Source organism: Acartia tonsa, chromosome 12, assembly GCF_053477335.1.
Source record: "Acartia tonsa isolate MP-2025a chromosome 12, ASM5347733v1, whole genome shotgun sequence".
In the NCBI taxonomy this organism is placed as follows: domain Eukaryota; kingdom Metazoa; phylum Arthropoda; class Copepoda; order Calanoida; family Acartiidae; genus Acartia; species Acartia tonsa.
This window is the reverse complement of record NC_137271.1, coordinates 12,954,523-13,242,880: the sequence shown is the minus strand read 5'-3', so window position 1 is coordinate 13,242,880 and position 288,358 is coordinate 12,954,523. Positions and strand designations below refer to the sequence as shown.

Below are 288,358 nucleotides of genomic sequence, written 5' to 3'. Positions count from 1 at the left end.
GTCTGTTGGTCATACTTTAAAGACATAAACATTTAAAGGTTTCGTGATTTGATTTGAGTTTCTTTCCTTTCTTAGTAATATTTATTAAACATCTGCACTGTAAATTACATAGTCCGTTTGTCCAATACATGATTTTTGTGCTTCGCTACTGGATGTTGTCATCCTTGTTTCTTTAAATAAGTTGATTATAATAAAATATTTAATAATTTGATTTGTAAAATGTCATATATCGAAGCATTTCATCAATGTAATTATATTTTTAATGAACAATTGATTATAAATAAATTTTTATGCAATTTTATTGTTGGTACAAATATAATTTTTCTATATAAAACTTCCAGGGAATTACGAGATAAGACATGGGACGGTAAATTGATTTACATTAGCATTTAGTACAAGCCTTCTGTAGATTACATCATTGGTTGAAAAGTTTTAAAACAAGTAGTTTTAAACTAACCAATTACATATTAACCATTTTAAAGCCAACCATTAAGATAACTCGGGTATAAAAAACTTTGGATACCAGTGTATGTCCCATCCCTCCCTGCTTTAATCAAAATTATGGAGTTATATTTCTTCCTACTTCAAGTTTTATGACCAGCTAGGGAAATAATTGAATAACTTGTCGAGTAGTTATCAACATGCAAGGAAAAAGTTTATTTTCGTCAATAACTATCTGTCTATTTTTGTTCAGGGAGGGGACATTGGACTTTAAATTATACTGGTTCCCAAAGTTTTATCATTTGTTAGCTGAGTACTTTCATTAAATCTGTGTTGGTAGGTACAAACCAGAAGTTATTTTAACCTAATTGAAGTTTTATTGTCTTTCCTTTAAGATCCTTGATTTATTCTCATATTATTTTTAAACTAGCGGCTACGCCCCTAGAGGCCTCTAGTGGAACGTAAAATGTTTACCAAACAATATATAAATAACCGTCCATGATTTTTTGGCGAATTCTCCTAGGGGGATGGTGGTATCCTCCCCCAAAATAGTTATAAATCTGCCCAGGAATTAGAAGACGCTACACTCTAAAGAAGAACCATATCGGTACAAACAATAATTTACAATTTTACAATAATTTTATTTATAGAATAATCTTTTAGCAAGCAAAAATGAATTTTTGCCAGTGTTGGATGATGTCATTCTGGTTTTAAAAATAACAAAATTACATTGTTTTATTATGTCATTTTATTCTGTAAAAAAAACCTTATCATAGAAAAGTTCAAAAATGCAGGGATGTAAAGGGATAAGGCAATGGCCGATAAAATAATGTAAATCCCCAAAACAATACACAAAATAACCCCTTCTGTAAATTAAAATTAGTTGTGGAAACGGTTGCACACTCAACATAAAATAACCAACCAACAACATTCACTAATGTCCCCAAAGTTGTTAGGTCAACGAATAAGAAAGCGTTTGGGAACCAGTGTAATAAACAACCCATTATTTCCTCTCTCTCTCTCTCTTATAATAATGCAACATTGAACATTGAAACAAAAACAAGGATGATAACATCCATAAGTAGCGAAGCATGAAACAATCATGGATACTTTTTAAAAACCTTTCATATGTGTGTTATATATGTTGTTTATACATTTTTTAGCATGACGGATAAACTAACGGAACAAATAAATTATAATTGAACTAGCGGCTGCGCTCCTAGTATTTGAAAGAGTAGAAAAAAATCTAAATTGGCTAAAAATCACAATTTATGGACTATCCGTACTTCTTAGAAAAGGATATCTTTACCAAAAAAAACACAGGTCTATCTTAAATTGCTATTGAGATAATCATACTTCCCCGATAGCGTTACGGCCTGTCTATTAGTTTGAGCGACGGTCAGACAAAGTGAACTATAGATTAACTTCGCTTCTAAAAACATTATGTGAATGTTAAATAAATGTAGGTGCAATTTATAAGTACAACTTAACAAGGATATAGAAATTGGTAATTACAAAGAAATAAGCCCTCAAAAACAGAATGTTCCAGCAGTGGTCATATCAATGTTAATAACTTTGGCTTCACAGCTTTTAGGACTTTTATTAAATTTTGATTGGTTCGTTCATTAATTTTATTGTCCAACGTTTTAACTACTAATTGTAATCTACGGACTGGAGTTTATTATTATTGGAGATGTATATCAATTTATTGGCTTTTGTCTTATTCCTTTAGATCCGTATAATATATTTCTACGATACCTATAGTATGGGAGTTAACATTACATTCATTACTAGAACAATAATACAAGTTAATCATCTCAATAATCAAGCCTAAAATTATAAGGATGTACATATCAAGTATTTTATAGTTAAGTAGCTTTGCAACAGACCTTCAAATAATTGGAAAGATTTTTTAAGGATACGGCCATTAGTAATTCTTACATCTTATACTAGTACAAATTTTAACATTTGTCTATCTTTAAATTCTGTAGATATAAATTACTTACTTTTCCTGGTTAAAACATATGTAGAATGTAGAAAATAAATCCAGGAATACAGGAAAATGCTAATGGAAGCAAAATCCATATTCTTTAAATTGAAAATACATTAATTTTGTTTTAAAAAAACTATACTTCTACATTTTGCCAAACTATCCTAATTTATTAGAGAACAAATGTTACTGAAGAAACTTGTTTTCTTACTGTTTTGTCTGCAAAAATTATAATTTTGTACTTTTAAAATAATTTTCAATAAGATGGGAAATACTTTTACTAAACAGTCCTATTTGATTAAAGCAATTTCCCAACATAAATTTTGTCTTTAAAATTGTTTTTTTTTTCAAATTATTTTTACCAGAAAAGATACCCCTATAAATAGTATAAACAAATATTTCATTAGTTAACTTCACGAGTTTGCATTTTCATAATTGTAAGACTAAGAAGCGTATACAAATGTAAAAATTATAAATCTAAGCTCAAATTTAACGAATTTTGGCAAAAAAGATTTTAAGAAGAATAAAAAGATGTGTTTTAACAAATATTTTTTGACAATATCCTTTTTATCCATGAGTAGGAGCACTTTACAAGATTACAAAATGGGAGTTTAATTACTGGAAGTCTTTTAGCGGTTTCCCATATCTATCAATCTATCTATATCAATATCTAACTATCTATCTATCTATCTATCTATCTATCTATCTATCTATCTATCTATCTATCTATCTATCTATCTATCTATCTATCTATCTATCTATCTATCTATCTATCTATCTATCTATCTATCTATCTATCTATCTATCTATCTATCTATCTATCTATCTATCTATCTATTTATCTATCTATCTATCTATCTATCTATCTATCTATCTATCTATCTATCTATCTATCTATCTATCTATCTATCTATCTATCTATCTATCTATCTATCTATCTATCTATCTATCTATCTACCTATCTATCTATCTATCTATCCATATAGCTATCTATCTATCTATCTATTTATCTATCTATCTATCTATCTATCTATCTATCTATCTATCTATCTATCTATCTATCTATCTATCTATCTATCTATCTATCTATCTATCTATCTATCTATCTATCTATCTATCTATCTATCTATCTATCTATCTATCTATCTATCTATCTATCTATCTATCTATCTATCTATCTATCTATCTATCTATCTATCTATCTATCTATCTATCTATCTATCTATCTATCTATCTATCTATCTATCTATCTATCTATCTATCTATCTATCTATCTATCTATCTATCTATCTATCTATCTATCTATCTATCTATATATCTATCTATCTATCTATCTATCTATCTATTTATCTATCTATCTATCTATATATATATCTATTTATCTATTTATCTATCTATCTATCTATCTATCTATCTATCTATCTATCTATCTATCTATCTATCTATCTATCTATCTATCTATCTATCTATCTATCTATCTATCTATCTATCTATCTATCTATCTATCTATCTATCTATCTATCTATCTATCTATCTATCTATCTATCTATCTATCTATCTATCTATCTATCTATCTATCTATCTATCTATCTATCTATTTATCTATCTATCTATCTATCTATCTATCTATCTATCTATATATATATCTATCTATATATATATATATCTGTCTATCTATCTATCTAGCTATCTATTTTTATATCTATCTATATGTCTATATATATATATATATATATCTATCTATCTATCTATCTGCCAGCATAGTTACAAGGATTCAAGCCATATACTTGCACTTACACAGGAGGGTGCAAAATACAGCACAAAAATAGAGAGAGAGGGAGTGAGAGAGAGAGAAAGAGAATATACTTGAAAGAGATATAGATAAAGGGAAGCATAAAGAAGAGAGAAAAATTGCAATTAAGAAAACTTAATCTTAGTGAAAGAGAGTGAAGGAGAGAGAGAGAGAGAAAATGTAGTAGTGGCAGTGTTTGGAACATACTCAACTCTGTATATACATACAATATACATATATATTATATACACCTCAACCTCATACTATACCATACTCTAAGGCAGTTTTGAGAAGGTTTGGGAGGTTTGGGCTGGGTGGTGCAAGGGCGGGGTAGGGGTGAGATAGGCCATTTCAAAAAGAGAATATTAAAGAAGATAGTAAGTAGAGAAGGAGGAAAAGGTAAAGGACTCACTAAGAAGAGAGAGATGGGGGGGGGGGGGTCATAGAGAGTAAGATGGTAATGGTGAACGGATAGTTTCAGTAAGCAACTGTGTTTCAACACAGTCAAAAGCCATTTGAACATCAGAAAAACTCGAACAATAAAATATATCCACTTTAAGTTTGTGTCTTTCTTTTTACAAATTTCTAAAGGCTTAGTATTAGTAGAAAATTATATTTTATAAAATAAAAGCTTATAATTTATATTAAATTAGATGTTTTATGAAAAGAATGTGAGATAAAATGTGTGAGAATCTCTGTATATATATATTTATCTGTGTAAATGACTTTAATATATTATGTTATGCAGAGAGTTATATATTGTAACCTTCAACTGTCTCTTATAAACTCAAGATAAATAGCTTTTATTTTAAGTTATTCTTTTGGATTAAGAATAGATTGTTATTCAAGTAGTTACTGGGATAACATTATGAATCTTACTTGTTGTTTGGGATAACACAATACACACACCCTAGAGCTTTTCAATTTATCTATCTATATCTAAGTATTATTGTCTGAGGCTCAAGATCTCGGAAACTGCAGATCAAAAATGATTTTACTTTTAAGCTTCATAAATGTTTTTAGATGGTTTTAGTCTATTTTCTAGCATCTAGAGGAATTGTATCCGAAAGAGCAGTGAGGTGCTAGAGAAATAACTTAAACCCATCCAAAGACTTAAATCTTAAAAATGAAATAGCCTATATAGCCCCCATATAGAGATTACCTAAAATACAAAAACCTATTGGTTCATTATTTAAGGAGATCTTAAGCTTCAGACAAAAACTACTTTAATACGATAGGACTCTTTTTTTTGTTTTTAACTGTTGATATTTTTATTTTCGTATATATAGTTGTTTTTGGTATGTTTGATATTGCAGTATTAGGTTACTACCAGATTCACAATGATAATAATATGAAATATACCTTATTTGGAATTTGAAACACTATGAAATCCCCTCAATTTTCATGAAAAGTTTACCACTAAAAGATAGATTCAGTGATAGTTATTTATCGCATCGTATTATAGACAGCTTTCGCGTATATTTAGATGTTATATTATAAGATCAAAACCAGTTATGTTAGCCCGTGCAGGTGCAGAAGGCCTTGGAAACAAAACTGTAATGAAACTCACTAGTCGAAAAGTTTAAACAGTACTAAATTGATATCAACCAAGCAAAATTCAATAAAAAGTCCCAACGAATAAGCTAACATTAGGTTTGGTTACCACATGGTTCTAGTGGATACAAATGGGATTCTACATTATAGATAAATCCATTAGCGAATAATATAATAAGGGATGTGAAAATAATCCAAACGAAAGGGGAAAATAAAGTAGAAAGTTTTTTTTATTTAAAGCTTAAGATTTCTATGACTACTAAACTGATGAAGGAATTAGAAAATACAATATCTCTTTATCTAAAGTTTTATTAATCTAATACTTAATATTTTCCTAACCACTAAACGGCTGATTGATTCCAAAGTGAAAACAAATCTCTTTCCTAAATCAAGTTCAAGATCCAATTTGTTTTGAATAATTGGAATAATTTTTGCCTCGAAGCCGATTAATATCTGCTGGATTAGAACTAGTTCTAATCCATACTGAAACATCATACATAGCATCGTATTACAGACAATTTTCCATGATTATTAAAATAAAATAATGGAGTTGATTGCTGTTTTCCGCACCTCAATCGGTTCAGGGGGGGGGGGGCTGGTTGGGAAGTCTTTCAACGAATTCTCATATTAACTAAGCTCCTATTACAGCTAGAGAGCTATAAAATGTTGTGCATATTCCCTGTTTGATTAAGATTTTCTGATTATAGGTAAGTCAAAGTTATTTTTTGCTTTCTTTACCCATTTATAAATGGTAATTTTTTACAACGTTAATTTGTAAAATTATACCTTTAATTTGTTAAGGGGGAAGGGAGGGGGGATACATGTTGTAGACATTTTTCTCTGATTATTCTGTCCCTACCTACCTTGTAAACACCTCTTAGTTGCTAAATAAATACAAACATGTATATTGTGTATTCAGAGATAGGGATAGGGATTAGGCTGGGTCGATTTTGGACATTTTTATTTGAGATCAAAGAGGGAACGTGCATATTATTTTGATAAAGATAATAAATCTCTGGATTATTTAAAAGTCTGAAAACCGCTGGCGACCACACAATAATTGTATAGATAATTTAAATGTCAAAAATGTATTGATTGTAAAATTAGAAACTTTTGTCCGTTTCAAAATATCTCACTCCTAGCCTTAACAATGACTACAAAAACACCATTTTTAGGTTTTTTTATTGAGAGTCGGCCAACTTTTAGAGATTTATTCAAATACTGCAAAATATTGAATTCTTAGCAGCTGCGGATTGATCAATCTTACACGGGCGGCTGGGTTTTAATTGCAAGGTCAAGATTTTATTAAGTTTTTTTTATTACTTTGAATTATGTTTAAATAGAATTAGTATTTAAGAGTTTCCCCTACTTAAAAGTGTCGCATTATGTAAATAAAAAATTGTAAAGCCATTACCATATAACTCAAGTTTTATTATGGTAACAACTCTATAACTATAAAGAGTATGTTTGTTAATAATGGATTTATTATCACCTGGATCTTATAGCAGAATATCATGTACTCTAATAAAGTAAAACGTGTAGTTGGCTACAATTGCGATCCCCCTATCCATTTCCATTTTTAGCATTTTTATAAGGCCAAAATATGGGGGCTGGGGTGGGGTGGACGATCAAGAAATTGAGAAAAAGTTCCCGCATTATTTTGTTTTGCCTTCTAAAAAACTTGATATCATTTTCATACATAGAAATTACTAACTTAAAGAGTAACTTCAATACCTTTAAGTGCTTCAGAAGACAATAACTATATCGGAAAATGTTTCTTCAATTCCCCTTCGACCAAAATTGGACCACAAATAAACTTTTAGATGAAATAAAATGGTATTGGTTAGGTTTAGTAAGGGGACTAGGGACTCGTTTAAATTAATAAAAATAATAATATCAGAGGGGAAGGGGGGGGGGGTGTTTCTTTGGCCCACTAAACAATTCGAGGGATTACACCCATGTTTCATATTTTCTCATTTTCTTAATTATGTATTTCCAATAATGCTGCAGTTTTTAAAGCAAATGAAGAACATAATTTTCTTTTAATGGTTATAAGTTTCTCAAGGACGTATAGGCTTTATATGTTTGGGGAAGGGGTGAAAACTCGTATTTAGGGGAATGAAATGGATTTGTTAAAATAAATGGATTTGTACTCAATTCACAAGTAAAGATTCGCTATAACAAGAGAATGCTTAGTGTATGTGTTTTTTTTATCGGAGCTGGATCTTTAAATCATTTTAGTGGTGAGCCAGATCGGAGTGAGCCAACTTTCCACCAATGAGAGCACGGCATTTTATGAAAAGCCGCGCTGTGATTGGCTGAAATTCGGCTCATCCCGATCTGGCATACCACTAAAATGATTTAAAGATCCAGCTCTGTTTTATTAAAATGTTTTACCAAAAATTATTTTTCGAAAAAGTATCGAGTCATTTTCAAAAAATCCTTGAGCCATTTTTCGAAAAAATTCTCGAATCGTTAACATATTTAAAAACAGTTTATAACAATTCTAATTTGGGTAAAAACGTAAATAAAACTTCAGATAAATGAAAAATGTAATCCTGAGAAAAGACAGGAAAACTTGCTATTATAGATCTTACAAGGTGAGATAAGAAGATAATTAGATAGCATAATTAATAAAGGAGCTTATAGTCACCAAAAAAATTTATGTCATACAATACAAATGACCGATAATAGGCCACTATGCAATGTAATTAACAATGGTAAATGTATATTGGCCTAGCATTGGTCATTTGTATTGTATGTCATTTTTTTATATTAGGCACTATAATTGCTAAGTGCTATTTAGATAAAAGATAGAGCTTGCTAGATAAAAAGGTGAATGGTAGATAGCTACATAGTTATAATAATAGATTGAATATAAAATTATCTTTTTAGTGGATAAAACAAAAAAAATTAATCCTAAATAGATCCATGTCTGTCTATATGTTTGTACCGAATGATCTCGCTAACCACTGAACCGATATGGTTCTCGTTTACAGTGCAACTTCTCTTACAGGTCCTGGGAAGCTTTATAGCTATGGGGGGAAAGTTCCACCACCCTCCCAAGAAAAATCCTCAATAATAAAAAATGTTTAAAGCACCAACGAGCGGATATTTTTGATAAACTGGTGATCTTAACATAGACAGAAAAGAAAACATTTTACGTGCTCCTAGCTAGATACCTATATTGACGTATCCGCTAGTATACAGATAAATTAGTTAATTTGAGATGTCATCATTGGAAATTTTATCATGATTTTCATATATTTTTAGTAAAACTTTTTGGAATGTTGATTAATTAACGTTAAGAAATTTAAATGTAACTTAATGTATGTTTGACTTTAGTAAAGTGTTTGATATTATATTATATTGTTGTACAAGAAAAAATATGAAATAAGATATAAAATAAAAATAAATGGGATAAAGATAGATAGATACATACAAACAATAGATGAATAGATGGATAGTTCTGGGCAGACTTATTTCTTATTTTTTCCTTCCTTTTCATGATGTTGAAGTTACACGAACCATTAAGCAACAACAATAGATATAAATGCCTAGAGTAACAAAACAATACATATACCAAAGAGAAAAATAGCAGGAAGGAAGGGGACAATGGGTTGTTTATTTCATTGGTCCTCAATGTTTTTTAAAAATATTTGCCTAATTGTGCGGCATAACATCATTAATAACTTTTACTAAATTTTGATTGGTTGGTTCATTAAGTTGAGTATCCAAACGTTTCAACCACTAAGTGTTACCTACAGAAGTGGTAATTTTGTATATCATCATTGGGGACGTACATCAATTTATTGGCCAAAATAGCCTGGTGAATATAATCTTTTTTCACCTACCAAATCTATTCAGTTAATCTGAAAAAAAATACCAACTTTTCACATTTCGTCGACTGCCTCAAAAAGCTACCCAACGTACTAAAAAAATCGAGTGGATGAAAACATCCATTAAAGCAAAGCTTATATATTCCTTAATAAACGAGGATGGTAACATCTACAAAAGCTGTAGGGCAATTAACTCTATTGTAACAGTTATAGAGTTGCTACGTTTTCTAAATTGTATCTCACTGCTTTAGGAATCATCATACAATGTTTGTAATTGGCAGACAATTCTAACATGCCAATATCAACGACAAGTTATACTTAACGTACGGACGGACAAGCTATAAATATAGGAAAATCTTATGAAATATATTTTTAGGGGACAGGGTCATTTTTTCTAGGTGTAATTTATCTTTGGAGGGTTTTGGTACCCTCCCTCAAAATAGTTATAAATCTTCCCAGGACCTATGAGAAACTACACTGTAGAGGATAACAATATCGGTTCAGCTGTAGGTAAGATTCTTCGGTACACAAGACAGACATAGACCCTGTAACTTTATTATAAAAAAAAATAATTTAAAAAAAAATATTTATGTTTGGCTGAATTTACAGTATTCAATATGCGCATAAACAAAATTTTATTTGGTGCTACAAAAAAAATTAATTAAAAATTATTTTAATTTTTTCATAGAAGTATCAGAATGTATACCAATAATTTTGTGTGTCTGTAGCCAAGGATCTCGCTAACCGCAGAGTTGATGTGGATCTGCTATACAGTGAAGCTTCTCATTGGTCTTGGCAAAGTTTGTAACAAAACGATTTCTTTACTATTTCTTCTTCAACTAAATAATTCTAAAAATTGATATTTTTGTAACACTAACTATAAAGTTTTTAGTTAAAAGTATACGGAAAAAATACAGGAGTAAAAAATTAGAATACCTTACTGCAGTAATACTAAAGGCTTCTCCACAAGCCTCTATGTTTCGATTTATTAATAAAGAACTCCTAAACGTCCAAAATAATTAATTACACAACTGGTTATCAATTTATGATTTTTATTTTATTATTACTGGTAAATTTTCTATCATAAGATGCTATACATGATTTTTTAGTAAAACTGAAAAGTTTTTCATTAATTACTTCTTGATCTAATAACTATCATTTGTTATTCTAACCGACTCTGCGTCCATGTTTTAAAGATTTTTATTTCTGCATTAAGTTTAATTTTTGCTTGTATTCCTAAGCTATATGTATATTTGCATATGAAAGAGCAAAGTTACAGAATAATATTGTAGCTGCTTAAGTCCAACATTTAAAACGTTTTACAGTATGGCTTTCAAATCGATCCATATCGGCTAGAAAATCATTTATAACAAAGTATTACATACGATTTACCACAAACATCAAAATAAAAATCGTAAAATTAATACCAGTTTTGTTAGACCGGAACTTCAACACTTCGGGTTTGACAAAACTTGTTTTAATCTGTCTATAATACGATGCGATAAAAACTATTACCAAAGTCAGGGGCGTCCAAGCTTTTTTTGGGGGGAGGGGGTAAAAATTTTAGGGGGGGGGTAACTCGTGTTTGGGGGGGGTAAAATTGCGCGCGAAGCGCGCCGAAATTTTTTTTTACCCCCCCCCAAAATTTTTACCCCGGGGGTAAAATTTAATGGGGGGGGGGGTAATTACCCCCCCTAAACTCTGTTGGGGGGGGGGGGGGGTAAATATTCCGCCCAAATCCCGAGGGTAAAATTTTTTTGGGGGGTAATTTAATTATGTAAAAAAAGCACCTACCTAATCTATTAAGTTAATAAGTACTATCCTATAATATAAAGTAGTAAGTAAGGTTTATTTGACTATAGCTTCAGATTTCATTACTTTTAATACTGAGTTCTCTTTTTAGGAAAGCTTCACATAGATCCCATGATGGTTCCACACTAGTATAGGTCAATCCTTTGAGTGGTTTTAGGCTATTTTTCTCCTCCCTTTTTACCCTTTAGAAAACACGAGTTCTTAGATGCTAAGGGCGCCACTACTATTCAAATATATAGTAGTATCTCATTCTTTAGAACGTAAAAATACAATATTTAACTCACTAACCAATGAACCAATATGATTATACTTTAAAGTGAAGCGTCTTATAGGTCCTGGTAAGTTTCATAACTAGTTTTGAGACACCCTGACATCCTCCCAAAAGAAATCGCCTATAGAAATTCTTTTTCATTATTTAATGAAATATTTAATTTAGTTAGGTATCTATTTTATGGAATCTTCAGTGCTTTACAATTACATCAAAGATCCCCGGGATGGTTTTAGCCCTTATAAAGGCCCAAGCAAATAAAACATGATCAAACTATTAAATTTTTTGTTATCATGGTTAAGAACTGTTTTAACTGGTTGGACTATATTGGGGTATAGTCCCTTTTGTGGCAACGCTCTTTAAGGGGCGTTTCTTCGTTTTTTTCACACAAGCTTCTCTCCTATTTCTAGAACGAGGAACGAGGAACATAAAATATATTACACCTCAAGGCTCGAGTCACACTATGACTTTTTTTAGGGGGGGGGGCGGGGATTACTCCCTCCCCCCCCCCAAAAAAAAAATTTTCAGTAAAATTTTTTTTTTAAGAACATTCAATTTGGGGGGGGTAAATACCCCCCCAAAAAAAATTTTTTTAAAGAACATTTATTTTGGGGGGGGTAATTACCCCCCCCCAAAAAAAAAAAATGGTTTGGGGGGGGTAAATACCCCCCCCAAAATCGTTGGGGGTGCCTACGGCACCCCCAAGGTAGGGGTAATTTTTTTTGGGGGGGGTATTGTTCACAAAATTTTGGGGGTGCCAAATGGCCCATTACCCCCCCCCCCCTCTTGGACGCCTATGACCAAAGTATTGGTAGCCCTGGCTACTAAGTATGCCCCTATTGCTAAAAAATCCAAAGAAAGATGATTGAAGCTTTGAAGTATATTTTAAAATTATTTTCTTCATACATTAAAATAAAATGGATGTCTAATTTAACTTTCTAGAATGGTGCTTTCTCTCAACATGCCTTGCGATCACAAATTCTTTCCCATTTTTAAAAAAATAAATAGTCTTTTTTCTTTATGCAAATGCCTGAGGTGCCCTATCCTTGTAGGGACACCCTTTACCCAATATAACTAAATCTAACCTAACCTAAAGTAAAACTCTAACAGACGAAAAACTATTCCATCCTTATTTTGTCTTGGAAATTAGACGGTGGGATTTTCTTTGGATGCATATGTGAGAAACCTCTGTTAGAAATGCCATATTTGTTTTAAGGAATGAGCCTGGGAATTAATTATTCATAGCATATCACTCTTGTCTTATATACAGTCATAAGCATAAACTTATATTCAGATAGCTTATACATTTGTATATACACCGTGGCGTGCACAGGTTTTTTCAAGTGAGGTGTCCTCCCTCCCACCCCTACTTAACCAACATGCTCAAAAGTCAAACAAATGTCCTTATATTTGTAAATTAGCACCTTTTTTATCTTGTCACACTCTTTTGAAGTCAAGAGAGTTTTTAAAGATATAAGGAGAAAAAGAAATTGTGAATCCACTCCCTTAAATTAACATGGGGCTGTTACACTCTCTTTCTGCACGCTTATGTTTCTATATGTATATGAAGCTAATCTAATCTACATTCTAGCTTTTAATCAATTTCTGTATTTTTAAAAAGAATATTAAGTTTAAATAATAAATTAGGAAACAAAAGAGATAATCATTTTTTCTAGGGGGTATTTTTGGGGAGACTCAAGGTACCTTCAACCAAAACAAAACCTACTTTGAACCAATAAGTAGCTAGACTGTAAAAATAAAACACATCGGTTAAGAGGTTATCGAGATCATAAGTTACAAAAATAGAGCCAAACAGACATATTACTACTTTTATTTAGTGTTTACATATATTACCCTTAAACCACTAATCTCATATCTGGCTCCAAAGATTTAAAACACGAAAGGAACAATAAATTTGGAGATGCGATCCTCAATTTTCAAATTCTTTGAACGTACATGTAAGACTTTTACAGAAATGCTTCGCATCCAAACTATCTATCTATGTTTGATATAAAGTTAACACTATATAGAGTAGAATCTGAATATTTGATTGATGTGCCCCGCAATTATCAAGTAGCGCTTCAGGCACAAGACACAATTACTTTAGCTAGGCCCAAGGCATTATTTGTATCTTTTTATGCATTCATAGGCCTATCTCTACCTATATAACACCATATATGGGTAACGCTAGCCTATTCATGGTAATTTGTATGTGATTTGTTAATATTATATGTTTATTAAAAACATTATGTTTATTGTTAAAGTAACCATGTAACCAATCAGTACAAATATGTATGCCTACAACCATGTCTGATTTACGTCACAAATTAACATACAGACATTTAATTGCACAGACAAACACTAAGATCCTGGTTCAAAGCTAATGTTATAGCATGTACCTCTTAAAATAAGTTAGTTATTTATTGACTCTCCTACCATCAACTTCTCTTTCTGGCTTTAAAAGGTAATGACTTAGTTGTTTGGCATGCATTGTAGTTTAAATTTAGGACCCTTAGTACTTAGCATGAATTGAGCTTAGGCCTTATGTTAGAATTCTAACACTTAGCACAATTCACTGCTTGGGACTTAGGGCACTTTTCTGTCCTACACTACTTATGATTTCAACACTTATCCTGTAAATATTTTCATACTTAACTTATGCACTTGTAATATAAATACACTTTATAAAAACATTTTCCTTCCTTAATACTTAATATACTTATATAATTCTGATCGAATATCAAAACCAACCATTTATTCTTAGATTAAAGCAACATAATACTTCGCGTGGGTCTTTTGTTGAGCTTCCACCAGCTCAACCAAATTCGTATTATACTTGTGGGAATAGAGGATTAAGCATTCTAAATAAACGAACCGACGATGAGAATGTCTATGTGTATTGCAGTAAAAGTAGGTTTTTAGTAGTACTCATAGAAGAGCGGTCTCCATACCTAAATTTGGACAAACGCCCCATTCGCACTCACAAATTTATAGTAAAATGTGTGAATTTGTGTGTGCGCGTTTATATATTTCTATTGTTATTCCCAACAAAATCTGTTATAAACCAGAAGATATATATATACTACATACATAATATCAAAGCTCAATTGTTTTTTCTTTTATTGCTGGTTTCTTTGTATGATTACATTTTGATAGCCTAACCCCCCCCCCCTTCCCTCTGCTTAAATCCCCCTACTATTTAAGCCATCTCTAATCTAAGCCTCCCTTATTTTAGCTTGTAACCCTGTAATCCTAAGTTAATACCCTTAAACCCCCCTTTGTTCTTCTCCTTGTAACACTATGTGTCAGAAATACAGGGACTATGGCTATAAAAAGCATATAAACTAAAATAATATTTTCCTAAACTTAAAAACTTAAATAATTTTGAATAATAAATTTCTCTCCTTAAAAAATGTTCTTTCTATATAAAACCAATTTTCAATGATGTGGGTTGGCCTCCCTCCAACTCTGTTTTAGATTGTTTCTAGGGGCCTGTAGAGGCATAGCTTTTATTTTTAAACAAATTACTTCATTATACTGTATTGTTCATATTTATTCCTGATTCCACTATAGACTGCTTTATATTCCTTGTATACAACATAAAATGCTGCATTATAGGCCTTGTATACTTTTTTTTTCTTTCCAATCTTTCTCTTGTGTTCTCCTTCTTTCCCATTGAATCTATGTCTCTATAAAGGCTTTTAAAAATACTTTTTTTTCTTTATTGTGTAGATTCAACAATTTTAGTATCTTCTCTTATATGATTTTTCTATTTTCATATTCTTAATTCTTTAAAAATTACTATTATTTTTCTTTATTTGTTTTGTTTTGTTTGATGTAGTACTAATAATCTGTTTTCTATACAAAGATCTACACCCAATATATCTTTTCTTTGCCTCCCCTCCCCCTGTGCCTGTCTCTTATCAATTCTCTATACTGCTATGTCTGCAACTCTATTTTCAATAAATACTTTGTGCTTATGTATAATAGACCAATCATAAAATAATTCAAATCGTAAAATATGTAATCTAAAGGATCCAATCCAGTCATAGGCGTCCAAGGGGAGGAGGGGTAATGGAGCTATTACCCCCCCCTATTTAAACTTTACGCCTACCCTGGGGGTGCCGTAGGCACCCCCAACCATTTAGGAGAGGGTATTTACCCCCCCAAATAATTTTGGGGGGGTAAATACCCCCCCCAAATAAAAAATCTCTAATAAAAAAACATTTTGCGCGCTTTGCGCGCATTTTTAATACTAAATATTTCTTAAAATTCACCCCCCCCCTACAGACTTCAGGGGGGGTAATTACCCCCCACCCTTATCAAATTTTACCCCCGGGGTAAAAATTTTGGAGAGGGTAAAAAAAAATTTCAGCGCGCTTCGCGAGCCATTTCCCCCCCCCCCCCAAATACGAATTAACCCCCCCCCCTTAAAATTTTTACCTTCCCCCCAAAAAAAACCTTGGACATCTATGAATCCAGTTTTAAGTAGCAATTTTATATTAAAACAGTTTATAACAAGTTTTATCTTTAACCTTAACCTTGGGACCCATTTCCAGGACTAGAATTGACCTGGGCAAAATTCAAAATTATTTTTTAGTGATTTATAGATATTTTTGTATTAATATAATGTCTAATGCTTTATTGCATTAAAACAATAAATCTTTACCTTTATGACCCTTACTGGTTTACTGTCATATTGTGATTACCAACAAACCCCTCCCCTTTAAGTCTGCTATGTCTTTAAGATATTTAAAAAATAATTTTATTTCTGTCCAAAGTGAATTACTCAAAGATTAGTTTATACTGCAATATCTCTATTTGAATCACACACTCCCACAGAAAGTCTGATGCTATAAAAGCTTAACTTGTCTAACTTTACAACTAAAAGATCCAACAATATTTGCCATATTATTGTGGACATCTACTCTCTCTTATTACAGAAGCAGCTCTTTGATTTTTTGTCCTTTATACTTTAATTAAGAATAACTTTAAAATTATAAATGTATTCATAAATACTCTATGCTGTTATATTTCTGTAATAAATATTGATTTGAAAACAAAATTTTAATTCCCAAAAAATGTTAATTCTTAGACAAAATAATTTTTCAAATAGCCTTCATATAATGCCATTCTGTTTTATTGCTTCCAGAGTATACAGAATGTTTGAAATTGTAATAGTAATTTCAGATAAAACCATTTCCTTCTAAACTGTAATTCTTTTATTTCTTATTCTGTTGAAAACTGTACATTAGTTGGAGTTCAATAATGGTATAGGTTTTTGTACAAAGATGAATTGAAAACTTCATTTTCTTTGCTATAATTTTTTTATTCTCTATGTTTTATTTAAAGGACGCCTGCAAGAAATACCACGCTTTAACTGCTGAAAGACTGCCACAAGCTTCAATAACAAAAAAGTTCTAGGCGTTTCAAAATTGCATTTTATGTACAATGAAAATTTTCAAAGATTTCCAATGCTTATAAAAGAAAAAACAATATTAAATTACGTCGCCTAGACACAAAATTATGACTTTGCCTTTGTCAGAAACTTACATTGCCGGTAACTGATTACATTTTTACAATAAAAACACCAAATCTCATAGTCAAAATCCATGAAAAAAATTCGATTTAAATTGCATTTTTAAACGAAAATCATAGCGGAAACAAAGGGGGAAACTCAGCTGTGATTGGTTGCTTAGCTGATTCAGCCTTCTGATTGGCTACAGTACATTCGGTACAACGCAAGTTAAACTTGATTTTTTTTAATGATTTTGACTATAAAAATGGGTATTGTTATTGTAAAATTATAATTAGTTACTGGTTACCTAAATTTATGACAAAAATAAGCTTTTAATTTTGTTTCTAGGCCACGTAGTTTAATTTCAAAATTTCTAACATTAGCACTGTAATTCTTTCAATTTCATTGTACATAAAATGGCATTTTAAAATGCCTAGAACTTTTTTGTTATAGAAGCTGAAGGCTTCAAATTTGGGGAATTGGGTCTACTTGTGGCAGTCTTTCAGCAGTTAAAGCGTGGTATTTCTTGCAGGCTTCCTTTAATTTCAGTGTCAAAAACATAATTTTTAATGTTTATATCCTCTTTCGATACAATTCTTTATTTTAGTTTATATATACACTAGCGGCTTCGCCCCTAGCCTCTAAAGCTTTGCCTCAAGAGGTAAATGAAAAAAAAAAAAAAATAAAATAAAATTAAGTACTACTGGTGTTGTCCGTAGTTTATGTAAACAAAAAAAATGGGGGGGGATTTTTTTGTTTTCTGGGGCGGTTGGGGGTGTTCCAACCAACAAGAAAATAGCTTAAAACCAACACAGGACCAGTAGGTATTTTCCCGGAAGAGTAGAATCCTATCCGGTTCAGTGGTTACCAAGATCTTAAGGGACGGAAAGACAGACATCAAGCTACTTTGTATTATAGATAACAATTATAGAAAAGCTTTGCTTTAAAAAATTAAATCTTAGCATCAACAATTATGAACTGCATTTTGTAAATGTTCACTAAATATCATACTACTGTTCATATTAACTTATTTGCTGTATAGCTACCCTTCATATCTACTGAACTTAAGAGGTCCCAAGAGGTACATTATAGATTCATGGGGTTCAACCATGGTGTATGGAAACTATATTTTCAAAATAGAATATATAAATAGGCTGAGTAAAAAAAGCTTTTTAGATTGGTTATGAAATATCTTAAATGGTTACTAGGAAATCATTATATCTGTAAATGTAATCATAAAATCTTTCAAAGATGATCGACTTTAAATCATATAAAATAATTTTACTACACTGTCCCTTTCTCAAATTAATTCTTAACAAAAATTTTGAAGATCACAAAAAATTTGTAAAATTTTTGCCCTAATTGTCTCAAAGTCTGCTTTTAAAAATATGCAAATACAACTTTATATCATTATTTTTTTTTAATCTTAGCAAAATTCCTTTATTCCTGATTATTGATACCTGAAAATTGTTAATAAAACCTGAAAAAACACCGAAAGCTTTGCTAATGTCAAGCTGACAATTTTTTTTTTAACATATAATACATTTAAAAAAAATTTTGCATACACTTTTTTTTCAATAATGAATACACATATTTAGTGAATATTAGCGTTCTACTACTGTTTTTAAGCCTTAAAACACACACCTTTACGGATTTTATCCGCAACCTACTTTTCCCATTGTTATTTTAATTTCAACAATTTTTCAGAACATAAGATCACGGGTATTTTTATTATACTATTCCCCAAAGTCTTATAAATAGCAATTTCTTATTCGTTGGGTCAACAACAACGGGTAATTTTGTGTTTCATTATTGAGGATATACATCAAAATATCAGCTATTGTATTATCCCTTTAGATCCCTGCAAAGATCATATATTTTAGCAGAAATATATTTAAATATTTTGCAGGTGTTGTCCATTTGCAAAATTTTACCTGCAGAATAAATAAAAAGTTTATGGTTTTCTGCATAATTTAAAACAAGGATGACACCACCAAGTTTAGCAAATACCAAGGATGGTGTTGTTAAATTGTCTCAGGATAGGAAATTCTTATAAAAAACTAACAGTATCTCTGTCCGTACCAAAAGATCTCGCTTACCTCTGAACCAATATGCTTCAATGCAGCTTCTCATCTAACCCGGGAAGGTTTATATTCATATTTTAGTAGTATTATTAAAAGCTTTAACTTACAAAATAATGATTCACCGTTTGCAGTTCATGAATTTGTTTGCTAAACAAAATTTAAACATTTACATCATTGCAATATTTCTCATCTGATTATCAATAGAAATATAAGAATAGAAGCATATTCTGAACCCTTCTTTCGTCAAATCTAATAAGGAACATTTCTAGCAGACAAAAGTATTGTTTACTTTCGATACTCAAGCTGATGTGGATTCTTAAAAAATGACAGACTCGCTACTCGATAGTGAGGCAAAATTATTTTTTGTGAAAAATTATCCAAAAATCTACAAAAAAATAACAAAATCATATGTTAATAACCCTTTTAAGATTTTATTTAATTTTTGTAAATTTTTTTGATTGATTTTGGAGGATTTTTCACAAAAATAATTTTGCCTCACCAGCGAGTAGCCAACATAACTTTTTTTAAGAATCCACCTCTGTTTGAAGCTTTCAAATTTAAAACGAAATTTTTGGGCAATTAATTCTGATTCTGCAAAGCTTTCACCTAAGAAAATATACTGTTTACAGCTGACTTTTATCTATGTATGAAATGAAAAAAAAACATTCGTTCGTAACAAAATGTTTACACAATTTCAACCAATGAGATTAAATGTATGTACCGATGCGATTCTCCTTTTGGCTCAATCAGACATTACCTCTCTTTCTTAGTACCTTTATTTGATTATCAAACATTTTCTAAGAACATTCGGTGTTTCGTGCTTCGTCCCTTTAATTTGAAATACAGTATAAATCCTTTAATAGTCTTAAGTTGGTGATTCATGCACCCTTTGGTGTCCAATCCAAGCACGCCCTTGTCTGTTACTAAAAATATTAACCTAATTAGTGCTAAGTGTAAGTAGGTGAGATTAAAACATAATTTTGAATATAAATTACAACATATATTTGCCAACTAATTTAATCTAATGTTGTACAGACCAGTATTTAAGCATTGATATTATTATAGATAAATCTGACGTTCTTTAACCCTTAACAGTCGGGCCCCTTACCGCACCGGTGAAGGAAGTTGGCGATCATAATTATTTTAGGATATCTTAAAACTTGAATTACCCTCTCTCTTTTCTCCTTTCCCTATTTTGTGCGTAATTCTTGAGTCTACAGGTGTTAATACAAATGTGCCAATTTTTTTTTTTTTTTTTTTTTAATGACATCTGTTTAATTTTCCTTTGCAATTAAGCTTTTTTTAGGTACAGGGAAGGTTTTTAGCTATTTTGGGAGAGCGTATCTCCACCCTCCCAATTTAAAATCCCCCCCCCAAATTTTTTTTCTCAATATTTCATATTAAAACTCAAATTAAAAAGTAGAAGGGCGGTTGACTTATCCCCCTCCCACCTTAAGAACACCTAGAGTCTTCTTGGGGGCGTTCGTTGCCCCAAGTCTTTCTTAAAATATAAGCTATGTCTTGCATTTTTTTTTTCAATTAGGTGTTTGATCACGAATTTCATATGGTAAAAATATTTTTTATTTAATTGTTATCCTAATAAGATAAAAGTTGTGCTTGAAAATTGTTTTAATAGCTATTATTATATTTTGCATTTTTAGATAAACGTGAGAATTGTGATCAAAATTTGCGTATCATTTGTACTCATTTGCGTCATTTCTATTTTCAGATATCTATTACCCTTCATCTACCGCACCTTAATCGGTCGGGAGGGGGGGCGTCCAACCCCCCCCCCCCTATTATCTCAGTTCCTGTTAGAGCTAGAGGGCTAAAAAATTTTGTCCATGTCCCCTATTTGATAATAAATTTCCGACCTTTTATAATTCAGTCAATTTTCGCTTCCTTCACCTTTTTATTTAACAACCTTTGTTTTTAGGTCCTTTTTTACTTAAAAATTTCAAATGGCAGTAATTTTCTTATTTTGAAGCTAGAAGATAAATTTTTTTGCAGAAAATTTTTATCTTCATGTAAATTTTATATTAGAAATATCAAAGTATAAATTTCAGCAGCCGCAGCTGTACTTTGCAGCTGCCAGCCGCCGCAGTCGGCGATCGGCGGGAAAACGGCGGCAGATCTTTATGAAATTTTAATACCTTATGTAGATATGTAAGAAAAGCTTGAGTTTAAATTTGAAGTCTCTAAGTCAAAAATTGCGGCCACAGGAGCCTTTTAAAGATTTCTTGAGACCTGGAGGATCATACCTGAAACCTAAAATTGACTTGAACACCTATATTTCATATGAGTATGTACTACTAGAGGATATTTTAGTATTTTGGTAAGATAAATGCTTTGTTTAAGTCAAAAAAATATTTTTGCTCTTTACCTGGATGACCCTGCCAGGTTTGCTGGCATCCTGTGTCCGCCAGGATGGAGATATATTCAAAAAAATCCAACTCTCATTTATATGTCATACCCAAACTTAAAAAGTCACGCAGTTTGGGCTCTTTATCTTTTACACACAGAAAATGAGATAGAAAAAACCGGAGGGGGGTGGCATTCAACGCCACCCCCCCGGGCCCCCCCCCCCCTCGACCGTTAAGGGTTAAATCTTATTTCTTATAATCAAATTTCTAAAATTTTCATCTATCAGCTTCGACCCTAGAATAAAGCCTCAATGAATATTTCTATCATCTATGAATTCTTATCTTTTTTTAATTTTTGCTATTTTAAAGAAATATAGGCAAAAAAAACTGAAATAAGTTCAATAAAATGCTTTTAACATATAGATGTGCTTTAAAAGGTAAAAGGGTATTTTTTTCATTAAATGGTTAAGACATGATATACAAAAAAATTGTCAGAGACATTAGAGTGTATTTTAGATAAAAAAAATTGTGCATCAATGACTAACCTAACTTTATTACATTAAGAGATCTCTCCTTAAAATATACTAGCAGCAAGGCTACTATTATCTATCGGCTTTATATTCGAAGGGATATGGAAGAGCAGAAAAATAGCCTAAAACCATGAAATAAGATAGCCTAAACTCATCTCAGGACTTTAAGTAATTCTACATTTCTAGCTCTAGTGTAAAACGAGACATTGTTGATTAGATTTGGAGTATATGACAGTGGTCCTACAATAATGATAAAAAATTTGGTAAAAAACTTGTAGCTTCTTCTTAGAATAGAAAAGTCAACCTAAATTGATTGTCGGAGGGGTGTAACAAAAAGAATAATTAAGTGTACAGACAAAATATTCATATTCTAAATAACAAGGATAACATCAACCATAAAAGTGAAGCTCTGAAACATTAGGACAAACGGACATTAACACTTTTAGAGATCAGAACTAAATAAGCACAATATAAATTAATAAAAGTTGAAGATTGTAAGTAAATTTGTTGAAAAACTTAAATACAGAATATTGTTTAAGGACATTCTTAGATATTGTTTAAGGACATGCTTACATTTTATGACTTGATTATAGAGATGCTTCGCTTATAATATTGTATTTTGTTCTCATAGGAATTATCATTCCAAAAATCAGAACAATCAGATAACTTTATCACATAAAAATTAGTTGTTAAAAAGGTTAAAAATCAACATGTTAAAAATGGACGTACGGACATTCTAGTAACAATTATACAGTTGCTACGCTTTCTATATTGTACCTAACTACTATAGGAATCATCATGCAAAGTTTGGAATCGATAAGACAATTCTAACCAGTTCAAATTAACGAAAAGAGCTAACTGTCTGTGACGAACGGACGGACGGACCCATCCTAATTATAGAAAAGCTTTGATTTTAAAAATAATAGCAGATTTCAATGAACACCTTACATTAGATATATGTAATTCCTTTGGGTGTGTCTGTCTAGTGTAAAGATAGATAGATAGATAGATAGAAAAAGAGACAGGGAAAAATATCATTAAAAATAAAGTTGATTTAGGGAAAAATATCATTCAAAATAAAGTTGATTTAAAAGCGAATCTAAACAAATTTAAGACCTCCGGACAAACACATGCAAGAGTGACTGCACTTTAAAAAAACTGAAATTAATCTGATTTTTTATAGCAATCGTCATTCCAACCACCAATATCATTTAAAAGCTTGTTTTATTAAACAAAAAAATAACATTTAAAAAAATTGAATTTCTGGTAATGATTACAGAGTTCATATTATCTCTAAATGTTTTACCTTGATGTTATAAGAATAGTTTTAAATCAATAGGACTATTTTTTCGCCTAAAGTACGACCTATAATGTAAAAAAACTTTATTTTTAAATAAAAAAAATAATATTGTCAATTTTTTTGATTATTTTTCCTTTTTTAAAAGCGAAGCTTTTCTATAATTAGGGTCGGTCCGTCCGTACGTCCGTCCGTCCGTCCGTACGTCCGTCCGAGATAGATAGCTTTTATTCGTTAATTTAGGCATGTTAGAATTGTCCTATCGATTTCAAACTTTGCATGATGATTCCTGTAGTAGTTAGGTACGAATTAGAAAGCGTAGCAACTCTATAATCATTACCAGAATGTCCGTACGTCCATTTTAAACATGTTGATTTTTCTACTTTTTAACAACAAATTTTTTTGTGATCTAATTATCCGTTTAATCTGATTTTTGGTATATTGATTCCTGGGACAACAAAGAACAATAGTAGAAGCGAAGCAACTCTATAATCAAGTTCTAAAAATGTAAGTATGTCCATAAACATTATCGGGTATCAAGCAGTTTTTCATCAAATTTACTTACAATTTTGCTTCAACTCTTTCGATACTTTATATTCTGATTATTCAGTTCATACACTATACAAGTGTTAATGTCCGTTTGTCCTACCGTTTCAGTGCTTCGCTTTTATGGATGTTGTCATCCTTGTTAGGATAATATTACTTATATTCTTCAGTGACCTTGAGTATACTTTGAAAATTTTTACATGCCTTATATAGAGACAGAGATGTTACCAGGCATCTAAAGAAATAAACAATAGCAAATGATAATACACAAAATTACCCCTTCTGTAGATTACAATTAGTGGTTAAAACATCTGGACACCACTCGATCAAAATTCAATAAAAGTACCAAAGGTTGTTAAGCCAATGAATAAGAAAACATTATTATAAAACTTTTGGGACTAGTGAAATAAAAAGCCTAATGTCCCTTCCCTCACAGAGATGTTACACATAAAAGTGTATTTTTTTCCTCCTTCTTAAAATGAAAAACAAAGCACCTGTAAATACTTTTTAAAAGCGAAGCTTTTCTATAATTAGGGTCGGTCCGTACGTCCGTCCGTCCGAGATAGATAGCTTTTATTCGTTAATTTAGGCCTGTTAGAATTGTCCTGTTAGAATTGTCCTATCTATAACTTTGCATGATGATTCCTGTAGTAGTTAAGTACGATTTAGAAAGCGTAGCAACTCTATAATCATTACCAGAATGTCCGTACGTCCATTTTAAACATGTTGATTTTTCTACTTTTTTAACAACAAATTTTTATGTGATCTAATTATCCGTTTGATCTGATTTTTGGTCTATTAATTCCTGGGACAACAAAGAACAATAGTATAAGCGACGCAACTCTATAATCAAGTCCAAAAAATGTTAGTATGTCCATAAACATTATCCTGTATCAAGCAGTTTTTCAACAAATTTACTTACAATTTTGCTTCGACTCTTTCGATACTTTTATATTCTGATTATTCAGTTCTGACACTATACAAGTGTCAATGTCCGTTTGCTCTACCGTTTCAGTGCTTCGCTTTTATGGATGTTGTCAACCTTGTTTATATCAATGCCAAGCATAAAGATTAATAGATTTTTTCAGTAAAATTTGAAAAAAGATTTCCTTCTAGTGCAAACAATTATCCTTGATTTGATATCATTTAGTTTGCAAATGCTGCGTTACTATGAAAAAAATGTCCTCGGTTGCACTGAGTTATCTATCTATCAATCCATATAAAAATATATTATTTTTTATTCTCTGCCAATACAATTATATTCTGCAATGCAATAGAATAAATACAACACTATACTTAAATATGTGCAGATAATGCAACAAAAAAACTTGATTTTCAGTGCTTTTACCTTAATGCGCCAGCGATCACAAAATTCCCTAACCCTCTTTTTTTTATAAATAGGTATTGATTGAGGACTAGGAGTGGTGGATAAGAATAGTATAACTAATAATTTTACAATTAAATGTTTTGCTGATTGAAGTACTTATATAATACACTTTTAGTTTTTTTGATTAAATTCCATTTGTCATAATGTATTAACATTTCATTAAACAACTAGAGGGGAAAAAAATTGTTTTTTTTATTAAAAAGGATACTTCTTTTTATAAAAAAATATATAAAGACTTAACTAAAAGAAATTAACATAGAAAATGAAGAAATATTGTGGATCTTTTTATTGCATATAAGAATCCTTTTTACAAGACTGATATACAATAATTCTTTAACAAAGACAATGATATTCGTAATTAATACATCAAACCAGAATGTTTTCAATGGGAAAGATATATTCAAAGAATAAGTAGATATACCATTATACATTTAGGTATCGGACTTAAAGTTGGTTAAAATCAGGGCTTGGCAATCGCGCGTCAGTCGCCTTTAAGCCTCAAGAAAATACACCTTTCCTGCAATCCTATAAATCAGCTAATTGTCGAACCCCGAAAAACTATGACAACCCCTCTTTTCAAAAATAATTTCCAACGCATCAAAACTGGTTTAAATTTAAGTCTTAGAAAATAGTCGTGGCTGGCGTGTGGCTGCCGAGCCTTGATTAAAATGCAACTGTTGGTGTATAATTTGGAAAGTGCATCAACTAACTTTTACTTTTTACTACAGCATGATAAAATAACTTTTCATGGACATATAACACACACAAAAATACATACATACAAAACTAGTATGGTAAACTTGGAAATATCCTTAAAAATGATGGATCAAATATGATTAGTATGCCCTTATTAAATAGCAATCATAGGTAAAGATGGACAAAAGAACATGTCTAATATGTAAAAAAAAAGATTTGCCTTTAATAACATACCTGACCATTAATTGTGTGAGTAATCTCCGTGTGCATCTAAATCCTAACTTCAGAGAATCAGGGCTACATCCATACTGTTAGTGCGAATGGGGCGCTTGTCCAAAATCTGGTATATGGAGATCGCTCTTCTATGAGTACTACTTAAATCCTACTTTTACTGTAATACACATAGACATACTCAAAGTCGGTTTGTCAGTAAAGAATGCTTTTCCTTTTATTCCCACAAGTATAATACGAATTTGGTTGAACCCAAGGCAGTTCAACAAATACCCACGCAAGGTATTATATTGATTTAAATTAAGAATAAATGGCTGGTTATGATGTCCGATCTATATCATATAAGTATATCAAGTACATAAGAAGGGAGATGGCTTTATAAAGTGTATTTATATTACAAGTGAATCAATTAAGTATGAAAGATACAGGATAGGAGATAATAAACATAAGTAGTGTAGGACATGAGATTGCCTTAAGTCCAAAGCATCTAATTGTGCATAGTGTTAGGCCTCTAACATAAGACCTAGGCACAATTCATGCTAAGTACTAAGGAACCTAAATTTAAACTACAATGCATTCTAAATTAACTAAGATCATTACCTTTAAGCCAGGAGAGAAGAAAGAACTTAATAGTTCAAGAGTTAGTAAATAACTGACTGATTTTATAAGGTGCAAGCTATAAAGAAAACTTATTACCCGGATTTAATTCTTGTCTGTTCAATAAAGTGTCTGTGTGTTAAGCTTGTGACGTAAATGTAGCAGGGGCTTTAGGTATACTTAGTTTTACATAATTGTTACATGGTTATGTTATCAATAGATACAAAGTTTACTATAAACATATAATATTAGTTAATCACATATAGATTACCATAGATAGGCTAGTATTACTCATATATGGATGTATATAGGTAATAATAGGCCTGAAAAAGCATAAAAGTGCATTAAAATTGCCTAAGGGTTGACCATTTTAGTTGTTTCTTGTGCCCTGAAGCACGAGAGATAATTACTCTAAACTGTCAATCAAAAGTGGATGAATTTCTCATATAGTACCAATTTATAGAGGGTAAAAATAAAGTGATCTAGATTTCTTTAAAAGATTTTTCTGTATGTTCAAAGTATTTTGAAATTTAGAAGTCGCATCTCCAATACAGTAAACCTTAAAAAGCAGTCTTCATTGCAAAAAAAAAAACAATACAATAAACGAGGCATTTTTAGGAAGAAATGTGCATCAATTTCATTTCATTTTACACAAATTTTGAACGTTAATAAACGCACATTTTTATCGAATTCGTTCGCGGATTTTTAAAATCCTTATTTATGTGTTCTGACATATGCTCTTTTTACAAGTATCTTCGTCTGTTTCCTAAATGCGAAACATTAACACCAAACAATTGTTTTAAAACTTCTTCAAGGTTTTATTATCTAACTTCCTTTCCTAACAATTAAGGAATGAATCATTTTATAAAATTAACAGGATATCTGTCTGTGTGTAACGAATGGGATCAACTGCAGTTCACGGTAAAATATTCCTGGTAACGGATATTTCCAAAAATCTATGAATTTAAAAGGCTGCTAGCTGCCAAACGGCAGAACGTACAGATCATACCCGCACACCAATTTAAGCGGCATAAGAAGGCCTACAAATAATCTGAAATAGCCAAGATCCAATGATGCACGGGGAAAGCTTCACTGAAGAAAAAACGCGTAAAATAGGTATTTTTTCGCGCATTTCTCTGCACTGCGAGATAATTATGCATTATTGATTTATGACTACTCCAGATTATTTGTAGGCCTTCTAATGCCGCTTAAAACAGTGTGTGGGCATGATCTGTACGTTCAGCCGTTTTGCAGCTAGCAGCCTTTAAAATTTATAGATTTTTGTAAATATTCTTTACTAGGAATATTTTACCGTGAACTGCAGTTGATCAAACGAATGATTTTACTTATCGCTGGACTGATATGGATCTTCTTTGCAGTGAAGCTTCCATGGAAGGATTATAACTATTTTAGGGGAGGGTACCTCAACCCACTGAAAAGAAAATGTCCTAAGAAACAAATAAAAAAAGTAGAATTTAAGTGCCCCTAGAGGCCTATATTATTAAAAGCGAAGCTTTTCTATAATTAGGGTCGGTCCGTCCGTCCGTACGTCCGTCACGGATAGCTTTTTTCGTTAATTTAGACATGTTAGAATTGTCCTATCGATTTCAAATTTTGCATGGTGATTTATTTAGTAGTTAGGTACGATTTAGAAAAAGTAGCAACTCTATAATCATTACCAAAATGTCCGTACGTCCATTTTAAACATGTTGATTTTTTTACTTTTTTAAATAGCTTTTTTCGTTAATTTAGGCATGTTAGAATTGTCCTATCGATTTCAAATTTTGCATGGTGATTCCTGTAATAGTTAGGTACGAGTTAGAAAGCGTAGCAACTCTATAATCATTACCAGAATGTCCGTACGTCCATTTTAAACATGTTGATTTTTTTACATTTTTAACAACAAATTTGTATGTGATTGGTCTGATTTTTGGTATACTGATTTCTGGGACAACAAAGTACAATATTATAAGCGAAGCAACTCTATAATCAAGTCCTAAAAATGTAAGTATGTCCATAATCATTATCCTGTATCAAGCAGTTTTTCAACAAATTTACTTACAATTTTGCTTTGACTCTTATACATTCGCATTCTGATTATTCAGTTCTGTCATTATACAAGTGTTTATGTCCGTTTGCCTACCGTTTCAGAGCTTCGCTTTTATGGATGTTGTCATCCTTGTTAAAAGATTATCATTAAGTATTATTTAAAAAACTAGTAATAAAATATAGATAGATATACATAGATTGGATAAATAAAAGAATTATAAATAAAATAATAAACTAGATAGTTACTAAGCTAGATAAATAAGTTGTGAAAGATAAAATTGTATTCTCAGTTGCTGAATTTAGAGAAAATATATTTTTATCAGCATTAAAATGGAACATAACTAACATACAAAAGTGTCTTAACCTACTCCATGACGATTTTGATACAATATTTGTAAAACTATGTCTAATTAATCAATCAATAAAACATAACTAACTTTTTTTTCTGTGTTTAGATAGGATGGACTCTGCTTCTACTGTGGGAGATAGTATGAACAGGTATAACAATATATGAATAGGCATACAGACAAACGTCCAAGTGCGACAAACACTCTTAGGGACAAACCCTCTAGTACTGGGAAGACATCTTAAAATGGAAATGTTTTTTTTCTATTCTTATTAAGTGTGAATGTTTGTCCCCTTCCCTTAGTAAAATTGTCCAATAATATGTTAGTCCAATTGTATGTTTGTCACACTAGTCAATCGTACAAGACGGAGATAGGTTAGATAGATGAATATATGGCATGATAGACAGATGAGTGGGTGGATGGATAAATAGATGGATAAAAAGATAGATAAAAGAAAGCATATACAATATTCATGATTGATGGTTAGATTGATGGTTAGAATAGATAGATAGAGTGGTTGGATGCATAGATGATGATGGTTAGATAGATGGATAGATATATTAAAAGATAGATAGATGGGTGAGTGAATAGATTTGTATATAGATGTATGGAATATAGGTGTGTGGATAGTCAATTGTATGTGTAGATCAATGGATTGATAAACCATAATAGTATAATATTGTTTCTTAAAATTTTGTAAAAACCTACAGACGTACATGGTTTGTCTCTTATATTCTTGCTCTATGTAGTACTAAAAGACATATTGTGTGATACTAACTACCAGATTTTCAACAAATTACAACAATATTGCCTATTAAATAAGTAGGGACAGGTAAAAAAATGTAAATGTATAGATTATTAATCCAGCGACTACATGCTCCAAGTTGTGGAGACCTTTTTTGTCTGCTAGTAAATTGCTTTCTGTTAGTTTGTGGGGACTCGGCTGTGTTTGTATTTTCGACGCTATTAGCTGATTTCAAAGACCCAATACTAAATAAGGACAAGATCCCCGCCCTTTGGGCAATGTACACACAGCTCATGCCCCTTCTATTTTTTTTACTTTAATATCAGGTTTTTATTTAATTCTTAGAATATACAATAGTCATGTAATCAAAGTGCTATATGCTATATGAATATTCCTTTAAATGGAAAACTAAATCAGTTCAGTGGTTAGTGAGATTTTAAAGAACAAACAAAGACTATAAACACACTACTTTTATGAAAGGATTAAAATCAATATTTTAAAATGATAAATGACTAAAAAAACATATTTAATTCAATGTAAAAAAGAATATCCACAGTTTTTTTTTGTTTAATTTTGCAAATATTTGCAAACTTATTCTGACAAAATAGTGCAATATAATGCATGTTAAAATTCAAAGAGTAATCAGTCTTAATTTTATTTTTTAAAAGTGTTTATTTTGACCAGGTGTTGGTAGGTTAAAGTAAAAGAATAGAGGTGACATGGGTTAAATAACTGTATGTTAATGGGGTGGGGACACTGTGTTGAATTTCAATTGGTTTTTTTAATATCAGTCAATAGCGTAAGTAACATTAGAACAGCCAAGTCGCTAAAAAAGAGCAGAAAGCTATTTGCTAGCAAACTAAAAAAAGGCCCCACAACTGGAACCAGGTAGTTGTCCCGGATATCTATCTATACTCACAAAATTATTGGTTATGGATTATTTTAAATTGAATTGGTTGCTGTGACCTGCTAAAAAATTTGACGGTTGAATTTAGCTGCATATTTTATATTTGTTCCATACCAAGAAAGGTACAAGATATTTATCAGTCCATTTCATCAGGATTGGGGGTAAATCTTAAGCTTGCATGGAGAACTAGCTTTTTTCCTTGTTCCTAGCTTTACCATACCAAAAGAAACAAAAAAACGAATAATATAAAACAAAAATGTATTTTTTCACATGATAATATTCATTCCATGCATTATAATATTTCTTCGCGATTTAAATAGAAACCTTGACACAAAAATTTAAAAGAAAACGCCCTTTTAACATTATCTAAATTAGTTTTTTAGGTAATCTATAATACAAAGTAGCTTGATGTCTGTCCGCCTGTCTGTCCCTTAATATCTCGGTAACCACAGAACCGATCAGATTCTACTCTTCAGGGTATATACCTACTGGTCCTGTGGTGGTTTTAGGCTATTTTCTTGAGGGGTGGGACACCCCCAACCCCCCCAAAAACAAAAAAATCCCCCCCCCTATTTTTTTTTTCAATTAGAAAGTAGTGGGGGTACTTAATTTTTTTTTTTAACAGAAAGTAGTGGGGGTACCTTAGAAGGGGTACTTATTTTTTTTTAATTACCTCTTTGGGCAAAGGCCCTAGAGGCTGGGGGCGAAGCCGCTAGTAGGAAATAAATTCATTATCTAAGTTTTAAATATTCATTCATAAAAATAAAATTTGACTTTCTTGATTAAAACTAAGTTGAATTAATGGATATAAAGGGATTGAACAATGGCTGAGAAACTAATGTACAACCTTGATGATGATACACAAATTAAACCCCTTCTGTAAATTACAATTAATTGGACACTCTACTTAATGAACCTACAAATGAAAATTTACTATAATCCCCAAAGTTGTTAAGCCAACGAATCAAAAAACAATATTATAAAACGATGGGAACTAGTGTAATAAACAGTCTAATGTCTCCGCCAACCCTGTAAGCTATTGCAATGTTGTTAGAATTATCCTCTTACATACTTCAACTTTGATTTAAAGCATGTTATCAGCTTGGATAAGGAACATATAGCTCTATAACAATGGATTATTTATAACCCTTATCTTACACCAGATTTCCCCTCTCATATACTGGATGTAGGATATAGGAATAAACTTTGTCCATGTAAGCAACCTAATAGTAAATTGACAACAATTTCTTCCTTGTTATAATATCCACGTATTTTCTACATCCATTGATATAAATAGCTAAAAAAAACTCAATTTTCTTGTTTTAAATGCTGTATTTTAAATGCTGTTGTTGGGTTTTTTGCAAGATTTTTAGATTATAAATAAGATCAGACTTAATTAGTATTTGTTATTTCAAATACAAATCTCTATCCTAGATTTCATGTGGAGGCAAAACTAAAATTAATTCTTGATGCACTAAAACAATACCAATATGAAACAGAAATTTTAGATATACATTTATTCTTAAGGGGGGGGGGGGGCGGGGGTTTAATGCAACCATCTCGTAAACAATGTATAAATGGCACTTATAATTCGAATTTCGATCTGAAATTTTGCATGAGTAATCCTTGGTAGGTCTATTTTCCCTAAATCGATCAAAAAATTGAAAAAGTAACGGATTAACGGCTCAGCCGTTTAGCCGTTTTTTGGCTATTTTTAGGGCAAATCTGTCATAAATTACGTAGAAATCAACATTTTATAGCATATTTTTGCTTTAAAACATGTCAAATGATACAAAAAAAAACATTTTTTTTTTAGATTTCTAGTACCAGCAACTACCGGCTAGAATCATTTAAAAACGTTTTTGAGCAGCAAAGAGTAATATGTAGAGATAGGTTTCGTGATGGATTTGCATTGAAAATAGCCCTAAAATAGCTAAATGGCTGAGCCGCCAGCCGTTAGCCGTAACCTTTCCAACTTTTTGTTCAATTTAGGGAAAATAGACCTAATAAGGATTACTCATGCAAAATTTCAGATCAAAATTCGAATTCTGAGTGACATTTATACATCATGATTACGAGATGGTTGCATTAACCCCCCCCCCCTCCCCCTTAGTTAATTCATCCACAGCCTCTAGAAGAGGGTGAGCAGATGTCAGAAAAATAGCCCAAAACCCCTCAACGATAAAAAGGAACTTACTTTTTTTTAAATGCTAGTATATAGATAAAATTTCTTATGATGATTTTAGAATTTTTTTATTGAATGATAATCCATAGCTTTATGTGTTTAATAAACATGATTGTACTTGTTTGTTTAGAAAGTCTAGCAGAGTTCCAATGAGCGACGAAGAAGGACAGGTAAGATTTTCTCTGGCCAATTTTTCACATGACAAATTATTTTAACACATTTTTCCACTAAATAATTTTACATTATCTTTTTTAAAATTCAATATTAAGTCATTTGGGATAAATAAATAATTTTTCTTTTGTTAAAGTTATGGATATTTGATTTGCTAAGTAATAACATTTGTTTTAGATTAATTGTTTAAAACTTGTATATTAACAGTGAACTTTTTGATTAAAGAGAAAGATTTATTTTTCTTCAAATGACCTATTCCTAAAACAAAATGTCTCTAGAAACTAATAGCATAGTGTCTCTAGAAGCTAATGCCCAAATTTTTTTTTCCAGCATTTTTTCAATGCACTATCAATTCCATTTCCCATGAAATTTGTATTAATTTTTATTTTCTTTCCCTCTATCCACTTTTGAAAATACTAAATCTTTGGGTAAAAATATTTTAAAATTAGATCAAATCAATTAAAGAATAAGTAAAAATATTCACCTAAAGATGTAGAAATCCAATGAAATAAGATTCTGATATGACTAGATAGAAATACAATTAAAATCACAATTATTTTCAGCACAGCCTATCACAATATTGTATTATCTAATGATAAGATATCTCAAAAATCATTATTCACCTTTTTAGTGTGTAACTGTTAAGATTAATTTTATGCTTTTATCATACATTGAAAGTCCACCAAATTGGGTATCTTTATTAAATCTTGATTGATTGATTAAAACTTAATTACAGTATTAAAACTTTTCCAACAAAAATTGTAATTTAAATATGGGGTAATTTTGTTTGTTATCATCAAGGCTGTGCAAAACTTCAAAATTGTCTTATTTTCTTTTAAATTTCACTTTATAGTTTTCTTGGAAACACTTTCCTGAAAAATCTGAAAATTCTAAAAAACTTTTTTTGTGTCTAGTGCATGCTGCAGAGCCCACGTGTAAGTATCATTTCAACTTTACTTAATTATGTAATTAAATCTTTTTCATATTATTCTAAATAGTTAGATCATAACATTACCCTTTCTTATATCTTTGTACACTGTGGGCTAGAATTGAATCAAGACAAAAGTAAGTGCCGAGCACAAGGACCTATGTATGGTGAAAATAGACATAAAACTATGATGATTTCAGGTAAAACCAAAATATTTCAGCGGGGGCTATTTGAGAAAATTAGATTTGAAAATTTCTAGTTCAATTTTCACCCCCTAGGAGATGCCGCATAATCATGACAAGAAAAGCAAATATTATTTATTTTAAATTTTGAACAACTTTGCTTTTATAAAGTTCTTCATAAAACCACTCCTGAAGGGAGTTAATAATTGGCCATTTTTATCACTTGCTTTGCAAAGGTCACGAAAATTCAGCCTAAAATAAATCATACATAGAAAGGTTTTAAGAAGGACTTCATAAAAGCAAAGTTGTTAAGAATTTAAAATAAATAATATTTGCTTTTCTTGTCATGATTATGCGGCAACTCCTAGCGGGTGAAAATTGAACTTGAAATTTTCAAATCTAATTTTCTCAAAAAGCCCCCGCTGAAATATTTTGGTTTTACCTGAAATCATCATAGTTTTATGTCTATTTTCACCATACATAGGTCCCAGGGCTCGGCACTTACTTTTGTCTTGATTCAATTCTAGCCCACAGTGTGTAACATTAAGTTAACAAAGGGGAGAATCTTTTATTTTGCATGTGATGGAGTTATACCTGTATACAATTTTTCTTGCTGATATCTTCATAATAATAAAGACATAATAGTTGTATAAGAGTTTTTAGAAAACCTTTTTTTCTATATTGAAAAATGATAAAAAAGGGGTGTTTTAGAGGTTCTTAAAAATATAATTTTAAAAATATATTTTTTGGGAACATCCCTTGAACTCTTAATGGACTGATCAGCCCTTTTACAAAAGAAATTGTTGTAAAACCAAAATACTGTCCATTTTGTTAAAAAAAACATCCATCAACCTTTATTGTTTGAACTAAACATGATGACAATATTCATAGATACTACACAAAATTTCGAAATTAGAGGATTAAACCTGACATTTAAGCTTTAATAGAATTTAATTTAAAAAGAACAATGATTGTCAGGAAAGGATTATGGAGCACGAAGATAAACTTTAAATTGTCTGTTGATTATCCCCCCCACCCCTTTAATTAAAAATTAGAGGTGGGGTAATTGTTTTCCCTCTGTATAACCTCTGCTTTGTGGTCTTCACCTGCGGTTTCTTAACCATGGGGGGACTACCCATTACCCATTTACCCTAACCTTAAGATACAAAAGAAAAACAATCTTCTTGCCATAGTTTATTTTTTTCCAATAAGGATGGGGTTTTTAGTTTTCAACAAGGCATTTTTAGGGAAAAAGCCCATTTGTAAACATAAATTACCATCTTTTATTTGGATTCAATAGAACAAAAAGAGTTGATAAGCTGCAATATTAGATTTACCCCAATAAGATGGAAGACTGGGAAATAAAAAAAATAATAAATTTTGCACTCACAAATTGAAATGTTGTGTTATTTATAATTCCTAAATCTTAGCTAGTTTTAAATGTTTAAAGTTTAAGTAGAGAAAAATAATGCTTACACAATACACATATAAAATCATTATCATTTTTGTTTATTTTTTTTATTTGGTTTTATATTAAACATAGCCAAATCTAATGCATGCATTTTTATAATTTATATAATTTTGTTGCATGAAAGTTTAATTTAAACAAGGACAAGTACATCCAATATTAGTAAAAAGTAAAAAAGACTGAATTTGGAGTTTACTAAGCTTTGGTAAATAAAATTCCAAAGAACCAAAAAACTATATCATGGTACCTTAATCTGAAAGGTTATAAGCAGGCAGTCACTCTTAAAACTAAGCAATATGAATTTAAAGATAATGTTTTAATTTTAATCTGCCCGTTTATTAAAGCGTTTTAAGCTTCCAATTTAAATTGACTTCTTATTATTTTGACAAAAACTATATTTCATACTAGTGGCTACGCCCCTATAGGCCTCTAGGAGCCTTTAAGGTAAGGGAAGGGAAGGGGGAAGTTGAGCTACACTTTTAATTGTAGTTTTAAAAAGAAACGTTTTCGGCCCTGTTGTACGAAATAAAATCCAGTAAGTCATACCGGCACTTGTATTTTTCTAGTTTTCTTTTCTTTTCGAGGGTCAATTTTTCTTGGGAGGGTGGCGGCACTCTCCCCCAAATTAGTTTTAAACCTTCCCAGGACCTATGAGAAGCTAAAGGAGAACCATGTTGACAAAATAAAAAGGAAAAGTTAGGTTTCAATATTTTAACAGTTTAATTAAGCTAAACGAGTTTACTTTGAAAAATCCACCCTTTTGCGCCTTTTTCCCTACTGTACGTACAATTTATACACAAATAGTTGTTAAGTGTATTATTAAAAAGTCATAAATCATATTTGTTTAACTTAACACTCAAAAAACTATATTTATAATAAATATAAATATTGTATTTGTATCAACAAGCTATTATGCAACACAATCAATATAGTATTACTTGGATGTTGCATCAGGTTTATTTACTCTTATAAAGTGATAATCAAATCTTGATAGAATATCAATACCCAAATCCAACATCTTTACCACGTCCCCTCTTCCTACTGGATGAACTAACTGACTTATAAATGAAGGCGATTTAAGCAACCTAAATTGACGATAAATTGTCCATTGTCAATAAATCCACGTATAATTTGTAACACACTATTAAAAGTTCAGCTACTAAATAATGTAACTTTCTAGTAAAGACTTAAGGGGGCACTTGTGGTAGAGAGGTGGTGGGGGGAGGGGACAAGAAGTTGGCATTGCAAAAAGTAAGATCTGGTTGATGGCTTTATTTTTGGGAGGGGGGGGGGGTTGCCTACCTCAAAATAATTATAAACCTTTCCTGGACCTATAAGAAGATCCACTGTAAAGGAGAATTCTATCGGTTAGCAAGATCCTTCGTTACATTAATAGGCTCAGCAGCCGTGAAATGTTGAATTTATAGTTTTTCTTTAAAATACATGGAATATAAAAACAGAAAACGTTTAGGATTTTAGAATGCTTGGCTGCTGACCAGTATGGGTAAAAAAGGGATTACTTGGGCTTTGGAGCACTAAAATGATTGAAAAATTATCCAAAAACAAAATAATTTAAAATGACAAATAACTGTATGTTATTGACAAAACAAATGTTTTTAGAAGAGGTTAACAAATGTGACCAATTTAAAGTGCATTTTTAAACAAGAAATATGTAGATATATAAATGGTCCAACGAATAGGTAAATTGACCTTAAAGTGTGTATTTTGTATTTTATCTTAGCATTTATCATTTCTTGGGACGCTACAAAATAGAAAAAAAGAGTTTCAATTTTAAATAAAGCAAAAAATAAAACTCTAAAAGTATCTTAAATTTTTTTTTACAATAATCTAAACTTTTAGGATTAAATTTTATTTTGACAAAGCAATTTTGATATTAGCTCCAATTTATTTTGTTCTTATTCTTATTATCACTAACCTAACTATCACTTTATCCTTTTATTTCCTAGAAATTTAAGAGAGTTAGTAGGGGATAGATGGATATTTGTGTGCATTGAGTAGTGCGCTTATTCGATATAATACATACATACATCTCTACACAAAGGTACCAATTCACAAAATGTTTTAAGTCTTATAATATATTAATTTTTATCATATTTTCGTAATATTGATCATGCTGGAATGTGTATTCTAAATATTCTGTCATATAGTAAATTTTAATTTCTAGTTAATTTAAGATCTGGTGAAGTTTTTAAAAGCAAAGCTATACTTATATCTGATATATCGTCATATTCACCTGATTATTGGAATACTGATTCCTATTAAAAAGGTAAAATGTTATAAGCAAAGCATCTCTATAATCAAGTCCTAAAAATGTAAGTATATCCCTAAACAGTATCCAGTATTTAAGCAGTTTTGCAACAATCTTAGAATTTTATTATATGTATGTATGCATTTATATTCCTATTTTTAAGTTCTGACGCTCTACAATTGTTGGTTTTCATTTGTCTTACTGTTTCATAGCTTCGTTTTCATGGATGTTGTCATCTGTTTTCGTTTTATATTGTTTTGTGAATTACTCCCTAACCTTGATATAGTTAAGGATAGGAAAGACACACAGTATGAAAGAGAGAAGATACTGAAATAGATAGATAGAAAATGCATCTGAAATTTGCAGTTTACAAAGAATATAAGGGAGAACAAAATAGGGAAGCCACTTTTTATTATTCAGCAGGTGGAACTGATTTCAAACTTTCCATTTTCCTGGAGAATTTCAGATTCAGATTTTTCTTTTTTATATTTTTTGTGCATTTCTGAACACCAAATAATTACTGGAATGACAGTTAGACCATAGAGGTATGCCCTGATTCATAAAACATTATAATTATTATTATTTTCCAATAAATTCTTTAAAATAACATATTGATAGTCTTTCATACGTAAAAAGTAATCTATTTTAGGGGAGGGAGGGGGGAGATATTTTCTAATTGTGGCTAAGAAATTTGCATAAACTATAAATATGCTTGATTTTTCAAGATTTACAGACAGACAGAGATCATCTTCTTTTAATATTAGATTAGTTACCTCTTCTAAATTTGTATTTATTTATTTTGTTTTTCATTAAAGCTTTGCATGCTACAATACTGCTAAGTTCCCCTTGTTTTGTTTTATGATGTTCAGAAAATAAAGACAATGTGCTATGATGATAATACCTGAAATTATGCATAACAAAGTTTTAATAAGTTTCACCCCATACTTTCCCATGGGAAGGGAATAATAGAGGGAAGAAGAGAGACTTAGATACAATATTGTGACAAGAAAGAGAAATGGAAGGAAGGTATTAAATATGAATGTGGAGAATTATAAATTGGGAAAGGCAGGGAAGTGTTAGAAGAGGAGGGAAATAATGCGGCATAAGATATTTTACTTGAAAACTGTGTTGGAAAAAAATATCCACTAAGAAAGTTTTTTCTCCCTTTCACAGTTTTAGGTATTACAAAATTTGTAATTAATTTAAAGTTGTTTAATGTTTAAAGACAGAAAAATTAGAATACCATTAAAAGCCTATTTCATTTGAAACAATACCTTATTTATTACTGAGTTTACTTACTCTGTATCTCTTTATGTAAATAGCAAGAAATATTGCAAATCTAATTTCTTTTTGCTCTTTTAGTTATATCAATATACTCTTGTAGTCTAACATCTTACTTTGCTTACTATATTGCTAATATATCTGTTTTAATTTTTAAGGAATTCTAAAAAATTAAAGGGTTATTTTGTGCATTTGAAAATTATTAACAAACCTTCATTATATAATATTCTTGAAAAAGAAAATATACCAATGAAATATTGATAAATAGTGTAATTGAATACAATACAAACCAAATTTAATGAATTTTTAAATAGTCTATGCAGACATGTCTGTAGTGTACATTATTATGGAAAATTCCATCAAAAGCAATTTGATAATATTGATTGATTGTATAAAAGGCTACTCAGTAATTTGTTTTATTTTAGTAATAAATAATAAGTTAATTCTAGCCTGTATTTTGTTTTAATTGAACCCAATGAAATTTATTTATGAAATCAAGATTAAGTATTTACAATTTTAAAGTATCCAATGAAAAACCTATTCTGGGACTTGTACACCTTGTTTAGTCATCCAGGTATGCTGAATGTTATTTATCCCAAGAATAAATAACTAATGTTATGCCTATTACTCCCTGACAAACCAATTTTAGAAAAGCTACGCTTTCAAAATAAACACAAAATTAGATAGATGATCCATATATTTAGTCTAGGTGAACATAAAACACATTTTTATTCATATAATTAAAATAAAGTAAAATTCAAAATCTATAGATAACACATATAAATTATATAATCAACTAATGGACTACTGTAACTTCTCCTTATTTATTTAAATAAACCAGGGATGGAGGGAGGGATACCTAGCCAAAATAAATTCAAACTGACTATCAGCATACATAATTTATCCCACCGAAACTACAAAAACCTCAACAAAAAAAAAACTGATTTTAATATATTAGATAAATATATATAACACAAAAATAAATGTACATAACACTGCATTAAAAAAAACTGTAGCTTTTTTTGTATACAAGTATCAAAAAACAGTGGTTACTAAATAGATAGGTAAAACCCTTTCCCCCCTGGGTCTTGGAGGCCAATTAAAAATGTAATCTTTAGATTAAAATTTCAAATATAATATTGTTTGTAATATATGTTAGTCTTTAAATGGTATTATAATTTGCTTGCTTTATCCTACACATTGCATGCTTTTTTAATTATCACATACCTGAAAAATAATAAAAGTATTATTTTCCTTTTTAAATAAAATTAGTTGATTATTAGTCGATTTTCTTTGAAAAAAAATTAATATTCAACAAATAATTGTAAATAATATTTAGATGAGTTTGATATCTCATAACAAATTTAAGTATTTATTTATCTAAATTTTCTAGAGTCACTCTCTAAATGTAACACCTCTATTATATTTCAGCGAGCCCTAGACGTGGGTTCTGTGCTTTCAGCCGGAAGTGCGAAAAGTAAAGTAACAGTCAAAGAAGACAGAGGAGTAACTTGTAGTGTAAGTATTTTTTATTCCTGGTTACAGAGTAGCTACTCTACAATTATTATATGATAATTTAAGACAGCACTTATTTTAAATGATAAATTGCATTCTTTTGTTAAAAACAACTTTAAATGTTGATTTAAAACTCTGTTCTTTAGACTGGTTATTAGCCTCTTATGAATTATGTTCAAGATGTTGTAAAGTAAAATTAAAGTCATTGATAAGCTAATCTTTTATACCACTCATAAAATCGTGCAAGCATTGATTGTGTTGCATTTGTAAACAATTTTTGTTAGTTTTTGTTGTTTTGTTTGTAAAATATCTATATTTAAGATGAGGTTCATGTGCAAAATTAACAAAATATTTAATTATAAAAAGAGAAAATAAAAAGTTGTAGTCCAGTTTGTCCAGAAAAATATGCAAAACTGATGCAAATTTATTCAAGGCTGTATCATATGTGAACACTGGCCGTGGGATCATTTCAACAAAAAATAGCTTGGCAATTATATATAAGTCATGTTTGCATATGCAAAAGGAATAATTAACATATTGATAAAAAGATTCAGGGTTTCAAGGGATAAGACAATAGGCGAAATAGTGTTGAAAATTCCAATTATGAGCAATAAAAAGCGTCATTTTTTTCGCATTATTCCGTAAGTGAGGTGAAAGATTCCAGTCAAATGCTCTTATTAGATCAAGCTGTCCTTAATTATGAATAAACGCGTAGTATGATAAACCCAAAAACATAATAAGCGCATTTGACTGAAAGATTGCACATAACTTTAAGAAAAAAATTACGAAAAAAATTACGCTCCTTATCTTTATCTCTTATGTAGAATCAAATTATTTGTTGAAATGATTTAAGAAAGTTACCCAAAGATCAAATGAGAGCACCCAAAATTTTTCCAACCAAATTATTGGAACACACTTATAATTTTTTTTTTTTTTGACAATTACATTTTCTGTATCTATATTATCTGAAAAAAAATATGATTGCTTTTATTTGTAATGAAGTTGACATTATTAAGAACAACAGTAAAATATTAATTGTTCTCAATTTTTAACTTTTCTTTTGCTATTATGAATCCACGCTATTAAGGATTCAAGGCTAATTCTGACAAAAAAAACAAATTTATGACCTTTTTAATTCAAACTTTATAGTTATGTTATGATGAAGTCATCAACAAACCATGTTTTTTTTATTTCTAAAAACAAAAAAAATAGGAACAGCAGTCATTGAGTTTTTAACCATAAAAGTTAATTTCGATAACCAATAACAATTCTCTTATATATAGCAAAAATATAAAAAAAATAATGTAAACCTATTATATAAATGTGTAAAAAGTTTTTATCTAAAGCTTAAGATCTCAATAACTACTTAACCTATTGGGTTTTGATGGGTTAACCCCAGTGATTTTTTAGGCTATTCTATTTTCAGATTTAAGCTTTGAAAAGGTTTAACAAAATTTCCTAACTGCACTCTGCCCCTTTGAACACAGAGCTCCTAGATGATAGGAGCGTAGCTCTCATAAAGTTTAAAAGTTTTGCACAGAAAATTTTTAAAAAATGATATTAAATCTATTGTATTGATTATTTCTAGATAAGTCTATAGTGTTACTTTTTGTGCTTCATAATATCATGAAATATTTTAAATCCTTTAAAATTGTAATGAAAGTTTGTTTTAGGATATTAGAGCAATTCTTCCAACCGCATTTATTCTGTTGTTTACCCTTTTCATAATGGTCACTGTTATACCCTATGCTTTCTCATCAGGTAAAACATTTTATGTGGCATCATTTAAATCTTTTGCGCTTGACTTTCTATACGCCTTACATAAGCCTTTAATTATTCTCTCTTTCTACGGAAGGCTTAGGTAAGCATAAAAAAAATAATTGGAATTTACCTGATATGCTTTTAGAAATCAAGTATAAAAAAACAAAATTATTTTAAGATTTACAAAAACTAAATTTATTTAGCTCTACATATGAAATGTGTACCGTATTTTTGTACTAGTTTTGCATTATTTTCTTACTATAAAAATTGTATTACAGTAATCAAGCAGCTTCAAGCCGTGCGAGAATTAGAAGCTGCTAAAGAAGGTAATTAATAATATTTTTTTTTAGTAAAAAGTAATCAAAAATTAAGATAAAGAAATTTTGGCAAATGACATGTCTTTTAGCTAATGGGGAATTGCAAAGACTGATGGTTAAATTGATTTAAAATCTCCAGTAAATCAAAATTGAATCATACATAATAATGACTTGGGGATGGATAAAGAGATTTTTTTTCTTCAAATTTTAAAACAATATTCGTATTATGATAAAATAAAAAGAAACATATCCCAAAATGCAGAAATGTGTGTATGCTCTTGAATATAAATGTGGCTATATGTAGCATTGTGTTTAAATTTATGAGTAAAATAGTCCTAATATTTCACTCTTTCAATTCAGCATTGCTATACCTGTCTTTTTCAACAACTTATATTATTTTTCTCTCAAATTAGATATTTTCTATCTCACTATCTGGCTTTCTATTAAATACATATTAAATTTTAACCCGCGACCGTGGCTCAACACGTAGCGCATTCGCTCGTCGTCGGGAAGGTGATAGGTTCGAATCTCGGTCCGACACTGCGTCAAAAACTAAAGACGTTAAAAATGGTTCCCACTGCTACTATGTCAAATGCGCGACGTAAATAGTTAGAGTGGGGGAATGCCTTGGCTCAAAACAGGCGCAACTCGTTACCATGCACAGTTAGGACTTTTCAGACAAAGGTCGTGCATCCCAGAGAGTTGGTTGTCTGTAATGTACTGCACCACGGGTATGAGGTGAAGGACCAAGAGTCTGGCCTTGAGTTGACAAGTTGACTGTTCAGCCCAAGTGCAACTCACCCATACGACATTAGCATTAGCAAATACATATCTACTTTTATGTGCTGAAGCTACTTTACTAGTGTTTGTGTCTGTTTATTCTTTTGTTTGTCTTTCTGTCTTATCTATGTAAGACTAAGGTGTAATGATTTCATTATCAACCAATCAACATAAAACCATTTGTAAAAAAAGGAGAAAGTTATCTTGGCTACAATAAAAAAGGTGTTCTCAAATCTCCACTCTGCCTGGCAAATCATATATTTTTTGTTTATACAGAAATAAGAATACATTGGACTAGAGTACTATCCTTCTCTTTTCCTCATTTTTTTTCATTTTCTATTTCTTTTTAGTCTTTCCATGCTTATCAAGCAGCTCTGCAAAAATTGATTTTAATCATCCTTTTTTTTAAAAAGAATACTGAGTGCATAATGTATTAATCTATTTCAGCTGAGTTGGCGGCCCAACTGGAGCTACAAAACCAAACCTAATTAATTTCCAAACTTTTAAAACAACAAATACAACAAAAAACTATTTTAAGAACACTTATTCATGAAACTATATCTGAGGTTGAAAAGTTATTTTGTTCTTAGTTTTTATTTGAAATGATTGCCTTACAAAGTATAGTTAGAATACACTATATTAATTGAAACAAAATTATGTTGATACCTTTTTAGTTATGAATATTCTTATTTAATAATTTTAATCAAGGATATGGGATTTAAAGAAAACAACTTTGCCATTTTAGAATTGAACACTAAAAGTGAATATTTGCTTTAAAATATTGTTGTCATACAATACTTAAAAACTGTTAATTATTAACTCAGAAACAGAAGCAAATATTTTTCTATAGATTCCATATTCTCCACATACATACTTTTGTTTAATTAAAAATAATTGAATTGTGGTTCTGAATAATCTAACATTTTTTCTTAATAATTAAACACTGTAAAAAATCATTTTTGCAGTGTTAGTGATAATTTTATTATCTTTCTGAAAAAGCTTTCTCTAAGCAGATTCTGAATTTATTGTAACTAGCATTTTTTTTCTATTTATAAGTTTTTTGGTAAACAATTTATTTTCTAAAAGTATCCAAAGTAAATATGATCAAAATAGTAAAGTTAATATAAATATACTATAATATAAATTACCCTTATTGTCTTATATTAATTTCAAAACATTATGTGTTAACCCCTAAAACAAACTACAATAGCAATAATCAACAAATATCAGTTACAAATATTTTTTTCTTTAATAGAAAACAGTTTGAATATTAAAATTATTTATTTTTTATTTTTTGATTACAAAAAAATTCACCTTAAAAAACTTGAAACGCACATAAATAAACAATAAACTTACAAAATTCCTTATAAATTAATTTTAAATTATGTCTAATGTGTCCAGAAATGGCTCCACATATTAATAATTCAGTATAATTGTTTGAAAAGCAAATTTAAATTACAGTTTTGTTGGATAATTAGATTTATTGTCTTTGCAGCAGAATTCATTGAATATCATAAATAATTTTTTTGTCAACTATTATTTATTTTAAAGCATTTTCTTTTAAAATAGCTTACTATTCTAAATAATTCAGCCTATCAAAACTTGTCTAAAAATACCTTCTCTTTAAGAGTCTTCCATATTATTATTTTACGAAGGGTTATGCTCAAATCTGTTGGGAATTTGCCCTTTTTTTTTATTTATTTGTCTTTATTGTCAACTAAAGGAAAAGTGAGGAATTATGAGAAAAAATTGTTACAGGTTTGACATTAATTTCAGAATGTAAAAAAAAGTATCAAGAAATTTACTTAAAATGAAAATCAATGAAGTTAAAATTGTTTGGATTGCAAATTGTAACATAACCTGTATAACGTTTTTCCCATTATTTTCTCATTTTACCTATTTACCCTCTAATTTATGGTTAAATCACATTGATTTTTTATAAAAGATAGATTTATTATGTTACCATTTTAATTGTTTATCATTGTTGAACTATTATGTAACAATCAATTGCTCATTTGTTGTGACTAAATCCTGTAAGATAATATTATAGTATATAAAAATCTTGTAATTGTGTAATTGAACATGACATGATATGGTTCTCTCTTATCTTTACAAGTCAATTTACAGTAAAAGCCAACATCAAAGGAACATAGTCTTATGCATACAAAATATCAACTATTAATTTCTCATAAAGAAAATCATTTGTATCAGTTTATTATTAAGTAACTTACTAAAACATCCAGTTGAGTATAAGAATACTAAGAAAAAATTGACTTCAATCTTGAATTCCCAGGAGTTGCTGTATCATTTTTTTCAGAATAATTATTCCTAATCTATGGTTTCTCTGTGCAGCCTGTGTTTTGCATTTCTTTTTGCGGCCATATTATATTTGCAGTGGTTGGAAACACAATTAGTTTTTAATGTTTTTTTTCTGCTCAACTTTAAAATTGCAAAAAAAATACATTGAAAAATTTGACAATCAAAATTTTCATAACAAAGTTTTAATCTTTTTTCTATGTCATTCTATAACTGACTGATTAATTTTTTTAATATCATTTATTTTTTCAAAATTTTTTACATTCAATATTACTAATAGAAACCAAAAAGCACAAATTTGACAATCTAAAATTATATTCTGGCAATCATTTGTATCTTTACAATTTAGTGCACTTTAAAAACAGGAAATATCTTTTAAAACTACTTTTATTCATCTATAATGTTAAAATGTCATTAATCCATTATTGTTTTTATTTAGAAGTTAGTTTCCAGAGAATGATGCTTTACCCAAGTTGTTGCTAAATAATTATGCCACTTACCAATACTTTCTGAATAACAATTTCTAACTTACTGAAGATAAAAGTTGTATTACCACCACTTAACACAAAGTTATATTTGCGTAGGCACAACATTAATTTAGAATATGAAAATAGTTTTTAAGCTGAAATATTAAAAGTTTGTGATATTAACTTTTCTGACAACAATCTTGGTTTATTCCTTTACAACAAAACATTAAAGGTTTTTATTTGAATTTTTTTAAAATCTTTTATTCTACTAAAAGTGGTTAAGGCATAAAACATTTTATTGAAATTAAATAATTTAAACCAAATTTTACCCACAACACATTTTTTTAAGAATAGCAAAAAATTAATTACACTAATACACATGATGCTAAATCCTTCCAAGTTTGTTAGGCTAGGATTTAGTTTATACTTTTATTTCTACTTATTTTCAGATAATTAGATATTTAAATACATATATTTGATCTTATCTAGAATATTATACAGATATTGTAGTTAGTAAAGTATAAAGAAACAAACAGTATATCATTTCAAAAACCAATTTAAGAACATAATTTCAATTTTCAGTCAAACTTGAAATGAAATGAAAAATCACATGAAATATTATTTATAATTAATTATGATCCAAATGAATTTTTCTTTAATTCACATGTTTTATATATTGAAAAGCTAATATAGAAATGATATATTGTCTTTTTTGAAAGATTAAAGTTTTGCTCAACTAACCAACGTGATAACCACTTATTACGATCAAGTTAACCTTATATTATCATTATTATTCACAATTGTGCTCTGTTTTAATGTCTTTAAGTAAAATGCACTGGTTTGACATTGCCATTAATATATATTCCATATGGCTTTGAAACCGATTAATATATGATGGATTACGATCGGTTCTCAGCCATACTGAAAAATCATGTATAGCATAGTAGACAACTTTCCACGAATATTAAAAGGAAAATTCGTAAAATTAAAACCATTGTTGTTTTTCCAGGCCTTCGGCCCCTATGTGCTAACAATTTGGCTTTGATCTTATAATTTTTATTGTAATATCCGCGGAAAGCTGTTTATAATGCAATACAATAAATTATTTAATTGCTTCGGTAGTCTAATCATAATGATTATATGAGAATTATGATAAAGTTATGTCCTCCCTAGTACATTTCACTTTCAGACATTTAAGATTAGGTACAATATTATTATAATTATTATCAAATATTAATTGAAATCATATTTTCCAAATAAATTATCTCTGAAGATTTTGAAAGGAATTGTTTTTTTTTTGGTTCCAGTACAAAGGTAGGAGTCACAAACGTGGGAGTGGACAAACGCAGGAGTGTTAAAATATTAGGTTAGGTGAAGATATGAATGTACAAATAAGCCCCCCGCAGGTGTTAGGCATTTAAAAAACCTATAAAATGATCTAAAATAGGTTAGGTTAGGTTAAGTGTCCACTCCTGCGATTGTCCACTCCGACGTTCGGGACTCCTGCGTTTGTCATAGGACCGTTTTTTTATGTATGTATTTTGTAAGTATATATTTTCTTTCTCAGAATACAGGCATTAATGGATAAGAATAATCATTATATAAAAGTAACTTGTGTGTGAGTACCAAAAGATCTAGTTAACTGCTGAACCGATACGTTTCTCAGGCACAGTGTATCTTTTCAGAGGTCTTGGGAAGGTTTTTAACTACACGGTGTTTCAGAAAAAACTGCGTTTTCTGTTTTTCTGACACAACCAGAAGGAATACAGAAAAAAAAAACGATTATATGTCCTTATTCTCTGTAAAAAAGTACATCAAATTTATAACAGGTGTTTTTCATTATCTCTAAAAATACGGCCTCTATGATAGGTACATAGTTTCCAAAAATGCTTTATGTGAAAAATGTTGTGCAAGAAAAATTAAAATAACTCTTCTATTATGTATAAAAAAAATCGTAGAATTTCAATATTAATTTAGAAAAAGGTATAAGAAAAGTACCTTAATGAGTTTTAACCCCTTACGGTCGGGCCCCTTGCCGCACCTTAATCAGTCAGGGTGGGGGGGCGTTCAACGCCCCCCCCCCTATTATCTCAGTTCCTATTAGAGCTAGAGGGCTAAAAAAATTTGTGCAAATCCCCTGTGTTATGATGAATTTCCGACCTTAAGTAAGTCAAGGTCAATTATCGCTTCCTTCACCCTTTTATTTAACAACCTTTGTTTTTAAGTCCTTTTTTACTTATAAATTTCAAACGGCTGTAATTTTTTGATGCTGTGAGAATTGGTGCAAAAAATATGACGTAACAAAAAAAATTAGCCAATGAGAGGCCGTTATTGACCAATGGCGGCCACTACCATTGCCGCCATTGGTCAATAACGGCCTCTCATTGGCTATTTTTTTTGTTACGTCATATTTTTTGCACCAATTCTCACAGCATCTAATTTTTTATTTTTGAATAAAATTTTTTTTGCAGAAAATGTTTATCTTTATGTAAATTTTATATTTGAAATATCAAAATATAATTTCAGCGGCCGCAGCTGTATTTGGCAGCTGCCAGCCGCCGCAGTCGGCGGTCGGCGGGAAAACGGCGGAGGAGCTTTATGCAATTTTAATACAATATGTAGACATGTAAGATAAGCTTAAGTTTGAAATTTGAAGTCTCTAAGTAAAAAGATTGCGGCCACAGGAGCCTTTTAAAGATTTCTGGAGACCTGGAGGATCAGGACCTGCAGTTTCATACCTAGAACCTAAAATTGACTTGAACACCTGTATTTAATATGAGGATGTACTACTAGAGGATATTTTAGTATTTTGGTAAGATAAAATGCTTTGTTTAAGTCAAAAAAAATATTTTTGCTCTTTACCTGGATGACCCTGCCGGGTTTGCTGGCATCCTGTGCCTGCCAGGATGGAGATATTCAAAAAATTTCAACTCTCAGTTATGTCTCATACCCACACTTAAAAAGTCAAGCAGTTTAGGCTCTTTATCTTTCACACACAGAAAATGAGATAGAAAATACCAGATGGGGGGGCGTTCAACGCCCCCCCCCCTGAACGTTAAGGGTTAAAGGTGAAATGCTTTTTTAGCTCCTCACAAAAGCATTTTTAAGAAACTGCAATTTGTCCTTTTTTTTCCATTTCTTGATTGTGATGCATTTGCAGTAAAAGAATCTTCTTTAATAACGTAGGTTATAGTAAAAAGAAAAAAACTCCTTTTTATTTGACAAAAAAATCTCTAAAGACAAAAAAAGTTATTGAAGTTTGAATTTTTTTTATTAAAGCATTTAATTACAAATTATGGATAAATTATGAGTTTATATCTTAACCTGTCAATCAAATTAAAGGATTATAGGAATAAATGAGGGGTGGGGATTTACGAACATGAGCAATTTTTAAGGTTATGTTTCTTAAGTATACAAGAAGAAAAACTGAATATTTGTTTTCAGTGAGGGAATTTTAAATTTAATTTTTAGTGTAATTGGTAGAAAATTGTATTGGCCGTATTAAGATGTTGTTTTCAAGTGAATAAATTTTTAAAAAAACCAACCTTAAGGCACAAAATTCTACCAGAAAAAAGCATCATACGCATCTTTTGAAATATTTATGCTTTAAAATGCGCCGTTATTTTCAGAGATATTGAAAAACACCTGTAACAATTTCGATGCATATTTTTATAGAGAATATTAACATATAATTATTTTTTTTGTACTCCTAATGGTTGTTTCCCAAATTTGGAAAACGCAGTTTATTTTTTAAACGCCCTGTATTTTGGGCGAAGGTATCACCACCTTTTTAAGAGAAATCACCTATAAAAAAAAATTTGCTCATATCCAAAACAATGTTTTTAACTTATTCTTTTAAAACAAATTGAAAGTGGGAGATGGATAGAGTACTACCACCCACCCTACCTAAAGTGCCCCTATATGACACTATGGGCCTAGCCGCTGTCTTAACTATAGATAGATAGCGTAGTATATAAAAAGTTTGCACAGAATCCAGGGACTAGAATAAAATATGTAATAATTATTACTTCAGTGCCCAGAGTTTTCTAGGTAATATTTTTTTGTAAACAATAAGTAAACAAATTCGAGTTTAATAAAGAAAAATATTAATTTGTGTATATTCTAAAACTATGTACAGAATACATCTCCCTGTCTTTTTTTTCAATCAGCTAATGGAAAGTGATTAGTCAAATTACTAAATCATTCATCCAATATAATATCTTATATGTGATGTTTAGAGAATAAAATGCTGGTATTTACATAATGGAAAGGAAGAACGGTAAGCGTATTGTCATATACTAAAGGTTACATTATTTAGTTTTATCTTCCTTTGAATATTTGGATTTATGCTTCCTGTGTGTGTAGCCATAGTTTCTAAGTGTTTGGACCTAAATAGGCATGGAGTAGGTATGGCAGTTGTCACATATTAAGTCATTGTAATGAATGGCGCTTTCTGGAAAGGCGTATGAAATAAGGGTTGAACTGATTTTATGTACGTAATTATTGAGTATCCAAACCAATCAGTAATCTCCCTTCTTACACAACCAAGGGAAAGTTGCAACTGGGAAATTTGAGTTTTAACACAGATAATGGAACTCAAACTCTCACTACCGCCAATCAAAGAGCTACTTCTGAGCTACGACGCCCTTTTATGAATGCTTCCTTGTTGCATTAAATACAAGTAAAAGTTAAGTATTTGTAGTTTTTCATAGGAACAATTCTGATATAAAATAATGGTACACGGAAATTAAGCAATCTTAGGATAATGGTAGAAAGATTCATATCAATTAGATTTAAATGAATGTTAAACAAAAATAACAACATCCATAATTTAAGCTTTAAAAATCATGGGTAAGAATACGGACAAGGATATTTAAAGAGCATTTAATCAATTGTTGAAATCGAGAATAGAAATATATCTATTTTTAATATTTATGTTTTGTAGCAATACTAACAAACAGATAGACAAAGTAAATTACTTATTGGGTGCTCATTACCACAAAAACTTAGCCGACTATCTTAAATAGCAGATGAGAAAAACATCTATAGAAAATCTGACCCAGAGAACATATTCCTATATATCTGACATACAATAGTGATTACAGTACATTAAACATTTATGTTTTAACTGTTAGTTCCTAATATTAACCAGGCTACTGTCTTCCTTAATTTTTATTGTATTTTTACAAATATAGAATAGTTTTAGGTAAAATAGGCCAAATCCTTAATAGTTTGTTAAGCATTAGTCAGATATAGCTAAGAATAAAATCTTAAAGTTTCCTTTAAGGGATTACATTTAAAAGAAAAGGATGACAACATCCAAATAAGCGAAGCTCTGGAATGGTAGGACAAACTAACATTAACACTTGCAGAGTGTCAGAACTGAATAATCAGAATAAAAATATATAAAAGTCGACACAAAATTGTAAGTAAATTTCTTGAAAAACTGCTTAAATACAGGATAATGTTTAAGGACATACTTACTTAATGTACTTTTTTGTCCTAGGAATCAGTATTCCAAAAATTAGATCAATCAGATTAATACATGACATAAAAATTTTTTATTACAGAAAAGTTCAAAATAACATTCTGGTAACGGTCATGGAGTTGCTAAGTTTTCTAAATCGTACCTAACTACTACAGGAATCACCATACAACGTTTGAAATCGATATTTACTTGCCTAAACTAACAAAAAGGCTATCTGTATGTACATACGGGCGGACAGACACACCCTAATGATAGAAAAGCTTCGCTTTAAATAAGTAAAAAAAATTAAATAAAAAAAATTATTTCCCAGAGCATTCAAATATATACATTATAATATAACTAAATTGAAATGACAGATTCTCCTCTGTTTATTAACTCCCTATCCTCTGTCACAGTTTCTTCCTTGTTATCCCTTCTCTTCAGCAGAGTCTCTATGTCCTTTAGCAGTGCAGTCATTTGACCCTTCAGTTCTGTCATTTCCCCTTTCAGTTCTTTCATATCCTCCTGCAGGCTGTTTTCTAAATCAGCCATCTTACCTATAAAAAAGTCAGCAATAACAGATGTAAGTTAATTGCTTAGACATTGTTCAAGATATGAAAAAACAAACAATTATACCTGAAAGATCTCCTCCAGAATGTGAAACATTTTCCAATTCCTCATCATCAAACGCATGAGGAAACAGCTCAAAGGTCTTGTAGGCCTCTTTTAATCTTGGCCCCCTGTAAATTTAAAGAGAGGTTAGTTGGAAGTTTGTAAAAAATTATTGTAGGGATATTTTCTATTAGCTATTGAACATACTATATCTAGATTTCCCGTCTGACCCGATTTTTTGTCAAATGTTAAAAGGAACTCTTCTATCAGATGAAAGAATAGTTTAGTTTCGACTCAAGCTGAGGTGAATTCTTTTTTTAAAAATCAGGCTCGCTACTCGCTGGTGAGGCAAAATTATTTTTGTGAGAAATCCTCCAAAATCACATTCAGCATGCTTTGTAATAAGAAATTATACTGTTTATAGCTGACTTTTATCTATGTATGAAATTAAAATGAAAAACATGGGTTCGTAATAAAATGTGTAAACAATTTCAACCATTGAGATCTCTTGAATGTTCCTTAAGGACTCTCCTATTGGAGGAATCAGCCATTATGTCTCTTGAGTAATCTCTCTACTAGCCTTTTAATAGAATTTATTTTCCAATATGTTGTTATGTTAAAAATCACCTCATCTTTAGACATTAAGATTGAGATCAAATTTGGTTTCTTTTGTGCAGGAAATTTTTTCTCGTAGAACCTCCTTAACATCCCTAATTTGTAAATTTCAAACTTAATAACTTACCAAAGTGTTGGTTTCCATATGGAAAATTTCTTATTATCTGTTTTTGGGGCATCAATTTTTGTAGCTGGTGCCTTCATCTTCATACTTTTTGCACAGATAAGTGGACGACCAATCTCATTTTCCAAAACTAACCTGACCTATAATGATAAAGTATATCAGATGTTTTAATGATAATCATTTTTAAAATAACGATTATTTTATTAAAAATCTGATGTCATTCAGTTTGCTGTCCAACATAAACAAGTATTCATTACAATCTTCCTATCAAAAATCTACCTGACTTTTAATTTTTTCATAGTCAGCATTTTCTTTTATAGCTTGAATGTCACTGACAGAGAGACCAATGGTGAGGTTCATAAGAATGATGGAGATGAATATAAGAACAATGATGTACATAACCACAGTAGTGGCTGGAAATGTAACCTTAAACATTTTAAGTTTTACATTATACATTGATATAGTTTTATCATTAAATTCATTATGTATCTTTATCAAAGTGGATTATGCAAGATCAAGAGCAGTTATTATAAACAAATGCTTTTTTTAATTCAAAGTGTCCAAAATTAAAACATAGATAACAAATCCAAAGTATTAATTAATCTAACCTATTTACCCTGAACATAGACATTGATAATATAAACATAGAGGATTCATTTATCAAATTAAAAATTGAATTATAATAATTTAAAATTAAAATTAAATGCTTAGTCTCTTTTGGTAAATTATTTAATATAATTTTGCTTTTATTTAAATATGCTAGAATTTTAAGAGAAAAATATCTGTATCAGTACTTTTTCATAACAATGTATATAATTCTCATAACAAAAAATGTACAAATCTTACAGGGTCTTCATCAAAAAATATATCCCCATAGTCAAATTCTCCAGTTGCCATTGTCAACATTTTAAGATATGTCCATGCTAAGGTTTTGAAAGCATCCTAAAAAAGTCAGTAATGGATTAAAAAATTTATAATGATTTTATTGTAATAATATTCAATTATCAGCAATTACTCTCAGTATGCAGGAAGTCCAGTTACATCGTAATGAAAGTTAACTTTTGGATTAATTAATTTTGAAATATTTTTGAATTAAAATTCAGAAATAGTATACAATAAGTATTAATATAATTTGTGATTAATTACATTATAATAATTCTTTTTTTAAGGGGGGGGGGGAATTTTTTTCTAGGGGCGATTTATCTTTGGAGTGTGGTGGTACCCTCCCCGAGAACAGTTATAAACCTTCCCAGTACCTATGAGAAGCTACCCTGATAAGGAGAAACCGATCGGTTCAGCAGTTAGCGAGATCATTCGGTACAAACAGACAGACATACATACAAACATCCTGTTCCTTTATTATAAGGATAAAACAACAGGAGACCTGTTGAAATAGAAGAACATGCATTCCTACAGTAAAGGCCCAAAGAACAAGCGCAAACATAAGTGCAGCTTTTACTATAGTCTTGAAAATCTCATAAACCATGACCAAATAATTTCCAAATATAGGAAACCATCTGAAATAGAAATATTCTTAGGCTGGGGCTTTAAAGAATTAAAATAAGCTAAAAAAAGCCAAATTTAATAAATCATAGTACTATTTCATTTTAAGAACCCATAGTAGTGACTGATTTTTTTAAAATATGATGTTTTTTTAATGTTTACTGTCCATCCTCTTCCCTAGACTTTAGATTTATCTATAAATAATAACTTATATCTAACACACATTGCTTTTAATTTATCATTTATTTTGATAAGGAAAAAATTGTACTTCTTACTTTAGATATCCAAGAAGATTCAACCATGAAATTGTTAATAATATTGAAATAGCAGGCCACTTCCAGCACTTGAAATGAAATAACAAATCAAGTATAAACCAAACTCTTTAAGAAAATTAACATAAATTATTAACATTTTACAAAAATTGTCTACTGCTTTTGTTTCCAGCATATGGCTTTTTATCATAAGATATTTAAAAGAAGAAACTAAAAGTTATCATATGATATATTTTTGATAATTAACATTATATCATTGTATCCAGCAGCCAAACTAAATCCTAACTAACCTCTTTCTATGTCTTATAACAAAAGATTCTTGCCAGTAAATAAAAAATAACTTACAAAAACAGAAGTACATGTGGAATAATATGAAATTTCATCAAATCCATCAAGGTTAATGTTGATTGTCATGAACAAAGCAAAAAGATACAAGAAAACATCCAAAAAATTTGTCAGGTTTTTTATATACTTTCTTCCACCCTAGAAATTTGAAAATTTTGTAGGGATAACTTTTACAGTTGAAGAAACAAATAAAAGTTTAGTGTGGTCTATTTTAATTTTAGTCCAGAAATTAATTCTAGTTTACCTCCATTTTTTTTACTTCCCCTAATTCCTTATCACTTTCTTTACTTGTTCTAGGAACTTCCTCTGAAGGAATTCTTTATTCTTTACTATCCTATCACAACTTCTCTTCACTTCCTCTTTACCTCCACTTTACTTTCTCTTTACTTCCCCTTTACTGCCGACTGATTTTCCTCTCCTTTGTTTGTAACTAGCGGCTAAGCCCCTAGAGGCCTCTAGGGGCACTTGAGGAGGGGGGAGTCGAATTTGATAACCCAATTTCTTATTTTAGATTTTATAAGTAAAAGTAAAAAAAAAGTTGGGGGTGTAAACATTTTTTTTTTGGGGGGGTGCCCCCCTTCATAATTTTTAATTTTAGTTAAAAAATTTGATTTTTTTTTGGGGGGGGTGTATATTCATTTTTTGGGGGGTTGGGGGTGTCCCACCCACCAAGAAAATAGTTATAAACCTTCCAGAGACCTATGAGAAGCTACCCTGTTAAGGAGAACCCGATCGGTTCAGCGGTTAGCAAGATCCTTTGGTACAGACACACAGACAGATACACAGACCAACAAACATCCTGTTACTTTAGTATATACTAGCGGCTACGCCCCTAGAGGCCTCTAGTGGCACTTTAAATGTTCCTTTTTATATCTAAAATATGGCTATTTTACGTTTGACGTTTATTTTTCGTTGAACTCTCTTTCTAAAATCGATAAATTTAAAAAAAAATTTATTTCTCTAGGGAGGGTGGTGGTACCCTCCCCCAAAATAGTTATAAACCTTCCAGGGACATATGAGAATCTACCCTGTTAAGGAGAACCCAATAGGTTCAGCGGTTAGCGAGATCCTTCGGTACAAACATACAAACACACACACAAACACACAGACAAACATCCTGTTACTTTAATATAAGGATAATCTGGGAATGTAGAAATAACATTACCCTTAGCAGTTGACTAAACTCAATAGCCAGACCAGCTGAAGTTGTTACCACAACAAATAAGATACTCCAATCTTGCATTTGATGATCTATTCTATAATAAAATATTAACAGCTATATTTTCCTTATAAGACAAAACTTTAAGCAAAAGAAAATAATCAAATAAAGACATTATTTGAATAAAGTAATAAAAATGTTATTAAAAGTTAGAAATACATAGAAAACATATTTAATTAGTAATGGAAATTGGTAAAGTTTAAAGATTTTAATTTTATGTAATAAGAATTACAATTTCAATTCAATTAAGAATTATTTAGAAGGTTTTAAAATAATTAAACTTTAATTCATAAATGGTGAACTATGCTTGTTTTCTTTTTTTTGTAATAATTTGAACTTACTCAAACTGTTCTTCAAAGTCTTGATCGTCAAAGGAGTACAATGATCTTGACTTATCCTTAACATAGAGTATGCTTACTTCAAATATTTTTTTTGTATTATAAATAAAAGGGCACAGTTAAAGGGAGTGTGAATGTAAAATTTCTCATCTGATTATCAAATCTTAACATTTTCTAAGCACCTTTCACTCAGGGAGTAAGGGAGGGGACAATGGATTAAATGTTCAATTTTTAGGAGTCTCACTTTGGGTACTGGCTTAAAGGGAATATGCAAGACTTTAGCAGTTTCTGACTGAGTTTGGGTACTAGCACATGAAATACCGCTACTTGCTGTGTTAGTTTTGAATATAGCAGACAGAGAGTAGTTTAAATATAAAAGTTAAGAATACATGGCCCCCCCTCCCATAAGCTATTTCAGTCCCCCCTCCCCCACCTCCCTTTTTTAAAGCAGACAATAGGGAAAAAGAGAAGGGAAGTGGGGGCAAGGGGCAATAAAAATAAACAGGATATTCTTGCCCAGCCAGCTAGCAGCAGTTGGCCGGGTCCAATAATCTTGTAATATAAAAATCACACCATAAAACCTCAATATATTTCATCAAAAACAAGTTGTGATTTCGCCTGCCTTTTCTTTTTTTCCCCTGTTCATATACCTTGCCCCCACCTCTCTTTTCCCTTTTCCTGTCATCTGGAGAGTTCCAGGGATATTTTTCTAGTAATTAATTACAGAATGGTTAAGTCAGTCTGATAAACTGGTAATCTAATTTTCAAATGATTGTTTTTTTTTCTTGGAACTTTTTTCTTAGTTTATAGTTTATTAAATTTAACTAACAATCCCTTTACAATTTCCTCCAAATTTTCTGGATTAATCTGAATGCCATAGCCTTTCTTTGAAGTCTCTTAAATTGAATTACTTGCCCAATGCCCCCTCCCTTACTCCTTACCTTTCACTATACTGATCAACCAAAAACGTCCTATTAATAAAAATATCGAGGATTAATGCCCTGATTTTGTGGCATTTTGGGAGGGAAAAATTGAAAATCAAGGAAAATCTGAACGTTTTTGTTTTTAATAGTGTTTCAAGGGATATTTAAATTGTCATATATAGTTTAAGTAATTTACTAACTATTAATGATTCATTTTATGACATAAAATTGCCAATTCATGTTTTAAAAACATAGTAATTAGCAAATAAAGATCTATTTTAAACTCGTGTTATTGACAAAAAAGTACCTCACTGTCTACAAAGGGTTGAATCTCAGAGGTTATTTAAAATAATAATATCCTTTTTTATTGTGTTGAACAATAAATAACCCACTTAGGAGATTTAGATTACACTTTTATCAGAATGTTCATAAAGAAATATTGCACCTTTATTATTTTAAAATTTGTAATCAAAAAAGGGCGAGAGATGGGCCAACTGAAGTTACTTGGTTACTAACAAATAAACCTGTTTTAAGCTTTGTTATTAAAGGGTGTGCAAAAAAAATGCGGACATTTTTAAAATTGAAATTGCGCGGCTTGTGTTAATAGTAGAAAAATGTTATGCATATTGTAAGAACCGTTAGAAGTCTATTTTTTGGAAGTATAAAAACGATTCCTGTGCTACGTATAGTTTAGGAGCGATGGAGTAAAATGTCCCAACTGCCTTAATACTTGACTTGCGAGTAAATCATTAAAGATTAAAGTATATAAAAAAATATGTACCTTTTTAAAATTCAAATTGCGCGGCTTGTGTTAATAGTAGACAAATGTTTCGCATATTGTTAGAACCGTTAGGAAGTCTATTTTTTGGAAATATAAGAACGATTCCTCTGCTACGTATAGTTATGGAGCGATGTGGTAAAATGTCCCAACTGACTTAAAACTTGACTTGCGAGTAAATCATTAAAGACAAAAAAAGGGTGTGCAAAAATGCGGACATTTTTAAAATTAAAACTGCTCGGCTTGTGTGAATAATAGAAAAATGATATGTATATCTTTAGAACTGTCATAAGCTTTATTTTTTTTTTGAAATATATGTATGATTTTTGTGCTATTTTTAGTTTAGGAGCTGTATTGATAAATGTGAGAAAAGTGGAATTTTTTTTTTTAGTTTTAAGTCAGTTGGGAGATTCTACCACATAGCTCATAAATTATACGTAGCACATGAATGGTTCTTATATTTCCAAAAAATAGAGTTTATAGCGATTCCATAGGTATTCAAAACATTTTTCTACCATTAACACAAGCTGAGCAATTAGAATTTTAAAAATGTACGTATTTTTATTTGCATACCCTTTAATTTAATCTTTAATGATTTACTCGCAAGTCAAGTTTTACATCAGTTGGGACATTTTAACACGTAGCTCCGTAACTATACGTAGCAGAGGAATCATTTTTATATTTCCAAAAAATAGACTTCCTAACGGTTCTAACGATATGCGTAACATTATTCTACTATTAACACAAGCCGCGCAATTTTAATTTTAAAAATGTCCGAATTTTTTTTGCACACTCTTTATATTTGATATTAAAAAAATTGCTTATTTTATCAATTTCTAAGTAACTATACATTGTTTAAAGGCAAGAAGTATGTTCAAAGTAAGCTTAACCATTAGGAAAAATAGAGAACTATGTCAAAAAGTTTAGTTTAACGATAGATGGAGAAAAAGACAATTAATTGCACAACTATATACCCTGGAAAAACTTCTCGGATTTATTAAAAATCAGCAGGAAAAGCCGTTTTTTAAGGAAACGAGAGCCCGTTCTGCCTCTTTGAGATCATATGAATGAGATAATGTTAAGTTTTGATAATCTAATGAGAAATTTTTTCGTTCACAGTCCGTTTAAAACCTTTTTGATCTGCAAATATTATTTTTAAAAGTTTAATCATTGTTCATTTAGAACTAGAATATATTTTTTAGTAAATAAGAGTTATTTCTCGCATCGTATTATAAACAATCCAAAAAAATTAGGTGTATTACAATTGGAATATCTTTATACTGCATGAGCTATAGTGTTCTTTCTATATATCTCTCTTTTGTATTTTATCAAAAATTTTATCTTTTACCTTTAGTGTCAAATTTGATAAGCCGTAATTTGTGATTGCTGATACAAAGAGGATATAAACAATAAGCTAAAATATTGAATTATCAGTTATATTTAGAAATTGTATAAGGTAAATCAAGTTGTTATGAGAGTATGTATTCAAAACTACCCAAATTTTAAGAAGATTATTTATTACGTGAACTTAATTAAAGATATAGTATTATAATGTAACACCTGAAATACCAGAAATTCCCTTCTTGAAGTATCCCATTTGTTTCTAAACAAGATAATAAATTTATTAATCTAAGTGGCACATATGAACCTGCTTACACTGAATTTGTTGTAAATTATGTAGGGGCTGTTTCCAAAGATTTCAAAATTCTATGAACTATTCCTCTTATTTATTTTTTTTTAAATGAGCAAGGTTCGAAGTTGGAGATATTCCTGCCAAAAAAACCTTTCCATTTGTATTATTGTTTTATGTTCAATAGATATTAACATATATAAAACTTACCTGATAAGTGCTGTAACAACAGGGTGTTTCAAAAGGTTCATTCTCTTGTATTTAACCATTAGATTTAGAGGGTGGTTTTGAATTCTAAGAATGTAAATTTTTTAAATATGTACTGCAATTATATGATTAATTCATTTACCTTAAACTTTGCCTATCTGTATAAGGAGCCCCCAGAACATCTTCTGTTTTTTTGTAAACATATTTGTTTTCATATTTTTTCTGTTAATGAAAAAATAATGTAAATATTTAATAAACAAAAAACAATGATATAATTTTGTGAAAATGTATACAAGTATCTTTAAACTGTTATCCCTTTTAAAGGGAGTGTGAACGTAAAAATTTCTCATCTGATTATCAAATCTTAACATTTTCTAAGCACCTTTCACTACACTGATCAACCAATAACGTCCTATTTACAAAAATATCCAGGAACAATGCCTTGATTTTATGGTATTTTGGGAGGGAAAAAGGAAAAAACAGGGAAAATCTGAACGGTTTTGTTTCTTATAATGTTTGTAGGGATATTTAACTTGTCATATATAGTTGAAACAATTTACTTACTGTTAAGGATTTATTTTATGATATAAAATTGCAAATTAGTTTTTTTATAATGTAGTAATTTGGTAATAAAGACCTATTTTAAATTCGTATTTTTGACAAAAAAATACCTCACTGTCTACAAAGGGTTGAATTTCACAGGTTATTTGAAATAATAATATCCTTGTTTATTGTGTTGGACAATAAATAACCCACTTTCAAGAATTAGTTTACACTTTTATCAGACTGTTTATAAAGAAATATTGCGTCTTTATTATTTACAAAGAAGGTGTATCAACTTTTTTTTTTATAGCTAGCCGGTTCTTTTAGTAAGTAGTAGATGTAAAATTTTTCATAGAATTCAGATATGCAATCGGTTTTTTTGTAGACCTCTTATTTTTTAAGTAATTTAGGTTTTTTAAAAAAATAATTAAGTCGGTTTTAAGGTACTAAAACGCAACAAAATAAAAGAAGAAAATGGCCAGTAAGAACAAAAATAGTAAGATCTTTAATTTGACACCTTACTTTTAAAATTCTGTTGAGTAATTTTTGAAAAAATCTATTTTTTTAACCTCGGTTTAATAAAAACTTTAGACCTAAATATTTTCTCAAACAGACATAAAAAACATGGGTTCATATATACCTTTAGAATCAGAAAAATATTACGAATCCATTGTAAGCAAAATTGAAAAAAAGTAAAAAAATTAAAAATTAAACAAATGGCCAATTGTATTTTTTGTTCAGGCAACACTATCGTCTTCCCTTTTTACCCCCTCTTTACCCCCTTCTCATTTTTATACTCAATTCAAGAATTAAGACGTTGCCTGTACAATATAATATGATATTTTCATATAATTCCTTTTATTGTAGTTTATATACTATATTGTAAACTTTTTTTTTCAATTTTGCTTACAATGAATTCGTAATATTTTTCTGATTCTGAAGGTATATATGAACCCATATTTTTTTACCTGTGAAATAATAAAATTAATGTGAAAGTTTTTATTCTCGTGGGTTTAAAAAAATCGATTTTTTCAATAATTACCTGACAGAATTGAAAAAGTAAGGTGTCAAATTAAAGATCTTACTATTTTTGTTCATAATGGCCATTTTCTTTCTTTTTTTTGTTGCATTTTAGTACCTTAAAATCGACTTAATTTTTTTTAAAAAAAACTTAAATTACTTAAAAAATAAGAGGTCTACAAAAAAACCGATTGCATATCTGAATTCTATGAAAAATTTTACATCTACTACTTACTAAAAGAACCGGCTAGCTATAAAAAAAAAAGTTGATACACCTTCTTTGTAATTAACCCTTAACGGTCGGGGGGGGGGGCGTTGAACGCCCCCCCCTCCGGTTTTTTCTATCTCATTTTCTGTGTGTGAAAGATAAAGAGCCCAAACTGCTTGACTTTTTAAGTATGGGTATGACACATAACTGAGAGTTGGAATTTTTTGAATATCTCCATCCTGGCGGGGACAGGATGCCAGCAAACCTGGCAGGGTCATCCAGGTAAAGAGCAAAAATATTTTTTTGACTAAAACAAAGCATTTTACCATACAAAAATACTAAAAAATCCTCTAGTAGTACATCCTTATATAAAATACAGGTGTTCAAGTCACTTTCAGGTTCCAGGTATGATCCTGCAGGTCCTGATCCTCCAGGTCTCCAGAAATCTTTAAATGGCTCCTGTGGCCGCAATTTTTGACTTAGAGACTTCAAATTTTAAACTTAAGCTTTTCTTACATGTCTACATAACATATTAAAATTTTATGAAGATCCCCTGCCGTTTTCACGCCGACCGCCGACTGCGGCGGCTGGCAGCTGCCAAGTACAGCTGCGGCCGCTGAAATTTATATTTTGATATTTCTAATGTAAAATTTACATAGAGATAAACATTTTCTGGGAAAAAAATTTTCTTCTAGCTTCAAAAATAAGAAAATTACAGCCGTTTGAAATTTTTAAGTAAAAAAAGACCTAAAAACAAAGGTTGTTAAATAAAAGGGTGAAGGAAGCGAAAATTGACTTAGACTTATAAAAGGTCGGAAATTCATTATCAAACAGGGGACTTGCACAAAAAAATTTAGCCCTCTAGCTCTAATAGGAACTGAGATAATTAGGGGGGGCGTTGAACGCCCCCCCCCCCCCGACCGATTAAGGTGCGGCAAAGGGCCCGACTGTAAAGGGTTAAAGGTAGGCGAGAGATGGGCCATCTTAAGTTAACTGGATACTAATTAAAAAACCTGTTTATAGCTTTGTTATTGTATTTGGTTTTCAATAAAAAATATTGCTTATTTTATCAATTTCTAAGTAACTAAACATTGGTTTAAAGCAAGGATTATGTTAAAAGTCAGCTTAACCGTTAGGAAAAATTAGGAACTATGTAAAAAAGTTTAATTTTAGCTATAATGGGAGAAAAAAGCAATTTAATGCACATTTTATATAATACGGAAAATTTCTTCCTTTCTCATTACCTTACAAAAATCGTCGGAAAACGCCGTTTTTTAAGCAAACAAAAGCGCGTTTTGCTCTATCTGTGAGATATTATGAATGAGATAATGTTAAGATTTGATATTAAGATGAGAAAAATTTACGTTCACAGTCCCTTTAAGAATTATATTAATGATTATGAAAATACTCATATCACATTGATAACTTACCCAATAAAAACAAAATGAGTCTTCAAGACACTCTACATCCCATTGTTTTGTATTCTTGTTTTCTTTTGTTTCAGTGCCCATCCTGTAATTAAATTTGTTAGTTGACAATCCTAATTTGTATAGTTAACAATTGTCTTTGTCCCTAGTCTCTAGGGGATTTGCCCTAAGAGGTAATAAAATGGGTTTGAACAGTTAAAAAAAATAAGTACCAAAAATTATATTATTTTTTTGAGGGGGGGATGAGGGTTTCCCACCCATCAAGAAAATAGCTTAAAAAAACCACAGCACCAGTAGATATATTCCCTGAGTAGAAACAGTTTAGTGGTTACCAAGATCTCAGACGGACAGATAGAGATATCTCACCTTTTGATATTATCAAGCACTTTCATTGCCTGATTGGGGTGGTATTTGATAAGTTCTCTCATTGGTGTTGTAGCATGTCCTCTAATATAGCAACAAAAATATATAATGATTTTTAGGTATAGTTTTTCATTTCAATTTTCAATTTTGTTAATTTATACAATGCTTGAACATGTAAAATACTTTTGATTTTATAACTACGCTACAGATTTTTGATTGAGTTTCTATTCAAACTTTCTAAGGTTATTCTTTATTGAATTAATTGATGTATTTTACTTACTCTGTTGTCCAGACATCTTTCAAGGCCTTCATATTATTCTTGGCATCATGGTCTATTATTGTCTCAACTACTTTTCTATGACTTAAAAAGATATAAGTTGCCAATACAAATCATTGCAATTTATTCAAAACATACTTTTAGTATTTAACTAGTTTTACCTGTTTTCTGGTTTTAATGCTTCATGAAGAGCATTGTAGTTTTCAGTTTTTAATGGGAAACCAAATTCTATCATCATGTTAACTAACTATGAAATACAAAAAGTAATTGAAATTTTAGTAATATATATCCTTTTATATAAAGTAGTAAGCGTTTTTTGTCTGTACTGAAGGATCTCGCTAACTGCTGAACCGATTTTTTTCTCATTTGCAGTGAAGCTTCTTATAGGTCCTGGGAAGGTTTTAAACTATTTTGGGGTAGGGTGTCTTCACCCCCCTCCCTTATTTTTTTATCTTTTTGAAACTTAAATTTTAAATGGGATGAGGTCGACTTTTCCTCCTCCTACCTTAAGTAAAGTACCCCTAGATGCTTCTAGGGGCGTAGCCGCTAGTGTTATATAGAGAGATATACATGTTAAAGAGAGAGATACAAAAAACCTCAGCATTTTTGCTTTCTACAGCAACTGTAACAAGGTTTCCATTGTTATTTATTTTATCCAGCATCTTCATATATTCATCTGTATGTTTCCTCTTCTTGACTTGCTCTTGAAGCTCTTTGAATGTTCTGAAAAAAAGTATCAAATTTTATAGACTATAATGGAGATTCTTTTAACATGTACATATATCATGGAAATTTATCACCTTAGATTTGAATAATGGAAGGGAGTTTTCATTGATTCGTTTGTAACTAGCATCTGAACAAGGAAAAAAATATTTAAAACAAGTAACATCATATCTGAAATATAAATATGTGCAAAAGAGGGTTGTAAAGTCTTGTAAAATCTAGGTCAATACACTTCCTAGGGGTACAACCCCAAGATACATTTTGACCGGTTTGAATACTTTGTAAACATTTTTTTTATTTTTATAACTATTTGCATAACATCATATTGACTTACTGTTTTAAGTTCATAATCTGCATTAAGAAGCTCTTTGATGCACCTAAGCTGCTCACATTTGACCGCTAAATGAAAAAAACCTGTGATGAAATTCATTGATTTTCATAAATGTTTTGATAAATATAAGTAAGACTGTTGATCTTTACCTATATGAAGAGGTATATTGCCTTGAGAATCCTTTTCTACAATAATTCCTGGATAATCTTCTATGATTTTCCTCAGTAAGGGACCATGACCATTTCTAAATAATACCAATATTTTAAGAGTAGGGAGATTACTCAAGAGAGATAATGTCTAATGTCTAATTCTGCAAAAGGCTGGCAGAACATCAAATACTTTTCATTGGTTGAATTAAACTGAAATTTTCTAGTTTTCAACATTAGAGTTATTTAGAGCTGTTCTTTCAACTTTTTCTCAAATCAAAGTACTGCCTTCATATTGTTGTTTCACATCTATGTTTTATCTGTGCATTAATAATAAATATGCTTTGATATTGCAATCATTATAAAATAATAAAAATCCCTTTATGAATTTAAGTTCACAAAATAATATTTTTTTCTTGAGTTCTATTAAAACAAAAAAATAATATCTCATACTTTAAATGTACATGATATTTATTCTTTAACTCATAATTGGTACTATTATAAACATTTCAAATACATAAATTCATAGTTTGTTTCATGTTTACCTTGAAATAAACTATATGAAAATAAAATAACAACAAATAGCAATTCAACAGTACGTTTGTTACGTTTTCAACAGGACCTAGCGTACACATGTGGGTAAGAAGAAAGGGCATATTTTCTTTTCATTTTGTTCATATAAAGAGTCAGCTGTAAATTGTTGCATTTCTCAAAATAAAGCTTTTCTCACGTAAATTACATTGTGTAAACATTTATTTTCAAATATAGTGTAAAGCATATTACAAATCCTTTAATAAGTCAACTATGAATAGTTGAATTCCTTAGTATAAAGTTAGCTTTTTAGAAATAATATACTCGAAAAATTTTATGGTGTTTTGTCTGCTGGAGGAGTTCCTTTGTCAGATTTACGAAAAAAGGGTTCAGACTATGCTTCTAGACAAACATAGTATTTTTATAGATTTTTATAGATCTTACTTTGCCAAAAGATGGGCTACAGTCATTCCATTTTCCTTTTCTCCCTTCATTTGAAAAATTAATAATGTAATTAATTTAAAAATAAAAAGAAATTTCTTAAACTGTTTTTCTCGTATTCATTCGAATCCGGTGGATAGGAACCGGTTCTCATCCATACGAAAAAACTATGTCTAGCATCGTATTATATCCAGCTTTCTACGAATATAGAAATGTACAATCATAAGATTAAAACTAGTTTTTTTAGCCAGTGACTTCGTCACCTCGGGGCTAAAAAAACTAGTTTTAATCTCATAATTGTACATTCTATATCCGCGGAAAGCCGTTTATAATACGATGCGAGAAATAATTATTAAAGTATTTTTGAATGAGGGGTCAAAATATACGTTGCCACATTTAGAACAAGACTGCAGGGCCCAAATTTTAATTAGGCCCCCAAGTTAGTTTTTTTGGGGATTTAAAAAATTATTTTTTATAGTTGATTGGGTAATTTTTACAACAGCGGAAGCATTTTTAATTTTAACTGCTTTTTTCTTCCTTTCTTTTCATTTGTACACTCTACTATGCCCTTGATTGGGTATAACAAATAAAAAATATTTATGAAAGTAAAATACATATTGGTTTAAGAATATCCTTCAGCTATAAAATCTGCATTTTTGTTAACGAAACAACCGGACGGGTAAATAAAAGGAATTTTGGACAATTTCTTTATTGAATAATTTTATCGTCTTTTCCCTGTAAAAAATTTTGGGGGTTTAAAAAATACAAGAACTTTTGTTACGCAAATCCGCAACATTTTATACGTTTTCTGGATAAATGACTTTGTACATTTTTTCCCCCAATTTATTCTATTTTCCTTAATGTAAAAGTATAGAGAAAAAAATGGGAGAGAAAAAAATGGAAACAATTAATTTATATCAGGGAGTAAGGGAGGGGACAATGGGCAGTTAATTCAATTTTATAGTTGTGACCCTTTAAGGTTGAAAACCCAGATATTTCCAGATAAAACAAGTATTTGCAATATAGCAACCTTTAGTGGAAATTTTTGACTTTTTGAATTGTTTTTAATTCGAAATGCACCATCCTTAAACTGATGCTTTACTACAAGCCTTTGATTCTAGAGATCAAAACCCTTGTTTACAATTCATTTCCAAAGTTGTTATTATTTAAACTTCGGAAAATTAAGGAAACATACCATTTTACTTTTACAACATCTTTTACCCAATTTTTTTATTGTATTTATTAAAAAGCTTAGACATGAAAAAGCCTTCAAATAATTATATTACAAAACTTACTAAAACAATTACCTTCCTGCAGAACTTTTAACTCAAGTTATTTCATTTAATGAAATAAAAATGAGATACCTTGCGTCAAAATTTCATACTACATAAATAAAAAAGTTGAGAACATAAGTACATCTTAATATTAAAGATCTTAAGGTTTAAGTAACATATCTTAGAATAACTGGTAGCTGCGCTCCTAGCATCCAGGACAGAAAAATAAAATAACACCATCTTGAGATTTTAATGATAAACAAACCTTGAACAACTCAGGACTTCGTGAATTTTCCCTAAAATTTTGAAATTAATCGGATCATTAATTACAGAAATATTAAGCTAAAGACAAAAAACTTTTGCCTTTACATTAAATCAATAAGAAACATCTAACATGTCTAAAGTAACGAAAAGAGCTAACTGTTACAGACGTACAAATGTGCGGGACCTAATTATAGGAAGGCTTTGCTCATAATAACTAATAATCTTAATATAATTTCTTTCTACAACGCACTAATCGGAATGAATTAACATTAAACAAGAATTAGATATAAAAAATGTAATGATTCAAATTACAAAATAATTTTCAAAATCAAATATTCTGTCTGCTTGTTATTGTTTTCGTCTGCTTGTTATTGTTTATCTTTTAGTTGACGCGCTAGTTTGCCGCGGGATTATGCATGATTTTGCGTGACGTCATTCATAATTGGTCCCCAAGATTGGTTAGAAACTGCTAAATTCTTGCATGTTCCCTTTAAGCCAGTCCCCAAAGTCTGAGACTCCTAAAAATTGAATATTCGATCCATTGTCCCCTCCCTTACTCCCTGAATTTATATGGTCTTATGATTAGTCATATTATTATAACTATAATTGGCCATTAAACTTTTTTTTCATTAAGTTAATTTTTTCTATTGAATTAATTTTTTCAGAAAAAAATATTATTTGCATTTAACAGAGTACATTGTTTTTGTATGCTATGCATATAAAGTGAATTATTAAAATTCTTCCATAATCGACAATTTTACCACAAAATAAATAATCGATCGGCTGGGGTAAAAATTACCCAATCCACTATAAAAAATGATTTTTAAAATCCCCAAAAAAACTAACTTTGGGGCCTAATTTAAATTTAGGCCCTGCAGTCTTATTCTAAATGTGGCAAAGTATATTTTTGACCCCCCATTCAAAAATACTTTAAAAACAGTTTAATACAGTAAGGCGTTAAAATTAAAAATACCTTTGTTAAAAGTTGTGTATGAATATGATCAACAGAAAATTTTTCGAATCTTTCAACTATCAATGAATAGCACTTCTCTGACCCCTAATTTGGAATGGTACTAGGTAATTATTATCAATTATAAAACATATCATATTTTGTGTATAAAATTGATTGTAACCTGTTCAGCTAAATAGTGAAATACATTTTTCTTGGTGTTCTTGCAATCTTCCATTAACAATTTAGCAACATCTAGATTTTCAATATCTAGAACTGCCTATAAAGTATAAGAAAGGGTTAGCTTAAAGAATTAGGAAGCATTTTCTACATCTGATTATCAAATCATATTTTTTTTTCATTGGTTACATTTTTAAATATTATAAAAAAGCTCTTGTTTAATTTAAAATAGGTTTCCCCATTTATAATCACATTTTGTTACTAGGTATTTTACTCATACAATTTCTTCATCAATATTTTTGTGCTTTTACTACAAGGTGAAAAGTTATATTTTTTTAAATAAAGGAAGCAGTTTTAACTAAATTCTATGAAATATATTTATCAACTGTTCTTGTTACTCTTACAATATAAAATCATATGACTCCAAATACCAAAATGTGTCTTAAAGGAACCCTGCAAGAAATACCGCGCTTTAACTGCTTAAAGCCTGTCACGAGTAGACCCAATACCCAAAATTTGAAGCCTCCAGCTTCAATAACAAAAAAGTTACAGACATTTCAAAATGATTCTTTTAGTACAATGAAAATTTTGAAAGATTTTCAATGTACTAAAAGAAAATTTTAATATTAAATTACGCCGTCTGGAAGCAAAATTTAAAGCTTATCTTCGTCAGAATTTTAGACTGCCAGTAACTGATAACATTATTGCAATAAAACGCCCCTTTTTATAGTCAAAATGTCTTTTAAAAATTCGGTTTGAATTGCGTTTGAAAGCGTAAAATCATAGCGGGAAAAAATTTAACTAATGTAAGTAATACAGATGCTCAGCTGTGATTGGTTGTTCAGCAGACTTAGCATACACTCAGGCTTCTTATTGGCTGGAAATCCTAGAGGCTGGCATTCTCACGCTACAGTACTCTCAATACAATGCAATATAAACTGAATTTTTTTGAATGATTTTGACTATAAAGAAGAGTGTTTTTATTAGATAAACGTTATCAGTTACTGGTATCCTAAGTTTCTGCCAAAAATAAGCTTATAATTTGCTTTCTAGGCGACGTATTTTAATAATGAAAATTCTATTATTAGCAATCAAAAACTTTTAAAATTTTCATAGTACTAAAAATGTGATTTGAAATGTCTATAACTTTTTTTGTTTTTGAAGCTGGAGGCTTCAAATTTTGGATATTGGTTCTACTCTGGGCAGTCTTTCAGCAGTTCAAGCGGTATATTTCTTGCATGGTTCCTTTAAGAAATTAATAGAAAGTTACAATTACTTCAAGTCTGTCTTTCTCTCCAATATCTGCCAGTTTGTGAAAAATATTCTTCTGATTTCTTGCAGTTTTAAAAGAAGAAATTTTTTTCAGTGCTTCGCCATCATTCTTCATTAGAGCATCAATAACATTCTAAACATTTAATTGTAAAAGCTCTAGATTGTGCATTAAGATATATAAGTTTTCCGGAATTTTAATGTTAGGGGGAGATTTGAAATCTGCATAAAATTTTAAGGATTTTTTTAAAATTCGTTTTTTGTATAATTCTTTATCTAAAAGCGGAAATGCATTTTAAGTTAATTAATTTTGACCAATAGGATAGGTGGATTTTAAACTACCTGCGCTCTAATTGGTTTAATGATGTATGCCATCCAATCAGAGCGCAGATTTTTTTAAATCCACCAATCACAGATGCTAAAATTAATTAACTTAAATTGCATTTCCGCTTTTAGATAAAGAATTAAAGAAAAAAAAAGAATTTTATAAAAAATCCTCAAAATTTAATGCAGATTTTAAATCTCCCCCTAACTTTAAAATTCCGGAAAACTTATATATCTTATTGTGCATATGATAAATAATGTTATGTTTTAGTGTTACATACCTTATTTTTCCCAAGGATTAAAGCCACTATTAATGGACATTGCCCTTTGTTATCTTTTACAGAAACATCACATTGTCTATGATTGAAATTTAATTACTTTAACTTAAATGATAAACTAAATGAGAATATTTTTCTTAATAAAAATATGCTAATGCATTTTGAATGTAAATGGTTCAATTTTCAAAAACTTACTTTTTAACCAAACATTGAAGAACTTCTAACTGGTTAAATCTTACAGCTACATGAAGTGCAGTATCTCCATTTTTATTTGTATAATCTATTGAGTATAATATAACTAACTTTCTTTTTAAAAAAATAATTATAAAAAAATATTTACACACCTTTCTTCTGACTGGAAGCACCATCTAAAACCATAACAATTGTGAGATTAAAAACTATTGAGTATAATATAACTTACTTTCTTTTTAAAATAAAATCATAAACAATTTATTACTAACCTTTCTTCTGACTGGAAGTACCATCTAAATTCATAACAATTGTGAGAAAAAAAACTATTGAGTATAATATAACTTACTTTATTTTTAAAAAATAATTATAAAAAATTATATACACACCTTTCTCCTGACTGGAAGCACCATCTAAAATCATAACAATTGTGAGAAGAAAAAACTTTTGTGTATAATATAACTAACTTTCTTTTTTGAAAATAATAATAAAAAAATATTTACACACCTTTCTCCTGACTGGAAGCACCATCTAAAATCATAACAAATGTGAGAAGAAAAAAAAAATTATTGAGTATAATATAACTAACTTTCTTTTTAAACATAATTATAAAACATATTTACACACCTTTCTTCTGACTGGAAGTGCCATCTAAATTCATAACAATTGTGAGAAAAAAAACTATTGAGTATGATATAACTTACTTTCTTTTTAAAAAATAATCATGAAAAAATAATTACTAACCTTTCTTCTGACTGGAAGTACCATCTAAATTCATAACAATTGCGAGAAAAAAAACTATTGAGTATAAAATAACTAACTTTCTTTTTAAAAATAATTATAAAACATATTTACACACCTTTCTCCTGACTGGAAGCACCATCTAAAATCATAACAATTGTGAGAAGAAAAAAAAATTATTGAGTATAATATAACTAACTTTCTTTTTAAAAAATAATTATAAAAATTATTTACACACCTTTCTCCTGACTGGAAGCACCATCTAAAACCATAACAATTGTGAGAAGAAAAAAAAAACTTTTGAGTATAATATAACTAACTTTCTTTTTAAAAAATAATTATAAAAAAAATATTTACACACCTTTCTCCTGACTGGAAGCACCATCTAAAATCATAACAATTTGAGAAACAAAAAAACTTGCAATAGTAACTAAAAAGCTTTAATATTTCCAAAGTACTAATTTACCTTTTAATAGTTCTTCACACACTTTAACAAGTCCTAATTCTATCAAAAAAATATTTAGTCATATAAATTTGATTTTTTAATTAAAATTTCATGGAAAATATTAACTGATTGAAAAACAGATTAGTAAAGAGTAAGATCAAAAGAGATCCAAATAAAATAGGACTGTGACATCCAACTTTTAATGAAAGCAATTTAATTGTTTTTAATTATTATTAGTTAAAATTACCTGCTGCTACATGAAGAGCTGTGTTATCATTTGAATCTTTAGCATCTAAAATATCCCAATATTGTTTGCTTCTTTGTTTTTTTGATAAATAGCTCTTAATAAACTGAAGTACCTGAATGTTATTATATATAAACATCAAATAATATTCTTTACATATATATTTTTATTTGTTATAATCAAGAATGAAATAAGTTTTAAGTTCTTAATATTGCAATAAATCTAACCACAAGAATGCTTTTTGGTTCATCCTTTAAGGTTTCTGAAGTGAAGGTAGTAGGTTTTCTGCTTCTAAATGGATTATTTAGTTTCCCTAGAAAACCTCTTCTTTGTCCTCCATTGTCACCTTTTAAATTCTTAAAAACAAACAAAAATTTCAAAACTGTAACAGTTAGGGAGTTGAATCCATTTTTATAGAAGCAGAAAAAAAAATCTATGATCACAGTTTTGACCCTCTAAAAATGTAATCTACCATTCCACTTTCCCTCTCTTGGTAATGGTATCATCAACGCTGATATGATTTTTGTAATTTACCATTCCAATTTTGTCTCTCTTAGTGATGATATCATCAATGCTGATATGATTTTTGAAATGTACCATTCAACTTTCAAGAGAGGCGAAACTGGACACTTTTAATATCGACATAATTAAAATCATATATACTATTTTTAAATTATGTTAATTGTAGGAATGTATAAAATACTATTTACACATAAAATTTTTATGTAAAATAAAAAAAAATAACTAGAATATACCATTACTATTATGTCGATTTAAATAAGGAAAACAATGTTTATGAATACACTGATATGTAAACATAAATTTACCATTCCAGTTTCGCCTCTATTGAAAGTGGAATGGAACATTTCAAAAATCGTATAGGTGTTAATGATATTATCACCAAGAGAGGGGAAAGTGGAATGGTAGATTATGTTTTTTAGAGGGTCAAAACCATAATCATAAATTATAATTCTGCTTCTATAAAAATGGATTCAACTCCCTATCAGTGTGTAATATTGTTTGATTCTGATTTTAATTATAATCATTTTAAAATTGCTATTGAATTGAGGGATAGGTAGATTAAGGGGTTGTGAGTTAGACTTACATTAGGCCTTTTAAGAGTTTTACTATGAAGGATCCAAGTAGTTAATTAGTTATTACTGCTCAAACATAAGCTCAGGTAGTCGGACACATTGACATCCTGCCTATTCAATTAATAATACAAATCCTAATTTTCCTTCATACTAGTAAAGTAACAAGCCCTTTTCACTCCACAGGGTGAGCATAGGTCGCTGACAATTTGTCAGTGTTTCTGTAACAATGTGGCTTTGTTTTATGGATATGGGATAGGGTTGTCAGCCCTAAGCCCTATGATTGCGGTGTTAGACGTCCATTTGCTCATCATACAACAAACCCTTTGATTGCACGACCTTTATCAGAAGTCCTAACTGTGCATGGTAGTGAGTTGCGCCTGTTTTGGCCAAGGCATTTCCCCTACTCTAACTATTTATTTTTTGCACCTGACACAGCAGCAGTAGGAACCAATTTTAACGTATTTAGTTATGACGCGGTGTCTGACCGAGATTCGAACCTATCACATTCCCGACAATGAGCGGACATGCTACATGTTGAGCCAAGGTTATGGGTTAATTATCCTTCATAGTAACTGGTTTCTTCTTTCTTACCTCTTTTTCTGGTGTTTCATTAACATCAGTAGGAATGGGTTCCTCAGCTTCTGATATCAATGGTTTGTCTTCAACTTTGTTATTTCTTACTATGTCTAAAAGATCCTCTTTTGGTAATTCACTAAGAAAAAGGCAATATCATTGATGGTTTCTACAATTTATATATTATACATTAGAAATTGAATTTATAAAAAATTATGAAATCTTTACAATTAAACTGTTTTAAACCTATTTTTGAAAGGTACATAGAAAAATACACCTACACCTGTAGAATCATACTACAGAGCTTAAATTGAGAATAGTAGCCCACATCCAATTTATTAGGATTCTAAAGTTTTTTTTTACTATAGATTAAGTAAATTTTGCTGAATATTGATATGTCTTATCTTTTTGGGTAAAATTCTTGCTTAAAAAGCATTTTTTTTCATGATTAAAATATAATAACCCTAGACAGTCGGACCCCTTACCGCACCTTAATCAGTCGGGGGAGGGGGGGGGGCGTTTACTCTATACTAGCCACGGACAAGGGAATGATATTCTGACAAACAGTTCTATAGGAAAATTTCCCAACGACCCCCTTCTCCTTTTCCTTCCCTTCTTATCCACCCCTCTTCACTTACATGATAAAACATAATATACTTCCACCTACTTTAAAAGGTTTCATGATTTATTGTAGAAATGATTTTTACAATAGCTATCCCTGTACACTAGCATACAACATTTATGAAGCAAAACACTCTAACTGCTGAGAATTTTACTCAAAAAGAAAAGACATATATTCAGCACAATTTACTTATTCTATAGTAAAAAATAAACTATAGCTCTGCAGTATGATTCTACAGGTATCAGAGTATATTTTTTTTATAAAATGTTAAAAACATTTTAATGTTTTGTATTTGTTACATACCAGCCATTGTTGATAAAGATTTCCATGATTTTGATATATCCATAAATGGCCGCCAATTGTAGAGGAGTTTTTTTCTAAATAAGAAAAATTCTTTTATTACAGAAGTTATTACAATCTATGAATTTTAAATAAGATAACAATTTAAATAGTTATAAGTTTTGCACCTCTTTATTTTTTGATGAGATAAGCTCCATCTTTTTTCTTTTTAATGTCGCAAAGATTGCATTAATTCCAGCAACATTTCCAGACTTTACAGCAATATGAAAAGCTGTATTTTCTTGACTGTCTTTCTTATAGACATCAATATTTTTTGTTGACAACATTGTAATCAATTTTCTCACTAAATGTAAAATAATACTTAAAATAATTAATTACAAATATTTCAATTATATATAAATTAACACATTATATTTACCTTTTTCACCCTCTTCAATATTAGTATACTGTAAACTAAAAAAAAAACAGTATATATGATTAAAGGTACCATTACATTAACAAACTTTAACCCTTAATGGTCGGGGGGGGGGGGGAGGGTAGATATACCACACTTTTCTGGGATCTTGCTGTGTCAAGTATCAACTGTTGGGAATATCAAAGGATGACTCCATGCAAAATTTAAGCCGGATCCGGCCAAAACCGGCCGTGAATTTTATAAAAAACCGTTTTTTTCCGGTTTTTAGGGGGTATCTGTAAATCGATTCAGCTGGAGCAAAACTGGTTGGAGGTACAAAAAAATTTACTTCACATAAAATTTAGCCAATGGAATTGCCTACAAAAATGTACTTCATCATCACGAATAACGGCTAAACGGTAAGTCGGAGGCGAATGAAACTTAAATAAAGAAATGTCCGCCTCAAAAAGTTGTTCAATATCAAAAAGATGCTTGAAGTCTCTAAAACGACTCCTTCCCCTCCTTTAAGGGGAAAAACTGAAAAAACGTCATTTTCAAAAGTATGCCCACTTCGTGGGTGTGGGGGGCACTGAACTCGTAACCCCAGGGTCACCAAATAAAAAGTCTAGGCGGCTCACATTGCTGAATTTTCACCAAGTGAAAGTCTTGTGTCATTATCTCTTATGAGAAAAAAGTTATTAATGAATTAAAATTTCAAATTGTGATGTTTTGATGGATTTCTCCGGTCAATTTTTAGGCCATTTTTTGCAGTTTTTGGGCCGTCACGCCCAAACGGTTTGAGATAATCTCACGGGACTTTTTGCCCAACCTAAGTCTGGTTATTTGTGAGGTCTAGGAAAAAAATCAGACTTATGCAAAAGATTATAATTATAATCTTTACACAGAAAAATGGCACGAGGTGAGGGTTTGAGGGGGCAAAATGAGCCAACCAGCGATTTTTGACGGCGCGCAGCGACGTCGTGCTTCATCCAATCCAGGATTTTTTTTTCTTAGACCTCACAAATAACCAGACTTAGGTCGGGCAAAAGGTCCTGTGAGATTATCTCAAACCGTTTGGGCGTGACGGCCCAAAAACCACAAAAAATGGCCTAAAAATTGACCGGCCTGTCATTACATCAAAGAAATCCATCAAAAAATCACAATTTGAAATTTTAATTAATTAATAACTTTTTTCTCATAAGAGATAATGTTTCATAATGGTGAAAATTCAGCATTGTGGGCCGCCTAGAATTTATATTTGGTGACCCTGGGGTGACGGGTTCAGTGCCCCCCACACCCACGAAGTGGGCATACTTTTGAAAATGACGTTTTTTCAGTTTTTCCCCTTAAAGGAGGGGGAGGAGTCGTTTTAGAGACTTCAAGCATTGATATTGAACAACTTTTTTAGGCGGACATTTCTTTATTTATGTTTCATTCGCCTCCGACTGACCGTTTAGCCGTTATTCGACGCCGAAGGCGTGATTTTTGGCGATTTTTGCCGTTTCCGAGGTTTTAATGGACATTTAGGAGGGGAAAGAGTTGTCTAATCAAGTTGATGATCAAGTACATTTTTGTAGGCAATTGCATTGGCTAAATTTCAGGTGAAGTAAAATTTTTTGTACCTCCAACCGGTTTTGCTCCAGCTGAATCGATTTACAGATACCCCCTAAAAACCGGAAAATACCGTTTTTTTTTTATAAAATTAACGGCCGGTTTTGGCCGGATCCGGCTCAAATTTTGCATGGAGTCATCCTTTGATATTCCCAACAGTTGATACTTGACACAGCAAGATCCCAGAAAAGTGTGGTATATCTAGGGGAGGGGATTTTCTATCTCATTTTCTGTGTGTTAAAGATAGACGGCTATAACTGAGTGAATTTTAAAGTATGGGTATTACACATAACTGAGAGTTGGAATTTTTTGATTATCTCCATTCTGGCCGGCACAGGTAGCCAGCAAACCTGATAGGGTCATCCAGGTAAAGAGCAAACATATTTTTGGACTTAAAAAAAACATTTTATCTAACCAAAATACTAAAAAAAACTCTAGTAGTAAACCCTTTTATAAAATATAGGTGTTCAAGTCAATTTCCGGTCCAAGGTATGATCCTGCAGGTCCTGATCCTCCAGGTCTCCAGAAATCTTTAAAAGCCTCCTGTGACTGCAATTTTTAGACTCCAAATTTTAAACTTAAGCTTTTCTTACATGTCTACATAACGCATTAAAATTTCATAAAGATCCACCGCCGTTTTACTGCCAACCGCCAAAAATTTATGTTTTGAGATTTTTAATATAGAATTTACAATTTACATAAAGATAATTTATAAACATTTTCTGAAAAAAAAATTTGTAGCTTTAAAAATAAGCAAAAAGTTTTTACCCCTCTAGCTCTTATAGGAGCTGAGATAATAGGGGGGGCGTTGAATGCTTCCCAACCACCCATCCCCAACCGATAAAGGTGCGGCAAGATGCCCGACTGTTAAGGGTTAATATAGAGATTAGGTACAACCTGCAAGCAATATGAATAGGATACTCTCCATTACATTCTTCATTAACATTAACTCCATGTTTAATTAGTGTTTCTATTGTTTTAATGCTATTTTCAAAAGATAAATAATTTCTGAAAATAATAGATCATAAAGAGTTTATTTATTTCCAATTTATAAAGAATTCAATACTAAACATATCTTAAACAATTTCAATCAAATATAATTAGTTTTCATAAAATTCGCAAAGTCAAAAACATTTGCAATATGCGAAATTATACATAATGAAAAGTCAATTTTATTAATGATTGAAACACAGCAACCTTGCATCGAATATGATTAATTATTTAAACTGTTTTTAAACTATTTTTGAATGGGGGGTCAAAAATATACTAGGACACCTATAGAATCAGACTACAGAACCCAAATTTGAATTAAGTCCCCAATAAACTTTTTTGGGGGGATTTAAAAATTAATTTTTACTGTTGCTCTGGTCATTTTTACCAGATCAAAAGGTCTTTTTTTACTTCGTGTAATATTGTAACTTAGTGAACAATTTTATATAATTCACTTTATACTGATACAATAAAAAAAACATTACTCTGTTCAATGGAAATAATTTTTTTTTCTAAAACAATAAATTTCATTGAAAAATCTGACATAATACAATAAAAAACATAATGCTGAATTTAAACCAATAAGAAATCTTCTTTCATTTCAATTCTTTATAATTTCTGAAAGAGTGTTTTCACAAAGTGACTTATTTCAAACGTAGTTAAATAATTTTATTTAATAAAAATAAAAAGAATGAAAACCCTACTCATAATAGATACATACTTTTTAAAAATATTTTTAAAAATATGTTTGAATAATCTTATTTTATATCATATTTGTATATGTGACAAAAATAAATTTGATGTATTGCATAAACATTTGTTGTCATCTTAATTTATTTAACCCTTTACAGCCAATTTTTATGTGTTTTAATGTATAATAGACATGAAATATTTTTATGTTAATTCATTGATATATTGTAAAGAATTATTTTTTAATTAGTATTGATAGATAAAATCAAAAGACCTTACTTTACTGTATACTAGCATACAATATTTACGAAGCAAGACACTCTAAAAGCTGAGTATTTTACCTACAAAGGAAAGAAACATCACGATTCAGTAAAAATTATTTAATCCATAGTAAAAAATAAACCTTAAAATCCTAATAAAAATTGATGTGGGCAATTGTTCTCATTTTTGGCTTTGCAGTATGATTCTACAGGTGTCAAAATATATTTTTGATATACCTTTCAAAAATAGTTTAAAAACAGTTTAATGTACAATTCAAGAATAATTCATACCTTATTGCATAAATAAGAGGAGTGTCCATACCATTTTCAGGTTTGCAACTAAAATGTATTATTCTAATTATTGAATGATTTGATGGAATACAATTTCCTAATACAAACATTTTAAAATTTTACTTACTTTTTATTTAACTGTTTCATATATTCATCAATTTTATCTTGATTACCTTTCTCAATAGCCTGGATATTTTTTTAAAGAAAATTTTATAATTATTTATTAAGATTTATTTTTTTTAATATAGAAGAAAGCATTTTATACCTCATAAACATTTTCTAGTGCACTGGGATGATGTTGTGAAACTTCCATGCTTTCAGTTTCAACATAAAATCTTGCTTTGTTTTTCTCATCCATTTCTGTGGCTATACAAAAAATGCCTAACTTAATTTGTGAGAATATTAAAGTAATATATATAGAGCGATAAATAGTATTTGTAACAATCACCCCTTTTCAAAGGCCTTCTACTAACTTAGGGTTGGGTCTTTCAGATCAGCTGAATCTTTCAAAAATGTAAATACAGCCGGGTGCTGGCAAAAGAACAAAAGGCAAATTGTAAACTAATGTTAACACAAGGACGCCCAAGCTTTTTACTTTGTATTGGGGTAAAATTAGGGGTTCTATACAATCAAGGACAGGGAAACAAACGTATTTTTAAAAAAACTTGAGGGGTGTAAAATAAGAGATTCAAAGTCTAAAGGGGTAAACACCCCTTAACCCTATTCTTGGACGTCTATGTATGACCTTTAATGATTTCTGTATTTTTTCCTAGTTAATTTCGTTTTTGTATTGTTTAAATACTGTTCATTTGTTGAAAAATATTTTGAAAATTATCTATTGATCTCATATTACTGACAATAACCCAATAGTTTAAAATAAGGACATAGCTAATTTTCCAACACCTCGTGGATAGCTCAACCCTTTACGGAAAAATAATTGAAAACAACGTAAATTCAAACAAAAAAAAATTTGGGAACATCTGCAATATATTAGTGCTATATTTGTCGCTAGGTGTCACTAAACACTTAATAATTATGATTTACAAGAAAGTATTTACATCATTAGGAAAAATGTCTTGTTAATCATAAATAACTAGGTTTAAAAATACAGTAGTGTAAATCGGAAAAAAAGATTATGAATATAATTTTATAGTCAGGATCATAGTTGTGAGAAATTGATAATGTCAGTTTTAAATACTTTTTTAAAAGGTTAGACAGAAATGGCAATTTTTCACAAAAATTGTCCCTTTCTTTTTCAAAAAGCAGAAGAAAGCATTAAACAGCTGAATTTAGAAAGCAAAGTTTAATAAAATTATTTTCGTCTGCTGAGCTTTAGGTCTTTGCCTTTGGAAATCAAATAGTAAGCTCTTTATACATCTATACTATAAATTTATTGTGAGAATGATCTTTTGTTCTATATTTGAAGTTTTTTCTTGCAATTGAACAAATTTAAAATGACAGTATTAATGCAATGCCATTAGAAAGATTTTATAATAACAAACATTTACATATAATTTGTCTTTTGTAAACAAACTCTTTTGCAGTGACATTATGGTCAATACATTTAATTTGTAACTTCATAAAAAATTACTACCTTTTTTATTTGATGTTCCTCATTTTATAACTAATGCAAGAATGAATATAATTCATACTTTTTAAAAACAACTCAAATTTGATGAGATAAGTAAGTTTTATGTTTATTCAGTATTGTTAAAAAATGCAACTTTAACCTAGCACAGCCTAGTTAAAGGAACCCTTAGGAAACTTTCAAAATTAGCATATACCTAAAATGACATTTTAAAATTTCTTGCAGCCTTAATTTCTTATACTTTTAACTCTGCCCTGAATGGCAATTTAGATTGGTTGACTTAAACTTTACTGTTTCTGTGTTAATATTGTATCTGGCATCAGGAGTGTTTAGAAGAGGTTTAATCAATGTTGATAATTATTTATTAGCAGCTGCAGATTAAACAGACATAGGTAGGTAGTTTGTAACGGCTGTTATTTCATTTCAAGTGATTATCACCTGCAAAAATATTTTTATATTTTTATACAGTAAATAATAACTCTCTGTAATAGGATTAACTTTTTATGTAAGATAAGTTTATTTATTTTAAAAACAATATTTCTTATCTCTTCGATATTTAGACAAGGTCTCTTCGATATTTAGACAAGGTTATAACTCTAAATTTATTTATCTGCTTGCAAATAAATTGCAAATAAACTTTTTTTTAAATAAATTCTTTTAGATTTGGTTAGCAGAAAAGTTTTTTAATATTTTATAAGTGCAATAAGTTTTTTTTTGTCATTCTGCATACGAATGAAGTGTAAATATATAATCATTAACCATTAACGGTCCTTGAACGCCCCCCTCTCCCTTGTCTAAGTGTGAAAGATATTTTTTCTTCACATCTAATAGAACCACCGACCGATTAGGGTCCGAAAAGTGCTCAATTGTTAACTTAAGGGTAAATAGCTTGAAATAAAATGTTTAGAAATTTTCTGTTTATATGTTCTGAAAAAATTTGATATTTAATTTCTACAAAAGGTCAGGAGGCTGCTTTATCATTTCACCTGCATAAAAACTATCTTTTTCTTTAGAATACACTTTTCAAATACTTGACCACTATTCTGCACTACCTCTCCGATTTTGTTAATACTCTATATTTTGGTCCGTTGGGTTTTTCAAGGATGCTGGATGGCCAAAAAAAAGGTTCAGAGTCCCTGGATGTCTAGATATCTAGCTATCTATAAAGGTAGGTAACAAAAATTTAAAAAACACCCATTTTTTCACAATTAAATTTTTTTTTTTTTTTTTCATTAATCTTACATCCAACCTATAAGTCCTTAAAAATTGAGTGGCAGGACTGGTGTCTTATCCATGAAGCCAAACACACTTCTAGGATAACAATTTCCAGAAAAGCAAAGTTATAAAATCAGAAGGAAGGACAAACGACAATTAATAGGAAATCCTTTTATCTTTATAAGATTTAATTATAAAAAAGCCTCATTCTCAATAATGTACCAAGTTGTCATCAGAATCTCTATCCCAAAAATTAGATAAATAGGATAATCATAGAAAAATTAAATAGTAGCATGTTTAAATGGACGTACGGACTTTCTGGTAACGATTATAGAGTTCCTACGCTTCCCTCCTATCTATTGTGAAAATCATCATTTAAATCTTGAATTCGATTGGACAATTTTAGCAAGTCTAATTTAAGTAAAAGAGCTACGGACGTACGGACGGACCTAACTTAGTTATAGAAAAGCTTCTATTTCAAAATATTTCAAAAATTTCAAAAAATATTCACTTTTGATAATCACGAAACCTTTGACTACAGAGTTGTAATAATACAATAGGTGCATTATTTGCCAAGTGTACCACTTTTCTGCACTACCTCTCCGATTTTTTGAATACTCTATATTTTGGTCCGTTGCATTGGGTGATTCAAGGATGCTTTTTTTCAAACATTTTTTCACAATTTTGAAAATTAATGTTTTCATCAATCTTACATCCAACCTATACATTTTATACACCAAAATGATCGTTTGTTCATGTAAAAAGCGCACATTATGCTATTTTGGCCAAAACTCTAGTTTTACAGGGTGTCCAACAAAAGTGTATTTTGGATATCTAGTATAATACCCAAAATACCTGTCAGAAAAAAGTAATTTTTTTGGCTTAAATCCTGTGTTTTATCTGTAAGCATAAGTGGTATATAACGGTTCGGACCACCCGTGACTATAAGGTTGTCAAATTTACTTTGGGACACCCTGTAAATGTGATTTTTGTGTCTGTAGAGCAAAAACTTGGTCCAAATTGGCTTTTTTTAAATTACTCTAATATGTGTTTTAACGGTCCTTCAGACTTTGTGGTAACGCTATCTCCTAAATTGACGACAAGAATTGTAGAAAAGCTTCAAAAACTGTTATGTTTTCCTTCTTAACAATTCAAATTTGGAAATTTGCATTCGGCAGAATAGAATGTAGAATATAATGTCAATTGTTTGTAGCAATTATAACTGAATAATTACAATTTGTGAAATGTCGTCTTATATTAACTGGGTGTTTAAAGAAAAATTAAAAATTCTAGGGATGATAACAGCAATAACGGATATTACTTGATTGAAAAAACTATAGGAGGGGGGTATTATAGCCCCCCTCCCCCAATCTGTAGGGGTTATATTTTGAAAGTGTTTATGTTCGTTTGTTTTACTATTTGGTTCCCGATTTAGCTTTTGTTGATGTTATCAAACATACTTGTTAAAGAAATAAATCTATATTTAATAGGAAACTTTATTAGTTTTCAGGTTTTTACAGTTCGAAATAAATAATTTAATAAATAAGTTAAATAAATTACAAAATACATATAAAATATTTAAATTAGGTCTTTAAATTAACATAAAAAAAAATAAATTAGGTAGTACTTAATCCTGGAGATTTAACTGCTTGAAATTAATTGAAAATTTTAGGATAAATTTTGAATAAAAACGGCTGTTTCTCTCTAATTGCATCTAGACCACAATAGAAAATTTTGGAACAAAATGTATATTTCATGCTTATTTTAGGTTAGGTTAAGTACAGTTAGGAGCAACGCAGGAATAAGGTCCCGAAGGATTAGGGCTCTCACCAAGGCCAACAAATAAGTTTTTTTTACTCTCTAAAATTTATAGGTTTGTGTGGGGTGGGCCCTCTGTGGTCAATAATTTTTGAAGGGAAAGCACTACATTTGATTTGAAATGAAATGAAAAAATTGTCATTGTTATTATTTATGGCGAATTTCTTGTATATTGATAATTTTAATTAAAATTTCTTTGCGTATTATGTATTATACATAGTTTTATTTATTTAAGTTAGTTAGGAGTTCTAAACATATTCCTTTTGGAAATTATAATAAGAAGAATTAAGGAAAAAAATGAGGAATGGGCTTATAAATTTCATGCTTAAGGACTGTAAAAATTATTGAAAATTATTGAAAAATTTACTGAGAAAGGTACATATGGAATTAGATATACATTAATAATCTTAAAGTTAACATAAATATATTTACATTTTGTATACTGCATATAAATAACAGTATTTTTGAATCTGTTTTTAAAATAGGTCATTTGAATTAAATTGATTTTTATTACTTATTATTTTGAGTATATTAAAATAGTAGAAAAAAGTGTTATAAGATTAGAAAATAAATATTAAAAACATTCAAAAGTAATTTTACATTTAAAACAAAGTTCCAAGAATTTTTTGTCTAAAAAAAATCTATTACAAAGAAACATAAGTTTTACATTTTGAATTCTTATTATAGAGTTAAAGAAAACCCGGTTAGAAAATTAAAAAAAGGGATTAAAAGCAAGACAAAGACAAAAACACTTTGAAAACTAAAAATAATATTCTGAGGATCAAAAATGTTTGAGTTTAAATATTTGAACATACAGTCCTTTTTAAACTTTTCGTTGAATTTTTGTTGTTGATAGCGAATCTACTGTGTAGTTACAGTTTGTTCTATAATCTTGCATTATGGTGGAAAGCATCACGTACCACATTATGGCCCTGAAACATATACAAAATGATAAAAAAAAAACAAGGATGATAACATCGATAGGTAGGGAGGCATAACAAAAAATTTATAAAAATTGAAAAATGACAAACAGAATTCTAGAGCAATTATGTCCAGTGGTCATAAAATAGAGAGAAGGAAATGTGAGTAAAAGATAGAATAATAAGAAAAATCATTTTTATGTGTCTTTTGATGCATGATTAACAGACAAAGTAATTTCCGATTTTTTAAAGTTTTAAATGATTATAAAAGTTGATAAAACAACGAGAAAGACAGAAGAACAAAATTAATTAAAAAGTAGAACCCATTAGGCTCGGGACACGCGCAGTTTTGGATGGATATCTCATGTAGCAGCTAAGTAAATTAAATATAAACAGACGGAAGGACAATGTGAGATTTAGTGTAGATTCTCATCAGTAAGGGAAATATAATCAAAATAATTTAGCCATATATCTCTGATAGCAATCGAGTAAATACTACCATGCGGAGAGACAAACGACCGGAGTAACAATCAAACAAACTTCGCTCCAACAAAATTGAAAAAACTTACGTGCAATTTATGAAGGTAGGGTTTGGTATCCTTATACCATAGATTATTATTCACTACCTAAAATATTTTTAATTATTATTTGGTAGGGGGGATAAGTGACTCTAACAATACTTCCTTGCGAAGTCTGTTTATGTTCATGTTCATGTTCTATCTTTAGTTAGCCTATATGGAGTGTAAGATTGATTTTCATGATTGGTTTGTCCAAAATAACAGTGTCAACAAGAGGTAATTTTGTTTATTATAATTAGGATATCTAACTAATCTTGCATTTTTCTCCTTTTTGCCAGTATTTTATTTATTTATTCAATGTGAAATTATGACAATATGGCATAAAAAAAGTGATTGATTAATACCTCTTTAATTTTTTCGCATTCTAGATTAATATATTTCTCCGGGTGGCTCTGATCGGGAACCTAAACAAAAAAATGTTTTATTGAACTAAAAATTATAAAAATAATGCCCGGCAGCCGCTAAATTGAGGCTGCCATTGTTAAATTGCGACCAAAACACACTACTTTAAAAGTCTGCCTAGGCATCTGTTAAAAATTAGCACTTTTTTGCAGCTAAAAGTCCAATATGTTACCGAAACAGCTAAATTTTTTGGAGTATATGTAGCTGTTGCCGAAAGAAATATGCATATAGTGAATGCTGTTCTGCTTGGAGGAACGTACATGGGTTTTTAAAATCATAGAGTAGCTGCGCTACTAGTAAATACTTACAACTGCACTGCTTTTCTGAACAGTAGTGTGTACGCCAACACCAACAAACTAAAAATAGAAATATTAATCAAATGGATAAAGAATTTGTTTATATATCGGCAGGGGAAAACTTGCCGTCAGTCAATATAGGTTGCTAATATGAACCTCATTTATGTTTTATCCAGTAGGAAGGATGGAATAGGCTAAAGAAGATAAATGGGGAATATCGTTATTTTAGCCAGCTGTGAGTATCACTTTATTAGATTACATGAAAATCTAGTGCAACATCCAAGGAGTGATATATCGATTGGAAAGATTTACTTTCATTGACAGTTAGGCTGACACCCAGACAAAGGACTGACTGAGTTATAGAGTAACTACAAAAAAAAATAGACTTGTTCAGTGGTCATAAAAAGAGAGACAAAAATATGATGAATAATAGAAAATCACGAAACCTTTTGACTTGAAAATATACGTATTTTGTGGTTTGACTGACAGACCGACGGAAAAAGTTAGTTGTATACTGGAAGCTTTTTGGTAAAGGGTATCTTCACAAATACATCTAACATCAATACCAGCCGAGAAAATCACATTTTTACAGACAAACTGTCACGCACAAACAAATTGAATTATACAATGGATATTCTTATACGAAATATCTTGTGCAACATAATTGAAATTTAGATCAAATTATCGTCCATTTAACTATCCCTGAAAATCGCTTACCTTATGGGCGTCAATATTGTTTGGGGCTCCGCCTCCGGCGTGAGAAACTCCCGCCTTGTGGATATCCTCTGAAAATAAAATGTTTAATTACATCAAAGATTGGGTATACCTATCTGTCACTGAATACGTCATAGAGGAAGGGGACATGAATAAGGTATCACCAACAAGCGAAATAAATCTAAAATAATATTTGTGGGGGGCAGATGTTAAGGTCGTCAATTCTACAATGTGTTGACCCCCAACGACAGCTGAAAACACTTATAGGTTTCGTGATTATTTTTCGAATTAATTTCGCTGTTGGTATAAGCTGGAAAGGGGACATTGGACTGTAAATTACATTGAAAGCCTAAGTTTTTTAACTACTTTATCTTATTTATTGTGTACTTTTCAATTGGTTTGTTAGAAACTATCATAGTCTAATGTTTTCAACCATTGCATTGGATAATATAATTGCAACTATCAAACATGAATAATATTGGCTAAGTTAAGTTGGTTGCAGTTGTTAGTTAGTGGTCTCTCTCCCGCAAGGCTTTGATCTCCCACATGGGGTAAAGGGGACTAAGTATAAATTTAATTGGTGCTAAATAATATTTTAACACTTTAAAATCACCAAACTTCGAAGAATAAACTATAAAATTTTGTTATATTTTTAGACGTATAATTACATAAACGATATATAGGGGTGGGGTATTTTTTAGCTTTGATTACTCTAGTCCCATAAGAAGCTTCGCTATAAAGAGAGAAACATATCCGCGGTCCAGTGATCTGTAAAATTCTTCAAAACACATACTAGCATCTAAGGGCTCTTTTAAAGGATTAAAAAGAGGCAGAGGATTAGACTAAAACCAACCCAAGGCGTTTATCTAAAAATTGAATAGACTAAATCCATCACGGGACCTAAATGAAGCTTTCCTAAAAAGGAGAAGTCAACCAGTTCAGTATTTATTAAAATCTTAAGCTTCAGACAAAAAACCTTACCAATACATTATTTTAGGAAGGCTTACCTTTCAAAGATCTGAGATGTTCACAGATTTCCTCCTCTGTGAGATGATGGTAGGACTCCAGTGTCGTTGTCGATATAGTGAACACATCCGTCTCGGGCGCCACTGTCAACGGTACGATGCCTACGAAATAAATGATAATTTAATAATTAGTGTTTTCATCTAATCCTAGTTCTTAATCACCGAAGTGTTTAGTTATATTTTTCTATGTATTTGTGTTTTATTACAGTTATTCGTCGTTTAAACATCAAAGTTCAATAGGGGGATGAGGTTATTTTTGGTAACATTTCGCGCGAAGCGATTCAAATTATTTTTTTATCGGGGGTGCTTGAGGGTGCCTATTGCTTCCCAACTTTTAGGTAAAGTTGTATGGAGGGGGTTGGGGGGAATTAATATTTATTCCAAATTTTTTGCCCACATTTGCTTTTTTTTTGGGGGGGGGGGGCTAATTAACCCTTAATCCCCCCACCCTTAGACCAAGAAAAATTAAAACTACCTTGAGAAGAGCCTTGGAGGTGGTGTACTTGGTTATTCTCAATATTATTTGATACGGGTGCAGCCACGTTTCCTAAAATTAATATAAAATTTTAGATTTAAGTCATCCTTTCTTTCCCACATGATCTCGTCAACGGCTGGACTAAAAGTTGAAATCATTTTGGTCTTGATATAAAATCATATATTCCTTTCTCACTTTAAGAAACTAAAATTTCTGGGTTTAATCTCAATTCTCAAACCTGCTAGGGGCCTAGTTTATTTTAAAAATTATCAGTAAATCTTAACCCTTTAAGTTTCAAAAATAGTCACATTATTATTAGGATAAATCAAATTTATTGGCATTAACCGATCCCTGTATTTAAACCACTTCAGATGTCCAAAAAATCTTCTAACTGTATACATCGTTCATTCTAATTTACTCTCGTATAGAATAGCTTTATGATTGAATCAAAATCATTTTCCCAGGAGAAATATTTTATTTAAAAGACTTTTACACACCTCTCTCTTCTTTTTTTTATACCACCCCAAAAATATAGCCTAAAACCTTCCCAGAAAAAATACTTTTAGGATAGCTGTTACAAAGATCTTAAAGAACGCACGTACATATATAAAAATATGCCTTTCTTTAGAGTATTGGGACGTTTTCAAGAGGTCCAATACAATTCATTTGGATATTACTAATTACAATAATTATTTTGAGGTTTCTGATTTGTTTCATTTTGATTGGTGCTGCGACCAACAGGTGTTATCCTTGATTGTTAGCAGGGATTAAACAATGGAAGATTAAGTAAACTTCCCTCTAAATTCTAGGGGCTTTGAATGGAAGGGGAGGGGGAGAAAATTAGCCTAAAACCATTCCTGGGCTTACTCCTGTAGAACTCGTTCCAAAATTTAAAATGTCATTATTATAATAACACTACATATGTGGTAGATATAGGAATTTAGTCATAATGTTTAGAGTAGGTAATAATATATTACAAACTAGTGGCTGCGCCTCTAAAACGATAAAAAAAATTGTTGGGGGGGGGGGGGCTGACGCCCCCCTTTTTTTCAGTTAAAAAAATTAAATGAATTTTTTTTGGAGGGGGGGGGGTTCTAGGGGCGATTTCTCTTAGGAGGGTGCATGGTACCCTCCCCAAAAATAGTTATAAACCATACAGATAGACAAACAGACATCCTGTTACTTTATTATAAGGATATAATAGAAGCTACTAAATAGCTCTTCAAACTACATATTATGTCAGCCAAGATCACTTTTTACAAATGTCAAATAGTTGACATAAATAATTAAAAATGTATATTTAAAACCAATGCAATATGATTAGTTTTCCAACTTTTAATCTACAAAAATTATTAGGAATCTTATTGATGGAAAATTTTTAACAAGTACCTAAATCTTAAAGCCAACAAGTTGAATAACGAATTTATAAAACTTTGGGTACCAGTATAATATACAATCAAATATTCTATCCCTCCCTGATAGCGTATGGAATCATTGTAAATTCTAATTGAGATATGTCAAAGATTTAAAATATATCTAGTGTATATGTAATAATGCATAGGGAACATATAAAAGTTAGCCAAAAAATCTATCATTGCTAGTGATGTTACTCTATAATTCCTGGAATTTACGTAATTAATTACGTCATTCAGTCAAAATAGATAATAGTTATTTATCGCATCGTATTATAGACAGCAAAATTATAAGAATAAAACCAGATTTGTTGGTTTTGTGGGGCCGATAGCCTAGGCAAACAAAAAAATGATTTTTATTTTGTTTTATGTGTAAATTGTCTGTAATACGAGGCTATACATTATTTATGGTATGGGTGGGAACAATTCTAATCCTGCGGATATCAATCGGTTAAGCCATACTAAAATGTAAAATTATGTTTTTTTTTATATCTGTATATTTAAACAAAATACAGACAATCAACCCTTTGATAGCGGGACCTTTGTATATTGTTTTATTTGTGTGTTGACCCCATCATAATATAATTTTGGATATTGTACATGTCTCTTTATTTGCGACATTAAGAAAAAGTCCATGGGTATGAATTAAGATTTTCTGTTTGATTAAATTCTGTTTGTAATTAAATTTAAATGTATAAGTGTAGTTCAATACCAGAGCTTAGTAACTAGACGGACTGAAAGTTTGAAACCTTTTTTTTAACACTGCTATTCTGTAATTAGAGTATTCTCAAACTCTATTCAAAATATGTAATTTTATAATTTGCTAGAGTTAATTAATTTTACTAAAGGTTTAGAAACAATGATATTTTGGGGCAAGGGGTGTGGAGGGGTTATTCTAGGGGCAATTTCTCTTGGGAATGTGGCATTACTCTATATAAAATGGACCTATTAAAAACTTAACTCTAAAGTAGAACCATATCGGTTCAGCTGTTGACAAAATCTTTTTGGTAGAGGCAGAATTTCTGTAACATTACATTATAGGTTGTTAAATTTTACCATGAAAATGTCCAAAACAGAAAATTGTCAATCCTTCCCTCCATTCGACCCAAAACTATTTTCTATCGATTTGCTTTTTAGCTACAGCTGCCAAGAAACAAAACAACACGGTACATGAACATTTAAACCCATTTTTAACAGCATTCTAATTATGAATATCTTTTCAATCATTGATATACAATATACGTTGATATTATGACAGGGAAAAAATTGTCATCAGTTTAGGTTGCTAACATGGTTCTTATTTATTGGCCAGTTCGTCCATCCAGTAGGAGTGGAGGGGATGGGGTAAAGATGTTGGAGTGGGGATATCGTTATTTTTTCCCGCTGCAAGTTTCACTTTTATTAGAGAACATGAAAATCTGGTGTAACATCCAAGTAATGATAATTCTGTTTTTAGTAGCGAAGCTACTCTATAATTCATGTTTTTCTGATTTTCTCAACTCCTTTTGAAGATAATGGGCTGAAATTTTCAGGGATTGCTTAAATTTACATTTTACATATTTTCCTTAAGTTTTATTACGATTTTTATATTAATAGGGGTGCTAGATCGATTCCTAGATTTTTAGGTTTTCTATTGTTTTCTCAATTCCTTTTCAGGATTTGCGGCTGAAATTATCAGGGATTGAATATGCTTATATTTTACATATTTCCATCAAGTTTCATTAAGATTTGTTTATAAATTGTGGTGCTAGATCGATTCTTAGATTTTTAATTTTATGTGATTTAAAGGTTGCGTGATTTTGAAGTTTTCGCCATTTCCCTATTTCATCAAACATATAGGATGACACTGGTATATTGTAAATATATTCATTATATACATTCATAATTTCTGAGCTTCGCTACTTATGGATGCTGTCATCCTTGTTCAATATTCATATTGATGTCAAAATCAACAATCAATTCTAATTGATGCTTTCATAGTTCAATCTATAAGTTGTAGCGCAGCTATTCTATAACTATTGTATGTCAGTACGTCCATCTATATATTTGTCCTTGCTTTTCAAGAATAATTTTTTAGTTCAATGTTTGGATCAATATTAAAATATATTAATGATAAATATTTGAATTTGAAAAAGAAAAAAAAATTCTCCTTTGACCTATAGATTTTTTATATCTTTGTAGTAATTCATGATTTTAACAGTTATTTATTAACATTACAACTATAAATTATAAATAAGTTCATATCAAATTAATTTTATTAATTAATAAAATGTGTAATTTTAAGATTTGATTAGTAATAATTAAATATTATGACCCTTAATTAGTTAATGACAGTGGGGTATTGGAGTTGTTTTTCAGTGCTTGAACGATCAAAGACGTCCCAGCTTTTTATTTTGAGGGAGCTGAAACGAGGGGTTTCAAAGATTATTATTTTGAAAATCCTGAGGGGGGGGGGGGTGAGTGGAGTTGGATGATGGTTGTCAAAATTTGAGAGGGATAAACAGCTGAACCTTGGACGACTATGTGTACAATTATTCTTTTATTCACATTACATAAATTTTAAGTTTTTCTTATTTAACTTAACACCTATTGGGTCATTTTAAAAGGGTGTATTATGGGGGTGTAAACCCCCCTCTTCACCCTTCTTTCCAATTAGAATTATTCTTATTTTTTGGCTTAACAACACAAAAATCCACTCAAAAGTATAGAAATATTGTTTCATTTACAAATGGGGTATTCCTATTCAGTTTTTTGTTTAGGAATGAATATTTATTCACGAGGCATAAAAATGAGTTTTTGTTTAAATGAGAATGATATTCATTGTATGTTCCAGAGGTGGGGACCATGTGCCGACTTTTAATTAGGTCTTTGGCTATTAGGCAATAGCGTTGGAAATATTAACGCAGCCAAGTCGCCACAAAAGAGAGAAAGTATTTTGCTAGCAGGCAAAAAAGGTCCCCACCACTGGAATCGGGTAGTTGTCTGGGTTATAAATCCATATAAAGGATTTCAGTTTCTTTATACTTTAATCGTGAATAATAACCTTTTTTCAATATATGAACACATAACATGTAGATTTGTATTAGCCTCTAAGGCAAACTAATACACATTTTTCAAAAATTTTATAAATCAAATTTTGAACCTTAAAATTTGAACATTCCTAGCATACCAACTTTAAAATTGTGACCTTACAATTTGTGACACTAAATATTGACAAGTTTATGTATTCACCGTATAAAAGACAGCTTTCCGAGGATATTGAATTAAAAAAGTATAAGATTTAAACCAGTTTTGTTAGCCCCGAGTGGCCGAAAGCCCGGGCTGGTAATAATTTTATGATATTTATATTCGTGGAAAATTGTGTGTAATTCGATGCTATATATTATTTTTCAGTATGGCGGAGAACTGGTCATAATCCATCGAAAAATAAGATTCGAAGCCAAACTGGTTACATATTTCTTCTTTTATTTGGGAGTGGTATTATTAGGCCCATTCCGATACAACGCCTTTACAGCCGATGGGGGGGAAGAGGGGGAGTGTTAAGTTAAAAAGTTAATTGACCCCTCTTAAAATTAAAGGGTATGTAAAAAATCTTTAAAAAAAACTTTTAGATTAAAAAAGATATTGAATCAGATACCAAAACTTTGGAGCATAACGAAGCTTCCATTTGTAAAGTTTTGCACTATAATTATTGTTGATTGGTCTCATAGAGTAACAAATATAAGAGTACAACATACCTTCTATTTTGTTGCTAGTCAAAGAGTAACAATTAAAGTAGGAAACTGTTTTTTTTTATTTTTGAAATTGTTATTACATACCATAGATTCAAATATCATGAAGAATTTTTTTTTTTTTTTAATTGTTACTTTTCACAGAGAAACAAACAAAGAGAGAAACTTATCTGCTTTTAAAAGCTTAAATATTGCTAGTCATAAAAAGGGACACAGCCTTACATATAATTTTTTTCTTTACTTAAAAATAAATATGTATTGATAGTTGAGGGTCGACTTACCCCCTTCTTTCCCCATGTGTCCCTTGAAGCCTCTAGGGGGAGAAGCCACTAGTTTAAGCAATGGGCAATTATCACTGATTAAAAGCGGGACAAGAAATTTTAGGGACGCACAGGCCCTAGTTGTAGAGCAGCATCACTCCTTATAATTATTTTGGCTAATCAGATGTGATTATTTTAATTTACACTTTTCGCACCTCATTTACCATATCAATCAAAAAATACGACCAGGAAAAGGAATAAGGAATAAAAAAACATTTATTAATCATTTTTAGACAAAATTCATTGATTTTTAGGATATTATCCTGTCTACCCTTTGAGTAGTAAGGTTTTTTGTTTGATGGTTAAGATCTTGCTAATAAAGTGCTCCATTTTAGGTAACTTTTACTTAGATCCTGGGTTGGTTTTAAGCTATTTTTTTAAAATTTAAGTCTTACGATGATAATACAGGCATGCATAGTTTGTTTTGGTGGTAATGTCAAGGTAAATAACAAGCAAAGGAATTATTTTAATAATATTTATGAACAGTATATAACATCAACAGATCTGTAGTATACATGTATAGATAATAGATAAATAACACCCCCCTTTTCCAATGACATTTTTCGTCTGCTAGGAACTTGTTTTCTGGTACTTGGCTGTGTTGATACTCCCGACCCCATTAATTAATTTTCAAAGACCCAGTTGATGGTCGGCACAAGTTCATTAGGATAGGGAAATGCAGTTATTTAACTGTTTCTTCTCTAGTGTTTTACGTTTATTCTTAATTTATCGCTTCGTATTATGAAAGTAATATGAAAAATCTTAAATTTAATTTCAGGCTAGTTGGCCTACTTTTGTGATATTTTTGTTATTCGCGGAAATTTGTCTATAATACGATACATGATTTTTTAGTAAGGCTCATGACAAATTCTAATCCAGTGGTTGTTAATTGGTTATAAAACAATACTGGAAAAGTGTTCAATGACAGTAATAATTCCTTTTAAGTAAAAAACAAATAAAAAACCCTTTACATTTTCATACAGTTTTTTTAACGACCAAAAAAGCAATATTTTGCGAATTTATTTGATTTTCAAAACGCAAAAAAATGAATAAATAATTCTATGGCAAAAATATTTAAACTGGCCGTAATTTATATGTTTTAAATAATACTAAAAAGAAATTTCTTAGAATTGAAGTTTATTATATCTATTTATGAATCTGTATTTATATCAGGAATCGGGGATAAAACAATGGACGATAAATTTATCTTCAATTCCCAATCGTAAAAAAAAGCAATGGAAGTACCCAAAGATTTGAGCTGACGAATAAAATAAGGGGTTTATTAAATGAGACACCAGTGAAATTTACGATCCAATGTCCTGATTTATGTGCAGTCTGAAACAAGAGGTGCTATCATTTCCACATTATCAAACTAAAATAATCGCAAAACGACTCTTATGTTCTCTGTAAAAAAGTTCTAGCTTAATTAGCAGCTGAGTAAATCTCATTTTCTCCACAGCTTTAAGACTGACAGACTTAAGAATTAAGAAGATAAGGGAATTATAGAGTAGTTGCGATACTAAAAACTCTACATAGAATTAAAAGTCGACTAAAAAATAAGATATGCAAAAATAAACCCTTATTATTCAAAATACAGACGCATTCCTTTAGATATTTATTCTTAGTATTGAAGCTACACTATAATTTTAAATATCCGTCTGTCTGCAGGTCTATCTATCTAACTTCCACCAAATGTAGCAAAAAAAACATTCAGCTGAATAATGATTGTTTTTTACAATTCGAAAAGTTTTTAATGAATATTGTTTTTTTATATATTCATTTCATTGATTGTTCTTTTTTTATTCCTCAAAAAGTATATCACATTATTATTTCTATTTGCATAAATATATCCTTATACTAAAGTAACAGGATGTCTGTTTGGGTGTCTTTGTGTTTGTGTGTTTGTTTGTACCGAAGGATCTCGCTAACCGCTGAACCGATCGGGTTCTCCCTAACAGGGTAGATTCTCATAGGTCCCTTGAGGGTTTATAACTATTTTTTGGGAGGGTACCACAACCCTCCCAAGAGAAATCACAAAGAGAGTTCAACGAAACATACTCGTCAAACGCAACATAGACATATTTAAATACAAAAAAAAACATTTAAAGTGCCACTAGAGGCCTCTAGGGGCATAGCCGCTAGTTGATAAAAATAAATAAATGTTACCAGTGGACCGCTAAAGTAACGATTATTTAACAAGCATACAGCAAACAAAGATAATTATGTCCATATATAGCGCAGCTACACTAATCTAAAGTCATATTAAAGCTACTAAGTCTAGAAGTTCTAACTGGGCATGGAAATAAGTTGCGCCTTTTATGGGCCAAAAAATTTCCCTTCTCTTGAGTATTTGGATACTGAACCAGATTTTCGACTACTCTAATAAACAGAAACTTTCGGCTGGGTAATGTAACATCCATCCACCTCCCTCCCACTTGAAGAACCTACTGACCAATGAATTAACGCTATGTCATAATATACACGTATTATAGATCCATTTACGCTAACAGTGCTTTGACAGACATACCCACCTTATAGAATAGCAACGCTTCTGGTAAAATAAACAACAAATGCATCAGAAAATACCTCAAAAATCCATAAAAAAAATAAAAATTACCATCACCTACTTAACTTATGTAGTAATGAATTATGTTATGATTATGGATTAATATTAACTTAATATCTTGGCGGCTTCGCCCCAAGCCTTTAGGGGCGAAGCCCTTAGAGAAATACTCCTCCCATGTACTGTCAGATAAATATTCTTTTTTTTGTGGGGGAGGGGGGGATGAAAAACTTTTTCTAGGTTATGTCAGATTTTTTATCATTTACTTGAGAACGTCCTTAGCATATAGAGGATTAAGGGCAGTAAAGTAGCGTAAACCAATCCCAATATATGGAAATAAAGTAGCTTAAATCCATCATGGGACCTATGTAAAGATTCCTTAAAACTAAATCATATCAGTGGTTAACGAGATCTTAACTTGCAAACACAAAACTTACATATGTTATATTATAAGATGTGTTTAATGATTTTATGTTAATTTTCATATTTATGGCTAAAAATCTTTTTAAAAATATTTAATTACATCCTTTGCTTTCATCATATTACAGAATGAAAAGGCATTTTTTGATGCAATGAATATATAATCAGAAAAGTATTTCAAATAATTTTAAGTATAGGTTTGTCAATAAAACAGTTGTTTGTTGACAAAACAAGGGTGACAAAATCCATACAGCGCATCCACATTAAACATATCTAAAAGTATATGAGAAATATGATCAGAAAATTACTTTATACATTTTATTTTAGGGTTGAACACTCCCTTGAAAATAGCCTAAAACCTTTTGTAATAAGTTATCTTTTTTAATATGCGTGAAATTTGACTGCATATAATAACTTCTAGATGGAATAAAGGGCTGTAGATTAATGTAAAGGAGAAAGACGATACCAATGTAGGGCCAGACTTTTATATAGTAGGTCCCAAGGCACTAACATCTCATAACAAACTATTCTAGACAACCAACCCTTGGATTGCACGACATTTGACTCAAAGTACTTAGTGTGCATGGTTATAGCTTATGTTATATCAGCAGAAGGTACAACGTCTATGGATATACCGCGGTCTGTGCCGAGACTCGAACCCATCAACTCTCCAACGACGAGTGAATGCGCTTCGTGTTAGGCTACAGCCATGGGTCAAGTAAGTCATAGAGTAGCGTAGCAACATCCAAATTATAGAATTTGTGTAAATGATGCATGAAAAATGTGTTTTCATCAGATCGTCTTTTAATTGGGAATTTCATGCTTTTATGCGGATACCACGGATAACGAACATTAAAACGGATAAGTTTTAATGCAAATTTTTAAACTTCCTTAATTTTAAAAATTTCAATTGGTTGGTTCAAGCAAGCAGTGTCGAAACCCAAAAACTAATAATTTTAATCTACAGAAGGGATAATTTAGTTTATCATCATTGTCCTTCGTCCAATGTCTTATCCCTTAAAATACCTGCATTATCACATAACATATAATGAACTTTTGCTTTAAATTAATTATTTAACATGCTTTAAGTATTTACTACTGATGACAACAAAAGAGACATACGAACATTATTAACAAATACATAGCAACATCGCATATGATATTTAAATTCCCTACATGCCTATCCCCAAATGTCCTAAATACAGGACGTATGGACAATGACCTACTTATTCTATATTCTAAGTCTAATAACTAATCAATCTAGGAACTGTTATGTATAGCATTGCATTGTATTAAAGACAGCTTTCGGCGAATATAAAAATGAAAAATTTTAAATATAAGACCAGTTTTCTTAATCCCAAGGGACCTAAGGACGGACGAACTTAACGATGCAAAATGTAGAAAGCTTCGCTTTGAAATGTATGAAGTTTGAATATGTAAGAGATATTTTTTTCTATTAATCATAAAATAAACACCTTTTAACCAAAAATGGATCAAGTTAGGACCGTTAGTTTTACTACATTAATTTTCATTAACAAAAATTATTGGTATTCATTCACGTAACCAAAATTTTTAAACAGCAAATTCTAAAACTCTAACTCAAGGGAGTAGAGGGATATTAGACTGTAAATTATTATGACACCCAAAGTTTTATATTCAAATTCTCTTATTCCCTAGCATAAAAAATTGGGTATTATTTTTCATGCTCTATTCCTTAATAAACCACAAAATAGAAGTGTTCAAACATTTCAATCTGCAGAAGAGGTAATTTGTTAATAATCATTGAAAATGTATCATTGTCTTATCCCGTTTGAATCCAGATTCGCTACTAAGACTTTTTTTATCTTATTAACCTCTAAGCGGATGTGAAAATATGCGGCAGTGCTAGAACACCTGAATGAAAATGATCAGGGATCTAAAAGGATAAGACAATGGATGATAAATTTATTTACATCCTCAATGATGCTAAACAAAATTATAAAATTTAGAGTACAATTATTAATTGAAACATTTAGTCACTTAACTTAGTGAACCAACCAATCAAAATTCTATAAAAGTCCTAAAGGTTTTAAAGAAAACGTTAGTTGAAGACTTTGGGGACTAGTGTAATAAAGAGTCCAATGTCCCCTCCCTCCCTGGAAAATGATAGTGTATGGAAGTATTGCTTTCATTTGCTTTACGCACACACAAACATGCGGATAACAGAGTTTCTTAGAATACTTGCACCCCAATTAATTTACTTGTATACAGAAAAGGTTCTAGAAGTTCTGTGGGGGATATTACCCCGAAGTTCAGTAGGATTGGATCCCCCCCCCCCCCCCCCACAGTTGCTAGAAATATGTATTGATTTAAACTCAGAAATTTTCTCAAAAAATGAAAAAAGGCAGTAAGTTTGGTTTTTAATAAATAGATTTGAATAGTACAGTTTTTTAAAAAGTTTTTAAAGCCAATTTTAAGACAGCAAAAAACTAAAGAAACAAATTATTTTCTCAAACTTTGGATTACAAAATTGAGTTCTAAATGTCTGATGATCTTTATGCATGTATGTTTGTCCGCTAAGATATCGTAAACGGCTGAACCGAGCATTACACAATTTCTGTTAAAGTCATTCTTACCAATAGGGATGGTGTAAGATTTTTTAAATATGTAGATTGAACCCTCAACACCTCTAAGAACAATTCTAGGTGCACAGCTCCTACTACTAAGTTAAAAAAAGACACATAGAAACATCAACCCTATTAAACCCTTTCTTCACTCTAATGCAATTTTCTCTGTTATACGTTGAGTTACAAAAACAAATATACTTTTTCTTTTTAACATAATTGTTGACAACCTTTTTCACATGATATTGAAAAAACACAGGTTGTTAGTAACGAAGCTACTCTATGATAATAAAATGTCCGTATGTACGTCTGTCGTAACGTAACACTCAAAATTATCCCTTTTGCAGATAAAAATTTTTGGTGAAAAAATTATAACAAGCAAAGTTTGTTCAATCTAATAAAGATTTCCTAAAAGTCCCCAAAGTTTTTTTTAACCAACGAATGTTTGTAAACTTTTTTTATTTTCAGCTCTATGTCCCCTCCCTCCCAGATTATATTGAAGCCTAAATACTCTTTTTAAGTGTAGCTAACCTTTGGACAATTTTCTCCTTGTTCATATTCAAGAGAGTTAATAACAAGTTAAAATATTTTGAACATTATTTAATTTATAATTGATTTTTATATCCGTTAATTTAAATTGTTCATGAAAATCTATTTAAAAATATTTAAAGTAGCTTTACAAGAGGATTCTAGGGGCACTTGAAGGAAGGGTGTTGGGAGGGTGAAGAGGTATTGGAAACTCCACTTTTAATTTAATATAGAAATTTTTTAAGGGGGGGTGTTTTTTCTAGAGTGATTTATCTTGGGAGGTTGGTGGTACCCTCTCTTTAAATAGTTATGAACCTTCGAGCAGCTTTACTGATAATTAGAACCATATCGGTTCAGTGGTTAGAGAGATTCTTTAGTATACACAGAAAAACACCCATTCTGTTACTTTTATCCAACAATTATATAAATCCAATCTTTAGAGAACCTCATTAGTATATAAAAATCCAATAACATACGTACAGACATCTACTTATCATAGAGTAGCTTCGCTACTCAAAATGCAGAACAGGTTACCAAAGCAAATATCTAATGTTTTACTTAAATCTAATTTATACTTAAACATTTGTTTATCCAGTTAAAACAATTTTATACTCACAGCTACTCAATGCCTCAATGCCTTATCTAATATTTTTTTATATATTTTTTTTTATTTTTGTAAAGAAAATATTATGTAATTGTATGTGATTCCTTACTTTTGTATAACAATTAAGAATTTATAGTTTTATTAAATGTAATTAGCCATGCTAAAGTTAAATAAATGTTATGTTATGTTATGTTTCATTTTTTTTGTAATTAATTCAAATATTTTGTTTTTGAGATATATAAAAAAAGATCATTTGTTGGACATAAGGACAGTTCAAAGCTTTAGATCATAAATTACACTGGTACACAGAGTTTTTCTTACACGATCTTTCATTCTTGGCTTCAGCAATCTTTATTTAATCTTGGTTTCTTAGTTCAAACAAGCAGTGTGTTAACTTTTCAACCAATAATTTGCATCTACAGGAGAGTTTATTTAGAATATACATCAATTTATCTTCCATTGTCTTATCCCTTAAGATCCTTGCTTCCAGTCTTTTATCTTAATATCCTAGATTAACACAGCCCAGGGACGTCGAAGCTTTTTATTTTTTGGGGAGGGGGTAAAATGGGGGTTGCAAAGGTTTGAAAATGTGAAGCTCTACAAAGTGTCTCAAAAATCAGCTATGTGACGTCATAAAAATGAGGAATGAGAGGAGAAGTGGGAAAGAAAACCCCTAAAAGAGATGGATAATCTCTCATTTTTATTACGTCACCTGCCTGATTTTTTGAGACACTTCGAAAAGGTAATCTAATAATCTTTCAATTCAAAATTTTTAATTGGGGTAAAGTTTTAAAGTTTGAGGGGGTAAAAAATCCCTTTACACCCCAACCAGCCTCAACATGTTTAAAATATTTTTATCCTTGTTTAAAAAGCAAATAATCAATTAAAAAATACTCAAATTTTGTTTAATTTCCAAAGTAAATAATGATTCCAAGTAAATATAAACAAAACTTTGCATAAAGGTAAATTTTCAAGTTCAAAATCAGGTATATTTTGTCCGAAGAATAACTGTTTTGCCTCCAGCTTTTCCACTAGTTAAAATCAATTAAAATTACGTTGTTAGTAGCTACGGTACTACAACAAGATAATGGTTTTCATGCCACGCTAATTTTTTTATTCACATAGAATTTTCTATAAGACTTAGCATACTTTACATTTAATTTTAAAAATTTACTATAAATTTTAAAACAAAGAAACCTTTTAAATGTTGCTCTATTTTCTATCTAGAATCATGCAGAAAAACAATAACTTAATGAAAAATTTAATTTTAATTTTCATAATTCCTCAAAACTTTTATCCTAATAGCACAAATTTATAACTTTTCATTATTTAGGGTTGACCCTTCCAACTGTCTGATTTACTGTGGATGTTTTCTTCCCAGTTTATTTTCTTCTGAGGCTATTGCTACTATATAATTATCGATTTTAAGTAACAAGAATAATATAATCCAAAATTCGTGCAGCAATAATAATAATTAAAAAGTAAAAAAGCTCAAAATTGGGGGTTGGGGGAAATACCTCAATAATTTTGATAATAAGGAAATTTAGTAATAGGGAGGGGGTCGGTTCATAATAATGGCGATTTCTCTTTGGAGAGTGGTGGTCCCTTCCCCAAAATACTTATAAACCTCCCCTGAAACTATGAAAAGCTGAACTATAAGGGAAAACCATATCGGTTCAGGGGTTAGCAAGATCCATATCTTTATGTTTACACATACAGGCACACAGACAGACAGACACACAACCTATTAATTTCATATAAGGATAGAGTAGCTGCGCTTCTTAAAATAGCTTTTAATTAGGTCTAAAATATCGCCATAATTTTTAAAGATTATTACTTCATTAGCAGAATATGCAATTATAATAAATTTTAGGGAAATAGGGATACAACAATTACACGAAAAAATCTTATATATAATTCTGTAATATTAAGTTATAACTAGTTCCTTCGCCTCTAGCCTCTGTAATGTATGGAAAATAGCCTAAAACCAACCCAAGATATTTAAAGAGCTTTCATAAGAAATGCAAACAATTCGGACAAGCATTTTCTGATATTTCAAGCTTTAGACATTACTACATTACTACAGTCCAAAATCTCCTTCTACTTTTTACTCAAAAAGATTATTTCTTTGATATTTTGTTTTGAAAAAATACTTTTCCCCGTTATATCTCTGGCCCTTAGTAAATATACGATACATGAACGATAGGGTGACACAAAGTTTTTTTGTTATTAGGGTGTATTAGGTTATTTTTACAAGACTGAATATAATTTTATTTTTATTTAGATATTTATTCTCAAACATAATTATTTTAAACGTTTCAATGAAACTTTAAAAATCTTCTTTTGAATTTTATATATAAAATATTTGTTGAAAATCGCCAAACCTATCAAAACCAAATACCAAGAATTAAATATAGAGATATAGAGAAATGTAAGACAATATTTTGGATGAAGTTTTTTTAAGTATGGCTTCGAATGCGATTAATATCCATTATCCATCTTCTTTATAAGAACCGATTCTCAGCCATACAGAAATGATTTATATCATCGTATCATAGTCAGTTTTCCAAGAATATTAATACAAAAATCATAAAATCAAACCACCATATCTTATAATTTTTTATTTTAACATTCGAGGAAAGCTGTCTGTAAAATGATTCGATAAATCATTTTGTCGTATTTTAAGATAGATTAAAACCTACCTTCAGGGTTAAAGGTATATTCAGATTGGGGTAGGACTATTTGAGTATTGGCAGGAGCTTTGTTCTCCTGTACGCTTCCAGCAGACTGATAAATTATTTATTAATACTTTATTTTTGCAACTAGCGGAGACGCCCCTAGATGCACTTCGAGGGTGAAGGGGGGGGGGGGGGGGTAAGTTCATCCACCCTTTTAAATTTTAGTTCAAAATTAAAAAAAAAATGGAAGGGGTGCTTCTTTTCCTAGGGGCGATTTATCTTGGAAGGGTGTTGGTATCCTCCCTCAAATAGTTAATAGTTATAAACCTTCCTAGGATCTATGAGGAGCTATATTGTAAAAGAGAACCTATCAGTTCTGCCGGCGGTTAGGGAGAACCTTCGTTACAAACACAAAGACAGAGGCGGCGTTATCTTATTCGTTGGCTGAAAAAACTAAGTTATTTCATTCAATTTTACTAGTTTGTTCCAAACTCGTAGTGTAAGAACTGTTCAACCAACAGTTTTAATCTACAGAATTAGTATTTCAATCATCAAAGGGGATATTCATCAATTTAACTTCCTTTGTCCTATCCACAAAGATCACTGCCTAAAAATGCAATTATAATCATTTTCTAGTTAGGTAAATAAGAAGTATAAATTCCTGCGGGGGTGCAACAAAGTAGGATCCCAAGGGGACAAGATCCCCGCTGGGCACACCATACTCGTCCTGTTCTGTTGTAGGAGCGGCGGCGGCAGCCTCACTGGGCTGCGGAGGTGCGTAGGAGGTCTCGGGCTTCGTGTACACTAAGAAAAATGTGTTGATTTCAAAAAAGACAGGGGGGTGGGGTGGGGGGGGGGGGGGGTTGAGGAAGGGTTAAAAAACTGCCAACAATATGGTTCAACATTTTATTTTTGACCAATTTCTTTTCTTAAAGTTTCCCAGGAGGGAGAGGACAACAAAAATAAAATAATAAACCTTCCCTTTTCTATATAATTTTAATATAACTCATAACAATTATATACATGTACATACAGTACATCTACGCATTTATGACCATTTTTGGTCTTATTAAAAAAAAACATGAAACCTATACTGATTTTCAGTTGTTGTTAGGAAGCACCGCCTTTTAGATTAACGACCTTTTTATCTGCCCCAAAATATTAGATTTATTTCGCTTGTTGGCTATACCTTATTCCTGAAAAAAAAGAATTATGAAACTACCTGGGTTGCTAGGTACATACTGCTGCTCTTTCTGCGGTTGTGGCGACTCTGGAACATAATACTGCTGGGACGGGATGTCCACGGAATATTGGGGCTCACTGTCCACGGCTGGATGGTGGGAGGGGGTGGCTGCTGGGCTGTAGGGTGGCTGCGATTCTACAGGATACTAAAAAAACATTAAAAATCATTGAACCTTTATTTTTGAGTTATAGATAATTAAATTTGCTTTAGAATTTTAGTTAGAATTTTGTAACTACCACTTTGGTTCATTTTGGTAAAGTGGGAATGGGAGTCGACTATCCACTTTTAATTTGAGTTTTAAAAAGATGATTTCTCTTAGAATTTTTCTGAAAAGGAGAATCATATCTAATCAGTGTTTTGTGAGATCCTTAGGTACAAATAAACAGACAAATATTCTGTTACTTTTTTTATAATGATTTACCTGTGGTTTTGACGCAGACACATAGTTGCCTACTATGGGGGTGTTTATCGGCTCCAGCTGCGGATAGCTGATGACCGGCTTATGCTGTACAGCGGGGTAGTGTACTGCTGGTGGGGGTACACTGGAGTGGACAATATTGTACTCGGGCTCCTAGTATTATAAACTAATTTGTAAATAATATAATAGCTTTAGTACATAAAATTTCTCTCCCTTTTCACTGTACCTATTATAAATTAGCCACAGTAATTAGAGTACCACTGACAAGAATTTTAGATTTAAATATTTCTTATTTATAATATAAATAAAAATTAACTCCATTATGTTTAATGCGCATTTTTGTCTCGATTTGTTAGATAGCAATTTTAATATCACAGCAACTTTATTTGACACGGACACTGAATTAAGTTATATTTTGGTAATAATCTACAATTCAAATTTGTTTAGCGTTATTTTTAAAAATTAAAAAAATAATAGTTTTTTCTCGCATTGTATTATAAACAGCTTTCCGTGGATATAGATATAGATTTAATCTTATAATTGTACATTTGTATATTCGTAGAAAGCTGGATATAATACGATGCTAGACATAGTTTTTTCGTATGGATGAGAACCGGTTCCTATTCACCGGATTCGAATGAATACGAGAAAAGAACTAAATTTATTGCATAGAACAAAACCATTTAAAGTCAGTAAGGTATTAATACAAAATGTTCTAATTCAATTGAACTATTAATATTTCTATCTATCTCTCTACCTTAGGTATAAAGGATGAAAACATATTTGAAATGAGTTTAGGTCTCCTGAAGCCCGCACCAAGGCTTTGCATTCCAGTACTGAAAAAAAAACATTGATGTAAATTTTTTAATAAGAGTCGGTCTGTACGTTTGTCTGGAAAGGATATCTTTTTTTGTTAACTTAGGCATGTTAGGATTGTCCTATCGATTTCAAACTTTCCATGATGTAAAAAAGCCTTAAATGTCACGTGTGAAGTAAAAAATCAATCTCTGTTTTGGGGGTTAACTTTCCTTCTTCTCCTCTCATCCTTCCTTTTAGACGTATTTTTATGACGTCACACGTGACATTTTAGGCTTTTTTCCTGATGTTGTTACCTGATTGCTGTCATCAGTGACTTCATTGATCGTCCCACATTGCTGGCCATGCCCTGAAACAAAAAATACTTGTAATACGCATCTAAATCCTTCAAAACAATCAGTATATTGAGAAATCTTCTCAAGAAATTTCGAAATCATCAAAATACATCTTTAAAAAAAACCCTATCCGATAATCTAAAAATAGACAGGCGTAAAAAGAGAGTTATAGAGTAGTGATACTACTGAAATACAAGTTGAATAGATATATAAGTAAAAAGGTAAACAGAGAGTTGTTTATTTAAAATCTACATATCATTTCAAAACAATCAAAAACCTCTTAAAAGAAACACAAAAACTACTTCAAATTCAGAGATTTTGCACCCGAAGAAAAAGTGTTTTGCTTATTTTTTTCTAATTAAAAACTTTTTCTTATTTTATTTGTTGGTTACACTCACAGCAGCATGCTAATGTACAATAAAAAACCTATGTATTTTCTCCAGGGATGTTCAAGCTTTTTTATTTTGTGGGGGATGAAATAAGGGGTTTAAAAGATTTGAAGGGGGTTATCTCATGTATTTGATGATGAGAGATTTCAAAGTTTAGGGAGGGAGGGTGAGCAGTTAAACACCCCTTTAATCCCACCCTTGGACTTCTATGATTCTCTCTGGTCAATGTAAAACTTTTGAGCTGCTATTATATCAACATAAGACTGCATTGACAATGTAAATAATATGTTAGAATCTGGGACTTAATATGTAATACCATTTAGTCGATATTAATACTCAATATAATTTTGCTTGCTGCCTATATTTTGTCAGCGATAATCATTTTCCAGTATGGCTATGAAACTGATTAATATCAGCTGCATTATAACCGGTTCTCAGCCATACTTAAAAATTATGTCTGGCATCGTATTACAGACAAGTTCACAGACAAGAATATTAAAATAAAAGCAATAAATTTAAAACCCTTTTTGTTAGCCCGGGCCTTCGTTCACTCAGGGCTAACAAAACTGGTTTAAATCTTTTATAAAAAAAACATTTTAATATCCGCAAAAAGCTGTCTATAATACGATGCAATAAATAACTAGAACTTGTAGCCAATTTGTCGACAAATAGTTTGTTTGATATTTAGAATAGTATATATTTTTGTTCCTAGTTAAAATTACAAAACTAACACTTTAAAAAGCTATGGAAAAATATAAGGATGGAAGGAGGAGACACTGGGCTGTAAATTATACTGTTACCCAAAGTTTGATAAACTCCTATAGTGACAGACATACTGACGGACAGACCTAATAATTGAGCAGCTGAGCTATTAAAATGTGAAACTCTTCCCTATTTTTAAGCCAACCTAATATATCTTCTAAAAGTAGCGAATTATAGTTTTCGCCACTAGGCAAAATTATTAGTCAAAACAAGACAAACGGGTATTTAAATTCTTAAAAGGACTTTCTTCGGAATTTTTAAAAATGAAAGTTGGTAAATTTTATTTAGGTTTTGAGCTATTTTTAATGAAAGAATCTTCCTATTGTTTTAAAAACTGGAGTGGTTATTCCTTAAACAATAAGATTATACGCATTACATTTCTTAACCCTTACAGATCGGGCCCCAATTCCCACCTTAATAGATTGGGGGGGGGGGGGGGGGGGGTCATATTGACCCCCCCCTCTATCTCGGCTTCTGTTACAGATAAAGACGTAAAATTTTTTTCTGGTGGTTCATGTGTATTTTTAGAGAAAATTACTTTTTTAGTCATAGCGGCCAGCCGCCAAATTTTAAAACAGCTGTAGAGCAGCCAATTTTGCAGCTAGGAAGACCAAATTTTAGGACGAACTTTTATTTTTCATAACAAAAAAAGTACTTTTTCTGATCATCGCCGAAAAACGGCAAATAACGGAAACCGCCATTTTCGGCGGGTACGGCGGTAAAACGGCGGTTGGCGGCGCCAATTAATATTTTTATCTGTTTATTGTTGCTCAAGAATTTACCAAAAAAAATTTTAGGTCTCTAGCTGTAATAGAAGCCACGATATTCATGATATATGTCTGTAGTAAAAGCCGGACAAAAATCGGTCATAAAGTCGGTCAAACGGTCATAACACCACTTTTCTCATAAGGTCATTGATATCTCAGTATTCACCAAAAAAAATTTAGGTTTCTACCTTATACACAAAAGTCATAATGTAGAAATTAAGATTTATTTAGAATTTTTTTTAAATTTTGGTGCTACTCAACCGACTTTGACCGGACACCACGACCGACACAGACCAGATATCTTAATAAAATCAACTCTTGCCGACGCATAATTACTAAACTTAAAAAGTCATGAAGTCACAGCTCTCCATCTTGCCTACAAAAAAAATGACATTGAAAAAACTAGAGGGGGGGGTCTATATGACCCCCCCCCCCCCGATCTGTAAGGGTTAAATTTTAGCTTTAATATAAAACAGGGCCAACAATACTACGAAAAATAATTAGTCGTTATGAACAATTTAACAAATAATTAATATTTAGAAAAGGCAGTCCTTTAATACTTATATCTTAAATGGCTTTGTTTCTTAAGTTAAATATTGTAACCTTTCTTCACGCAAATCATTCCTAACAGATTTGGTGTTTTTAACCCCTTACAGTCGGGCCCCTTGCCGAACCTTAATCAGTCGGGGGGGGGGGACGTTCAACGCCCCCCCCCCCATATTAGAGCTAGAGGGCTATTTTTTTTGTGTAAGTCCCCTGTGTTATGATGAATTTCCGACCTAAAGTAAGTCAAGGTCAATTATCGCTTCCTTCACCCTTTTATTTATGTCTCATACCCACACTTAAAAAGTCAAGCAGTTTGGGCTCTTTATCTTTCACACACAGAAAATGAGATAGAAAAAACCGGATGGGGGGGCGTTCAACGCCCCCCCCCCCCCCCGACCGTTAAGGGTTAAGGACTTAATTTATAATATTTTTGGTCAAATCATTGAAAAGAAGTTCCTTTTAAAATGTTTAAATTTTTACGCCCCATACTATGTATTATCTTGACTGTGTAGATACTTTACAGTCTAGATTGTGTAGAATGTACATGCTGTACTGTGTTGATACTGTGGAGTCTGAACTGTGTAGATTCTTTGGAGTCTACCGTAAGATCTATACTGTTAAGTAGGACGTACAAACATTGATACCCCTTAATTGTAGAACAACTACGCTACTGAAACAAAAATCTCAAACCTAAATGTATTTCTCAATTAAATAGGTTATTAATTAATACCCATATTCCTATTTAAGTATTTTTAATCACTTAAACAGTTAAACTGCCACCAGCTATTTCTAATATTATTTTTAGACGGTGCTTATACATGTCTACAAAGGAACTATTTTTTCATCCGAAAAAAAGTCTAAATATTTTTACCACATCACTATAATCTGGTATTTTAAGTCAATTTGTTCGTTCGACTCTCCGTCTGTTCACAATATTTTAGCAAATTGTTTCATAACAATAAGTGGTGCTGCTAAAATTATTCTTAACCCTTTTTTTGTAAAAAACACCATGTAAAAAATTCCCCAGACAATTGTAATAACCAAACACCTCCTATCTCATTAATGGTGTTCCCTTACTCCCGCCAAAAAAATATTGAAGATTAAAAACTTTGTGTATTTTAAGTCAATCACAGATGGATTAATTGTGTTCATCCTTATACTAAAGTAACAGGATGTTTGTCTGTTTGTTTGTCTGTGTGTCTGTACTGAAGGATCTCGCTAACTGCTGAACCGATCGGGTTCTCCTTAACAGGGTAGATTCTCATATGTCCCGGGAAGGTTTTTAATTAATTTGGGGGAGGGTACCACCACCCTCCCAAGATAAATCACAAAAAAAAACAAAATTTTACGTTTTTTTTACGTTCTCGATTTTAGAAAGAGAGTTCAACGCAAGCATAAACGTCAAACGCAACATAAATATATTTTAAATATAAAGAACATTCAAAGTGCCACTAGAGGCCTCTAGAGGAGTAACCGTTAGTAGTAAATATTTCATTCATTGTCTTATCCCTTAAGATCCCTAGTAACAGCAAAGCACCTTTCAGCTCATTAATATAGAAAACAATATACAATTTGGGGATATGTTCCTACAAAACTGTAAAATATTTGGCTTTAGTCGTGGGAAGTGAAAGGTTACCCCACAAAACCTCCCCAATTTTTTTTCTTTTGAATATGGTTGATGGTAAGTTGGTCATTAATACAAAAGATATAAAAAACAATTATTAAGCTTCCCGAAAAAAGATTACATATTGGCAGAACATGATTATAATTTTGATGACAATTCATATTTTTGTTTGTGTTTGTAATTGGAGACAAAATATAAATTTTTTAAAGTTGTCATTTCCCTGCCCCCAAAAGGCGCATTTATTTCCTAAACAAAGTCCCACGAATAATTGGTATTTTTTTAGCCAGTTTAGGCCCACTTAGGGATAGGGTCATGTATACAATTAAAATGAATCTAGGTCCAGAATTGCTAGAGATTACAACTAATTATAGCTTATTTTGCAATGTATTGCCAAAGATAAATTTATGTTATAAAATAGCAAATAAGTTTATATTTTTATGCAATAAAACAAAAAATACCTTAAAAATGTGAGAGAAAAAATCCTTGAAGTAGGTTTTTAGAAATTGATTTAAAATTGCTTTTAAAATTTAATTTTTTTGGTTAAATTATTCAAAGCTTATTACAATAAAGACCAATAAACTTTTTTCTTCTTCGTTTTTTTGGAATTCTTGTCCGATACAGGCCCATACTTATACAGTTAATTGAATTTTGAATGAACGGACGCTTTCAAAGCAAGGCTACAAATAGATAATTAGAAAGATAGATAGATGGATAGATAGAAAAATAGATAGATAAATGGATGAATAGATAAATAATGAACATATTCATAGTTTAAATTTCGAATAAACGGACGCTCTCAAAGCAAGGCTAAAATTAGATAATTAGATAGATAGATAGATGGATATATAATGGTTAGATTAATGGATTGATAGATGAACATATATTAACATTTAAATTTAAATGTACTAATGCCTTTAAAGAAAAGTTGCTGATTTATAATTAGATAGATAGATAAATAGATAGATGGATAGATGAATATATAGATTAAATTTTATCACTTTAATTTTGAAAGGTGGGGGAAACTTTTTCATGATATATAAATTTTGTGGATTGACATCCCACCTTAAATCATCCAATCATCCTGGGGATTTAAAGGGATTTGACAATCGCCGATAGTTTGTTGATACACAAAATTACCCCTTCTGTAGATTACAATAAGTGGTTTAAACACTCAATTTAATGAACCAAACAACCAAAATTCAATAAAAGTCCAAAAAAGTTGTTAAGCCAACGAACAAGAAAACGTTATTATTAAACTTTGGGGTCTACTGCAATAAACAGCTCAATGTCCCCTCCCTCCCTAATTTAGTCTAGTCATTTTTGAAAATACCTACATTTAATTAAATATATATATACATTAGAAAAAAAAACTATTTTCATGAATAGTAACGGAAAAAACTCTTATCATTAAATGAATCAAAAATGTATCAAAAATGTCCCAAAATACAGTACATTTAGACAAGCCTTTTTTTTTATATATATCATTAAAAAAAGATTTTTTCGTCTATTAAACTAGCAAAAATGTTATATAATTTCGAAATCTATTTTAATTATTCTCTCATTTTAATCATTAAATCATAAAACTAATGTAAGCTAGTATTGAAATAAAAACACAGCCAAATCTCTACAAAAGAACAGAAAGCAATTGGCTAGCAGACGAAAAGGGTCTCCACCACTTGGGCCAGGCACGTGTCTAGAATATACATCTATATTATACATTTATTTGTTGGCTATTAAGAATTTTCCTTTTTTTGAATGTATGTGTGGTATTCGGCAGCCGTGAGCCATGTTCTATGGCAACCCTGACCTTGGTTCGGAGAAGGGCCGAGGGCCCTCCCCCGAGTACTGGGGAAGGGGTCAGCCGACCCCCTCCCTATGCCTAAAATTAATGATAGATTTTGACAGCCTTATTATGGTTAAGCTGTATTGTTAATTCCCCCCACCCTTTCCAGGGATGGGGGATCATTATTGCCCAAACTGATTATTGTATATGTATTTATATTGATTCTGTTTATGATTACTTATTCCAATCTGTGTATTTATTGTTTGTTGTATATAACTTTAGTAAACCTTAGACCCTGAATAAAGGAACATCTGAATAGACTCTGTTTGTTATTTAGTGATTGCTAGAGAAGCGTAGCTTCTCTATAATATATGTGTCCACGTCTGTTCGCACTGCCGTAGTCATTTGAACTCGGGTGTCTGCCCTTTAACCTAGGCGGATACCACAACTTTTGGTGACAGCTGTGTGAGATTACGGCAAACCACAAGTGTAGAGCAGACGCGCAGCTGAGGCTAAGGTACTCCCAGCAGTGAAACTGGCAAAACTGACACAAGCAACCTGAATTACCCACCCTGGATAGCAAGGTCTAACTCTGTATCCGGCAGTTTTGGAAGCGAAACCTAGCGAACCCGAGTTGCGGAGAGTAGCGAAATCGGACGAGAGACTGCGGAGAGCAGCCAAACTTGACGGAGAACCGCGAGAAGCGCCGACATCTAACGGAGGATTGAGCGCTCAAGGGCTGAAACAGGCCTGCGGACGGGCTGAAACAGGCCAAATAAGTGCAAACGGCTGAAAATAGGCCAACATTTACTGCAAGAGATAGCAGGATCCGAACCCGCGGCGCTGCAGGAAGGGACATTCCCTGCCGCCACCAACCGGATTTGGATACACGTCGCTGCAGGATGGGACATTCCCTGCCGCCGACTGGCTGAAACAAGCCAAGTAGCTGCGAGCTGTGAGCGAAAATACGAGTGTAGTGTACCAAGCAGAAGAAAAACTACGTTAACTCTAAGTATCGTGAGAGGCTACAGCGCAGCCACCCATCTAGAAAAACAGATATTATATCAGATTTTATGGATTACCACCCTGGTGTGAAAGCTGAACAATAGATTTATGGGCAGGGCTTGGTAAACAAATTTGTTGTGATAAAGCCAAAAATAGAACCTAGATGTAAGATAACAATGCATTGGTAAACAATCTGACCCCAAGCCTTCAGCACGACAAATCCACCCCCTTATCCCGACGGAAGGGGAGGGGCCCACCATAAATTGAAGCAAATACAATTGAGGTGACATAACAATAAGCCCAGGATTAAGGAAGAGGCACAATTACCTCACCACCCAGTCACTTCAAACCTGCAGCACCCCCCTCCCCATAGGGGGGAAAGGACGGCTTTACCCCGTCCCCTCACGCACTCCCCCTTCTCCCCACACTTGGATACGTCCGTCCATGGTGCGGAGATAGCGACCAGGAGAACGGAGCGCAATTCCTGGGCTGCGCAGCGGAGCTTGGGACGCAACAAAAATTCAACGGACAAAGGAGATAAAGCGGACCAATGAGAGAGCAGATTGAGGGATAGATGCGCGTTTTACCTGTGTGCGCAATCTGACGGCGCGTAGGCGCGTTGCAAGGAAAGGAGATTCCACGCACACACACACCCACCGCACACACACACACACAGGAGAGGAGCTACTCCATAGCATACAACAGAGATATTTTTAGAAAAAAAGGACTTGCAAGCTCCTCCCTCCTATCTCTAGTGTGATAAGGAAAACCAAATCAGTTCCTGACAGCAGTTCAGACCCTCAACAACTATCTACACCTACCAGCCTACCTTAAAGCTCAGAAGCTAGTGACAAGTATTCTAGTGTACACCTATTTTAGATCTTTGTAGTTTAAACTACCAACCGAGTGATAAACAGTGTTGGCTGCTAGGCTAGAAAGCCATAAGCGTAAACCACCTATAGTATTGACTTAAAACTTAGTGTCCCGCCGCTGAACCTTTGACCCGATGGAGCAGCCACAAGCGCAAGGAGGCGACCAGCTCCAAGGATGGCTCCAGGACAATCCCCAGCCGGCTCCAGCCAAGTACCGCAAGCTGATGCTGAGTAACCTGCAGGCAACACTCGACAGAGCCTATACAAGCCTACATATCCACAAAGTGTGCGCTGTACCGGGAGGCCTACAGCCACAAAGATTTGGAGTTATTGATAGATGAACTAAATCGCGGCATTCGTAACGCTAATGTGAAACGCGTTATGATGGGTCATGAGATCGCCTTGGTACCTGAGTACACGAGGCGAGCCATGTTAACCGTGACCATGATCACCAAGCAGCTGAAGGAGGGTGTGTGCCTAGTGGACGCCACCGACGGGCTCATGGGATCGGCCAGCGTCCAGTTGCCCCAGTACGATGAGTCGGAGCCAATGGAGATTGGCGCCTTGGCTCCGGGTCTCCACCAGATGGGGAAGGTTGCACCAGACGACAAGATTCCAAGCCGCTGCTATCGCTGCCATCGGAAGGGCCACCGAGTCAGAGATTGTCCTACGCCTATGGAGGTCAGCCTAGAAGAGCGACGCACCCAGCCATGCCGTGACCGTCCTGCCAAATGTGAACGTTGCCATTACGCAGGCCATACGGCAGCCGAGTGCAAGGCTGACTGGGACCAGGTAGCCGGCCGGAGACGCATAGCTGACAAGGGCGCTCACTCAGGAAAGCCCAGCAGAGTAGCCAACATGGAAGGGAGCGCGCCCCCAGCAACACTCCAGCAAGCAGCCGCCCCCAGCACAGCGGGCCAATCCGAAGGAATGCCGCAGTTTGGGACCATCCCAGCTAGGATCAACGTGCTGGGAGGAGCGGCTGAACCCAACCGGGTTGGCCTGGGCTTCAGCCTCAACCACTTGGGACCGGAGTTCGTGCAGCCAACCAACATTGCAGAGCCAGAAGTCATGAGGCCTCAACCCTTCAGCCTCAACATGATGGGACCTGCCAGACCGAGTCCACCCAGCAAGAGCGGAGGGGCGCTACCCAGCGCCACCGAGAAGGTGTATGGGGAGGCCCTGGCGGCCGCTGAGCGAGAGAGGTGAGAGGCGCTAGCCAGCGCATCAGAGTCGATGTATGGAGCGCCATCGGGCGTCGCCACGTGGGAAGGACGAGAGGTGCGCCCCCGCACCCCCAAGCTGATGTCTGGGGCGGCAACCGCCGCCGCCACCTGTGAAGACTGGGGGGTGCTATCCAGCGCCCCCACACTGGTGCCTGGGGCGACAACCGTCACCGCCACTGAGATACCTGGACCCTGGAACGAGCCTGCAGCCCCAGAGGGAGGGGTGACATCCGTCACCCCCAGTCAGCCCGCGCCACCAGCCAGCAGGGAGAGTCCAGCTATCCATCCTCCAGCGCCACCAGCCAGCAGGGAGAGTCCAGCTATCCACCATCCAGCGCCCCCTGCCAGCATAGAGAGTCCAGCTGTCCACCACCCTCAACTGAGCCAGGATAAGTTAAAATTGACAAATGTTTTGTATCCAAAGTATTGTAACCCTCCAGCCTTGCCTGTGCCTCCCGCACCAGAGGCTTGAGAGATTGAGATTTGGGGTTATCAGGACTTGCCTGTGCCACATGCACCTGAGTTCCTAGGGCAGGGGAGGGATGTAATACAGGGCGAGCCTGTGCCACACGCACTCCAGCCCCATGCCACTGGGCATGCCATGGACGAGGGAAGGGACACCTTGGGGCTAGGGGAGCCGACACCCAGGCAGGCGCCAGTCGCCTGTCAGTCTGTCATTGGGGAGGGTATCGGGATGCCCCGGGCGTCCAAAGATAACACTCAATGGAAATTTATATCTAGCCAGGATAGCCCAGCAGTGTCCAGCCCCAAGAAGCAGTCGTGGCCCGAGCCGAGGATCCCCAGATGCGTGCGCGAGGTCGATGGCTGTCTGGTAGATTCTCACATTGGTGGATGGTTCTGTGGGGCCTACTGCTAGCAGCTGTGTGGCCTACAACTAGCCATGTCTTGGTAGGGTGGGACTGTGCCAACCCAACCCACGTCACCGCCTACAACAAGGAGCAGATGTGTAGCAAGGAGCCGCTACACCAGGAGGTGCCCTTGGGCCATGAGATACATGTCCTGCAGCAAGTCAAGATTCGGGAGACCACGGGATATAGCTGTCAACTCGCAGTGTCCCATTGGACATTCAGGTGTGGAGTCTGGGGCCACCTGAAGGTGACCTCGGTCCCCACCCTCATGCGGCCAACCAAGATTGACCCAGAAACGTGCTGAGACCTGGCCCGGAACCGAGTCTACACTCTGCCAGGCAAGACCCAGCCATTGACGTTCCAGCTGAACCACCCCCTGTTCTTTACCCTCGATATGGTGGGCGCATTGGTCAACAGCCCCGAGGGGGTGGGTTGTGAAGGGGAGGACGTCCATTTTGAAGGCCAGCTGTACCGAAATGAATTAGTGCTCCAGGAGCGACGGCTGCTGGTCAAGGAGGAGACCTACGTAGTTGAGAATGGACGGGTGGAGTCCCAGTCTGACCACCTGACCCTAGAGTGTCCCCATTCCGAGCTGTCCTGTATCACTGGAGAGGCCACATACGTGTGGGACCACCTGGGGAGAGATTGCCCCTTGAGGCTGATCCGCAGCCTCCAGCCCAGCCTGGTGATGGATGCGTTCCTGGTTGACCATCAAGCCCAATTCTTCATCAACATGACTACCCCCACCTCAATAGTGAACTGCGACTTTGAGGCCCATGCCACCAACCACCCAGCATTGTTCATGGCAGCCGACCCGGCCGCGGCAGCGTTGCCCAGAGTATCGGCCAGGGACGTGGATGTCCCCCTCCAGGCCCAGATACATGCAGGTTACATCGGATTTACCCTGGAAACTCGAATGAGAAGCGCAGCAGCAGAAGAAGTAGCGGCCAATTGCTGGAAGCTCCAGCAGCTAGACCCGGCCCATCCGGTGCGCGTCCAGGGGAGCACGTTCTCTGTTTTAAGGGGAGATGTATTGCTCCAGCTTACCTGCCAACATAATAAGTACGTGGTCAGGGAGAGCAATGAATGTTGGGACAAGGTGCCGGTGGAGCCCACAGGATTTGTAGATGCCGTGACAAAGGTGTATAGCGGCCACGCCACCAAAATTCCCTGCTCCTCCACCTACCCCCTAACTGTACATGCTGAGGAAGGATGGATAGAGCTAACTCCTGCACCTAAGAAGAGGCCGCCCCCGCTGGATACACCCAAGCAGCTGCTGACCGAGCCCTTGGATGACTTCAGCTCGGGAGGATTGTATTCGCAGGCCGAGCTGAACGACTGGCAGCAGCTACTAGCGTTTCCGGCGTATAAGGCCACCATGCTGACCGGCCTGTTGTATGGCTCATGCGTCCAGCAAGGCAGCTGTTCAGCCACCGGAGACCATGGGATCGTGTCCTACGATATTGACCGACTGGCGGAGGAAGGAGAAGCAACCCTGGATGTCTGGGCTGGGTTCAGACAGGCTATTCACGAGTGGGGAGATGGCGCAGCCATACTGTGTCTGCTGTTGTTGATCCTCAAGCTGCTGGGAGACTTAACCATCATCTCCCTGGCAGCTGCACAAGGAGGGGTACGAGCCGCCCTGAACGCCATGTCACAAGTATTCCTGTATCACCCAACCTTGTATCGCAAGGCCTTGGCCAGAGCCAGGCTCACCCATGCCAAGTCCCGGGACTTTTCAGTGGACTGGGATGCCATTCCTATTGGCCGGGAAGCAGCCGAGGAGATGGTATCCATGCAATCAGCCGATAGTGGAAATGACCGCCCAGGCAGGCCTGGGCCACACTCTGGAAAGCCCCGCGGCCCCTCGGGAGGCCAGGCTGTTGCCCAGACGATCAACCTGGTAGCCAGTGCCCCAGCCGCTGCCAACAACAACCAGAATGCCCCGTTGCTGACCGGTCCCGCAGCGGCTGCGCCCCATGCCAACCTGACACCCACTGGCGCCGAGCTATGTGCCCAACAAAAGCCAGCCTCTACCTTCTATCCCACGTTGGGGGCCCCTCAGCCCTGAAAACCACCACTAGGATTCCATTGAATCATTATCTCTTGTATATAATAGCCCCTAATGAGCGGGCCGAAGGCCTCAACCACTGTCGGAAGTCTGGCAGGGAAACCCCCTCCCAGCCTTCTGAGGGGAGAGTTGTGGTATTCGGCAGCCGTGAGCCATGTTCTATGGCAACCCTGACCTTGGTTCGGAGAAGGGCCGAGGGCCCTCCCCCGAGTACTGGGGAAGGGGTCAGCCGACCCCCTCCCTATGCCTAAAATTAATGATAGATTTTGACAGCCTTATTATGGTTAAGCTGTATTGTTAATTCCCCCCACCCTTTCCAGGGATGGGGGATCATTATTGCCCAAACTGATTATTGTATATGTATTTATATTGATTCTGTTTATGATTACTTATTCCAATCTGTGTATTTATTGTTTGTTGTATATAACTTTAGTAAACCTTAGACCCTGAATAAAGGAACATCTGAATAGACTCTGTTTGTTATTTAGTGATTGCTAGAGAAGCGTAGCTTCTCTATAATATATGTGTCCACGTCTGTTTGCACTGCCATAGTCATTTGAACTCGGGTGTCTGCCCTTTAACCTAGGCGGATACCACATATGAACACCACCGCCCCCTTGTGACCATTTTATGTATCAATAAACAAATTAAAACACTCCATCACGTTCCAACATTTGGTGAGTCTACACTTCCTCATACTAGTCACAATGACAAATCATTAGAATCGCATATTATTCCAACAGAACAAACTTCTATTTCCCGTTTGCTTTCCCTAAATCCTTTCAACTTTATTTGTTTCTGACGGCTGCGCCCCTAGCACCTAGGGGCTCTATATTCAAAGGGATATGGAAAGGCAGGAAAATAGCCTAAAATCTTACCCAGATTTATTTATAAATATGGATGAATAATTTCTTGGATCTTACATCAGATTTTTAATTTTCTATACTAAAGTGAACTCTACAGCGGGCTTAGATAACGAGCTCCCCCATCTCCCTCCTTTACACCATTTTTATGGGGATGTGATAATTTGCGGAAGTTTATGCCCACCCTAGATTTACGATTACTCAGGGTCATTATGACAAAACTATATTCGATATCACTAGGGATAGGTTAATAGCAGAATCATTGTGTTTTCAATCTATTCTGGAAAGAACTTCTATTTGTTTAGCTGTATACATAGTCAAATCAATAATCCCCCATAATTATTAACTCAAAGGTTAGAATATCAAAAAATAGCCTTAAAAATAAATATCCACTCTTCAAAAAGTAAGAATATCTATCAAAAATTAGTATAAACAAGGACGATAACATCCATAAATCAGAATAAAGGACAAACGAAAATTAAGTTACTTGATTTTCACAAAAATCTAATGAATAGAATAATTATATCATACAAAATATGTTGTCAAAAAAGTAAAAATTGGCATGTTTTAAATGGACTTACTGAATTCCTAATTGTTCTTCGAATCATTATGGAAAGTTTATAATCGTTAGGACAAAGCTAACATGTCTAAATTAAATAAAAGAACTAACCGTTACTGACATACGGACCGACCCTAATAGACCCTTTTATAAAGCATATTAAAGAAACATAATATCATTTAAAGGGAAAAATAATGAGAAACAATACATTTCGCCTATATTATGATTATCTTTACTGGTGGAAAACAATCCCTTGTCCTTGATCTAAAATATCTGTTTTTGCTAGGAGCAAATATTTTTGGATATCTATCTAAATTTAATTTGCTTTTTATACGCAGAAAACCCAAATTATAAAATGGTTAATTGGGGCTGTCACAGGATAAAAATTTATAAAATCTGGGAGGGTATAAGAAATAGGACAAAAACAGGGATATAGTATTAATCAAATTAATTTATAATGTGTTAAAATTATTTCATGTGGGACTCTTTTTGTTAGGGATCTTAAGGGATATGCCACTGGATGATAAATTGATACAATCATCACAAACTTTCCCCTGCTTTTTATTAAAATCAAAAGTTTAGACACGGCTAGTTTCATAACAAATACGAGAACATGTTATGAAATCTTTAAGTATAATTACCAGTCCAACGTTTCCTCTTGCATAGTTTTTGTGGATATAAATTTTATGTAACTATCAAGAAATTGCATTTACAAGATTAATTATCATCTATTGTCCTATTCCTTTCTGCCTGGATATAAGTTGATAAAAAGGGTTCAAATAAGGGAGGTTTGTGTGTATTTATATACAGCCAAGGTATGTGGTGTGACGTCACTTCCGCATATACAGGGTGCGCCACATAAAACCGGACTTTTTTTAAACGGTCATAGCGTCAAAACTACTTGACCAATCAGGACGTTTGACCCCACTATAAAAAGCTCAGGTAATGAACTTTTAGCACAAAAAAATCTTTGGACGAAGATGGGCTCGTACTCCGAGCTGGCCACACTTATGTTCAACCAGGCAGATTCGAAATGCGCTGGTGATATAATCTGGATTCTCGACTAGGGCCCACTAAATCGGATCTCAGACCATCTGTAGATGAGGTAGAGTTATATAACTTGCTGGGGATACTGTTAGATACATAAGTAAGACACTAGAAAAGACTAGAGCTCTCTATCTAAAATGGCTTAGCTGTAATACTTCGGCAAAGTGAAACGTGGCAGATTTAGAGATGTCAAAAACGTCAAAAATCGTGTAAAATCGTGAAAATTTCTCGGTTCTCGACTTTAAAGATCCATATGGAACTTAAAAACTCATTTTAGACTATGGATTGCGCAGACAACCCTTGCTGAATCTTCATGCCATTTCCAAAAAGGTATAGAACGTCGTTCTAGCCCAACTGTGGTCCAAATAAAGGCCTCCGTGTCAAAGGGTAGCTTGAAAGTTGGGTGAATTTTAATCCTGCGGTTACTCACAATCCTAAGGAAATGTGACCTCCCAGCAGCCCGATCTTAATTCAATGGACTTTTGGGCCTGGAGCTACCTTGAAGCATGCACCAATAGACGTGCTTATACCACAAAGACCTCCCTCATTGCCACTATCAAGAAGAACTTCGCCAGCTTGGACAGGTACATTTTGACCTGGCACTGCCGGCGGTTGAAGAGGCGGATAGAGGCGGTGATTGATGATGGCGGCGATTTTATTCAATGATCTAATAGTCATTTACCTAGTTTGCTTCCCAGTTTTTAAAATTTAATAAAATCTTTTAAATTGACGATTTTATGTTAATTTGTATACAATTTAGAAAAAGTCCGGTTTTATGTGGCGCACCCTGTAATTACATCCGCAGGGTGTTTCAAATTCGCTTAAATACACAATAACAAATAAATTACTTTTTAGACATTTTATCCAGGGGGAGGAGCCAATATGTGCTTTTATATTAATTAGCGATTTTAATGGCTTGATAATAAGAAGATACATTTGTGGAAGTGAAGTCACACCAGGATATTTTGCACAAAAAGTTGATTTTGATTTGGGTTATTTTGGACAATTCAATCACTTAAACTAATTTAATGGTAAATGTTGGCTATACGGTTATCAAAGAGCTCAACCAGTAAATTTAACAGAATGCAATTTCAAAAACGAAAGAAAAGTAAGTAATCTTCTGATTTTATGGAGGCTGTGAATTTATAGTTAGAGCACCAATTTGCATATTTTTTTATATTTTCATTAATTTGGGGATTTTGAGAACTTGGGATTGTAAAAGGTTTGTAAGTTTGAAGTAAAACCGTCAATTCTTTTTATGTATTTTTAAGAAATGGGGGGGACAGATAAATAATAAACACATTCTCTCATTAGTTAACTAAAAGACTATAATCAATCGTAATTGGATGGTACAAAGTAGCAGTGCTCAAACTTTTCTTCCATTAATTTTCATGTCCAGAAGGGATAATTTTTTTTATTAAAATTGGGGGCATTGAAAATTAAAACACTTTGGATGAGATGTCATATTTTGGTCAGGTTTAGACTTAGACTTTGCTACCGAGTCCGAGTCCTATCGCATTAACTTTAGATAATAAATGTTTAGTTCAAGTATGTTAAAGTTGTGCTACTTGTGGATATTTTTGTCCTTGTTTGTAAATGGCGCGGCATAGCTCGGTGGGCCATGAAAAAAAATCAATAATTAGCAACATAAATTGAAATGATACTACTTGAAACAATTTTCACTCAAAATTCATCCTATAAGATTATCAAGGACAATAACTTCCATAATTAGTGTAGCAAAACTGAAGGGATAAATGTCGATAAACACCCTCTTATAAAAAAACAAATTATTCCTTCTTTGGATTAAAACCATCGGTGGAAAAGTTTGAACATTCAAGGCTTGTACTACCAATTCAAGATTTGAGTTAACAATTTTTTAAGCCAACGAATAAGATATCTTTTTTTAGGAACCAGTATAAATAGAATTTAAGAAAGGGAAAAACGAATAGAAATATTTATCTATCACATCGAATTCTAGTTAAAAATTGGAATAAATTTAAACTGGTGTACGATACGATACATTATTTTTCATAACGGGTTCTAATCCAGCGAGTATTAATCTGTATCGGAGCCATACTGGAAAAAAAATACTAAGTCATTTCTTGTGTATTTTTCATTTGTGCAGTTTTGAAGGTAACCTATTAAATTAAAGCTTCGGCCTGACTATCTAAACTTTTATCTAAATGGTAAATTTAGGTTTCAAAGTAGATGGAGTTTCTTAGAGAGCAAGCGAACCCCAGTAAAAGTACAATAGCGGCTATAAGACATATCTTAGAGAATAGGGCAGGGAGGGAGAGGACATTGCCTATAAATTACACTTCCACCCAAAGCGTTACAACCACGTTATCGTATTCGTTAGCCTAAAAACTTTGGCTACTTTTAAAGAATTTGAATCGGTTGAACACAAAGTGATAATTAGTGTATAAACTTTAAAACCAATAATTTTTATCTACAAATTATATGTTTATTATGATAAAATAACATATGACAAACGTGTTTTCTCTGAATTGATTTACTTAAAACATTTAACTTATAAATAAGTTGAATTTTGAATACATTTTTGGGAAATTCATTTTCTTAAAAAGTTTGGGCACTTACATTAAGTCTTGATTGGTTGATTCAAACTAACAATGTAAAATTTTTTCAACCAATATTTTTAATGTTCAGAAGGGCTAATTTTGTTTACCATAATTGAGGATGTACTTGAATTTTTCGTTTTCTGTCTTATCCAATTATAATTGTTCTTATTATAAGTAACATATAACATCTGAATATTTTTAACCTTACGTATGCAATCTAACGATATTAAACATCTATGCAAAATGCTAAGGGTAGCGAAAATCAAAGGACAGGGGTTAAAAAAAGTAGTACATAATGGGGTAGCTTAATAGCCGATCTCATAATACAAATCTTGTTTAAAAAAGTAGTATACCATGGGGTAGCTTAATAGCCGATCTCATAATACAAATCTTGTTTTAAAAGTAGCATACCATGGGGTAGCTTAATAGCCGATCTCATAATACAAATCTTGTTTTTAAAATTAGCATACCATGGGGTAGCTTAATAGCCAGCTCAAAATACAAATATTGTTAAAAAAAAGTAGTTCATAATGGGTAAACTTAGTAGCCGGCTCAAAATACAAATATTGTTTGAAAAAGTTTTATAAAATGGGATAGCTTAGTAATCGGTATCAAAATACAAAAGTAGCAGATAATAGGTCTACATAGTAGCCGGTCTCAATATTGTTTTAAAAGTAGCACACAATGGGGTAGCTTAATAGTCCAAGGTATAAATATTGCTCAAAAGGTTTTAATCCAACGAATAAGATATTGAGTTTATAAAAGTTTGGGAGTCAGCATTATTTAAAGTCCTATTTCCACTCCCTTCCTGCGCTTTAGAAGTTTGGTCATTATCTAATGAAAGTACGAAAAGTTTTTAAGCCAACGAATAAGATATTGTATTTAAACAAAACTTTCCAGTTCTTTATCTCCTCCCTCCTAGGGTCCTACGACACTCGCAGGAGTCCCAAATGTCGGAGTGGACATACGTCGGAGTGGACACTTAACCTAACCTAACCTATTTTAAACCATCCTATAGGTTTTTAAAATGCCTAACCACTGCGGGGGGCTTATTTTTTCATTCATATCTTAACCTAACCTAATCTGTATAGAAAATTATTAATAAAATTAATATTTTAACACTCCTGCGTTTGTCCACTCCGACGTTTGGGACTCCTGCGTTTGTCCTGGAACCCCTCCTAGCCCTTTAGTAAATTCAAATTAATGGTGAAAAAGTTTCGACAATGGGTGTTTGTGTACATCCCCGTCATGAATAATGACAGTACCCAAAGATTTTAAACCAACAAATAAAAGTCTAATGTCCGCTCCCTTCCTGATAATGAGACAGAGTAGTAAAACGTCATATCCTTTTAATCAATCAGAAGGAAGACGATATGTGGTTAAAATTAATATTAAAAAATAGAAAACAAGTACGGCAATCTACATAGTGAAAATAACTAAAATTTTATCATGAAATCGGATAATAATTGCCAAATCATTGGTTGAAAAAAATTAGACAATACTAGTTTGGAACCAACCAATCAAATTCTATAAATCTACAGCAAAATTTTAAGCCAATGAATAAGATAACTTGGTTATAAAACTTTGGGTACCAGTATTTACAACCCATTGTCCCCTCCCTCCCAGAACAGAACCCAAAAAACAATACTCTTAAAATCAAAATAATTTAGACATTTTTAGAGTTCACATAGTGTGGGAAATGAAGATATATAGAAAACATGATGCACTTGAAAAAAAAAGTTAAAATTGGGTAACCAAAAGTTTAGGAAATGAGCGGGGCCCGGTGGGGCCGCATTGCGGTTACATCCAAATGAATAAATTAGACCAATATCGTACCACACACATATAACAAGAACATTAATATTCATAACAATCTTCGGCCAGTAAAAAGTAATTTATCAGACAAATTGTATTGTTCTTGCACTATTTGGTCGAAAGATAATATTTAACAAATTTAACTTTTTTGCCGGTCAAAAAAAATCAATGCGAAGTTGATTCTAACTTGCTTCCCACTTACACGATATTTCTCCATTTTAAGAAAGATGGTTCTGAGATATTCTTTAGTTTTTCTTTGAGATTTATGTCTTGAATGGTTTTAGGCCATTTCTCTTTTCTCCCCCCCCCCACACCCCTTGAACACAGGTGTTTTTATATTTTAGATTTATATTATCATGTAGACTCATATAGTAGCTTTACTTCTAGTACTTTGAGTAAAGTACATTCAAAAATATTATTTCATTTGTTTTTATAGAGAAACAATAAAAATTCTAAGATCTAAGACCCTTTCCTTTCAATATATACCATCTACCAAACACATTTTTTAGCAATAGAATTTGGTATGACAAATTTTTTTGTCTTTTTATATTTATAAATTCAAAATTAGGGATAGGGGGGGGGGGATTTTTCGTTTATTTCTTTTTTGATTAGGTTAGGTTAGGTTAGGTAATATGGGTACTGGATAGCCACGCAGGGGTTAAGCACAAGAAAAAACTTCCCCTCTATATTTCGTAATTATTTTAAAAATAAGGCGGCGAGTTTTTAGTTCTCAATATGAACTTTGTATAAAAACGCCGTATGTTTTTGTTAACCATTAAAAAATTGTTTTAGTTGGGTTAAAGATTAAATAGTGTCCCCTCCCCCCCCCCCCACCCACGACCATAAAAGCGGAATTACTTTAAATGATTCTAAAACATGCAATGCGACTTTTTATAGCGCCGCTTCGCTATTATACTGAGGGTCCGTCTGTCTGGTTGTACGTCATTTAAACAAACAGAAATAACATAGACTAAAAGATAAATCTCCGTGTCATCATTAGAAATGCGTTTTGAAGTTAAGCTGTGTCTTTAACATTTAGAGAAAGGGCAATACAATAGCCTAAAACCATCCCTATTATATTTTGATATAAAATAGTCTAATCTACACCGGGACCTATGTGAAACTTCCCTAAAATGGAAATATCCATCGGTTCAGTTGAGATTCTAACAAACAATAAAAAAAACGTTCTATTTACTAAGTATATTTGCGATAACTTTTATTTAATGAAATCTTCCAATTTTTAACATGTACAAAACGGCCTGCTTAATTGCTTCAAGATCCATGTCAGATCTATATAGGAAATAAATGTCTATAAACGAGCTCAAGTTTTCCAAGGAATATTTGTTTAAAACTCATAGTGCTCCAATAATCCATAATAAACTCTCATTGCCCAGAACGATAAGACCCATTATTTTACTTTATTAAAAATAAATTCCTTTTTTTAATTTCATGTTGCTATTTACCTTATATCAATGTATTTGATTTCTAATCATAAAAAAGAAAATTTAAATTTATATAATAATAAATGTAAGAAAACTCTGTTTTAAAAGAATTCGATTGTGGCGACACTTTGTGTGTTCAAATATTAAACTAAAATTGTAATCATCATCATTAACCCTTTGGTGATGGTAATATAAAGAAAAAATATAATTTAAAAAATCTTTTTAAAATCATTTAGATTATTAAATATTTACTTTCTTTTAGATAGTAATGCCAGGTGAGGAAAATAGATTTATTGAGAAATAGATATGCATATAGAAAACTAGCCAATAGGGAGATAATTATATCGAGCCAACTCTAGTATTATATAATAGGATACTGTCACCTTAAATATCAGGAAAATTGTCAGCTATTACCATTTTGTTCTACAAAATCTACGCTACCTGCGAAGAAATTCATTCTTGTTATGAGACTGGGTCTTGCTAAAAGTTAGACAATAATGGTGTCTTTTAAAGTGATGTATATTTCCGTGTTTTGTCGTAGTAGTCAGGCATCTTAGGGGATAAGACAATGGGTTAAAAATTTATATAAATCCCAATGATTATAAACAAAATTTCCCTATTTGTAAAATAAAATCATTAGTTGATCGGTCTGTCTAAGTAATTTAACTATTGGGAATAGTCCCTTTCGTGACATCGCACCTTAAAGGGAGTGTGAACGTAAAAATTTCTCATCTGATTATCAAATCTTAACATTTACTAAGCACATTTCACTACACTGATCAACCAAAAATGTCCTATTCACAAAAATATCCAGAAATAATGCCTTGATTTTATGGTATTTTGAGAGGGAAAAAGGAAAAAACAGGGAAAATCTAAACGTTTTTGTTTCTTATAACGTTTGTAGGGATATTTAACTTGTCATATATAGTTGAAACAATTTACTTACTGTTAAGGATTTATTTTATGCTATAAAATTGCCAATTCGTTTTTTTATAACGTAGTAATTAGGTAATAAAGACATATTTTAAATTCGTATTATTGACAAAAAAATTCCTCACTGTCTACAAAGGGTTGAATCTCATAGGTTATATAAAATAATAATATCCTTTTTTATTGTGTTGAACAATGAATAACCCACTTTGGAGAATTAGTTTACACTTTTATCAGACTGTTTATAAAGAAATATTGCGTCTTTATTATTTACAAATTTGTAATTAAAGGTGGGCGAGAGATGGGCCATTTAAAGTTAATTGGATACTAATAAAAAACCTGTTTCAGGCTTTGTTATTGTATTTGGTTTTCAATAAAAAAATATTGCTTATTTTATCAATTTCTATGTAACTATACATTGGATTAAAGCAAGGATTATGTTAAAAGTCAGCTTAACTGTTAGGAAAAATCTAGAACTATGTGAAAAAATTTTTTAAGCAAACAAAAGCGCGTTTTGCTCTATCTGTGAGATATTATGAATGAGATAATGTTAAGATTTGATATTAAGATGAGAAAAATTTACGTTCACAGTCCCTTTAAAGGGCGATTTGTCGTATTTTTATAGGTTATTTTAGGTTAAGTTAGGTTATATTGGGTTAGGTGATTGCCCCACAGGGTTAGATCCCCCCGCCGAGACTAGAAATAGGAGGAAACCTACTGTGAAAAATACGAAGAATCGCCCCTTTAGGTGCGATGTCACGAAAGGGACTAGACCCGAAATTGTTAAAATTAAGGCATAAAATTACAAGTTTTTATTTTTTACTGTCTAATAATTTGGGGAAGATAATTATTACCTTCCATAGTCCTATCTCTGACTTATCAGGGTGCAGTGTATTTAATATCTCAAAAAGCGCATCTTTCAATAAGATTATTAATATTTAAATCATCAGTTTTTTTATGTTCCTTCATTTTAGCTATTTTTAAAGAAGTATCAGCAAATATTTTCAGAAAAATTTATTTTAGTGTTAGTAATTTGAGGCTCTTGAAAGTTTCTGTATAGATGATAATAACAGCATGCTAGAACAATTAAAAACCAGTTAGTCTTGATAATTTTTCATGTAACATGAATTGAGGAAATATAGTTTTTCTTCAAGTAATAAATCTGTACTTTGCAAGTTCTTTTTGGGAGTTTTTGAAAAAACATCTTTTTTTGTTTATATTTAAAATAGAATATTCATAACCTTAAGGAGAACACTTCCATACAATCTATTTATAAAAGTAACAGGATATTTTGTCTGTACTGAAGGATCACGCTAAACAATATGGTTAGTTACAATGTAGTTTCTCATATGTCCTTTAACTACTTTGGGGGAGGTTACCTACATCCCCCTCAAGATAAAACGCCTCAAAAAAAAAGGAACCCTAAACTATTTTTTCTTTTTAAAACGAAAACTGAAAATTAATGGGGGGGGGGGGACGACCGTCTAGCCGCTAGTTTTTCATAAAAGTTAAGCAAAGCAATAACAAGCCTAAAAATATTTGGTGATAAAGAGACATTAAAGATAAAGTTTTAAGAAAAATAAAATGCTTTTACTCAAAGTTCCTAGCGAGCTCAGAACTCCCCGCTTTTCCTCCCTAATCTTTTAATTGAGAATGAGGAAGGTTAAGTTTTTGTAATTATTCCTTACCCCTACGGAAAGCCCTAAATTTGCACTTGCGATGCCGTAACAATATACCAAACATAACCTAATCTTAGGTAAAACACATAAAAATCTAATGAAATTTAAGAAATATATGTTTTTGAAATAAGCCTTAAAAAACACGTCCCTACTCCTGACTAAAAACTTACAAAAACATTAAAAAACTGTCTCCTGTAGTTAATAACAATGAATTTTGATAAATCATCAAGACGTGGACGTACTTCCATGTACTTTCAAGTGAAGCTTCTCTATGATTGCAGAACGTTCATCAAACTAATGGTCATAAAATATTTGTTGTTAAAATGGCTCTACCTTTTTTGTTGTTGTATGAAGAAGACATCTAAAAAAAATTTAGAGAAGCTACTCTATAATTCTATCCTTTAGTCCGTATTAGTTCAGTGCACAATTCTGAATGTTTAAAAGATGTACTTTATAATGTCAACCAATTCTAAAAACTATTGATTTATTTTAAAGCTAAATTGGTCATTTTAAAAGCAGGGAATTTTTTTTTGGAAAATCTACAGAATAAAGTCGAAGTTCACTTTTTTAATAGTTATTCAATTTATTTTTATTCATTTTTTTACTTATCTTCTTGTAGAATTAGACAAAGTTAAAATTTAAAACGTTACAAGCTTTGCTATTGTGGATGTTGTCATCCTTGCGTTTTTCAAAAAATACATTGAATTGAATAACTATTGTAACAGTTAGGGAGTTGAATCCATTTTTATAGAAGCAGAAACATAATCTATGATTATGGTTTGGACCCTCTAAAACTGTAATCTACCCTTCCACTTTCCCCTCTCTTGGTGAAGATATCTTCAACGCCGATACGATTTTTGAAATGTAAGATTCCACTTTCAATAGAGGCGAAACTGGAATCATACATTCATGTTTAAATATCAGCGTATTCATAAACATTGATTTCCTTATTTATATCGACATAATAGTAATGTATCATTCTACTTTCAATAGAGACAAAACTGGAATGATACATTCAAGATAACATATCATATATTTAAATCGACATAGTAGAAATTGTACATATTAGTTAGTTTTTTTTATACTTTTATTAGTTTGAAGTTTTAAAGAAAAAAAGGACCTAAAAATAAAGGTTGCTAACACACTTAACAATCAGGCTCATTTCTGGACCTTAATAGTTTAACGCTCCCCCCCCCCCCCCACATATCATCTCAGCTCCTATTAGAGTTAGATGCCAAAAAAAATTGTGCATGCTCCCTGTTAAATAATAAATTTCCGACTTTAAGTGAGACAAAGTAATTTTTTGCTTACTTCACCCTTTCATTTAACAACTTTCTATTAAAGGTTAATAAAATGTTAAATGGATGTAATTTCCTTATTTTTGAAGCTAGAACAATTTTTTCAGAAAATGTTTATCTTATTTTATATTAGAAATCTCAAAACATAAATTTTCTTATTCGTTTGCTTAACAACTTTGGGGACTTTTACTGAATTTTGATCTACTATCTATAATACAAAGTAGAACGATGTCTTTCTGTCTATCTGTCTGTCCATCCAGCTGTCCCTTAAGATCTCAGTAACAACTGAACCGATCAGATTCTTCTCTTCAGGGTATATACCTATTGGTCCTGTTGTGGTTTTAAGCTATTTTCTTGAGGGGTGGGACAACACCAACCCCCCAAAAAATGAAAATCCCCCCCCCAAAAAAAAATATTCTGGTGATGCTCATAAATTATGGGCGCAGCACCAGAATTTTATTTTTTTATTTTTTATTTTTAAAATTTTTTTTTAAAATTACCTCATGGGGCAAAGCTCCTAGAGGCTAGGGGCGAAGCTGCTAGTACTTAATAACCTAACCATTCAAAATCCAATAAAAGTCCCCAAAGTTGTAAAGCCAGCCAATAAGAAAACGTTATTGTAAAACTTTGAGGACTAGTGTATTAAACAGTCCATTGTCCACCTCTCTGTATGCTAGTTCCCAAAGTTTTACAATAATGTTTTCATTTTTGTTTACTTAACATCTTTGGGGACTTTTACTGAATTTTAATTGGTTAGTTAATTTAGTATAGTGTCGAAACGTTTCAACCACTGATGGCAAATTACAGTAGAGGTATTTTTGGGAATGTACATCCATTTATCGGCTATTGTCTTAAACCCATCAGATCCCTGAAAGCGATAAACTTGAATCAAAGTAAGGTAATTTCAGTCCAATGTTCCCTACCTCCCTGGGTACAATAAAAGTTGTATACAGGGAGGGAAAAATGGACGAAAAATTAAATAAATTCTGTCTTTAATAACATGAGAAAACAGAATGAGAAGGACAGTAGCACCCTGAAATCGATATCAGAAAGTCCTGAATGTCCATTTAAAACATTTGACGAAGCTTTTTATATACAATATAAATTGATAAGATACATACAAAATGTTATTGCTTCTAAGCGACGGTTTCTACAAAAAGGGTTGGTAGAAGTCTATATGTATGTCTAAAAAAAAATCACTCTTATGGTTTGCAGGTTTCTATAACTATGTCTTAATAATAATGACTATAATAAGGGAGGGTTTAAATTTCAGTAGTACCCAAAGTTTTATGAACATTGGTTGGATTTATAAATTTGTTTACTTTTATTTAATCTTAATTGGTTGATGAAAACTGGCATTGTCAGAACTAAACAGTCAAGATTAGTTGTTTATTGCATCTGTTTTCTAGTTTAGTTAGACCTGAAGGGGCGAAGGCCCAGTCTAACAAAACTGGTGTTCATATTATAACTTTTTACTTTACTATTTGTAGAAAAATGTCTATAATACAATACAATACATGGTTTCAAGCATGGATTAGACGGGTCTGATCCAGCGGATATTAATTGGTTTCGTAGCCATACTGGAAAATCATGAAAAATCATGGACAGAATGACGGACAGGCAGAAAAGTGAATTGTAGAGTACCATCGCATTTTATTCTTTTATAGTTAGCATTCGTATCCAGAGAGGGAGGAGACAACTGACTGCTTATTACAATAGTGCACAAAGTTTTACAACAACAATTTCAAATTCATTGGCTTTGGGGATTTTTACTGAATTTTGATTGGTTGATTAAATTGTGTTTATAAACGTTGGAACCACTAATTTTTATCTACAGAAGGGGTTATTTAGAGCGTCAACATTATGGATGTGCATTAATTTATCGGCCATTGTCTTATCTTTTTATATCCCAGATATGTTTCATAATTTTATTTGTTAGCTTTGCTTAAAGGGACTGTAAACGAGAAAATTTCTCATCAAATTATCAAACCTTAACATCATCTCATTAATATAATCTCAAATATAGGGCAAAACTGTCTCTCGTTCTTTAAAAAACGGCTTTTTCCGAAAATTTTTACTATGTCCAAGTTTGGGGAAAAAATTTTCGGACTATATAAATGTGCAGTTAATTGTCTTTTTTTCCTCCTATAGCTAAAACTAATTTTTTTGACATAAACCTCTATTTTTCCTAACGGTTAAGCTGACTTTTAACAATATCCTTGCTGTAAACCAATGTATAGTTACTTAAAAATTGATAAAATAAGTAATATTTTTTATTGAAAACCAAATGCAATAACAAAGCTAGAAACAGGTTTTTTTATTAGTATCCAAGTTTTAGATGGCCCATCTCTCGCCCACCTTTAATTACAAATTTGTAAATAATAAAGGTGCAATATTTTTTTATAAACAGTCTAATAAAAGTGTAAACTAATTCTTCAAAGTGGGTTATTTAATTGGCAATTTTATATTACAAAATAAATTCCTTAACAGTAACTAAATTGTTTCAACTATATATGACAAGTTAAATACCCCTACAAACATTTTAAGAAACAAAAACGTTCAGATTTTCCTTGTTTTTTCCTTTTTCCGTCCCAAAATACCATAAAATCAATGCATTATTTCTAGATATTTTTGTTAATAGGACGTTTTTGTCAATGTAGTGAAATGTGCTTAGAAAATGTTACGATTTGATAATCAGATAAGAAATTTTTACGTTCACACTCCCTTTAAGTGAAAGCTTTTCATTACATTAGGTTTTAAATCTTAAGTATGTGTTATAACATATAACATAGGCCAAAGTTAAACTTTATCTGAGAGTGATAGAACAATCGCAGATTGGTTATCACACCTTTTTACATAAAAATGAAATGGTTTTGCAAGGGTAATTAATATTCCATCGTCCTTTACCATTATCCCAAAGTTAATTAAATCTATAAGGCTTTTGAATCTAATTTATTAAGCTATTTGAAATATATTTGAATCTATTTTTACAGTTTTAAAGAATCCTGAGATAAGAATTACCTTTACATGAGTTCAATCCACCTACAATGAAAGCCAAAATAAACAGGCAAAATTTCTGGATTCTATTTTGTACTTCAGTTTGAATTTTCATTGGTTTGAAATAAATGCACATTTAAAATAACCTTTGTTTATTTTTTGTTATTTATGAATCATTCCAGTAATACAGCAAAGGAATTTTTCAACCAAATGATTTCTAAAAAGCTATCTTTGTCTTAAGAAATGCAAATTTTATCTCTTTCCTGTCAAAATTTTTACACATTTCTTCCAAAAACTTAGCCAGATTGTTCTTCTGCAGTTATTCTATTGGCTGATTTAGAGATGGTGTCTCTAAATTTTCACGATTCTTAATAAGTAAAGAATTCTATACCTTAATGTTTAACCCATTAGTGCCAAGCGCCACTTTTATGGGCCGATCAAGCTGAAAATCTCAGAGAAGCAATATAATGGTCAAAACGGAATTCCAATTTTTTTGTTTTGGTCTAGTGGCGTGCACAGGAAAGTTGCAAAAAAAACCGGTTCGGCATGGCCATAAATGCCCAACGGGAATTTAGACCCGTTTTGGGCGGTTTCACTCAGTATTAAAACCCGGTTTTGTAGTAAAAACCCGGTTTTTTTTTGACAAAAAAATGAAAAATGTAATTTTTGAACGCCCAAAGTGAGATGAACACTTTTTAGAACTTTGATACGATCCGTAATTGAAAACTACATAACCTCATGTAATCTATAGAGCTACAAGTAATATACAAAGCGATTTATATCACATTTAGTGTTTTGGCTATAGGTACCACCCTTTTCAGTTAAAAAAGCCCGTTTGTTGAAGTTTTAAACTTCACACACACAAAAAAAGAACATATAAAAATTGGGTGATACATATCAGAAAAAGAGCATAAAAATATTGGGTGACAAATATAGAGATTACTAGGGTATATTTATTAGGGTGGCTCAAGAATAATAAATCATAAAGAAATATTTAATGGTTGAAAAGTTAAAACCGGGTAATGAAACCAAAGCCAAGCCGGGTTTTAAAACTGTCGGGCATTTATGGCCATTCTGAACCGGGTCATAATAGGGCGTAAAAAAACGATAAAAAAATCATATAAAAATTAATAATTAGAATAAAACAAATTTACAAATAGATGTACTTGTTAATAAACTTTAGATTTAACGAAAAAAATGAGCGACTTTACTAAAAAAAACAAAAAAGTTAGAAGGGGTATTTTAAATTCACCAAAATTTTCATGGTTTTCAAATTTTGTTGAGCTATACCGGCAAACGGAAGTAAGCAAAACTGCCTGCTCCAGGGGGAAATGAAAACCAGGGTAGTATAGGGGGGATTCATACTGAGAATGATGCAATTATAAAGCTGGAAACCGGTTATTTTTGTGATTTTCTGGAACCAGGCTTTAAAACCCGGTTCGGCACTAATGGGTTAAGATCAAAAAGAAAACAAATAAAACACTAAGACAAGTTAACCAAATTCAAGTCAAATCACAACTGCTGCATTGATTTCACATTAAAGGAAGCCTGCAAGAAATACCACGCTTTAACTGCAGAAAGACTGCCACAAGTAGACACAATACCCAAAATTTGAAGACTTCAGCTTCTATAACAAAAAAAGTTTTAGGCCTTTTAAAATGACATTTATGTGCAATGAACATTTTGAAAGAATCTCAATGCTAATATTAGAAATTTTGAAATTAAACTATGTGGCCTAGAAATAAAAAATTATAAGCTTACTTTTGTCATAAATTTAGGTTGCCAGTAACTAATTATATTTTTACAATAAAAATGCCCATTTTTATAGTCACAATCATTAAAAAAAATTAAGTTTAACTCGCCTTATACCAAGTGTACTGTACCCAATCAGAAGGCTGAATCAGCTAACTAACCAAACACAGCTGAGCTTGTATTAGTTTACCCCTTTGTTTCCTCTATGATTTTTGTTTACAAATGCAATTTAAATAGATTTTTTTCATAGATTTTGACTATGAAATTTGGTGTTTTTATTTTAAAAGTCTAATCAGTTACCAGCAATCTAAGTTTCTGACAAAGATAAAGTTATAATTTTGTGTCTAGGTGACGTAATTCAATATTGTTTTTCTTTTATGAGCATTTTTTAAATTTGGGGTATTGGGTCTACTTGTGGCAGTCATATAGCAGTTAAAGCGTGGTATTTCTTGCAGGCGTCCTTTAAGGGTACTTTTAGGGTCTCAAAGTTGGACAAAAAATATTTTTTTTTTGAAAATTTTTCAGTAGGTGTTAAAGATTGACCTACACAAAAACAAGACGTAGAACTAATCTGTAAAAACCTTTTTAACTAAGAATTGTGCCCTATTTTTCAAATCGGTTGAGAGCTTTAAAATAGAGTTAATATTTTTTTCAAAAATGACCAGAGTTGGGCATTTTAAGAATTAGGCCAAAAAGGGGGTAGGACAGTGTTTTTGTATGAAAATATTTTATTTTTAAAGAAATTTTTGCAAAAAAATTTAAATTTCACATCTTTAAAAAAATGATTTTGACATAGAAGGAATAGTCTAATCCTTATGAATTTTTTTGTGGATAATCCCTCTAACCTAACCTAATTATGCCTGATTGGCTGTTTTTCATTGATTTTTTTTAGGTTGAAAAAAACGTTATTGGTTTAGCCCCCCTGTGGGGTATTAATCGGTAACGACTTTGAGTCCAATTATATCAAACTTCTAAAAGTCCTAGGATAACCTGATAGTCTTTTCCATAAGCTTTCTAATGGTCTTGGTTTTATTAGAAAATATTTTCTTTCTTCAAAAACTGAAAAATTACCGGTTTAGCCCGCCCTCACCCTAATGCAAGAAAATTTAACTCTTTCATTTTGTACAAAAATAATTAAATATAAATTTTTGATTAATTGTTTATAAGAAATTAATGAAAGTTTTTGTTTATTAGGCTTATATACCAAATCATGCCATTTGTTGATTAATTACTTTCAAGCAATCAATCAAAATTTTTGCTATTATCCAAATCATGGTAATTTTACGAAAAAATACTCATAATCAATCAATAAAAATTATTGCTTATTTGGCTCATATACCAAATCATGCTGTTTTATGATAAAATACTTATGAGTAATCAACTTGATTGATTGATTGATTAGCCATAGTTTTGTATGGTTTTGACCTGGAGTAGGCTGAGACACTTTTCCATAGAAATAGGGCTATCAAGCTCCATGTTCAACCACATTTTGACCTGACTTGCTATCTCATGAGATCTACTTTTTCCTTACCCTTGCCGAATATGGCAGATGTCCCAAATAAAGTCACGGTAATGAATGACGCTCTCCAAAGAGGAGCTTGGGTTAAGGGTAGTTCTGTAAGTAAGTGACTATTGGGTATCCAAACTTACTCAATAATCCCCTTCTTACACAACCAGGGGATGATGCATGATTAATGTTGTGAATGAGAAATAAGAGTCAACCTACAGAGAATTGAACTTGAACTCTCACCACTGTAGCTCAGTGTGCTACCACTATGCATGACACCCCTACTAAGTAATCAATGAAAATTATTTGACTTATATATATACAAAATCATACTATTTTTTGATAAATTACTTATAAGCAATCAATTAGAATTATTGCTTATTTGGCTTATATACCAAATCATACCTTTTTATTTTAACCCTTAACGGTCGGGGGGGGGGGCGTTGAATGCCCCCCCATCCGGTTTTTTCTATCTCATTTTCTGTGTGTGTAAAATAAAGAGCCCAAACTGCGTGACTTTTTAAGTTTGGGTATGACACATAACTGAGAGTTGGAATTTTTTGAATATCTCCATCCTGGCGGGCACAGGATGCCAGCAAACCTGGCAGGGTCATCCAGGTAAAGAGCAAAAATATTTTTTTGACTTAAACAAAGTATTTTATCTTGCCAAAATACTAAAATATCCTCTAGTAGTACATCCTTTTATGAAATACAGGTGTTCAAGTCAATTTCAGGTTCCAGGTATGATCCTGCAGGTCCTGATCCTCCAGGTCTCTAGAAATCTTTAAAAGGCTCCTGTGGCCTCAATTTTTGACTTAGAGACTTCAAATTTTAAACTTAAGCTTTTATTACATGTCTACATAACGTATTAAAATTTCATAAAGATCCACCGCCGTTTTCCCGCCGACCGCCGCCTGCGGCGGCTGGCAGCTGCCAAGTACAGCTGCGGCCGCTGAAATTTATATTTTGACATTTCAAATATAAAATTTACATAAAGATAAACATTTTCTGCAAAAAAATTGTTCTTCTAGCTTCAAAAATAAGAAAATTACAGCCGTTTGAAATTTTTAAGTAAAAAAGGACCTAAAAACAAAGGTTGTTAAATAAAAGGGTGAAGGAAGCGAAAATTGACTTTGACTTACTTAAGGTCGGAAATTCATCATAACACAGGGGACTTGTACAAAAAAATTTAGCTCTCTAGCTCTAATAGGAACTGAGATAATATGGGGGGGCGTTGAACGCCCCCCCCTCCCGACTGATTAAGGTGCGGCAAGGGGCCCGACTGTAAAGGGTTAAATTTCTTTTAAGCAATCGATGAAAATTTTTGCTTATTTGGATTACATCAGTCAAATCTTCAATTTTCGTTGTAAATAGCTTACAGGAATGAAGGGATTAAGGGGGGGGGGGGAGTTCTGACACATTTGCATAAACCTGGTGTATAGGCTTTATCTTCGGACTGAGAGGATAGGTTATTAGGGATAAAATCATTCTTATATGATGAATTTCCCCCAGATTTAAGATTTTTTGGATAGGCCTCCAGGTTCCGGAGCTCCAGGCCTCAAGGTGGTCTCTCTACAGGTAAAAATTAAAATTTTTTTTTTTTTAAGAGTTAGAAGTCATCTTATGAGACAAAATATGTATGTTTTTTCTTCAAATATGTGAATAACAATCAAAAAGAAGCATATTTTGTCTTATAAGTTAACCTTTAACTCTTCAAAAAAAATCTTATTTTTAATTTTTATCTGTACAGAGACCACCTGGAGGCCTGAAGTTCCGGAACCTGGAGGCCTATCCAAAAAATCTTAAATCTGGGGGAAATTCATCATTTAAGAATGATTTTATTCCTAATAAACTATCCTCTCAGTCCAAAGATAAAGCCTATACACCAGGTTTACGCAAATGTGTCAGAACTTCCCCCCCCCCCTTATTACTCCTCCTTCTTTTTCTTCACTTCAACTGATACAAGCAACTTTTACTATAAATGTCCATTTATTTACTCCATCCACTTTTAACTCACAAATCAGACCAAATTGTTCAGTAATTGATCAGTAATTTACCACAAAAATGAACAATTAGATAAGTAATTAACCTTTTAGTGCTTACTTACACGGTGAGAGATTACTAGGGAAATATTAAGATGAAATAAATTTTAAAAAAATTATAAATATATACAATTGAATTAATTAATAAACGACTTTCTTAAAATAATTTTGATTACTCATTTGATACACTTTTAAAAGTATTTTTTTTAAATAAACAAAACATCCTTTATAAAAGGCTCTTTGTATGTTTTGTTTAATTAATTAAGAATTTACAACAATGTTTAAATTATATATAAAATCTATGCTTTTTTTCACATTTGACATAATTATAAACTAGTATGGTACATTTCTATTATGTCGATGTTAAAAAAGTAATGGAAGATTACAGAAACATAGATATTAATAATGTAAACCATGATTCCAGTTTCGCCTCTATTGAAAGTGGAATCTTACATTTCAAAAATCATACCGGCGTTGAAGATATCTTCACCAAGAGAGGCAAAAGTGGAATCTTACATTTCAAAAATCGTATCGGCGTTGAAGATATCTTCACCAAGAGAGGGGAAAGTGGAAGGGTAGATTACAGTTTTAGAGGGTCCAAACCATAATCATAGATTATGTTTCTGCTTCTATAAAAATGGATTCAACTCCCTAACTGTGTAAATGTGAAAAAAAAACATTCTTAAAATTTTATAAATAAAATGGTTGTTTTTCTTACCCTTTTGAAAAAAAACAAGTAGTAGTAAAAATTAAACATAAGTAACTAATTTAGTAAGAATTGTCATAAGATTTTTCAAATATTACTTTAGTTTTATACAGGGATCTTAGGGGATAAGACAATGGACGATAAAGTGATGTACATGCACAATGATAATAAACAAAAACTGAATACAAGCACCAAACGAACTAGAGTTGACAAAAGTACCCTAGTTTAGTTTTTAAGTCACCTAATGAGAGATTGTATTTATAAATCTTTGGGTATCAGTTTAATTTACAGTCCATTTCCCCTATACCTTCTAGATTTCGAGTCCTGGAAGTCCAAACGAAACAAGAATTTGACCTGTTTCTTTTAATATGCCAAGACAATCCACCAATGAAGCAAGTATATAAACTGAGTACTTAACGTTGAAGTGTGTTCAAAAGAAAGATAAAAAGAATGAATGTAAGGAAGAATCAGGGATCTAAAGGAAAAAGACAATGGCCGATAAATTTAAGTACATCCCCAATGTTGATACACAAAATTACCTTTTCTAAAAATTAAAATTAGTTGAAACGTTGCAACACTCAACTTAATGGGCCAACCAATTAAAATTCACTAAAGCCCCCAAAATTGTTATGCCATCGAATAAGAAAATGTTATAATAAATGTTTGGGTACCAGTATAACAAACATTGTTTCTTCTCTCTCTGGGAAAAATATAAAAAAGTTAATGGTTAAAGCGGAGAACAAAAAAACTAATTTGCGCTTCGCCCAAAATTAAGCTGTCATACTTCTTCTTGTCCATGGACTGAGGGATCGGCCAATGAAATATAATAAACTAACGGCTACGCCCCTAGAGGCCTCTAGTGGCACTTTAAATGTTTTTGTTTGTTAAATTTAATTTTTTATGTACGATACCACCTTATTTGACGTTGAAGTCTCCCCTAAGGGGGGGATTTTTTTGTTTTTGGGGGGGTTAGGGGTGTCCCACCCCTCAAGAAAATATCTTAAAACCACCACAGGACCAGTAGGTATATTCCCTGAAGAGTAGAGCCCATTCGGTTCAGTGGTTACCGAGATCTTAAGCTTCAGACGGACAGACAGACGGACAGACGGATAGACGGACAGACAGACATCGTTCTACTTTGTATTATAGATATTCCTCTTTTTTCCGTAAGTAAATCACTGATTATGACTTTGTTATTGTATGTATCAAATAATATCAAAGGAATAAATAATTTTGGTTGTTAAAATCAATCAATAAAAAAGGAAGGTGCAGTCATTTTACTGCAGTAATAAAAATATGTTTGAATAATAAATTTATAGTATATATGTATAACCAGACAACTACCTATTTCCCCTGGAACTTTTTCGTCTGCTAGAAAATTGCTTTCTGCTATTTTGTAGCGACTTGGCCTTGTTAATATTCCCGACGTTATTAGTTGATTTTCAAAGACCCAATTGAAAGTCTGCACAGGGTCCTAGGACAGGGGATTTGCAGTTTTGTAACCCCTTCCCTCTCTAGTGTTTTACTCTATTGTGGGAATGATTAGGACAATATTAATCTATCCTCCATTTTCCTATTCCTACATCCCTGAAGCCTTCATTCATCTTCAGGTATATAGAGATAAATAAAATCCAGTTAAGGGAGAGACAATGGGCGATAAATTGATGCACTCCCCTCCCAAATTATAATAAATATAATTATACTTTATTTATATTAAAATTATTGGTGGAGAAATTTGGACATTATTGAGATCTTATTAAACAAAAATTCCGACTCGCTATAAACTGCAATAGTATAAAATAAGAGTAAATTGCAAAATTTAAGACGGAAATTTTTAGTATTTTTACATGCTCCTTTCTGTGTGAGTGACTACATATTATCATAATAACTTTACGCTACTGATAGGCCACACGTTAATGGCAAAGCTTAGGGACGGGCGGACTTCATTAGTAGCGCAGCTACTCTTTATAAGGCCGTACATCCATACGTCGTTTTTATGATGTAATGTAAGATTGTTTTAAATCAATTGTGTTATAATAGAATTGTAAATGATATAGCTTGTGATTTATTGACGATTTTGACAGTTACAAATTCTGATTTCATTTACTATTTTTAAAAATTTTTCTTGAGATTTATCCATTTCTAGTGTTTTACAGTTTCCTGTTATTTTTCAACAAAAAAATTGTTGACAATTTTAAATCTCTTCATCATTAAAAGCCGCCCTTCGATGGGCGAGCCCTTACTTGACAAATTGGCAAGATATTTTTGGGGGGTTGGAAATTATTGCGAGCCCTTTCCCCAAACTTTTTTACACAATGTAAAAAATCTGGTAGAAGTGAATAGTATTGATTAAACTTATTATTTAGGGGATTGGTTTAGTTCAGATATCTAAAAGACAAAAGGGATAATACAAAGGCGATACATTGAAATAAATCCCAATGATCATATTCAGAAATAAAATTACCAAATCTATAGGATTTAATTGGTGGTCAAAACGTTTGGACACTCAACTTAATTAACCAACCAATCAATATTCATTACTAGTTTAATAAACAACCCAATCCCCCCACCTCTCCTTGGTTATGCTAAGTCAGACACATGACAGAGTAAGATTTGTGGAAATGTCTTTGCCTGGACGTTCTTGCATATTATTTTAAGTGACAGAGCTACTCAATAATTCGTATCGGTTACGTTGTCCATACGCCCGTCACACAACGAAGTATATGTATAACAACTTTCTCAATAATTTATTGCAACAAAATTACGTTTATTAAAAATTCCAACTTTTTTCCCATCGTGTGTCTCGGCAGAAAGTAGCTCATTAAAAGGAAATCCATCTTACTCCATCTTGACACATAGCAAATAATAAATACCAGGGTGTCCACGGATATTACTCCATCTTGACACATAGCAAATAATAAATACCAGGGTGTCCACGGATATTACTCCATCTTGACACATAGCAAATAATAAATACCAGGGTGTCCACGGATATTACTCCATCTTGACACATAGCAAATAATAAATACCAGGGTGTCCACGGATATTACTTCATCTTGACACATAGCAAATAATAAATACCAGGGTGTCCACGGATATTCAGGGATAGGACAATGGACGATGATTTTAACCAAATTACCCCTTCTATATATTAATATATTGGGTGAAAAGTTTGGATTCAACTAGTTTCTAACCATTTAATCTAATTCCAATATGAGTACCAAAAGTTTATTAGAGTATAAAACTTTGGGTACCAGTATCCTTTCCTAAAAGGGGCCACTACAGAACTCCTGGGTGGTCTATAGTGCTGGTATTATGTCGACATGACATTTCAATCAAGTTTTAATCATTAGAATAGCGTTTATCCTTGTATAAAAGTAACAGTATGTCTGTCTGTCTTAAGATCTTGTTAACCATTGGACCGATATGGTTCTCCTCTACGTTGAAGCTTACGCCACCATCCCCCCCTTTCTATTCTGCATTACCTCAAGCGTCCATCAGGCGTCGCCGCTAATAGTAATAAGTTAGTAAATAAATATGCGAAATAAGTCATTAAAAGTTTCTTTTTTAATTAAAAGAGAACAAAAAGTGTAATACAGAAAAAAAATATAGAAAAAGAAAATGACTCGAAAAATATAATTCGATTATTTGTAACATTTTCTAAAAAACACGAAATATTAAATTTTTGTTATACATTACATTTTTATAAATCTGTCAATTAACAAAACGACAACATTAGTCAGTTTACATTAAATATTCTGTCAGACAAACGTACGTATCTACCTACACCAATCAAAGAGTAGCTGTTCTACTAAATTGTTCATTTTATTACAACCCCATAACCTTTACAGAAAAAATGAAAAAATACAGCTAAAAATGTATGAATAGAAAAGTTAGAGAAAAAAATATGTTTCGGAGCAAAAGTATTTATTAATGATATATCTAGTACTAGCGGATTCGCCCCCAACATCGAGGATTACAACTACCCCTTCTTTATTTTGAAATAAATTGAAAGTAATACTTTAGGTAAGGTTAGGTTAGGTTAGGTTTGGTATTAAAAAAGTCCTCTTTATCTTTTTTTCAGTTCTGAATGGGCAATTTTAGGGAAAACACCCTCTAGTCCTAAAAACAGCAAAAACATTGTGTTTTTAGTCAATTTAACTTTTCTTTCAACGCTTAAGAAAGACCTAATTTTGACCAAAGGTTTTAGTAATAAATAGATAGTAAAAATACTAATTATAATAAATACCCTGTAAAATAACTAAATCACGCTGTGTTCATGGACAATTAAAGTTGAGGGTTGATGCTTCACAAAATATATGTACAAGATCTAAATTTAAATTTCTTCGGGTACTAGAACTAACGCAACTTTGCTTATTGGGGGGTAATTCATTAAACTTTGGGTACAAGCGCACAACAAAGATGATTTTTTCTTTTTCTTTTAAATATCTCACTAATAACAGAACCAATTGAATTCTTCTTTTCTGGATAGCTTTAAATAACTTATGTTATGGTTTTAGACTAATTTTCTGTCCCCTTCCACCACATTTGAGGAGCCCTTAGATACAAAAGCTAAAAATATATCAAATTAAAAATTAAGTTATGATTAGACAATAAATTTTAGTTCAAAAAAGAAAGAATTTTGCAAAAAGGTTCAGAGTTGGTTTCATTTTACATATTGTGATTCTACATACCCCCAAGCCACAAAATGGTTAAATTTAACTTTTTTGGTTCGGAGCTCAGTGTGAATTCTAATAAATACGCAGTAAAATAACTAATTAAACATCAACGTTGAAAACATAATTAAGCGCTCTTAAACTTAATGAGAATTCTTTTTTATTAAATTTTCAAAGACTTTCTGTAATTATGGGTTGTCCGTTCAATTACTGGTTGATTTTTTTGACCTTTTGAGTTGGCAAATAATAAAAAATAGCAATATAATGAAAACTTAAAATCTACAATTGGCTTATGCAGGTTTTATGCCATATTTCGTGAAAATTGATAAGCTCCTTGTATGAATTTTATCATACTTGTTAATATAATAGTGATTACCCTAAAAAGACTTCATCAATAAACCAATTTCTTTTTGATTAAAGTTAAAAATCATGATAAAACAAAGGAAGGGATAAAAACTAATTTTTCTTATGAAAAGGGGGTCAAGAACGTTTATTTTATAATTACCTTATAATAAAAATCTATTCTTAAACAAGGATGATAACAGTCATAAGTAGCGAAGCACAAAATATCATGGCTAGACAAACGGACAAATATTCAATGGTCATGAAAAAAAAAAAGAATAAAGAATGATGTAATTAATAATAAAAATTACAAACCAAAATACACAGATAAATAATTATGTCCTATGTAGAATTACCGACAGACCGATATACAAAGAATTAAAAACTGGATGCTCTTTTCATAATTCAAATCAACAGAGAATCTTAAATAGCAGCGAAGGAAATAACTTTTCAATCACAGCGTTACGGACTGACAGACAAACGAACAGATAGACAAAGTGAATTACAAAGTATCTTCATAGCTAAAACTAAATGGCGTCGTCGTTACAATATAGAGAAGATCCATACGTCCTTCAACCCCTCAAAAAAAGGACTGTGACTTTACTATTCATTGACATTTTTTAAAAACCTAAAAAATCTTAAAATTAGATGTTTAAATTCAAGAGATAAATTTAAAAGACTTGTTAAAATTAAAATTAAACTTTTCTTATTTAAAATGCTTTGCTTTAATTATTTTCCGTTTCGATCTCGCTAACCACTAGACTGGTTGAGTTCTCCATTATATGGAAGCTTGAAATAACACTGAGTATGGTTTCATGCTCCCTCACTTTACAAGGCAGTAGATGCTCAGGGGGCAGCCGCTAGTATTAATTTGTGCTTGTTATTTAATTGCTACTCAAGAACATTTATCGCTACACCCTTATTTGTAAAAAAAAGTATTTTTATTTGAATGTTTTCAGCTTAAATAAATTTGTTTATCATGCAGTTGTTATTTCAAATAGTGTACTGTAAACTAGGGATAGGATAAGGGAGGAAAAGTTTATACATAGGAAGATTCCCTGAAAAGCAATCAAATTCGCTCAATACAGACAGAAACCGACCGTAATCCATAGTATAAAGTAGTAAGGCCTTGGTCTGAAGCTTAAGATCTCGGAAATGACTGTATAAATGATTTGTTCTTTCAGTAAAGCTACATAAATGTTTTTGGATGGTTTTAAGCTAGTTTCCTTTCATTCACCGATTTCCTCTAGAGGTAAGGGGCGAAGTCATAATTCCTATTATATGGAAGAAAGGTTTTTGACTGTAACTTAAGAATTCTACTTATACTGATGAGTTTTCCATTTAAGGAAAACGGGGATGGTGGTAGGCTACTTTTTCTGCCCTTTCCTACCCCAAATATAGAGCCCCTAGATGCTGGGAGCGGAGCCGAAAGTACTTAAACTTTTTCTTAAATTTATAACCTCTGAAAAACAATCTTAAACTAGCTAAGAGTGAGAACAAAGAATTTTAAAAAAAGTTTTGAGGGTAAACAAGAAATAAAAGTGTTCATAACTGACATATTATCGAATTTAATCAAAAACATTTGTCTACTATCTAACATCAAACTTTACTATTTAAGAAACCCCGCTAAAAGCTGCACCTATTGATGCTATGTTAGAAGAGGGGAATGCCCTGGCGCAAAGTAGGCACAACTTATTGTCATGCATAGAAAGGACTTACAGACAAAGGTAGTGCAATAAATGGTTATCAGTATTTATAGTGATGTTAAAGTGATGCTCACATCTGGATAAAATGAAAAAAAAATTCGTATACTTGAAGAGATGCTCCGATCTTTAGCATGAAAAAATATTAGAATGATTATTTGATCTTATGGCAGATATCGCCAATGAAAACGCACTCTAATGCACTATCAATAAGTGTGAATATGTGGTAATACGACAACCAGACGGACAGGCAGTTTACAGAGTTGCTACGCTGTGACTTATGATAACAAACCCACTGCACTAATCTTATTATATCACCATCTATCTCATGACCGATGTTGACCCCGCTATCTAGCGGTCAAACTGGCCTGCCTAAATGTGGGGAGGGGACTCAAACATGCAACTATCACGCGTCCCTCACGCGCTTATATAACCGGGAGGCGCTGCCTCCCCTTTTACCACCGCTGCCCCCACAGCCTGTCTACCGCCGGGAGCTAAGCCTTAGCGTCCCACACCCCCTTCAAACCTAACCATTGTTATAATCTGTTGTATATATATAGTAAACATTGCTTGTAAATATTATTCAGTTAAATATATAATTTCTGTATGACTAAATCCTGCTAGTTTATTTTGGTAGAGTAATTCAAGGCTAGGGCTCGTTGAACTCGAACTCGTTACCCCGTGGGCCGAGAACGCTCGGCTTACCAGAACTTGGTGTCAGCGTGTTTCAATCGAGCCTTACAGAAACTAGCCTATTCTACCTCTGATTGGACCCTTTGGCAAGTAAGGGGACAATCAGCCGCCAACTGAGAAGCCAACTGACCCGCGAGACGGCCTTTTTAGGTCGAATTTCCATCATTTTGAACGCAATATGTGGGCCTCTGGCCTACGGCAAGCAGATTTAGCCTGCTAAAAGCGCCAGTTAAGACGCTTTTTCCGTGCCGTGTAGGAGTAGCGCTAGGTGCGCAGCCACGGTAATCGGATAATTTAGCTCAGACGGCTACAGAACTGAGTCTAAATTGGCCAGTGTAGCTGGGACAAGCCCCAGGACACCCAGGCCAAACCTACGAGACAGACAGCTGGGTGCTGGTCTCCTTGAGAAGGCAATGTGTGGCTGCGAAGCTTCAGCACACAAGTAAGCCCTACCACTGCGACGGATAGCAGATTTTGAGCCACAGGCACGGCAGGACGGGACATTCCCTGCCGCTGCCCTCCAGGATTCGAACCCGAGGCGCTGCAGGACGGGCCATTCCCTGCCACCATTTTCGGGATTCAAACCAGCGGCGCTGTAGGACGGGTCATTCCCTACCGCCGTCACCCCTCTGAACCTTGCAGGACGGACATTCCCTGCTGCCAGTGCTTCCAGAATCACACCTAGAGCTCCTAGTGATAACAACACATAAGTGTGTATAAATGTCAACCAAGTGATAAAAATAAATATAAAATTGTTGACCCAGTGATAATTAATAAGCTCTAGTGATTCGAAGCTACAGTCTAAGCCACCATGGTAAGCGATACCACCATAGCTGCGGTTCGGCCACCACCGAAGTTTCTGCCAACCCCAGCCGAACGGGAGGCCCCCTTGTCTCAAGGGCAGGACCTCCACTTCCCCTGCCATATCAGGGTGAGGTTTCCTACTCCTGACCCTGCCCAGCATGTACAGGTTGATGCCATGATCGATTCTGGCAACCGTGTACCAGGGTCTGCTGTAATTTCTGAACACCTCATGCACGCAATGGGCGTGCAACGCATGTTGATTCCGGACAACACCCAAATCCTGACTGCTAACGAGGAAGGCCAACCCCTCCAGGTAATAGGAAAATTGAAAGAATTATATATGGCAGTCTCACACACTCTTATACTCCATCTTTACCACGTGACTGTGGTCCGGAACCTCTCACACCCTCTGAACTTAGGAGGGTATTTTCTCAAGGAGTTCGGAACTAGGCTCTGTTTCGACATGCAACCACCTTGCTTGTGGGTGCGTGGGGAGTTTATCCCACTCCGTGGCGTCCCCATTGACCGGGAGACAGCCGAGAGAGAGTTGAGTTATGAGGGGCCTCTGCCAGGCCCGCTGCCAGAGCAGCCGCGTGTGGTCGAGAAAGGCACGCACTGGGTGGATGCTGCGCTCAACGCCCATAGGGGGACCAACCTACTAGCCATGGGGTTGCCCCCAGTGCCCAAGGTGCCGCGGGAGAACCTGCCAACAACGTTCCCTGAGATTACCAGCCCTCCAGAACCAATCTTCTCCGCCGACACCTTTATCAACGGCCAGCCGTGTCCACCTGGCCCCCTCTACCTGGGACCTCCAGCCAGTCCACCAGCCAAGCCCGAGTCCAGACCCGTCAAGTCGCGGTCTGATGTACCCGGAGCCACACTCAACTCCCAGGAATCAGCCTCTCCCGGCGCCGTGCCCGTCAAGTCGTGGCCGGCTGCCTCCGGAACCATGCATGGCTCCGCTGCCTCGGCCTCTCCTAGCGCCGAGCCCGTCAAGTCGCGGCCGGACGCCCACGGAGCCCAGGCGGGACCCAGCACTTTGGCCTCTCCCAGCGCCGAGCCCGTCAAATCGTGGCCGGACGCCCTCGGAGCCACACCTGGCTCCGACACGTCAGCCCCTCCCGAGGCCGAGCCGGTCAAGTCGCGGCCGGTGGGTCCCGGAGCCGAAGCTGGCCCCACCCCAGCTACGTATAGGCTAAGCGCTGTCACTCCAACTGACGGCCAGCCACCCCAACTGCGCACGGCCAAGCGAGTGGTCTTGCCTGGCCGCGGTGTCATGGCGGTCCCTGTTGAGCTAGTAGGCCACCGCACCAAGGATGCCATCCAACTAGCTGCCCCAGAACAGAGGTTTGGGGAGGATCTTGTCATCCCAGAAGGCCTGTATGCCCACAGGCCTGGATCCGCCACTGTGTTTGGAGTACTGGTGGTGAATGAAGGGGAGACGCCCCTTCTGCTGGACGCTGGCCTCCCAGTGGCAGGGGAGCTGGTCAAGCCTGACATTTTAGAGGTTTCTGATCAGCCTCCCCCGAGTCTCCACTCGTTCCAAGAGCCTGCTGAGCCCCCAGACATGCAAGAGTTGTGGGAGGCCCTTGAGATGGAAGACAACGAGTTCCTGCGCAAGGACCCCTTGCTCAAGAAGGAGGTCTGGACCATGCTATCAGAATACAGGGACGTCTTCTCCAACTCTACCCCCGGCTGCACCGATATAGTCGAGCTGCAGCTGCGCCTCAAGCCAGGGACCCAGCCGATCCGCCAGAGATTTAGGGATCTGAACCCGCGGCAGGAGGCTGAACTGGAGAAACAATTGGACACCTGGCTACAGGAGGGAGTCATAGAGCCGTCAGACTCCGCCTGGAGCAGCCCCCTGGTGCCCATCAAGAAGAAGGACGGGAGCACCCGCTGGGCCGTCGACTACAGAGCCCTCAACAAGTGCCTGGAGCTGGACAGCTACCCTCTGCCCAGGATCCAGCAGCTGGTAGAACGAGCTGGAGGGCACCGCGTCTACAGTGCCCTGGACGCGGTGGCCGCATACTACACCATCCGTGTGTCTGAGGACAGCCGGCCCTGCACCGCCTTCACCACCCCCAGAGGCTTGTATCAATGGAAAAGGATGCCCTTTGGCCTGGCTACGGCACCATCCGTCTATTCTAGATTTATTGCAGGGGTCCTAAACCCATTAGGCACAGCCAACCTCCAGTCATACCTTGACGACGTCCTGACCTTCCACCAGGATACCTGGGCCCACCTGGCTAGGCTCCGAGAGGTCTTGGAAGCCCACCGCAGGGGAGGAATCCGCCTCAAGCCAGCCAAGACTAAGCTGTTCCGAGCCAAGGTGGATTATCTGGGCCACACCCTCAGCCGTGAGGGGATAGCCATGCAAGAGGATTATATTGACCGCATCCTGGACTGGCCGGCCCCCAGCACCCCCAAAGACTTGCTGGCGCTCCTGGGGTTCTTTGGATACTACCGCCTGTTCATCCCAGAGTATGCCGACCTCACCTACGAGATGAATCGGCAGAAGACGGCCAAGACCCTAACCTGGACACCTGAGATGGAAGCCCAGCTGCTGCAGCTCAAGGACAAGTTCCGTCAAGCCCCCATCCGAGCGCCGCCCAGGTTTGACTTGCCAGCGGTATTCCAGCTCACCACAGATTTCAGCAGCCGCGCCATCTCTGCCATTCTGAGTCAATGCCAGGACGGCAAGGAGAGGCTGATTGCCGCCGTGGGGCGCAAGACAACCGACCCCGAGACTCGCTACCCGTCCTGGAAGGGAGAGATGGCCGCCATTATGTATGGAATCCGGAAATTCCACGGCATCTTGTCCTACCGCAGCTTCCAGATCAACACTGATTCCTCAGCCTTGCTGCAGATGAAGTCACTGAACACATCCACAGGAATGGTGGCCCGCTGGCAAGAGGAGCTAGCGGCCCTAGACTTTACTGTCTGCCACCGTCCTGGCACCCAGAACACCAACGCTGACGCCCTCAGCCGCCGGGAGGACGCCAACATGCCAACGGCCAGCGCCGAAGAATTAGCAGAGCAGGCTGAGTATCTCCATAACCTTTGCCAGCTAGGGGAGTCCGCAGCCAGCCGGCCCCCTGCCGCCCGACTGGACCCAGCTAGAGTACTAGAAGCCCAGACACAAGACCCCCTCCTGCTCCGTGTCCGCCAGTGGGTGGCTGATGGCAGAGCCCCAACCAAGGCTGAGCTGCGCGGCAAGGACCGAGACGAGCAGCAGTACGCCAGCCGCTTCTCAGCCCTGGGACTTGACGAGCATGGCTGCCTCACCACCACTGACCAGACCCTGACAGGGGAGCGGACAAGATACCTGCTGCCTTCGGCCCTCCAGCAGGACGCGTTTTTTCTAGCCCATGGGACCCCCATGGCCGGACACTTTGGGATGGACGCGACCATCGCCCGTGTGGCCATGCACTTCTGGTGGCCCAACCTGGCCCGTGACGTCCGCCTGATGGTTCAGACTTGTCCTGAATGTGTCCAGAAGGTTACCAAGGAAAGGTTGAAGCAAGGGATACATGTACCCTCCCGCCAGGGGTATCCACAGCAAGTCCTGTTCATCGACCTGGTGGGGCCGCTGCCAGAGACCCCAGATGGGAACCGCTACATCCTCACCTGCCAAGATGGATTCAGCCGGTTTGTCAGCCTCTACGCCATCCCCAACAAGCGCACCCTCACGGTGGCTGAAGCCCTGCTGCACCGCCACCTGGCCACGTTTGGATGCCCCCTGAAGATCCACTCTGATAATGGGATGGAGTTCACCGGCCAGGTATTCCAGGAACTGGCCTCCAGGCTTGAGATTGGCCTGACACATCCACCACCCTACAACCCACAGTCCAACCGAGTGGAAAGGTTCCATCGGACGCTCAATACCGGCATGCGTCTGTTCTTAGACAGAGACGACAACAACTGGGAGCCCCACTTGCCTGCCATTGCCTTCGCCTACAACACCAAGGCCTGCAGATCTACCGGCGTGACCCCGTTCCTAGCCTACTTTGGGAGAGAGGCCAAGCTTCCGGTGGACATGGTGCTCCGGCTGCCAGAAACAGAATATGCCTCGGTTCCAGCCAACGTCCAAGCCCTCCTGCAACGTTACTATGCAGTGTATGATGCCATCCAGCAGAAGGAGGAGGGAGCCATCCGGAGGAGCGCGGCAGCTTACGAAGGCACGGCCAAGTATGAGGTTGGAGATTTGGTCTGGTACCTGGCCCCCCGCCTGGTGCCAGGGAAGGCAGCCAAGATCACCAAAAGATGGACTGGTCCCTGGAAGGTAGTGAGGAAAGCTACAGAAGTCCATTATGTCATCAAACCTGCCTCTCCAATCGCCAGGATCTCGGAGGTTACCGCGCATGTAGGCCGACTGCGCAAATACACTGGAGATGTGACTGCCCACCAGATTCCAGCAGACATCCAAGTTGATGTGGACGGCGACGAGGATGCCACCGAGCTGCCGGTTGGAGCGGCGGCGCCCGCAGCTGACGACCCAGGACAGTTCCCAGTGCACCAGCCGGCCGCAGCCGCCCCACAGCCCAGCGGCCAAGATCGTGACCCAGTAGAAGAGGACCTGCAGGAGCAACCCAACGAACCACCGCCGCCGCCGCCAGTTCCAGAGCCACCCAGAGATGCCATCTGGAATCCTGACACAGACATGGAGCACCTGCCAGCCAGCAACGAGCCTGTAGGAGGAGAAGCAGCTGTTGCAATGGAAGAGGCCGCCCCATAGGACGAAGCTGAAGCCATGTGCCCCCTGTTGATGACAGCCATCCCTATCCGTGTGGGGGCTAGGAGGCCTCACCCATCGTCATTCCCCCCTTGGGAACCACCAGAGTTAGCCTAGGCCTCCGTGTCCAGCTACCCGCTGAGGCAGAGCTAATCCTGCAGACAAGGCAAAATTTCCAGCGCAGGGGCCTGGCCGTCGCCAACCCCCGTCTAGAAGCCAACCAGGAGCTGACAATGCTGATATCCAACCACAGCCAGACCGAGCAACGAGTGTCCCGTGGAGCCTGTGTAGCCAGAGCTGTCCTCCATCGAGCTGTGCCCCAGGAAGAGCCTGTCCTGCGCAGACATAGGTTGTCGTATCCCCAGGTTCAAGGCCTGGTGGCTCGAGAGCCACGCAACCCTTGAAGGGGAGGTTGTGGTAATACGACAACCAGACGGACAGGCAGTTTACAGAGTTGCTACGCTGTGACTTATGATAACAAACCCACTGCACTAATCTTATTATATCACCATCTATCTCATGACCGATGTTGACCCCGCTATCTAGCGGTCAAACTGGCCTGCCTAAATGTGGGGAGGGGACTCAAACATGCAACTATCACGCGTCCCTCACGCGCTTATATAACCGGGAGGCGCTGCCTCCCCTTTTACCACCGCTGCCCCCACAGCCTGTCTACCGCCGGGAGCTAAGCCTTAGCGTCCCACACCCCCTTCAAACCTAACCATTGTTATAATCTGTTGTATATATATAGTAAACATTGCTTGTAAATATTATTCAGTTAAATATATAATTTCTGTATGACTAAATCCTGCTAGTTTATTTTGGTAGAGTAATTCAAGGCTAGGGCTCGTTGAACTCGAACTCGTTACCCCGTGGGCCGAGAACGCTCGGCTTACCAGAAATACAACATATTTTATCTTTTTAAACTAAAAGTAGCGCGACAAGGATAGGCCAAATCCTATAAAATTTTTAAGGATATCCTAAGAATTACTTAAATATTCCTTTATATATCTAAGAAAGGCTATGAAGTACAACCTAATCCATAAGCTCGCCTGTTAAATTTTATAGTTTTTTACCGATCAAATGCATTTAAACTAGCGGCTGCGCCCCTAGCATCTAGAGACTCTTGTCTTGATAAGGGTAAAATGAGTGCAGAAAAAATCCAAAAACCATCCCGCAACCTCCCTGAAAATGAGAACTCTATCAGTTCTGTAGTTATAAGCTTCAGAAAAAAAATCTTACTACGGATAAATAACAGAAAAGTATTTCTTTAAAACGTATTTATGCTTTTGTAGATGAATAAGGATAACTTTTATGCTGCTGCATTTTGGAAACACTATTTTTGCAATATGCTGTTTTAAAAGATATACATTTTCTTCACATGTACTCTTACATGTTAACATACTACACGGTAAAAAATAATTTATAACATTAATTTCATTCATTTTTTATCAGTGCAGCTACTTTGTAATTAAGGTTTATCCGTATGTCCGTCTAGATAGAAACATATTTAATGATATGTACGCTTATATTAGCTCAGCTGTGCTTATTATAGAATATCTAGTTTGTGCTATTTCAAATAACAAGGACAATTTTGTCTATAAGTATCACAGCAAAATAACGAAACAAAAATAAATGTATTTTAGTAATTTCAAGAATTAAAATAATGGATATAGAATGTACGTGGATTTTATGACAGAGGAAAATTATCGTTATTTTGGCTTGCTAACATGGACATTGGTCAGTTCCAGTAGAAGGGTGAGGAGGGAAGGGGCAAAGGGGGGAATCATTTTTTAGGCCGTTGCGCGTTTCACTTTATTAGAGAACATAAAAATCTGGCGTAATTGATCCAAGTAATAATATATCCATTGTATTTTTGCACAAAAAGAAAATGCAACTTTTTTTTCCTAACACCCTTTATGTATGTATACGAATAAGTAAATTTTTATGGGTCAGAATGGAGTAGATATAATATTTTTTTCTTGGGCCAAAATGTATGTGTGTATATCAAAATCACCCCAGAGCAAAATTTTCCTGTTTATATTACAAGAATGTAATACTTACTTCTGGCCAAATTAAGGCTTTGCCACAAAAGAGATTCGTAGAAAACTATCCATTGATAGTATAAAAAAATGTTTATGAATGTATTATTTTATAAAAAATTTTTTGTCTGAAGCTTTCTGAACTGATTGAGTTATCGTTTTTAATGCAGCTCCATATAAGTCCTGGGATGGTGGTAGGCTATTTTATTTTTAAGATTTAAGTGTTATTAAGTGTTAAGTTTGTTTTAGGCTACTATTCTGTTCCTTCTTCTCCCTTTAAAAACAGAACCCATAGATGCTAGGGGCGAAGCTGCAAGTTAAATATATAAATTAGTGGTTTTGAGAGCATTTAGCTCTAAAATCGCAATTTGACTCTGAAAAAAAGTAATTTTATGCTTTACAAGGTTAAAGAAATGGTGAATCTTTTTTCCAAGAGACTCTTGAACTCTTCTCAGGGGGATAGAAACTAATTTTCAAATAAAAAATATTAGGGGGGGGGGGGATATACCTATTTCCCATTAAGAAAAAACTCCTTCATAACCCCACCAAAACTATGTATGAGTCAAAAACGTGTTTTTTTATACATATTTTTTTGCAATATTTTTCGTACTTTTTGATAATATACTGCATAATTCTTTCGTAGTATCGCGGCCACTTTATACTTTGATTCATCAGTATGCTGTATGTCCGTTTCATCTGTCTTTACATATGCCTCTATATAATTTTAAAGGATGTTCGTCTGTGTGTAATCAAGGACAATAATGTCCAAAACCAAGAAAGTAATGACCAGCTTTCATAGATGCAAAAGAACAATAATATAAAATAAGGCTAAAATAAACTCTCTAAAATAAGAGTTTACATATATCAGGGACAAGGGAATGTCTTTCTGACCAACAATTCTATTAAAATCATACAATCTAATCACGAAACCTTTAAAAGTTTTGAATGTTATGGATGATTCAACTATTATCAAAAAGGGTTTATAGTAAAGTACATAAGGGTTTAAATTCGCTAAATCTCATCACTAAACCTCAATATTAAATAAGAAATTAGCAGACAATTATTCAAAACAAACAACAGAATTCTTACTAAACAATTCAAAAGTAGGGAGATTAACAAACATTTTTACTTACTTCCTAAAATTAAAATCTTTAATTTTTTTTCTTTTCCATAATATTTGTAACTGATTAAAGACAAAAAACAAAATATTTTATTAAATATTTACTTTGATGCATTTTCAAACACTTTTATTAACCCTTTAAGGCAAGTTAAGACAAAAGTTTCATATTGATTCAATAATTAAAATACATCTTAAAAATAAAATTTATTGTTCATTACTTATTAAAACAAGGATGACAACATCCATAAGCGAAGCTCTGAAATTGAAGGACAAACAAACACTAACTCTAGTAGAGTGTTAGAACTGAATAAACTGAATATTAATGCATATGTCTACAAAATTGTAAGTAAATTTGTTGCAAAACCAATTAAATACATGTTACTGTTTAAGGACATAATGACGTTCTTAGAACTTGATTATAGAGATGCTTCGCTTATAACACTATACCTTGTTGTAATAGGAATCAGTATTAAAAAAATCTGATGACTAGGATAATTTTAACATACAAAAATTTGTTGTAAAAAAAAGTAAAAAATAAGCCTGTTTTAAATGGACGTATAAACTTTCTGGTAACGATTATAGAGTTGCTGCGCTTTCTAAGTGGTACCTACAGGAATTAGCATGTAAAGTTTAAAATTGATAGGACAATTCTAACATTTTTAAATTAACCGAAACAGCAAACTGTAACAGAAAGACGTACGGACTTACGGACCGACCCTAATTATAGAAAAGCTTCGCTTTTAAAAAATAAATAAACATAAAATAATAAATTCTATTTGATGAACAACTTAATAACAAATAAGCATGAAAAGAGATATATTGGTGCCTTACCACAAAGTTGCCTATTAAGCACTGATCCCCCTCCTTATTTAGATTATATCTTTTGGTTTCCTTAATGCTATACCAAAAGGAATCCCGCCCCTTTGATCGTTTACAATTTGTTTTAAATTAATGGTAGGAAAAGTTGGGATTCTGTGCTCTACAAGGCACTTTGGGGAAAATTACCCATTTTAAATTCTATAAAAAGTTTGTAAATTGTTAATATTCGAGAAGATTTGTTGTTTTTATGTTCAAGTATTGCAGGACATGATAAATCCTTTTATGATTTCAGGGAAGCTCCTTATTTACATTCCTTATTTTGACACTTCCCTCCAACTTGTTTTGCAATTAGAGGCAAGGTGTTGTCAAGAAATACCAAATTAAACAACAACAAATATTATTAAATGTATGATTTGGAAAAGCATAGTTATGTAGTTCAGAATTTTATTGCTAGATGTCATAAAAACTTTTTTTATTTTTAATTTTTAGATGAATATTTAAACAATCTTAAATATTTTTCAAAGTATTACAACTATCCACTTTTTGGGATTTTTAATCAATTTTATTCACTATTTAACATTTAATTTACGAGCAGTCTATGATTTAGATAAAGTATTTAAGGTATGTAAAATCTTTAATTTTGCCTGTCCAATTAAAAGCTGAACATGAAACTAATCTCTGACAATCATTTTTGCATGGCTCTTAGTAAAGTAAACATAAACTGATAAAGTAATACTTGAGTTTCTTATCAAATTCTGCCAAAAGTTGCTTAATCTCATCATCTAGTTTTAACTGGAAATCTATGAAATCAGCTCTATAGCATTGTTTGCCAGAATAGCATTCCCTTGTCCCTGACATATATAGTTACAAAAGTAGTTAATCAATTTAATTTCAGAAACCCCAAGGCAACAAACAGACAGACGTACAGCCATACCCCACTTAAAGAGTAGCTGCGCTAATTACAATTTGCAAATATAAATTAGCCCAGCCAAAAGAAAAATTGTTTTAGAAATCTAAGTGTGTCATCAATAACGCTAAATATATCACAACAAACGAAATATTATTACTTGGATGTTGCACCCGATTTTCATGTACTCTGATAAAGTGATGCTAGCTAAATAACCCATAAATCCCCTTTACCCTATCATTTCTTTCCTACTGGATTAACGAAGTGGCCAATGAATGAGGCACATATTAGCAAGATAAATTGACAACAATTTTCCCCCTACTTTTACACTACATCCATTACTACAGCAAAAACTGCCTATGTCCTTTTGCTTCATATCATTAAAAAGCAAACTCTCTCATGAGTTATTAGCTAGTATGTACTATATGAATATGAAACACCTTGCGAAACTGAGAATGTGTGTATGTGATAGCAGAGCAGAAATTACATTTTATTGACAAATATAAATCTCTCTGCTAAAATTAACCCCTTTTATCTAAAGAAAAGTTTTCATATTCTGAAAAAAAGTTTTTTTTGGTAATTTAGGTCATCTTGATCCAAGGTTGTTTTATTTGTAAATTACTGAATTAGAATGGGTTTAAGCCATATTGCTGTCTCTTTCCTCCTTCTTCTACTGTAAAGCCCCTGGATAATAAAAACGAAGCACAACCTTAAATTTGATTTTAAATTTTAAGCTTCATTTTTGAATGTTCGATTTATTGATTTGTTATAATACATTTCTGTGTCAGACAGTTTAAAGTTAAGGAATATTTCAGCAAACAAGCCTTTGAGATGAGACATTGCAATTCAAATTATACAGAAAACAAAGTTTTATAATCATGCTTTCTTATTCGTTGACTCTAAAGACTTTGGGTATTTTTTATTGAATCCTGATTAGTTTGTTCACACTGGTAGTATCAAACTAATTTGCTTGATTTCTAGCTATTGCTCTGAAATATTTTGTTGTAAAAAACCCATCCCAAAATTTTACTTTTCTATAATAGTAAATCGGTCGTAAAAAATAAAATTTCAATGGTCATGGCCGAGTTTTATTTTCATTCTGTACTCTTCAGAGAGAGAGGGAGGGCATTGCAATTTTGTCCATAGATTTTTTAAAATTAGGCTCTTTCATTCGTTGGCTAAAAAGTCTGGATACTTTTCCTTAAACCTTGATTGTTAGGTACACACTAAAAATGAAATGGCAAATTGTTATAGGAGGGAAAACATCAATTTAATTTAAGAGTTAATAAATCTTTTAGCTTTAATCCTGGGCTCCTTCGGTCTTTCGGCGAAGCCACTTGTCATAAAAAATAAAATGAGGTTCAAAAATATTATTCTAACCTCCCCCCTAATTTAATTTGTAAAACTAGTAAACGTCGGTGTAAATTAAACCCACAGAAAAATTGGGTGTGTGTTCACTTCTGCAAAAGTATAACAAAATCAGATCATCGTGACTGTACTTTATTCCAAGAGCACAAAATATCACTTATACTAATCGATATATTATAACTTTGATGTTGCACCAAATTTTTTATACTCTTACAATCTGACGCTAGCAGCTGGCTAAAATAACGTTGCTTCCCATCCAACATTTACCCCATTGCCTTACCTTCTACTGTATTAACAAACTGACCAATATGTAATGTCCCTAATAAATTAATGATAAATTTTCCCCTGTCAGAATATCTACATATAGTCTACATATATCCAACTCTTTCATCAATAAAATCACCCACTTTGGTCTTATTGCTGAAAAGTCTTTTTTGCGATAATCGCAATGCGAATTTTATAATATGCGAAAGTGAAAGTACACAGTGAAGATTTGCACTTGTTTAGATCATAACTTTTATGCAAGCAAAACTTATGCAATATTAGGGTATGTAAGTATTATCAAAAATTAAAAATCTTGACAGAAAAAAACTATTGTATTCAACTTTTTTACCAATCAAACAAAAAAATTTGACAAATAAAATGCTTTTTTTTCTGTATGTTATTGTACTTGAGTATGCTATAATTGTCACCAATGCCAAAATTAATACGAGACGCTTGAAATTTGACTTTTAAAAAAGTTATAAGCATTAGAGTTTTTTTTCTTTAGATTTCATTTTTAGGAAAGAGTTAAACAAAAATAATTGAAATTTTGATTTTTTTGATCTTACTATGTGAGACTTAAAATATGCCACAAAAATACTGCAAGCCTATAATGCTCCGAGCATATAACAGCTTTTCAAGCCTTTTTGGTGTTTTGAGAAAATTGCAATTTCAAACATGAATGATAACGTCTAATAATAAAGAAACTTAAAATAAAGTATTATCTTTATTATGAATATGGAACCATCTAAGAGTCATTTTTTATTGGAATCTTTTTTTGCACAAGTGAATTTCTTCCCTTCAAAATGTATGGCAAAATATTCGTATATGCAGTTGTCGTGAACCACCTTTTTAATTGCACATCCTTTTCAATCGGTTTTTATTATTTACAATAAATATTTACACATGTTTTACTACATGTTTTTTCCTTAAAAATGGCGGATTTTATTTTCTCAAAAAATCTACCGTTTTTTAAACCTTTTTTTGCTGTATGGCATTCCAGATTCGTGTTTTTTGGGTGAGCAAGCAAGCACCATCTAATTATGTGCTACAACCAGGCAAAAAGGGTTCAAAATAGAATTTTTGCAAAGAACGAGATAAACAAAGTCAACTTTCGTATGTCATAAATTATTATTTTGCCAATTCTAAAATTCTGTGTTTTGGTAATGAAAAATCTCGAAAACCACTGAACCGATTAGGTTCTTCTTTTCAAAAAAGATTTTTTTATGTATCTTTCAGATAAACAGGTGGACTGACTGAGACTTGCAAGTAAAAAGTAGCTTTGCTAATAACATATCTCAACTTTTTCAAAACAGTTACCCATCCCTTTATTCCTGCTTATAACAAGTTATGCTAAAAGTTTGCCAGGTTTATATGAATGGCGCTTTTTTTAGGTCAAAAATGTAACTCAAAATACTCTCTACTTTTATGACATGATTTAAAAAAGTTTTCAATATGATTTTTAAAAATATATGATAGAATTAGAATAAAGATACATTATAACAGATAAACTATCCTTGCGGGACTTTCCTGAGTCTAACCTAACCGTGTTAGCTCAAACCTAATTAAAAACGTATTTTTTTTAATATGTTAATCACAGGAGGTTCCTAATGTATTAAAAAGCAAAAATTTTGACAAAACAAATGTTTCTCCCCTGAGGGGACATATCATGACCTAACTTAATCGTAACCTTACCTGGAAACCACTTCTCAGGGAGGACAACGGGTCATCTAGGTCCAAAAAGAATCCTTCTCGCCTCTGAAACAAAAACGTTAGTTATTTTCATATTGTAACAGAAGAGCTTCATCATCTAGAGAAAGAAGAGCATCATGCGATGCTTTGACACCTTTGGATTTTAGGTATGGTAACATCCATTATTCACAGACAAACAACTCTTTGATTGTACGATATTTGTCTGGAAGTCATAACTTTGCATGGTAATGATTGCGCCTGTTTAAGGGCCAAGATTTTCCCCCTACTCTTACATTTAGGTCACGTCTAGACATAGCAACATTAGGTACCATTTGCAACGTCTCTAGATCGACGCGGTGTGTACCAGATTCAAACCCGTCATCAAGCCGACACGTTACCAATACACTTTGACGTGGGTTTAAAATAGAATAGCCTAATTGCAAAATGCAATAAATCTATGAGTATAGATGTATATCTGCCTTGTTCTTCAATGTCCTATTATTAAGCAATTCAGTTTTTCTCTCATACGGACGTACTTTACTTCAAACCTATTATATAAGTAGCATAAGAAATAGATAACTTCTGAACCAATTGGGTTTTATATTTTAGGCGAGCTTTAAATAGGACCTACGATGGTTTCAGGATATTCTTTAAAAGTATGTCAACATATGTTTTTTAAAGATTTCTAGCCCCTAGATGCTAAGGGCGTAATCGCTATCTATAATACAAAGTAGCTTTTTATTATAAAGTAGCTTTGCTAGATAACAGTTAACTGATTATCTAGCTGTATATTTTTTTGCAATTTTGATTTATATTTATTGGATACTTATAAAATTATTTTTTAATGGACATATTTATCGGATGGTTGAATTTTTAAGTAATCTTTCATTTATAAAACTTGTTGACCCATGACATATTTAGTAGCGCAGCTACTCTATAGGCAGGGTATGTTCGTCAGTCTAAAATTGAGTGTAATTTTCTTGTTTTTTTTTTATAGATTTAATGACATATATTGGTAAAAATTCAAAAACTAATCTGTATAAATTCACTCATAATTCTCAATGTATAAGACAATGGACAATAAATTGATATTAATCCCCAATAATGATTATCAAAATTACTCATGTAGATTAATATTTTCTTTTGTAAAACAGTTTCGAAACTACAAGTTTGCCAATCAAAATACAATAAAAGCATCTAAAGTTTGTTGAGCCTTTAAACCTTGATTACCATTGCAATTAACAGTCCAATGTCCCCTCCCTCCCTGATTGATGCTTATTAAACACTTATAATTTCTTAAATGATATACTTGGTCGAGTTTATCAATTAAATTATCAATCAGGCGCAAACAAGTATGACAAAAAATCAGGTGTTTTCCCTCAAGTTACTATGCTGAGCACAGAAACACCTCCCCCCCCCTTATTTTTTAAAGAGAATAAATTAAAATGGGTGAGGGTGTAGTTTTTAGTAGGGTTGGGCCGGATACTTTTTTTGCCGGTTACCGGATACCGGATATCCGGTATAGGGATAGTTTCAATATCCGGTATTCGACCGGATATCTAACCAACGCTCGATATCCGGCAAATTACTGGATATCCGGCCGGATAACCGGATATTCAGCAGTAAAAATCAGCCAGATATCCGGTATCCGGATATTTTCAATATCCGGTAACCGGACGGATATCGAAAATGGCCGGATAACCGGCAAAACCGGACATCCGGCCTAACCCTAGTTTTTAGTTCATAACTTTAGGTTAGGTTAGGTAATGCTATATGGGACAATGGGTTGGGGCCCCCTGCAGAACATCAGCATAGAACAAATTCCCAATCCCTTCATTTCTAATTTATTTTCAAAAGTAAGGAGGGAGACTCGAGAGTTTAGTTGTTCCACAGGCATTTATAAGGAAAGCACAAAAACTATAAAACAAGGTTTAAGCGCAGCAATACACATTTTTAAATAAGGTAGTGTCCATTATTTTCTTAATTGATGATGAATTTTAAAGATCACAACTTAAAATAACTTAAAATTAGATATTTTTTTAATTAATATAATTACAGAATTTTTTTTTATTTTTTTTTGAACACAGTAATAGTGTCTAACTGATTATGATGTAACAAAAAAAATTAGACAATGAGAGGCCACTATAAATTTTACCATTGGTCAATAACGGCCTCTCATTGGCTATTTTTTTTTTGTTACGTCATAATCAGTCAGACACTATTACTGTGTTCTTTTTTTAAAATTGTGAGCTTGTGGTTGCTACGCTACTTATGAATAGCATTATCCTTGTTAAAGCGGTTTTTAAAGAGATAAATGTTCATTTTATGTTATTAGGTAATTCGTCATTTCAAAACTAAAATGAGTTTTTAACATTATCTTACACGATAAGCAATTATTCATTTTTAATATGATTCAAGGGGTTGACGTACACATGCTTTTAACTTTTCGGCCAGTCAAAAAGTTGCATAGCAATCATGGAGGGATGGTATATTGGACTATTAATTACACTGGTAACCTTTTAAAACATTGTCTTATTTGTTGGCTTAAATACTTTGGGTACTTTTATTGTAATTTCATTTTTTACTTTTGCCTTGCTCAAAATTAATCTGCAGCAGCAGTAATTTTGTTTATCATCATTGGGGACCGTTCATTGTCTTGTCCCTTAAGATCCTTGCATAGCGTTAAATAGCTAATACATTCTCAATAAAAAAGAATGATCAAATAAATATCTATAGGCAAATATCTTTTTATATTATTTACGGAAAAACAGGCGACAAAATAGTTGTCCATGACATTTTTTAGGGTAAAATTCTTGTCTGAACATCCTTTGTTTGGAATGTATAGACATTATTCCAAGGAACCTAACTTGATTTATTGAACTTTTAGTAATTCTTCTTTCAACAACGGAAATGCGATACAAGGACGTGCTTAACGTGTAGCAACGAAAACAAGAATTATACTATTAACAATTGGTCGTTTTTCTTAAGAGATCCTTTTGGAGCAAAAAAACACACCCTACCCTTATTTTGAAAATAATAAATATGAGAGAAATTTATTTTGTGTATTACTTTTGGTAAGGTTAGGTTAGGTTATGTTTGGAAATGGGTAGCCCAGCAGGGTTAAAGTACCACAGAGAAAATAGATCTAGTAGAGGTTAAATAACCCTTCCCCCCTCTATCAAAAATAAATGAATGGGGTTTCAGTGCTCGACAAGTACTTTGAGGGGATCAACAAAAATCACCAATGTTTAAAATTGGCATGCGAATATCCTAACGTCGATAATATGTCTGCAATGACTACTTTTTTGCACGAAAATGCACGTCGACAACATCAAATTAGTTTAGACAGGTCCATTACACAAATATATATAACCAACTAAAGAGAAGCTGAACGCAAAAATGGCACTAACAGTACCCCATCAGGGATCTTAAGGGATAGGACAATGGACAAAAAATTGATGTAGGACTGTGAACAAATTTCCTCTGCTGAATAATTTTTAAAGTTCCAGTCAATTAAAAGAATCTTATTTAAAAGTACACACAGTTTTTGAGCCAACGAACAAGAAAGCATTCTTATAAAACTTTATGTACCAGTGTAATTTCCAGTCCAATGATCCCTCCCTCCCTGATAAACAAAAAGTAAAACATGCAAGAAAGGGATTTCCCTCCCGCAAAAAAATACAGCCACTCCCCCCTCCTTAATCCTACCCCGGATTTTATTCAGACATTTGAGTTATAAATATTTGGTTTACTAGAAATAATTAAAGATAATATACCCAAAAGTTATTTTATGAATTGCCTGTACTACGGTGCTATATATGATATTTATAGTATTACCGAAACCGGTTCTAATCCTACGGATATCGATCGGTTTCGAACCCATACTGAAAAAGTATTTTTCATATTCTTACCCCCGATAATTTAAGATTATTATATATAAAGTTATGAAGTATGTTTTATGGGGTTTCAGAGATAATAATATAGTGATGTCACAATATATTTAGACTTTTGTTGTCTTCTATTCAATTAAAAATAATTGAGAAAAAAGGACTCGTAAAATCAAATTTGGTACTTTTCAGAAAACTCTAGAAAATACCTTTTGTTTATTTTAAAAAGTCATATTGCCTTTACAAATTATATCTTAATCTGACACATTCGATTTTGAGCAAATTGCCTTTTTCATATCTTTTTTTAAGTTCATTAACAAACAAATATATAAAACATTTACGTAAAAAATGGACTGGTGGACAGTATTAAAGAGTAGCTTTGCTGCAATAAAAAATTTAAAGTGGGGAGGGGACGTTTTTTTCCAATATTAAATATTGATAAGCATATTTTACTAATTCTTTAGGCTATATTCAATGAGGTTTTATTACAATAGAAAATTTTCAAAATTATAATACATTAATGAAACCCTTTACTTCATACAGTTAGAAAAATTTATGAAAAACAAAAATTTAGGGAAAAGTAAAAACTTCCAATAACAACGGCTTCATGGAAGGTTCAATAGGCTATATTCAACTTTACTTAGGTTTGAATTAAAGTCGTGTGGTGGTTCTAAGCAATGACGTCCAATGGGGGGGGGGGATTAAGGGGTGATTACCCCACCCCCTTAAAAAACGATTTAAAAATGTATTTCCTTGCCTATATGATATAAAGATTACCCCCCCCCCCGTTTTAATTTTTTTTTGAGTACTAGATGCTAGGGGTTAGTTCCTTATAAACTACTCAATTTATATATCCCTATTTTTCTGTGATTGCTTGACAATTTGACAAAATCTATATTTTTTGTGTTTTCAAGTGTATACTTTTTTCTATTTGTCTTATTGTTCGCTTAAATTGTAGGGTTTCAACGATTATTTGATATTTAAGAGAAAATAAGAATATAGCCCTTATCCTAGGGAGCTTTCCTAGACCTTGTCTAACCTAAACTACGGATAAATATAAGCTCTTTGAAAGCTTTGTTTATGGTTCACATTCGAATTGGGCGAAAATTTGAATTCCTTAAAATCAATTATTATCAAAAGAAGATTTATAGGAGTTATAGGTCATACAAATAGCTTTAAAAAAACCGAGGACATTTGTAAAAGTTCCCTTAAAAGTACAACCCATGCAGACCAACATTTTCTAGGATCTTAAAGTTCAAAAAAACCTTATAACTTTTTACTGATACAAAGATAAATTTTATTATTCAATTTAGATATTGTAGGCTTGTTATTGCTGCGCTACTTTTGGACATTATTGTCATTGTTTTCGCCATATCCCAAATTTGTTAAAAATGATTGCGCATATGTACTACTCCATGTAGCATTGTTTCAATGTTTACATTTCTCGTATTCATTCGAATCCGGTGGATAGGAACCGGTTCTCATCCATACGAAAAAAAAACTATGTCTAGCATCGTATTATATCCAGCTTTCTACGAATATAAAAATGTACAATCATAAGATTAAAACCAGTTTTTTAGCCCCAAGGTGCCGTAGGCACGGGCTAAAAAAAACTGTATTGTACATTCTATATCCGCGGAAAGCCGTTTATAATACGATATGAGAAATAACTATTAAAAAACTTTGTTCAAATACTCAGGGATATAGGGATAGGACAATGGAATGTAAATTAACCTTCCCCCAAATTATAATATACAAATTCTGACTTTGTTAGCTCGCAAATTAAGAAAATAAGAATAGGTAACAGATCTATAGTTTAGATGTGTACACAGACAACTACCTCCCTTCCTATTTCAACGACCCTTTTCGTCTGCTTATAAATTATTTTCTACTGCTTGGCTGTGTTAATGTAAGCGACACCTATGGTTGATTTTCAATGACCCAAAAGAAAGGTTACATGCACAAAGTTGATGCGATGAGGAGATACAGCTATTTAACCATTTCTCCCTCTAGTGTTTTACTCTAATAATTTGATTAACTTTCACTGTCCCCTTCCTCCATGAGAAATAATTGAGTTACCGCGGTTTCTTGCAGGGAATGTCGGAATCATAATCAAATTTCTAAAGTCAACTATATTACATTAAATAAATTGAAAAGTAAAGGGAAAAGGGGTTAAATAACTGTATGTCCTTGCCCTGTGGACTCTGTGCCGACTTTCAATTCGGTCGTTGTTATCATCCAATAGCGTCGGCTATATTAACACAACCAAGTCGCTACAAAAGAGAAGAAAGCAATTTACCAGCAGACAAAAAAGGTCCCTAACTCTGGATCCAGGTAGTTATCTGGATTTTATATTTATCTATACTTATACATTTATTTGACATTATATAAAGGGTTCATGAGGAAACATTATTATATTTACTAAAGATGCATGTTGATACAAAAATAGCAAAAAAAAATTGTATTGGCTGAAATTGGGACTTATTAAACTTATATCTATCCCAAAAATACAGACACACTTACATTTTCAGACACCATTATAGAGATGCTTTACTTGTAACATTATGCCTGTTATTTTGTTAGAATCAATATTTCAAGAGTCGAAAAAACAATTCTTATAATTTTCGGCATTTTGATGCCATACCCTTTGTCCGTGGGTCTGGTTTAGTAATTGTTGTATTTGTTCTTTGACAAATTAGTAGTCCCAACTAGTCAGGGGATGTAGGGACATTTAAACTGTAATTAATATTATTACGCGGATTTTTTTCTGTGGATAATAGCTTTCATAACTATTTTACCCAACAATACTTTAATTTGAAATTAAGCTTAACATTGGTCCTTATAGATCCAAGTCCTTAATATAAAGTCTTGCAATCAAAGGGTTATTTGCCTTCCTGATAAAAAGAAATTTTAGAAAGCTATTTGTATAAAGGAGTAAGGTTTTTTTGTTCTTTAAGATTTTGCTATCCAGTTAACCTGTTAGTTCTCCATTTAAGGGAAGCTTTACATAGGCCCTGGGAAAAGTCGATGTAAAAAAAAAATTTTAAGTTACTTATTCTTTTTCTCTGAATTAAATTTCTAGCCTAATTATACTATTTTCTTAGTTAACAATTCAAAGGGAAATGAAAAATTGTGACATACTTGAAAATTTAATTTTTCTTCATTTTAAACATTACTACTAGCGGGTTCTTAAGACCATTATATCACAATAATTACAATACAAATTAGGATAATAATTATGTCCATAAGTAGCGCAGTAATAACAGTCTAACAACATTTTTGATTAATTAATAATCTACAGTAAAATCCAATCACCTTATTATATGTAAAGTATTGGGTCTGTATCTTAAGATTTTGATACCACTACACGTACAGAGCACATAAATACTAGGTGCACTGCGGCTTGTAAACATAAAATTTTTTAAAGATATGATCAATAAATGTAAGATTTATAGAATAATTTGTAAGTTTTATAATCATGTTTTCTTATTAGCTGGCTTAAAACGTTGGACACTTCAACTAATAAAATTTTGTTTGAAGGAGTTAATCTTGTTTATCATCATTGGAGATCTACATCAATTTATCGTCCATTGTCTTATCCCCTAAGATCCCTGGTGTGAACAGTTAAAATCTGAGTTTGGCAATCAGAAGAACGTACAGACATGACCAACACATAGAGTAGTTGCGTTATTAAAATGGAGGTCTAGAAAATATCTGTACTGTGATTTCTTTGCACTAAAAATGCTTAGGAATTGTATTTAATTTGACAAAGACATTGTTTGTTATAGTCCAAAATGTCTTACTTTTTTCTTTGATTTATGTGTACTGAACGTGACAAGAATGAAAATATACATAAAAGTGGTGTGCAAATGATATTCTTATGAAGACCATAGTATCTAAGCATTTTCTATAGAGAGAGGAAGCTGAAAAATACCTTAAAACAAACCCAAGACTTAATTTTAAAAATAAAACAGCCTAAAATCATCTTCAGAGCAATGTGAAGCTTCCCTTAAATGAAGAACTCAATCGGTTCAGTGGTTAGTGAGATCCGAATAAACAGACGAAAGTAACTTACTACTTGGCTTAATGCTAATAATGCCTTTAAGAACAATATATGTTTGAATATGTCAGACAGACAGACGGACAAGTAACATAAAAAACTTCATTTAAAAATGCTGTACGACATACCAAGGCCTGTTTAATTTCAAACAAATTTTTATGTCAAACTTAATTAATGCAAAATGATACTTAAATTTCACTGATTTTTTTGAATTTTTAAAAGCAAGGCTTTTCTGCAATTAGAGCCATTAAGAGTTGGTTACGGATAGCGCTAATCGTGAATTTACGTTTGGTAGAATTGTCCTAATAGTATTAAACCTTGTACATTATAAAATCTTAGGTCACTTTTTAAATAAAAGCAACAATTTTAATTCATGTAAAGATTAGATATAAATTTAGCGTAGTATCTCTATAACTATTGAACATATGTTCAAACAGTCAAAAGAGGAGATTATAAAAACCTTAGAATTAAAAAAAAAATTAAGGATTTATTTCTATAAAAATACTAGCCGTCATATACCTATTTATTCACCCTGTAGGAGGTAAATCGTGACCTTAAATTATATTTTTTAAACTAAGGATCTTAAGAAATTATAGCTGATTTTTTCAAATAACCTATTATTTTGAGTTGTCGTTAATGTTCTTTAAACTTTAAAAAAAAATACCCATTAAATTTGCGAAAAAAACAAGGATAATATTGTCCAAAAGCAGCACAGAAAAAAAAGTTAGCAAATGAGGGACAGCGAAGAAAAGTGAAATATCCATAATTATGATAAAACAGAATTACAGTCAGACAGAAGGAAAAACTCACAGATGCAAAGACTTAAAGGTTAGCTTTGCTACTAAACTATAAGAATAATTTTGTTTGAATTAAGTAAATGAAAAGACCTGATAGGATGAAATATGTTGACATACATACACGAAATACCCTAACTACATATAGTAGCTGCGCTACCCAAAAATAAAACATTAAAGTTCCATTTTTAGGCATTATAATCTTGCATGTTAAAGTAGTAAATTTCAGGGATCTTAAGGGATAAGACAATAAAAAATAAATTTATATACATCCATAATGATGATAAACAAAATTTTCCCCTCTGTAGATTACATGTTTGGTTACGACCAGTTTGGAACTAACCTATCGAAATTCAATAAAAATACCAACAATTCTTGACCTACCGAATGAAGCAATAACTTTATAAAAATTTTGGGTATTAATGTAATTTACATTTTAATATCCCCCTCCCTTCCTGAGTAAATTTAAACTATGTATTAAAAGGTGGTGTGCATTCACTTGCACACATGTATCGTAGTATTAAATTATCATAATTGTAATTTATTACAACTATATTATACTCTGTAGCTTTAACTTTTCTTTGAACAATAAATGTAAAAAATCGATAAGTTCTATACCTTAATTGATCCAATTGACAGAAAGTAAAGGAAAAATTTGTCCACATCTTTAATTGTAATTTTTCATATCCCAGGTGTATAATAAGTCAGCAATAAATAACTACATTTCTTTGGAAAAAGCTTTCATTGGGTAATTTTTCTTTGTCCAAAAATTTCGTTGATCTAATTGTTTGATATATTACCTCTTTTTTTGAATTGTGTCTTTTTGTGAATGTGTCCAATTCTATTCGTGTATAATAATAAGCGGAAGTGAATATCCACCATTAATAGGTCCATACTTGACCTATTTTATGGAGAAACGGACTGTTAAATGCCTTTTTAAATTTCAACTACTGCACCAAAAAAGCATAAGTATAGATGTATAATCTAGAAAACTAGTATGGCTTCAAAACCGATTAATATCCCCTGGATTGGAACCGATTCTCAGCCATACTGAAAAATCGTACAGAGAATTGTATTGCAGAATTTACCACAAAAATCAAAATAAAAACCTTAAACTTAATACCAGTCGGCCCCTCAGGGCTAACAGAACTTATTTTAATCTTATAAATTTCATTTTAATACCTGCGGAAAGTTGTCTATGACACGATGTAACAAATATACTTATTCATTTTTCCATGAAAAATAAATGTAATAAAAATAAATAAAACTGCTTTTAAATTATACCCAAAGAAAAAATTAGGATCTACTGCAGTTCAGGGTAAAATATTGCTGGTAACGAATATTGCATAAAATCTATGCATTTTAAAGGCTACTAGCTGCCAAACGGCTGAACGTACAGATCATACCCGCACACCATTTTAAACGGTATAAGAAGGCCAACAAATAATCTGAAATAGCCAAGATCCAATGATGCACAGGGAAAGCTTCACTAAAGAAAAAACGCGTAAAATAGGCCTTTTTGGCGTATTTCTCTGCACTGTGAGATAATTATGCATTATTGATTTATGGCTATTCCAGATTATTTGTAGGCCTTCTTATGCCGCCTAAGACAGTGTGCGGGCATGATCTGTACGTTCAGCCGTTTGGCAGCTAGCAGCCTTTTAAATTTGTAAATTTTTGGAAATATTCGTTACCAGCAATATTTTACCGTGAACTGCAGTAGATCCAAAAATTAGATAATTTTATGGAGGTCAGGGATTGTGCCCCTAGCTTTCAAATATCAAGCTTCCCTGAAATTTGAACCCAAATAGACAAACAGACCTCTTTTTAAAAAGTTGGACTTTGTTAGTAAATTGCAATAGCTTTTTAATATGCGTTGAGGTCATTTTCAAAAGCAAATTGTTTCTATAATTAGGGTCCGTCCCTACGTCTGAAACCGATAGCTCTTACCATTAATTTAAAAAGGTTAGAATTGTCCAATTAATTTCAAGCTTGTCATAGTGATTCATATAGATATTAAATACGATTTAGAAAGCGTAGCAACTTTATAATTTATATATAGATGTGTGTGAGCAAATAGAAAAACAAATTGATCCCATGGAAATTTAATGTCCCTTACATAAAAGCATTATCAACAGACCGACAGACAAAGTAATATGTGCAGTTATTTCAAATTGTTTAGTAGAATTTCACCAAAACTAGCTCTGTAACTTGAATAGCATCCGGGAAAATCCAATAAAGCATTTATAGTTGTATCGATACAACGCGCGTATGCGTCTATCTTGAATAGCAGACCAGAAATTCACGTATCTTCCATGAAATGGACAACGTTTAGAATTATAGAGTAGCTTCGCTACTAAATAAAGTAGCTTGATGTATATGTGTGTGTATGTTAAATATGTCTAAAAATGTTATGATTTAGGGAGAACTAAATTATTACTCCTAATTGCCCACTATCATTAAGGGCGTAGCTAGTAGTTTTTTCACCTATTTTTTACGCTGTTATCATATTAACAAACACTATTAGTAATAATTTAATTATTAGAATATTTTGCAACCTAAAAAATTTGGGAACAAGTCTGACAACATTCATAAGTAGTGAAGCACAAAAAAATCATGGATGGATAGCATTTGTTAAAATCAAGAAATTTGTTTTGATAGAAAAAATCTCGAAACATTTTCCCCATATTTTTATATTTATTATTATTCATATTTTGTACCATATTTTACAAAAAAAAAACAGACGTCTATTTTGAATAGCAGCTTAGAAATCTTTTTACTTTCATTATTTTTTAACAGTACCTAACTACGCCAATACAAGTTGCGAAAATAGATGTTCCTACACTTCCGTGAAATTTGCATCATAGTAAATAGTGGCAAATATAGATTGTGCTGTTTTAATAATCTGCGGTAACTAATTTGATACTTTTGTGAAAGTGAATGTACACTTTGAAAATAATTTTGGTACTACCCTTTGGCCATATTTTGTACATATTTTTACAAACATTTAGACTATAGAAATTCCTAGAACCCCTTTATTTAAAGCGAAGCCTTTCTATAATTAGGGTCCGTGCATCAGGAACGGTTAGCATTTATCAGTAATTTAGGCATCGATTATAAACTTTGCATTGTAATTTCTGTAGTAGTTAGGTACGATTTAGAAAGCATAGCAACTCTATATTCGTTACGAGAATGTTCTTTAAACATGTTTATTTTTTATTTTTGTTTATCACAGTAAAGTCAAACGGATGTCCTTGGTTTCCTACCTGGGAGTTCCCCCCCCCCAAAAAAAAAAAAAAAATATTAAATACACTGGAAAGTAATACCTCAGGGTTGTCAATTTAATTTAATCTAGCTTGAGGGCGTTGAACTTTGACAATAATTATTAGTGTTAACTACTGTTTTATATATTATTTATTCCTTGTTCACTAAATGTTTCATTGATTTAAGATATACTGATTATTTCATGCAAATTGTTGCTTATCAATGAATAAATATTTTGTTATTTTTTTACTCCATGTTAGTCTTTTTTATATATAAGTATTGCTAGCCTCACAAGTTACATTAGTCTGTATTACAATAATTATTATCAAAAAACCTGTCTGGTTTTTTTTCTGTTATTATGGTTTTTTTTTAATTAACATATGCGGCGCCGCCTTTTCTAACGCACTAGTACTTCGTGCTTCATAGTAGTGTCTTATTTATGTATGCCATGCCCTCCCATAAGGGTACTAATTGTTTAATCTAGGTGTTTTTTTCGTAAATCTGATCCCGCATATTGCCAACCTGGCGGCTACCTTTCTTTCATCAATCTTTCAGGGCTGGTTCTACACCCCATGGTAACATTCTGTTCACGGGTCACCAGCTTGCAACTTATTTTATTCTAGGCCTATTTTCCCATCCCCCCCCCCCCCCCCACTTCCTTATGTTAATATTGTTATTCTCATTTAATTATAAGTATTGCTAGCCTCGCAAGTTATCTTAATCTGTATTTCTTAACAAATCATTAAAATATATTGTTATTCCATAACCTGCCTGGATTCGCTGATAATACGGCTTTTTAACCTTTAAGTCGCCGCTCTTTCTAACACTTTATTATTACGTGCTACACAGTTGCGTCTTATTTATGAATGTAATGCCCTTGTATAAGGGTTCTAATTGTTTAATCTAGGTGTTTATGTCTATATCTTGGTTATAACTGATCCCGCATATTGCCATCCTGGCGGCTGTCTCTCTTCCAGCAATCCTCTTGGGCTGGTTCTACACCCCATGGAACATTCTACTCTCCGTTCACTGATCAACAGCTTTCAACCTTATTTAACTCAGACTTTTTCACCCAACCTTCTTATGATTTTTGTTCTTCAATCTTCTAACTCATATTTTACCTTTCATATACTTTTCCTACCTAAAAATGCTTATGTAAATCTGCTCCCAAGCCACCTCCTTCCCTTCCCCTTTTTTTATATATTCTTTTTTGCTCTATTTACTCATTTTTATTAAAGCAACTTTAATATTTCTGGCTTCTCCTTCCCCACCCCCATTTCTCGTGTCCCTTAACTACTTTTCTAATTGATTATCCATGTATTGTTTTATATGATATTTTTGTGAATATTGCTGTCATTGGATTATTTGTATGTTCTCTTTATTTTTCAGGTGAAGCTATTCCAATTTTACCATTGTTGTTCTATTGTTAATATGTCATTCTTGGAAATATTGTTAAACTTTATACTTTCTGTACACATAAAAATTAAAAAACCCAATAAATAATTAAACCTTATTTTTTATTTTTATGTGATATAATTATTCAAATGTCTGATTTTTGGAATACTGATTCCTAGAAAACAAAGTAAAATGTTGTAAGCTAAGCATCTCTATAATCAAGTCTTAAAAATGTGAGTATGTCTTATGTCTTTATCCTGTATTTGTTTCAACTTTCATATATTTATGTTTTGATAATTCAGTTATGATACTCAACAAGTGTTAATGTTCGTTTGTCTTACCGTTTCAGAGCTTCGCTTTTATGAATGTTGTATTCCTTGTTTTTACTAATTTTATGAATTACGATTTTCAGATATTTTATCAAATGTACATTGATACTTAACCCAATATTCAGCATTCTTAAGTTATTAAATCTATTACTTACCCTACTTGTTCTAAAATTGTATGTCTGTTAAATTTACATTAAATTTTTATTTTAAACTATAACATTTTACGTTTTTCTGTGGTTAAAGACCTCGAAAACTGCTTTTAAAATGAATTTAGGCAATATATGCATAATCCTCATAATAAAGTAACAGAATGTTTGTCTGTCTGTACCAAAGGATCTTACTAACTGCTGAACCGATAGGATTCTTCTTTACAGGGTAGCTTTTCATAGATCTTTTTGAGGTTTATAACTATTTTAGCGAAGGGTACCAATACCCTCCCAAGATAAATCAACTCTAGAAAAAATTGTCCCCTCCCCCCCAAAAATATTAAATTAAAAAAAAAAATTTGAATGGGGGAGGGGGTGGTTAGTTCAAAACTAGCAGTGTTCAATATTTGAGACCAATTATTTAAAGGGGTAATATTATTTATCATCATTTGGGATGTATATTAATTTATCATCCATAAAACATGATTTTTTCTATTAAAACTTAAAAATATTTAAAGAATATTTCTAAACACATAATTGATAAATACATATAACAAGTGTCCTAGCCGCTAGCGTCTGTCCGTCTGTCTGTCAGCAAGTATTATTATCTTGGGAAATATTGTCAACAGAATACAATTTTAGTAGCGCAGCTAATCTATAACTAGTGTCTGTTTGACCGTCCGTCAGACGACTAAACAAATTACAATAGATTAGCCAAGGAGTGAAAGGACATTAGACTGAATTCTATGCTCGTTCTCTTATTTGTTGTCTTGAAAACTTTGGGGACTTTTTATTAAACCTTTATTGGTTGATAAAACTAGCTAAGTCCTAGATTTTACACTCATAATTTTATGTAGAGAAAAGGGGTAAAATTGTTTTTCATAATTGGGGTATACTACAATATATTGTGTATTATCTTATTCCTTATTTAGAGGCCTCTAGTAGCAATCTAAATATTTTTTTTAAAAATAATTCTTTACCTAATAAGGTGGTAGTACCCTCCCCTAAAATAATTATAAACCTTCCTGGGACCTATTAGAAGCTACCCTGTTCAGGAGAACCCGTTAGGTTCAGCGGTTAGCGAGATCTTTCGGTACAAACATACAAACACACAGACAAAATCTTGTTACTTTAGTATAAGAATAAGATTTTTAAAATAAATATAAAATCCCATGTTTCTAATCTGAATGTTGCAACGGTACTTATGGACATATTTATCCTTGATAATATACACATTAAAGACAATTTTAAAGCAGTTTATGTAAAGTAACTAAAAACAGCAAAATCAAAATTAAGTTCGTCACTATCGAAAAGACATTTTTAAAGTGATGAATCCTAAAACGATTTCTACTAGTGTAGTTACTCAAATACGACAAAAAGGTGAACAGAATATTGTTTCTACATTTTTTTGCAGCATTAAATAAACGTCAATCGGAATTACAATTGTCAAAAATTGTCACTAAATGAGAGGAAATTTGTAGAAATTTTACAAGATTTATCTCAATTATCATTAGAAATAGATAGATAGATAATTGTTAGAATTCTAGGTCAAGCCTTAGATAGATAGATCGATAAATAGATAGATAGATAGATGGCTAGATAGATGCATAAAAGATTTATTCTTATATTTCTCTAGATAGATAGATAGATTTTAAGCTCATAGTATGGAATAACAATAAATAGAAAATGAGAATTTTTGGTCGACTCTTGGCTTTAGAGAAAGGAGCTATGAAGAAGATAGATAGATAGATAAAGGATTTATTAAATTTATCTTACTATAGTTAGAAAAACAATCAGAATGGCAGCCCAACAAGGTAAATTTCATAAATAGATAGATAGAAGAGTTATATATCTATCTAACTATAGGATAGATAGATAGATAATAATAAGTGTAGGTCAATTTTAAGAAAATAGAGAGTAGAAAGATGGATAGAACATTTATTAAAATTTTCTGTAGACAAATAGTAGATAAGAAGAATAGTTAAAGATAGATTCATTGAAGATTTATTCAAATATTCTTTCTATAGCTATTTATATGAATATTAAGAATTGTAGGTAAAAGGGCATACAGCTAAAGGTTTATCTAAATAATCTATAGATTATTGTAGCGTCAATTAAAAGAAAGAGAGATTAGATAGAAGATTTTTCAAAATTTTATTCTTCAGCTATTCTAGTAAAATCTCTTTAATTCTCTTGTGTGGTATTTTTAGAACTACACTAAATGGTTATAATTTCACAAGCGCAGCCACTTAATTATCTTTAGCAAATTATAGGTTCCTATGTCTGTCGGTCTGTCTATATGTATGCATTAGAAATACATGGATATGTTTGATTGAAGGGTTTGTAATTTGATCTGAAGAAAAAACTATTTTGCCCTAATCAAATCAAGTATTCATTATTTTTGATTTATCAATCATTAAAGCATACTAATGTATAAATAGATGCAGAAGAATCTATCTTAAATTATGATTATTTATGATAAATACTGTAAGCTTATTATATGCCTATCCTTATGTGAATAAAGCTCGGTGCTTTTTCCAATAGGGCTTACAATTTTTTTGCAGAAATTTAGCCTCGCGAAACTTGTATGAATGCATGGCCTTTTTAGCCTACATGTCCCACATTTTTTTTGGTAGCAAAGTAACTCTATAATTTTATCTGCTCTGTTAATACATTATTTCCGTCCTTCTGTTTATCTCGAAATATTGGCAATGAGATTTAATATCTTAAGAGATTTTAATATTTTTGGTGAATATTTTATTATTGAGTTTCTTTTCTGTATTGTAATCTGTCCGTTCGTCTGTCTAAGTGTCCATCTATAACGCTGCGTGGGAAATATTACTTATAATTTTTATATCTTAAGACTTTTTTTGTGAAGATTACTTTGTCTGTCCTTTATTAAGGTTGTTTTTTAAATAGCAGTTTAAAGTTAAGTTACACTACTATCGCTCGTTTAGCATCTAGGGATTTTATTTAAACAATTTAAAGTGAGAGTAAGGTCGTAGAACATAGCCTAAAACAATCCTGGAACAGCTTCCAAAAAAATAAAAAGTCAATAATTTATGTAAAAGTAGAGGTGCTAATTTTGGATGTTTTCATCCTAGTTATTTTCTCTTTTGTCGAAATAGTTTATGAAGTTATTCAGTTTGTATTGCAATTTTTTTCACCTTGATTTCAAAATCGGATCTTAGAGAAAAATTGAGGTATACATATGAGAGAGAGAGAGAGAGAGAGAGAGAGAGAGAGAGAGAGAGAGAGAGAGAGAGAGAGAGAGAGAGAGAGAGAGAGAGAGAGAGAGAGAGAGAGAGAGAGAAAATAGCTCTCCCCCAAATTTGTAGATTTTTTGCGCTTGTTTGTGGACTATCATTACAATTTCTGCTACTCTATAATTTCATTTGTCAATCTGTCAGGTTCTTAACAATTGTTTGTTTAGGGTTGCAAAGAAATAAATCTCCATATGGAAGTAACATGATGTTTGTTTGTGTGTCTGTCTATAGCAAAGGATCTCGCTAACCGCTGATCCGATATGGTTCTCCTTTTCAATGAAGCTTTTTACAGTTTTAAATCTTTATTGTTTTCTGATGGAATTTTAAAATTGTATACCTAACAATTGCTTCTTATAATATATTTCATCATTCAGTTCAACAGTCACACATTGAGGGAAGGGGAATAGAAATGCTACGCAACTAAAAATTGCATTTAAAACAATATTAGTATTGAGAATAATTTTGGTGCATTTATGAGCCATTCTTTTATATTTTTTGATGAGTTATAACGTTTTTTTAACAACTATAAAATTTGTAGGTTTTTTTAAATATTTTTTATGTACAAATAAAAAGAAATATGTCCATTATTGTCGCAGCTATAACAAGCTAACATATAGGTATTGTCAATCAATCACTAACCCCCACCTTGTTTTGGAAATAAATTGAAAATAAGGGGGGGTGGGGTTGGCAGTGTTTTTTTTATGCTTAACCCTTGCCTGTACCTGTGCAAAATCCCCCCTTCTTGTTTTTAATTTATTTCATAATAACGAGAGGGGTTTCTGTGCCCAACTAGGCACTTGAGTGTGACCACCTAAATGTCTTACCTGTATTCTGTAATCCTTGTGGGCGGTGTTGGTCCGGAACAAACCCTAAAATATCATCTCAAAATCAATACATGTGTTTCATATACGGCTACACATACGAATAATTACAACTGCAATTTAAAAAAAAACAGCAATTTACTACTTCCCATGTGTATTGCAACTCTTTTGGGTGTTATTGTCCTAAGTAAATTAAGTATAGCTACTCTATAATTGTTATCAAAAGTCACGAAGCGAACTTTAAGTTTATTAATGTAACATTCACCCATTAATTGCACGACCTTTGTCGGAAAAACGACTTGTATTTGTACTTACTGTACTTTAGGTCAATTGCAGGAAGGGAGGGGATATTGGTATCCAAAGTTTTATAACCACGTTATCATATTCGGTTAAAAAACTTTGGGTACTTTTATTGTATTCTGAACGATTGGTTCCAAAGTATTAGTGTCCAATATTTTCAACCAATAATTAACATCGTTTAGGATGTGTAGCAATTTATCTCCATTATCTTATCCTTTAAGATCCATGGTTAATTGTAGCTATTAATTGTATATGTAATGTTTAAAGCAAACAAGAATAATTTTATACATAACAAGTTTTAAGATGAATTTACCTTAAAAAATCGCTTTATTTCTACATATATATAGGTAAACCTATCTTAATGAATATTTAAATGTTAGTCATACATAATTAACTTGAAGTTTTATTTTATAATCCTATTTATAATGATACCAGGAAGGAAGGAAACATAGAACTCTAAACTACACTGAGCTGGATCTTTAAATCATTTTAGTGGTGAGCCAGATCGGGGTGAGCCGAATTTCAGCCAATCACAGCGCGGCATTTAATAAAATGCTGTGCTCTCATTGGTGGAAAATTGGCTCACCCCGATCTGGCTCACCACTAAAATGATTTAAAGATCCAGCTCTGGTATACATTGGATGGCTTAAATACCTTGGATACTTCTAATAAATTTGAATTGGTTGGTGCAAGCAAGAAACGTTTCAAGACATAATCTTAGTCCACTTATTATTGGGTAAGTACATAAATTTATCATTTATTGTCTTATCCCTTAAAATCCCTGAATAACACTCATGTAGGTTTACCAAAGAATATAATTGTAGAAAGGTTGCGCAACACCCAGGCAACACAAACAAAACAAAACCTTTAATTTTGGCAAATAAATTGCTGAACTTTTGACACTTGGAATGTTTTATAATTTTTATTATATATTATACACATTTCAGGGATCATAAGGACCGGACAATTGGTTTTAAAATTAATTCCCTGCACACACACACATATATATTCAATAAAGCCATAAACCTTTTTTTATTTTTTTTTTTAATCCAAAGTTCCATATCCACATAATCTTATTCGTTGGCTCAAAAACTTTGTGTACTTTTATAGAATTTTGTTTTTTGTCTTCCAAACTTTTCAAACAATAACTTGAATATACAAAAGGTTTATCATCATTGTCTTATACCCCAAGATCCCTGGGACGGACAAAGAAAGAGGCAAAAAATAAAAACATAAATTAATTTTTTGTATGTTTTTATGCATATTTTTACGCTTAAAGGTCTCCGCCGTTATTAATTACATACAAAGGGTAATTACTTTACAACTCTAATTAGATCATATTAGTCAATGTAAATGATTAAAGATACCCAGTAGACAGAAATTGTATTCAATTTCAAATAGTACAAGGGCAAATAACCAACAAATTACCGCGTTTAAAAGTTTAATTAATATTAGATATTAACAATCATCTTTATACATTTTAGAAATAAATCTTTTAAAAAATCTTTGTAAATAGATAAAAGCATATGTACAATATATAAACTGTACACAATTGGACTCGGAATTATTTCAGCATATGCGTTACTAGTAGTAGTGCAGCTTCTATATAACTAAGGTTTTTCCATACGTCCTTTTAATGGTCACTATTTGAATCCTTATACTAAAGTAACAGGATGTTTTTCTGTCTGTGTGTCTGTCTGTCTGTCTGTGTGTCTGTCTGTCTGTCTGTGAGTCTGTACCGAAGGATCTCGCTAACCGCTGAACCGATCGGGTTCTCCTTAACAGGGTAGATTCTCATGTGTCCTGGGAAGGTTTATAACTATTTTGGGGGAGGGTACCACCACCCTCCCAAGAGAAATGACAAAAAAATCGAAAAAAATTTTAATATTGGGAGACTTCAACGTTACATATGGTAGGTATTAGGGTTGGGCCGGATATCCGGTGTGGCCGGATATCCGGCCATTTTCAATATCCGGCCGGCTCTATAATTTTTTATACTTTACACCAAAAATCTCTGCTTTTTAAAATCTTAAATGGCTATAATTTTCTTATTATTGAAGCTAGAAGAATAACAACAGTCTATTTTGAATAGCAGCTGAGAAAATCAAATTTGCACACTGAAAGACTGTAGGACAAATCGAATAATAGATAAGCTAATTATAATTTACTTGTTATTGCTGCGCTACCTTTAAGCATAAACATCCTTGCTTAAAGACAAAAAACACTTAAATCTACTGTGTCCTATTATTTTATGGAAATAATAAAAGAATGAAACATATTTTTTAAAAAGCATTGAAATTAGGAAAAGTATGTTAGTTTGAAAGTTATTTTCAAAAAATTATCATTTATTATACTGCCATAACTTATGGCAACAGCAGCAGCCTATAGCCATCCTTAAAAGGGTTCTAACCATGCAGGGCTATTCAGTACCAAATATAACCTAACCTACAGTAATAAAGAAGAAATATACAAAAACCACTCCCTCTTATTTTCAAGGGGGGGGGGGGGGAGAGTTAGACAATACTTTTTCAGGGAAACCGCCAAATCATATTTTCTTATATCATATGATTATCTTTTTATCTCAAATTTTAAGTAAATACTAAAAGAATTAAACATTTTTACGCATGAAGATATTCATTACGCTCTAAATTAGCGACAAAAGCGATAAAAATATCATTTTTAATTATACAAATAATATTCATGATAAAATTAATGGTTCTTTCTTTGAATGGTAATTTGGTAAAAATTTATTCATTAATGTATTAATGGAGAGGTAATTAAAAAGTTTCATAATTTTTTATGACATTTTGCGATTATTTACATATGTACTTAGTAATTTTTAGTGAAAAAGCGAGAGAGAAAGGGAGAATGAGAGAAAGAACGATATAAATAGATAGATAGGAGAGAGGATAGAGGACAAAATAATGCCACAGTCGTAGCGGTTATACGTCTTGCGTCAGGTTGGAAGGGTGACGCAAATTTCAGACCCCAGATTTGGCGATTGAGAAAAATTTATCTTTATATTATAGCGAATTAGATAATCTAGCAAGCATCGCTTTTATCTTATAGAGAAAAATAATAAATCAAATAGCGAAAACTGAGATCTGAAATTTGCGTCACCCTCCAATATGACGCAAGACGAATGACCACCACGACCGTGGCATTTTTTTGTCCACTATCGGAGAGAGAAAGAGAGAGACAAAGAGACAGAGAGAGACAGAGAGAGAGAGAGAAAGAGAGAGATTGAAAATAGAAAAAAATAAAAAGGAGGGAAAAACGGGCGAAGGAACATAAAAAAAAATACAATAGACCCGCCACTAAAAATCATTGAATCTTAAAAGTATTTAAAGTACTTTAAAATTAACAGGCAATAAAAAGATGTATGTAGTGATCTTTTTAATAGTAAAGCTACTCTATATTTCAAAATTATTCGTCTGTTCTTCTCTCCATAGGTATGTCAGCTTTTATTAAGGGAAAATATGCCTTTTTGGGTCATTCTAAAAAATGCATATTGAAATTTCTATTTAAGACTAAGCTATAACGTACTTTGTCTGTTCGCTCTCACGGGCTAAATATAGATGTTGCAAACCTTGTTAAGATTTATATGGCTTATATCATGAATTACTTTTCAAAAGTATTAAAATAACTTTTTGAATGAGTTGAAATTATTCTATTTTCTTTCATTAAGAGTAACGCGTCAAACTAGAGGCATTAAAAAATGCAAAGGCTTATAAGCAAGCATAAACTACCATATTATAAAAAGTATTTTATGAAAAGTAGTAAGGTTATTTTGTGTGGAAAATGGCTGGTCCGATTGAGTTTTGCTACTCGGGGAAGCCTATGTGCTATATTATTTGTAAACAATGTATTGCCCAAAAAGTTGGGAGTGAAGCCGTTAGTACTTAGATGTTGCACCAGATTATCTTGTACTCCAATAAAGTGAAACTAACAGCTGGCTATAGTAACGAAACTCTTATCAACCCCCTTACCACATCCCCTCCATTTCTATATTGACAAATTGTCAACTGTATATATATTAAAATATATACTATATTCATAGTACAACAAACTTACAAACAAAGGTTGTGAAATCAAAGCATCAGAAAATAAGCATTTTAAGGTGTTTATTTTCTAACTTTCAAGAAAAATGGTTTAATTTGATCGCAATTTAATTTTGTATTCATACATCATACGAAAGTCTTTTTAATGCCCTTAAAAGTATACTCTTTGTTTTAGGCTTGTTTCTTTTAATTTTTTTTAATAAGCCAAGCTTTGTAATACTTATGGTTTGTCCGTTTATACCGTATGATTCTTTCTTAGGCACATTAAGAGAGCTCTATCTATTTTGAGTTCCGCTGTAATGGGTACTAGCGGCTACGACCAAAAAGGTCTTTAAAGCACTTTAAAGACTAGGGAAGGGAGGTTGAACCCTCATTAATTTTTTTTAATGCATGAAAGTTTATAAAAAAAATCTTTTTTTCCGAGTGAGGGGAAGAAAAAAAGTTTTGAAGGAATGATTTCTCTTGGGAGATGGAAGACTCTAAAAGAATCTTCATTGTAAAGAATAACCATATCGGTGTAGCAAGACCTTTTTACTTTTGGTACAGACAGACAAACATCATGTTACTTGCAAAAGGAGTCCCACGTCATTCTAGAAGGTATTGAGATCTTTTGTGACAGACAGATATATAGACAGACAGACAAACATCCTGTCACTTCTATATAAGAATCATGAACCAATATTATAACTATAATTTTGATTTGATAAGCAAAAATGTAAGACTGTCTTATGAAGTGATTTAATTTAATTGTCTGAATGTTATCGACCCTGGGTATCGTGTCAACTCCAGTAGGTACCCCCCCCCCCTAGATATACCACACTTTTCTGGGATCTTGCTGAGTCAAGTATCAACTGTTGGGAATATCAAAGGATGACTCCATGCAAAATTTGAGCCGGATCCGGCCAAAACCGGCCGTGAATTTTATGAAAAACCGTTTTTTTCCGGTTTTTAGGGGGTATCTGTAAATCGATTCAGCTGGAGCAAAACCGGTTAGAGGTACAAAAAATTTTACTTCACATGAAATTTAGCCAATGCAATTGCCTACAAAAATGTACTTCATCATCAACTTGATTGGACAACTCTTTCCCCTCCTAAATGTCCATTAAAACCTCGGAAACGGCAAAAATCGCCAAAAATCACGCCTTCGGCGGCAAATAACGGCTAAACGGTCAGCCGGAGGCGAATGAAACATATATAAAGAAATTTCTGCCTCAAAAAGTTGTTCAACATCAAAGAGATGCTTGAAGTCTCTAAAACGACTCCTTCCCCTCCTTTAAGGGGAAAAACTGAAAAAACGTGATTTTCAAAAGTATGCCCACTTCGTGGGTGTGGGGGGCACTGAACCCGTCACCCCAGGGTCACCAAATATAAAGTCTAGGCGGCCCACAATGCTGAATTTTCACCAAGTGAAAGTCTTGTGTCATTATCTCTTATGAGAAAAAAGTTATTAATTAATTAAAATTTCAAATTGTGATTTTTTGATGGATTTCTTTGATGAAATGACAGGCCGGTCAATTTTTAGGCCAATTTTTGCGGTTTTTGGGCCGTCACGCCCAAACGGTTTGAGATAATCTCACGGGACCTTTTGCCCAACCTAAGTCTGGTTATTTGTGAGGTCTAGGAAAAAAAACAGACTTACGCAAAAGATTATAATTATAATCTTTACACAGAAAAATGGCACGAGGTGAGGGTTTGAGGGGGCAAAATGAGCCGACCAGCGATTTTTGACGGCACGCAGCGACGTCGTGCTTCATCCAATCCGGGATTTTTTATTTCTTAGACCTTACAAATAACCAGGCTTAGGTCGGGCAAAAGGTCCCGTGAGATTATCTCCAACCGTTTGGGCGTGGCTGGCCGAAAACAGCAAAAAATGGCCTAAAAATTGACCAGCCTGTCATTTCATCAAAGAAATCCATCAAAAAATCACAATTTGAAATTTAAATTAATTAATAACTTTTTTCTCATAAGAGATAATGACACAAGACTTTCACTTGGTGAAAATTCAGCATTGTGGGCCGCCTAGACTTTATATTTGGTGACCCTGGGGTGACGGGTTCAGTGCCCCCCACACCCACGAAGTGGGCATACTTTTGAAAATCACGTTTTTTCAGTTTTTCCCCTTAAAGGAGGGGAAGGAGTCGTTTTAGAGACTTCAAGCATCTCTTTGATGTTGAACAACTTTTTGAGGCAGAAATTTCTTTATTTATGTTTCATTCGCCTCCGGCTGACCGTTTAGCCGTTATTTGCCGCCGAAGGCGTGATTTTTGGCGATTTTTGCCGTTTCCGAGGTTTTAATGGACATTTAGGAGGGGAAAGAGTTGTCCAATCAAGTTGATAATGAAGTACATTTTTGTAGGCAATTGCATTGGCTAAATTTCATGTGAAGTAAAATTTTTTGTACCTCTAACCGGTTTTGCTCCAGCTGAATCGATTTACAGATACCCCCTAAAAACCGGAAAAAACCTGTTTTTCATAAAATTCACGGCCGGTTTTGGCCGGATCCGGCTCAAATTTTGCATGGAGTCATCCTTTGATATTCCCAACAGTTGATACTTGACTCAGCAAGATCCCAGAAAAGTGTGGTATATCTACCCCCCCCCCCCCTCCCGACCCTGTGTATCGTGTCAACTCCTGTTAGTAAAAATCCTTCCATACCTTGGGTGTTTATGAAAAAAACCAAAAAATTGTACATACTTAACCCATTAGTGCCGAACTTCCCCCCTGTCGTCAGAATCACTTGAAATTTTAAACACAGCTTCCTTAAGGGATTGTAAGACATTTGTATTTTTAGATTTTTTGATTTGTGGCATACCAAAGAAGTTTTTTTTTTGCGTCGTTTCCGACGCATTCGGACTAATCATTTTTCCCATGCGTCTATTATGTACCATACCGGACTAATCATCTTAGGCTGTTACTGTATAATCTATTAGTTGCTTCGCCCCTAACCTCTAGGGTGGGTGGGGAATGTCAGAAAAATAGCATAAAACCATCCCAAGATATTTATAAAGCTTTCCTGATAAGTAAAACCAATTCAGACCCGAAATTTCTATAATCTTTAGCTTCAGACAAAAACCTTACTACTTTATAGTATGGAACACTATACTAGCAGCGGCTTCGCCCCTAGAGGCATCCAGGGACCCTTGGGTTTGGGGGGAGTCAAACCCCCTCTTTTAATTACAGTTTTTAAAGAAAAATTTTTAAAAAATAATAAGAGGGGTTTATTATTTTCTAGGGGTGATTTCTCCTAGAGCGGTTGTGGTACTCTCCCCCAAATAGTTATAAACCTTACCAGGTCCTATGAGAATCTAAAATGTAAAGGAGAACCATATTGGTTCAGTGGTTAGTGAGATCCCTTAGTACACACAGACACATGTATGTAGAATGTATTTAGATCCTGTTACTTTATTAAAAGGATACATAACACAGATACTCTACAATCAGTGTCTGTCTGTACGTCCATTCGTCTGTATAAAACAATCCAGAATATAATTATTTGGTACTAGTGGCTACGCCCCTAGAGGCCTTTAGGGGCACTTGGGATGGGGAGAGGTCATTGAATTCTACAACAATATTTTTTATTTTAGATTTAAAAAGAATTAATTTCATTAAGTTCATTCTATTTTTTCTTGTGTTGGGGGTCTTTTTAAGTGGCGATTTCTCTTTGGAGGGTGGTGGTACTCTCCCCAAAAATATTTATAAACCTTACCAGGTTCTATCAGAAGCTACCATGTAAAGGAGAACCATATCGGTTCAGTGGTTAGTGAGATCCCTTGGTACACAACACACAGACACATGTAGAAAGTATATCCTGTTACTTTATTAAAAGGATACATAACCCAGATACTCTATAATCAGTGACGGTCTGTATGTCCATTCGTCTGTATAAAACAATTCAGAATATAATTATTTAGTACTAGTGGCTACGCCCCTAGAGGTCTTTAGGAGCACTTAAGATGGGGAGAGGTCATTGAATTCAACAACAATATTTTTTATTTAAAAAGAATTAATTTCATTAAGTTAATTCTATTTTTTCTTGTGTTGGGGGGTCTTTTTCAAGGGGCGATTTCTCTTTGGAGGGTGGAGGTAACCTCCCCAAAAATAGTTGTAAACCTTCCTAGGACCTATGAGAAGCTACAAAGTAAAAAAAGAAGCATATCAGTTAAGCAGATACACAGATAGATACCCTTTCACTTTATTACAATGTTTAGCAAAAAAATATGATTTTGGCGACAATTATATTGAACAACCCAATACATGACAACCCCTCACCCCCCCCCCCCCCAGCCCCTGTTAATCCTTTAAGTTTTATAATAACTTTTTCTTATTTGTTGTCTTACCAACTGTGGGGAATTGTATTTGTATTTTGATTGGTTGGTTTATTAAGTGTCCAAATGTTTCAACCACTAAATGTAATCTACAGAAAGATTTTATGGTATAATATCCCTGAGTAAGTACATCAATTTATCGGCCATTGACTTACTATTCTAGAACAGGCTGACGCGGTCCCTTTCGATTGGGACCCCCACGGTGAAATTTGGTATGGGACCGCGTGAAGCAAGCGTCAGCGTATTGTAAAAATATATGAGTAAGGAAAGCATTAACAAATTATTATTATAATTAAGATAATAATTTTATTATACCATAATAATAATATTAAATATAATAAGATAATGATTATTTCAATCTAATAATAATATTGTAATTGATAAAATAATTAAAATAATAAATATAATATTATTTTAATAAATATGTTATTGTTTAATAATTATTATAATAATAAAGTTATTTAGTACTAATTATATTACAAAACAATTATAATAATATTTTTGCTAATTCTAATATTGAATATAATAAGGTAATTATAATATTGTATGATTTTTATATAATTAAATAATTATTATAATAATATGATTGCAAATTATGATATTGTATAATATTTATATTATAAAATAATTAATGTAACATTATAATTGCTAATTATATTATTAATATAATCATAAAATAAATGAAACAACATAATAAATAATTATAATAATATTAAAATTGCTATTTAAAATATTGAAAGTAAAAAGATAATTATTTTTGTAATCTCATATTATTATTGTAAATGATATGGTAAATCATAAAATTAATAATATTATTTTTATGAATATTAAATTAGAAAATAAATAAAATAATATTATTAATAATTATAATAATATTATAATTGCTAATTAAAGTTTAATATAATAACAGGTATATCAGAGGAAAATAGTTTAAAAGAACCTACCTTTAATTGAATTTAATGTAATTACAATTATAATATTATTATGAAAATTATGTTATTGTATGATAATTATATTACAAACATTACTATTAACATAATAATTGCTAATTATGATATTAAAAGTAATAAGATAATTATTTTTGTAATCTAATATTGTAAATGATATGATAATTTGTAATATGAATATTATTACTATATGAATATTAAGTTATAAAATAATTGGAATAATTGAAATACCATTATAAATATTTATTATAATATTGTATGATAATTAGATTATAGAATAATTATAATAATATTATTGGTGCTAATTATATAATTAATGTAATCAATAAAATATAAAATTATTAAAATATCATATCAAAATAATTATTATTATTTATTATATATTATAATTGTAAATTATAGTATAGTATCATAATTATGATATAAAATTGCTAAATATATTAATAATATAATTATTAAATAATAAATAATCAAAATAATATCATAGATAACTATAATAATATTATAATTGCTAATTATAGAAACTTATAAGATAATCGATTGATTTGTAAAGGGTAATATAATGTGATTGTTAATTATAGTATTATGATTGAAATGTATAATTGATATCTATGTTATTGCAAAAAAATAATTATAATCAAACTATAATAGTTAGGTAATATAATAATAATTAAAATGTAATAATATTTAGTAATTGATTTGTAACAGGTAAGATAAAATGATGGATAATTATAATATTGTAAATTACAAATGATAGTGATGACTATATAATGCTAATTAGGTAATAGTAAGTATTTGGTTATTTAATTAAATTAATAAACAGATAATGGTAATAATTAGTGATTGATTTTGAGTTGTACTTGGTGGATTACTAATTGGTTAGATAATATAATTGATAACTGTAGTTATTATACCTGTTAACAGAGATGGAGAGGTATAGAATATTTTAAAACTGAAGTTACCTCTGATCCTAAATACCCCCCTGCAAGAAACAAGTTTGGATGAAATAATTTTTTTGGAGCCTGCGGCTTAAAAAATTATTTCATCCAAACTTGTTTCTTGCGGGGGGTAAATACATTTCGGGGGGTGGTGTAATAATAGTAGTTGTTATATTTACATAGAGAGTGTACTAAAACTGAAGTTACCTCAGATCCTAAATACCCCCCTGCAAGAAACAAGTTTGGATGAAATAATTTTTTTGGAGCCTGCGGCTTAAAAAATTATTTCATCCAAACTTGTTTCTTGCGGGGGGTAATTACATTTTGGGGGGTGGTGTAATAATAATAGTAGTTGTTATATTTACAGAGAAAATTTATAATTTCTTGGAACCCCACCCCACTTTGACGAGCTCTGGCCGAAAAAATTCACATTAGGGAGGGTCAATTTTTTTTACATCCCCAAAACCGGCATGGCCAGCCAGTTTCAGGGATGAGCCGATCAGGTCGGCCGACGAAAATACGGCAAAAATGGCGTTTTTGGATGGTTTTTGGCCGATTTTGACCCAGGCCACTTTGGACGGCTGTCCCGGCCAAGGTAATTGGGGGAAAAAAATTGTGCAAAATAGCAATGAAGAACAATGGCCCATAGAATCCAGGGATGTGTGTCCCAAATCGGTCGGCCGCACGGTCTGGCCGCACCGGCCCGCCGAAAATCCGCAAAAACAGCGTTTTTTTGACGATTTTCGCGACCTTTGACGGCCGCTGTCGGTCAAACGGCTGGGCCGACCGCCTCCGGCCGCACATCTGCTGAACCAGCTTGGGATGGACTACAAAAAACATGGAATACACGTTGCTGCGCCACGTACACACGCCGCGCTACACGCGAAAAACACGTCGAAAAATGGTCATTTTTTGGATGCGCTAACTTTGCCGCCAATTTAGGGCCGGAAGGCGGCCGGCAATTGCCTCCGGCAACACTAAATGATAGTTAGAGCCGGCCATTGTGGTTCTATAGGTATCTTTAGATTTTTTGTAGCCCCTCTGGGAGGCCCATAGGGGCCAATACGGCAGGCCTCCTAAAAAACTTTTTGAAGTGCTCTAACTTTTCCGCCAATGGGGGGAAAATGTTGGGGCATGATTTTTCGTGAGGCCATCCGGCCATATTTTCAGGGTTTAAAAGGATTTTTGTGTAACTTCAAAAACCTGCGCGTTATTAACGATCAAAAAACGAGAGGATAATTTGTGTAAAATGGACATTTTGACCTTTTTTCCCGCAATTTTCAACTTTGCACGCGCGCTGCGCGCGCGTTTTTGCTCCGATTTTCGAAATTCCAATTGTCTCACCTCCGGACGGCATTCAAGAATCCATAGCAATTTTCCTTTTCAAAATCGGCCTCCGGCCGCCACCCTGCGGGTGGGGGTGAGAGTGCGGACCCCCCCATTTTGACCCCCCTTACAAAAATTTTTTTTTTCCTTGAACTTCATGCGGCTAACTTGGTAAAATATTACATATTTCGTTTCACTCATATTCAAATTTCACCCCGTTTAGATCCCTAACCAATACATTTCTTAGTTGTAGCGTAGTTGTTAATTATTTGGATGCAATTATATATATACAGACGGACGGATGTACAGACAGACCATAATTGTAGAGTATTTGCGCTATTTTTATGAATATATTAACAGCTAGGCTGCAATAAAAATTACGGAAGTATAAACATATTTACAGTCTTTAATTGGCTGTAATTTTGGATAAATAGACAGACATACATACATTCCCTAGTTGTAAGGTAGCTATTATTTATTTGGATGCAATTATGGAAAAACAGACAGGTAGATGTACAGACAGACCCTAGTTGTAGATTATCTGCGCTACTACTTTTATATCCTTAAAATAAAGTAACATGTTATTGTATGTCTTTGTGTGTGTACCAAAGGACCTTGCTAACCACTGAACCTATATGGTGCTCCGTTACATGGTAGCTTCTACTAGGTCCTGGTAAGGTTTATAACTATTTTGAAGGAGGGTACCACCACCATCCCTTAAGAGAAATCATCCCTAGAAAATAAAAAAAAAAAATTAAAAAAAAAACTTTTTCTTTAAAAAATTGTAATTGAAAGAAGGGATTTGACTCCCCCTGCAATCTAAGGGGCCCTAGATGCCTCTAGGGGCGTAGCCGCTGCTTGTATTGTATTCCATACTATAAAGTAGTAAGGTTTTTTGGCTCAAGCCAAAGATTACAGAAATTTAAGGTCTGAATTGGTTTTACTTATCAGGGAAGCTTTATAAATACCTTGGGATGGTTTTAAGCTATTTTCCTGACATCCCCCACACGTCCTATAGGTTAGGGGCGTAGCAACTAGTAGATTATAGGAGATTATACAGTAAAATCCTAAAATGATTAGTCCTTTAAGGTCAAAAAGGACGCAATGGCTAAAATGATTAGTCCGAATGCGTCGAATACGACGCACAACAATTTATCAAAAAAAAGTATGTAAACTAACTAAAATCAAAGAAAACTTAGCAGAAACTAAAAATATATAACAAATGCTATAATTAATTATATATAAGTATGTTTTAATTCTTTAAAAGAAAAAAGTTAGGCCTGGTGTGGAAATTTTTTCCTATTTTTTCCACTTCTGCCATGAAAATATGATTTCATCTGGTCATCGAATGAAGTGAGAGGCCAAGCAATGTAGAGTTCAAAACTTGAAGCTCTATTCAGTTATTTACAAACATTTAAAAAGGACAGCTTAAAAAAATAGAGTGATAGTATAGGTTTGAATTTGTGCGTCGTTTAAGACCCTATTGTCATTAATGGGTTAAGAGAAAGGATTTTCTGAAATTAGGGTTAATTCGACCATACATAAGTTTATTGCATTTCAATCGGTACTAGAAAGTCTAAGGTCCATTTAAGACATGTTGATAATTATATTTTTGTCAACAATTTGTAATATGCTTTTTGGAATAATGAGGACTAGTGCAACAATGTATAATATTGTAAGCAAAGCATCTCTATCATCAAGTGCTTATGTATGTCCTTTCTGTAATTCACCATACAAAAGATTCACAATTTTTGTTTACGTTTTTGTTGAAACACTTGTTGTATTGTCATATTTTATTAGCCGATTTTTAAAATAATCTGGACACAAATCTCAGTGTTTAAAAGGACCTGGGATAAAGGAATAAAGATTTGTTTACAGAATTAGGAATAATTGTAACTACCTGTGACGCAAGTAAAAAAAAAACAAGGATGGCAACACAAAATAAAGGGAAAATTAATAAAGATTTCAGGGCAAAATATTAAAATATAATTGTTCGTCATTAACCTAAAATTATACCTTTTTGTTACATAGATCCTCATGTAGGGTTTGAAATTTATTCATTACAATATTTGATTTTCAAACCTCAGTACTGCTTAGAACCGGTTCTAATCCAGCAGATACTAATCAGTTTCGATGCCATACTGGAATTCATTTTATTTTAGATCCCTTTATTCTTGCAAAAAGACCAAATTTATTTAATTTTATTGAATTCTATAAAATGGATGATTGAATTAATTTATCCTAAATTTTACGACACAATAAAAACTGTCCCGAATTTGTATTAATTTTGAGGAACACGACTCCAGTTACGTCATATTTTTCTTTCCCGAAATAGGGAAGGGGGAAAGAAAAAAAAGGGAAAGGGGGAAGAAAAAAGAGATGGGAGAAAAGGGGGTTTTCCTCATCTCTTTTGAAGAGATTTTCTTCCCCCCTTCCCTTTTTCGGGAAAGAAAAATATGACGTCACTGGAGTCGTGTTCCTCAAAATTAATACAAATTCGGGACAGTTTTTATTGTGTCAAATTTGACAGTTATTTCTTACTTAAAATATACCTTAAATACTTGTCTTTAAAAAATATATAAGAACAAATTTGAAAAAGATTGCCTATCTTCTAAAATATGTTAACTTATGAGAACAAGAATATGAAGAAAAACTTTATTGCCTCCAACAGAGTTTGTAATATTTTAGTAAACTTTTAAGACACCTATTCATTTTTTACAGATTTGGGTTTTTATCATGAATCTTAAGGGACAAGACAATGGGCGGAATATTGATATACATTATCAAGGATATTCTTATGTTGCTGTTCATTAAAATTATTGGTTGAAAAGTTTGTACACAACTAGTTTGGAAGCAACCAATCAAAATTAAATAAAAGTACTCAAAATTTTTGAGCCAACAAATAAGATAAAATGTTCATAAACCTTTGGGTACCTCCACTGAGTGAGTAATTCGGAAAAAATCACGAAACCTAGACGTGATAATCAGTTGTCGTTGGGGGGCAACAAATTGCCGACCTTATTATCTGCCCCCCAAATATTATTTAGATTTATTTCGCTTGTTGGCTATACCTTATTCCTGATATAAAGTTAATGTATTGATTTTCAAATGTTTCCTGAGATGTGTTGATGAGTAATACAAGGCAGAGCACAGATGCAATCATTCTAACCTGAAATTAAATTACAATCATTAGTAGTAGTTTAAATTATAATATACTATTATATAAAAAAAGGAGATTAAGGGTGAAACCAGTAGTCCTATTATATAAAGTAGTATTTTTTTTGTCTGAAGTTTAACTGTAACTGCTGTTCTGATTGAGTTTTTCTTTTAAGGGAAGTTTCATATTGGACCTTGGTTTCAGGTAATTTTTTTGCCCTTTACATTTTTAGGTACAGAACCCCTAGTTACTAGGGGCGAAGCCAATAGTATTATATAAATTAGTAAGGTTTCTTTGTATGAAGCTAAAGATCGCAGAAAATCGAGGTCTAAATTGGTTTTACTTATTAGGGAAACGTCATTAATGACTAAGGGTGGTTTTAGGCTATATTTCTGGCCTCTCCCGCCCTCCTCTAGAGGCAAGGAGTGAATTAAGTAGTATTACATACAATAGTAGTTTTTTCTGTCTGAAGCTTGAAATTTAACACCATTTTAGGGAAGATTCGCATAGGTCCTGAAAAGATTTTAGGATATTCTCTACTTTTATATTTCTGTATTGATTATAATAAAAGTTTAGTAATATGTTTTTTTTTAAATAATAAGTTACTCTTTTTTGTTTATATTTTTCCCTTACTCCGAAATAAACCAGATTTTGGCTTTTTTATTACACTATTTATCAAAAAATACTAATTAAAATTATAGATAAATTACACGATAAAAACTTTACAAGTATAAATTTTGAACATTGGAAAAATACTAGCAATTTTGTCTAACAGTAGATCAGCAAGTGCAAGCTATTATAAGTTTACATTAAGCAAAAATTTAATCTTGAAGATAATTACATTTACAAAAATTAAAAAAAAATGTTTTATACCGATCTTCGTACTCTTAAAAATTTCTTAAGTAAAAAAATGTTTGATATTATTCTTTTTAATCAGGAGAGATTTATTTTTATTTTGGAGATTATTTCAATTTTGATGGATTTACTTACCCTCCCCTATTATAACCTAACTCTATACAAAGCTTCCAAGAAAAACAGAAGTAATTTAAAATTATATCTATCTATTTTACGCTTTATCAATGGCGTGCCGAGGGTTTTGTCTGGGGAGGAGGTGTATAAAAGGTAAGACAAGCCTTTAAATTTTAATTTTCAGGGGAGGTGATGACACAACTCCAACTATCTTTCTCTCGTACTTTTATGTTCTATATCCTTATGTAAAAGTAGCAGGAAGTCTGCCTGTCTGTTGCTTAAGATCTTGCTAACCGCTGAACCGTTATGGTTTTTCTTTACAGTACAGCTTCATATAGGGCCAGAAAAAGGTTTATAACTATTTAAGGAAAGGTTATAGAGACGTAGCCGCTAGTATGAATTAAGTCAACTAATATATATCTATCTATCCATTTATATATCTTTTTATCTATCTATCTATTTATCCATAAACCATACCTAGCCCCTCTGAAAATTCTGACATAATATTTTAAGGCACACATAATAATCCTTCAGATAGACAAGAATAATAATGTTCATAAGTAGCGCAGCGATTTCTTATAATTTCCTATTTTAAATGATTTTTTTAGTAAAAGAGAATTATAGGAAAATGTAATTAAGAAACAGGTACTGTCAATAAATCAATGAATATGACATTTGTAGTTCAATCTATGTTTACACTTTTCAATTAATTAAGTTATTAAATTATCAGACAGCCGGACATAAGTGGAGAGACATAGAGTAGCTACGCTACTTTTAAAAAATGCTGATAGCAAAATCTTTTTTTTGTGCAAAATTCTTAGCTTCGGAACTTTGAGATTAAAAAAGATAAAATCTTTAAGACTTTAAAGGGTCATACAAATACTTATGTATAAAAATATCCCTTGTTTATAAGCCCTAACCTAATATGTTTGTTGATGGACCAAGGCATTCCCAATACCTTGTCATATGTATAACAGCAGTTGGAACTTTATTTAAGACTCATCTGAACCCGTCACCTATTCAGTTTAGTGGGCGCGATAATTCTTTAAAGAAAAGAGCTAAACACAAACATCATAATACTTACAAGCCCAAGCAGCGTAGCCTCCTTTTAATCATCGCGCTTTATCAGCATATTTACGACGTGTTAAAAGTATTAACATTAAAACCTATGGCCTATTAACGTTAGCATATTATGAAAACGGGCTTTTAGAAATGGGCTTTTCATAATTTTAGAATAAAGTGTATTTTTCGTAATTATTTTTTAACAAAATTTACAAGTACCTTCACTCAATGTACCTTGTTGAACACTCATTTTGGAATTATTTAAAAATAAAAAGGGGAGTGGAAGACAATTTGTCTATTAGGTCAGGTTAGTTCACTTTGTGTGAAAACACCAATTTATTTGATTTTAAAAATGAAATCATTTTGACATAATATCAATTTTGAAGATTAAACAAGGCGGTCATAAATCACATAATCACGAGATTAGACAAATATCTTCACAAACAAAATCCTGCTATAGAGTATTTTTTTAGTATAACATCTTGTGGTATGCGGTTTGTTATATCCCCATTCCTGGATATGCTAAAACCTGCAGTAGATCAATACAAAGCTTATCAGAACTATGTATATGAATTAAGCGGATCATGGAAAGAAAAGTTGTGGGTTTCGTCGTATTTTCACAGTAGCTTTGATGAGTTATTTTGGGTTAGGTTAGGTTAAGTAATTGTTACAATTGTCACACAGGATTAGGAGATTTGCCCTGCATAGGGCTAGAAATAGGAGAAAACCTACTGTGATTATACGACAAAACCTGCAACTTTGTTTTCTTTCCATGATCCAATTAAGCTTCTTAAGTTTACGTAAGATTTAATTTTCTGAAGTACAGTAAATCAATTTGTATGAAAAATATGAAAAATTTGAAATTTGAAATTTGAATGCATCCATAACGCATATTTGAAATTTAAAGTCTATAATTTTGCAGAAATCAGGAATAAAAGGGGGGCGGGGGTTACACTTTTTTACAAACAGAGTAGCTGCAGCCATGTACTTTACTTAAACTCAAAAAAGCAACGCTCCAAATGTGTACATTATTCTAAAAATATTGTTATAGGATGCAAGAGTTTTAGTAATGTTCTAGAACCATATCTCTTTTGGAGGTTGACATACCTCCTAAAACACATCAAAACATATAGCATTAAACCCGTAAAAATATTTTTTTTAATATTCGAAAAAGATTTCCAATTCTGATTCAGAAAAATTTAAAAATTAATTTAAATAAACTAAAAATCTCTTCAACCTAAATTTTAAAATCTAACTATTAATTTTTCCCTGAAAATTTTTACCATCACACTTGATTAAAGACAATTTTCTAGATGATCTAATCTTTTTTTTGCATTTTTGAAATATTTACATCATTTTATGCACTAAAGAAATGATTATGTTAAAAGGAAAATTTAGAAATTAACGAAATTTATTTTAACTGCTTATATCTAGGTGTGTGCACAGAAATAATGTGTTATAAGGAAGAGGGGGGGGGGGGAGTGCAGGACTGATATAACCCTTTCTGGTATAAGTAAGAGAACTTTTTATCTCAGTTTATAGGACCATTGTAAGCATTTTTTATTAGGAATGAATATTTTGTCTATTTCATTTTTTTTTATTGACACTTTAAGGATTTTAACCATCACAACTGCACAAATAAATATAGTGAACCTTGCAGCAGGCTAAAATAACAATTACCCCCTTCCACTCCCCACATATATCTACATACATTACTGCAAATAGGCCCTATGTCAACCAAATACTTAAACCATTAAATGATAAATTCTTATTACTTGATATAATAAACTTAACCTAACTATCATGAAACCTAAATTAACCTAAAACTATATTTATGTTAAAAAATTACATCTTTTTAAAATGTATCATAATTTCTTGATCATCTATTGATTTTAGTAAGATATTGAACAATAAGAAGCATTGGAATAGTTATTTATCGCATTTTATCATAAACAGCTTTCCGTGGATATAAAATGTACAATTTTAAGATTAAAACCAGTTTTTTAGCCCCAAGATGCGAAAGGCATGGGCAAAAAAAACTGGTTTTAATCTTATGATTGTATATTTCTATATTCCTAGAAAACTGGATATAATACGATGCTAAAAGTAATTTTTCAGTATGGAAAAGAACCGTTTCTAATCCACTGGAAATTAATTTTGTCTTTCTGTTTTACTATTCAATTTTTTTATGCAAAGAAAATCTCCGAAATTTCTGTGGGTGTTTCGTGACTGTGCAAATTTAACGGTTGTAATCCCATCAGAACCACCGTGACCAAGAGTGGAGTGTGGCACAGAAAAAGCAAGTTTCTATGTGTCCTGCTGCTCTCTCTTTGGTTCTCTCTTAGTTTGTCTCAATCAGAACCACCGTGACCAAGAGTAGGGTGTGGCACAGAAAAAGCAAGTTTATATGTGTCCTGCTGCTCTCTCTGTGGTTCTCTCAATCAAAATCACCGTGACTAAGAGTGGGGTGTGGCACTGAAAAAGCAACAATACTAAAGCCAAAGTTGGAGATTTTTGCTATCTTACTTTGACGGACAGATATGAATACAGACATATGAATGGCAGGATGTGGACGTCCATTTTTCCAATTAATGATTTTAAAACTGTAAAAACTATCCTTTTATCTAAACTATAGCCAAAGTTAGATTTAGTGTGAAAAATATGTAACAAAGTGGGAAAAACAGACTGAGCAAAAAAGCAAAAGAGACGGACCAAATTTTTGAAGACCATTGTTTGAGATGTCCAAAAGGACTTACATAACACGAAAATATTGAATTTGTGGAGTTCAATTAATTACCGCGCCACTCAAAAACTAAACATTTTAAACCGTAAAGAATTTTCAAAAAAAAAATCTTGCTTTTTCAGAGCCACTCTTCTAGGGCGGCTCTTTTTTGAGGTTTGATATTATTCATTTTCTATTTCAATAAACATTTCAAATTGATCCATTACTTTGGGAATTTTTACGCTTTTTAGAAGTGCAACTACTCTAAGATTGCTTTTTTGGGTAAATTTACATAACAAGGAAAACTGAGGCTATACGTAAGGCAACAATAAATGATATCAATTAGATATTTTTGTGACATTAACGATGAAGACAACAGTATCGCAATAATGCAATAATGAACAAGGATGACAACATCCATAAAAGCGAAGCACTGAAACGGTAGGACAAACGGACATGAACACTTATATAGTGTCAGAACTGAATAATCAGAATATAAATGTATAAGAGTCGAACCAAAATTGTAAGTAAATTTGTTGAAAAACTGCTTTATACAGGATAATGTTTATGGACATACTTACATATTTAGGACTTGATTGTAGAGTTGCTTCGCTTATAACATTATACTTTGTTATCCCAGGAATCAATATACCAAAAATCAGATCAATCGGATGATTATATCAAATAAAAATTTGATGTTAAAAAAGTAAAAAAATCAACATGTTTAAAATGGACGTACGGAAATTTTGGTAATGATTATAGAGTTGCTACGCTTTCTACTAAAGAAATCACCATGCAAAATTTGAAATCGATAGGACAATTCTAACATGTCTAAATTAAGGCAAAAGGCTATCCGTTACGGACGGACCGACCTTAATTATAGAAAAGCTTCGCATTTAATAAAAATAGGTTATGGGGGTATATCTATTAATATCTCATAAACGGAGTTCTATAACTTTAAGAGAAATTTTTGCATGGCCAGGGGGCAGGTTTTAAGCTATTTGGCAAAAAGTACTTTAAATTGTCACCCTAAGTTCACCTATACACATTGTTATATCTCTGTTACCCATGATGTTCTATAATTACAGATCAGGGATCTTAAGGGATAAGACAATGGACGAAAAATTAATGTACATCCCCAATGATTAAAAACAAAATAGTGCGCAATGTAGACTAAAATTATTAGTTGAAAAGTTAATCAACCAAAATTTATTACAAGTATCCAAAGTTTTGATCCAACAAATGTATAAGATACAACGGTTATAAAGCTTTGGGTACCAGTGTATCTTAACGTCCAATGCCCCCTCCCTTCCTGTTTACAAAAGCATTTCTTTGTATAATTGATACAAGCAGGGATACAGTGATAGGTAAAAGAAAGATAAAATGAAAATTAGCGTGCACAGGTTTTCTTAGTTGGGAGGCTTAAATTAAGAAAATTAAACTAAGATCTAGTGATGGGGTTTTAAATGTTTACTTTTGTAATGGACTTATTATTACATGGATCTAATGCCAGATTATCATATACTCTAATAAAGTAAAACTTGTAGCTGACCAAAATAACGATCCCCTTCCCTACTACAGGATGAACAAACTGACCAATAAGCGATTTCCATGTTAGCAACCTATAATTGCGACAATTTTGACCCTGTCATAATATCCACGTATATTCTATATCCATTTATTTATCTAATTTATCTGTTTTAATATCTAATTTGAACAAACCTTTTTTCTTTTATCTAATTGCATCGAAAACATTTTAGTTCATATAGAAGATGTTGTACTCTAAGTTTTGAAATTTTAGTCTTTTACCAAAAATTACTTACCCTGCCTAAGACTTATCAAAAAAAATTCTCAAGACATAAGACAAAATTTCCCCTTCTGTGTATTGAATGCATTGGTGGTAAAGTTTGAACCCTATATACTAGTTTATACAACCCAATCTAATAAATACCCTTTAAGATTTTCAGTCAACACGAATTAGAGAACGCGTTTTAAACATTGAGGACTAGTGTAAATTTAATTCTAATGTCAGCCCCCTTCCTACTTAGTATATATTTAAGGGATTGAAAACCTACCAATTTTTCCACCTGTAAAAAAAACCATGGCTAAGATTAAAGGGTTTAGAATGTGACTTTAGTATTTGAATGGGGCTATATTTTATCCTCTAGTCAATATAGCATAACTTCAGAGGACACTATGTAACTTTAGTATATAAATTTATATTTTATCCTCTAATCAATATAGCATAACTTCAGAGGACACTATGTAACTTTAGTATATAAATATGTATATATTTTATCCACTAATCAATATAGCATAACTTCAGAGAACACCATGTAACTTTAGTATATAAGTATGTATATATTTTATCCACTAATCAATATATCATAACTGCAGAGGACACTATGTAACTATAGTATATAAATATGTATATATTTTATCCACTAGTTAATATAGCATAACTTCAGAGGACACTATGTAACTTTAGTATATAAATATATATTTTATCCTCTAGTCAATATAGCATAACTTAAGAGGACACTATTTAACTTTAGTATATAAATATATATTTTATCCACTAGTCAATATAGCATAACTTTAGAAGATACTATATAACTTTAGTATATAAATATGTTTATATTTTATCCTCTAGTCAATATAGCATAACTTCAGAGGACACTATGTAACTTTAGTATATAAATATGTATATATTTTATCCTCTAGTCAATATAGCATAACTTAAGAGGACACTATGTAACTATAGTATATAAATATGTATATATTTTATCCTCTAGTCAATATAGCATAACTTCAGAGGACACTATGTAACTATAGTATATAAATATGTATATATTTTATCCTCTAGTCAATATAGCATAACTTCAGAGGACACTATGTAACTATAGTATATAAATATGTATATATTTTATCCCCTAGTCTATATAGCATAACTTCAGAGGACACTATGTAACTTTAGTATATAAATATATATTTTATCCACTAGTCAATATAGCATAACTTCAGAGGATACAATGTTACTTTAGTATATAAATATGTATATATTTTATCCTCTATTCAATATAGCATAAATTCAGAGGACACTATTTAACTTTAGTATATAAACATGTATATATTTTATCCTATAGTCAATAAAGCATAACTTCAGAGGACACTATGTAACTGTATTTATAGACATTTATAGACTTATTCAGAAAGCTTTTGCATTTTCGACAAATTATAAGACCCACGATCCCTTTTAAATTGTATAGAGACTAGTCAATCTTTCAAACCATAGTTATATAATCCGGTGGGTATATTATTTTTTGTGCTTTTTGTTTTTATAATCTTAAGTACTAACTAAGTCAAAATTAAATTCTATTAAAATTCTATTTCTACTATTAATCAATTTAACTAATATTTCGTGTAATTTAACATATTCATTATATTATTTTCAGCGCAATACATTTTCTACCGTAATAAATATTCTTGTATTATAGGCCTTTATAGTTAGGCATGTTGCAAACCTATAAATATCAGAGACGGGAGAGAACAATGGCTAATAAAAAAATCGCCTATCCATTCTTCCCCTTAATATTTACTCGCTAGAAAAAGCTTAACCATTAAGAATTGTGTATAAATTTTCGTTCATTGCCTTATAATATGGGAAACTAAATTTAATAATCAAGGAGGGACTTGACATTGTTTTTTTTTATAATTATAATGGTCTTTTAATTTACGGATTTCGGATGATTTTTGATACTTTGATTGTATAGTACAAACTAGCAGAGTCTAAATTATCCAACATTTTTTAATATACGGAAGGGTAATTTTATTATCAATATTTGGGGTGTACAAGTATGACTAATTAAGTTATTACTGCGCTATTACTAAGTTAATAATTTTCCCTTCTTTCCAGATATTTATTTTATGACACACATAACAAGTAAAAATAATATAACAGTATTATAATACAGGTATTAAATATTCATATACAGGATGATAGACACAAAGATTTATAGAGTAGCTTCAATATATTAATGGCATAACTTGAATTATTGTCCAAAACTGAGAATTTTAGATAAGTCAATGGAGTTAAATGTGTGCTTTACTCCTTAATCCAAAATTTAAAAGTTTATATTTGGTTTAGGAGGAAAAAAATTGGAAAGTTTTCTTTGCCATAAATTTTGATTTTATTTGTATTTGGAGGAGGCTAATTTTATCCTTCATTTACATTTCCCTTCACCCCAAAGTTTTAACCCAGTAATTAGATGATAAAGATCTAAATAAAGATTGAGACCAGGGATTTGAGGGATAAAACAATGGGGGATAAATTGATGTCCAACTTCAATCATAATAGACAACTCTAGGAATTGAAAATCCTAGGAATTGAAATGTTTTATGAAAAAGTGTTGACACTTCTCTAGTTTGTTCAACCTAATCAAGTTTTCATAAAAGTTTTTAAGCCAACAAATTACGATTATTATTTACAGTCCAATATCCTCTTTCTCCCTGCTAAGGACAGGAGTAAATATTTCAAAACAAGGACAGTTATGGCCATAAGCAGACATGCATTAATAAGTTAAAACATTATTGGGAAAAATAATTTGACAATTAATTTATTTGCTGAATATTACAGTGTCGTTGTTTAAAATGACGTTGATTCAGGACTTAGGGACCAGACACTAAATTAAATATGTGAGAAATTCTGCAATTGGTACCTGATAGATAATGGGCTAAGAAATGATTATGTTTACGAGATCTTAGCGAATACACATTCACCATACATTTTATGCAGACATCTTAATGGATAAATTTATAGACATTCCAAATAATTGACATCTAATATAATCCTTCTGTAGATAACATTATATTGGTTGACTAATGGTCAACCTCTCAAAATTCAAGTAACTTATAAAGTTATTTATCGAACAAATAAGATAACTTTATTATATAGCTTGGGTACAACTTTAATTTTTTTTTGCCCCGAGGTGCCGAAAGCACCGGCTAAAAAACTGGTTTTAATCTTATGATTGTACATTTTTGTATTCGTAGAAAGCTGGATATAATACGATGCTAGACATAGTTTTTTCGTATGGATAAGAACCGGTTCCTATCCACCCGATTCGAATGAATATGAGAAATTATTTTAATTCTTATTTTGATTGTACATTGACAAAAATCAAACCAAATAAAGCAGTTTAATAATTGCCTTTAATTGTCTGAACTTTTTACTTCATAACTTTTAGAAGTGTTTTGTATCGATACCCGACAGGTTTAAGGCTATTTTTGGTAGTAGAGTAAGGTAAGTAGCGCAGCAAATATAAGTACAAGTTTAAAACATAATTGAAAAATGAAGTTAAAAAGAATTTCTGGCAACAAATCATTTGCTTTCAAACATTAGAGTAAAAAACGCTAAGGGGTAGGGGTTAAATAACTCTATGTCCCCTTCTCATGAACCCTGTGCCGACATTCAATTGGGTCTTTGAAAATCAACGAATATTAACACAGTCATTTCACTACAAAAGACAAGAAAATAATTTGCTAGCAGACGAAAAAGGTTCTTAACAGGGGGCAATAGGCAGTTGTCTGGTCATACATCTATACTATAAATTCATTATTAACAGTTTTTAGAAATCCGTCAACAACCAAGATCTTTGCAACGATTGTTACTTAGTATCCCAATCCCCCTCCATATACAATATACATGGTTGAAAGGTAATGATATAGATAAGAAAATTAAAATTACTAATTCACTCATTTGTAAAATTATTTTTCCCTCGCAGATTTAATCTACAGATTGAAATATTTACAGTTTTTTTTGGAGCGTGGCCACACTTTAACTAATGTCTTCGACGGTTGTCTGTCGAAAAATAGCCTAAAACCATCTTAATAACTATAAAATATCCTGCGGAATCAGATATCTACCTACTTCTTTGTATCATATGCTAACAACCTTGCCCCTAGAACTGGGGGTACAATTAGATTCTAACACTAAATAAACTAAAACCATCCCTTGGCCATTCCAGAGATTTTTGGCTTCAAACAAGAATATTTAACTTACACTCTATAATTAATTTTATATGTTTTTACTAAAATGTTAAAACTAACCTGAAAATATTTATAAATTATTAATACAACGTACAAAATAGCACTGTAAAATATCAGGGAGAGAGGGGACATTGATCTGTTTATTACACTAGTCCCTAAGTTGTGTATTATAATAACATTTTCTTAACAACTTTGGGGACTTTATTCGATTCTGATTGGTTGGTTATTTAAGTTGAGTGTCCAAACGTTTCAACCTCTTATTGTAATTTTGTATATCATCATCAGGGAATGTACATCATTTTATCGGTCATTTTATTATCCCTTTAGATCCCTAGCAAAATAAACTTCATTAACGTCATTCCTTATTGAGCACTGAAAGGAGGAGGGGGCCCATAACTGCCAGGGCATATACCTGTGTGGCTAATAAATACCCAATATAACCTTGCCTTACCTAACCTGAAGTAACAAACAAACCAACTAAAAACTACTACCCTCACTTATTTTCAAAGTACGGGAGGGGGTGGGTTTCTGGGCTCGACAAGTCAATTTTAGGGAAACCACCAGTATTTCTGAGCACTCATCTTACTGTATAGAGTATTGCATACAAGGCAAATACAAATCTTAGTTACATACAATGTTATTCTGATTGTGAACTTGATTTGAATACAATCATTGTGAACCCGTCAACCTTGTTTGTTGCGCAGCTATGCATACAATTATGGTAAGTCCGTAATTCCTAACATAACTGTGAGAATAGTTACAATGTTGTCAATATGAAGTCGACTGTATTAACCCATTTTCACGTTCCGTTGATTATAATTTGAAATATTTTATTTGATATTATTATTCTTAATATTTTCATGTTTTTATTCTATCTTCGACCAATTTATTAGTTTTGAAAGAATTAAAAAAATAACAATTTTAATAATCAAAAAGTTTCAGTATTTAGTGTGTGATATGTAGCAGAAACAGGGGGAAGAAGGGGGGTGGTTCTTTTTGCCCAACCTCTGCATGCAGGGAGCCTTACCCATGCGTGGTCTATAACTGTGTGCCGTAGGCGGAGATTCCCTATACCCAATATAACCTGACAAAAAGAAAAAAATCAAATTCAAGAAAAATTATTCACTTATTTTGAATTTCTTTAAAAGGGGAGGGGGGTTCTGTGTTCGACTACGTACTTTGAGGGAAACTGCAAAATTAAATGTCTCTTATGAGAGCAATATCTCAAAATTAAATTTATCTACATATATTACCTAGTGTTATCAGATTTTAATTATAGTTGCGCTACTTAATTACTTAAATATAAGAGAAAAATGCATAAAAAAAAGGTAAAACTCATGGTCTGAACGCTTTTTTGCACACCATTGCTAATTGCATCTGACTACTGCGAAAACATTTTTGAATATGTCGGTTTTTAAACCAGCAAAAAATGTTTAAATTATATTCTTTAAAAATCTTCTAAATTAATTAATATCAAATCATTCTATTATATAGAGTAGTTAGAACTTTGTCTGAAGCTTAGCATCTTAAGAACTACTGAACCGATTGATTGGTAAGTTTTACATAGGTACTTTAGAGGTGTTAGGTATTTTCAGATTAGAATCTTTGGGAGGTTCTAAGCTATTTTTAGAGCTTCTCTCTGCCCCTTCGAATACGGAGCCCCTAGATAAAAAATATTATGTAGTAAGCTTTTTGTCTGAAGCTAATGATATCGGAATACACTGTTCCATTATGGTTGAACTATGCAGGGATATCTTGGGGAGGTTTTAGGCTATTTTCCTGACCTTCCCCGTCCTCCCATTTGTCTGTCACTATGTCTGTTTGAAGCTTAAGATATGATAAGCACTTTCCTTTTAGAATGCCTAGATCCTAGAAAGATTTTATCTTTTTAAGGTAGTAACGGTTATCTAAAAATATGCTATTTTAATATTCTGCGTTGTTTTTGGAACAATTTTGGGTGTTTTAAAGGCGAAAAAGGCACCACTTCATGCTGTGCTATTGAAATTTATAGTCGCTTACATTCTTTTCAAGAAGATCTGTTCGTAAGTATTTTTCAACAATCATAGGTGGTAACTATTTTGTGAACATCGTATTAACATGAATGTCATACTATAACCATATGACAGAGTAGCCCTATGGCTTTCAAATTTTAGAGATGATTAAATCATTGAACATAAATAAGAAACAGTCATCAAGTAAACAGAAAACGATGTAATCTATATCCCAATCTTCCCCAAAATTGTTTAAAAGAAAATTTTTTCATCCATTGTCTTATTCCTGCCTAGTAAGGCAAATAATGATATAATAAATATAATACTTAGTCATGAGTAAGTAAGTAGTTAAATAAATATAATTGTATAAAAGTAAGAGGATGTCTCTGTGTTTGTGTGTGTGTGTAGCAAAGGACTTTGAGTGACCAAACGTTTCAACCACTGATATAACGACAGTTTAATGTTATTTTGAGTACAAATAATATCTACACCATTTTTGGACAAAATACAGAAAAATATGTACTTATATAATTAAAGTTTATGGACCATTTTTGACAATAGACAATAGACTTATAGATAACTTACTCTATTTTTATTATAAGGTACAGAAGTTGAAGATTATTTTAATGTCTATCAAGATTGTATCCTTTCGACAACCCCCCCCCCCACCCAAAAAAAAACCAGAAGAAACGTGAATATAACATTTTAAAATTACATTAGCTGACAGGATCTCTACGCAAATCTAGTATTTGCAGCAATTTGCAGTTAGCAATTACATCAGCTATTTAATTGGACTTTTGGAAAGGTCGCAGCTACTCTACAATTAAACATAAAACTGAAGTAGTTTTATTTTTATACTCTTTTAAATTGATAGGATTACTAAATGCCTATATGTAACTTAAGTTTTTGAAACATGTAAGGTTGTCCTTTTAGGTGAGGAAGGTTTTATATTGGTTCTAGACTAATTATCTATTCATAAATGGAAAAAAAAGAGTAAATCTAACCACAATTCTTACAAAAACAAAATTCTGCCTTTAGTAAAATAAATTTAGCGTCTGTTTAACTCTCCCATCCAAAGAGAAGCTGTAACTTACATGAATCTTAAGTGATAAGACAATAAATTGATGTAAACTCCTAATTATTATAAGCCTAACTAACCCTTTTGTAGATTTAAATTATTGATGGTAAAGTTTAGACATTGCTAGCTTGTACCAAACAATCATTGTTTAATAAAAGACGTCATAATTTTTAATCAACAAAGGTTTAGGACAAGTATAACTTTTTTTAAAAAATTCAATCAACAACTGATGGATAAATTTGTTCTTGTTTGCAGAAATAATTTGCAGAAGTCATGTTTGCAAATAGAACGTGCTCTAATCTGCTATCGGTAGCGAAGCTACTCTATTGATACTTTTATATATGTCTGTCCGTTCTTTTCATACAACGTCGGTTTGTTATAAACTTAGCAAATGAGTTTGTTATAAAAAAAATTTCATTTGCTTTCATTTATTGTACTTAACAATTCTTAATTATTTTATTTGTTCGTTAGTCTGTCTGTCCTATTATGATTAAAACGAAAGTGAAACTTTAAGCACTTAACAAAATAGGAAATTAGGGTAATCCAGCGACAAAAAAAAACTAAACTTGTACTAATATTTTTTTTAAATCTTTATCTTTACTTTATTCATAGTAATTTTGGTCTTTCCTCGACAAGAATAATTACGATACAGTAGTTACGTAATTTGGATTTGTATTAAGCTACGCTACTTATGGAAACATATGTCCTTGTTCTATTATTATTGAAGTACAGTCTAATTTTGAGGAACAATTATTTCTTCGCGTAATCCTCATTTGTTTAATTCGGTGTACGTTAGTGTCCACCAAGATAACCTTAACCAAATTTTAAATTTTTGAGAAAAAAAACAAGATACCACAAAAGTTATGAAAAATAATGGCAACATCCATAAGTAGCGAAGCACAACAAACTAAAATGGACAACGTAATATATTAAGTAGTTAGTTGTTCAGTTACCATAAATTTAAAAAAAAGGAAATAAGTATAAATATTGTTAAAAATAAAAAAATCACCAAGTATTGATGTCTTTTATGGCTTGACGGACAGAACGACGGATTAAGTAAATTATATAGAAGTTGCTCATTGGTATAGAGAATCTTTACCAAAAATCAAATCTTATAAATCTTAAATAACATCCATATCATTTGTATTTGAAGGATTAAGAGGCGACAGAAAAAGGCCTTAAACCATCCTAAGACATTATTTAAAAATAATAAAATACATGTAATTTAGTAAAACAATTATTATTTGCGGAGAGGATATACCACCTTTTAATTTCTTGCAAGCAATTTAATTTACTTTGCCAATATCATTCTAATAGCCGACAAAACAAGCTAGACAGAAGTTGTGCACCTTTTCCGCCAGTCATAATTGATTAGTATTTAGTTTTATTGAATGAAATGTGAAATGTACTATCTTTAGCTTATTAATGTACAATGTACATTCAATAGTGTACATTTTAAAATAATATTATTATTTTATGTCCTTTTGTCCTTTTGTGTAACCTTTCCCTTCTGCAATTTTAGTCTAACAAAGGCATTAATTAATTTTGAAGTTAAGGGTAAAGATTCATTTATAGTACCTCTTCTTATAATTTTCATAGACATCTTGTGGATTTTCTCTAGGGATCTTAAGAGATATGACAATGCAAGAAATATTGATATACTTCCCCAATAGTGATAAACAATATTATTCCTATTGTAGATTTAAATCATTGGTTGGAAACTGCTAATTAAGAATTAAACAATAATAATTCAATAAAAGTATCAAAAGTTTTTAAGCCAACGAATTATATAAAGTGCTTACAAAACTGTGTATTTCGTTGGTCCAGTTTTAGGTATGAGTGAGGCATAAATCATACCTTTCTGCCTATTTAAAGAATGAAGTATACAGTAGCTCTGCAACTATAATGACTAAAATAAATCATTCATAATAATCTATTTAAATTTTTTTATTATCTATGCATGACACTGACTAAAAATTGACGCATGTGTCCAGATAAGGGTTTAATAAGGTCTGTCAAAATTTTGCTTATTAATTATATCAAACATACTAGTGGTTAATCTCTTAGAGTCCTCTTGGGCCTTTTGGAAATTGTTTCAAAAATCAGATTAATAGGATAATTTTAAGATTACAATTTTTTCTAATTCTTTTTTAAATCTGCAAACGGACTTTCTGGTAGCAATTATATAGTTGCTACGCTTTCTAAGTTGTATCAATTGTAATAGGAATCAGCATGCAAAGTTTGAAATCAATAGGACAATTCTAACATGCCTAAATTAACATACAAACGCTTTTAAAAACCTTGACTACCATGATATGCTAAACAGATATTGCACTATGTTAAAAATCAATCAGCCAATTGATCACATTTTAATATTCATAAAACACAAAAACTCTAAAAAAAAACCTTATTTTTCTGCCATTAAAAAGTAATCATTAATGACACAAAATGTACAATTTTGTGTACCTAAAGCATGCTATGATTGTTGTCAAAACTGAAATAAGCTTGGACTCTGAATTATTTGGAATCATCAAAAACTCAAAAAAGTTTTACCTTAATGAAGATAGATCTACTTTTTTAAATACCGATGCAAAAGTTAGGAAAGTTTTCTTTGTAAGAAGGATTTTCCTATTTGGATATATAAATACCTATTTAGAGATAGATAGATTTTTTTTTAGATTTCGGCCTTAGAGATAGATATAATTAATACTTATGTGTCCATAAAGATAGGTGTACCTAAACCTATTAACAATCTTAAGGAATAAGACAATGGCCGAGAAATTGACGTACATCCCCAATAAAGATACACAAAATTTCCCTTTCCGTAGATTACATTTAGAGAATGAAACGTTTAGACACTCAACTTATTGAACTTACCAATCAAAGTTCAATTAAAGTTACTATTTGTAATTAACAGCCCAATGTTACCTAATTTTTAAGAGTGTTTAATGGTGATGGTTAATATCAGATGATCGATATGTCTTAACATTGTGCCAACTTTAAATAATAGAAGTTCATAACATTGTCTGAGAAGGCTGAAGAAGGGGGTTATAGAGTTACATATAGTTCGTAAGCGGGGCAATAATGTTTAATTGAATCATATATGAATATAAAAGTAACAGGATTTTTGTGTATCTGTCTGTACCAAAGGATCTCGCTAACCACTGTACCGATACTATTCCTTTACAGTGTTGCCTCTCATAGGTTTATAGCGATTAATTAGAGGATACGCCCCCTAAAAATGAGGAGATCGAATTAAGTCCCCCACCCCTTCATTGGCCCCTAGAGTCTTATAGAGTGCATATATCAAATTATTTCAAATAAAAAATGATATACAGTAAATCTAATTATTATTTTTTTTTTAAAAATTTCTAAATCAAGGGTTTTATTTCAGAAGTTATTAAAAATTGCTCAAAAACACTTTATAAGACAAAAGCTTTAGATGATTCTTTTATGTTTGGTTTGGAATCTCTAGAAAACTCCAGTTATTTTAGCTGCAAATACTAGGCAGCACTTTTAACAAGGTTTTTCTACAGTATGATAATGAGCTTTTTGGGACAGTCAAGACGGTCATTAAAAGTATTTGTAAATGTACTCTTACTATTGCATGTCTTGTAAATTACCAAGTCAAGACATGACAGCTGTCCATGACATTGTAATCTCAAGTCGAACAGCCAAGATAATTAAAGACATTGTTTTGTCAGGTCGAACAGCCAAGATAATTAAAGACATTGTAATGTCAGGTGGAACAGCCAAGCTAATTAAAGCCATTGTATTGTCAGGTCGAACAGCCAAGATAATTAGAGACATTGTTTTGTCAGGTCGAACAGCCAAGATAAATAAAGAGAGAATTGTCGTTTTATCTGTCCAAACACTCATGGATATTAGTTTAAGGTCGTGCAATCAAAGGTTTTTTTTGTCTCGTGGTGTAAGCAATAGCCTATGGCTGAAAATCCTATATAATGCTTAAGAAATTGCAACAATTTAACATCTATAGTATGACTATTTGAGGTTTAGAATAAAAAGTATGATTAAAATGCATTCGGCTGACAGTGAAAATATATTTGACAGTTGATTATATTCAAGAGTTGATGTCTTTTTTATGTTATTTATGATGATAGAATTAAAATAATAACTCTACAGGGTGTTAAAAAAGATCTTATATTGACCTATCACTTAAAAACTAAAAGATGATTTTTAAATGCAAAAAGAATTAATTGAAAAACTAGTTGACAGTTGATTATATTCAAGAGTTGATGTCTTTTTTTTATGTTATTTATGATGATAGAATGAAAATAATAACTCTACAGGGTGTTAAAAAAGATCTTATATTGACATATCGCTGTCAAATTAAAAGATTATTTTAAAATGCAAAAAGAATCTATCTGTAACAGGAGCCGAGATCTTGTAAGGTGGAAATTAGGGCCCGATCTGTAAGGGTTAAAAACTAAAAGAAAATTTTGCAATGCAAAAGAATCAATTAAACAACTACTTGACAGTTGATTATATTCAAGGCTTGATGTCTTTTTTATGTTATTTATGAAGATAGAATGAAACTAATAACTCTACAGGGTGTTCAAAATATCTTATATTGACTTATCACTGTCAAAGTAAAAAATGATTTTAAAATGCAAAAATAATCAATTGAAAAACTACTTGACATTTAATTTTATTCAAGGGTTGATGTCTTTTTTATGTTATTTATGATAATGAAAATAATAACTCTACAGGGTGTTAAAAAATATTATATATTGACCTATCACTTATAAACTAAAAGAAAATTTTGCAATGCAAAAAGATTCAATTGAAAAACTACTTGACAGTTGATTATATTCAAGTGTTTTTTTTATGTTATTTATGATGATAGAGAGAAAATAAAAAAATCTACAGGGTCTTTAAAGATCTTATACATTGACCTATCACTGATCAAAGTAAAAGATGATTTTAAAATGCAAAAAGAATCAATTGAAAAACTACTTGACAGTTGATTATAATCAAGGGTTGATGTCATGTTTTTTTTGGTTATTTATGATGATAGAGTGAAAATAATAACAATACAGGTAGTTTAAATATTTTAAAGGATTAAAGCTAAATCATTTAATCATTTTTACAAGTAGCGCAACATTGGCATAATACATAGTAAAATAAGAAAAAGAAAAAAAATATGAAGAAATAAAGTCATTTTTAAGCATTTCCAAAATGCCATACAAAATAAAATCTTTGACACCTAGTAAAGCATATGATAGATTTCTAAACATTTTTTTTCTGATTGAAAATCTGCATATAAATAAGTTTGGATGCAAATAGCATATTTATTGTGGGATAAAGATTTTTTAGTTGTAAGTTTTATTTCGTAAAATCCATTAAAAAATTCCCCCCCCCCCCCCAACAACAACGAACAACTCTGACCGCAGCGCTCGGCTCCCTAGCCTGCCTAGCCGCAGCGCTCGGCCCCCTTGCCTGCCTAGCCGCAGCGCTTGGCCCCCTTGCCTGCCTAGCCGCAGCGCTCGGCTCCCTAGCCTATAACCTAACCTAACCTAAACTAAAATAGTTGTTCGTTGTCGGGGGGGGGGGGGGGGGGAGGGGGAATACTCAAATTTTCAAAATTAAAAAAAATAGGAAAACGCCAAAAATTTTCTTAATGCCTCGACCTAACTACTCTAAAATAAAAAAGCGGATTCTCCCCTAGAGGCCTTTAGGTGTATTTCATGTGAGGGGAAAAAAAGTAGACCTTTCTTATTTCAATTTTAGTTTTAAAAAAGGATTTTTTGGAGGGTTCATTTTTTTAAGGTGAGCAGTTAGATACCATTATATAGAGATAGATAGACAAACATCCTTTTACTTTTATATAAAGATAAAAAAAAAAGTTTTCTCTGCACTTATGAAAATATTTGTCTTACAACCTTTATTCCTTAATATGCAACTCATAACAAGACTATCACATCAGTTTATACAGGTGCTAACTCAATACCACAGACAAAGGATTTTGCCAAGAAGATGCGTGAAGCGTACAGAAAAATTAATTGAGCAAACAGTTTTTTTATTAAGCCTTTATATTTGTTTTTATTGTGCAGTACGGCTCTTAAAGATTTTAATAATGCAAAAAAAAAGTTTTGCAGCTTTGATTGAAAACTGTTTATATGCATAAATTATAAATATCTCAGATCAAATCTTGCCCACTTCATTTTGGTCAACCGACATTATTCACAAATTTAACAGGGAGGGAGAGGACAATGAAGGTTAAATCAATCTAGAGCCGTTTCTCCTACCCCTCCCTTTACTGAAAATAAAGATCAAAATAATCTAAAGCTCCGCTCTCCCCCATCCATCTACCAATTTTTTTCAAGTAACAAATAACAAAAGCAAAAGTTATTAAATTTCTTAATAATAGGGGAAGGGGTGATTCATATAGTTAGAATATTTTTTTTTGGTGGGGGGTGGGGGGGGGGTATTTTTTCTAAGGGCTTTTTTCCCACAAATAGTTGAATACCATATAAGGACGCTTAAATGTAAAAGAGAACAATATCGGCTCAGCGGTTAGCGAAATCCTTCACTACAAACAGTCAGACTATCATTCTGTTACTTTTATATATAAATATGTGTGGACTATTTGGCATTACTGACAACATGTAACATAATTATGTCGATTATAGGTCATAATAAAAGGTACTCGTCTGTCATATTATCGCCAAAACTACATTCATCTATGTATATAACATTAGAACAACATACTTCAGTCGATATGATAACTAAGGGTTGTTATTAACTATACAACAATTTCATAATACATACAGACGGGGTTATAGTGCAGCATCGCTAATGCTAAGTAATAAGGTCTCATTATAAGCTATTGTTGAATATAAAGCATAACTTATATTCACCACACTGTAAATATTTTCTAAATTTTCTTATTGACGTTTTTCATTTAAGGGAATTGTTAAGCACAAAAACTCCCCCTCTCCCCTATATTTTCATATTAGGAATGAGGAGAATTTTTGTCTGTTAGTTTATTGCTTTAGGTCAGGTTAGGTTAGGTTTTATTGGATAGACCCTCATGCAGAGTTGGGGCATCGTAGCTATAGGCCTGCAGTGTTAAGGCCCACCACAGGGGTGCAGAGTTCGAAAAACACTTTTGGTTTGGGATAAAATACCTATATTTAATTTGTTTTTAAAAAGTCAACTAGAAATACAACATGTTTATAAGAAGCGCATCAACAACAAGCAATCAATTATTTTCGTTGAGTAAAGTGTTATACAGTTAAAATAAAGAAATATCATAAGCAATCAATTTCTAAAATTGATCATGATTTTAAAATAAAATTAATTTTGTCAAATTATTAAAATTTTTTAGAGTGTATGTATGATATAAGCTTGTAAGCAATAATATGTCATCTTTTATGCAGTAATTTCAGGCATTCAAGGATGAGGAAATAAAAAATAAATATATACCCCCCCCCCCCCACGTTCAAGCCACTACCTCTATCTCAATAATGCTTATAAAGTCCCTTGTACATTTAAAACGAGGTGCTTGATTATATTCCCATAACTGTTCCCTATATCCCCTTCATAATATGAAGTATATGAAAAGTATTCTAAATTAACCGCAGATTTTTTAATAGCTAGCTTTAATAAATAGGGGGATGGACAAACAAATTAATTAACAAACTTTGGACAGAAAAAAAATATGGACGCACTAGAGACAAATCTTAGACGTACAGACAAATACACTAAAACTAATCTATAATACAAAGTAGAACAATGTATGTCTGTCTGTTTGTCTGTCTGTCTGTTTGTCTGTCTGTCTGTTTGTTTGTCTGTCTGTTTGTAGCGAAGGATCTCGCTAACCGCTGAACCGATCGGGTTCTCCTTCTCCTTCTCCAGACAAATACACTAAAACTAATATAGAATACAAATAGTCTAAATACTTTACCTAAAATAGAAAAATCTTTAGTTGTTTTTTAAAAACAGTCGCCTATTCATAAAATGGACAATGGTTTAAGACCTGTTTATAGGTTGTAAGTTGTCACTATAAGATGGGGAGCGGGTATTTTAGGATTATGACGGTATTTTTAGATTGTTGGTGCTTTGGGATTATTTTTGGATAGCAAAAGTTGAAACATAATATCAAATAATTGTTACCAAAAGATAATTTTTAGATTTTTTAGGATTTTGTCGGTGTTTTCGGATAGTCGGATCAAATCATTTTAGGATTAAAGCATTTTTTTTAAGATGGAGCTAAATCATATCAATTAATTTAAAGTATATGCTTTTTTATGAAACTTTCAAAGTATTTCTTGAAGTTTGTCATTAAATAGTGCTTTCCCACAAAGTTCCTATCGAACACTGAAAATCAAACCTGCTTATTTTGGAAATAAATTCTTCTAATTTCCAATTTATTTTTAAAATAAGTGTGGGGGGTTGTGTCCAACAAGGCACTTTTAAGGAAATCGCCCAATAAACATTTTCTTGCTTTTGCCGCGCTACTCATGGATAATAAATGGGGGTATGTAAATCCGTATGAAATATATGTGTGCAATTATAAGCCATATTAACCATATTAAAGCCTATAACATAGTCAGATTATTATCAGGGAGGGAGGGGACATTGGACAATAAATTATTCTGATACCCAAACAATTGTGTAATTAAAATTGATATTGGGTTAAAGTTCAAACTTTTCCTCCAATAATTTTAATCTACTAAAGGACTGATTTATATCAATTTATCATTCATTGTCTTATCCCCTTATTATCCCTGGATTATTACGAAATATACCAAGTCGTAATTCTTTTCAAGATTCATATATTAAGTTTGTGTATGAAGTATATTTTAAATAAGGATGACAACATCCATAAAAGCTAGGTTTAACCCAAATCAGACAAACGATCAATTAGAACAATTAGAGTTTTAGTATTTTGATATAGAAGAAATTAATTGAAAAAAATATATACAAAATTTACAGAAGTCCATAATATTGTGGAAGGGTGGTGTCAACAGCCAACTTCAACCTATAAATCAAATTTGAGAAAGCCTGACCTCTTATTCCTTTTTACATCCCCTTAATGACATAACCCTGTTCAATCTCTCTAAGGCAAGGATAAACAGCTAGGACAATGGACGAGAAATTGGTTTTAAAGAGTTTTCTTTAAGTAATCTAAAAAATATTGGGAGGAAAAAAATAATAAATAATTTTACTTTTTCTTTCCATTATCCCCTGATAAAAAAGATATTTCATCTTTTTATACCTATATTAACCACTTAAAATAATAATATATGTACACAATTTAAAAAGAATGACAACATCCAAAAAAGCTAAGATCAACAAATCATAAAGCAAGACATTGAACATTGGCAAATTAAGAGTATAAACTCATTATTAAAATAAGGACTAAAGAAGTGGGATTATTCGCCCGCAGGGTTTTCAACCTTTTAGGTAGCTCTGTTATTTTAATGGTAAAAGTATAAGTAAAACAAAAAAAACTGCAATTCATACTCACAATGAATTAAGATCTTTTTCTTTTCCATAAAAGTAAAAAATGCATAATTTTGAAGATTAAGTTAGTAAATACCAATTACTTTTTTCTTTTTAAAATATATTGTTAACTTTTTAAATAACTATGAATAGTCTAAAAAAATATGCCTAATAGGTTCAGCTACTATTTAACTAGAGCAAGATCGTTTTTAAATATATTCGTCTGTCCTAGAAAAAACGTTAATACTGGCTGAACAGACCATTCCATGGACATTCTGAAAAACACTTCCAGCAGCTATGCTATAACATGATTGCTAGCTATTCAAAGTTGTTTATTTCGATCATTTTTCTTTCAACTGTATTTCAGTATTTTGTTCTTTTAATTGCTTTTTATTACAAATGTATCTATTAGACTATTTCTTTATTTTTTTATTTTTTAAAGGTTTTAAACCATAGTATAAAAACTCGAAGAAAATTGCAACTAAGAGATGAATTATCAATTGAAAATTTCATCATGAAAACAAGAGGTTTCTTAGACTTCAAGTTTATTAGTCATTGGGACTTCACTGTTTCAAGCTACTCTCGCCCTTTCGAATACAATACCCCCAGATGTTAAGGGTGACGCCGCTACAATGTTTTATATCATGTTAAATGTGTTTCAATAAAACAAGAACAATTATGCAATTCAAAAGTTTGAAGTTCTGCCTTTAGTAACTACTAAATAATGGAGGAAAGAAAAGGTAATAAATTATTTCAATCTTTTTTATTCCCCCGCCTAATGGATCAGTTCGTTGATCTTCGGTTGAAAAAAAACGGTCAAATTTTATGCAAATGCAGGGGTGCCGTAATTGCAGAGGGTGTGCAATTATTTCAACCAATATTCGTATCAAATAGCAAGGACGAGATAAAGATGCTCCATAGTTAAAGGATTTACACTAGAAAAATCAAACCTATGTCCAACGGACGTTCTTATAAACCGACCCTAGTATAGAGTGGCTTATGTCTTTGATAAAAGAGGCAAAATCTTTGGAGATTATATAAGAGGAGATAAAATGATCTACATGTTTAATTTTTTTCTAAACTGCTGTTTTTGAGATTTTAAAGTAACAATATTTTGTAAATATTGGTTTGCTTCTGTGATTTTATCTTATAAATAATTAGGAAGGGAGGGAACATTGCACAATAATGTTTAATGGTTCCCAAAGTTGTATAATCACGTTTATAATTCGTTGGCTCAAATCTGCTTTGCCGTATATTATGCTTATAATCTCAAACAGCTTTTCTACAATATTTCAAATTGACAATAGATAAAACAGAATCTTACCTGAAATCAAAGAAAAATTAATACGAATTAATACTAATAAACAACCATAATTTGTCTCCTATTTCATAAAGTAGTAAGGTTCTTTGTTTGTTAGTAGCGAAGCTACTCTATAATTCGAAATGTCCGTGCGTCCGTCTGAGACAGAAAGTGGGAAACGTGATTTTCTCGGCCCCTATTAAAGATAGAGAGCTGAAATTTTCAGGGATTAATTATGATCATATTTTCACCAAGTTTCATTAAGATTCGTCAGTTGGTTAGGGTGCTAGATCGATTCCTACATTTTTAAGTTTTCATGATTTTCTCAACTTCTATTCAACATAGACGGTTGAAATTTTTTATAGCTTATAGTCTCAATAACAACTGAACTATTTTTTACTATTTAAGGAAGCTTCAAATATGTCAAGAAAATCAATTCAAATTTTAGATTGAAGTCTTAGTATGATTGTTTTTTAAGCTTCTTTTACCCATTCTAATACAGAGCTCCCAGATTCTAGGGTCGCAGCCGTTGTTAGTTTGTAATAGTTTATTTTGTAAGACAACAGATAATCAGACAGAATTCTAATAATTCACTAATAAATGGACAATAGATAGACAGACAGGACAAACAATACGACAAATGGACGGACGAACAGACAGACACAGAAACACATAAGAAGATGTGAAACAGATGACATAAAGAGTATAGAGATGCTTTGCTATTTAATTACGTCAACCCTCTACTTTTGAACTATATCGGTTCAGTGGTTAGCGAGATCTTATGCTACAAACAGATAGACATCCTGTTACTTTTATATAAGACTACCCTATCGATTTAATACCTAATTTAAAGGCTGAGGGGGTGAACTTTAAATGAGCAAAACATTCCTTTTTTGGCGACAACACCTACCCAAAACGAATTCTTGAATTTTGTCTCAACAAGGATGAAAACATTCATTTTTTTGCAAAAGGGAAGCCTATTATTATTAGTTGGTACATATTTCTTGGTACTGATAAACTCATTATTTACAACTCAGTATTTACCAGGGAGGAGGGGATAATGGACTTTAAGTTTATCATCCATTGTCTTATCCCTTAAGACCCATGTGTATTGTAGAGAGGCCACGCACCTGTATAAATGCGCATAAAAATGGTCAATTTTGTTTATTGAATACTCATAGTTGGTCAAGATTCATAGATTAAGGGATCAGTAAATTAAAATTATGAGAAAATTTATCTTTGACATAATGATAAGAAAATATATCTTTTATATACTAAAATAGTATACAATTGTATGATTTAAATTATGTTTAGTTGTTCTTAGAGCTCTACTAATGGACATGATTAGCCCTGTTTTTTTAAAAATACTAATATACTTTTCAGTTTTGCTTCGAAACCGATTAATATCCTATGGATTAGAACCGGTTCTAAGACAAACTGAAAAATCATGTATAGCATAGCATAACAGACAATTTTTCAGGAATATCAAAATAAAAATCATTTGATTTTGTAAGACTAGGCCTTCGGTTCATAGGGACTAACAAATCTGGTTTAAATATTGTAAATTTTCATTTTAATATCTGCGAAAAGCTGTCAATACTACTACTATTTAAGTCTAGATTTGATCCTGCAATGATCATAAAAACAAAATCCAACTTGCATTGTATTATCTCTATATCCCTGTTTATTTGATATGGGCTTGCCATCATGTTAATTAATCAAATTGTCTGTAGACACGATGGATCAAACAAACATGGATGGACAATTATTAGAATTAACATTAGTATGTCTGTATAAGATAGATAAAACAAACTTGGATGGACAATCATTAGAATTAACATTAGTATGTCTGTAGAAGAAAGATAAAACAAACATGGATTGAAAATTATTATGATAAACATTAGTTAGTATGTTTGTAGAAGATAGATAAAACAAACATGGATAGACAATTATTATGATAAACATTAGTACGTATGTCTGTAGAAGATAGATAAAACAAACATGGATAGACAATTATTATGATAAACATTAGTTAGTATGTCTGTAGAAGATAGATAAAACAAACATGGATAGACAATTATTATGATAAACAGTTAGTATGTCTGTAAAAGGTAGATAAAACAAATATGGATGGACAATTATTAGGATTAACAGTTTGTATGTGTAAAGAAGATAGATAAAAAAAACATAGATGGACAATAATTATGATGCACATTAGTTAGTATGTCTGTAGAAGATAGATAAAACAAACATGGATGGACAATTATTATAGAAGCAGTTATATTGTCTATAGAAGATAGATAAAACAAACTTGGATTGACAATTATTATTAACAATTATTATGTCTGTAGAAGATAGTTAAAACAAACATGAATGGACAATTATTAGGATTAACAGTTTGCATGTCTATAGAAGATAGATAAAACAAACATGGATGTACAATTATTATGATATACATTAGTTAGTATGTCTGTAGAAGATAAATAAAACATACATGGATGGACAATTATTATGATAAACATTAGTTAGTATGTCTGTAGAAGATAGATAAAACATACATGGATGGACAATTATTATAAAAACAGTTAGTATGTCTGTAGAACATAGATAAAACAAACTTGTAGGACAATTATTATGATATACATTAGTTAGTATGTCTGTAGAAGATAGATAAAACATACATGGATGGACAATTATTATGATAAACATTAGTTAATATGTTTGTAGAAGATAGATAAAACAAACATGGATAGACAATTATTATGATAAACATTAGTTAGTATGTCTGTAGAAGATAGATAAAACAAACTTGTAGGACAATTATTATGATAAACAGTTATAATGTCTGTAGAAGATAGATAAAACAAACATGGATGTACAATTATTATGGAAAACATTAGTTAGTATGTCTGTACAAGATAGATAAAACAAACATAGGTGGACAATTATTATGATATACATTAGTTAGTATGTCTGTAGAAGATAGATAAAACAAACATGGATGGACAATTATTATGATATACATTAGTTAGTATGTCTGTAAAAGATAGATAAAACATACATGGATGGATAATTATTATGATATACATTAGTTAGTATGTCTGTAGAAGATAGATAAAACAAACATGGATGGACAATTATTATGATAAACAGTTAGTATGTCTGTAAAAGATAGATAAAACAAACATGGATAGACAATTATTATGATATACATTAGTTAGTATGTCTGTAGAAGATAGATAAAACATACATGGATGGATAATTATTATGATATACATTAGTTAGTATGTCTGTAGAAGATAGATAAAACAAACATGGATGGACAATTATTATGATAAACAGTTAGTATGTCTGTAAAAGATAGATAAAACAAACATGGATAGACAATTATTATGATATACATTAGTTAGTATGTCTGTAGAAGATAGATAAAACATACATGGATGGATAATTATTATGATATACATTAGTTAGTATGTCTGTAGAAGATAGATAAAACAAACATGGATGGACAATTATTATGATAAACAGTTAGTATGTCTGTAAAAGATAGATAAAACAAACATGGATGAGCAATTATTATAAAAATTGTTTGTATTTACATAAAAGATGGATAAAACAAACTTGATAAATATTCCCTATCTAAATTCGTTCTAATTTTAAATTCAAATATAAGTACGATTTTATTTATAATTTTTGGTGAATAAAGGCCAAAAATTGAAAAATAATATTTAAAAAAATGTATTTTTTCTTCATAATACAAATCCAAATCACTGAATGAGTAATTCCCTAAAGTAAACAACTGTAAACAAACTTATGACGTAACATTCTAAATTGTTTAAATTTTAAAAAAAAGTTATATAAATTGGAAAGAATTATTCAATGTTGTAATTATGCACAAAAAATAATCCCCCCCCCCCCTCTCGCCAAAAATATAGGGGGTTAATTTACCGACTACACTCCCATTAAATTATCAACCACTCCACCAAAAAAATCTTGTATATTATTACTTACTAATAGGAGAAGGATTGAAAGAGACACAAATAATCTTTAACAAACTTTAAATACATGATTTGTGAGGTAAAGATTAATCTATAGTACATTGTCTCTTCCCTATATCCCTTTTGGGCTTACATAAAAACACACTTAGAGGCAAAGTACACTCCCAGATTTTCAATTTCGGAAAGATTTTTATCAATTTACAGGATTACCTAATAAAAAGTGATAAATTTAAGGGGAGGGAGAGGGTACTGGACTGTAAATTACTCTGGTACCCAAAGTTTTATAACTTTGTTATCTTAAACGTTACTAAACGAGAATGACAACATCCATAAAAGCGAAGCACTGAAACGGTAGGACAAAAGGACATTAATACTCGTATAGTGTCAAACTGAATAATCAGAATATAAATGTATAAGAGTCGATGCAAAATTGTAAGTATATTTGTTGAAAAACTGCTTGATACAGAATAATGTTTATGGACATACTTACATTTTTAGGGCTTGATTATAGAGATGCTTCGCTTATAACATTATACTTTGTTGTCCAAGAAATCAATTTACCAAAAAATAGATCAATCAGATGATTAGATCACATAAAAATTTGTTGTTAAAAAGTAAAAAAAAAAACATGTTTAAAATGGACGTATGGACATTCTGGGAATGATTATAGAGTTGCTACGCTTTCTAAATCGTACCTAAATACTACAGGAATTACCATGCAAAGTTTGAAATCGATAGGTGAATTCTAACATGCCTAAATTAACGAAACAAGCTATCCATTACGGACGGGCGGACGGACCGACCCTAATTATAGAAAAGCTTCGCCTTAAAATTTAGGTACTTTTATTGAATTTTGATTTTGGTTAGTAAGAAACAAGTAGTTTTTAAACTTTTCAACTAATAATGTTAATTTAAAGATTAGGTAATCCTGTTCATACCACTAGTTTGAAACCAACCTATCAAATTTTAGCCAACCAATAAGATAATGTGGTCATAAAACTTTGGGTACCGGTGTAATTTACAGTCTAATTTGGGAATACATTACTTGAGATACCTAATTTTCTATCTTTTAGGTAAAATAATATTGACCACGCTAAAAATCCTTAATTCTTCGTTATATGGAGGAAAAACACACAACAAACATTAGGTTACAAAAAAAGGTTTAGCTTTATACAAAAAGTACATTCAATAAGTTAACTAAGATATCCTTCTGATCCAGTATCAGGATCTTTGTGCGCCTGTTTGTACCAAAGGATCTCACTAACCTTTGAACCGATATATTTTTCCTTTACGATGTAGATTAGCGTAGGTCCTGAGAAGGTTCACTATAGGGGATGGTATCATAACCCTCATGAGAGAAATCACCATTATTTTTGAAGTGCTTCTAAGGAGGCGACACTGTATGACTTTGGTTGGCTCAAAATGGTAGGTATTTTACTAAATTATTGAAAACTACCAGTGTTCAAACTTATTAGCGATTATTTAGGTCAACAGAAGAAGTAATTTTGTTTTTAATTATTGGAGAATGGGGGATATATAGTTTTATCGAACATTGTCTTATTGATTTTGAAAAATGTTATTCTTCGAAAATGAATGTATTAACAAATATTTAGGGTCTATCCAACCTGATTTTAAAACCTTGGCTCATTTTGACGATCAAGTGCCAAAATTTAACCCCTGATAACCCTTTGGCTAAAGAGGACCCATCCCTAACCCTCCCCCCTAAATCTTAAGCAAATCACTGTAAAAAAATATTGTAAATTATTAAATTTATTTGGTTCAAAGATTTCTTATTTTTTTTGACAACAGTAACTCGGCGTATGTGTATTAATATCCTAATAACAGCTTTAAACTTAATTGAAATTTTCTAGAAATCTGTAGATTAGGTCTTGGTTAGGTTTTCGGCTATTTTTCAGGGGATATGTAGGCGTTTATTTAAGACACATCTTTAAGCCAGCTGTTGATTGTTTTTGAAAAATTTTTCATAGTGGATTTAAAGCATACTTTGCTTATTCGATATTGATGATCAAAACGAGACACTAAGATTTTATACATTTCAATTTATCTCCCGAATGCATTTGTAATTAATACGGAGCTAGCAGTGAGGAAGGGAACATTGGACTGTTAATCAAACAGATCTATAGTATAGATGTTAATACAGACAACCACATCCCTTAATTTTTCAAAGACCTCTTTCGTCTGCTTCTAAATTATTGTCTGCTACTTGGCTCTGTAATATAAGCGATACCATTGGTTGACTTTCAATGACCCAATAGAAAGGTTGCACAAGACGGTTGCGATGGGGAGATATAGTTATTTAATCCATCTCTCTCTAGTGTTTTACTCTAATGTTAATTTTACTGGTACTTAAAGTGTTTTAAACATGACCTTTATAATTCAATCATCACACTAAAAACTTTGGGTACTACTATTGAATCTTGCTTGGGTTATACAATGTTCAGTGTCCAAACTTTTTAAAAATATCTTTAATCAACAAAAGGGATTATTACGTTTTTCGGAAGGTATACAGGAACTTTATAGAGTAGCTACTCTACTACAATGCACAAATGAAAATGCCTAGTGTTATTCATTCTCTGGATGCTCACTAATGAGCAAATATGAGCAGGAGGGTTAAAAATGACCCTCGCTCTCTCTCATAACATCCAAGTTTGACAGGAATCTTAAGGGATAAGACAATGGATGATAAATTTATAATACATAATCACAGCAAAATAAAAGAATTCTGAAGATCAAATCAAGCTTGAACACTATCTTTTTGGAAACAACCAATCAAAAATGAATAAAAGTACCGAAAGGTTTTAAACACAAAAATCAAATAATGTTGTTATAAAACTTTGGGAACCATTATATTTATAATTTACAGTCAATATACACTCCCTCCCTGATTTATTTTCGTAAAAACATGTCTCTCTCCTTGATTATTCTGGCTATATTTTCAATATAGCTGACTCAAAACAAGTCGCCTATCTCTATAACTATGTAATATTTATGACTACTTTAATGACGTAAGGGCCAACAATATTGTATTTTTGTAGCGAAGCTACTTTATTATTTAAGTAGGCAGTCCTTTTGTTTTCAGCTGTTCATGAATAATATATATTATTACGCCCCTAGCATCTAAGGACTCTGTACTCAAAGAGATAATTAAGAAGGTGGCAGAAAAATAACATCCCATCTTAAGGCTTAAATACAAAGTTAATAGCGTAAGACCACCACAAAACCTAGGAGTAGATTTCATAAAAAAAAGAACCCAATCAGATCAGTAGATATTGAATCCTAAGCTTTAGACAAAAAAAACTTACTACTTTATATAATAATAATAAAATACTTTATATTTATAGAAAACATTCAAAATGCACAGGGAGTGCGCTAGACACACGAACGCTTGAAAAGGACTAATTCTTAGCTGCCCTTACTTTGTATATTTTGTTCCTTGTTATGTAATACTGAAGTTAACTATGTAATGTTTTCTATAATAGATATGTATTTAGTTTTAGTAGCGTAGCTACTCAATAGATATGGTCTGTCCGTTAAAATACTATAAAAAGTGATTTATTGGCGACTATTATCTTCGCATCTTTCATCTAAAAAGCTAAACTTGTATTTGGAGAAAGGAGGCAGAAAAATAGCTTTAAACCATCAAACACTTTGATTTTTAAAAAAATAGCCTAAAACCATTTATGGAGCTACATGTGAAGATTTTTAAAAATAGATAATTCAATATCAGTTCGGACAAACAAAAAAAACCTTACTACTTTATATAATACAAGCGGCTACGCCCCCACCCCTAGTGGTACCCTCCCAAAAAATAGTTCCTTCCTGGACCTAAGAGAAACAACCCTGTTAAGAAGAACCCGATCGGTTCAGCGGTTAGTGAGATACTTCGTTAAAGACAAACAAACCGTTTACTTTATCATTACTACGTTACTCATGGTCAAAATTGCCCTTGTTAAATATTTAATGTTTTAAACTTTGGTAACATAATTATTTAGCTTTTGAATATTTTACCCTTTTACAGTAATAGTAATTTTTTGTTAAAATGGACCAATTTTTTTAAAAATCAATCTAAATTTAATGGAGGATATATTAACACATTTAGACTCTCTAAATCAATACATACATATATTTTATTTTAAAAGTTATTATTTTGTGTCAAAACTTCATTATCGTCAGGTAATGATTAAATGGCATTTGTACAACTAGAAAATTGGCCAGCTGAATTTGAGTTGCTGATTGTGTACACAGTTTTCTCGGTTTTTCTCATCCTTTCTCAATATTTACTAATATTTGCTAAAATAATTTAAACTTCCAAAAAAAAAATCTAAATTTAAATGTATAAACAATTTATACATTATAGACTAAAATTTTTAATTTTGATTTTTTTTGAAAGTTTGAAGCTTTTTTTAGCTAGTAGTAAATATTGAGATGGGATGAGGAAACACCGAGGAAACTGTGTACACAATCGGCAACTCAAATTCAACTGACCAGAAAAATTCATGTAAAATTGTTATATAACTATGACTTTGGCAAAATTATACCAACCTACTGTCATAAACACAGTTTTGTTGTCAAAATCAAACCTTCAATTTTAGGGGACATGACAAAATGCAGTTGGTGCATTGGTAGTCACAGTACACCTACATTTAGTACAATTTATATAATATATATATAAACTTTTTTTTTATTTTCTTTAGAAGATTTATTCCTGTACTTATTCTAGAGTTCTAAATTTAAAGGGCCTGAAACTTAATATCTTGAAGCTACTCTAAAAAAATGTTTGTGTTGCTTCTAATCCTTAAATTATATTAATGTGTCTATTTTAACTAAAAGAATTTTTTTTTCTTTCTCACAAGAGTTGGTGGTCATTGATATCCCCCATCCCCCTTTATTTTAGAGTAAATTGAAAATGAGAGATGGGGGGAGTTGTAAACCCTTCAGTGAACCAAACCATACCATATTGTGTCTAATTAAACATTAACCTAATATAAAAAAAAAAAAAAAAAATACCCCAACCCTTTTAATTTTATTCTATGGGGGGGTTTTCAATGCTCAACAAGGTACTTTTTGTGAAAGCACCTTTCGTTTTTGTTGTATCATATAGTTACTTTTTACTTTATTAATTACTAGCGGCTTCGCCCCTAGCCTCTAGGGGCTTTGCCCCAAGAGGTTTGATCAACCTAATTTTTCGTATTTTAGATTTAAAAAGAAAAAGTAAAAAAAAAAATATTTTTTTGGGGGGGTTGGGGGTGTCCAAACCCCCAAGAAAATAGCTTAAAACCATCACAGGACCAGTAGGTATATTCCCTGAAGAGTAGAGCCCAATCGGTTCAGTGGTTACTGAGATCTTAAGCTTCAGACGGACAGACAGACGGACAGACGGACAGACATCGTTCTACTTTGTATTATAGAAGATTACTGCGCTACTGTTGGACCAAATGAACCCTGTTTTGCGTAACAAATTACTTAACTGTCTCGCGAGCCTGTCTCATAGGAAATTAATTCATTTATCAACCTTAAAGGTAAATGATAACATTACAGGAACATGTATGTCCATAAGTAAAAGCAGCAACAACAAGCCAAAGTCAGTTTTTTTTTGTATAGAAAATGGCATGGCCACAGTCAGCAGCATTGCTGTGCATCTGCTTTTCCGTTTTTGGGTGATTACAAGGACAAGTATATCCATTACTAGCGCAGCAATAACAGTTGAAGAAAACAGTAAAAGTGTCAAACTATGACGTCAGAAAAAATTAACAATTAACCAATAAGAAGCCAGTATTCACTGTGGTAAAATATATAGCGGCCTCTCATTGGTTAATTGTTAATTTTTTCTGACGTCATAGTTCGACACTTTTACTATTTTCACAGTTGAAAACTGGTGAATGTATAAATATAGTAATCCTCTTGATAGACTACTAAAAATTTGGTCAGGTATTGTAATGAAATAAGACATTTATGTAGATTGTTCATCTTTTCAAAAGTTCTCTATAATTATAGAGAAGCTTCGCTATTTAAAGGTATATAATAACATTATAAAATAAACAATATCCTTTTTACTTTCATAAGTCCCACCACGTAAATAAAATGAAATAATAGTTATTTCTTTCATCGTATTATAAACCACCTTCGGCACCTCGGGGCTAAAAAAACTGGTTTTAATCTAATAATTGTACATTTCTATATTCGTAGAAAGCGGTTTATAATACGATGCTAGACATAGTTTTTTCGTATGGATGAAAACCGGTTCCTATCCACCGGATTCGAATGAATACGAGAAAATCAATTTTGATTTACCTCATTAGTTTTGTGATGTTATTTTATTGATGTGTTCCACATGAACTACTGATTTTTTAAGGGTTTTTTTTTTTTTGGGGGGGGGGGAGAATAGAAAAACATAAGATACTGCTTGCTACCTTGAGTAAGTTTAAATTACTTTAATTAAATTTAAAACTACTTTTTATTAATTTCGTTGGCATTTAAAAGTCGAAAATGATCAAGGAAGGAAGGGACATTTGAGTATAAATTATAATTGTATCCAATTGTTTAAACAGTTTGGTACTTTCATTTGAATTGTTATTTGAACTAGTAATGTACAAATTTTTCAACCAATAATTTTAGTTATTTTGGTATTTAGATTGTACTTTATTTTATTGTATATTGCCCTATCCCTGACAATCCTATAAAATTACATTTCTTAATCCATCTTTCTATAAATCATTTATCAATTTATCCTTTTTTATCTTTGATCCGCCCGACTATCCATCCATTTATAGATGTCTATCTATCAATCCATTCATTTCAATCTTTTAATTCTGTAACTTGTCCATCTATCTGATTTGCTAATCTATCTATCTAAGTATCTATCTATATGTACATATATCTCCCTATCCTTCAACTTTTCATTCTAACTATCCATCTATCAATCTATTATCCACCCATCTATCTACCAATCTATTAATCTATCTATCTATTTACCAATCTATTTATTTATCTATTTCACTGCCCATCTACCTATCAATCTATTAACGTCTATGTATCTTAAGGGATAAGACAATGGACGATTAATTAATATATATCCTCATCAATAATAAACAAGATTACCCTTTATGTAGATTGAAATTATTGGTTGAAAGCTCTGGACACTACTAACTAATCAAAACTCAGTAAAAGTACCCAAAGTGAATGAAAACTTTGGGTACCAGTGTAATTAACATCCCAATGTCCCCTCCCTCCTTGATGAACTACCCATCATATTATTATTTTAAAAAATCAATGGTCCAGCTTACTTCATACAACCTTATTATCGGAAAACAAACACAAAATTTTGAAACAGTTTTCAGTAAATAAGTCGACGCTTTTTAATAGAAAAAGAAGTATTTGAATTATATACATATACTTAAGTCACAGAGAGTTTATGTGTGTGTGTGTGATAAGATCTCTTAAACAGCAATATTGATCGTTCCACAATTTTAAGGTAAGTTTTCTTTTGGTCAGAATAGTAAAGATTTTATACTCTCTAAACAAGGCTACAGTTCACCGATTTAGTAGTTTTGCCGTTTAGAAGATCACACTTTACATGTATTATGCTACTTTATGACATTCTTCCTATTTTTCCATTGGTTGGAGGGAGGGGGATGCAGACGGTATTTTCTAATACCTCCCTTATTTTATTTTAGCATAAGAGTAATAATAAATTATTTTTAACAAAGTTTTTGCTCTTTGAGATGTAGATGTAAACCACGCAAAATAGGCTAAAACCTGCACAGACAAATATTAATCTTTCCTATAAATTACAGACCAGTTGTTTTCGAGATCTATATACATTCATTTAGCTAAGATATGTTGCCATTTTCATATAAAAATTTTAAAAACTTCGGTAGCAATCTATCTACTATAAATAAGTAGTCCTCCCTTTAGGGATGTACATTCTCTTCCCCATAAAATCACAACTGCATAGATTGGCATATCTTATTAGCAAAAGTCAAAATTCTGTGTTATATGATATCCGATGAGGTTCTCCTTTATAATATATAGGTCCTGGGAAGGATCATAACTATTTTGGGGGAGGAGATTACCCACACAAAAAAATGACCCACCCTCCTAAATTTTACTTTTCTTTTTAAAACTAATATAAAGGGGGGGGGGTTGTCGTATACAATCACCCCCCCCCCCCACCCATCCTATGCAGATAAATTGAAGTTATAAGTAAAATTTGTGCGGAACTGAATGCACACTTTACCTTTAGGACTTATCTATTAATTATATAATTATTAAACCGATCAATATCTGATAATTGCTACTAAAAACAGCCAGGGATAACGGGATAGGAAAATGGCAGATAAATTAGTTATACCTTAGTTAATATTAAAATATTTCCTTTATTGATATGTTGTCCTATTCCAATCTTATGTAACAAAGGCAAAAACTGAGTGAAAAATTCAATTGTAGTAATATAACCCCTTCTCCTTCTTGAAATTTAAGGATTTTTAGATGGCATAATAAAATATTTTTCCTAAAAAAATATTACAAAGCAATATTCAACCTCAAATTTTTCTTTAATTCATTACTTTGTTGATAACTATTAAAGTATTATCTCTTAAATTTTAACCATGGAAGCATAATGTTTGTATTTTTCATTAGTAAACATTTAAAGTATAACTACTATGTGATATAGAGTAAAAACATATATTTTGTCTTCTTCAACTCTTGCAATTACATAACCCCTCATGACAAGAAGATCTTTTCTTTTTTTAATTGGAGGAATATTTATTTTATTTTCTATTGGTATAACCCTTATTCCCTGCATATTTAGGCCAGACTTTTTGCCCTTCTCTAAATACACTGTGTGTCCAGTAAAAAGATATTCAAAACATGATAGGCGACATTAGCTCAAAAGTATGTTCATTGGATTTTAATTGATAGGTTCTAAAACATTAATGTCATAGCTTTTCAACCAATAATTTTAATCTACATAAGAGGTAGTCTTGTTTCTCATCATTGGGGTTATAATTAATTAATCGTTTATTGTCATATCCCTTAGGATCCCTGATAAAGATACAATGTGGTATATAGTGATTTATTGACAATAATTGCCTAAATGTATCAGAATATCTAATCATTGTACTTTGTTACTTTAAAACCCAATTTTTTTCTGTATAACAAATAACTGTTCTTTGTAATTGATGACGTACTTAAGGATATAATATTTCACTAAATTATGCCTTTTGTGGGACACCCTGGAACAAAATTATTATGAATAAACTTTATATTATAATATTTATAATGACACCCTGGGGCAGTAAGGCAGTTAGACAGTTTTTTAGTAGTAAAGTTAAACTATGATTTACTTTGTCTGTCCGTCTGTCAGTCAGTCCTAATGCTTTGATGAAGTAATATTTTGCTCGGCTGCTTTTAAGACAGACAGCTAATTTTTTTAATGAAGATTTCTATGATTACTTTGCGCATATGATCTATACATTGTTTTGTCCGTTTGTCTGTCTGTCTGTCATGCTTCATAAGGTACAAACATTATTGTTTTTCTTTGAGTTTTTGCATATTATCTATCTTTTTTTTCTTTGTTATGAGAATTAACAATCTGATCTATAACTCACTTTGTCCGTTTGTACATTCCTTTTTGTCTGGGCTTCGCTTCTTTTGAATGTTGTCATCCATAGTTTTTTTTTTTTGCTTCATAATATTGATTTTTAATTATAACTGTGTAATCTAATACATAGATTAATCATAAATGGACAAATAAATATATAGTTAGATAGGTACCAGTCTGGTTTTAGGCCATTTCTAATATCTTCTTTTTATATTTTAGGGAGATATATTATTATATATAGAACAGATGGAGAGACAGCGTAAAGTGGCACTAAAAAAATGAAGTCATATAATAAAGTTGACCAATGAGAGGCCATTATACAATGGTAAAATCTATACTGGCCTCTCATTGGTTATTCTATCGTAAGGCGACATTTTTTTGGTGCCACTTTTAATTTATTGTTGTTTGTTTCATTGAAGTATAGGATTTTTTGGAATTTTCCTTCGAGCATAAAAATTCCACTACCTCCTTCTCCACTTTATTCTAAATTTATTTTGAAATAATTGAGAGAAAAAAAACTTTTAGTTTGTTTGTTTTTTACTTTAGGTCAATTTTGCTTAGGTTATATTGGGTACTACTACTGGGCAGCCCAGCTGGGTTTTGACACTCAGATATGGGCTCCAAAATTCATTTAATTTTAATAAAGGGGAAATGGAGTTTTAGTGATCAATAAGCAATTTGAGAAAGCACCTTGATTTTTAGTTAGAACCAAAATATCCCCGAAAAGGCTGGTTTATGTGGCTTTGATTCTTAGGAAATCTTTATAAATGGGATTTACCTTTCTTTATCAGAGCTCATAAAGGCTAGAGGCGAAACCGCTGTTTTGATTAAAAGTAGAAAAGTAAATTTTTCAAATCATGTAAAAATTTGAAGTTTATTTTCAATTATTTCACAGAAACATTATTAGGCTACTCAAAATATAAAATTCTTTTAAAAATCTACTAAAACTTCTATTTTCAGAAAGTATTCAACCATTTCCGCGAAAATGCGCAAAAAAGAACAACGGCAAATAATAAAAAGAATCAGGGAGAAAAGGAACCTTATAATGTAAATTATACTGGTACCAAAAGTCTTTAAAATACTAATTCTTTGACTTACAAACTTTGAATACTTTTATGAAATCTTTATTAGCTGATTCAAACTACCAGTGCAGTGGCCTAACTTTTTAACCAATGATATTTATTTGAAGCTAGGGTAAATTTGTTCTGGAAGATAATTTGCTGCTGTAGTAATAATTTGCGATTAAGGTTATTTTTTTACGGATGTGGTTAAACACAGGTTGATAGCATGGCTAAGAAAAATTTTCGCCGCCAGCACTTTATTCAATTTATCTTAGCATAACATTCAAGTAGTTTTAGAAAAAGCAATTGTGTTTGACGACTACTTAGGGGAGAGGAAAGCTTAGTTGAATGAATGAATGAATGATTCCTAGGATTATTGGACACAATATTATAAGCATGGCAAGTCAACAATTATAAATAGCAGCTGTGTTCCTTGCATTGAGGGAAGCGATGGATGTATATTGTCCTAAACTATCCTATATTAAAAAATACAATAGCCTAAAACCACCCTGGGACGTACGTAAAGCTTCGCTAAAATGGAGTACTAAATAGGTTCAGTGGTTAGTGAGATCTTAACTGACAGACAAAAGGATAATAGTAAGGAAGTCTAATTGCAAATGCAGCTGATTTTGCTATTTGCCCAGTTGCGGATTTTTTTACTATAAAATAGTAAAGTTGTTTTTACATTATTCCTATTTTTTGGATTTTGAATTTAGCTGTTTTGCATGATTTTTTTTACAAATTCACCAGTTTTATAGACTTTAAAGCTATAATTAGGTGCTTTTATCAAATCATAATTGGTTATTACATACTACCAGTGTCCAAACTTTATTAATATATTATGGTTTTCGAGGATGTATATCAATTTAAAGTCCATTTTCTTATCTCTTAAGATTCCTCATTATTCATACTTTGATGGAAAAGAGCAGTAAACTGTGACACAGAAATGGATATAGAAAATATGTGGATATTAGGATAGGGGAAAAATTGTTCTCAATTTAGGTTAGTTGTCAGTTCGTTCATCTAGTAGGAGCAGTAGGGATGGGGTATAGGAGGTGAATGGGTTGATCGTTATTTTAGCCAGCTACAAGTCTCACTTTATTAATAATGTATGATATTTTGGTGTAAGATCCAAGTAATAATAAATCCATTGACACACTAACCAATTGATAATAAAACTAACTTTGGCTATTTTTATATATTTTGTAAAACCACAGAAACACACTTTGTATGGTGGTGGATGAACTGAAAATAGTTGCCGAATGTGTACGCAGTTTCCTGAGTGTTTCCTCATCCTAGCTCAATATTTACTACTAGCTAAAAAAGCTTCAAACTTCAAAAAAAAATCAAAATTAAAAAAATTCAAATGTATAATGTATAAATCGTTTATACATTCAAATTTTATTTTTTTTAAGGGAAGTTTGAAGATTTGTAGCTAGTAGTAAATATTGAGCTAGGATGAGGAAACACCCAGGAAACTGCGTACACATTCGGCAACTATTTTCAGTTCATCATGGTGGTGACCTACTTTTTACCCTTTTTATCCTGAAGGAACATTTTTTATCGCGGATTTTTCTGGCATAATCATCATTTTGAACAATTAGAATGGCTGTCTGTTTTTTAATCTAGAAATTGAAATGTATCTAAACTCATTACATTAATCATTATACGATATTTCAATTTATTAAATCTAAAAATAAAACAATTTTGATGATTTTTTTATAAACTCATAATAAAGGTACTAAGAAAGAGAGGGAATGTCTGATTGAGCCAATAAATGAATCGCATCGGAGCATACATGAAATCTCATGGGTTGAATTAAACTGAAGTTTTCTATATTTTTCATTAGAGTTAATTAGAGCTGTTCTTTCAACTTTTACTCGAATCAAGTCCATCACATGAAGTACTGCCTTCATATTGCTGTTTCACATCTATGTTTTATCTGTGCATTAATAATAAATATGCTTCATCTATTGCAATCATTGTAAAATAATTAAAATTCCTTTATGAATTTAAGTTAATAAAATCATATTTTTTTCTTGAGTTTCTATTAAAACAAAAAAAAATAATATCTCGGACTTCAAATGTACATGATTTATAATCTTTAATTCGTAATTCGTATCTATTATAAACATTTAAAATACATAAATTCATAGTTTGTTTCATGTTTACCTTGAAATAAATTATATAAAAATAAAATAACAACAAATAGCAATACAACAGTACGTTCGTTACGTTTTCAACAGGACCTAGCGTTGTACTGTGTATACACTGTACACATATGGGAAAGAGCATAGTTTTTTCATTTTGTTCATATAAAGAGTCAGCTGTAAATAGTCGCATTTCTTAAGATAAAGCTTTTCTCACGTAAATTATATCGTGTTAAAATTTATTTTCTAGTATAGTGTAAAGCATATTACAAATCCTTTAATAAGTTAGCTATGAATTGTTGAATTCCTTAATATAAAGTTAGCTTTCTAGAAATTATATAGTCGAAAAATTTTAATGTTTTTTGTCAGCTGGAGGAGTTCCTTTGTCAGATTTACGAAAAAGGGGTTCACACTATAGTTCTTCTCTCCTATTTCTATTAAACTCATGTTAAAAAAGTTTTCTAAATGAATTAAAAAACAAAAAAATAATAGTTTGGTATTGGGGCTACTTTGTAAGTCGCGTTGTTTGTCTGTTGGTTAAGTATCAACCCGTTAAATTTGTATGTATGGTGCATTATTTGCCAAATGTACCACTTTTCTGCACTACCTCTCCGATTTTGTTAATACTCTATATTTTGATCCGTTGGGTCATTCAAGGATGCTGGATAGCAAAAAAAAAGTTTCAGAGTCCCTGGATGTCTAGATATCTAGCTATCTATGAAGGTAGGTAACAAAAATGTAAAAAACACCCATTTTTTCACAATTTTAAAAATTAATTTTTTCATCAATCTTACATCCAATCTATACATTTTATACACCAAAATGATCGTTTATTCATGTAAAAAGCGCACATAATGCTATTTTGGCCAAAACTCTAATTTTACAGGGTGTCCAACAAAAAGTGTATTTTGGATATCTAGCGTAATACCCAAAATACCTGTCTGAAAAAAATCATTTTTTTTGGCTTAAATCCTGTGTTTTATCTGTGTGCATATGTGGTATATAACGGTTCGGACCACCCGGGACTATAAGGTTGTCAAATTTCACTGTGGGACACCCTGTAAATGTGATTTTTGCGTCTGTAGAGCTAAAACTTGGTCCAAATTGGCTATTTTTTTCAAATTACTCTAATATGTGTCTTAGTATGTTTGGCCATAGTGTTTTCTGACCAGGTCAATATTTTCATATTTTTTGGACACCCTGTATTTTCAAAAAAAGAGAAAAAAATTTTTTGTTTTTTTTTAAATTTTTTTTCTATTTTTAAGTTACTTAAAACTGTCATATAGATACAGATTTTGACTAATAACAATAATATTTGCCTATTTTACAATTTTTTACACTTTTGGGACACCCTGTGCATGTTTTTGAAAAATTATGGTTTTTGCCCATTTTTGGGGGTAAGGAGTCGTTTTAGGGCCATAGACTATTTCTTCATTTTTGTATAACTTTTCAAGACACATCATTTGTTATTTATGCAATAACCACAAAAACCGAACCGTTTTGCCGTTATTCACCGCCAAAGGCGGAATTTTTTTACGTTTTTGCCGTTCCGGAGGTTGTAATGGGCATTTGTGGTAAGAAAACGTGGATTTATCAAGATCCCTCTTAAACACTTTTATTTAGGTAATTTAATTTACTAAATTTCATATTAAGTAAAATTTTTTGTGAATTTTTTCGTCGAGATGGATTTCAATAGTTAAAACAAGAAAATTAAGTGAATATAACATAAATAATTGCTATAACATAAGTGATAAAAGAAACATAAATCATGTGCATTTAAAATTCCTTTTGACAAAAATCGGTTGGATATACAAAAAAAATTACTTCACATGAAATTTAGTAAATTAAAATGCCTAAATAAAAGTATTTCACAGTTATCTTGATAAATCAACGTCTTCTTACCACAAATGCCCATTAGAACCTCGGGAACGGCAAAAAACATAAAAAAATCTGCCTTTGGCGGTGAATAACGGCAAAACGGTTCGGTTTTTGCGGTTTTTGCATAAATAACAAATGATGTGTCTTGAAAAGTTCTACAAAAATGAAGAAAAAGTCTATGGCCCTAAAACGACTCCTTCCCCCCAAAAATGGGCAAAAACCATCTTTTTTCAAAAACATGCACAGGGTGTCCCAAAAGTGTAAAAAATTGTAAAATAGGCAAATATTATTGTTATTAGTCAAAATCTGTATCTATATGACAGTTTTAAGTAACTTAAAAATAGAAAAAAAATTTAAAAAAAAACAAAAATTTTTTTTCTCTTTTTTTGAAAATACAGGGTGTCCAAAAAATATGAAAATATTGATCTGGTCAGAAAACACTATGGCCAAACATACTAAGACACATATTAGAGTAATTTGAAAAAAATAGCCAATTTGGACCAATTTTTAGCTCTACAGACGCAAAAATCACATTTACAGGGTGTCCCAAAGTGAAATTTGACAACCTTATAGTCCCGGGTGGTCCAAACCGTTATATACCACATATGCACACAGATAAAACACAGGATTTAAGCCAAAAAAAATGATTTTTTTCGGACAGGTATTTTGGGTATTACGCTAGATATCCAAAATACACTTTTTGTTGGACACCCTGTAAAATTAGAGTTTTGGCCAAAATAGCATTATGTGCGCTTTTTACATGAATAAACGATCATTTTGGTGTATAAAATGTATAGATTGGATGTAAGATTGATGAAAAAATTAATTTTTAAAATTGTGAAAAAATGGGTGTTTTTTACATTTTTGTTACCTACCTTCATAGATAGCTAGATATCTAGACATCCAGGGACTCTGAAACTTTTTTTTTGCCATCCAGCATCCTTGAATGACCCAACGGACCAAAATATAGAGTATTAACAAAATCGGAGAGGTAGTGCAGAAAAGTGGTACATTTGGCAAATAATGCACCGTATGTATATTGTATAGTAAAGAATAAGTAAAAGAATAGATGGGACATATATTTGTACTTCTGCCCACAGGGAGGGGACCCTATCCCAATTTTGTAATAGGTCTTAAAATCAGCTAATAGCGTCAAAAAAATAAACACAGCTGAGTACCTAAAAAAGAACATTAAGCAATTTGCTAGCAGACGAAAAGGGTCTTTACCAAATGGGCCATGTAGCTGTTTAGATTAAATATGTCATTGTATACTCATATACATTTATTAAATGTATTAGATCAACACGTTTGTTTTAGGTTAGGTTATAATGAGTAAAGAATAGTCCCGCAGGGCTAGGGAACCAAAGGTATAGGCTACGCAGATAATTGCCACAGTGCCTATTTATAGAAAAATTTAATCGTCCACAAAGTGTTAAGAAAACACCACTTTACCTATTTTGTAAGAAAACATGTAGGTTGTTTGAATTGAAGGAGAGGGGGGGGGGGGTTAAAATTGTGCCACCGGCTAAAAAATATATTTTTTGGTTTACAATAGCGCAGCCACGCAGAGATTAAAATTAAACCTTCCAAGTAAAATAATAAAATAACACAAAGATAAAATATATTTCAGTTCGGAAATAGTCTTTAGAAGTAAAACTAAGCGATTTAACGGCCAATAAGACAATGGCCGATAAATTGATGTACATACTCAATGGTGATACACAAATTTATCTCTTCCGTAGATTAGAATTAGTGGTTGGAACGTTTGGACATAAAGACCCAACCAATCAAAATTCAATAAAAGTCCCCAAAGTTGCTAAGTCAACAAATAAGAAACGGTATTATAAAACTTTGGGGACTGGTGTGATAAACATCCCAATCTCCCTCTCTGTTTAAAACTAGTCTATAGTTGAAGAAAGCTGTAGGTCCTAAACTATCTAGTATATTACCATTTCTTAAAGAATCAATATTGATGCCTAATAACCATAGGAATAACCCAATACTATTATCAACTAGAGTTGGCTCGATATAATTATCTCCCTATTGGCTAGTTTTCTATATGCATATCAATTTCTCAATAAATCTATTTTCCTCACCCGGCATTACTATCTAAAAGAAAGTAAATATTTAATAATTTAAATGATTTTAAAAAGATTTTTTTAATTATATTTTTTTCTTTACATTACCATCACTAAAGGGTTAATGATGCTGATTACAATTTTAGTTTAATATTTGACCACACAAAATGTCGCCACAATCGAATTCTTTTAAAACAGAGTTTTCTTAAATTTATTATATTATAAATTTAAATTTTCTCTTTTATGATTAGAAATTAAATACATCATTATAAGGTAAATAGCTACATGAAATAAAAAAAAGGAATTTATTTTTAATAAAGTAAAATAATGAGTCTTATCGTTCTGGGCAATGAGAGTTTATTATGGATTATTGGAGCACTATGAGTTTTAGTCATATATTCCTTGGAAAACTTGAGCTCGTTTATAGACATTTATTTCCTATATAGATCTGATATGGATCTTGAAGCAAGTAAGCAGGCCGTTTTGTACATGTCAAAAATTGGAAGATTTCATTAAATAAAAGTTATCGCAAATATACTTAGTAAATAAGACAATTTTAGTATGTAAAGTAGTTGTATCAAAAATGGACATATTTTGAGGTAAAAGTAACAGGATGAGTATGTATGGGTGTACTGAAGAATCTCGCAAACTGCTAAACCGATATGGTTCTTCATCCAAAGACCTTTGTAAAGCTTCCATAAATTTTGAAACTAAATGAGTTTATTAATAAGCGATTTTAAAAAAATCTCTTGATTTCTGATCTGTAATAAATTTGATCTATGATTTTATCTACAGACCTATCTTGATATGTGTATATTGTTATTTAAAATGAGTATTAGTCTATGAAGATTCATACCATTTCGCAAATATTTCTTTCAGCAATGGATTAATTTTCCCTTGGATCTTACAAAAGATTATCATGTACCTTTACCCCGTCCCTTCCCTTCCTTCCGGATGGACGAACAGACCAATAAAGGATAGCAGTGTTAGCAACCCAAATTGATGACATTTTTATTTCCATTCTTTCAGCTTAAAAATCATTATTATTGAGACAAATTGTGTTGTTTTGCCGCATTTTATCGTTGAACAAGTACGCTACCAAATTTAAATTGCGCAGAAACAAAAACAAATAAAAAAAACGATTGTAGAACTAAAAGACCAGTAAACCGTAATACAGCAATAATATTGTGATAAATTATGTAAAAGCAATGTTTAAATAAAAAATTTTTATTTTTTGTTAAAGGACGATTTTTCCCTTAGAGTATATATTTTTAAAGTCATATATAAAAATTATTTAAATGTTTATGCATAAAAACACTTAGCTGCTATCAAACAGAATCTTTTTTGTTTTATTTAATAAGTTTATATAAAAAAATTGGCTGTCTGAAATGAACTCTAATATATGATGTATTGTGTTATATATAGAAGTAGCTTTAAGTTTGGTGAGCCTTCACCTCCGTAATAAATGTCAGAAACCGATTTTGTTGTTGTCAAAATATCATTTGTGTATCATATGAATAAAAGTATGTCTTAATTATGACCATTTTGTCAAATATTATATGGTTGTAATATAATTATGTGAACAATAGCGGCTATGCCTCTAGATTGGTCTAGGAGCACTTAAATAAATACAGTAGGGGTGAAAGCTTCCACTTTTAATTCTAGACCCCCTTTCAAAATAGTTATAAACCTTGCCAAGACTTATAAAAAGCTTTTATGTTAAGGAGAACCATGTCGGTTCAGCTGTTAGTAATATCCATACAAATTTCTAGGCTAGGAGTTAGGTTTTTATCATTAGAATCTAGGTGCGCAGTGTTCATAAGTTTTAGGAAAGGGAACCTATTTGAAGTTTCCAGAAAATTGTGAATAAATCAGTTAAAAAATGCATTTTCTTTGCAAATATGAAAAATATGCGGAAGTCATAGCCCAACTTTAAGTAAAGGATTATAGCATAGTTTTACAAAATTTAATCTGGATTTTTGTACCAAATCTTTTTCATATTTGAAAGCAATTTTAAAGCAAAAGGATTTCTAAATTGTTCAACAAATTATTTAACATTAGCGGCTACGCCCCCTGGAGGCCTCTGGGGGCAAGTAAAATGTCTTTTTAATCTATGTTAAGATCAGCTGTTAACCAAAAAATAGTTTTTGCCACTGGATGGAGTTAGTTTTATTGCGATTTATATTATATTAGTTGTAAACCTTCCTAGGACCAATAAGAAGATTCACTGTAAAGGAGAAACATGCCGGTCCGTCGGTTCACGAGATCCTTCGCTAAAGACAAAAAAGCTTACTACTTTATATAACAGCATTAAAGAAATTTGTAAGTTTGTCAGATACAACGACAAGGGAAATATATATAAAAAAAAACAAGGATGACAACATCCATAAAAGCGAAGCACTGAAACGGTAGGACAAACGGAGATTAACACTTGTATACTGTTAGAACTTAATTATCATAATATAAATTTATAAGAGTCAAAGCAAAATTGTAAGTAAATTTGTTAAAAAACTGCTTGATACAGGATAATTTTTATGAACATAGTTACGTTTTTATGACTTGATTATAGAGTTGCTTCGCTTATTACATTATACTTTGTTGTCCCAGGAATCAATATACCAAAAATCAGATCAATCGGATGAATAGATCACATAAAAATTTGTTGTAAAAAAGTAAAAAAAATAACATGTTTAAAATGGACGTACGGAAATTTTGGTAATGATTATAGAGTTGCTACGCTTCCTAATCGTACCTAACTACTAAAGCAATCACCATGCAAAATTTGAAATCGATAGGAAAATTCTAACATGCCTTAATTAACGAAAAAAAGCTATCCGTTACGGACGGACGGACGGACCGACCCTAATTATAGAAAAGCTTCGCTTTTAAAGATATATTTTATATAGTGTCTCTCTATTGTTCAAGGAATTCAAGGGATACTACAAAAGAGATAAATTGATCAATTATTATAAAAAAAATTCCCCCTTCTCAAGATTTGAATTGTTGATGCAACATTTTTTTGTTTGTAAAGCCAACATGATTTAATAAAAGTCCGCAAAATTAAAACTGAATAGCATAGCTATAAAGGAAGGGGACATTTAACTCCACTAGTCCCTAAAGTTTACTAATTTATTGACTTAAAAACTTTGGGGATCTAACATAATTTTGTTTGAATGATTTTGGGTTGGGTGCACAGACATTTCAACAACTAAGGGGTAATTTTGTATATCATCACTAGGGATGTACATTGATTTATCGGCCATTGTCTTTCCCCTCTAGATCCCCGCCTCAACAGCATAAAATCTAAAAAAAAACTTACCTTCATTTTGGCTGCTGGGATATCTCTTTTCTTTGCCTGCTTTTAAACTTTTATTTGTACAAAAATCTAATTTTGCAATAAAAAACTTTACTTTATTATTATTTTGATAACAGAAAAAAATAAAATAAACTTAAAGTTATTTTCTTAACAATTAGAATTTAGTACAAATAATCACTTGGTAATATAAATCACGTTATTGTGCTTTGTTAATCACTTAAAAGTAAATAATCACTTATCACTAAAGTAATAATAACTTGTATAGCAGCTACAGATATAAAATCTGTAATCTGTGACAGTGCAGTGGCGTGGCTGCTTTTGTGTTTGTGTTGGTTAGTACTCTAATCCAATAGAGTTCTAGTATGATGAGTGTTTAGTTCTCTAATACAATAGAGTTCTAATTTAAAACTCTTCTCCAATAGATATGTAATACAGAGTATAATAGTAGTACTCTAATCTAACAGAGTTCTGGTAAGGGTGTAGTTAGGTGCTTTATCTGGGTGTTTCACTTTAAAGGGGTGAGGGTGCTTGCTCACTGTAGGTGAAGGCTGAAAAAAAATAAGGAAGATACAAAAAAAACATATTTTGCCTACAAATCTTTTTGTAACATATCTAAAACTATTATAAAGTTATATTTCTATTATTTTGACCGTCTAAAACAGTTAGGGAGTTGAATCCATTTTTATAGAAGCAGAAATATAATCAATGATTATGGTTTGGACCCTCTAAAACTGTAATCTACCCTTCTACTTTCCCCTCTCTTGGTGAAGATATCTTCAACGCCGATACGATTTTTGAAATATAAGATTCCACTTTTGTCTCCCTTGTTGAAGATATCTTCACCAAGAGAGGCAAAAGTGGAATCTTAAATTTCAAAAATCGTATCAGCGTTGAAGATATCTTCACCAAGAGAGGGGAAAGTGGAATCTTACATTTCAAAAATCGTATCGGCGTTGAAGATATCTTTACCAAGAGAAGGGAAAGTAGAATCTTACATTTCAAAAATCGTATCAGCGTTGAAGATATCTTCACCAAGAGAGGGGAGAGTGGAAAGGTAGATTACAGTTTTAGAGGGTCCAAACCATAATCATAGATTATATTTCTGCTTTTATAAAAATGGATTCAACTCCCTAACTGTAAAAAGTTGGAGGAAATTAGTTATTCTTTAATTGTTATTTCTCTACATTAATTAAATCAATATCAGATTTTTATATTTATATTTTATATTCCATAAAGAATAAGATATTTAATTGAAAATAAAACAGATATTTGAGTTCCTTAAAAAAGCCTGCAACCCAAAATATAAACTATTGTCTGTTCCCTTCTTTGAAAGCAAAGCTGCTATACAAACTTTCTCTATAAGGTCTATGTATTTATTTGCATTGATAATAGACTTACCTAGAAGATATCATAGGGTGATGTTTATGGAAGGCCAGGTTTCCATTCTACACGCATTGTTATCTATCTGAAACTAAGTTATACCACATGAGATAAAAAAAAGCAGAACAATTGATAAAACGTAGAACAATGTCTGTCCGTCTTAAGATCTGGGTAACCATTGAAACGATTGTGCTCTACCCATCAGGGATTATACTTACTTGTCCTGTGGTGATTTAAGGCCATTTTCTCGGGAGAGAAAAATACCCTAATTTCTTTTTTTAGGTAGACCTCAAACGCACCCCAACTTTTTTGTGTAAACTTTTATAATTCATAAAAAAATGACACGCTTAAACAAATAATGAAATGTACTTGTAGAAAAGTTTTGCTATTAAAAAGTGTTAAGTATCTATATTTTGTGAATTTTGCAACGTGTAATCATTTAAAGAATCAAACGTTTTATAATCATGAGATTCAGAACAGTTGTCAGGGGAATGCACGAAGCACACTCAAAAATTTTTACACTTTCCTGAAGAATCTTAACACTGAAGGCAAAAAGATTTCGAAAATAGCTAAAGTTTTTATTATTGGATAATTAATTCAGTAAAGTGTCATAATATTAGACCCATTCTTTCTAGTCTAAAAGGCATTAAACCTTTATCTGTCTTACGTATTAACGAACAGACCCTAATAAACGATTTGTTACAAAATTTAAGTCTGAAATGCAAGATACCAATTTTTTCTTTACATACTGACGTTAGATCCTAATTAATGAACAGATTCGGTACTATATTTAAAGGTTTTTCTAGTTGAGGTAAATTTAGAAATCTATGAGATTTTCTAACAATTGTTTTTTTTAAAACCAAACCACCTTTGCCCCTCAATTACTCAGATTTACAGACAATACCTACAATAGTCTAACCCTTTATCTCTGTTATCATCTGCTAGGCTGAAAAAAAGAGTAAAATATTTGGATAGTGGGAGTTTCAATGTTTTTGGTCAGTGCTTTGGCAGGGATATGCATTCTGAAATAAAATATTAAAATAAGGATAATAGAAAGAATGAAAGAGAAGAAAAATTATAGAAAATGGGAAAGAAGATAGAAAATAGAGAAAGATAGAAAAAGAAAAAATAAGATGAAGAATAAAGAGAAATAAAGAAAAAAAGGTGAGAAAAGAGAATGAAAGAGAAAAGAAGAAAAGAGAGAAAAAGAAATTGAAAAAAAGAGAGAGAAAGAGAAAGAAAGAGAAAGAAGGAGAAAGAAATTAAAAAAAAGGCTGATGGAGAAAAAGATTTCCTAAATGCCTATACATTTTTTTTATTGTAAAAGTCTTTTGTCTTTTCTTCTGTGTTCATAACTTTTTTCTGACTACAATTATTTTTATATTTTCCATCATCAACATTCCTTAAATTGTTGAAAAAATTTCATGCTTTTTCAGACCTAGACTGGCCTAATGGCTAATTTATGTGCAAGTATTTTGGCAAAATCTTTTATTCAGTTAGTTGACCATTGCAACCCAAGGAAATAGAATTGGAATAGGATTTATTTATTTACGCACACCCTCCCATATAGCTTAAAGGACGCCTGCAAGAAATACCACGCTTTAACTGCTGAAAGACTGCCACAAGTAGACCCAATACCCAAAATTTAAAGCCTTCAGCTTCAATAACAAAAAGTTCTAGGCATTTCAAAATATCATTTCATGTACAATGAAATTTTTGAAAGATTTTCAATGCTCATAAAAGAAAAAACAATATTAAATTACGTCGCCTAGACACAAAATTATAACCTTATCTTTGTCAGAAACTTAGATTGCCGGTAACTGATTACACATTTCATAGTCAAAATCTATGAAAAAATTCGATTTAAATTGCATTTTTAAACGAAAATCATAGAAGAAACAAAGGGGGAAACTTATACAAGCTCAGCTGTGATTGGTTGTTAAGCTGATTCAGCCTTCTGATTGGCTATAGTATACTCGGTACAACGCAAGTTAAACTTAATTTTTTTTAATGATTTTGACTATAAAAATGGGTATTTTTATTGTAAAAATATAATTAGTTACTGGAAACCTAAATTTATGACAAAAATAAGCTTATAATTTTGTTTCTAGGCCACGTAGTTTAATTTCAAAATTTTCAACATGAGCATTGCAATTCTTTCAAAATTTTCATTGTACATAAAATGTCATTTTAAAATGCCTAGAACTTTTTTGTTATAGAAGCTGAAGGCTTAAAATTTAGGATATTTGGTCTACCTGTGGCAGTCTTTCAGCAGTTAAAGCGTGGTATTTCTTGTAGGCTTCCTTTAAAACCATAGGTTTTATCTAAAGAAATATTCATCAATGCCAGGACAAGTGGCTGTGCTATAGAATATGGGGGAGGAAGGATAGCAGTAAATAGCCATCAGTAACAATCTAAAACTTTAAAAATAAAATTGCCCAAAATCATCCAATGACCAATAAGAATCTTTCTTAAAATGAAAATTTCAAGTGGCCAGAAAAAATAAATACCCTTACACTAAATTCTAATAATTAGTTTAAAATTTAAAAAGATTTTCTTCTATTTATATGTTTCTCTCTTAAGCACACTCATTTTCATAACTTAATATGGTAACATAAAAAACTGTTCTTACATTAGTATTTTTTGAGCTAATCTTTATGCGTAAAAATGCTGCCAGGGATGAGGCCTACATCACTTTAGAAAAAAGTCATAGAGGAAGAATATTCAAAAAGGAATAAATATTATAAATTAATAAAAAATAGTCACTAAATTTAAAGAAATCTATATTAAAATTTAAATCCATAAAAAAAATGAAAACATGAAACCTATACATTCAATTAATTACAAAATAACTTAATTCTTATGTAGATATAATATGAATTATAAAAGTTACAGGACAATCTGAATTCAAATATCCTCTTGTTCATGAAATGCACTTAAAGTGAGGGATCTGCACTAATTATTTGTCATAACTTGCATAGATCATAATAACCACTCCCCATGCCCATTTTTGTCACATTATATTCACCAAATGCACTTATGGGTCCCATACAATTTAGCCAGTTTTAATTCATAGCAAAGTTTATATGAACTTCATTAAATTTTATCCTATCCTAAATTAATAAGGTTTAACTGAATGAGAATGTCTATGTATATCCACAATTATTTAGGGAAGTTTAATTCTGGTCTTGGGAGAGTTTTAGACAATAAAGAACAATCCAAAAAAGGAAAAACAAAAACATTTCACAAATATGACATAAATTGACTTGGTTTATAAATATTTGAGATATCTTATTTTCTTTTACTGAACAATCACTGTTTTGCTATAATAACCCTTTTTAGGTTGTAATTATAAAGATATAATTACTTGCAAGGCTCATTGCTTTTAGCTTATTTTTGGACGCTTAGCATATTTGCATCAGCTATTACCATGTTTGGTATTTAAACATAATTTTTCATCATTAAAGTTGCTTTTTGTGCTCATTTAGGTTACATACATATTTTAAACTAGAGTAAAACAAAATTGTATTCCGTAAAAGACACGTTTAAATCTGAAATTTTTAGGGCAAATCATTTGTTTTCCCAAAAATATTTCTCTTTGTATTAGGAAAATTGTACACAAAAACTAAAATCCTCTAACCTAATTAGTGAGAAAATAAAAAATAAGTCATAAAAAAGCTTGAACAAATTAAAAACTTTTTCCTTGTGTATTTATTGGTGTGTGGAAAAGTACTCATTAAAATTTTACAACTTCCTGAAAACTAAGCAACAGCAAAACAATAACATCATCTATTTCAGCCTCTTTTCTCTATTTTCAACAAAGAGTTACTTTTCCATTTTATTATATTTGAAACATAATACAATTTCAATCTTTTATATAAAGTTGCAAGGTATATTGTTTGTAGGTTAAGATCTTGGGAACCAGAGAATCGTTGAATTTTTTTTAAAGGAAACTAGTTGTTTTAGGATTTTATTTCTTAATTAAAGTCCTTTGATGTTTTTTTATTTCTCTTTCACATAGAGAGCACCTAGATGCTAGAGGCAAAGCTACAAATCTACAACATTATACATAAGCTTTTGTTATACTTTTCAAGGAATCTTCTTTGGGGTCAATAAAAGTAGTCAAAGGTGACATAATATTGACGTATCATAAGTCTAATGACATTTTAACAAAATACTTGTACGACCGAAAGCTTTTTTCTTATTAGGTTTACAATCAAATTGCACAAAGCAAAAACACCTAGTTTCCCTTAAAACTTTAAAAAACGGACAATTATAATTATTTTGTAAACAGTTAAGGCAATTTCCCACTCCCTTTTTCTAATACAGGTCCCCAGACCTTTATTTACAATTGTCAGGGTAGCCAAATTAAAATATTTTTGGAACATTTTTCGTAATTTCTTTTGTGGATTTTTTTCTTTAAAAAATGTTTTTTAATAGATAATTTTGCTGTTGTATTATTAAAACACGCACATCATATCTAAAATTTCAAAAAATAGTTTAAGGTTGACAACCATGATCCAAAATGTAGTACACTGAAGACTACTCAATTATCAAGGAAAATCACTTTTTTCTAAAAATAGTTCTCTTCCTGACTAGAACTAGAATAATACCGGTTGTAACCATTGAAAGAAAACCATTTCTTTCAACCTTAAATATGAAAATAAAGATTTAGATAATTTAAGGATTTTATTATAATATTCTGGGGGGAGGGCTTATTACACCTCTTGTTATCTCGAAAGATGCTGTACGTATTGGTGCAAAAAATGGGGACAAATTTCAAATTGTTTTGGCGTGTGACGTCATACCCCCATCTCTTTTCTAGGGGGTTTCTTTCCTCCTTCCCTTTTATTTCCCATCACTTGTGACGTAAATAAACAGCCCTGCCAAATCAATATAAAAATTGTCCCTATTTTTTGCACCAATACGTATAGCATCTCTCGAAACCTTATGAAATATGAAACAAACTAAAAACAAAGTTGCTTAAAATGAAAAATCAGAAAACTTTCCTTCTGTAACGTTAGAGGGTTGGATATTACATTTTTTCTTTAGTTTCAAAATTTCTTATTGTTTTGTAAATTTCTTTACAACTTTGCTGTTATTGGACATAATTGTCATTTTTATTTTATATTATATCCCTACCCCTTCCCCCCTTAATTACTTGAGCTTCTTATTATTTGAAACAATAAACTACAAAAAAAGACCTTGGTCAACAGCCAAAAAAATAGTAGCAGTATCCCTACAGATAACATGGGGATTATTATTACACCACCTCCCCACGATTTATGACACCCCCCTTGAGCAAAAAACGAGGACACGGAAATTTTTTTTTATAACAAAACCCTTAAGTTTCACAGGGGATGACTTTTTTTACCCTGACTGACACTCTCCTTGGCTGTATTAGGGGTTGTATCAGGCAAGTGTAAAGTAGACCCTTGTCAAGGTGGGCTAGAGGGGTTTAGTGTGGTGGACACCTAGAAGGGCATATACATCCCCATTAGTTTTCCATGGGATGGATACAACCCTTTTATGCACGCCCCTGGTTTCATGTTAGTGATTTTATCTATTAAAGAGAAGACAGTACTTTTAATAAAACTTGACCATCAAATCTGAACACCTTCTTTATTTTATTTATTACACTTCTAGTCCCCAGTGGCTCTTGGTTACGCTCTTCTAGTCATTCCCTAATCTATTATAAGCATCAAAATAGGATTCTTTCTCTCAAAACTTTCTTTCGTAGTCAAATACGATATTTCTCTTCTCCTCAATGACTTGTACATGAAAAGTTTATCGAAAACTAAGAAGAGGGGGGGGGGATGGGGTTAATTCGTTTGATAAAGGATATCAATTTTGTCGTATATATATATGGAACTAATTTGTCCATGGCTCATATACTAAGAGTTGTTTGTTTTGACAAGGATAATAATATCCATGTGTGGCGCAGCAATAACAAGCTAACTACATTTTTAATAGGCTGCAACTTATGGCTCATTCAGTAAATGTAGCTTGTCATTAAACAGCTAACATTTTTAAAGAATAAAGTAGTACATTAGTTAAGAAAAATGTAATTAAGCAAAAATCTGCAAAAACTTTAGATTGCGTAAATACTGTAGAAGAATCTAGTCTACGAAATTACTTACAGTATAACATACGATTAAATCCTAATAATTTATATTGTAGCTTCGCTACTAACATCCTCAAAGCAAAAACTTCGTACTTTAATTTAAGGAGGGGGAACCCAATGACAAAAAAAATCTACTCATTTCCCCAATTCTTAACAAACTTTTAAATAAGTAATTGGAAAAAGATAGTTTTATCAATTATTGTCTAATCCCTGTGTCTTACTTTCATTATAAACATTAGAGTGCCTTATATTTGGTTCATGTTCGAGTTCACAAACCGAACCAAAAACTATAAAATTTTATTTAAAAAAATAGCACAATCACAATTTGAAGCCCTTAAAATACTTATACCTAAAATTTTGACCATAAAAAAACACTTGATTTAGAGACTTTAGGAAAGGGTATAAATTATATTCAAAACTTTTAGAGTCAGTTTTCTGTCATTGGACTTGACCTAATTCTGAGATCCTCTAGTATACTTATGTAAAATCTTGTTAAATAAGTTATTAAGACTTAATTAGGAGAGTACGCATAGGTGTTCATTTACATCCGCAAAAGTAGCCATACAACTATCTGGCCCTTGTGCTTTTGGCCTTTTATGTCTGCTGTCAAATTGCTTTCTGCTCTTTTGTTGGCTGTGTTAATATTTCCGATACCCTTGGCTGATATTCATAAACCTAATTGGAAGTAGGCACAGGGTTCCACACCTTGGACTAAATTACATATAGCTCATGCCCCCTCTATTCTTTTACTGTATTATTATTACAGCAGCACAAAATAGATCCTTTCCCCTTTTCTTAACTTGGATTATTTAACGCTACCTTAGGAATCTAAAGGGATAAAACAATAGAAGATAAATTGATATACATAACTATAAAATTATGATGTTATTAGTTGAAATGACTTATCAAAATTTAATAAAAAGTACCAGAAGTCTTTGAGCCATTGAATTAAATAACCTGATTGTAAAAATTTGGATAATTTACATTCCAATGTCCCCTCCCTCCCTTACACCCTTTCCATATGCAAAAATAAATTAATTCATGCAGAAGTATATGCACAAATTTACGCATATTAAGATTTAACTTTTGGACATTTTGGCTAATTATCCTGTATTACAAAATAATCGGATGTCAGTCAGTCTGTCTGTCTGCAGCTTAATAATTATATAACAGCTGATGTAAGTTAGTTAAATTTAAAAAAAAATTAAATTGAATTACCAACGTGGGAAGAGACATTGAAAAATGATTCAAACTAGTACCCTAAGTTTTTTAGCCATGTTAATCGTTGGCTAAACTTTAGGTACTTCTATTGAATGTTGATTTGTTGTTTTCAGAAACGTTGTGTCCAAACTTTTTTAATTACTAGTGTAATTATCCTACTGAAGTGGTAATTTTGTTTATCATTATCGGGGTTGTATGTAATTTTATCTTTTAAGTTCCCTGTCTGTTACTCGATAGGTATGAAGTTCATATTTGATTTGGTAAAGATTTTAAGAATTTAATGTAAATGCTAATAAACATAATTTATACAGTTGTGCATTTATACATCCTTGAATTGCACTAAGCTGCTAAATATTTCAATTTCCCATACATGATTAGGCAATATAAACTCAAGATGAACTGAAATTAGTTTCCGAATGTGAACACATTTTCCTAGGTGTTTCCCAATCCTATCTCAAAATTTACTACTAGCTAAAAAAGCTTCAAATTTCCAACCAAAAAATCAAAATTTAAAAAAATTAAAATTTTGAATGTATAAATGTATAAATTGCTTATACATTCAAATTTTGATTTTTTTTGAAGTTTGAAGAATTTTTAGCTAGTAGCAAATTTTGAGATAGGATTGGGAAACACCTAGGAAAATGTGTTCACATTCGGAAACTAATTTCAGTTCATCAAACTCAAATTTCTGGTAGCCATGCGTTTCAGCGACTAAAAGAAAAGTAGCGCTACTGGGTTTGTCCGTACAACCGTACAATTATTACAATTTATTGTTCTTTTAGCATCTAAAATATTGTTAGCAAGTTGCTTTATGTTGTCATATCCTTCCCTCAAAAAAAAGATTTTAAAAACTTCTCGTAGACCATAAAAAAAGCTTTAATTTAAAGAGAAGAGTCATTTGTGTCTAGTGGTTAGCAAGATTTTTAGGTAAAATCTGACACATAGATAGACAAGACATCCTAGCTATCATATCATCTAAAGTAGTAAGGTTTTTTTAGTCTGTAGCTTAAGATGTCGATAAATACTACACCGATTGAGTTCTCCATTCTATGGATGCTTCAAATAAGTCTTGGGATGGTTTTAGGCTATATTTCTGCTTTTCCATTACTAGAATACAGATTAGCCATTAGTTCTATATATGGAAGAGAGGAAAGAGGTACTATACCCCTGAAATAAATAATAGTTATTTCTTTCATCGTATTATAAACGGCTTTCCGCAGATATAGAATGTACAATTATAAGATTAAAACTAGTTTATTAGCCCCGAGGTGCCGGAGGCAAAGGGCTAAAAAACTGGTTTTAATCTTAGGATTGTACATTTTTATATTCGTAGAAAGCTGGATATAATACGATGCTAGACATAGTTTTTTCGTATGGATTAGAACTGGTTCCTATCCACCGGATTCGAATGAATACGAGAAAAACCTTTCTAAGACCTACAACAAGATTATATTTAATTGTCCAGCAGTTAGCCAGATATATTAGTACAATCAGAAATAAAGATATATTTTTTTGGCGTTTTTATATGGACACCAGTTATTTTTGGCCAGTATTTTTTTCTCATAAATCTGATGCAGCCGCAGTAAACCTGTCAAAAAATTTGATTGATTTTAACCTTTTTTTACACTGCACTGGCGCAAATTTTGCAGGGATAATGGCGGGGATAAAAGGGTTGTTGATTTGCCTTTTTGACCTATTACAATGGGTATTGTTGTATTGAATTGATTCTCTCATTTGTTGGATTAAAAGCTTTATTTTTCCAGCAATGATTTTAATCAAGAGAAGGGGTGATTTTGTTTCTAATTATTGGTTGTAGGCATTAATTTATCGTCCATTGTCTTATCTCCTTAGGTATCAAAATCAGCCTTTGTCAAATTAATTATAATAATGAGCTTAAAATCAATAGAACAATTCTTTCATAGATTTAAGAATTAACAAAAATCCCCTTTATCTTGATACTTTGTGAGAAATAGGCTTTGCAAAGCTTTTAAGTGGAGTTAAATCTTTAATAAACAAAATTGTTTGCCCCATTATAAATTCTTGTAATGGATATTATAGTATACATGGATATATTGACAGGGGAAAATTTGTTGTATTTTAAGGTTGCAAATATGAACATCATTTATTGGTCAGTTTTTTCATCCAGTAAGAGCGGAGGGGATGGGGTAAAGGGTGAGGAAGGGAAAAATTTTAGTATTTTACTTTATTAATAAATGAAAATCTTGTGTTAGATCCATATAATAATATATCAATTTGTATATTCAATATTTCCTAATAACGATATGAACGACTACAAGAAAGGTATCGTAGTTTGATAAATTTCCCTCAAAGCGTCTATAGAGCACAGAAACCCCCTCTTTATTTTTGAAAATATTGTTGGGTTTTTATTCTTTATGCCTAACCCCTGGTAAGGAACCTAACCCTAAATAGAAGGGGGAGGGGGTGGTTCTGTGGTCTAGGCAGTTTTTTTTTAAATTTCTATGATCATCCCTCATGAGCCCCTTAAGGCTAGTGGCGCATCCTTTGGTAAGGAAAAAGTTTTGATATTAAAACAGTTTAAACTAATAATTGGGATAACTGAATTTTATATATTTGTTAGGTACGTGCTTCAATAAAATTATATTAATGACAAGGGGGATATGACAACGGAAGAAAAACTACATTTTCATCAGGGAAGGAGAAAATTGTCTTTACATGATTTTTCATTATGGCTAAGAACCGGTTCTATTATATTAATTGGTTTCGAAGCATTACTAGAAAAAGTTTAATATATTTCAAATCATCACGTTTATGCTTTCTTAACAGACCTGAAAAATAAAAATAAATAATTATTATAAAGCTTTTTATTAAAAAGTTAAAAGTACATATATTATTTTTTTCCTTTAGCTATTTTTTTCCTTCTACATCAAGGAATCTTTATTAAACAGTTAAATAATAAAATTAAGAAAAACGAAATTCAAAGTAGCACAGCAAGAACAATATATCATTGAAATAAGGATTAAAAACAACCAAACAGACGGACAAACAAAATAAGTAAGATGGTAATAGATTTAAAAGATTTAAATCGAATAAATCAACTAATTTAATGTTTTTTAGACTTTTACGTATAAAATCCTTGAGGTCTATTTTCTATAACAAAATCAGCGTGGGAATGGGAGAGGGATAATTATTTGGAAAAACCAGATAGGGTCTTAATAGCAAGGACAATTACGTTCATTAGTAGCACAAAAGCAAGAAAACGTTATGAAATGTTTAAGATAAAAAGAACAGAAAACTAAAATACAGTAAAAATGTAAAATTATGATCTGAAAAACTTTTTTTATTAAATAAATATGATAATTATAATCTACATTCTACATTAAAAGACCCAGACAGACAAATAAACAGATATACAGACAGATAGACGGTCAAACAGACAGACAAATAGACAGAAAGACAGACAAACCGAAAAATAAAAGACAAACGGAAACATTGAAAGACAGATATACAGACATAGAGACGGACATACAAAACAACTAATATAAAGTTAGACAGACAGACAGATAAATAATCTTCTCTATTCTATAATTCAATTATGTTCGTTCGTTTGTATGTCTGTGTCCGCGTGGGAATAGGTAAACGAGATCTAGACCAGAATTTGATTGAATTTACCCCGCGGTTTGGCTACAAGTGGCTACAACATGTCTGCCTCAAAGTTGTAGACAAGGGTTGGCTACAAGTGGCTACAACATGTCTGCCTCAAGGTTGTAGACAAGGGTAGGCTACAAGTGGCTATATCGTGTCTGAATCAAGGTTGTAGACAAGGGTTGTCTACAAATGGCTAAAAAGAGTCTGCCTCAAGGTTGTAGACAAGGGTTGGCTACAAATGGGTAAAAAGAGTCTGCCTCAAGGTTGTAGACAAGTGTTAGCTACATGTGGCTACAAAGAGTCTGCCTCAAGGTTGTAGATAGGGGTTGGCTACAAGTGGCTACAACGTGTCTGCCCCAAGGTTGTAGACAAGGGTTGCTACAATTGGCTACATCGTGTCTGAATCAAAGGATGTGGACAAGAGTTGTAAAAAAGGTTCAAGTCCCGGGATTGTTTTATACTATTTTCCTCCCTCTCCCTTAGAATTCATTTTCGAACAGCCAAAAATGCTAATCAAGCTTTCTACAAGACTTTAGAAAGACATTAGACATTACTATTAAAAAACCTTTTACACATTGAATTAATTGTGTATCTTAATACATAGCCTTGTAATTTAGCTATTTTAGAGATAATGTGCTAAATTGTATTGTAAAAAAGGACACTATCATTTTTAGACAAACTAAAGACACACTTTAATGAGAGCCCCAGTGATGATAGTTAAATTACCCCTTCTGTAGATAAAAGTCATAGGTTGGAAAGATTGAAAACTGTCAGTTTATACAAACCAATTAAGACTTTATAAAAGTATCCAAAAATTTTTAGCAACAGAATGTATTTATAAAGCTTTGAATACCAGTTTAATATACAGTCTAATATCCCCTGTGTAACAATAGCTGTATTAGAGTGTACTGTTCTATTTTAAACTTGTTAAGAAAAATTGTAATTGTAAAATTGATTTTGTTTAAGTTTAAAAAATGTAGATTCTCTTTAATATACTTAAATCCAGACTAACAGATTGGCAAAAACATGTTTATAATTATTTTTTAAACTTCCTTTACTATGATGTCTACAACCGGCAGCGCCCCTGGCATCTAGGTGCCCTACATTGGAAGGGGTAGAAAAGGGCAGAAATATTGCCTAAAAACATACCAATACTTAAATTTGAAAATAAAATAGCCTAAAACCATCCTGGGATTCATGTTAAGATCCCCTTAACTGGAAAAATATTAAGCTAAAGACAAAAAAAACTTACTACTTTATAGAACAGGATAAAATTGATCAAGGGGCTGGTTATCTGCGGTGTGTTGATTGCTTGTTCTATCCAACAACCTAAATAGCTTAAAACCACCCCAAGTCAAATAAGAAAATTTACCATGTATTAAAGTTAAACCTATAAATTATAATTTTTAGTTACGTGGTAATGGAAGTCTTTATGAAAAAAAAACCATAAAACTTAATTTAATAATTTCTTTTATAAAATCCCTGCAAAAAGTTGAAAGCAATTTGTTTTTCTTCAAATAATATATCTCTCCGTGATATATTGACCTAGTTACGGTGGTTATAAGGTTGTGCATACATTTCCGCATATGTGTCACATTGGCAAATCATAATAACCGCAGATTATTGCCACAGCACAAATTGGTCCTTTTACTCTTTGAAATTCAAACTCTCATCATTAAAAATTCTTTAAGTTTTTGGCTATTGTGTGTTTTAGGTATTTATAAAACAGTATGCAGATGCAGAAAGGAAGTGGACATTGGGCTGTTTATTACACTAGTCCTCAAAGTTTTATAATAACGTTTTCTTATTCGTTGGCTTGACAACTTTGGTATTTCTTATTGAATTTTCAGTGGTTGGTTCATTTAGTTAAGTGTCCAAAAGTTCCAACCACTAAAAGTAATCTAAAAACTGGTTATTTTTGTATCATTATAAGGGATGTATATCCATTTTTCGGCAGTTGTCTTATCAGTTTAGATACTTGTTGCAGATGTGATAATATACGGCAGTGATTGAACACCGTTTCTTACATAATAATTCTACACGCATTTGCACGTTTGCATCCGAATAAAAAACAAGGATAATTGTTTCCTAAGTAGCACAGCGAAAACAAATAACCAATATAATACAAAAAATGCGAAGGTGACCCTAGCATCTAGTGGCTTAGTATTTTTAATACAGCCTAAAACCATCCCGGGACCTCTGGAAAGCTTACCCAAAATGGGAAACTAATTCAGTCAATGCAGGTTAGAGAGATTTTTACGGACAAACAAAAAAATAATTACAGATAAACATACAGACAAACACAATCATAAGTTACAGTAGCTTCGCTAATATAGTCACAAATGACTAAAAAAGACTAACCAACATATTCAAAATTTAGAAAAGTTTTGCTAATGACAATTTGACTCATTTTATGCAACATTATCATGAATTTGATTGTTCACCCTATTATTATAATTATTGTTGTTCTTCTGTGCCCACCAGTTAAACTTGGAAGTTTTGCATTGACATTGTATTTTGATAGTCTATAACAATTGCAGTTGCGTGCACTGGATTTTTCCAGGGGTAAATGTTGACACCACATTAGACAATAAAAGGGGGATGTAATACAGATATTTTAAGAGGGGTGTTACATAATTGTTAGGGGGGTGTAGGGGGTGTTTGCCTTGGGATGCAAGACTTATATTCATAGGTGTAAAACAAAATTCTTATTAGAAAATAACATAATTTATATTTCAGACACTTTTGTATTTCCTGGGGGGGGGGGGGGGGGGATTGGGTTAGAGAATTGCTAAAAGGTACAACCCGTTTCCTACAAAATATGCTTCATTTGAAACTATTTTTTCACCCTTATTTTATCTAAACCGATCTTGATCTTGGGATTGAGCCTTTGATGCTAGGGGTGAAGGCACAATCGTTTTTCAAATATTTACATTTATTTTTAAAGTAACACTATTCTCATAATGTCAATGACATTATTACTTTATGTTATATGTTGATATAATAGCAGCATAAAAGTATAACATGGTGTGATGCTGTCAATTCACATATCTCCAAGCTCAAAACAAAATCGCCCAAAATTCCATACGCAATATTAAGCCAAACATGCGTCAAGAATGAGGTAGGATAAGAAGAATGAACGGAATGACGCATATATTTGCGTCAAAATATTTTCACCCCGAAGTTGTTGTGCGCTTTTGTGTTTATTATCTTACTGTTAAGCTCTCCCTTTGAGTCTAACATTGAACTGTAAATTACACTGGTACCCAAAGTTTTATTTACAATTTATCTTTTCGTTGGCTCAAAAATATTTAATACTTTAATTGAATACTAGCGGCTATGCCCCTAGAGGCCACTAATGGCATTTAAATGTTTTTTTTTATTTTAAATATATAATTTGAGAAATAATTTGTCTATGTTATTAGCTGTTAAATTTACGCTTTTACGCAACGCAACTACGCTAGCGAGACTACGCTAGCGACACTATGCGGCGGAAATATTTTAAAAAATTTCGATTTTATTGTGATTTCTCTTGGGAGGGTGGTGGTACCCTCCCCCAAAATAGTTAAAAACCTTCCCGTGACATATGAAGATCTACCCTGTTAAGGAGAACCCAATCGGTTCAGCGGTTAGCAAGATCCTTTGGTACAGACACACAGACAAACATCCTGTTACTTTAGTATAAGAATTGGTTGGTACAAACTTGTATTTTCTAAACTTTTCAACCAATAAACTAATCTAAAGAATGGTTTGTCCACTCCGACGGTTGTCCTGCAGCCAAAGCAGGGTGGAAGATAGATTTCCATTGACATGAAATTTCAGTTATATGTGTCGACTAAAAGGCAAAAAATAAAGTGTTCATGACAGACAAACAATCGACATACTATTAATACTACGTCTCTTGTTGATATGATCCTTATATAAAAGTAACATGATCTTTGTATGTTTGTCTTTATCGAAGGATCTCATTTACAGCTGAACCAATACGGTTCTCCTTTTTAGTGTAGCTTCTCATAGATATTGAAAAAGTGTATAGCAAATAACCACCCCCCCCCCCCACCAAAAAAAATATAAAAAATTCCATTCAACCCCCTTAATAAAGTCCCACCACATCAAGTGCCCCTAGAAGTCTCTATTTTTAGTGAAATAATAAAACGGCTAAAGTATAAAAAATATCTTACTGGTAGAAGATGACAACTCTCAGTTGCTGCAACGGTATGCAACGAATGTTGTGTTGCAAAACAATGCGCGCAAAAAAAAACTACCAATTGATTACAATTTCATTTCCATATAACACAAGAGGTGCGAATTCACTTCCACATATTGATCAATATTCGCAAAAAAAAAGTAAATCCCCAATGATGATACGCAAAACTACCCCTTTTGTGGTTAAACGTTTTGATGGACACTCAATAAATGAACTAAATAAAATTAAAATAAAAGTCTCCAAAATGTTAAGCAAACGAAAGAGAAAACGTAGTTATAAAACTTTGGGTAATATTGTAATAAACAGCCCAATGTCCTTTCTTTCCCTTACTATTTGTGCTGTTTTGATGATTTTTAAGATGCATGTGCAGAAATGAATACACACCAAAACAAGAAAGAAAGAGAGAGCATGAAAAAGAGGTTAAAGATAAATTTTTTTCCATGGGATCTTAGGGGATAAGACAATGATGAAACAAAAAATTATCCCTTCTGTAGAACCTATTGAACTAACCAATCAAAGTTCAGTAAAAGTCCCCAAAGTTGTTAAGCCAATGAATAAGAAAACGACGTTATTATAAAACTTTGGTGAGTAATTTAATAAACAGTACAATGTCCCCTCCTTCCTGTTTTTTTTTGTGAGGCCAGGCGTTTTTTGTGAAATTCTGCCTTTTGGTAGCTGGAGAATTAACCCTTAACCCTTAACGGTCGGGGGGGGGGGGGGGGGCGTTGAACGCCCCCCCCCCATCCGGTTTTTTTCTATCTCATTTTCTGTGTGTGAAAGATAAAGAGCCCAAACTGCTTGACTTTTTAAGTGTGGGTATGACACATAACTGAGAGTTGAATTTTTTTGGATATCTCCATCCTGGCGGGCACAGGATGCCAGCAAACCTTGCAGGGTCATCCAGGTAAAGAGCAAAACTATTTTTTTGACTTAAACAAAGCATTTTATCTTACCAAAATACTAAAATATCCTCTAGTAGTACATCCTCATATTAAATACAGTTGTTCAAGTCAATTTTAGGTTCCAGGTATGATCCTGCAGGTCCTGATCCTCCAGGTCTCCAGAAATCTTTAAATGGCTCCTGTGGCCGCAATTTTTGACTTAGAGACTTCAAATTTCAAACTTAAGCTTATCTTACATGTCTACATAATGTATTAGAATTTCATAAAGATCCGCCGCCGTTTTCCCGCCGACTGCGGCGGCTGGCAGCTGCCAAGTACAGCTGCGGCCGCTGAAATTATATTTTGATATTTCAAATATAAAATTGACATAAAGATAAACATTTTCTGCAAACAAATTTTTATTCTAGCTTCAGAAATAAAAAAATTACAGCCGTTTGAAATTTATAAGTAAAAAAGGACCTAAAAACAAAGGTTGTTAAATAAAAGGGTGAAGGAAGCGAAAATTGACCTTGACTTACTTAAGGTCATCATAACACTGGGGACTTGCACAATAAGATTTAGCCCTCTAGCTCTAATAGGAACTGAGATAATAGGGGGGGGGGGGCGTTGACCCTCGACTGATTAAGGTGCGGCAAGGGGCCCGACTGTAAGGGGTTAACAGTCGGGCCCCTTGCCGCACCTTCAACGCCCCTTGACATTTAAGGGTTAAGTGCTTTAAATTAATAAAACCAGCACGCCTCCCTGGTTTTCCTGCATTAAAACAAAAAATAAAGAACGTCCATGTCAGAGTTCCTTTAAAATTGTTAGATCTGTATTGGAAAGCTAAGTATGAGTCCTCTGTATTAAGGTTTTAAGCTAATAATCATTAAGGAACGAGTTCTTTTATTTTATTTCATTATTTAAAAAAAATAGATAGGAAAATGCACGTAAACATAACAATTAAATTTTTTAAAAATATTCTAAACCAAACAACAGAAAATTTTGCAAAAAATTCGCATACAAAGGTTTCCGACTAAAGTAATCAGGGCTAAATTTAAAGTGTAGCTTATAATTACCATTTAAAGGGACCGTCACAAAAAAATATAATTTAAATTTAGCTCTAAGAATTGTTGAGATTTATTAGAGCTAACAAAAATTTTCGTATATGTTATTGTATAAAAAGTTCAGAATATTATTTTAGCCATAAAACTTTCTAGAATATCAGTGGCTGCGCCGCTAGCATCTAGGGGCTTTGTATTCGAAAATTGAAAAAAACAATCTAAAAATAAAGTAGTATTAAATCATCCTGGGACATATTTTAAATTGAAAACTCAATAGGTTCAGTAGTTTCAAACTAAAATCTTAAGTTTCAGAAAAAAACCTTAATACTTTAAATAAATGCATAGTTAACCTTATTTCACCTTTTAATGATGTACAACCTATTTGGAATATTCTCCCCAAAAATTTCAGAGACCAAACAAAGATTTTAGGACCATCAACTATAGATTATTTGCTACATAAATTTTAGTACATTTCTGCCTTTGGCTAAAATCTAATTATTAGACAAAGCTTAACTCTTTCTATGAATAAAGTACATAGAATCAAACGTTCGCTGCCCCTTTAATAAGAAGTTGTTTTTATTACATAGTCTATATATATTAAATGTGTATTATTATTCAAAGATAAAAGGGATTTACAATTACATATTTTCAAATTTTTCTATCAAAGCTACTATTTCATAAGTAATATATGGCCTTATTAAATGTAGAACTCAAATTTATACATATTTTCAATAATAAAACTGTATAACAGTATACTGTTCTAAAAAAAACTAAATTCTTGTTAGCAGGTTCTTGCCGAGATACTTATGGTCTCAATTGTCCTCGATTAGAATACTAGATGATATCTTTATTCGATTATAAGCATACCTAGAATAATAAAAGTGTTTGTTAATTAATTAAATCAACAGATCTTTAGTATAGATGTATAAACAGATAATTACCTCCCCCCTCCCCTTTTTATTGACCTTTTACGTCTGCTAGCAAATTATTTTCTGCTTGTTGGCTATATTAATTTTTCCGTTACCATTAGTGAATTATCAAAGATCCAATTGAGAGTCGGCACAAGGTCATTGCGATAGTGTAATACAGTTATTTATTAACCCCTCCTCCCTCTATTGTTTTAATCTAATATTAAATCCTATGACCAATACCCTGTCTCCGTGCTAAGTACATAAATGTGTCGGGTGGTATCATAAATGTCGGAAATATCAAGATATGCAGTAAGAAAGTTTCCTGTAAACCACAGCCGATAATTATCCTTATAATAAAGTAGGAGGATCTTTGCGTGTGTGTGTGTGTGTGTTTCTGTGTGTACCGAAGAATCTCGCTGAACAGCTGAACCGATATGGTTCTCTTTTCAATGCAGTATCTATTAGGTCCTCGGAAGGTTTATAACTATTTTAGGTGAGGTTACCACCACCGTTCCAAGAAAAATTGTCCCAAGAAAAAACTGACCACTCATTTTTTTACCTTTTTATTGAAAATGTGGGGTCGACTTTCCATAAAAAAAAAAAACATATAATAAATTTTCAACATAATTTAAAGTTTGATTAAACATTCCTTGAGATTACTAAAATACAGAGCTGGATCTTTAAATCATTTTAGTGGTGAGCCAGATCGGGGTGCGCCGAATTTCAGCCAATCACAGCGCGGCATTTGATAAAATGCTATGCTCTCATTAGTGGAAAGTTGGCTCACCGTGATCTGGCTCACCACTAAAATGATTTAAAGATCCAGCTCTGAACTTTTCAGATATGATAGATATGCTTTGCTTAATTTATTATACAGCATGACCCTCAAAAAAGTATTTTTAAGCATCTGCAGCCCTTATTTCTCAATGAATTATTAAAAAATGCATATGTCCTTGTTCTCTATAGTATTCCACGTAAGTAGATATAAAAATATTTTTTTTACCTCCATTAACACCGGAGATTTTTAGTGCTAAAGTTTTGAAAAAGTGACTCAGGAAAAAGTAACTTTTAACATGATACGACTTTTTTAGCAAAATTAAGCTAGAAATCCTTTTATTTTTGTTACTAGCAGAAACTTTATACAAAAATGAAATAAAAAATTTAGTTTTTGAGTAAAAAGCATTTTTTTACACATATTTTTTGAGTCTTTTTAGTTGAATGATATTTTGAAAAACTTACTTATTAGGCAAAATTGTTTAAGATTTAAAAACCAAATAAATCTCTATGAATATAGCAGGAAAATTGTTTTTGTTTCACAATCCTAACTTTAATAACAAAAAAGTTATAAAGAAAATAAAAATAAAACATAATGATTTTTTAGTCTAAAAAGCTTAATTTACCCCTTATTAAATAATTGAGATGTCAGAAAAGTAGGCGGAGCAACTGTCATAATTAATCCTTTTCTATAAATAAGGGTTAATAAATAACCTAAAATTTGCAAATAATCAATTCATTCAGTAGTTTTTTTTTGCCATTAAAAATTTATATTTTTGGTGGAATAAAAAAGAAATATTTAGTTAACTTGTTTTTCTTTGTGTCTCATTATTAAATTGCCAGAAAAACATAATATAACCATCCAAAAAATAAGAGAAACAGAAAAAAATTCTTTTTCTCAGTCACTTTTTCAAAACTTTAGCTCTAAAAATCTCCGGTGTTAATGGAGGTAAAAAAAATATTTTTATATCTACTTACGTGGAATACTATGGAGAACAAGGACATATGCATTTTTTAATAATTCATTGAGAAATAAGGGCTGCAGATGCTTAAAAATACTTTTTTGAGGGTCATGCTGTATTTAATGGTCTCAAGGATCAATATAAGAGAATTCTAGCCAGGGACGTCAAAGCTTTTTGTTTTGAGTGAAGGTAAAATGAGTGGTTTCAAAGATTTGAGGGGATTAATCTAATGTATTTGTTTTAAATTCAGAAGGGGGTTTGAGGGGGGTAAACACACCTTTATAGCCACCCTTGAACATATATGATTCTATCCTATCCAAATTAACAATATGAGCTATTACTCATTAGGTACAGACAGACATACCAAACTTATATGTAGAAAAGCTTCGTTAAAAAATACAGTTAGAATTTTGGTTATATTTTAGTTTAAAATGTCAAAAAATGTAGTTTACTTTAATATTTAAAGTAAAAATATTTATTTTTGATAAATGGATCACCATTTAAAATGATGTCAAACAAGATGCATTTACAAAAAGTTATAAAATTAAATCTAAAAGTTTAATTTCAGTATTTTTTTTTTCATATGCTTTAAAACAACAAATATATAAGTATAGATGCATAAACCAGAAAACTAACTTCCCCAAGTGGTGGATATCCTTTTTATCTGCTAGCAAATTTGTATGGTTTAAATAAAAATGTTTCCTGTATGGCTTCGAAGCCGATTATTATCCGCTGGATTAGAACCAGTTTCGAGCCATACTAAAAATCATATATAGCATCGTATTAGAGTCAATGTTCCACGAACAATAAAATAAGAATCGTAAAACTAATACCAGTTTTGTTAGACCTAGTAAAAAAACTTTAAATTAAATATCAATTACTGACAAAGTGACAAAAGTTTAAATATAAAACTTAAAGTATATATACATTGATGATATTTAGGTGTAAAATTTGGTGTTTTTTCACGTCCACCAATTACCAAACTCGCAAAAAGTTTCTTTTTGTGTTATTTGCAATTGAATAAGTGAGGCCAGGCGTTTTATGATGAGAGTGAAACAAAAAAACTTGTGCTGTGGTAATGCGTAAGTAAATACACACCGTAAAATTTAAGGTATCAAATAACTGAAAATGCTTAAAGATTTGTTGTTGGTATGTTTTTGTATTGTACCGAAATCAATAAAGAACTATCAGCAAAAAATAAGGTATCGTAAATTTCATGACATAGCATCTTAAGGGGCGTCTTATCATATTTTCTTCTATTTCTAGCCACTGCGGGGGGGTTTAAACCTGCGTGACCAATTGCCTAACCCTGCGGGGCAATCACCTAACCTAACCTAAAACAACCTTTCAAAACCTACTATGAAAACACGACAAAACGCCCTTTAAGAGGCAATGTCACGAAAGGGACTATACCCAAAAAACAAATAATAATTATAGAATATACGTGGATAAAAGACAAGTGAAAAATTTTCATCAATTTAGGTTTTTAACATGGATATCACTTATTGGTCTTTTCGTTCATCCAGTATGAGGGGAAGAGAAAGAGTAAAGGAGTTGGATATTATTGTTATTTTAGCCTGCTACAAGTTTTACTTTATTTGAGTACATGAGATTATGGTGTAAGATCCATGTAATAAAAAATCCATTATTAAAATATCATTAATATAGATAAGTATATATATTTTCTTCAAAGAAGGAATCTTCTAAGTTTACCAAAAGATCTCAATAACCGCCTAGCCAATATGGCGCTTACAGCTGCAAGAATTATCAGCTGTTTTGTGGGAGCACTTTGTTGGTGTTGGCTACATATGAATAAAAAGTAAAATATATTGATTGATTATTCAATACTATGCCAAGCTTACAAAGATTACACGGATTTTATTCGTAAAAGTTGAAGAAATAATGCTTGTGATATTAACGAGGAATATGGTAAGGCCAACAAGCGAAATAACTCTAGAATAATATTGGAGGGTAGATAAAAAGGTCATCAATTCTAATAAGTGTTGACCCCCAACGACAGCTGAAAAACACATACATGTTTCGTGATTTATTTTCGAATTAATTTTGATTTTAGTAGGAGCTAGTTGTAAACATTTGTACATGTTTTATTCTAATGATCACTAAGATCTACAGATATTACGATACTTAAAACACATTAAATCGACCTTATCATGACAATTGTATGATTCACAACTATTAAAATAATTTTAAATTAAATAAACGCTCATTTAAATATTTTTTAATGTTTTGTAAAATAAAACACATTAAATTTTTAATATAAACTTAAATTTGATTTAAATTAATATTTGATACTTTTAGGTGAATGATACAAGTTTTAAAAAGGTAAAATAATAAGAGACACCTAGCATCAAATTTTAAACTAATATTAGCATTATGGTTTATGTTTTACAACGCTAATTATGATACTAAGTTGATCTAAAACTTCAAGAATTAAAAATTAAAAAATTTACGAATTGTGACCATTTCCTAATTTATTATCTATTATACTGATAGTTGTTATTTGAACAATAACAAAATGATCTTCGCTAAAAAATCCATTTGTCTTAGATAAGACAATAGATTTATCACAATTAGAAAGCCAATGATCTTTTTAAATGTTAAAATATTTATGTACCAAAAATGCTTTATTGGAATATTTGGAAACTAGAGAACCCCCACCCCCCCCCTCTCGCACAAATTTACTTTAAAATAATTGAATTGGAAATTAACGTGGTGGGTTTTTATATTTTATAATAGTTTCTTTATTAATATTTTTATTTTTATTTTAGGTCATGCTAATATAGGTTATATTTGGTTATGGATAGCCACCTAGGGTTAGAGCACTGCGGGTTTAGGCCCCACAGTGAGTTAGAATGATATATCCCCAATGATGATAAACAAAATTAACCCTTTCGTAGATCTAAATATACAGTGGAAAGCCACCCCCCCCCCCCCTCCCAGACCTTCTAGGAAATTCTACTATTTTTAAGAAACCATTAAAAAAAGTTAATTTTCCAACACATTAACACTGAAAACATCTTGAAGCTATGTTCTTATATAAAGGAGAGTTCATTAGTAGAGTATAACAACATCGTAAAGTGTAATAATCCTTTTGCTTCGCCCTTAGTCTCTAGGGGAGGGTGAGGAAGGTCAAGAAAATAGCCTAAAACCATCCCAAAATAATTTTATAGTTTCCTAAACAAAACAACCAATTTTGACAAGCAGTTTTAGAGATCTTTGCATTATAGGAAAATAGAACATTTCATTTTAGTGAAGCTAGTCTACAATTCACTTTGTCTGTCTGTCCGTCAGTCAGTCCATCCGAAACACTATGTGGAAAATATTGTTATCTCAGATAATATTGAAGATTTATTGCTGGGAGGATGTGTCTTACCAAAGATTTCAAGTTTACATTTGAATATGTCAGATTTAACCACTCTTATTCAATCCCTTATGTCGACATAAACCATTTTGTAGTTGCTTGTCAATAGAATGCCTGTACAAGCATTTTCGTGGCGCTTTACTGCTTAATGACATAAATATTATCATTAATTTGTAAAGTTCTTAAATTTCTGAAAAACCCGGGAAAAACTAACAATAGTTCTTATTTCATCTCATGGTCCGTTTTTCAATTAACAAGGGACCACGTTTAAAATTTAGATTTTTAAGAATAGATTTTAGAGTATGCCTTCGAAAACGATTAATTCCACTAGATTAGAACCGGTTCTGGGCTGTGTTGAAAAATCATGTATCGTATCGGACTGGATTGTACTTTGCAGTGAAGCTTTTAATAAGATTTCTTTGATTTATATAGGTATAATAATGGCATAACCCTACGAGATAAATCAATATTAAATTAAAAATTTTCTTATAGCTAGTTTTTACCTATCCACTCATTCCTGTGAAAATGAGGTATTGTAATCGAGAGGAGTGACGCAGTAAGTTTTAGGCATGCGTAACTATTATATAACTTTATATGTCTGTCAGTTTGTTCTAAAATATACGCATGTGGTAGGGAGGTGTACAGGGGCGTCAATCCTCATAATACTAAAATTTAAAAGGCCTGATTACTACTTTTCTTCCCCAACCTCCCTGATAAAACCCTGTGCATGCCACTATTTGTATTATAACTTTTAAATCTATTAAAACTATATAATGTATATATATTCATAGTAGCATTGAGTCTATTCAACTGTTTATTTGTAGTAAAGGAGAACACAGTAATAGTGTCTGACTGATTATGACGTAACAAAAAAAATTAGCCAATGAGATGCCACTATAAATTTTACCATTGGTCAATAACGGCCTCTCATTGGCTAATTTTTTTTTGTTACGTCATAATCAGTCAGACACTATTACTGTGTTCGTAAAGGATCTCTAAAACGTTGGAACGTTTTATATGTGTTATATTTCTAAGACAAATATAAGATTTGCCTGAAAATTTAAGAACTTTTAGATATCTTAATGAACACATAATTTTAAGGATAAAAAGAAAGTTAATACAAAATTGCAACAAACAATAGTCTATTCCAATGGATGTTGCCATCCTTGCTTTTTTGTTGTTAAAATTATTTTTCGGATTAACGTAAATGGAACTTTTTAGGGAAAAGAAAAGAACTATTAGGATAAAAATAGGACAAAAATTTGACCTAGATTCTGAATTGAATACAAAGAATTGAAGTAGGGGCTTTCAAATGTGAGGGGGGTAGGTTGAAGGGGGGTGGTATTACTGAACGACCCCCTTGAACTTAGTTCTGCATCCGTCTGAAAAAAAACCACAAGGGGTTTAAACTTTTTTAAAATCTTTTAATTTGAAAATTTGAAAGTGCTTTACTTGGATAAATAAATCCTATCGTTGTTATATGCCAAGTTAGATCTCATAAAATTCTCTCAAAGCTGCCCCTAGCGAATAGGGGCGAAGCCAATAGTCTACTCCATACATAAAGTATTAATATATCTGTGTATTTTGGTGAAGAATTTGTCAAAACAACAAGCAAAAAATTCCTCAGATTAAATGCTTAAGGCGAAGCCGCTTCTTCCAAGTGAAGTCAATAAAATGTAAATTAGAGAATAAAACAGAAATCTAAAATATTTAAAGGTCGTAACCTCAACAATTTTAATTGAATTTTAAACAGGCATGACCACATCCCTAGCGAATGATTACATTACATAAAACAAATAAAAAACTTTTATATATTATATAATATAAAATATGTTTTACACTAGTACAAACAGGTTTTTTATAGATAACTATTACAGCATGCTTAATGTTTATCAAAATAAAAATTAAAAGTTTATTGAAATGTAGAAAAAAAAAGAATTATAGAGTAGTTTTGATTGTGAAGGGTTTAACATATCGGCTATAAAATTGTATTTTACGTTTATGACTATCAGTATTCTCTTCGCAATTTTATGACCAAAATAATTTGGTCGTAGATAATGACTGAAAAGCAAAACTCAAACTGTTTCTGAGATCTTAATAGACAGTATTCTACATACACTATATCGTAGACAATTTATTGAGACGTCATATTTTTGAAATAAATTGAAAACACCTGAGGGAGTGGGTAAACCATTCGTGGCCCGTAACTGTGCCATGCGGTGCCCAAACCCTGCGGGGCTATATCAACAAATATAATTCTACCTAACCTGACCTAAAGTTAAACAGTATAAGAATTCCTTCTTGTTTTCAATTTGTTTCAAAATGAGTAGGGACTCTTTGCTTGACTAGGCACTTTGAGGGAAACCGCCTAAATAGCAAAAAATTAAACACATTATAAAAGTTTAACCCTTAACGGCCGGGGGGGGGGGGCGTTTAAGTAAAAAAAGACCTAAAAACAAAGGTTGTTAAATAAAAGGGTGAAGGACTTATAAAAGGTCGGAAATTCATTATCAAACAGGGGACTTGAACAAAAAAAATTAGCCCTCTAGCTCTAATAAGAACTGAGATAATAAGGGGGGGGGGGCATTGGACGATTACGGTGCGGCAACGGGCCTGACTGTAAAGGGTTAAGGCAAACTAATCCATCTCTTTGTAAAATTATGTTTGAGTATTTAAGACAAATGATAAGAAATGATAATGAGAGAACCAAAACTTAAAACCAATTGCCTTAATTGTTCTTATTTTCTTATTGCTTCAAAGGACAGTCTTTTCTTACGTTTAAGTTTTCTAAAAATAAATTTTATGAATTTTAAGGAAACTAATGCATACTTTTTACATAGTTAGTTTTAGGCTATTTTACAGAAATCCTATAATATAAAGTAGTAAGCTTTTTTTGTCTGTAGCGAAGAATCTCGCTAACCGCTGCACCTATATGATTCTCCTTTACACTACAGCTTCTTATAGGTCCTTAGATGGTTTTAGGCTATTGTATTTTCATAAATAAGTTTGGGTATAACTTTAGGCTATTTTTCTGCCTTCCATATTCCTTCGAATATAGAGCCCCTAGAAGCTATGGGCTCAGCTGCTAGTAGTTTAATATTTTACAGGAGTTTAGCTGCTAGTAATTGTATTAAGAATTAGAAACAGGAACAAAAAACCCAAAGTATTCTATTTTTTTAAAAAACAGAACATAACAAAATTTAAGAGTATACCTTTATAGTTAAAATGCAATTTTTGCACCCAGAGTTAAAATAGATTTGTTTTGCCTATTTCAAGGCGTTAGACCATTAATTCAGACAAGGATTATTAAAACAAGGATGATAACATCCATAAAAGCACAACTAAATAAATACAAAGTTTAATTAATTTAATTATTCAACAAACAGAATGTTATATAGAATTATGAACAAATATCAATGTTAATCTGTTGCAAAATTGACCAAAAATGTAAAAAGCCTAACTTTAGAGTCTTAGAAATGTTTTTAAAAGCGAAGCTTTTCTATTATTAGGGTCGGTCCGTCCGTCCGTACGTCTGTAGTAGTTAAGTACGATTTAAAAAGCGTAGCAACTCTATAAACGTTACCAGAATGTCCGTACGTCTATTTTAAACATGTTGATTTTTAACTTTTTTAACAACAAAATTTGTATCAGATAAAATTATCCGATTGATCTGATTAATTGAACACTGATTTCTATGACATCAAAGTACAATATTAAAAGCGAAGCATCTCTATAATCAAGTCCTAAAAATGTAAGTATGTCCATAAACATTATCCTGTATCAAGCAGTTTTTCAACAAATTTACTTATAATTTTTCTTCGACTCTTATTTATTTATATTCTAATTATTCAGTTCTGACACTATAAAAGTGTTAATGTCCGTTTGTCCTACCGTTTCAATGCTTTGCTTTATGGATGTTGTCATCCTTGTTTTTTTTATAACCATTCATATTCATTTTGATATTGTAAAAAAAATCTTACTAATCAACATGTTTAGTTGAACGTCATGACGGTTTTTTAAGTATTTTTAATACGCTTTCCATATTATACTTAACTTTTACTGGAATCTTATACATGGTTATAATTTATAAGATGATTTTAACATAAATCACACATTCTGCTACTTTGTTATATAGTATAATTGTCCATATTGCAAAACCTATCAGTTTGATTAACTATCTGCCTAACACTAAGTGGGTTAAAAGTAATTTCAAACATTAGGTTAACTTTAAAAAAAGCAAAATATCCAATTGAATTTTAGTAATTATATTGAAACTATTTGCCAATAAAAACGCAATGATAAAAGACTATATTTAAAAAGAACATTAAACTGAAATACAGCAAAAGTGTACATTATGGACTGCATAGAGTTACTGTAGACTGTGTAAAGTTAATGCAGACTGTGTAGAGATACTATAGACTGTATAGAGTTACTGTAGACTGTACAGATTTAATGTAGACTGTATATATTTACTGTAGAATGCATACAGTTATTGTATACTGTATAGAGTTACTGTAGACTGTGTAGAGGTACTGTGGACTGTGTAGAGTTACTGTATATTATGTAAGTTACTGTAAACTATGTAGAGTTACTGTAGACTGCATAGAGCTACTGTAGACTATGTAGAATTACTGTAGACTGTGTAGAGTTACTGTAGACTATGTAGAGTTACTGTAGACTGCATAGAGCTACTGTAGACTATGTAGAATTACTGTAGACTGTGTAGAGTTAATCTATATTATGTAGAGTTACTGTGGAGTGCATGGAGCTACTGTTGACTATGTAGAATTACTGTAGACTGTTTAGAGTTACTGCAGACTATGTATAAATACTATAGACAGTATAGAGTTAACGTAGACTGTATAGAGTTACTGTAGACTGTATAGAGTTACTGTAGACTATGTAGAGTTACTGTAGACTGTGTAGTTACTGTAGACTGTATAGAGTTACTGTAGACTGCATAGAGTTACTGTAGGCTGTGTAGATTATTATAGACTGTCTAGAGTTACTGTAGACTGTATAGAGTTACTGTTGACTGCACAGAAAGTGTAGACTGTAAAGAGTTACTGTAGACTGTATAGAGTTACTGTAGACTGTATAGAGTTACTGTAGACTGCACAGAAAGTGTAGACTGTAAAGAGATACTGTAGACTGTGTAGAGTTACTGTAGACTGCATAAAGTTACTGTAGACTATATAGAGTTACTTTAGACTGCGCATAGTTAGTGCAGACTAGTTGCATAGTCACATTAGACTGCGTATAATTAATGTATGCAGCTTAGGACTATTTAAAACTGATTTAAAGGACTGCACAGATCGACCACAGACTTAGCAATATGGTCGTAGAATGAAAACAATTATGGAAAGACCATTAAACGGACGTTAAATACAAGACATAGTTATAAAGAAGTTGCGCTTCTAAAAAGACTCCTCTTAATTGCGCCAACCATTAAAGGTTGCAAACTAATGGTTTTAAAATGCTCAAAACGGCCAAGAAGGTGCAAAAAGAGTTTGATTTTTGCCAATTGGGTGCGCAAAATCAGTCATAGTTGTCAGGGATAAAGGAATTGTACATCATTTTGGCGGGGCAACTACTCTATAATTACAAAATGTTACTAAGAAATAGCAATTTGTAAATAAACTGAATAGTTCTAACCCAGTATAAAATGCAAATTTAAATTAAATCTCTAAAATTTTACAATTTACTATGATAACGACTTCAGAATAACTTATGAACATTCTTATCGTTTATATTAAAAAACTAGTCTATTGTTGGTCGGTTTGCAGTTTGTAATTCTATTTATCTATATTTTTATAATTTTAACCCTTTTTGGAATTAATCGCCGTGTTTCCATATACCCAACCCCTATATACCTGTATATTCATATGTTTTAGTTGTGGCTACCCCTAGGGGACAAGTCCAATAATATATTTTTGCCATTTCTGATGCTAATTTTCATTATTTGTACAGCGGGTACACTTTTATGTGTTGTACAGATACAGCAATAGGTGTACATGTAAAGTAGTAATATTTTCTATAACTACATAATCAATTGAGTTCTCCTTTTAAGGGAAGCTACGTATTGGTCCCGGGATGGTTTTAGGCCAAATATTTTTTTATTTTTAAGTCTTTTTGTGGTTTTAGACCTTTTTTATACTTCTCCTACCTACCCCTTTGAATATAGAGCTTCTAGATGCTAGGGATGCAACCGCTAGTATTTTACTAAAGTAAGACTTAAAAAGTCATAATGTAGCTCTATACATCTAACTTGCGGTTGTGCCCCTAACATCAAAGGGCTCTGCATTCGAATAGGCAAATAGGGGATAGAGAAATATAGTTTAAAACAATTTCAAGGCTTATATCTGAAAATGAAATCTAAAACCTAAAAAATAAAACTTATTACTTTAAATAATAGGATAAGAAAACTGTTTACATTCTATCGATATACAAATTATGTCAACTTCAAGACTTGTTTAAAAATTAGATGTGGACTGACATAACATCGATATTATGAATATATTCTTAGGTGAAAATGATAACTACACATATTTTTGGCAAATAAAGCATTCTTACTTTACTGTCATATAAGCAGCATAATTTAAGTCTTAATATAAGTTTTAAATCCTTAAATGATTCTATCATGGCTGTTCCAACTTACCTATAAAATACAAATAATAGTTATTTCTTGCATCGTATTATAAACAGCTTTCCACGGATATATAATGTACAATTATAAGATTAAAACCATTTTTTTAGCCCCGAGGTGCCGAGATGCTAGACATAGTTTTTTTGTATGAATGAGAACCGGTTCCTATCCACCGGATTCGAATGAATACGAGAAAATATATTCTAAAATTTTACATTACAATATAATTTCATGTAAATAGAGACAGTCACTCAAAATTCAGATATGTGACGTCATAAAAATGAGGAAGATGAGAGGAGAAGAAGGAAAGAAAACCCCTAAAAAAGAAATAGATAATCACTTATTTTTATGACGTCACAAGTCCCCAAAGTTTTTAAGTCAATGAATGATATAATTTCACGTCCAAAGTTCCTTCCCTCCCTTGTAAGACTAAAAAGTACACGCAAAATATCAATTTTATGGTTTTAAATGTTGAAATCTTTAATTAATTGTTTTTATATTTACCATATTTTCAGTTTTAATTTCCAAAATAGGCAAGGCTAGCCATTAGCTATTAATCTATTTAACAATAAAGCTACAGGGTAAAAGAGGCTTAACTAGGAAGGGAAGGAACATTGGACTGTAAATTTTACTGGCACCCAAAGTGTAAAAACTCTTAAAAACTTTGGGGGGGTTTCGATTGATCAAACTAAACGTGTTCAATCTTTTCTACCAATTGTGTTGATCTACTTGAGGGGTAAATTTGTTTATCATGATTAGTAAGCTCATCAATTTCATTGACTTACCCCTTATGTACCTAAGTTCAAAGCATACCAGTAGGGGTAGTGCCTGACGCAACCCAATCTTTCCCAATTTTGTATTAATTTTGTTGGAACATGATTCCAGTTACGTCATATTTTTCTTTCCCGAAAAAGGGAAGGGGGGGAAGAAAATCTCTTCCCCTTTTCTCCCATCTCTTTTTTTCCCCTCCCCCCTTCCCTTTTTCGGGAAAGAAAAATATGACGTAACTGAAATCATGTTCCAACAAAATTAATACAAAAGTGGGAAAGACTGGGTTGCGTCGTAGTGCCTTGCTCCATAAAAAACAAAATTCATTATCATAAAAAGTTAGGATTTCCAGTTAAAGGTCATGCAATAAAAGTGTTGGTTGTCTGTTGGGAGGTACTGTTTGGACAGAAAAGAAGAGTTTTAGTTATCCCTGGTTGTTGGACCTGACGTTAAAGTGCCATAGACAGCAACCTTGCCCATACAAGAAATTGGACGTGTTCTATCTAGAGCTGATAACTTTATTGTTTCCTCAAATGTAACTTTAATTGCTGCTAGCCGACTCTATTATTACATACAAACGATAATGGAGTTTTATCGAATGTAAAAACCCCCCAAAACATGCCATCTAAGTGTAAGCTAACTAATGCTTTTATATAAAAAAAAGATAGAAAAGGTTTAGTAGGTACTATCATAAAATCACTAAATATGAATGTAGAAGAATTTCTTTTTTGTTGTAGTATAATATGCTTTTCAAATTACTTTTAATAATCTTGCAAGTATGTATAAACACTAGAGGAGGGTTGGTTTTACATATAATTGACGGTCAGGTCAGGGACTTAATACCAACAGATGGAAAATAAGGCTGACGTCAAATCTTTCCGGCGTTTTCACACAAAATACCTTGTTGAGCACTGAAGAGCCCCCATCCCTTATTTTAAACTGAAAATAAGTGGGTTAGTTTTTCGTTTGTTAGTTTATTAGCATTGTTCAAACGTTTCCACCTATTATATAATCTACAGAAAGAATATTTTTAAAATCTCATCGGAGACACAAATTTATCATCCATTGTCTTTTCCCTGTACATTACTTCCATATTGAAATAATCGTCACATTACTTTTTTAACCCTTGCAGAAAAGATTCCCTGATAACGAATAGACATTAAAATGTATGGTTGTTGTCAGATGGATGTTGTTGAAGGGTTGTTGTAGCAAAGCAACTCTGCGATACCCTTCTTGTCTGTCCGTCAATATAATTTTAATATCATCCGTTCAAATCATGCAACGTCTATGATTTTTATGATAATGGTATTCAATAAAAGTGGTCATAGTTGACATATTATTAAGACCTGTTAATCAAAAGTTAAAATTAACAATGTTCATGTCGACTACATATGGCATTAAATAAAAGTTGTCATATATGACATGATAAATGTATAAGTATAGAAGAATAATCCAGACTGCTACCCGGCCTATGTGATGGAGACTCTTTTTGTCTGCTAGAAAATTTCTTTCTGTTCTTTTGAAGGGATTTATATTTCGGACGCTATTAGCTGATTTCAAAGACCCAATCCAAAATTAGGACAGAGTTACATAATAACTAGACCAAATTTGTAGATGTTTCTTTATACATATAGAAGCATTTTTGAAGCAATTTGTAAGAAAAAAAAGGCTTTGCTAATTTTAAACAATGTTGTCCTTGTTTTAAGGGTTGTAGCTTCTTTTATGTTTATTGTTTATTACAAAAGTATTATGTTTCTATGTATTTGAATTTGTAATATTTAAGAATTTATATAGCCTTACATAGGACAAGTATGTACATAAGTAGGGACATTGGTTTGTTTATTATACTAGTCCCCAAAGTTTTATTACAACGTTTTCTTATTTAATGGCTTAACAACTAGGGGACTTTGAATGATTTTTGATTTGTTGGTTTATTTAGTTAAGTGTCCAAACGTGTCAACCATTAATTGTAATCTACAAAAGGGGTAATTTTGTGATCCACAGTGGGGATATTTATTAATTTATTTGCCATTGTATCATCCCTTGAGATCCCTAAGAATAGCAATAACAAGCTAACAACATTTCTTTTTATCAAAAAAAAATTATTACTGCCCGTCCATATAAAGCTTAAGATATCACTGGCCGATAGACCGATTGGGCTTTGCTTTCCAGGCAAATATTTTTACTGTTCATATCAAGGTTTTAGGCTATTTTTGAGGTTATACAAGTCGGATACTATATTATTATTTAATAGATTCTTATATAATTTTCAAGGCACTTATCCTATCCCGATTAGACCTCACCCTTCGTAGCTATCCATATTTTTGATGAGTACATTTATAATATATATTTATATATACAGTATAAAATAAAACTAGGAAAAAATTATCCATAATTAACGCAGCATACATACACACAAACTAGTACAAAAACACAGCATACACACATACTTCTGGATTTTTCCTAATATTTTAAACTACCGGCTACGTCCCTAGCCTATAGGGGATCTGTATTCAAAATATCAGAAAATAGCCAGAACTAAATCTGTTTAAAAGCTATTGAGATATTAAGCTTCAGACTTAAAACCCTTACTACTTTAAAAGAAAAATATGAAGATTATTTAATTCGGGGAATTATCACAAAAGAATAGTGTTATTGTCAAAAATGGAGTTATTAAATATGCCAAATAGCTAATGGGATTCCTAACTCTATCTTTAACAACATATGAGATAATATCATCATACGGACAGACACTATATTTATAGAAAAGATATTTTACTAATAATAAATACATATGTGGTAATACGACACCCATACGGACAGGCCGAATACAGAGTTGCTTCGCTGTGACTTATGATAACAAACCCCCCGCACTAATCCTATTATATCACTATCCATCTCATGACCGCTGTTAACCCCGCACCCGGCGGTCAAACTAAGCCTGCCTAAATGTGGGGAGGGGACTTGAACATGCAACTATCACGAGTCCATCATGCACTTATATAATCGGGAGGCACTGCCTCCCCTTTTACCACCGCTGCCCCCACAGCCTGTCTACCGTCGGGCGCTAAGCCCTAGCGCCCCACACCCCCTTCAAACCTAACTATTGTCATATTTTTGTTGTATATATATAGTAAACATAACTTGTAAATATTATTCAGTTTAAATATATAATTCTGTATGATTGAATCCTGCTTGTTTGTTTGGTAGAATACTTAAAGGCTAGGGCCCGTTGAATCCGAACTCGTTACCCCGTGGGCCGAGTACGCTCGGCTTACCAGAACTTGGTGTCAGCGTGTTTCAATCGAGCCTTACAGAAACTAGCCTATTCTACCTCTGATTGGACCCTTTGGCAAGTAAGGGGACAATCAGCCGCCAACTGACCCGTGAGACGGCCTTTTTAGGTCGAATTTCCATCATTTTGAACGCAATATGTGGGCCTCTGGCCTACGGCAAGCAGATTTAGCCTGCTAAAAGCGCCAGTTAAGACGCTTTTTCCGTGTCGTGTAGGAGTAGCGCTAGGTGCGCAGCCACGGCAACCGGATAATTTAGCTCAGACGGCTACAAAACTGAGTCTAAATTGGCAAGTGTAGCTGGGACAAGCCCCAGGACACCCAGGCCAAACCTACGAGACAGACAGCTGTGTGCTGGTCTCCCTAAGAAGGCAATGTGTGGCTGCGCAGCTTCAGCACACAAGTAAGCCCTACCACTGCGACGGATAGCAGATTTTGAGCCACAGGCACGGCAGGACGGGACATTCCCTGCCGCTGCCTCCCAGGATTCGAACCCGAGGCGCTGCAGGACGGGCCATTCCCTGCCGCCATTTGTCGGGATTCGAACCAGCGGCGCTGTAGGACGGGTCATTCCCTACCGCCGTCACCCCTCTGAACCTTGCAGGACGGACATTCCCTGCTGCCAGTGCTTCCAGAATCACACCTAGAGCTCCTAGTGATAACAACACATCATTGTGTATAAAATGTCAACCAAGTGATAAAAATAAATATAAAATTGTTGACCAAGTGATAATTAATAAGCTCTAGTGATTCGAAGCTACAGTCTAAGCCACCATGGTAAGCGATACCACCATAGCTGCGGTGCGGCCACCACCAAAGTTTCTGCCAACCCCAGCCGAACGAGAGGCCCCCTTGTCTCAAGGGCAGGACCTCCACTTCCCCTGCCATATCAGGGTGAGGTTTCCTACTCCTGACCCTGCCCAGCATGTACAGGTTGATGCCATGGTTGATTCTGGCAACCGTGTACCAGGGTCTGCTGTAATTTCTGAGCACCTCATGCACGCGATGGGCGTGCAACGCATGTTGATTCCGGACAACACCCAGATCCTGACTGCTAATGAGGAAGGCCAGCCCCTCCAGGTAATTGGAAAATTAAAAGAGTTATATATGGCAGTTTCACACACTCTTATACTCCATCTATACCACGTGACTGTGGTCCGGAATCTCTCCCACCCTCTGAACTTAGGAGGGTACTTTCTCAAGGAGTTCGGAACTAGGCTCTGTTTCGACATGCAACCACCTTGCTTGTGGGCGCGTGGGGAGTTTATCCCACTCCGTGGCGTCCCCATTGACCGGGAGACAGCCGAGAGAGAGCTAAGCTATGAGGGGCCTCTGCCAGGCCCCCTGCCTGAGCAGCCGCGTGTGGTTGAGAAAGGCACACACTGGGTGGACGCTGAGCTCAACGCACACAAGGGAGCTAACCTGCTAGCCATGGGGTTGCCCCCAGTGCCCAAGGTGCCAAGGGAGAGCCTGCCAACAACGTTTCCTGAGATTGCCAGCCCTCCAGAACCAATCTTCTCCTCCGACATTTTTATCAACGGCCAGCCGTGTCCACCTGGCCCCCTCTACCTGGGACCTCCAGCCAGTCCACCAGCCAAGCCCGAGTCCAGACCCGTCAAGTCGCGGTCTGATGTACCCGGAGCCACACTCAACTCTCAGGCCCCAGCCTCTCCCGGCGCCGTGCCCGTCAAGTCGCGGCCGGACGCCCACGGAGCCAAAGCTGGACCCAGCATTGTGGCCTCTCCCAGCGCCGAGCCCGTCAAATCGTGGCCGGACGCCCCCGGAGCCAAGCCTGGCTCCGACACGTCAGCCTCTCCAGAAGCCGAGCCCGTCAAGTCGCGGCCGGTGGGTCCCGGAGCCAAGGCTGACCCCTCACCAGCCACGTATAGGCTGAGCGCTGTCACTCCAACTGACGGTCAACCACCCCAGCTCCGCACAGCCAAGCGAGTGGTCCTGCCTGGCCGCGGGGTTATGGCAGTCCCTGTTGAGCTAGTAGGCCATCGCACCAAGGATGCCATTCAACTAGCTGCCCCAGAACAGAGGTTTGGGGAGGACCTTGTTATTCCAGAGGGCCTGTATGCCCACAGGCCTGGCTCTGCCACTGTGTTTAGAGTACTGGTGGTCAATGAGGGGGAGGTGCCCCTCTTGCTGGATGCTGGCCTCCCAGTGGCAGGGGAGCTGGTCAAACCTGACATTCTGGAGGTCTCTGATACGCCTCCCCCGCGTCTCCACTCGGTCCAAGAACCTGCTGAGCCCATAGACATGCAAGAGTTGTGGGAGGCCTTGGAGATGGAAGACAATGAGTTCCTACGCAAGGACCCCTTGCTCAAGAAGGAGGTCTGGACTACGTTGTCAGAATACCGGGACGTCTTCTCCAATTCTACCCCCGGCTGCACAGATGTGGTTGAATTGCAGCTGCGCCTCAAGCCAGGGACCCAGCCGATCCGCCAGAGATTTAGGGATCTGAACCCGCGGCAAGAGGCTGAACTGGAGAAACAACTGGACACTTGGCTGCAGGAAGGAGTCATAGAGCCGTCGGACTCCGCCTGGAGCAGCCCCCTGGTACCCATCAAGAAGAAGGACGGGAGCACCCGCTGGGCCGTCGACTACAGGGCCCTCAACAAGTGTCTGGAGCTGGACAGCTACCCCCTGCCTAGGATCCAGCAATTGGTGGAACGAGCTGGCGGGCACCGTGTCTACAGTGCTCTAGACGCGGTGGCCGCATACTACACCATCCGTGTGTCTGAGGATAGCCGGCCCTGCACCGCCTTCACCACCCCCAGGGGCTTGTATCAATGGAAAAGGATGCCCTTTGGCCTGGCTACGGCACCGTCTGTCTATTCCAGGTTTATTGCAGGGGTCCTAAACCCACTAGGCACAGCCAACCTCCAGTCCTACCTTGACGACGTCCTGACCTTCCACCAGGATACCTGGGCCCACCTGGCCAGGCTCCGAGAGGTCTTGGAAGCCCACCGCAGGGGAGGGATCCGCCTCAAGCCAGCCAAGACCAAGTTGTTCCGGTCCAAGGTGGATTATCTGGGTCACACCCTCAGCCGGGAGGGGATAGCCATGCAAGAGGACTATATTGACCGCATCTTGGACTGGCCAGCCCCTAGCACCCCCAAGGATTTGCTGGCGTTGCTGGGCTTCTTTGGATACTACCGCCTGTTCATCCCAGAGTATGCAGACCTCACCCACGAGATGAATCGGCAGAAGACGGCCAAGGCCCTAACCTGGACGCCTGAGATGGAAGCCCAGCTGCTGCAACTCAAGGACAAGTTCCGACAGGCCCCCATCCGAGCGCCGCCCAGGTTTGATTTACCAGCAGTGTTCCAGCTCACCACAGATTTCAGCAGCCGCGCCATCTCTGCCATACTGAGTCAATGCCAGGAGGGCAAGGAGAGGCTGATTGCCGCCGTGGGACGCAAGACAACCGACCCTGAGACGCGCTACCCGTCCTGGAAGGGAGAGATGGCCGCCATTATCTATGGGATCCGAAAATTCCACGGCATCTTGTCCTACCGCAGCTTCCAGATCAACACTGATTCCTCTGCCCTGCTACAGATGAAATCACTGAACACATCCACAGGGATGGTGGCCCGCTGGCAGGAGGAGCTAGCGGCCTTAGACTTTACCGTCTGCCACAGGCCTGGCACCCAGAATACCAACGCCGACGCCCTCAGCCGCCGGGAAGATGCCAACATGCCAACGGCTAGCGCCGAAGAATTAGCAGAGCAGGCTGAGTATATCCACAACCTGGCCCAGCTAGGGGAGCCCGCAGCTAGCCGGCCTCCTGCCGCCCGACTGGATTCAGCTAGAGTGTTGGAAGCCCAGACACAGGACCCCCTCCTGCTCCGTGTCCGCCAATGGGTGGCTGATGGCAAGGCCCCAACCAAGGCTGAGCTGCGCGGCAAGGAACGAGACGAGCAGCAGTACGCCAGCCGCTTCTCAGCCCTGGGGCTTGACGAGCATGGCTGCCTCACCACCACTGACCAGACTCTGACAGGAGAGAGGACAAGATACCTGCTGCCTTCGGCCCTCCAGCAGGATGCGTTCTTCCTAGCCCATGGAACCCCCATGGCTGGGCACTTTGGGATGGACGCAACTATCGCCCGCGTTGCCATGCACTTCTGGTGGCCCAACCTGGCCCGTGACGTCCGCCTGATGGTACAAACCTGCCCTGAGTGTGTCCAGAAAGTTACCAAGGAGAGGCTGAAGCAGGGGATCCACGTGCCCTCCCGCCAGGGGTATCCACAGCAAGTCCTATTCATCGACCTGGTGGGGCCACTGCCAGAGACCCCAGCAGGAAACCGCTACATCCTCACCTGCCAAGATGGATTTAGCCGGTTTGTCAGCCTCTACGCCATCCCCAACAAGCGCACCCTCACGGTGGCTGAAGCCCTGTTGCACCGCCACCTGGCCACGTTCGGATGCCCCTTGAAGATCCATTCCGACAATGGAATGGAATTTACCGGCCAGGTATTCCAGGAACTGGCCTCCCGGCTCGAAATTGGCCTGACACATCCACCACCCTACAATCCGCAGTCCAACCGAGTGGAGAGGTTTCATAGGACGCTCAACACAGGCATGCGCCTGTTCCTAGACAGAGACGATAACAACTGGGAGCCCCACCTGCCTGCCATTGCCTTTGCCTACAACACCAAGGCCTGTAGATCCACTGGTGTGACCCCGTTCCTGGCCTTCTTTGGGAGAGAGGCCAAACTTCCGGTGGACATGGTGCTCCGGCTGCCAGAGACCGAATATGCTTCAGTTCCAGCCAACGTCCAAGCTCTGTTGCAGCGCTACTATGCAGTTTATGATGCCATCCAGCAGAAGGAGGAGGGAACCATCAGGAGGAGCGCGGTAGCTTACGAAGGCACGGCCAAGTATGAGGTTGGAGACTTGGTCTGGTACCTGGCCCCTCGCCTGGTGCCAGGAAAGGCAGCCAAGATTACCAAGAGATGGACTGGCCCCTGGAAAGTAGTGAGGAAAGCTACAGAAGTCCATTATGTCATCAAACCTGCCTCTCCAGTAGCCAGGATCTCAGAAGTTACCGCGCATGTAGGCCGACTGCGCAAATACACTGGAGATGTGACTGCCCACCAGATCCCAGAAGACATCCAAGTTGACGTGGACGGCGACGAGGATGCCACCGAGCTGCCAGTTGGAGCGGCGGCGCCCGCAGCTAGCAACCCAGGAGAGTTCCCAGTGCACCAGCCAGCCGCAGCCGCCCCACAGCCTAGCGGCCAAGATCGTGACCCAGTGGAGGAAAACCTGCAGGAGCAACCCAACGAACCACCGCCGCCGCCGCCCGCTCCAGAGCCACTCAGAGATGCCATCTGGAACCCTGACGCAGACATGGAGAACCTGCCAGCCGGCAGCGGACCTGTAGGAGAAGAGCCAGCCACTGCGATGGAAGAAGCCGCCCCAGAAGAAGAAGAAGAAGCCATGTGCCCCCTGCTGATGACAGCCATCCCCATCCGGGTAGGAGCTAGGAGGCCAAGCAACCTGAATCAAGCAGGCGCCCCCATGGAATTCTATGCGCCCTTTGCCATCACCATTCCACCCTTAGGAACCACCAGAATCTGCCTAGGCCTCCGTGTCCAGTTACCAGCCGAGACAGAACTGATCCTGCAGACGAGGCAAAATTTCCAGCGGCGAGGCTTGGCCGTGGCCAACCCACGCCTAGAAGCCAACCAGGAGCTGACAATGCTGATCACCAACCACAGTCAGACCGAGCAACGAGTGTCCCGAGGAGCCTGTGTAGCCCGAGCTGTCCTCCATCGAGCTGTGCCCCAGGAACTGCCTGTCCGGCGCAGGAGCCGGCTGTCGTATCCCCAGGTTCAAGGCCTGGTGGCTCAGGAGCCACGCAACCCTTGAAGGGGAGGTTGTGGTAATACGACACCCATACGGACAGGCCGAATACAGAGTTGCTTCGCTGTGACTTATGATAACAAACCCCCCGCACTAATCCTATTATATCACTATCCATCTCATGACCGCTGTTAACCCCGCACCCGGCGGTCAAACTAAGCCTGCCTAAATGTGGGGAGGGGACTTGAACATGCAACTATCACGAGTCCATCATGCACTTATATAATCGGGAGGCACTGCCTCCCCTTTTACCACCGCTGCCCCCACAGCCTGTCTACCGTCGGGCGCTAAGCCCTAGCGCCCCACACCCCCTTCAAACCTAACTATTGTCATATTTTTGTTGTATATATATAGTAAACATAACTTGTAAATATTATTCAGTTTAAATATATAATTCTGTATGATTGAATCCTGCTTGTTTGTTTGGTAGAATACTTAAAGGCTAGGGCCCGTTGAATCCGAACTCGTTACCCCGTGGGCCGAGTACGCTCGGCTTACCAGACATACATTATATCATGTATGATAATTGTTGTTCATACATGTAAGCTAAATTATGCTATTCTAAATCAATACAAGAAAAATTATGTCCATAAACAGCGAAGCAATAACAAAGTGTAACATTTAATAATTATAAACAATTACATTACTAAATATAAAACAATCCTTATATTAAAATAACATGATGTCTGAGTGTCTATCTGTGTATGTGTAGCGAAAAGGATCTCGCTAACAACTGCACAGATATGGTTCTTCTTTACAGCGAAGATTCTTTTAGGTCCATTGAAGGTTTATTCCTATTTTGGGAGAGGGTAAACTTAACTACCTATGTTACTATCTATTTTTTCTAATCTAAATGCAATCTTAATTTTTTGCTATTTCTTTTTACAGTTGTATTGGTCTAAATGTGAAGACACTATCCCATATGAGCCTGCAATTAATCTTGAAAGCTGGGGATAGAAAAATCCCCCCGGGCAAAGTTTTTAAAGCATCCTTCACACATATGGCGTTCAGGGTTCGAGCCTTAAATCAGGGTTAACACCTTTGGGTTCGGTACTTAAAAAGTTTAGTTTATAGTTCAATCGTCGATAGCATTATTGGATTTTGACTAGTTTTTTTTGTTGGAGGATCTAAAGGGATAAGACAATGGCCGATAAATTGGATTACATCCCCAATGATGATACACAAAATTACCCCTTCTGTCAATTACAATTAAATTCAAATATATTGGTACAAAACAACTTATGCATATAATATCATAATTTATAGGTGATAATTACATTGCATTAAAAATCTATTAAAAATCTATTTTTGTAACGTTTGGAATCTAAACTTTATGAACCAACCAATCAAAATTCAATAGGAGTCCCCAAAGTTGGTAAACCAACAAATAAGAAAACGTTATTACAAAACCTTGTAGACCAATGTAAAAATCAGGCCTATGTCCCCTCCCTCCAGTGGGGGGGGGGGGGGGTAATTTTATCTAGTAGATATTTTTTTTAATGGGTTAGCTTACTCTTTCCCATAAAACATTTAGCCAATAAAAAGCTTCACCGTAAAGTAAATCCCAGTAGTTCAGCTGTGAGCGCAAGGTAGTTATGCAACCCTCAATCAACATTTGGAAAAAGATTTATTTAGTTTTTAAGAGAAGCTTGAAAACGGTCAGTTGCAGTAATTAAAAAAAAAGTACAAAAAACTAAAAATAACAACAAAAATGATTTAAAGACCCTATAACAATAATCTCGTTAGGAAAAGGGTATTAATTAAGGCAATTAAGTGTTTTTTAAATCAATTAAATTTAGATTTAAAATCTTTTAAATTGATTATGGTAAAATATAATATGTAATATTACTACTAAAGGTTTTAAAATACATTTTAGGAGGCTTAATCGAGTGGTAGTTCTCTTTCTAAAACTTACTTTGTCTGTCCGTCCGTCAATCATTTTATATTTATAGAAATAAATGGGTATAGTCCCTTTCGTGGCAACGCACCTTAAAGGGCGATTCTTCGTATTTTTCACAGTAGGTTTTCTCCTATTTCTAGCTCCTGCGGGGGGTTCTGACCATGTGGGGCCAATTGGCTAACCCTGTGGGACAATCACCTAACCCAATATAACCTAACCTAACCTAAAATAACCTATAAAAAGCCATTTTAAAAATACGACGAATCGCCCCTTAAGGGGCGTTGCCATGAAATTGACTATTCCCAAATAAATATATAAAGTTTAATATGTACGTTTTGTTAATTTTTTGCATCCAGTAAATAAGTTGGATTGTCTGTAATGTTCTGAGAGAGCTTTTTATTTTAAGGGCTAAAAGTTACTTTGTAGATTTTCAATAACTTATTTTGCATGTAATCGTTTAGAGTTATTGATGTTCTATGGCGTATTCCATTAAAATGCCTGTTGAACATTGAACACTTCATTTTGAAATAAATTTATAATAAAGTGGACAGGTGAGGTGAAGTATTTATAGTGGCTATAACCCTGTCGGACCACCCAGCCTCCCATATAACCTAACCTTCCTTAAAGTAACAAACAGATAATTGTAAAACTACTCTAATATTATTTATTATCAGTGTTCTAAAGTTATATTGAGCGGAAACACCTCTTTTTAATTAAATTGTGCAGAAGTGAAGAAACTACAAAACGGAATGGGATAAGATAAATCTCCACAGAAGTGGTATAACCAAGTTTTATCCAGAATCAAAGTTGGGACATAAAAAGAGTTGGGGATATAGAAATAGGTCAATAAGTGATAGTTTTTTTCATTACATATATTGTAATATTGTATAGTAATAAAACTTTGGGTTATAATTGGCAAAATTGGAATGTATAATAGTATATAAAAAGATTTGTTTGGTTGGTCATTTTTTTCTATGGACGAATATATCTTGGGAGAGTGGTGGTTCCCTCCACCATAATAATGATAAACCTATTAGAAGCTACACTATAAAAGAGAATCATATCAGCGGTTAGTGAGATCCTTCGGTTCAGACAGACAGACAGAACTACAGGCATCCAGTTACTTTTATATATTGATATGGAATAACCTTTCTTTTTCTAAATATTTTTTATTATAAAGATTTAAGTAAAGATTTTCTGAATTATGTAAAACTAGCGGCTTCGCCCCTAGCCTCTAGGGGCTTTGCCCAAGAGGTGATAAAAAAAAATTATTGCGAGAGACCATAAAGGACCATGGAAACTCCTTCAAAAAAAAAAAAAAAAAAAAAAAAAAAAAATGGGGGGGGATTTTTTGGTTTTTGGGGGGGTTGGGGGTGTCCCACCCCCCGAGAAAATAGCTTAAAACCACCACAGGACCAATAGGTAGATACCCTGAAGAGTAGAATCCGATCGGTTCAGTGGTTACCGAGATCTTAAGGGACAGACAGACAGACGGACGGACAGACGGTCAGACGGACAGACGGACAGACAGACATCGTTCTACTTTGTATTATAGACTAGCGGCTTCGCCCCTAGCCTCTAGGGGCTTTGCCCAAGAGGTGATAAAAAAAAATTATTGCGAGAGACCATAAAGGACCATGGAAACTCCTTCAAAAAAAAAAAAAAAAAAAAAAAAAAAAAATGGGGGGGGATTTTTTGGTTTTTGGGGGGGTTGGGGGTGTCCCACCCCCCGAGAAAATAGCTTAAAACCACCACAGGACCAATAGGTAGATACCCTGAAGAGTAGAATCCGATCGGTTCAGTGGTTACCGAGATCTTAAGGGACAGACAGACAGACGGACGGACAGACGGTCAGACGGACAGACGGACAGACAGACATCGTTCTACTTTGTATTATAGATAGTATAATATTACATAGCCAATAGCAAAAAAAAAAATATATAAGTACATATTTTGTATATATACATACATACAAATTTAATTAAATAGAAAGAGAGACAGAGAGACAGAGAGAGAGAGAGAGAGAGAGAGAGAGGGATTGTTGCAATACAAGCAGTCAGACATGATCAATTATAGAGCTGCTTTGCTACTACTAAACATATTTCATTGAAAAAACACTGCAATATTCCATAAATATGTATAGTTATAGCCTGGTTTTTTATACATTATTAAAACACCACATCAGGAAGCCTTTAAAGTCAATATCTTATTGTGATTACAAGGTTTCTAGTAGTCTATAAACCACATCTAAAGTGTTGGCCAATGTAACCCCCACGCGAATAATAAAATACTAGAATTTAATTTATGACCACTAGGCCCCGCGTGTCTAGCAATATTAGAATCATAACAGATAGAATATCTATTGCATACCCCAAAAAGAAATCCTATACATATATTATAGGTTTAAGATGTATGCATTAAGTTGTGCCTCTCCTCCTAAAGACCAAAGACCGCAGAGGCTAAGGCAGACGTCATAAGTAAGCTAAAGAAGAATAAAAATGGTACAAATTCAAATAAAGAAAAACTATTGTCAGGCTCTTAAAATCAATTTTAAAATGTACATCAAGTTTTCATAGAAATCTTAGGCTTTCAGACAAATTTAATTGTCTGTTGTTAATTTTAAGATTAAAATTGAAGAACTATGTGCCAAGTAAGCTATTGAAATCACTGGGAATGCCTTGGTTTAAAAACGATAGCAATCAATAAAAATGCTCGTACTATTAGCATTTGAAAATTTTATTAAGGCCGTGCAATCAAAGAGCATGTCTTTTCATAGAGAATAAAAAAAGTTACAACAATGAATTAAATTTTATTGCAAAATATAAATTATAAAATGCAATATTGCTTTAAAAATAAAACATTTTGCTTGACTTAATTTTTAAAAGATTTTTTAAATTTTAGACTCTTTTGAGGCTAATATGACTGACATTTT

At 32.8% G+C, this 288,358-nt stretch overlaps 3 protein-coding genes across 9 annotated transcripts; 1 reads left to right on the top strand and 2 right to left on the bottom strand.

Annotated features, from left to right (window-relative positions):
• Positions 1–8,292: 8,292 nt before the first annotated feature.
• On the top strand, positions 8,293–47,915 carry LOC145333954 (uncharacterized). 2 transcript variants are annotated; one of them, XM_080179213.1, is made up of 8 exons: positions 8,293–8,377; positions 29,450–29,492; positions 33,309–33,348; positions 34,264–34,284; positions 40,909–40,995; positions 42,666–42,753; positions 43,032–43,079; positions 44,298–47,915. In XM_080179213.1, the coding sequence occupies exons 2-8, from the start codon at positions 29,455–29,457 to the stop codon at positions 44,336–44,338; spliced, it is 363 nt and encodes a 120-aa protein (XP_080035339.1). In that variant the 5' UTR covers positions 8,293–8,377; positions 29,450–29,454; the 3' UTR covers positions 44,339–47,915. The 2 variants fall into 2 exon arrangements, with proteins under 2 accessions (XP_080035339.1, XP_080035340.1); XM_080179214.1 differs by lacking the exon at positions 34,264–34,284 and having other exon boundaries at positions 44,298–44,481.
• A 4,491-nt stretch (positions 47,916–52,406) lies between these two features.
• LOC145334708 (transient receptor potential cation channel subfamily A member 1-like) lies at positions 52,407–81,295 on the bottom strand. 5 transcript variants are annotated; one of them, XM_080180286.1, is made up of 49 exons: positions 81,253–81,295; positions 79,924–80,024; positions 79,786–79,844; positions 79,659–79,706; positions 78,325–78,435; positions 75,841–75,875; positions 75,590–75,765; positions 75,426–75,499; positions 74,519–74,639; positions 73,061–73,189; positions 72,837–72,948; positions 72,611–72,649; positions 72,506–72,529; positions 72,383–72,406; positions 72,263–72,286; positions 72,148–72,171; positions 72,031–72,054; positions 71,911–71,934; positions 71,793–71,816; positions 71,676–71,699; positions 71,559–71,582; positions 71,410–71,494; positions 71,218–71,293; positions 70,620–70,748; positions 69,348–69,443; positions 69,188–69,271; positions 66,680–66,723; positions 65,708–65,802; positions 65,562–65,626; positions 65,305–65,357; positions 65,101–65,227; positions 64,666–64,751; positions 64,508–64,588; positions 64,231–64,311; positions 63,868–63,949; positions 60,809–60,888; positions 60,670–60,753; positions 60,390–60,432; positions 60,178–60,243; positions 57,132–57,187; positions 56,737–56,827; positions 55,572–55,709; positions 55,230–55,297; positions 54,836–54,968; positions 54,298–54,393; positions 53,731–53,877; positions 53,455–53,591; positions 52,737–52,840; positions 52,407–52,657 (listed from the first exon to the last, which is right to left on the bottom strand). In XM_080180286.1, exons 2-49 carry the CDS (start codon positions 80,014–80,016, stop codon positions 52,461–52,463), a joined length of 3,837 nt encoding a protein of 1,278 aa, XP_080036412.1. In that variant the 5' UTR covers positions 80,017–80,024; positions 81,253–81,295; the 3' UTR covers positions 52,407–52,460. The 5 variants fall into 5 exon arrangements, with proteins under 5 accessions (XP_080036412.1, XP_080036415.1, XP_080036414.1 ...); XM_080180289.1 differs by lacking the exon at positions 71,676–71,699; XM_080180288.1 differs by lacking the exon at positions 72,506–72,529.
• Positions 81,296–83,943: 2,648 nt separating this feature from the next.
• Positions 83,944–243,888, bottom strand: LOC145334707 (uncharacterized). Of its 2 annotated transcripts, none has more exons than XM_080180284.1 (19): positions 243,814–243,888; positions 242,594–242,963; positions 242,419–242,457; positions 193,629–193,680; positions 178,618–178,664; positions 160,656–160,718; positions 106,322–106,374; positions 105,967–106,045; positions 105,213–105,362; positions 104,771–104,936; positions 104,213–104,352; positions 103,573–103,660; positions 88,690–88,761; positions 88,197–88,316; positions 87,193–87,260; positions 86,488–86,535; positions 86,122–86,181; positions 85,769–85,825; positions 83,944–85,211 (listed from the first exon to the last, which is right to left on the bottom strand). In XM_080180284.1, exons 3-19 carry the CDS (start codon positions 242,422–242,424, stop codon positions 85,164–85,166), a joined length of 1,317 nt encoding a protein of 438 aa, XP_080036410.1. In that variant the 5' UTR covers positions 242,425–242,457; positions 242,594–242,963; positions 243,814–243,888; the 3' UTR covers positions 83,944–85,163. The 2 variants fall into 2 exon arrangements, with proteins under 2 accessions (XP_080036410.1, XP_080036411.1); XM_080180285.1 differs by having other exon boundaries at positions 242,419–242,454.
• Between the last annotated feature and the right edge of the window lie 44,470 nt (positions 243,889–288,358).

Excerpts from the sequence above, each read along its gene's own strand:
- LOC145334708 (XM_080180286.1), bottom strand. The coding sequence starts at position 80,016 with ATGGATGAGAAAAACAAAGCAAGATTTTATGTTGAAACTGAAAGCATG. Across the intron at positions 69,272-69,347 it reads TTCACTATTTAGCTGAACAG|GGGTCAGAGAAGTGCTATTC; the intron begins GTTACAATCAAT and ends ATTCCAAATTAG. Across the intron at positions 63,950-64,230 it reads GTGCTTGATAATATCAAAAG|GATGGGCACTGAAACAAAAG; the intron begins GTGAGATATCTC and ends ATTTAATTACAG.
- LOC145333954 (XM_080179213.1), top strand. The coding sequence starts at position 29,455 with ATGGACTCTGCTTCTACTGTGGGAGATAGTATGAACAG. Across the intron at positions 33,349-34,263 it reads TGAGCGACGAAGAAGGACAG|TGCATGCTGCAGAGCCCACG; the intron begins GTAAGATTTTCT and ends TTTTGTGTCTAG. Across the intron at positions 40,996-42,665 it reads ACAGAGGAGTAACTTGTAGT|GATATTAGAGCAATTCTTCC; the intron begins GTAAGTATTTTT and ends AGTTTGTTTTAG.
- LOC145334707 (XM_080180284.1), bottom strand. Across the intron at positions 160,719-178,617 it reads ACAAGGATTACAGAATACAG|AGGCGAGAAGGATTCTTTTT; the intron begins GTAAGACATTTA and ends TTTTTGTTTCAG. Across the intron at positions 87,261-88,196 it reads ACATCTCAGATCTTTGAAAG|AGGATATCCACAAGGCGGGA; the intron begins GTAAGCCTTCCT and ends TTTTATTTTCAG.